Source organism: Euleptes europaea, chromosome 9 (genome assembly GCF_029931775.1).
Source record: "Euleptes europaea isolate rEulEur1 chromosome 9, rEulEur1.hap1, whole genome shotgun sequence".
Lineage (NCBI taxonomy): Eukaryota > Metazoa > Chordata > Lepidosauria > Squamata > Sphaerodactylidae > Euleptes > Euleptes europaea.
Window position 1 is genome coordinate 67819132 of NC_079320.1, and position 244085 is coordinate 68063216.

The window sequence follows — 244085 nt, forward strand, 5'->3', positions numbered from 1 at the left end:
CAAATGACCAATTTTATCTCCAGGACTGAGCTCAAGGAAATCTGGCTCCAAGTTTGTATCTGAAGTTTGTTGTGCACTGTACTGATTAGCCTGTTACATCATGAACACACCTCCTATCCCATCCTCAAGTATTTGGCAGCTTAAAAAACACACACCTGTGATTTTAAAAATTAAATAAGGTGACAAGTAAATGCTTAAATGAATACTGGCCTTATAAAGGTAGCTTGTTTGAAGTATGCAGGAGGTGCAAAAATTCATTGTTAAGCATATCTGTTAATTACTTTGAGTAGGTAACCTCATCCATCATGAGAAAAATGTGCTACAACTCCTGAGTTAATGTTTCATTTATATGCAGCCTTATTCAGAATACTAAACATGAATAAGGATCATCACTTTAGCTATTAATTATGCGTTGAAGAGGACCTCTCATTTCAATCACTCCTGAGTCTATGATAATAACAGGGTGGTTTTTCAAGGTGTTGGGTGATAATTTTTGCATTATGTGAATATGAAAATCACCTCTAGGGTAAAACTACTCAGGAATAACTTAATAAAGTGATGATTGATGCCAATGTGTTAGAAAATGGGGACCATGAAGGATTGGGAGGAGGAGGAGGAGAAAAAGAATTGGTTTTTATATGCTGACTTTCTCCACCACTTAAGGAAGTATCAAACCACTTATGATCACTTTCCCTTCTCCACCCCACAACAGACACCCTGTGAGGTAGGTGGGGCTGAGAGAGCTCTAACAGAGCTGTGACCAGCCCAAGGTCTCCCAGCTGGCTTCATGTGTAGGAATGGGGAAACCAACCCAGTTCACCAGATTAGTGACCCCCGCTTATATGGAGTTGTGGGGAATCAAACCCGGTTCTCCAGGTTAGAGTCCACAGCTCCAAACCACCGCTCTTAACTACACCACCACACTGGCTGGAGTTTAAGATTGAATTTAGAAGAGCAGTCATAAGAACAGCCTTACTGGAACAGGCCAAAGGTCTATATAATCCAATATCTTGTTTCTCATAGAGGCAAACCGGATGCTACTGAAAGGCTTGTGAGAAGGGCACAGAGACCAAACCACAATCTGTCTAATACCTTTTATTAAGCACATTGGGTTGGTCCTAATAAAAGGTAGTACACATGGATTGTTTGTGGCTCTTGCTGTAAACAGCTTGTGTACTGAGACCAAAACCTCTGCTTGTTGTTTGTTGCCTTTAAACAACTGCTATTCAGAGCCACGCTATCATGGAACATGGCTAGTGAAATTGTCTAAGCCAATATTAAAGCCATGTAAGCTAGTATTCATTACTATTTTTAAAGGTCTGCATGGTAGCAGGGGCAGCACTTGGCATGAACAGCATCCCCCCCACACACAATCTTCCCACAATTTTAACAACAGCTGGCTAAGCTTACTGGCACTGAGTGAACAGCCTCCCACAAAAACATTCTAGAGTTGATACCAATCACATCTGAGAGTGACTGTGGGGAGGGGCTGTGGCTCAGTGGTAGAGCATCTGCTTGGCATGCAGAAGGTCCCAGGTTCAATCCCCAGCATCTCCAATTAAAAAGACTAGGCAAGTAGGTGATGTGAAAGACCTCTGCCTGTAACCCTAGAGAGCCGCTGCTGGTCTGAGTAGACAATACTGACTTTGATGGACCAAGGGTCTGATTCAGTATAAGGCAGCTTCATCTGTTCTCGATGTCAGGTGTGTTCTTATCAAATTAACAGCTGCAAAGCCCCCCCCCCCCATGCATACATAGAACACTCTTTAAAAGAAACCCTCAGCGTACAAGAGGTATTGGTCACCTATAGACTTGTCTCAAATTTCTCTTTCATTTCATGGATAGTGTCAGAACAACTCAAGTTTACTTACCTGACATCTCTGCCTGTGACCCTTTTCATTCAGCTTGTTTGGGGACAGAGATGGCTTTAGTACAGGGGTTTCAAACTCATTCATTACGAGAGCCGGATATGACATAAATATCACTTGGTTTGGCAAGCCCATGCCTCACCATCCCAGATGGGGAGTGGGTGGCTGCCTCAGCTGGCTGGAAAAGAGCTCTCAAGGAGCTGGATCCAGCCCATGAGCCATATGTTTGACACTCATGGTTTAGTACCTCTAGTTTATGATCTTTGTATGCAAACGGATAAGAGGAATGCATCTCAGATACTTTTATTATGCATTTGTTTGGCACCTTTGATACTGTGGACCACACTATAATGGGCCTAGAGTTACCTTTCTAAGTGCATGGCTTGGACGAGTGTAACCTTGCTCAGGACACCGCTGTATGAGTCTTGTTAGACTCGGCCTTCCTGTTGTAGAAATAGGTCAGTAAGTCAGTGATATTTCCCCCCTCCCTGCTACATTCAGCTTGGAAGCAGGACCCACTTTTGCAGACAGCTGATTTGGCCATGCTGATCCATATTATGGGAACCATGAGGTAGAAATACGGTAATATGGGCTACACTGAACTGCCCTTAAAAGACTATTTGGAAACTTCAACTAGTACAAAACACATCAGTCCATTTGCTATCAGAGTCCACCCACCAGGACCATATACCTATTCAAAAGCTGCCTATTTGTTTCCACATTCTTTTTTAAGATGCTGGTGCTTGTGTTTAAAGCCCTTCGTGGCCTGGACCACACATGCTTTCTCTGTCTTTTCCAGTGTGCACCCATAAGAACATAAGAAAAACCCTGCTGGATCAGACCAAGGTCCATCAAGTCCAGCAGTCTGTTCACACAGTGGCCAACCAGGTGCCTCTAGGAAGCCCACAAACAAGACAACTTAAGCAGCTTCTCCTGCCTGGGTTCCACAGCACCTACCATAATAGGCGTGCTAATCTGATCCTGAAGAGGTGTGCATCACATAGTATCCATTTTCACTAGTAGCCATGAATACCCTTCTCCTCCATGAACATGTCCACTCCTCTCTGATAGCCATTCATGTTGTTACTCAACCACGGTTTCTGACTGCCAGGGGGGAAGCAGGCACATAAATGTTAAATAATGTCCTATCATTTCCCAGGAGCATACCAATGTCATACCTGCTGCTCTTCTGTTGTTATGAGCCAATTCACCCATCCATGCTCATCAGCCAATGTCTGCAGCAATGAATGGGGCGATTCACGAATGCATATTGCCTCGCTGTGTGTATCCCTTTCAATCTGCACTTACACGTGTGGATGGAGACACCATGCATACAAAGGCTAAAAAGTCCTTCTTCCAAGGCAGCAGCTCATGTTTTCATTTAGTTTCACTGGACAATTTACTGGTGTTCCCGTGTGTGTGTGTGAAACCTGAATAAAGTTGTTTTCCCACATGGTCCCTAACTGGTCAGGCGCGACTTCAAAGGCAAGACCTCTCTCTGCTCTTCGCGTCCGCGTTTTCGTTGGCCACTCCCACTCAGGCGTCTAAGGGCTCCCGAGGACAGGCTGGCTAAGACGGTGGAGTGACTTCACCGGCGCCCACTCCGGGGGAGCGGGGGCGACTCCGCCACACCAATCGAAGGGAACAGATTCCTCTTGCGGCGCGCCGATTGGCGGAGGCGAGCTCCCGCCTTTGCGCCTGGTTCCAGAGGCGGGCCTTGAACCTCCGGGAGCGCCACTCAGGATAAAGAACGGCGTCAGCGACGCCAGAGTGGCGTCGGGATTGGCGAATGAGCGGCGGGAATGTTTGTTCCTGTTTGAGGAGGGCTTGCCAATGGGAAAGGGGCCGGGGCGGGGAGACGGACGGAGCTGGCTGCCGAGTTGATCGGGAGGGAGAAGGAGTCGGGAGAAAGCTGGAGGCAGAGGGGGACGCGGCCAGAGCCTGAAGTCGTCCGCCGGTCTGGGTTGGAAGTCCTTAAAGGGCCCGCAGCAGCAGCCGCCGTTGAGAGGCGGGTAGCCGTGGCGGTGCTCGTCGCTGGCGTGAAGCGCTTGAGGAGGAGGAGGAGGAGAAGAAGAAAGTCTCCGGGCGGCATCGGAGGCACCCGCCCACCAACCCACCTGGGCGCTTCGGCTGGAGGGGAGGAGGGGCAGGAGGTGAGCCCACCTTGGGATCCATTCACGAGATGCTGGGGGGGGGCGGGGGCTGGGCCGAACCCGCCTTCCTCGTCCCAACGGAAATCCAACTGACGAGGCCGCCGCGAGACCCGCTTTGTAAAAGAGGGGGGTGGGGGGTGTAGAGAAGGCGCGAGCCGCCAGCCAGGCGCGAGCTTCCGCCTCCCCGACACGCGCACGCAGCCCGCCCGGCCGCCTCGGTCTCTTTTGTTTACAGCCTGAGGGAGGGAGGAGGAGGCGGTGCGGGGAGGGAGAGCCAAAGCGCCTCTTCCCCTCCACGGCCCTGCTCTCGTCCTCCCTCTGCTGTCGCCCTTAGAAACCCCAGCCTTATTATTATTTGGGGGGGGGGAGGAAGAGCCGCGCTCCCTCCTCTGCCACTCCCCCCCCGTTTCGTATCCTTCATCCTCCCGCCCTTTTCTTCGGCTCCTTACATGGGGGGCGGGGCGGGGACGTGCCCCATTGGCTCCTTTTCAGCCAGCTGCGCGCTGGCGCATCCCTTACCTGGGGAAGAGGCCCCTAAGGCGATACCGTCGCCTCGCCTTCAATGTATCTCTATCTCTGCAGGGGTAGAAAAGGGCAAGAGTCCAGCAGCACCTTAAAGACTCACAAAAGCTCATACCCTACCGTAAAATATTTTTGTGAGTCTTTAAGGTGCTGCTGGACTCTTGCCCTTTTCTACCCCTGCAGAGATAGAGAGAAAAGGGCAAGAGATAGGTAGAAAAGGGCAAGAGTCCAGTAGCACCTTAAAGACTCACAAAAATATTTTATGGTAAGCTCATACTCTACCAGAAAATATTTTTGTGAGTCTTTAAGGTGCTGCTGGACTCCTGCCCTTTTCTACCCCTGCAGACAGGCTAACACGGCTACCCACTGTGAATCATCTCTCTGCAGGGGGTACCAATGGGGTGGGGGTGGAAATAAGCCGCGGCTCATCCACCCGCAGGGAAGGCGAGGGCGAGATGATGAGAGGGAGGGCGTCTTGGCCATCTTCTGGGCATGGAGTAGGGATCACTGGGGTGTGTTTGGAGGGGGAGGTCGTTGTGGATTTCCTGCATCGTGCAGGGGGAGTTGGACTAGATGACCCTGGTGGGCCCTTCCAACTCTGTGATTCCCCTTGTGCTCCCGCAGGCAGCCAACTTTCATGCCGCCCGATGCTCCCTGAACGCTCGCGGATATATATAGCATAAACACACACCGCATAGGCTAGACGTGAGACATGGGCGTGACCTTTCCCCATCTCCCCATATGCTGTCGTTGAAGCTGCAATTATTTTGCCAGAGGTTAGACCACTCCCAACTGGTGGCTGGAAGGAGAGCAGCTTGAAGAAGAGGAGAGGGAGAGAGAGTGTGTGTGTGTATGCATGTACAGGCCAAGAGGGGAGGGTTTGGTGGCAGGTCGCTTGTGGCCTGGAGGAGCCATGGCATGAGCACTGGCTACACGTGTGGTAGGAGAACAAGGGGCCTTCTGTTGAAGAGGAACATGGAACAAGTGAGGCAATGTGTCTTTGTTGCTCCAGCCAGCTCTTGTGTTTTTCACCCTTTAGGTCCAACAGGCTTTACCAGAACCCTGTTAAATGGGGGTAGGGGACAGAGAATACATTCTACTGTTGTAGTTGAGGTGTTGTTAGTGCTTGGGAACAGTGCAGCAGAATCTCCTGGGCAGATTTTTTTTATTTTGGGGAATGTATCTATCCAGGGATGCCTGAGCAGCAAAAATAAACTGTGGTTAAGAAAATTATGATATTATTGGGTTCAGTTAAACATTCACTTTACATATATAGTTCTTTTTTAAAAAAAACATTTTATTGTTTTATAAAAGGATACAGAAAATATGGGGAAAGGATCAAATCTGTTTCTGCATCCAAGCATTACACAGTCAAAACCATCGTCAAGTCACGTCAGTCACCTTAAACATATAACCATTGTTATAACCACTCGCTAAATAGTTTCTAGAATAATTCTCGACACTCCTTATTTTTAATAAGTATTCATGGCACATGAGTAATAATCATATAAATGTTGCCATTTTGTCATTTGAATTTGTCCATTGAGTTCATTTTTAGGAAATGAGTTAGTCTGGCCATTTTTACATATATAGTTCTATTCGGCTATGGTCAGGACTCAAGCTTGGGGCCATGGGAGAAAATAAGTACACTTTGCCAGAGTGCGGGGAACTTGGCCTGGGCTGCAAGCCTACCATCGTGATATTTTTAAATTTCTAAAACAATACATAATTTTTGTTTGTGGTTCATTGGATGGATGGCACAGAGTCACGCCTGTGTTGCAAGCTTGTATTGGTCCCAGGGAAATGATGCTTGGGCCTTGACTCTGGTGGTAACATGTAGGTGCTGGTTAGCTACCCCAGTAGGGTGTTTTTTAAAAAAAGAAAATATATTTCAGTAAGTCCAAATGAAACATCTCTAACTGCAAAATGTCTATTTTCATTAACATTATGGCCATGAAATGTAACTTACCTTCACAGATGTCTTGAAGATTTTCAAATATGGGGTTAAATATGAACATTTGTATTTGAAATCAACCACTGAGGATTTCCTGGTTATAATATTACAGGATATTGTACAGTGGAGGCCAGTTTCTCTGGATCTCAATAGAATTTATATTCAAATATGTTATTACCAATATTAAAATTCCTGTTAGTAGCGTTGATATTGTATTTGGGTGATATATAGGTCATCATATTTTCAAGAAGTGGGAACTGGAGATGTGGTGTACTTTGCTGTAGTTCTCTGTCCCTGCATCCTGCCTAGGGAAAAACAAGTGTTCTCTTGAAGGCAGTTTTTAGCAAGTATCAACTTCTTCTTTCCCAGGTGGTGGGTGGAATGCCACCCATTTCAGGAACACATTACAAATCCCAGATGCAGAACGTCTTGTGGCCATGAAGCTATAGTCAAAATCTGTGATGGGGATTGTTAGGAAAACAAAACGACTCAGTATCATAGTACCCTGGGGTTCATCTGTGGCACAGCTACAGTTCTAGCTGCTGTTTCTCAGAATGGATATTGTAGTACTGCAGAAAAGGGCAATCAAAAATTATAAAAGGGATTGGAATACATTCCTGACAAGAAAAGACAAAGGAGTTTGGTGCTTTTGGATTTAGAGAGAAGATGACAGAGGGATCATGCTAGAGGTTTATAAAATTATGTGTGGGGTGGAGGGAAGTAAACAGAAAGAACTTTTTCTCCCATAATGCTGTAATTTGTTGGACCCAGTGAATTTGATGAGCAATAGATTTTGGGAAAGACAAAAGGTAACACTTCACTCAAAAAGTAATCCACTTATAGAAAGCATTGACACAGTGTGTGTCTGTGTAATGTTGACTGATAGTTTAGGTGGTTTTAAAAGGGATTAGACACCTTCCTGGGGGATGGCACCATATATGGCCACAGCAACCAAGCAGAACCTCCATGCTCAGAGGTTGCAATCCTCTGAATACCAGTGGCGAAGGCTTTAGTTTCTGTGCCTTATTTACATGCCTTCTGGAGGCATCCACTTGGCAGCTGTGTAAAATATTACGCTGGATTAGGTGGCCAGTGTTTTCAATACTTCTGCTATGTGGCATAAGCAGCACGCCCCCTCCCCCTTGTTTTTGTGGTAGTGTAGAGTAAAAGTCTCCATCTAAATATCTGTAGTCCTCCTTGCTTTGTTCAGTTCGCTGGAATTGCTAATGCACTGATCACAAGGTAATAAGAATTTTCTCAGACTTGTGTAAAGAGGTGTATTTTACATGAGCAAAAAGCAGATACCTGTCTGAAGCTACAGGAGATTTAACCAAATAACAATACATTCTTTCATATTAGGTGTGTTGCTCTACAGGCAATAACAAAAGAACACAGAACAATAATCAAATTTCTATGTAACCTTTGTATTTGTGGAAAGAAGGGAAACCAAATTATCCAAACAGTACATTTGTTGGAATAAAACAACCATACTGTTGGCCAGCTACGTTGCATTCAAGTAGATTGTTTCTATGTTACAGTGCTCCCACTGCAATTGCAACTTAAGTTGCATAGAAAAAGTTCAGAAGGTTAAATAACAAGTTCTAGAAAATTGCAGCCTTGCTTATCTAGTGCTGTTGCTGTTATTTTGGATGCAGGCTACAAGAAGAGAAGAAACTTCTGCAAATGAGGCTGCAACCTGACTTATTAATGGCATCTGATAAAGATAGAAAGGGTTGGATCTTCCTTACATTAGTACAAGTCCCATTTCTACTTGCATCAGATTTTCTTTGATTTTGCCTGCAGATCACTTGCACGCTCTTCACAGCGTTCCTGAGGCTCCACCAATCCTAAGAGCAGGATTTTGGGGAGCACGGCAGACTGAAGAGGGAAGGAGAAAGAGAGAAAGTTTTGTGTTATGAGTGCTGCTTAGAATGTGATGCTAAGGATACACACCAAGGTTTCAGATGCAGCTATTTTTTTATCCCTTTCTATTCGATTCAGTTAGGGTCGGTGGGCAGAGAGATGAGGGTAAAATAGACAAACAGTTGTTGAAGATTTAAGTCTTGGCCTTCATTAAAAATGTGACAGTAAAGATGAAAGCACACAGTAAATAAAGAAATAGAATGGTGTCAGAACGATTTCAGACATACCTGAATGATGCATTTTCCTGTGACCTTTTCAGACTGGCTTTTGGCCTGGTTACGCCATAGCTTTGGTAGAGCTAGTGCATGATCTGCAACTATGATATGACAGGGAATTTTCTTCCTTGTTGATTTTATTAGATCTTCGTGAGGTCTGCAATAAGGTTAACCATTGTCAAGGAGCTTTGGTATGTTTTTCTATAGATGGCAAAGAGTTTCTACTGGCCATTTTCTCGGGAATTATGCAATATGCTGTTCCCCAATGTACTGTGTACATTGTAACTGCTTTTATATGAGGCTTTTAAGTGAGGTCATCTGTAGCTTCACAGTGGGGTATTATTAAGATATTAATGACACCCAGTTAGATATCTCTTTGTCACAGCTCTCATATGCTGTGGTCTCTGCCTGAATCTGTTCCCACATGCTGTGGATTAGGGGAAACAGGCTGAAATTAAATTCAGAGAAGATGGAGGTGATAAAGGTAGGGGCTCAGTTGTTCTAGAAGGAATTGATATGGTTGGTGTAAGGCCTTATCAGATAAGGAGAAATGTTTGGGGATTCTCTTTGTCTCAGCCTTGCTTCCTGAAGAACAGATTGAAATAATTTTCTAAGCCTGCCTTCTGTCATCTACATTTGACCTGTAAGCTGTCATTCTTGCTGTAATCTCCCAGTGTAGCCATGCCAATTTACATTTCTGCAGCTTCTAGATTGGGCTACTGTAATCTACTTTGTTTGAGGCTGCTGTCAAAGATATCTCTGATTTCAGCTAGTGCAGACTGCAGCTACCTGCTTTTTGATTGGTGTGGGGCAGTGAGAACATAAAGCTAGTCCTAAAGCAACTGCTTTGGTTATATTATTTCCACAATCTGTTAAAAGTCCTGGTTTTCATCTATAAAGCACTTCACAGTGTGGAGCCCTCATACTTGACGAATTGTCTCCCACTGTATCAGCAACTCGCAAGTGAACTTGGATCCTTCCTTCAATTGCTTCTGCTGGTGTCTGTTCCACCAGGTATAATCCTCTGACTGGAATGTGCTCATTCATAGCGATGATCTCTATAGACCAGTGATGGCGAACCTTTTAGAGACCGAGTGCCCAAACTGCAACCCAAAACCCACTTATTTATTGCCAAGTGCCAATTTAACCTGAATACTGAGGTTTTAGTTTAGAAAAAACAACTCATACATTCACATATTTTGATTGATATTCCCTTCTTGGGGAATTTGCATAAATAAGAGGCTTAAAGTTGGGCTGGCTAAGGGCAAGGAAGACTCCTATGATCATAGAGTTGGAAATTTCTTCTAGAAATGAGGCTTGGGGGAAGCTAGGTGGACAGACAGAGATACATCCTGGCATGACAGGAGGGTCAAAGATATGGCCCACGTCTGAGAACAAAGCCACTGTAGTACCAGCCACATGGGACACCTGAAGCTTCATGGACCTTTGTATATCAGTACTGTCTACTCATTGCAAAGCAGGTGTTCTACCGTTGAACCATGTCCCCCACCCCCAGCTCCTCAAGTACTTCTGAATTCCATAGATTTCAAGGGGAGAAAAATATTTTCTTCTATTTAGCTCTCACACTGAAACCAAGAGGACTAAAGGCCAAACCACACATTAGGTTGAAGATCCATTACTAGATCTCCACATGGTTTTTTCACCCTAAAATGCAGCCATAGGGACAGACCACACTGGGCTGGGAGGATATTAACTTTCTTCATTTTCCCAATTAAAAATGTCCTCCCCAACTGGGTGGCTATTGTTCCTGGTAGACAAATCTTTTTCTGTCTTCTTTCCTTGCTAGGAGATAATTGTACCTGGTGTGGAGGGGAGGGTTCAGCTGAGAAGTTAGTACCTTGTTGTCTCTGTAAAGGGCCTTTTTAAAACAGCTGCACCCTGGGACCAAGTTCAGAATTAGATATATAGGTGAGTAAGCATGGCGCTTAACATTCTGTAAGGGGAAAAAAAACAATGTTGATGTTTGAAAAGGCAGTTGGAATGGGGTGAAGAGAGTCAGTTGGATGGTAAGGGATGATGAGAAGCTGACAGAGTAAGCAGGGATAAAAAGGAAAAAGGCAGAGCAATCATTGTGGTAATATGTACCTAGGAAAGCAGAATGGAAGAAACTGAAGACGGGCGGGGGACCCAAACTGAAGGGCGGGCCCCCCAAACTGAAGACGGGCGGGGCCCCGACAAACAGCTGAGCTGCGGCTGCAGCTCAGCTGAGAGAGAGGGAGGGGCTTGCCCCGGTGCAAGGAGAGGGAGGGCACCAGCAGGCTTGGGGAGCATGGGCTTGGGGAGAAGGAGCACCGCACCACAGCAACAGACACAGCCCTAGGCAGACGCGAGGGCTCCGCGCTGCCCAGAGAGGGCTCGGTGTGCCGCTTGTGGCACGTGTGCCACAGGTTCGCCAACACGGCTATAGACTGCTGTTTTTCAAAACTCTGCAAGGCGGTGGTGTTTTAAAGGGCTTTCCTATGTTGATTTGATGATGCTGAATAGCATTGGTAATCAAAGAGTTCATGGGAATAAAGGGTTCTTAGAGATACTTTACAGAAAGGGAGATGTGAGCTGTTGCCAGTAATCCCAGAGTGAATCATGCACAGATATCTGTCAGTGCAATTAAACAGTTGAGCATGGTGCTCTTGTGTATACTTGTTATTTATTTTGAGATTTTGTGTGCCACTTCCTAATAAAGGATTCAGAACAACCTGTGTTTGAGTTTAACAAACTTCATGGATTATCAATCAGCATGTCAATTACCAGTAATGTTTAATCGGCTTTCTTATGCAGGCTCTTTTTGTTCTTTTTCTAAATTTTGGTGTAATTTGGCTCTTTTAATTATAAAAGGTTGCTGACTCCTGTTCTAAACATAATAAAACTAGCAGTACTGTGATTCTTCGTCACCTTAACTTGCTAGAAAATCTGGTATGTGTCAGAGACTTTGTTACACCCCCAATGTCATAAAGACGTTTTCTGTGGCTGAGAAATATAGCTTATGGAACAATTAAAAATGGAAACAACTTGAAGAAGCATATGTACTTTCCAGAGACTAGGATGTATGTGTATAATTCCCCCCCAAAAGGCTATGTAATCTTTTGTTTTTTGTCACTGTTTTGTCATTCTAATACTTCCTCCTTTTCTACTCCATTCCTAGTGCACAGTTACAAGAGCATGCATACACACATGTGTGTATGTGTATACACTTGTGGACAAGTTTGTTGGGAGAGAAATGAGCAAAGCTGTACAGAAAATGAGAATGTGGGACATAGATAAGGAAGAAGTAGTAGCACAGTTGAGAGGTCATATGTAAGAAGCTGAAGATTATGAGAAAGCAGAGCATCTGTGACTAAATTGCGATAGAGGTTAATGTGCGCAGCAGCATGCTTTGTCAGTATATCATCTTTGTCATAGCTGCACTAGCAGCTTTCTAGTCTATTTACATATTTCTAAAGAACCCCCTGCCCTGACCTGGATGGCCCAGGCTAGCCTGATCTTGTCAGAACTCAGAAGCTAAGCAGGGTCAGCCCTGGTTAGTATTTGGATGGGAGACCACCAAGGAATACCAGGGTTGCTGTGCAGAGGAAGGCACTATCAAACAACCTCTGTTAGTCTCTTGCCATGAAAACTCCAAAAGGGGTCGCCATAAGTCGGCTGCGATTTGAAGGCACTTTACACACACACAAAGAACCCTCAATTGTGGAATACCTCTGGGCAAAACACTTTAACAAATGAAAAGTAATTCTACTTTTTAGCCATTCATTGCTATTCTAATTAAGGCTTATTGGAACTTGCTCAAACATCGCAATGGAAATGTCATGTTTGTAGTATCTGATGGAAGTTTCTGTTTCTCTGTATTGTATAATCTGGGTAACTCTCTCTCCTGTACTCAGTTTTGGGCCTGAAAGCTAAGTTGGTACTTAACTCATTCTGCCTTCTCTTGCCCTAATAGTATGGTTTTATTAAGTTTCATGTACTATCACAGGGTTGTCAACTGCCTGGAGAAAAATTGTCATGTCCCTTTAATAGATATTTAGTGGGATGTTATTTAGCTCTGCCGTGAGAAACTTCAACTGCCCATTTCCACAAGTTAAGCATCTATTAAAAGGCAAGACATTTTTCTTCAGGTTGTTAGCAATGCTAGCTGTCATAGATGTGTTTGGCTTAACTTCCTTCAGTGTTCCTGTGGCAGTGATCTCTTGATGTATTTTGGCTTCCTGAATGCTGGCCTTTTCCTCCTCCAGTTTTTCTTCATGTATGTTCTGTCATTTATTCCACGATTTAGATAGATCTTTACCTATAGTTCTCGTAGGTTATCCGGGCTGTGTAACCGTGGTCTTGGTATTTTCTTTCCTGACGTTTCGCCAGCAGCTGTGGCCGGCATCTTCAGAGGAGTAACACTGAAGGACTGTCCTTCAGTGTTACTCCTCTGAAGATGCCGGCCACAGCTGCTGGCGAAACGTCAGGAAAGAAAATACCAAGACCACGGTTACACAGCCCGGATAACCTACGAGAACCAATGAACTCTGACCGTGAAAGCCTTCGACAATATTTTACCTATAGTGTTGAATTGCAGTATGTCTGCCACACCCTGAAGCTGAGTTCCTTAACCAATTAGTGAAGGCTGTGTGTGTGTGTTTTAAAAGCACAGGACGGTGGTATGAGAATAAGGGAAATTGGCTGTCTGTAGACACTTTACATGTTTTTGATGCTGGATTTATATTAAATAAGAAGAGTTAGTTTTGATATGCCAACTTTCTCTACCACTTAAGGAAGAATCAAATCGTCTTACAATCACCTTCCTCTCCCCACAACAGACACCCTGTGAGGTAGGTGGGGCTGGGAGAACTCAAACGAGAGCTGTGACTAGCCCAAGGTCACCCAAGGCTTCATGTGGAGGAGTGGGGAAACCAACCCTGTTCACCAGATAAGTGTCCGCTGCTCATGAGGAGTGGGGAATCAAACCCAGTTCTTTAGATTAGGGTCCACCAATCCAAACAACCACTCTTAACCACTACACCATGCTGGCTCTCCTGTATGAGATCCTAGCCTTGTTCATAGATAGGAAATGGCTAGCTTACTCTGTTGCAATATTAGCTCCTGCAATATTGCCCGATATTCTATGAGTGGACTTCATTTTGGAGGAAGTGTTTGAATAGCCCAGAGAGCATTTAAATAGGAACTGTAGCGAGCAGATGTTGCAGGTCATGTACAATGAAAAATGCTTTAAGGAACTCTTACTGTCAACTATATCCTGGCTAGAATCCTTTTACTTGTTTTTAAAATGATATCAGTGATAGTACGTGTTACAAGAGCAGACTGGTGGGGGGTGCGTGTGTGTGTGTAAAGTGCTGTCAAGTCGCAGCCGACTTATGGTGACCCCTTATGGGGTTTTCAAGGCAAGAGACTAACAGAGGTGGTTTGCCAGTGCCTTCCTCTGTATAGCAACCCTGGACTTCCTTGAAGGTCTCCCATCCAAATACTAACCAGGGCTGACCCTGCTTAGCTTCTGAGTTCTGATGAGATCAAGCTAGCCTGGGCCATCCAGGTCAGGGCGGTGGGGGGTGCATAACAACCAGGAATATGCATTGTTATGAAATGGTTGCCTGCATCTCCACTGCTTGAATTTAAAGAAATCTATCGGTCTCATGATGGCATTGTTCTAGGACTTGATGTCTGACATCCTTTTAAACATTTTTTTTAAAGCAAAACTCAAGTTTTACATTTAAAATAGCATTACTTCTAGGGAGTTTTGACATCGAGAGAAAGTTTGTTGGAAAGCATGGTCCGCTTACACTTAATGTTGGCCTGTTGTGTGAGCCTGAAGGCTGCTGTTTGCCAGCCTTGCGGAGCTCTCTTAACTTCCTGAGAACCAAAGCAGGGAGGAGCGATAGTGTTCGGCTACAAGGTTATTCCATTAGTAAGTTTGGAGCAGCGGTGACCTGGATGGTGCACGCTTTGCTTCTTTGCCTCTCAGAAAACAGTGTTGTGCTTTTGAGTGTGATCTAGCAAAGCATTCGGCTTGTATGCTATCAGAATGCCCTCCTGTCATGGGGAATGCATTATGGGAAAGCCCTGTTGCTGGTCATTCCATTATGTTTCTCTGAGTATTCTTGTGAAACTCCTTCCCACTAGCGGTTTGTTCCTGTGCCTACCCTAAGCTAGTTTTATGTGTCAGGCGAAAGCAGTCCTTACGAGTTGCTCCTGCTCCATATGGTCGGGGCCAGATTCTACAGCCAGCTCCTGCTACTTCCGCCTGCAGGGATGAAATGAGGACACACTGGCTAAGAACTCACTCCCACACATTCTAGCCCTGCCCTCTTTAACCTCTCCATTGTCGCCACGTCCGCCCCCAGCCCTCTTGTAATATAGAGGGAATACGTTTCTCCATGGCCCGGGTGGGAAAGGGTTAACACAGTTTCTTGGGCGATCCTAACAGCTCCATAGCTAATGACTCTTCTGCAAGGGGGAAAGAAGGTTCCTTTTCTCGGCAAAACAAACTCACATCTGCCTTGAATAGAAGCTGTTCTTGTCTGTGGAAGGGGGCAGATCGCCAGTCTTAGATCCTTCTGAGCTAGAGATCTGCCAGGACCCGTGAAGGGCCAGACCAAATGATTTTGTGGGCCTTATATGGCCCCCAGGCCTGACGTTTAAGGGGGATGTGTTATAATAGCACTGGATGTGGCAGTGAGAAGGTTTAAAATGTTGATGTGGGTGTGTCAACTAGGTAGCTATTTATATATTTAAGCCTTGGGCAGTACATGCCACAAACAGACCACATACTGCAGCCTTTCAGGTGCTTAGGAAAACGTCCATTTTGGGGTCTAGTCTAGAGCAGTAAAAAAACCCGAAGTGTTTGTTTACTATCTGGCATACTTCAGTGCTTGTTTGGTAGATTTGTACATTCTGGGTTCTGCAAGCTGGGGTTAATTCCAAGTTAATTCACTGAATGTCTAACTGTTCCATAGCTCAGATTGCAAGTCCAGGTACATGTGGGCAGTTCTAGCCATTGGCAGTGACCATTTAAGAATAGATTTTACCCTTGTGTATGTACAGCAGCACTCAGAAGATGCAGTAGATCGAGAACTTATCCTTCCAGTCTTCTACAGCTAAACTTGGATTGTAAGAATTTGTCTAGAAGATTATTTTGAGGATTTTTAATGTTTCAGCATAGACATGGCAGGCCACTTGCGAGGACATCTGCACACTGAGTCTTCAGATTAAAAAGTAAAGGTTTTAGGATACAATGTCTATTTTATAACCATACATTGTTGCTGACTATTACTCAGGGCTGGTGAATGATACAAATTTTGTCTAATCTTACTTAGAAATTAGAAATTAAATATGTAGCAGGTTGTGCCAAGAGTGAGAATTATAGTATCGAGTGGCTATGCAGATTTAAAATTAAGCTTCAGGCTTATCCCCCTACTTGCCAATATGAATTTCCTCTGCAGCGGTCCAGCAGTTATACATGTAAAAAGCCTAGCCTTTCAGAGGTAGTAAACTCTGTTTGAGGTTCGCTAGGAAAGTGTTACATATAAAATATAGTAGAGGTTTCAGGATGGGAACTTCAGGCAACAAGCCTATGGATATTGTCTTTGCAGCTTGAGGAAAATATTAGTAGATTTGAAGCTCTGGTTGAGTGATAGCAACATTATGTAAAGAATGGTGGAAGGGTACAGAAGGGGTCATATTATTCTTTACATTTTGAAGTCATAGTCCCTATTTCTTGCCTTCACAGTCTGTGGTCGGGGTTGTTTACCTGAGAAGAACCTTTAAGAATGTTCAGTAAAACTACAGGTATTAAATCATTCTGTGCAAAGTGATAAAAAAGCCTGACTTGCAAAGGTCCCAACTCCCATTTATTTCTGTGGAGCTTGTGCTGGATCAGTTTCCTGTGGACTGTGTCAAAACTCATCGAAGTGATAATGTTAAAATATAATCTTTCAGGTAAGGGTACTTGCAAGGGAAGATTCCCTCACCATTTATATTGCAGATAGGTACAGCTCATAGTAATTAGTTTATTGAAGCCCCGTCATAGGCAAAATGAACTGTTTTTTACATAAAGTTATTTGCAAAGTGATACTTACAATTAAAGTTTTGTGGTCTCTACATCTGTTCTTGTCTGTGCTATGTATTCTGTACACTGATTTTTATCTTGTGCTGCTGGACAACTGATCAGGAAGTAAAATCAATTGTGCATAAAATGTGGAGGATGATTAAGAGGGAGTGGGTTTCCCATGTTTAATTTGTTTTCCATTGTTTACTGCTAAAAGGAAATCAGTAAATTCTTCTATCAGCACACCGATAAAACTGTTTTTGAGTACAGTTCTGTTTATGTCTAGAGTTCTTCATACTGTGATAACTAACAATATTCTTTTTGAGCCTTAAACAAGATGTAAGCAATCTTGTTGCATGTTGAGACTTGAATTGTCGTAAGCAGTTAAAATTTGCTTGAGCGGCCTCCAGGGTGAAATTAATAACAGTGCAGTCCTTTCCACAGTTAACCCAGTCTAAGCCCATTAATTTCAGTGAGTTTAGACTGGTGCAACTCTGCATAGGATTGCACAGTAAGTCTCTTAAACATTACAATGTTTGCTGTAGCTCCCTGGTAGGGAAGGGGAACAGGAGAAATTCTCTGCAGCTTAAGCAAGTTAAAACAAGTGTGTAACTGACATTAGTGCTCTCGCTAACTTTTTCAGTGGGTCACTAATGAAGCACAGCTATGTCTACATTAAAAAGGACTTCGTTGTTTTGTGTATGGTTTGATTAGCTCTATAAAACTGGTAGAAAAGAGCCAGTAGCATCTTAAAGACTAACAAAATTTCTGGCAGGGTATGAGCTTTCGTTAGCCATAGCTCACTTCTTCAGATACCGTCGTGATGTATCTATAAAAGTAGTAAGTAGTATTCACAGAGAAAAGTGGTCTTTACTTCATTCACCTCATTTTTAAGATGGAATTTGAAGTGCCTTTTTGACATACAAAGGGGTGAAGGAACAAAAGCTTACGTAGCCTTCTTCATTCCAATTAGGGCACTCTACCCATGTATAATCTTGTCAGGGCAGATTACACACCTGCCATATGTCTGGTAAACATTATTCCACCATGTGTCATGGTTTGTAGGAAATAGTGCTTTAAAAATGGTGTAATTTTTTAGTTCTATGTACACAAAATTATTCAATCCATGAGAGAAAATAGATTGGTGATAGGTTTAATTTATATCATTGACTGAGATAAGGTTCCTTGCCTCTTGGCAAAGGGGTAAGTAGTTGACCTCTTTGTCAAACCTGCTGACCAAGCTGTTGAAGCTGCCTTAAGAGCCACTTTTGGGCCAAAGTTGTAGGATATAAATTAAATACATGTTACTAATCTATACTCTTTTCCTCTTATTTTTCCCCCTAGCTTTCTACACACCTGTTCCTTGTACTCGGTGTAGCTGGTGACCAAGAGCTTTCTTTCATCTTTGTGCCTACTTTTGCATATTCAAAGCACAAGCTCAGATTCTAGGAAAAAAATATATCATGATGGGCCCATCCCAGATAACTTGGATTGTACGCTGTTGATAATAAATGGCTTCGCATTGGTAAGGCTATCCTCTTGTATAATTTTCAGTTCTAGAAGTTGTACCCTTGTTTTAATCTCTGCTTCCCTCACCCCAAGTTCACCTGTTCTTGATTATGCTACTGGAACATTTGATATTGTATTTTATTACCTGCTCTTATTTAATATAATTCTGATTCTACCAAACTATTGAAAAGAGCCAGCGTGGTGTAGTGGTTAAGAGCGGTGGTTTGGAGTGGTGATCTGGAGAACCGGGTTTGATTCCCTACTCCACGTGAGTGGTGGAGGCTAATCTGGTGAACTGGATTTGTTTCCCCACTCCTACACATGAAGCCAGCTGGGTGGTCTTGGGCAAGTCACAGCTCTGTGAGAGCTCTCTCAGCCCCACCTACCTCACAGGGTGTCTGTTGTGGGGAGGGGAAGGGAAAGTGATTGTAAGCCGGTTTGAGTCTTCCTTACGTGGTAGAGAAAGTCGGCATATAAAAACCAACTCTTCTTTGTTTTGCCCTTAAGTGTTGCATTGCAATATTTTATTTGATCCACGCATTTGCAAAATGCAGGGTTCTTGAACACTAATTGGGGTTGGCTTCTGATGTATTTTTTAAAGTACATTTGGCTTTTCGTCTCTTAAATAAGTGATAAATATTTCTCGATAACTTTTGCTGAAAGCAGGAATTTTTTCTCAAATATGTATGTGAAATGACACTTTGAAGAGGTGACAGGCAGCCTGTCCTCCAATAGATACACCGATCCATGAAAGTAATCACAGTATTTCTTTTCTTCAAGCTCTGGGCCATGATTGTTAGTGTTTCATCAGTGAAATAAATGCTCATGTAATGAAACCAGCATGATGGCATACAGGAGACGCCCATTAACGTTTTTAATATCTGTTTAGTACCTGTTTTCAGCCCACCCATAGTATGTTCAGAAAGGTACACATACCTTCCGTGGAAATTAAGAGAGTCTACTAAGGTTTGGAAGTGTGAGCTGTTGGGAACAGAACTCTTTCTATTCATGTTGAATCTATGATTTGCTGGGAACAGATTGTTACAGATGTTCAAAGTTCATAATGTAAAACAAATCCCACATCAGATATCCAAGTGATGATATTCTCTAATAGCGACTGTACAGTTGAGGATTCAGGTCCTGTCTTTTGGGTGGGTGGGATTCTGGAATTATTTACATTTTATTATTCTGTATGGGGGAATTTTTCAGGGAGGGCTGGAGAGACTGTTTTTCAACCAGTGACATAAATTACAGGGACCTAGTACTGCCTGTCTGCTAAAGACTCCCATCTCCAAGTTTCAAGCAAAATGGACCAAGGGATCCAATTCTACAGGCCCCTGAACAAGGTGCCCCCAACCATCCTACTTGTCTGCGTTGTTTCCTACGGAGAAAAAAATCCATGCTTTCTCTGGGGCAGAGTCAGTAGCCAACTACACAAGAACAAGCAAACACTGACCAAAAGTCTCCCAATGGAATCAGAACTAGCAAGCCCAACAGAACCAGTGTCAACCCAGACAATCCACGCCACCCCAGCTGAAGCAAAGGATGCTGTTGCAAGCCCAGCAAGAACCAACTTCAAACCATGCAAGCCAAGCAGAATCCAGGGTCAATGTCAAACCAGAGAATCTAAGCCAAACCAACCTAGCAAGATGGTACTAAGGCAGCTAGCCGGACGTTGCAAGACACTGACACAGACAAATACACTAACATCACTTCCCCAAGGAAGGCCTCAGAAAGCGAGAGGGAGGGGATTTGAGGCACCCAGGTTGTCTTTCTGCAGTCTGTAGCCTATATAGTCACTGGCTCGTAGGAGGAGCCTCAAGATCTGCTGCCCTTCACCACGGAGGCTCTTGTTTTCTGCTACCCCTTGTAAAGAAGAAACACAACACCAGCAGCATGCATTTTAGGTGCTTCTGTGGGTTCTGCTTGTTCTAATTGACATACTGGCATCTGCTCTCTTAATGTCTCTCTTTGTTTCAGTTATATTTGTGGGGTTTTGCTTTTTGCAAGAAGCAATAACATTTTTGGCACTATATTTTCTGTTCAGAATTGTGCCAAGAGGTGCTGGGGTTCAGCTGAAGGGTGTTTTTTTTTTTTTTTTAGAATGAGGATATTATATAGTGCCTGCCTTGGATATTCCAAATATTCCCAGAAACAAATTGGGACCCAGATACTGGTATTCTCAGGAATCTGGAATACACATGAAGAATACTGATAAGGGTATATATTTGCACCAGATATATCCGCGTGCACATCTCTATCCTCACCACTTTTTATTCTTTGAAAATATGTGGATTTGGCAAGTAACTGTAGTAAGGCATTTAATCAAATCAATGGATACCCAAGAGGAAAGCAGGCCAGGGAAAACTTGCCTTTCCCCCCTCCCATGAAATTTCTCTGGTGTTTAAGCTGTAGCAAGTGACATAGTGCTTGCTTCCCTGTACCCAAGTTGTGGGCAGGGGATGGGTACAGTCATGCATGTGCATTCCCAACCCAGGTTTCTCTTCATCATTAAGATCCTTCCTCCTTTGCCATAAATACGAGTTATTATTAGCATCATACGAACCTGCCTTCCAGTTCTCGTTTATGCTCTAAACAGCAGCCGCTTGGCAATCTTTGCACCTGTGTTGTGCACTCATGCAGCAAGATTTCCATGGCAGTGCGAAGGTGCAGTGTTTCTGTTTTTGTATTGTGGGACTTTTCCTTCTCTGCAAGCTGAATTAGGAGTCCCATACCTGGGTGTTCCCACTAGATACCTCAAAAAAAATCTCTTTTCTCCTGGCTGATCTTATTATAGTATGTTATTTGGCACAGGGCTACAGGTTTTGCTGTTAAGAGGGAACAAACGTGGGGTGTTAAAGAAATCTCAGAAGTAACAACTTGGAAATTGCATCCTCTCCCCTCTTCAGGCTTTGTAAGCTCTCAGAGGCTTGAGCTGGATGAATCTTCCACCTCTTTTATTTTTCCCTTCAGCTGACTTTCAGTTGCTTTCAGCTGTCTATGCTTTCTGGAATGCAAGTGTATTTTAAGTTTTCCTTTCTTTGTTAACTAACGGAGTTATGTTTTTCTGCATATCTAGTGAGTAGGTAGAGAACCCTACTTTGGGTTGACCCAGTTTTGCTGCTTTTACCATCCATATGGAGCCAGTCTGTTTACTATTACCGTGTAATGATGATAAACAGAACGACTGCTTCTTGGGTAGCCAAAAAAAGTTGAATCGATGAATGCTTTTACTCATTCTTTTCTATCCTCAAACACTGACTTCTAAGTGTACTTATAAGGTGCCTGATGAAGTTTGGAAAGTCTGACTCATTGTTGACACTAAAGAGTCAAGGGTGGCCATCACTACTCACATGAATGAGGTGGAAGAATGGCAGAATGGAGTACAAACTGCAGGTGGAGGACTATAAATTAGAATAAGGAACACTTGCAAATGGAAAAGTAGTTTCTACTCCTCCTGTGCTTTCTACTTGCAGCAGTGGGATGAACATTCAAAAATGGTATTCTGTTATTTACAATTTGATGTGAGACAATCCTCATTCTGCTGCATCTGTAGATCTCTTAGCTGCATTAATAGCTATTCATAAAACACTGCTTCATGAGCTAGAATCCGGCAGTACAGAAACAATGATAACTTAATGGATCAAAATGAACTTCTGAACAGGGTTTTCTGGGTAAACAAGTTCAAACTAAGTTAAAAAAATTAAAGCTTGCAGCATGCAGTGAGTTTGGAGAGTAAATTCTAAATTCAAGGAAACGTTAGGTAAAGAAGTAGGACTACAGGAAGCAAAAACTTGTTTTGCCTTTTGGCAACACACAATGATGTGCCAGACATTTAGGGCAGTGGCTGAGGGGGAAAGAACTCTTTATGTATTCTGCACTTTGTTTAGTGGGAGTAGCTTAATTCAATAACAGTATTGTTCTTGGTTTCATAAGAATGCTGTAGTTAATGCCACATGAATTATATTTGTTCATATTTTAGGGCAGTGGTTTGCTTCAGCTTTCAGTTTTTTAAGATTAAGTTGTGATACCAAGATACTGCCGTTAGTTGAATAATCTTAAATTAAAGGTTTCATTTTATTAATATTATTTTGTTTTAATTGCTAGCTTTAGGCTGCAGTCTTTTGCACACTTGGGAGTAAGTCTGGTGAACTTGATGAGGCTTACTTCTGAGTAAACATGCATAACATTGGGCTGCATGCTAATCTGTGTAAATGGACCGAGGGGAGGGGGGCTATGGGGGCCTGCACTGCTTGCCAGCATGCTTATGTCACTTCTGGTAAAAGCCAGAAATGACACGAGGATTTTCTAGCAATTTACAAAAACTCTGTGGTAAAACCGTACAGTTTTTGTAAATCGTAGAATTCCCTCAGCTCTTCTGGTAGGCAGATATTCATGTTCCCCCTATTCTCAGTGTGTTTTCCTTGCCAATCAAATGCAATTATAACAGTTAATCAAGTAAGATTATGTTGTTTGCTTTTTTTGTAATGACATTCATTCCTTATTTATCACCCCAATCCCATCCAATTTTCCAGGCAGATCTGACAAATTTTATCTGTCCCTTCTCCTTCCAGATCATTCCAATTAAACCACTCTTAAGGCAGCTAAATTCTGTTCTTTGGCCTGTTTAATAAGAAAGGTCCTGGTTAAATCTTTTTATTCTGCACATATCATGGAAGTTAGATTAATGAGGCGATGAATTTTTACTGTATGTATATATTTTCTTTTATGTATTGCCGACTCCAATCATATTATTGCTGGCTGATCTGTTATTGTAATCATAAAATTGAAATAAAATCCTAGTCCGTCTAAAGATGCCATGTCCGGTTGTTACTGAAAGTGGCATTAGCATGCTGGTGTGCCAGGCCTTGACCTAGGGTTGCCCGGTCCCCCCTAGCCACTTGTAGGGGATGGGGGGTAGGGTTGCCAGATCTAAGTTGGGAAACTTCTAGAGATTTGGGAATGGAGCCTGGGTAGGACAGGGACCTCATTGGGGTATATTGTCATGGAATCCACCCTCCAAAATGTCCATCTTCTCCAGGGGAACTAATTTCTGGAGATGAGCTGTAATTCCGGGAGATCCCCAGGTCCCACCTAGAGGCTGGCATCCCTAGATCACCCCCAGTTCCTCCTAGGGGTTGCTCGCTGCTGTGGGGCAACCCTGGAGGGGATCAATATAGATAAAACAGGAACACTTGCCTGATTAAAGAAATTGTAGTTGATTAACCACAAATATTGTCATTGATTCAATTTGCCTGTGAATAAAACAGTTCTGGAAAAAAACTTGTTTTACTTAATGACTACTGTGGCATGTGGAGGCATCTTCTTAGAAGAAACATAAGAGAAGAGCAAATGCCTCCATTATCAACTGGCCACACATTTTGTAATTTAGTATTTAAAACTTGTAACTGTGCCATATTCAGGTTACTCACATTGATTGATCTGTGTTGTAGCCCTACTCAAAAGCTTTTTTTGGTTGTAGGATTAGTTGGGACTTAATGGAGATTGCAGAGATCTTTACCTCTTTTCTGTGATCTGAAATTGTCTGCTCATTTCAGAAGGCTTTGGGTTTTTATTCCTTTCATTTACCGCAAATGTAGAATATTTAGTTTCTCAGTTCCCTGGCTAAAACATCAGAATGCGTAACAGCCAAGGGAACTTTCCTTAATAGGAAGTGATGGATGGAAAAGAAAATTGAAAGGCTCTCTGTGAGGCCTTGGTCCAGGATGGAGGCATCCAAGTACTGTTTACGTAGGAGAAGCAGAAGAACGTAAAAACAAAACAAAAACAACCTCTGGTCTTGAAATGGCCGGGCTGTTAACCTTAAAAACATAACCCTGATTGGAGAAGTGTGGTTCTCCCCTTCGTTGTCTCTTTTAGGGTCATTTTCATGCTTCTGAATGGTGATTTCTTTTAATTTACATAGCCTGTCATGGTCTATGCACAGGCCTTATGTCGAACCTTTTAGAAAGCTCTAGAAATGACAAGGTGTACATTGGCTTTCTGTACCGTATTCTAGCTTTCTTGTAGCTAGGTGAGGCGTGGTGTTCTATTCTGCTAGTAGGAATACTTTTTTAATGAGCAAAATGTTGAAAGCAGAAGATAGTTTTACATGTACATGGGGAAATGTAGAGTGTGTTTTATATTTATGGAAGGCTTAACTCAGGGCATTGAAGATATTGTTGGGCGGTGCAAAAGTAGGAGTAGAACACAGCATTTATTTTGCATGTATGGAGCTAGATGCATATTAAATAAAGAATCATTATTAGATATTATGATATCTATGCATGTTTCATATGCTTAATTGAAGTCCAGGGTTATTACTGATTGAATTCAGCGCTGAAGTGCAGGGTAATGTTTTATACTGCTGTGTACACCTGTGCTCTGTAACATTTATAGACCTGCTCTTACAATATGTAAGACATTAAAGTTGCAATATTTTTTTGAAAGTTGGAGTCCTGGGATTGTTGTGTGAAAGGCAAACATACAAAAAATGTTCTGAAATAATTTGTTCTTCCACAGCCTGCTGTGCATTTGAATGAACTGTCTTATCTCTGAAACTGCCCTTCCAAATTCTGGAGTTGCTTACTTATTGGAAGGATGAGTTTTATGCTGAATTCTGTTCAGGGTTTAGGAGTGGAAACAGTCAATCTCTGAAATGTGTTCAGGCCTGTAGTTTTACCTGTTTTCTGACCTTCATTTGCTGTGGCCTCAAGGACTGATCATAAGCATTAACTGAGAAATCCAACTGTTAGTGGGATGAATCCTTTTTGGATCATGACTGAAGTTGGCTGTTTCAAACTTGTTTTCTGCCTTACTTTGTTTGATGCATGTTAAGAACTGGCTGTGTTTCTCTAATAAAGCATCCCTTCCAGTGGCATATCATTTGGTTTCATTCATTTGATTTTGGTGAGAGTCAATTTTGGCTGAAAAGTGAGATTAAAAATCAAATAATCTCTGAGTGACCGGTCCCCTTTCATATTCTTTTCTTCCACTATAGCCCTCACTCTGAAGCTGCTTTGAGTATTCTAAAATGTTACCAGTAGATGTCAGTCTAGGCAGCCTCTTAAAGTAAAGCATGGTCTCCCGGTCTCACGTACACATTTTTGATATTTGTTGTGTTCCTTGAAAGCTTAGAGATTTAATTTGGGTTAGTTGCCAGAGTCATACATTACCTATTCTGGCTGTTAAAATGAATAACCTACTCTGCCTATCCTTACAAAAGTTTTTTTGGGGGGAGAGGTTGCCACAGAAGTCTCCTGATTCTATTGTTTTTAGTTAAGCAAGTTTGTATTAATGGTTTGGTTTGCTGCTTTTGGCTGGCTCTCGAGTCACAAATAAAAACTAGAGACCACTGAGCCTTGTAGTTCTAAATAAAACTTTAAATAAAGCATTCCCAAACAAGATATTTGCCATAAAACTAAAACTCTGATTCCCAGCTGGAAACTCCTGGTTTCCTGGATCACAGATTTGGGGGTTGCAGGTGATCTGATTAGCTTGATGGGCCAGTCAGCCTCTCTAAATAAATTAAAAAAATATCTTGTTGAAACAAAAAACTCTTTGGTATGCCACTCTTAAGTGAATGGTGTTTGTTTTAAAAGAACCTGAATAATATTTGAAACTATAATGCCATTATACAGAGACTGCTGTTGATAAAACACATAGTGGGATGCTAAGAATAGAACCTGCATGATGCAGTTGGTTCTTGGAGGTGAGGGGGCATTCTTCTGCTTGGGCACACGGAGTGGGAGGAAACTTGCAGTAACAAATTCATATATTTCAGTATATGTGTGTGTCCTGGCTGAGCCCATTAAATGTGTGTTGATTTCAGCTTCTTTGCTGCTAGTCACGAAATGTGCTTTATTTTCTGTAATCTGCAATATGCTGTTGTCCTTTGTTTACTAGGCTGAATGACATTGCATTTTTCTCCTTAATTCCTGAATGGAAAATTTGCAGTATCCTCAGTGCAAGGAATGTAGTTGCAGTTCCCCTTTAAAATGTATAATCAGCACAATGCTGGCAAGCCAAGCTGTAGATAAGGAACATTGCTTTATCAGCACAAAGATCTAGATTTTAGCAGGTGAAGCTCAGCTGGTTACAGTTCAGTACCATTTTATAGAACCCTTTTCAGCAGATGGCATACTGTAATCTGTAATTATAATCAGCATAATACATCTTTTAGCTCTCTGCATCTGAAATGGGGGGGTAAAGTTAGAATTACAAAGACAGGATTAAAATAATGTTTTGTAAAAGCAAAATTATGCAAGTTTTATGAGTGGGGAAGACTAAAAACTTCAAATATAATTAAACATATTCTGATGGATAATGTAGATGGTACAAAAATAATAGAAGTGAACTGGCACTATTCCTTTTGAATTAATGCATTCCTGATGAGAGATTGACACAATCCCAGTATTTTTTTTTTAGTAGAAAGGAGGGGTGGGATTGGGTTGGAGCAGGGGTCAGAAAGGAGCAGTGGCTTGGTGGCAGAGCATGTGCTGTGCATGCAGAAAGTCCCTAGCATCTCCTGCTAAAGAATCATGTAGCAGGTGCTGGGAAAGACCTTTGTCTGGCTAAAATCTTAGAGGGCCGCATTTCTTAAGAGAACAGCAATCCAGAATCATTTTATGTACATGGAACTCCTGTTTCCTCCGAAGTAATGTTTAGTTCCTTTACATACTTATCCTCTGCATAGAAAGCTGTTTGTTACACTACATGAAAAGTTCGTGCTCATTAGTAAAAAGTGCTGTCAAGTTGCAACCAACTTACAGCAACCCTGTAGGGCAGGGTTGTCAAACATAAGGCCCACAGGCCGGATCCGGCCCCTTGAGAGCTCTTATCTGGCCTGCGAGCCAGCTACACCCCCCCCACTCTGGGGTAGTGAGGCATGGCCCAGCCCGACCAAGTGGCACTTATATCCGGCCCTCGTAACAATTGCGTTTGAAACCCCTGATATAGGGTTTTCAAGGCAAGAGGCAAACAGAGGTGGTTTGCCATTTGCTGTCTTTGCATACTGCATAGCAACTGCACACTTCCTTGGTGGTCTCCTATCCGGTTGCTAACCATGGCTGACCCTACTTTGCTTCTGAGTTCTGACATCTATCCTGGGCCATCCAGGTTAGAGTTCATGCTCATTGGGAGCTCAGTATTCTAGTGGATGCCCTACCTTCAGTACTTTATTGGGTTTCTTTGTAGCTGAATTCCAAGGATCATCTTGGATTTTTTAAAAAGAGGAGAGAACTGATGGAGTATAAAACCAAATTTTTGAGGTGAAGTCCGATTACTAGTTCTTGAGATGTCGTGTGTGGTCATAGCTGTGCTACTGCAACAAATTGTGATCTTTTAACAGTTAATCCAGAGGAAGCTGGACCTGGTTGACTGGTTTTTGAAAAACACAATAAAGCCACAATTTGGAATAAATTATATTGTAGAACTTAACCGTTTGCTATGTTAATGTACTTATGCTTGTTTTAAAATTGCAAATATAAATCTCTCTTAAATATACTGCTGGAGTTGATTCCCATAAAGTAGGGAGTTGGAGAGCTGTATTAACTTGGTGGTTGAGCACGGACTCAAAAGACATTTTCAGAATCCCGTTCCCCCCCCCCTTAGGTAACACTTTTTATAGGACCTAATAACATCAGATATACAATCAGGTGCTCCAGTCTTGTATTACCAGACACTGCTGTTAGGAATATTGTCATCTTGTTCTTATTGTTGCATGCTGGCATTTGTTCTCATGACCTGTTGAGAAGCGATTGCATGAGAAAAGGTTATGTGTATGTTCCACAATGGTTCTAAGTAGCCAGCTCAAAAATAATACATAATTGTGAACTTCCATAGCTAGAGGACCCAGTAGAGTAGATGAATGGGTTTCAGAATTTATATTGAATCAAACTTTGCTCTTTTAATCACTTGCACATCTGTTTTTTCCAAACATGTTGATAGTTGGTGAACCAACACAAGATGTTTGTAAGCATTGAGATTACTTATCTGTTCCATTTGCTTAAAGCGAAAGACTTGCATGTGATAGAAATTATGGTTTAAATGCTTATGGGAGACTTTTAAAAACTATTACCTTTTATATAAATGGGTGTTAACATGGACGAATAGGTACAAAGTAAAGGCAATGTCAGTTTATGGGTAAAGAAGTAATGTGTATCTCTGCAATCTAAATGGGTAGAATTGTGCATATTGCTTTAATGAAAATATTTTGTGTGAATTTCAGGGATAATCACAGAAATCTAAATCTTAGGCCAGATATGGAGTCTTGTCAGGGTCACAAGTATACTGAAGATCTATTAATATAGTGCATTTTCAGGATGGCAAACATACTTCAGAATGTAAATTCTGTGTTTGGTTAACCATGCAAAAATATCAATGTACTTCAGTGGTTGCAAATAGCTAGTGCAAGTATTTTATATGTAAGTTTTTCTTAGCAAAGAGTATTCATCTTGATGTGTAATGGTGCATATAATGAAATTCAGCTTGGCCAGTCAACCCAGCACTCATAAATCCAGATAGATGATTTGTAGCTAAAGTTGTGGTAGGTTTTGTGTGTGTGAAATAGTGATGTCCATTAGTTGTGTGTTCTGTTTGCACATTCATCTGTGTGAGCATTTGATCATTTAAAAAGCTGCAGATATATGAATAGGGAGTACATGCATTTTTATTGTTTACATATTGCTGTTAACATACTAGCCTCACAGATTGATTTAAGCTGACGATGATTTCCTGCTTGGCAGGTGTGCAAATATGGCTAAGAATTACCAGTGTAATTACACAAGAGAAATTTGACCAGAGGCTGCTAATATACAGTGTTTTGTAGAGGATTATGTTCAGCGCTCATGGGTTGCATATATATCAAATGGTGACTTGTATGTGGTATATGGACTCTCAGAGATCAAACACTGGCCTGTATCCAACCATGCAGTCCTGAAGACTTAAAGGCACTTAAGTTTTCTTCAGTGGAGATGACAATTTCTGCCAATTTCCCCCTTCCCCCACTTTGCCATTCAATGGGAGAAATAGCCTCCCCCCTCTCATGGAAACTTAAGCCTGCTGAACGGCACAGTTGAATACAGTATTCTTTATTTCATCCCTCCATCCCTCCATCATCTCAGTTGGCTTTTTAGTGAGGCTGACTGATGCTCACATTCATCTTCAGTACATCAAGCAGGTGTTTGAACTGGCCTGAAGAATGAGAACTAACATTTCTGGGGGTGGGAGAGGAAGTCTTTCATTGAGATCTGTCCGTAATCTTTCCTATCAAGGAGATTGTATAACAGTGCAAGTGAAGAAGTTGAAAAATGATAGAAGAAATCTGCACATATGCAGGGAGGTGCAAGAGTTTTGTAAAAGCAAACTTGTGTGGGGCTGATAGCATTGTAAGGCATTTCAGTATAAAGTGATCTAGTTGATATTATTTGTATACTTTTTTAATAAAATTGGATTGTAAACTCATTGGTCAGATAATGAAATTGCTTCTTGCCGCTGCTGCAAATGAGGCAGTGAAAATGTTAGACAACTTACCAGCTGCTTGCCTTGTTAGGTAGTAGGGATTAATAAGAAAAGTTACTCCAAAAAATCTAATAGCTCATTGATTGCTGGATTTTTATCCTTCATCTGGCTGATTATAGCGATTTTTAAAATTTGTTTGTGTATTCACAACTGTGTCGAGCATACCTGTAGAAAGGTGGCATAGGAATAAGAGCTGTGTATGTTTCCTTATGCATAAATGTGACATCTTTGGATAACAAAGCATTGCAGAACACCAGCGACTTCGCCTTCTTTAATGGAAAACTAGTTGCAACTTGAAATTGCTATTCACTGGCATTCCTTTTGAGGCAAATAAAATACAGGAACTGTTTTTAAACTTAAAGTTGTCTCAGTGAACTGATCCTGAGCAATGCGTAGTACTGGAAGCTTTGGTAACTATGTTTATAGGGCCAGTAAATGTTTCAGAGTGATAAACTGTTATCTGTGAGAACAGCAGCTGCCTCACTGAGCACCACCCAGGTTTGGTATGACATCACTATGTAAAGTAGGCACAAACAGGCCAGTTTTAATGCCTCTTCAGGGAAGTATGCAGAAGTACCTGGACGTGCATTCTGGGCAGCTTGGCTGAAGGATTAATCAGTGCTGGAGAAAAGACAGAACTCAACATGGATTTCCTAAAAAAAGTTGTGCCTTCTGTCATGGCGGGAGATGTGGTTGTGGATGTTGGTAGTACTGTCCGCGAAAGTTCTCCAAAACTGTTGAAAATGAAGCGTGTCAGCCTGCTTTCATTTGGACAGACTATAGATGAAGATGGTATTGGTCCCCTGAACTCTAAATACAGTATGTATCTATGTTTCTTAATTTTTGGGAGTGTTAAGACAAGTGTACATTTTGAAATAATGTAGTCTCTGCTGAGACTGCCCTAGTTGGGCCATGAAATTCGGCGTGCTTCAGACAGTTTTCTGGTTCTGTAAGTGGAGACGTGTCTACTGTAGAAGGGCACTAAAGTGCAGTTGAGATCCATTAAAATCTTAAAATCTTGCTTTTACTTTAAAGCATGTCCATCCATCTGGTGTGGCAATGTGGAAAGACAGTTTGCATAATATCCTTAAGAACTTTTTTGAGATCTGTGAGGGTTCAATCTACTGTACTGTACTTGAGCAGCATTTTTTTACTAACATGGAACATACAATCAGTTTTCCTTACTGAGGAGCAGTAAACTGAGATCTTGAATGTCTTCCAGTGCTTAGTTTCCTTTGTAGGTGTTGAGCTTTCTCTACTCCTAATACTCAAGGAATGAAGTTGTTCAGATTGAGAAATTTTAAGATGTTGTGGTACGCATCATAATTGGCACTTTAGAATGTCAGTGCATCACATTATCTTGGTAATCTTTGTATCAGGCAGATGTGTGTGCGTGTGTGTAAAGTGCCTTCAAGTCGCAGCAGACTTATGGCGACCCCTTTCCTTGTAGTGGTGATTGAGCCTTGAGAGTGTTTGTGGCAGAGGTAAGATATGAACAGGTGGCTTCCAGTTTACCTCAGCCAATGTGAGAAAACAAACTCTGCATTTTAAGCGGATTAGTCAACGTGTGTTGTGAGTTAAAGAAATAACATGATTTAACTGTAAAAGAGACCAACATTATACAAAACGTTGGGTTCAATGTATTGACTGATAGAACAATTTTTGTGAGGGAAGCCGCTTAATATTTTATCTCTCAGATGTTCTTCAGATGTTGTAACCAAATTGTTCAAGAGTAGCTCCACTTAGTCAAAAAGTGGTTAACCATTGGGACTAATTTGCAAAGCCTCATCAAGGGTTCCAATTACAAAACCAATTTAGTGTGAGGTTCACTGATTAGCAGGCCAAAAACTATGATGTAATTGAGAGAGCCAGCGTGGTATAGTGGTGGTGTAGTGGTGTAGTATAGTGGTTAAGAATGGTGGTGGTATAGTGGACTCTGATCTGGGGAACCGGGTTTGATTCCCCACTCCTCCACATGAGCGGCGGAGGCTAATCTGGTGGACTGGATTTGTTTCCCAACTCCTACACGAAGGTAGCTGGTTGACCTTGGGCAAGTTACAGCTCTCTTAGAGCTCTCTCAGCTCCATCTACCTCACAGGGTGTCTGTTGTGGGGAGGGGAAGGGAAGGGGATTGTAAGCTGGTTTGAGTCTTCCTTAAATGGTAGAGAAAGTCGGCATATAAAAACCAACTCATTATTATTATTATTGTTATTATTATTGTTATTATTAACTGTAGTTTACCTCTAAGCTTTACAAAAACCACTACTGTGGTTTACTTTGGAACACAATTAGACTTCAAGTGGCAATCTTCAGCAGTGAAAGTGAGAGAGAGGCCTTTGACATTTGTATTAGATATGTTCTAGCTGGTTGAACAATTGAGATAACAGGCATGGAGTTCTCTCATTCTGCAACTGAAGATTAATTCTGTATTTGAACTGTTTAAATGTTGCAAACTGCCTATGACATTAGAAATGTCCTCAAATCAATTTTGTATTGCTGTGTGAGGTAGCATGTTACAAAATGCAGATTTATAGTCTCCTAGGATCATGCTTTTTACAATAGAAGACAGCAGCTGAATCCTCTTTAAATTATCTGCTTATTTCTATTTTTGTATCCCGATAATGGAATGAAGTGCTCTTATAGCACACAGCAGAGAATCATAGCATTGCCAGTGGGATGTCAGTAGAAGGCAGAGGATTTCCACTGCAGGTAAACTGGGATACACAATGCTACAAAATGGGTTTGTTGATCCAAAAGGTAGCTGTAGCTGGGACAATAACAGTAATTGGGTTGTGTAAAGTTGGTTTGCATTTGTATAGCCGTTTGACTGATCTGTGTATGAGCAGCAATAGGTACTTGCTGCTGATTTTTCTCAGGTTTATGATGTAATTGATTTGGTTGATGTAGAGCTTGGCATCAGTGCATGTAAAGTCATCAACACCTTAACTTTGTGTCAGACTGGTAGCTGCTGCAGCCAGAACAAGGAAACCTGGTGGCATCTTAAAGACTAACGTATCTTTTGTGACATAAGCTTTTATGCGTCAGAGCCTGCTGCGTATGTGCTTGATTATGGCAATTTTGGCTTTCTTGGAATAGAAAGCAGGGTGGTACTTTTAGTCCAAACTTTTCAGAAGTATGTTGCATTTTTAAAAAAAAGGATGTTAGCTTTCAAGTATGTAATGGGAGTTTTTTGCACCTATTCAATTAATGTAGCTTCTGTAAAAATAGATAAGCATGTTCATCTTTGAAATATGAAGCGCATGTGACTGTACACACATGCACACCATATCTTATAACAGCAACTGTCGGTTAATGGCCTTAAATTCACACAAACAATTTCAGCATTGCGTAGGGCTATCCTAGTGTACATAATTAGCAGGTGTCTTGGAAAACCTGAGCATGTGTCTAGTTTGCAGACACATTTAAAAAAAACTTCATATAAGCCTGGGTTTTACTCCAACTAACTGACAAATTATAGTAGTGCAATGTAGCTTCCCACCTTCCACCATTCTTTTGCGGGCCCAGAGGCCCTTCCCCATGCAATTCTTGATGGTGGAGAGACCACCAAGAATGGCATGTGATGTAACATGAGGGGTGCAGTAGGAAGGGAAAATCTGCAGTGTTCTACCCTGTGGATCCGTACCATTAACAGCACTTTCCTCCACTGCAGTAAGGCACCCCAACTCACAAGGAACATAGCAAGCTTTTTGCACTGGGAGGAAAACTCCATGTAATAGAGAACAGCACCACTGTTAGCAGAAGAGATTGCAGGATCCAGCCCATGGGAATCCCTCTTCCCTTTGCTTGAGCTGTACAAGAATAGGCATGGATGAAAGCCTGCGAAAAAAATTCTAAAATGTGCAGTAATTGCATACATAGGAAATAGGTAGCTGCGGCTACTGATTACTTATGTAACTAAGTAGATGCATATCTGAATTTGTGTGGTCTTTTCAGAAAGGGAGTTGAGGGATGAAGAGAATCACACGTTCATTTATTATTCCAGGGATTAGCTTTGACCATTCTCATTGTACTGTAGTCGATATTGGTGTTGTTTTTTTAACCCAGTTTCATCTGAGCTGTGAGAAGGTGGTGGTTTTTGAGCGCAATACATTTCTGTATTATGTCTCAGTTTATGAGTTTACAGAGTGGACTTTGATAACAGATAATTTTAATTTTCCAGGAGTGCTGTTACGGGTCATTTCTATGATGAAAGCTGTAATGGGATTCTTGGTAGTCTTGCTACTTGGTAATGAACACTTGAGAAGATAGAAGGGATGCCAAAGGACAGCACAGTTAGTTCTGAAAATGAAATCCTTAAAGTGTGGAATTCTCTGCCAAATAATTTTAAGTCAATGAAAGCACTTGGGATTGCTTTCCTTACTTTGTTTGGATCATCTTATGCTTGTGAGCAGCTGTTTTCAGCTTTGAATTATATCAAATCTGACACCAGAAACAGACTAACAGATGACCTGAGTGCTGCATGTGTTGCTCTCAAACTTACAAAGTATGAGGCAAGGGTGGACAAATTATCAGCATGCACACAACAGCAAAAATCACATTAATTGTTCAAAAGCATGCCAAATGCAAACTTTTACCTTTCAATAAAAAGTTGTTTGTATCATTGAAAGCTCTGTTATTGTGTTTTTCTTTTAAGGCAAAAGATGTTAACGTATGAGTTGTTTTTTCTAAACTAAAACATCAGTATTCAGGTTAAATTGCCGCATTGGCACTCGGCGATAACTAAGTGGGTTTTGGGTTGCAGTTTGGGCACACGGTCTCTAAAAGGTTCGCCATCACTGTCTTAGTCTTTCTTCTGTTGTGTCAGGCCAGCAGTGCTGACATGGAAACTACTTTCACCTTTGATTCTTTGGTTTTTGTAGGTTATCCAGGCTGTGTGACCGTGGTCTTGGTATTTTCTTTCCTGACGTATCGCCAGCAGCTGTGGCAGGCATCTTCAGAGGAGTAACACTGAAGGACAGTGTCTCTCAGTGTCAAGTGTGTAGGAAGAGTAATATATAGTCAGAAAGGGGTAGGGTTTGAGCTGAATCATTGTCCTGCAAAAAGTATCAAAGGTAATGTGCTAATCATTGTCCTGTAAGTATCAAGATAATGTGCTAATGAGGGTGTGGTATGTTAATATGGAACCATTGTAACCTGAAGTGATCTATTAATGTGTGAATCCAAATCTAGAACAAACTACAGTCCACGATAGCCATGCAGATTAGCTTTGGATTCACACATTAACAGATCCAGCCATAGGGAAGCAGCAGCACTGCAGGTGGTTGGAGATAATGTTAATTAATTAGAATTGATTTTGGTACTGTTAGGAAGCTTTTTGTTACTACATGATGTTATAACCAAGATTTTCTTGAAAGAACAACTAAGGACACAAATAGATGTAAACTTGCATCTATGGTAGCATTAGAGTTAGGGTTTCCTTCTAGAAATGGATATGTATGTGCAGATTTCCATATAAGGTCAACATTGTTTTACTGTGATTCAGCTGAGGTTGGATAGATGTTTTTTTTTTACACTGGCTGGTTTACTCAAATTAGAATTACATTGAACTTCCTCTCTTACATATTCCAGAAAGCAAAGAAACAGGCAGGTTTTGAATAAAGGACGTTCTGCTGTAAGCAATTTGTTTGAGTGTTCTGTTCTAGTTACCAGAGTATCTTATCAATTGATTCTATTAAGAGCCAAGAACTTACTAACAAATTACACAAGCTAATTTGCTTGCCTTACACATATTTAAAATATTGCTAGCTCTTTTTTTTTTAAATGTCCCTTATCTAAGAGAACATGTAAATTATTGAGCTTAGGCAAAATTATCCTTGGGTAGGTATGAAGATGATCCTGTGAAGACTACAGGCATGATAGAGTTTTATAATAGGAGTCATGCACAGGCACACTTCTCAATTGTCCCTGATTTGGATTAGATGAAATCCTGTGGTAACGAAACCTACATTTTATGGCTGGGTGCAAAGAGTCCACATCCATGAACAGAAGGTGCTTCCATGCCACATGAAGAAATACTCCCCCACCCACCCACCCTGTCACCCTTGGCTGAGTTCCCTCATGCTGCTCCAGAGATATTTTGATCTTCATGACCACATTTCCAGTTGCCTGTTTGGGTTCTCACTGGGGATAAGAAGAAGAATAATTGGTTTTTATATGCCGACTTTCTCTACCACTTAAGGAAGAATCAAACTGGCTTACAATCACCTCCCCTTCCCCTCCCCACAATAGACCCTGTGAGGTAGGTGGGGCTGAGAGAGCTCTAAGGTGGCTGTGACCAGCCCAAGGTCACCCAGCTGGCTTCATGTGTAGGAAGCCAACCCGGCTCACCAGATTAGAGTCCGCCGCTCATTTGGAGGAGTGGAGAATCAAACCCGATTCTCCAGATTAGAGTCCACCGCTCCAAACCACCACTCTTAACCACTATACCACTGGAATAAGAAATACACTAAATAAATAAAATAATTTAGTACTGGCCACAGACAATTTCGATACCACTTCCTTCTTTTCAACATCACTCAGACTTTACCAAATGTTCTCTTGGATGTACTCTTGTACCCTTATGTAGACAATTGGTTGTTAACTAATACATTTTACAGTGTGCTACAGTGTGCTACTTTGTCAATGACAACTCACCTTATGGTTACAGGTAGATTTAGCACTAATGGTAAAGAAATTCTTTCTCATTCATTCCCATCATCTTCAATTCATAGGAGCAATTCTAGATGCCATGAAAGGCTGGACATTCGTTCTGGAAGACCAAATTGCATTGCATTTTGGGTCACAGAATTTCTGCATAGCCAGCAACTGATTTTACTTTCCAGAGACAATTAGGCCTTATGGCATCTTAGCACAACAGTGATGCCCTTCACCAGACTGCATATGCACCCTTTACAACTGTGGTTTCATTGGGTGTTCAGCCCAGTTTCAAGATCAGTCACCCACCCTATGTGTTCCTTATAGTCTGATGCTCCCTCCAATGGTGAATGAACTGCAGCAACTTGATGAGAAGCCACCCCTTCATGCAGAAATTACTGGAGTTGGTGTTAACCACAGATGCATCCCTATGGGGATGGGCAACAGGCATAAAGGCCACTCTTTAATCCAACCGTGGTCCAGCACAGAGTTGGAGAGGCATGTTTTCTGTCTCTTCTCATGGTTTCATCCCATCCTGAAAAGCAAATCAGTCTAAGTCACAATGGAAAATTGATCAGCATTATGTTACATCAACGCACAAGGTGGAACAGGATCCACAACACTGTGTGTCCTCACTTGCTCGTTATGGAACAGCTTTATTCAGTACAATGTTTTGTTCATGGCAGTTCAGTTTCTAGACCACCAAAATGTCCTGGCTGGCTCCCAAAGTAGGCAAGGCTGTATCGCTTGCAAATGGCGGATAGACAAGAATACATTTCATCTAGTTTTCCAAACAGTGGTATTTGCCTGACAAAAGATATGTTTGATTTAGTGATAAACTGCGAGGGTCCCGGTTTCTACCCCAGGTGGGAGTAGGTCAGTGCTTGAAAGGAGATGCATTTTGGAACCACTTGAACAGATTAACTGCTGTATGTCTTTCCATTCTTCTCACCTTCAAAGGACAAACTGCATTCCAAGCGTGTCCTTTTGGCCAAGGCAACTATGGTTTGCCTTATTTCTCCATGTTTCCAAGATTCATTTTATACATAGCCTTCAGACAGAATACTAACTGAAGATGGAAGTGGGGAGAGTATGCCACTTGGATGTACTCAAGCTGCACTTTAGTAGCATTGCAAATCAAACCTCTTCCTGTTCAGCCAACGAGAATCATGTACTTTTATATGCCCGGGAAATGTCAATAAGACACTCCTGTGCTTCTAAATGCATGCGCTTCATGACAACTTCTTTGAGTCATAGTATCAGTCCTATTAATTGTCTATTGCATAATATTTTGGGCTATTTGCGTCACATCTACGCATCTGGTTTAGCATTTTTATCATTAAGAATCCATTTAGCAGTCATTTAATGTGGTAAATCTGCGTTTTCAGCCCCTAATAAAATGGCATAAAGTCTTGCTTAAGTTAGTGTGTTAAGTGTCATCGAGTCACTTCCAACTTATGGTGACCCAATGAATTAATGAAGAGCCCCGTGGCGCAGAGTGGTAAACTGCAGTACTGCAGTCAAAAACTCTGCTCACAACCTGAGTTCGATCTCGACGGGAGTCAGTTTCAAGTAGCCGGCTCAAGGTTGACTCAGCCTTCCATCCTTCTGAGGTCGGTAAAATGAGTACCCAGCTTGCTGGGGGTAAAGTGTAGATGACTGGGGAAGGCAATGGCAAACCACCCCGTAAACATAGTCTGCCTAGTAAACGTCAGGATGTGACATCCCCCCATGGGTCAGGAATGACCCGGTGCTTGCACAGGGGACTACCTTTACCTATGAATTAATGCCCTCCCAAATGTCCTATTGTTAACTGACTTGCTCAGGCATTGTAAACTGAGGGCTATGGCTTCCTTTATAGAGTCAATCCATCTCATACTGGGACTTCCTCTTTTCATGCTGCCTTCAGCTTTTCCTAGCATGTCTTTCCCAGTGAGTCTTGTCTTCTCAGAATATTCCCAAAGTACAATAGCTTCAGTTTAGTCATTTTACCTTTGCAAGAGAGTTCAGGCTTGATTTGATCTAGAGGCTACTTATTTGTCTCCTCCAACACCATACATTTAAAATGAATCAACTTTCTTCTTGTCGGCTTTCTTCATTGTCCAACTTTCACACCCATACATAGTAATGGGGGAATATTATAGTATGAGATCTTTATCTTGGTTACCAGCAACACACCCTTACACTAAAGGATCTTTTCTAGCTCCTTCATGGCTGCCCATCCATTCTCAATCTCCTTCTGATTCCTTGGTTTCAGTCTCCCTTTCAGTCAATGTTTCAGCCAAGGAATAGAAAATCTTGAACAATTTCAGTTTCTTTATTGTCAACCGTAAAGTTGTGTAATTTCTCAGAATTCATTACTTTTGTCTTCTTGATGTTCAACTGTAATCCTCCTTTGGCACTTTCTAGTTTAACCTTCATCAGTAGTCGTTTTGAGTCGTCACTATTTTCTGCCAGTAATGTGGTATCATCTGCATATCTCACATTGTTAATGTTCTTTCCACCAGTTATCACTCCTTCTGGATTGTAGAGCTATTACCCAACACTTCCAGTATGTCTTTTGAAATGTCCAAACAGTTCTTTGAGTGAATGTGAATACAGATTGCACATTTAAGAAGAAGAAAAGCTTACCTACCTATTCACGGACTGCTCTTCAAATTGATGTTTGTGTTTTTCCATTGGTAATGAGAAGTCCCTTTTGAACGCATGGCAACATGTAATCTTTGGCTACTATCCATCAAGACTATCATTTTAGTAACTATTATATTGGCAAGAAGAGCAAGTAAGCTCTCTCTTTTGCAATCAAACCTGCCTTATCTTTTCATCCTGACAAGGAAATTATGAGACTGGACACTACCTTCTTTTTAAAAGTGGTCTCCTTTTTACATATGAGTCAGGATCTGGTACACCTGGTTTACTTTCCTGTTTCTTCTGAAATGGGAACGTTGCTACCAATGAAAGATGTGCCCTAGCATTTTAGGTGCACTGGAACCTCTTCATCTATTTGTTTGTCATGAGGGAGCTCAGAAGAGTTACAAAGTACCCAGACAAGGTTAAAAAATAAAACCTTGTTGAACAATGTCAAGTCTCTTTTATCCGGAGTTACAGTAACCAGAAATTATATTTGTTGGCACTAAGTAGAATACTTCCATTTCTGTGTGTGCGTGCGTGTGTCTTAAGTGAGCACTGTGTTTCGGAAATGATGCATCAGATACTTGAGAGTCAGGAAAAATGTTATACTAAGTAATTTTAGAAAGCCAGTAGTTACAGTAACCTTGCCCCTCCCATTCCATTAGCTGGCATTATCCCCAGTGGATTAAACAGGATGTTATACTCTTCATCTTCACAAGCAGTCTGAGAAGTTGCTGTTTATTGACTGGCTAAATGGAATTATTGCATTTATTCTAAAGATATGCAAAACAATAGCAATGCTGAAGTTGGAATCTAATATAGAGTAACAATATATTTTGTTTGCAGTTTACAGACAGGCTCTTTTTTGATTATCCATTTTTCTTCTAGCAACAATTAGAGCTACTGCAATACATTGCAGTCTGAAGTTCTAAACTCTTACCTGGGCGTGTGTGTACTAAAAAGCAAGGTGACCAACCAAAAGCTATAAATCAAATTGCTGTTTTTCTAATTTTGTTCTTGCATGTGGGATTGATGTGTGCCAGCCTCAGGAAATATGAAGATGTCCTTCAGGGTACTCATGACAAACGTATAAGCTTTATTTTCCTCACTGGAGAGTTCATCTGCATTCAGCAGCATTTCCACTATAGTTGTGCGTCACTCGGAGACTGCATGGTAATGAAGTGCCGGTGCTGTGGGCCAAAACTCTGTTGCCTGAGAGCAAAAAGGGGATGACCGTTAGACAAGCCATACCAACAAAATTGTAGCCGCTGCAGCAGCAGCTCTCTGAAGCATGATGTTGAGCCTACAGGATTCTGTGCTTTTTGAAATTAACATCAAATCCTTGCTAAAGTCATGGAGCAGCAGCTGTAAGTATATTATCTTGGCTGAGGCAGCTACATCATGGGTGTTCCTCCTTGCATGCTAATTCTTGAACATTAAGCTTTTGAAAGGCAGACTATTTTGTTTAAGATAAATGGGTGATCTAGATAAGCAAAGGCAACTACAATATCCGCTTCCTGGTTCCCATGTAAGATAATGCTTTCTTAAGATCTGAATTATTACGTGCTTGTGTGTGTGTTTTCTGGCACAGTTCCTTGCAAAAGGAGAGGTGACAGTTTAGATTCCAGGCTCTGCAGAGGATCTTACCAGTACTATTCCATAGTTCCCTCCAGCATAAAATATTCTTTTGAAGCAAAATCAATTGTCTGCAGATTATAAATAATGGATATAGTAGATACAGCCTTTCTCTGTGTTAATATGCTGATGTTTGGACTGCTAAACCTATATAATATACCTGTAGTAAACTAAATATGAAAGGTTTTTCATTTAGATGCATGTCAGCTCTTTGCTGTGTCTTGAGATTCTCTAAATCAAGCAAACAAAAACAAATTGTTCCTTGGCTACAAGTCCTGAACCCTCACTGTGGGGCAGGCCCCCCTTGGGGACATGGACCACTGGAGGGGAGTGAGCCATAAAACCTCTGTCGTGGATATGAAACTAGCCAACACCTGGGTAGGTTGAATGCCCCTCGTAGAGGACATGTTCTGACCTACACTAGATTCATAGGATAACGGTAAGAAGAAAGCCTAGGGAAAGTTGCTGCCTTTCTGATTTCTTGTTAATAGTTAGCAGGGTTTGGGGACTTCTAATGCCAGTGTTGGGATTAATACCCCACTCCATGGAATTTACTGCATACTGCTATGCACACTATTTCATCCAATGATCTTTGCATGCTTGCATGTGGAATAGACAGTCCTGACTGAGTAGCAACACCGAAAAGAGAGTTTATCAGGGGGAGCAGAGTTCAAAAAGTTTGAGAAACTTTGCTTTAACTTGCCTAAGTTTGGATGACAGTAATATAGAAATCTCATACCAGCCTTTGTTTCTGTGATGTGATACAGGCACTTTCCAAGTAACCCATTGCTTGGTAGCATGAAATATCCTCTAGAAGATGAGGCATTTCAAAACTGAGGGCTAAATGTTTCCATTAGTGTCTCCTCTTGTCTATATACAGCTGTGTTAAGGGTTCAATTTGTTTGTTTTTAAAACACACTGAGCTTCTGGTCTAACATCTTTTCAGATTCTTAAGAGGTATTCGCCATTCAGTGTTAAAGTAGCTAAGCAATTTGCAGGAGTTGTGTAGCTCAGTAATTTAAAGATATTTAACATATGGTTCCAAGCAGTCAGTCTTGCTTGCTGTGTCTTGTCTAGTTATTGCAAGAATGGTAGTGTTGCCTCCTGAAACTTCTGTTAATTACTCAATAACTGATATTAACTGGCAATTTGGCTGCTACATATGATACACGTAAACTGGCAATTTAGGTTGCTACAAATAGTACATGTAGAGTTAGCATGCTTTAGTGGTCAACATTGTACTTGGACATCAGAGACCCAGGTTCAGATCCTCAGCTATGGAGCTTACTGGGTGACCTTGGGCCAGTCACACCCTCTCAGCCTAGCCTATTTCACAGGGTTGTAAGGGCAAATAGGTGGGATAAAAATCTATATCAGTTTACGGCATTTCCCAATGATTGTATAATTGTATAATTTGTTATGATTTATTTTAATTATGCTACATTAGTTAGATTTAGAGAGCCACACAGCCAGCGACTTACATTCGTGACACTGCTTGTTGGAAATGAAGTCTCAAAGTACTTAAACTGACAAACTAAAATGAATAATTATTAATGTGGTCAATGATTATACATGTTTAAATGGTCGAACGTATATGCTCAGCAAGACTGCTTCATCCAATTTTTTAAAAAAGGCTTGCTTAGCTGGCAGAATGTTGTTGCAGTGCTGGCTAAGGGTTTGATTGCAGTTGCTCTTTCTTTCACTAGCAACAATGAAGTGACATTCATATGGCCTAGATTCAGGATCCTGTCTCTGTGCCAACAGTTGAGGCATTCTTTTTACACTGAGTCAGGAACATTCTGTTAAACCAGCTGTGTAGTGAGGGTGTTCAGCGGATAAGCTGTCCTTACTTCATTCATAATTTTCTCAAAAGGGTGTCATCGTACTGGTTTGTTCTAGCTAGCACAGAGGTCTGCAAACTGCGGCTCCCGAGCCGCATGCGGCTCTTTGGCCCGTTGTGTGCGGCTCTCCGAACTTGGTTCAGAGCCCCTGCTCTTGCGCCCACTCATGTCGGCAGCCGGGCTGTGGGGCCGGCGCGCCTGAGAGAGAGAGAGCGCGGGCGAGCGGGCGCGCTGTCTCTCCCCCCCCCCCCCGCCGTGGAGAATGGCCAGGTTCCCCTTTCCCCTGCCCTCAATGGTTGGGAGGCTAAAGCCTCCCCTCTAGCCGCACGATTGCTGGGCGGGCAGCTCGGTGGTTCCTGCAGCCCGCAGCTCAGCTGAGAGGGGGGGGCTTGGCAAGGTGCTTGGCCACAGCCTCCCCTGTCCAAACTGAAGAGTTCTCTTGGAAATTTCTCAGCCCACACAGAGGCTGGCAATGGGCAAACCCCCCCCCCCCGAAGGTCTCTTGTCTTGAAAACCCTGTGGGGTCACCTTAAGTCAGCGGTGACTTGACTGCACGCATGCACACGCCCCTCCACAAAGGAGAACCAAAGATGATTCCCCACTTCTACGTGAAAATTCCTGGAAGCAGGGAAATAAGAAAGGAGGAACAGGAAGGATCCATAAAAGAACAGGGGCTTTTTGTTCCTTTGCAGCCTTGTCTCCTCTTTCCTGTGAACTACAATTCCCAAAAAACCCTTGCAAGTGAGTGAGAGAGAGAGAGAGAGGACTGAACCCTCTGAAGACAGGTGGGACGCCCCGACAAAGAGCTGAGCTGCCCCGCAGCTCAGCTGAGAGGGGGGGCGTGGCAAGGTGCTCGGCCAAAGCCTCCCCCGTCCAAACCGAAGACGGGCGGGGTGCCCCGCAGCTCAGCTGAGAGAGGGGGCGTGGCAAGGTGCTCCGCCACAGCCTCCCCGTCCAAACTGAAGAGGGGCGGGGTGCCCGACAAACATCTGAGCTGCGGCCACAACTCAGCTGAGAGAGAGGGAGAGGCTTGCCCCAGGTGCAAGGAGAGAGAGGGCGCCAGCGCAGGCTTGGGGAGCATGGGCTTGGGGAGAAGGAGCACTGCCCTCAGCGCCCTCACCACGGCAACACGGCACAGCCCTAGGCAGACGCGACGGCTCTGCGCGTGCCCACAGAGAGGGCTTGGCGTGCCGGCTGCGGCACGTGTGCCATAGGTTCGCCAACACGGCTATAGGGGCTTTTAGGGAAAGGGAGGGGAAATGAGATCCCCTTACCAATTCTTTGTAGGTCTCCCATTAGTGTGTGTGTGTGTGTATAAGTATATATAAAAATAAATAAGTTGGTTTCTAAGGGTCCTACATCTTCATGAAAAGCATGAAGTCGTAAGTCGGGAAGAGTGTGACTTATCCAAGGCTACTCAGAGTTTTATAACTGAGTACTTCGATGGTATGCCAATAAAGGTATTGAAATTTTAACTGAGTACTTTAAACCTGGGTTATGTCTGTACGAAGCTCTGCCTTGCCCCTTCACTATTTTGATTAATCTGTTTCAAAGCCCTTTACCACTTTTATGTTTGGAACTATAAGGTGGCTGTGGAATTGTCCTTCTATTGTCCAAAATGCCTGTGAGCTATAAACCATGGGGTTGGTTTCAAGGCATTTCTATCACTTTGTCCCATTAATTGATAGCTGCTCTTAGCAACAAATCTATTTTTTTTCTTTGCCAGTTGATGGTGTTGGCTGTTTTTTTCACTTAGATCAGCTCTATATGATGGTGTTGACTCCTTTGAAGCACATCGGCAGTCAGTGGAGCAGATTATGGATGTCTTCCAAATCTGAAAGACAGATGCTGGCTGTCAGAGCTAAAGGAAAATTTACCTCCAAGGGCAAAGAAGTTGGCGATCATGTTGAGTAGAGGTTATAAAACGTAATCTGTGGTCTTTCATTTTTCTTTCCTCCTTTCTGGAAGCATTGACTACTTGTGATGCTTTCAAGGCTCTGGGAAAACAATTAAATTTCATAACCACACTTTCCATACCCCTGAGCAACCACGATCAGCATATATTAATGTGGAATCCAATCAGTGTTTTTCAAATACTCATACTTTTTCAACACTTTTCCCTCCTCAAAACTTACTTTAATTTTTTTCCTTTTTTCTTTATTCATTGGTATCCTGCTTCTCTTCCCAGTGGGCACCTTGCAAGTACAAAAATGCAGTAGAAAGACTCAAAACAGGGAAGGGCTAGTGGCTTATAAAATTAGAGCAGTGCTCTCTCTCTTTCCCTTTTTACTCCTCTAAACATATCTTCCTGCCAACAAGCCCTCAAGAATATCTTTCACCATCTGCCTGGTACAGGTAGTATAGACATGTTCCTGAGTTGTATCTGAAGGTAACACCCTGTTGAAGACATGTGGTATGCTTTGACCAGCGTGGTGTAGTGGTTAAGAGCGGTGGTTTGGAGCAGTGGACTCTGATCTGGAGAACCAGGTTTGATTTCCCACTCCTTCACATGAGCATGGTGGACACTAATCTGGTGAACTGGATTTGTTTCCCCACTCCTACACACAAAGCCAGCTGGGTGACCTTGGGCTAGTCACACTCTCTCAGCCCCACCTACCTCACAGGGTGTGTGTTGTGGGGAGGAGAAGGCAAGGTGATTGTAAGCTGGTTTGATTCTTCCTTAAGTGGTAGAGAAAGTCGGCATATAAAACCCAACGCTTCTTCAGTCATGATCTGTATCCTCCCCTTTGAATTTGGGGATCAGTTTCCCCTGTCAAAGACCTTGTCTTTGTTAAGTGGCTGGAACTGGAGCATCATTTTGATTTTGCTGTCTCATTGCCCTTAGGGATCAAGGGAAGAGAAGGCACCACTGGAATGAGGGTATGCAGATGGGTGAGATGGCAGATGTGGCACAAACCTTCCATGCTTTTTTTTTAAGCAGTAGGTATAGGGAGGAAGGGGAGGAAGCATGGTCAGAGAAATAGGTTGCCATGTCTCTAACTCTAACACAGTGAGTAGGACAGGATATCCCTTCTGAAACCATGTGCAGAGAAGCATAAGCAGTAACTTTGTCTGATTGCCCTGATTTCCAAGACACGTTGGGATAATGGGACAGTAAGGATGCAGACGTCTAAAATCACAGTTGGGAGTAATCTGCCCTCACTGGTATTTAGTCCAACCTGGTCTTAACCGCTGGGGGAAGAAGACCCAGTACACTTTGGAATTTCAATGCTTTGAGAAACTGCATCTCCCCCTCCACCTTGCCAGGCATTCTTACCCCTTCATTTTGAATGTTGTCCAGGTCAGCAGTGTCTTTTGAGGTATGTAGTTGAAATCCAGTTGTAACCAGCCATTGTGGTGACAGTGTTCGTCTTCTGTGGAAATAGTGGTACCTGTGGCTGCCCCAGGCCTGCCCCAATGCTGACATCAAAACACATTGTTGCGCCAAAGCTGTTGATTTGCCTAGGTAAAGACCTTCGCCAGGGTGTATGTAGGGCATATTGAGTTAATTGTCGATGTTTGGTAGAAGTCCAGAAAACTAATCCAGTGGCTATTAAGGACTATTTCTGGTATGAAATAGAGATGGCATCACTTGTTTTGTGTTTCCATGGGCAGCCTTGTCTTCAGCAGTCCATTCAGCAAATGGCTGCCTCTTCCCTCTGTGTGGTAGCAACTGGAGTCTACAAGCTTGGGGGCTTGTGAGGAATGGCAAGGGAGGGACAACTTGGAAATCCCACCCCCAAAGTCTTCACCTCCAATATTCTTTCAGGGTCTTGAGTAGGCTAATTCCCCCTGCCCCTATTTTCTCCCTTTTAACAGGATAGTACCAGGCTAGTCAGATCTCAGAAGCTAAGCAAGGTTGGCCCTGGCTAATATTTGGATGGGAGACCTCCAAGGAATACCAGGGTTGCTACACAGAGGCAGGCCATGGCAAACCGCCTCTGAACATAAATCAGCTGTGACTTGCCAGCAAAAAAAAGCTGCTGTCAACATTCTCTGTCTTTTAGTCCTCACCAGCTTAGTTTTTGAGGGTTCCCTTCTGATTAGCTTACCGATATATTTTTCCTGTACGCCTGCAAAGCCTCCTAGTTATACAGAGCCCTGCCTTGCCTGTGGGTGGCCTGGTTTTACTGCTTTCATTAAATGTGCATGGACCAGCTGGTTTACTCTTAGATATACTGGTGATGCAGCTCACTTGTTCTATTTGAAAATACTATGCCTAAATATCCTTATGTCTTTTAACCGAATCTGTAAGAACGCTGGGGATTAATGCAAAATCAAAGCCTAAAGTCCTCCCCCCTTTTACTTCTGGGCAGTCGTTAATGAACTGTCTGTGGCTGAAGTTGCTGCCTGTATTGTAAAATGATTTAGTGAAGAAAAGTCAGGTTTAGTCTCTCTGGTGCATGTGTGTTTTGGCTTTCTATTTAGAGATGAAAAGCATCTTTATAATCCCTTAATTGACAATATTTAGCCTCTATTGGGATCAAACTTGCTCTTGAATGAGTTGCTTTTGTGTCATTTGAAGTGATATTCCTGATTAGATATTAGTGTTTTCTTCTCTTGCAGCCTAAAGCATTTTTAAGGGGAAGTTGGGTTTACAGTATGTGCCATTGTCCTATGTGTAGCAGTGTTTTTTTTTTCCTATAGGGGTACAGATGTCATTAACTAAAAACATGTTATAGGCTTCAGTGGCCTTGACTAAATTTTAAATATTCTTGTTTTGCGTTTCTTCACTTTTGGCTTTAGAAACGACTTCTTGTTTGGGGTTTGTCCTGGAAACATTTCTCTTAACCTGCCTGCATTGCATGGGTTTTCAGCAGTGCTGCCATACTTCAGAGATTCTCAGTCATAATCCAAGGGAGTCTCTGCTTTTGGGAACCAACAATCTTATTGGAAAACTCTCCCCCTGTGGTGCTGCTCTGTACTTAACCTGCTGAGGCGGGCTGAAATAAACCAGCTAATGCTTATCATGGGAGACTGAAAAGCTATAGCTGAGTGTTGTTTTATGGTTGTTCAAGTTTGAATAACGGAAGTGCCATTATGGGAGAAGGTAAATTAAAACTATATATCTAGTTAATGATGTGCCTAAGCTAAATTTTAAATGTACCGAGGATTCAGTTGCTCCGTCTGTCCAGGTAAACCTATTGGCAATTCCCTAGTGAGGCTTCCCTGCTTAATTGGTACGTCTTACTCTATGGTTTGAATGAGATTCTTCATTGGTGTGCATTGTTTTCAGGATAAGGGATATGTCCTGTGATATACTGTGTGGATTTGCATTATTAGGTAGGCAGCCCTCACAAGGTTGGGAGTTTAGTGTGAAAACTTCCCACATCATAGTAATGACCCATAGAGTCATACAGAGCTTCTGCTGCAAATGAGCATTTGCTTCCCTTCAGTAGCCATTTTGCTATAATATATGAAATGGCCCTAGGATATTTTTCACTGTTTGATTGGAGCTTTAAAAAAACAAATTCGCCACCATTCTGTCTTGCTGACAGTTTTTCACAGTTGTTAAAAAACTTAAGTAAATTAAAGTAGCCTAGAGCCATCTACCTTTGCCAGACGTGTTTATTAAAGGTAAAGGTAGTCCCCTGTGCTTTTAAGGTAGACCCAAGGGGTGACGTCACATCCCGACGTTTACTAGGCAGAGTATGTTTACTGGGTGGTTTGCCGTTGCCTTCCCCAGTCATCTACACTTTACCCCCAGCAAGCTGGGTACTCATTTGACCGACCTCAGAAGGATGGAAGGCTGAGTCAACCTTGAGGCAGCTACCTGAAACCAACTTACTCCGGGATCAAACTGAGGTCGTAAGCAGAGCTTTTGACTGCAGTACTGCAGCTTACCATTCGTTTCACTGGAGAAAAAACTGGCAACTTTTGTCCTGATGTTATTGTTGTGACCACTTTCTCCTGTCTATATCTGTCTCCCCTTAGCTGAAGGAAGAATTAAATTGTTGACCATGCATTCCCAGTATATTTGAAACAAGGTAGATATTGATCATACTTGGACACCTATGGTGATAGGATATTTGAATTACTTTCTGAGCCACTATCTAGAACAAAGTGGAGTACTCCTGGTGTATCAGAAGAGAAGAACTTCTTTCCTGTCTCCCCCCCCCTCCCCCAACCTGGCATGGTTACTGAGGGAGCCATTTAACTGCAAGAGAACTGGTGGCTTGATGCTCGTCTTCCTTCACCCTAAGGGTGGAGGAAGAGTAGTTGATTTGGCACAGTGTGCCCTCTCAGTTCTACTTCTTTCGAGATCCATTAAGTTGCAAAGAGTCAGCTTAACGGATCCTGACTGAAGTAGAAACTGAAGGTTGTGATAATGTGCCTGATAATGGGTACCCCAGTGCTGCCTGATTTCCCCCCCCCCTATTGTGCTGTTGGCTGAAGGGAAGCAAATAGCTTCCTAACAGCCACTGGGCAGAACAAGAGCTTATATTTGCATTATGCCCTTGTGCTGACAAGATTGCAGGGCAGCGGAAGCATACGTCCTTTTGCCCTCTGCCCTTGGAGTGAAAAGGGGGAAATAGTGGCTTTCTGCTTATTTGGGGGCTTTTTCTGGGCATACAGCAACCTACCTCTTGTGGTGACCTGTTTGATTGATATTACCATGGGGCTAACAACTTTGCTGACAGGGGACCCACAAGTACTTGTGAGAATCCATGTCATTTAACTTTCCCCCACTATTTCCTCTTTCCCTTCTCTGGTAGCCCCCATAACCCTCTCCTGTCCCTGCTTCTTTCTCTCCTTTCCACCCACCAACCAACCTACCTTTTCCCTCCATCTTTGGCTTTATTGATATTTACTTACTTTATTTATACACTGCCTTTTCCCACCATGAGGACCCAAAGCAGCTTATATTGTTCTCCTCTCCTCAATTTTATCGGCAACAAGCCTGTAAGTAAGTTAGGCTGTACATGTGTAGCTGGCTCAAGTTAGTACATTTCCATGGCATGATGGGGATTCGAACCTGGCTCTCCCAGATCCTAGTTTGAAGCTGTAATGACTACACTACACTGGCTTTTGTGGGGTGGCTGCTGTTGAACAGTAGCAAGCAGCTGGGCCTGGTGAGTCACAAAAGTCATGTGGTTGTTCCTAACATATAGCACTTGCTCCAAGGCTAACATATAGCCCCTGAAAGGGCCAGGCCCCATCTCCCCCTGCCTTTTACTGACGGAAACTAAGACTTCAAGCCTGGCAATATTGTAGTGGGTTCCTTAAAGCTACTGATTCTATCAGTTTGGAGGGTTTTAAGATCTGTCTTGTCTGTTCATTGCGCCAGTCTCTGGATTTAACTATCCATAGATTTGGCCATGTTGACAAGTAGATATACTGATCATGGTGCATGGGGAATGAAACTTTAAAAGTAGATGCCTTAATTGTCAGCGTTACTGTTCTTCCCAGTGAACTGGTGCCATTTTTTATTTATTTGCTTGGGATCAGGGTAGATTTGATTTAAATCAAATCAATTTAAATCATGATTTAAATTACTAGGCAGTAAGATTTGATTTCAGTCATGGTTTTCTACAGAAAGGCTCATTCTTGCTGGTATATCTTAATATTTACAACCAGATGATGGTTTCATTTTTAGAATAATAACTTTTCAGATTAGCTGTACAGTTATCAAAAAAATACTGATTTGGTTATACTATTAAAAATATATAGATCATTATGAAATTATGGAGAATACCCTTTGGACTATAATGTATCTTAAATAGAAAATTATTTAAACTAGATTGATTTTTCCTCAAAAATGTTTTATTTTTTAAAAATCTGATTAAATTTTTTAAAATCTGATTATTATTTTTTTAAATCATTGATTTTTATTGACTCTGCTTGGGATTAGAATCATCTTGCACTTTCTAGACAAAGGTATAAGGAAATAGAAAGTAGTTTACTTCTGGCAGAACATCATAATGGAGAAAAGGCAAAGACAAAATGGCAAACTTTTAATGGGTGTGAAAAATGCCTTTTTCGTGCTGCTCTATTATACATACAAGGAAGTGGCAGTTCAGCAAGCAGTTTTGTATATGAGGATTGAATCAGGTCAGTGTGACATGTACACAGTTGTTGGACACACATCTGACTTCTGCACTTGAATTCTCTATATTGACTCTGGATTGAGATTGGTACCTCTGACTGAGCCAAAATCTGTGAGAATGTGGAGCACATATTTCATAATATATGAGTAGATTGCTTCCATGAGAGAACAAGATTCCTTGTCCTAAGGTCCAGAATCTCAGGAAGAATTACTGAAAATATAGAACTACCTAATGCACTCAAGTGCTGTATGCATAAATAACATCTGTAGCCTAATATCATACTAAATAATCCTAAAAATAGAATAGTGTGTGTTCACATCAACGTACAGTTACTGGACATAAGTTCAGCCTTTTCCATTCACAGCTTTATTGCAAGAAACAGGTGACTGACTCATTTTTGGGTCCCAAATTACTGAAGTGATTTTTGGAAGCATCTGTATACCACATAAGTAACCATTGTCTGTATCCTACTTTTTCTCTGCAAATGCACAACCTGTAGTGTGTATATATAAAACGCTGCACATCACTCTCTCTGGCTCACAGAATGAAATGTCTTCTTCTGTTCAGTGTGTTGCTGTTCATGCTCCAGACCAACACCCGTACTTCAAATTGTAAACAAAATATTGGCTTCAGTTTCCAACCATGAAGTAATTTGTTATTTTCCCAAAATGATTACCCATTTGTTTCTATTAGAAGGAGCATTGTCCTGTGAATATGCTAGATGTTCTATGTCCACTGGCACTCCACTACAAGAGAACAGTGGCCTATTTTATAGTGAAGTACACATTTGTTAAGTTCTGTTAACTTTACTGAATGGTCATTGAACTCAGTCTGAAAATTACAACTAACAAAAACAAAATAGAAGTATGTATTTTCTTTGAACACACTGAACATTATTCATTATATGAAAGACTTTTTTTGGGGGGGGGTCTTTTCTGATATGATTCACTGCTATGTGGGAAAATTGATTGAGTGCGCTTACAGCTGTGAAGACCTGCTTTAGAATGTAAAGAATACTTCAGTGGTTTTGGCAAATGGATATTGAGAGGTTGTGACTACATATAGGTGAATGGAAAGATTATTTAAGTAAATCTCTAGAAAGATGAAATGCAGCTAGTTCTAGAACTCATATTGGTTAGAACATGATGGAAGAATAATTGCTTGAATGCTGTTTGCGTCAGAAAACCCAACGGTACAGGTGGCAGAAGTGCATGTATTGTGCACCTTGTGGTGTGTCACAAGGGGAGTACATCCCAAACATGCAGTTTGAATCCTAGTGCAGGCTATGAGAGTGTTTGAGTAGCTTCAACCTCCTCTTCCATCATTTCAAATCCATCTCTCCTCTGCCAGTCACAGCAAGTCATTCTCCTTCTGTCTTGTCATGTGTGTTACATGAAAAGCCCCCTCTTCTATGTTGACACCTGCTTCATGTATCATAGGTAAACTGATTTAAGGTTTTTATTGTTTGCTTTCACTGTGATTGATATTAGCACAGTAACACATTGGGCTGGGTCTAGCCAGCTTTTTTCAATTAGTTCCTTCCTTATAACACTTTCTGTCCCATGTGGCTTTTGCCCATGCAGGCCTCATGTTTCCCAGCATAGCTTTTCCCCAGCGTAGCCTGTTTTTTTTTTCAGCTGTGGAAAACTGGTTGGATCCAACCCACTTATATAGTAAACACAGGCAGTGTTGATCTAGCAGTTGGATTAAATGTGTTAGACCGGGCTGGGGTCTGGAATGTTTCCAGCTCCTATTACATTATTTCATATGGGATAATTATATCCCATATATAATGTGGAAATCTTTAGGAATGCAACTACCATGTTATGGCAGAAATGACCGCGTGATTCTGGATATCAAGAGTGGTTCCCTCATCTGCCCCCTTACTACATTAATGACTTGAAGGTGGATTTGAATTATTTATTCTCCTGTAGTAAACTGTGAACTCCTGAATCTCAAAAGGCAATTTGTCATTCCACTAATAAACATTTGTTTAGGACTTATAGGTGGCTAGGCGGTGTACAGTAATTAAAACAAAGATATTGATCTTGTCCACAAGCTTACAATATATGAAAATATAAGGTGGAAATACAGGGATGGCCAAAAGGAAAAATACTAAGGCATGTCTTCTGTTTTGATTTTTGGGTGGAAAATAGTGTTCTTGTTGGATTGAGACCCTAAATTTTGGGGTTGAAATGTCCACCAACTCTAACTTGTTGGTTGATCACCTCCTTTGATCACTTTCACCATTAGAATTTCCATTATCTGTCACAGCTTTGGCACCATTTTGTAACCATACTTACTGTGTAGTTGCCTTCTGGGAAAATGATATAGCCAATCAGATTTGACTATGTTATGTCTCTAAGAAAGGGGTCCCTAACATAGTGCCTATGGGTGCCATGGCCCCCGCCAAGTGTTTTTAGAAAGTGGACAGTGCCAGGTGGGGCTCTTTTGAGTTTTTGCTCTTCATAGTATAATGCTGATAGTGGCTTTATATAAAGTATATCCCCTGTACAAATAGTAGAGTGATATTCTAAAAACACAGTGGGACTTGATTCTGACTAAACAAGTTAGGACAGCATGGCTGAAATGCTTAATTAACCCAACTGGAACTTCTGTTGAAGTTATCAGATCTTCCTGATTGAATGTATTTTTTATAATTCAGGTAGAAGTTGATAACATCTCTACATCAGATTTTATCCACTTCTCAAAATGTTTTTAATCAAAATTTGGACAGAATCTCTCGTACTATACACATGGGCAAGAAGTATCATGTTTTTACTAGTAATACTGCAGGTTAAAAACGGCTGGGCTCATAAGAAAATGGCTCATGGAAAGGGAATACCCAGAAGTACCATTTCCCCCTTTCACTTTTGTGTAAGTGTGTTAGAAGCCTGCAAAATGAATATACTGCCAGGTGAGGTGGTATGGTTACTTTGTGTGTGTGTGCAAGAAAATATTTTTAAACAATATGTTGATTTTAAAGGCATCTAGACACGCAGAGCTTCTGCCTGAAATGTTGAAGGGCTACTATTGCAGTTTTTCATAACCCTCACTCCCCTGACATTTTGTGGATGCGTCCCCACTTCCTGTGGTAGCTGTTTTTTTTTGGGTGCCCCCACCATTTAGTGTCAGAATTCCAAAGGTGCTGCCAGGCTCAAAAAAAGATAGGGGGCCCTTGCTCTCAGAACAAATGAAGCATGTTTAGACTGAGGGCAGTGCGTTCCTTATGTGGACACCTCTTGAGCCCTTTTACTGCAATAGCCAAAATTGCTGCCAAAGATTTTGCATAAAGTATCCTTCCCCCCTGTGCATGGTATCCCTACAAATACAGCCTATCATATCATTCAGCAATCTCTGCTGTATAAAGAAAATAATACATTCCCAAGGAAAGAGATAAGCAATGGAAAAGACTCCTGAGGAAACTGTAACTGCTAATAGTTAGGATACTTTTCCTTGTCCTAAACCTTTTATTCCCTGTTAACTAAATCTAGCATTTCCTCTCCTATATTTTGTGTCCTGCAAAGTAAGGTTGTCAACATGTTCTTTTAAAATCTTTTCTACAAGGCAAGCGTGCCTGCTCCTTCAGCCTTTCAAATTACTCAGCTTATCGACCTTCTCACCTTTTATTGTCTCCTAAACAATTTTCATTAAGTCGGCCTTGAATTATAATGACAGCTACAAAAGGTGGTTCCTCGTACCAATGCTGTCATTTTTCATGAGTGCCAGGAGTCCTTCAAACAACGTGCTTTACTAGTTATAACCTACCCAGAAGTCAAACCCTAATTTAATTTATCGCTCATTAATAGTAGTACTTGGCATATTAATTTTCATGATGGATAAAACCCTAGGGTTTGCTTTTAACCCAGGATGCATATCCAACTTTAAGAATGAACCCTTGTTAGTATTGCCAGCAAGTCCGCGTTGGTACAGGCAGTTATGACTAAGCATGATCAAACATGGGTAGGTGGAACTGTGATAGAAAAGAGGAGCATGCAGTCTCGGAGCCTGATAATCGGGTAATGTTAGCCTGGACTGATACTGACAATGCTTTATCCGGATCTGAGGAGAATGATATTGTTACTTAGTAATCCCTGACCTGGATGGCCCAGGCTAGCCTGATCTCGTCAGAAGCTAAGCAGGGTCAGCCCTGGTTAGTATTTGGATGGGAGACCACCAAGGAATACCAGGGTTGCTGTGCAGAGGAAGGCACTGGCAAACCACCTCTGTTAGTCTCTTGCCATGAAAACCCCCCAAAAAGGGGTCGCCATAAGTTGGCTGCGACTTGATGGCACTTCACACACACAATTCTCACATACACTGCCCTGTGCACTATTGTATAATGACATTGAATGTGGCAGTTTTAATCCACAACAGCTATATATACCTTTAACTTTTAGATATAGGCACAACTGAAGCTGTTCTGCAGTCTTTGGATACAACCTCCCCACCCCCACGCCCCACTGATTTTATTTCAGATCTTTCCTTGTATTTCATATGCTAATTTTTAGTGTTAGATGGAGGAAGTCTTGCTTCCCCAAGGCTTGAATAAGGGTATTCCAAAGTTGCAATTCTCCAGTCTCACCCCTCAGGCCTTTGTAGTCCTTTTTCCTTGAATTAATAGTATTCACAGAAGTGAGCAACATGAAGCATTATTTGATTTTTAACTGAAACCTACAGCCTGTGTTTCTGTCATTTTTTAATATGGGCTCCCACAGGAAACGTAGATCACCAGGTACTGAAATCTAGTTTGTAAGTCGCTGCTGTAGGCTGATTGCCTTTCCTTTTTTAATTTCTTTCTGTGTGAAGCAGTTTATGATTTAAGTGAAGACCGTATTATATTTTCATGTACCCTTTTAACATGTATGTGGCTGTGTCCCAACTCTTGTTAGCTCAATAGCTTTTCCCAGCGGTGCCTTCACTGCAGGTGGCACTCCACGGCCCGCTCAAGAGCACTTATTGGCATTGCTCCTGCCTTGTGGCATCAGTTTCCGAAAGCAGAGGAGAGCCTGTCTGTTGCAGCTTTAAAGAGGGGGTTTGAGAGAGCTTTTCTGAAAGTTCAAAACTGAAATTTCAATGGATATTTCTGATGCCAAGTAATTGCAGTGGAGTAGATCTGATGTGTGACTTGTTTAAATGGGACTTTACTGGCTTTTTGTAAGGTGTTCTGAATGTAGGGAGCCAGTGAGGTATAGTGGTTAAGAGTGGTGGTTTGGAGTGGTGGAGTCTGATCTGGAGAATCGGGTTTGATCTCCCACTCCTCCACATGAGCCGTGGATGCTAATCTGGTGGTTGGTTCCCCCACTCCTACACATGCACCCAGCTGGGGTGACCTTGGGCTGGTCACACTCTCTCAGCCTCACCTACCTCACAGGGTGTCTGTTGTGGGGAGGGGAAGGGAAGGTGATTGTAAGTTGGTTTGATTCTTCCTTAAGTGGTAGAGAAAGTCGGCATATAAAAATCAGCTCTTCTTCTGTGGAAAGGATGAAGTTAAAAAAAAAGTGCAAATAACCACAGGAGTTGAAACAGAGTTTAACATGATCTGCTCTACTCCTGTAGTGTCCCTTAACTGCTTGTATTTTCTTATTTCCCCCACCCCCTTGCAGTGAATAAAAGGTTCTGGCCTTGTTCTCATTGAAGTGGTAATTTGTGCCTGGAGGAAAGTTTCTGCATGGAGTAGTATTCAATCATGTGAGATCCATTTCAAGTCAGGAAAATGGGGGTAGGCAGGCTTAGGCCCCTTCTCCTTGCATGCTACAGGCTATGTTCAGATTGGGCTCAGGTGTATCTGTGAATTAAGTTCCAAGCATAGAATTCCCAGCACATATTGGGTTGACATGACCTGGACAAACACAGGAGACATGAGTACAAGGCAAGGTATAGTTAGATCCTTAGAAGGCATTGGGGGGCAGGACAGAATTCTGTCAGCACCCTTCTCATCTTCTCAGAAGCCACAGGTGTGTGATACTAAACAGGAATGCCAATTGACTTGCATGGGCTCCATTGAAATGTATTACAGCACACAAAGCTTGCAATGAAAAAGCAGAACAAATTTAGAATGGGCCTCTGGGCCAAGATAGACTGCTCTTGGACTGGAATGGCAGCCCCCAGAGTTGAATGACAGCCCCTGGGAGTAGGAGAAGTGTTCTGCAACTGGAAAGACTCCACAGTGGAATGGCAGTCTCTGGAACCAGATAAACGTCTCTGGAACTGGAATGATGGTCACTGGGAGTAGCAGAGGTGTTCTGGGACTTGAAAGACACCCCCCACCCAAGTGGAATGACAGTCCTTGAAACCAGATAAACTGCTGTGGGCATTCCAGTCTCAGATCACTGATTTTATACCTGAGCATATTATTCCATTCTGGGGCCTGTCATTCCAGTTCTAAAGCAATTTATCTGTTGCCAGGGACAGTCATTCCACTCTGGGAGCTGTCATTCCAGGCCCAGAACTAGGGTTGCCAGCTCTGGTTTAAGAATTTCCTGGAGATTTGGGATGTGTGGAGCCTGGAGAGGGTGTGATTTGTGGAGGGGAGGGCACACAGCATGGTACAATGCCATAGAGTCCACCTTCCAAAGCAGCCATTTTCTCCAGGGAGAAAGGTCTGGAAATCTGTAGTCTGGAGATCAGTTGTAACAGCAGGATATCTCTAGACCCCACATGGAGGTTGGCAACCCTACCCAGAATACTTTCTCTACTCCTAGGGGTTGTAATCCCATTCTGGGCACTGTCATTCCAGGATGTGAGCACTTATGCTACTCCCAGGGGCTGTCATTCCAGTCCCAAAGCATTCTATCTGAGCCCAGAAACCCCTATTGTAAATCCATTGTGCATTTTCATTGCATTTTTTGTGTGCTATAATGCATTTCAGTCCAGTGGACATTCCAGCATCTCACATTGTTCCCAATGGGCAATCCTGTCATTTGTTTTAGTACATCCCTCCTTGTTGAATGGGTTTGGCTTGGATTATCTGTTTTGGCCTTGGTCATGTTAGGCTTGCCACATTGCCCTGTGGTTCTGCTGGGACCCCCTGATTCTATTTGGCTTGTTGGTTCTGCTTTCACTGGGAGGCTTTTGCCCAGTGGTTTCTTTGCTTGCTCTTGTGTCTTTGGCTATTCTTTGCCATAGGAAACAATAGAGGATGGCTGGGGACACGTTGTTCAGGGGCCCATAGAATTGGCCTGCTTAGTTCAATTCACTTGAAACCTGGGGGTTACTTTGCAGACAGGCATCATCAGTGCCACAACAATTTTGGTACAGTTTTCTTAAAAATAGCCCCTCCCCCCCGCCTACCTGGAAAGAGTTCCCATAGGAAATAATAGAGCCAAATAGTATTAGAATCCCACCCCCAAAAAAGGTGTCCTGTATTCTGCAGGCATGGCCCATCCACTCTCCTCTGGAGCAGTGTCCTCTGGTCTACATAGTGAGACTTGGGAACATTGACAAGTGCTGGTAGCCAAGAGCTGGAACCAGAGGCCAAGGAGTCGGCTGGATCTGACTGATAGGCTTGCACCTAGTGGATTGGTTGATTCAGCAAGGCAGCTTTCCCAAGCCTCAGCCTAAATAGGCTGGGAAATCATCAGGCTCAGCTGCTCTGCTGGCAGGTGTTGATCTCCTGTGGCTGCACTGTGTTTTGGTCAGGATTAGAGATGGGAAGGCCTGGGGAAAAACCGGAAAAAAAACAACCACAGTTTCCCCCTGTTTTTTCCCTTTTTTCCAAAAGGCGGTTTTTCCCAGAGGAAAATGGTTTTGGAAAAAAATGGGGAAAAAACAATTCTTCCGTCTTTTTGCAGGTCTTCCCATCTCTAGTCAGGATCCTGCAAAGAGTCACTGTTCTCACTGCCTGGCTCTGGGGTGGGGTTGCATGCAGCCGGTCAAGCACTTTGCCTCCTTTGGACCACCTCTGCTTGGGCCTTCTGCCATTGCAGTTCCTGTAGAGCGAGAGTGTTCCCTGGGGGGATAGGGGCCTTGGGTCTGCGGCCTGCCCAGCGGAGACCTGGTGGCTATTTTAGGGGCCGGTGGCAAGGCCTCCTTTGCAGGCTGAGGCCAGATGGCCTCTGGTGCAGCTAGAGGCCTGGAATAGCTCATGTATAACTAGGCTATTGCAGCAGTCTCTATAGAGTGATCTCTGTCTTAGCTGAAACACTGTTTTCCATTAGCTGTTCAGTGTGTGCACAAATGTACACATGCTCTTTTTAAAATGATGGTGGTTATTTCATTAATAGTGTCGGTTACACTAATAAACACAGTTACACCCTCCTAAGCCAACTGAAGTCAATAATCTTAGCATTGCCCTGTAAAACATTCTTATATGTCCTCATGAAGCAGCTACTATCTTTCTAAAAAAATCTGATTTTAAACTTCTGAGAACAGAGGAGCCTTTGTGTTCTTTACTGTTTGTTCTTTTGAAATTCAAATGTGTTTTGAGGAACATTTTCCAAAATACATACTCAGATTTCAAAGCAAGAATCAATTGGCCCTTCCGGAGTACCTTTCATTTGTGAGCTGCTTCAAAGGGGAAGGAGAAGCATTCTATATTTGTCTTTGGTTTCCAGGATAGATGAAATCTTTAGGAAGTCTCTGTCCCCAAAAAATGCACTCAAGCAAAAGAACAGCCTCGTTGCACAACTAGTGGAAGATGCCAAAAAAGTATTTTCTGGGAGAACTGCCTAATTTCAGAGTGAACACAGTCTTGCTATCTGATTCTGTTGCTGCTGTCCTTTATGGTTCCTGGCAGTTTCCTTTAAGATGAAAAATAAAACAAGAAATATTGTTTATCAGTTTATTTGGGAGGCAATGCCGGAGTTTCATCAGTATTATGGTTTTTAAAATTTTGTTATTCTGTGCCAGTGGCTGGTAACTAGTTTTACTAATTGCGTGACCAAGGGCCATGTTAGTGGTGATTACTGCTGATCATGGACTCAGATGGAGAGGTACTATTAAATTTAATTCCAAGCTGCAGCTGCTGCTAATGTATTTTTAAAGGCATTAAAGACTCAACAGTGCTTCCTCTGTAAATTGGGAATGTGACTGATGCGTAATACTTGCATGGCGGAATTGCTGCTTGAATCCAGGTCTCTCTGATTTGCTTGCAGTGTGGAACTTGCACACCTGGAATTCTCCCCTGATGTCTATATCGGAGTGTGTGGGGGGGTATCTGTTAGGATTTGATTACTGGTGTTTTTGAGGGTTAGAAGCGGTGGATCTTCCCGCTTCTTTACATGACTATTCTGGGCTACCTTATATAGAAATATTGGCTGGTTCCACCTCTGGGATTATCCCTAACAGGCTTGGTCTTTACTCACTTTGCTGTTCTCTAAGGACCTGTCTCATAAAATAATTTTTAATCTCCTGGGCTTGGAGGGGAGGGCTTTTGGTCACTCAGACATCTGATTATTAAACAGGGCAGGCCTGTTATCTTTGGTAGAACTTTTCTAGTAGCATGAGAAACTAACCCATTACATTGTGTCTGCCTGTCCTTGAATCTTTGATTGTTTTTAAGTGTATCATATTACAGCTTTGCAACTTAAAGGTATGGGGGTACGTGCACATTTGAAAACATCTTGGATGAGTAGTAAGTGGCTGAGGCTAATGCGACTTCTACAATTACAAGAGTCTTCTGGAAACTGGAGGTTTTTCAGACATGAGACAGTTTGCAGGAGTGTTCCCATGTTGCTGCAATGAGAAATGGCTTTGCTGTAAATGGTTTTATTTTTTTAAAAAAACTTGAGGACAACACATAGTTACATTGTGGAACTCCCTGCCCCAGGATGTGGTGATGGCTGCCAGCTTGGAGGGCTTTAAGAGGGGAGTGGACATGTTCATGGAGGAGAGGGGTATCCATGGCTACTAGTAAAAATGGATACTAGCCATGATGCATACCTGTTCTCTCCAGGATCAGAGGAGCATGCCTAGTGTTTTGGGTGCTGTGTAACGCAGGCAGATAATGTTGCTGCAGTCGCCTTATTTGTGGGCTTCCTAGAGTCACCTGGTTGGCCACTGCGTGAACAAACTCCTGGACTTGGTGGGCCTTGGTCTGATCCAGCATGGCTTTTCTTATGTTATGACACAGATTGGTCCATACAGGATAGATCTTTTACACCTAAAGCGATTTTGTTAGGACTGTCTAACGTGTTTAAAATATTTATATGTTTTTTTTCTGTCATACACTCAAAGCAGTTTCTGGACATACGGAAATACTGTAAAAACCAGTAACAATAGATTCAAACAATCAAAATAACAGCAGGTCAGTTTTCAAATACTTTAAAAATAATTCAGCCCTGTATTTCCCCCCTCTGGTAAAGATGGCCAGAGGTGACACTTTTGGATTTCTTTGCCCATTCCAAAGTACTGGGGGAGCCCCTGAAAGAAACCCATATATGAGATCAAATTGTCCTGATTTCTTAGTTTTGGGACTGTAAAGCATCCCCAGTTGTGATATGTGCAGCATGCTCACGAGCTTATACTGGAGGAGGGGGCCCAGCAGGTACATATATCACAGACCATTAAACCAGCAGTTTGCATTGAACTTGGGAAGCAAACCGAAAGTAGATGCTTCAGGATCTCAGTCATGTGATGGAACATGGCCTAAATTCACTGCTAGACAGCAAAACCACTTCAGGCACAGTTGATGCTAAGAGGCGTTTTTATTTCAGGGACGTGTTTGCCAATTATGGCTTTAGAGTCAGCAAAACCTATTAGTCATTTTGATCTGGATCGGCAAAGTCCATTGTCCTTCAGAGCCTCTTGTGAGTCATCATATCCTAACTTTGGCCCATCTAATAGCATCTGAAAAAGTTGCAATGGCACAATAAGGTTTAAAAACAAATGTCTCAGCACCTGAAACACTGGTCCTTTTTGAAGGAAAGACCGTTATTCCTTAGGGAGGGTTTCCCACGTCATGGTGAGTGGTCTCTCTGGTTTTTATTATTTTATTGACCAACACCTATGTGAATATTTTCTATTACGAAGGTCATCTCCTGAGGCATGGTGCAGAGGTGGCGTAAAATTCATCACAAAATCTGGATTCTTGGAATACTTGCGGTGGTGGTCCAAATTTACTTCTGTATGCTGTAGCAGTAGTATTTTCTGGAGCCAAATAGTATGAGCTTGATGGTTGGGTGATCTGGCCCTTAGTCCAAAGACTTGTGTAGAGAGACAATTCTTTTTTTATAATGGTCAGAAACATTATGTAAAATGTTTCTTTGTTTTGGTGATAAGCGAATTACAGTGAAGGTCATGCAGTATAATTTTCTATATTTAACATTGTAATGAGGAAAAACCCTCATCAGGAAGTTTTGTTATTCTCAAAGAAGCATTATCAGCAGCTATTTGAGAAGAAAAATTGCTTCAACAACATTTTTGAGTTAGTGCAGTGATGGCGAACCTTTTAGAGACGGAGTGCCCAAACTGCAACCCAAAACCCACTTATTTATCGCCAAGTGCCAACATGGCAATTTAACCTGAATACTGATGTTTTAATTAGCTTAAATTATTAACAATTTCCTGGTTGTTCTCCAGCATGATGTAGTGGTTAAGGTGTCAGACTAGGATCTGAGAAACCCAGGTTCAAATCCCTACTCTACCATGGAAACCACACACACACGGTGTCTCTTGCTATCTCTGAGGAGTGCTGTAAGGATAAAATTAAGGCTAACTAAATGAGCCACCCTTAGCTTCATGGAGAAAGAGTAGCAAAACCAATGTGGAATGGATTTTCCAGTAAGGTTTCTGAGCCTAGCTACATTATTCTGGGACTGGAATGACAGCCCCCAGAGGGCAATGACACCCTCTGGGACTAGCAGAAGTGTTCTGTGACTTGAATGACCGGGCTGTCATTCCACTCTGGGGGCTGTCATTCCAATCCCAGAACACTTCTGCTAGTCCCAGGGGCTGTCATTGCACTCCTGGGGCTGTTACTGCAGTTGCAGAATCATTCTCCTAATCTCAGGGGCTATCATTCCACTCCAAGGCTAGTCATTCCAGTCGCACAACACTTCTACTAGTCCTGGCAGCTGTCATTCCAGTTGCAGAGTAATGTAGCTAGGCCCAGAGACCTTAATGGAATATCTATGCCACATTTTCTTTGCAATTTTTTGTGCTGTAACCTATTTCAAAGGAGCGCATGGGCAATCCTGGCTCCCATTATCTTCAATGGGCTGTGCAGCCTCTCCCACTGTTTCAAATGGGCAATCCTCTCATTCATTTTAATACATCCCTTTTCCCAAGCCAGCCAAGGCCAGTGCCTGCCTCTCCTGCGGGTGAGTAAAGGGCAGCTCCTGCCTCTTGCCCAGCCCAGGCTGGGTGGAAAGAAAAGGGAGAACTCTCCTCTCTCCCCCCTGTCGTCAGACTGGAGGGTGAGAGACTCAAAACGGATAAAAGGAAGTATTTCTTTATACAACACATAGTTAAATTGTGGAACTCCCTTCCCCAGGATGTGGTGATGGCTGCCAACTTGGAAGGCTTTAAGAGGGGAGTGGACATGTTCATGGAGGAGAAGGGTATTCATGACTACTAGTCAAAATGGGTACTAGTCATGATGCATCCCTATTCTCTCCAGGATCAGAGGAGAGAATTCCAGCCCAGGCTGGGAGGAAAGAAAATCGGGGGTGGGGGAGAGAGGAGATGCACTTGGAAACACAGCAGGCTCCAGGTCGGGAAAACTACCCTCCCCCTCCAACTAAGGAAAGTAGCTTCTTCTTTCCAGCCCAGGCTGGGAGGAAAGAAATGGGGGGGGGGAGAGAAGAGATGCACTTGGACACATCGCAGGCTCCAGGTGGGGAGAAGTACCCTCCCCCTCCAACTAAGGAAAGTTGCTGCTTCATTTGCAGCCCAGGCTGGGAGGAAAGGAAATGGGGGCGGGGGAAGAGATGCACTTGGAAACGCAGCAGATTCCATCCAGGTCGGGAGAACTACTCCGGGGACTCGGGGAGAGAGGCAGACTCGGGTTAGGAGGAGCAACTTACCAACCTACCACCTCTTCTAGCGACTAGCAAGCCAACAGTGGAGGCCAGCCATGTGCGGCCACTTTTAAGGAGGCGCTGCCGCTCTGTGTTGGCCTCCATAGTCAGCAAAGGGGGTTTTGGCCGAGGAGGGGGGGGGAGGAAGAAGGAGACTGCAGGGCGGCAGCTGCCTCGTGCGCCCGCAAAGGGGTTTTTTGGCCGAGGCGGAGAGGGAAGGGGAAGGGGGCTGCAGGGCGGCAGCTGCCTCGTGCGCCCTGCAAAGGGGTTTTTGGCCGGGGAGGGGGAGGGAGAAGGGAGCTGCAGGGCGGCAGCTGCCTCGTGTGCCCACAAAGGGGTATTTTGGCCGAGGGGGAGGGGGAAGGGGGCTGGAGTGCAGCAGCCGCCTCGTGCGCCCTGCAAAGGGGTTTTTGGCCGGGGAGGGGGGGAAAGGGGAAAGGCTGGGCGGCGGAGAGTCCAGGGAAGGGGGCGGGGCCGGCAGCGCGGAGCAGTTCAAAGCTGGCGGCGGGGAGTCCAGGGGCGGGGGCCCCGCCGCCCAGCTGAGCCTGCGTGCCAGCAGAAAGGGCGACGCGTGCCGCAGTCGGCACGCGTGCCATAGGTTCGCCAACACGGAGTTAGTGTGTGGCATATACTACTTGATTTGTCCCTGGTTGCTTTTTCTCTTCATCCAGAAAATACATGATTGCGTGTCTCTCTCTGGTTTAAACATGCTTGTATTGATTCATATTTGCTTTGTGTTTTATGCACTGATTGACAGCACGGTAGATAACATGGCTTTGATTGCAGTGAAGACAAATGTCACAAATTGCCTGCCCTTGGCACCAGAATCCATGTTGCTATGTGGGCCCTGTGGCCTACTGTTACATAAATTTAGTGTCATTCTTGCTAAAGTCCCTGTCGGGTTCACCCCTTTTTTGCTTAGAACTCCCTTTTCCCCAAGGTATACACAGTCTATGACTTTCTTCCCTAGAAGATCATATTATAACAAATAGTGCAAAAAGCTCTTTATGACTATGTTCTAGTGCAGGGGTGTCAAACTCAATTGTTATGAGGGGCAGATATGACATAAATGTCACTTGGCCAGGCCAGGCCTCGTCAGCCCAGATCAAGATGAGAGTGGTAGTGGCTACCTCGGCTGGCTCATGGGCCAGATAAGAACTCTCAAGGGGCTGGTTCCAATCTGTGGGCCTTATGTTTGACACTCCTGTTCCAGTGGATTCAGGGACAAATGTATGTAGAGTTTTAAATATGCCTCAAAATTTGCTGGGTTTTTAACATTTTTTTAAAATGTAGCTAATTCTGTTTTGTCTCGTTAATAGAGTTATACCTTTCTAAGTCCATTGAAGTGAATGGAATTAGTGGTTGCGCTTAAGATTGTACTGTAGGGCAAGTCACTTTGATGATCACATACAAAAATAATTGCATATCAAGGCCCACATTCTAAAGTAGACAAGAAAGCAGGGGTTTAAGACAAATGAATGGGAATTCTGGTAATATTCCCTTACCTAATGTTGCCAAATTATTCATACCCTTGAATTTATTTTAAGTAAAAAATAGAAAGTAGCAACAAAACTAGAAGGAAAAGGTATATAGAAGGAGAATGCATGTATCTTGTTGAATGCTTAGCATACTTCTAAGAAGAGCTCTGTTGCTGGTTTGGTTTATTTTCTTATTAATGATCCATATTCCTTTTCTCTCTAGCATCAGCACCATCCAGCACCATTGCTAAACGCAGAATTTCTCCCAGTGTCAATTCTATCAGGGAAAAGAGAAGCGTCATCATGTCTAATATTACCATTGATCCAGATGTCAAACCTGGTGAATATGTCATCAAGAGCCTCTTTGCTGAGTTTGCTATTCAAGCTGAAAAGAAAATTGAAGTTGTAATGGCTGAACCCTTGGTGAGTCTCTTTACAAAGTATTTGTTAAATGTCCCGTTCTTCTGGAATAGTTTAATTTTATTTAGATAACAGAATGGTTGTAGAACTGCCTGTATAGGTGAAAAAATAAGAGCCATTCTGTGCAGAGGACCTAACATCTCCCCATCCCCCATAGTATGGGACAATAAAAATAAATATCAAAATATATTTGTGTGTGTGTGTGTGTGTGTGTGTGTGTGTGTGTGTGTGTGTGTGTGAGAGAGAGAGAGAGAGAGAGAGAGAGAGAGAGAGAGAGAGAGAAGTGCTGTCAAGTCACAGCTGATTTATGGTGATCCCGTAGGGGTTTCACAGCAAGAGACCTTTCAGAGGTGGTTTTGCCATTGCCTGCCTCTGCGTGGGCTGAGAGAGTTCAGAGAGAACTGTGACTGGCCCAAGGTCACCCAGCAGGCTTCATGTGGAGGAGCAGGGGATCGAACCTGATTCTCCAGATTAGAGTCCGCTGCATTAACCACTATACCATGCTGGCTCTCAAAAATACATATATATACTTAGTGATATAGACACATTTAGTGTAGCAAAAGTCAACAAATAAGCTATCTCATGCCAGCATATGTTTGCTCCATATCTCACTGGAAATAATTAGCACAATTCTATTGTCTTTAATGGAGCTTGTATGTTGTAGTATCAAGGAAGGAATTGGGGCTGTCTTTGGGATTTAGAGCTTCTTTGTGCAGTGCTTGATGCAGAAAATTAGTTATATGTTTCCTTTTTAGCTTGTCTTGAGTGTGCTTCAGCAATGACAGCATTATCTGGGCATGTGCTGAAGCAGAAAAGGGAGCAGCTGAGCAAGTAGGCTCATCAGTAGCTCTCCCCACTTCATTTCTCACCCCTCTAAATCTTTGTAGTCTATAGATTAAAAGTTCATTCACCAAGGAGGATTAACGTGCAAGGACAGCTGCTTTGTCTATGGAAATCAGGGAGGGTGGTTTAGGGGAATAATTAAGCATCCTGTATTCTTTGATAGGCAAATGAGATAAGAGACGCTGAGAATCAGTCCTTTCTTTTTAGTACTCCAGTGCAAATACTAGAGTTCAAAATATGCATGTACCTGTCAAGTGTGAAGTGAAGTCTGTGTAGAAGGAGGTATCTTTCTCTCTCTCTCTCCTCTCTCTTTCTGTCTTTCAACCAGCAGCAAAGATCTCTTTCTGAAGTGGTTGCCAGGGAGGATGGACTGAGGGCTCGGAGATGAGGCATATGCCACCAATTCTGCCTGTGTTTGCTCTTCACACTTGACAAAGTTCATGTGTATTTTCTAGTCTAGTAGCTGTGGCAGTGAACAAATGCTAACATGAAGACTGGATCTTTAAAGTCAGAACCTTGGTACAGAGGTGCAGTAGTCATATTTGTTTGTCCCATGTGTCCACCCTCATTTAGCTGTGCACTGCACCCCACTATGAGATGCACTTGGGATATGCACAACTTGTTCAGTTCAGAGATGGTTGGAGGGAAGGTCAGAAGGTTAAAACAGTTCAGAAGGCCAAGTTAAAAAAATGCATTTTTAACAGGGTACAGAATATAAAATCCAGCTAAGTTAAAGTGGACAAAATGCTTCCCACTGTCAACTCTAGCCATTACAAACCAATACTTCAGGAAGATGTTCAGGCTTCAGGAAGCCTCCAGCTTGATGGCTGCTTTTATAACTCCCTTAGTGCAGTGAAGGCGAGTGGCTTTGGTTACCCTTTTCTTTGGAACAGGGTTCATGGTTGTTTGAGGCATGAGTTCTGGCTGATTCTTAATGAAGCACCTGTGACTTGGCTATGTCAGGATTGTCAACAGTGTGTCACTTATTGCTCCTTGTGTGACGCGTGTACATCTTCAGCAAGTATGGCAGTGCTGCAAGAAGCATGGGCTTTATGGGTTCATATAAGGTACATGTGGTACTGGAAGACTTGCATATTAGACTAGTCTGCCCAACCCTTGTGAGTAGACAGAGTTTCCAAGTCTTCTTCACTTCCAAATTTTTGTTACTGAAATTCTGGTGTTTCTCTGCATGACCTTGTAAGTTTCTGCCAAGACCCCCTAAGCAGCAAAGTGAAGTTAAAATCAAGAGTACTTTGCGGAACTTAAAAGTTCGTTATTTTTACAACTTGCATGGATTGCGCGGAGTTGTGAGCCAATGAAAAATTCCTATTGTACTGTTTGCTTGTTGCAGACTTTTGGCCTAGTTCTAAGCAACAAACAAACCAGGGAGATGTGATGGGAAACAGGTTCAATAAACCATTGTTTACTCACCTGCTATGACTTCTTATATGACCCAATTTATTGTGGCCTGAGTTAACATCTTTAACGGTAATGTAATAAAATACTGCTTTCATGTGCCACCTGTTTCTGTTCTGGGAAGTCATTTTAAAATGGACATTTTTGGAGGACACCATGTCTGATGCTTATATGAAGAAACAGGGTGCTACAGCTCCTTTTCAAAAAATTTAATTTTTTTCTTGCGGTTTATAAATATCCTAATGAAGATTGTTAAGGCAAAGGGGGAGGCAAAAGAGAAAGCATTGTCCAGGGCATTTTCTGTTACAGGCTGTGTGATTAGCAGCACATTGTACAAAATGGAATGTTAAAATATTGCAGAAGTTAAGGGCATTCTCATCCTGGCGATGCTTTAGCATTTAGGGTTGCCTTGACCACAGTTTAAAATTTAATTTAATTTTAATTCTTTTATATCCCACTTTTTCCCACAATGCAGACCCCAAGCGGCTTACATCATTCTCCTCTCCTCCATTTTATCCTCACAACAATCCTGTGAGGTGGGTTAGGCTGAGATGGTGCCTTAATCAGTGTCACCCAGCATGATTTCATGGCACAAGTGGGGGGTTCGAACCTGGGATTCCCAGGTTCTAGTCCAACACTCTTAACCTCTGTAGCACACTGGTAGTGGGGCAGGTGCAAAGTCAGACCAGAATATTGGAAGTTACACATACAAGAAAGGAGGGGAAAACCATAAGGAGAAGTGCAAGTGATTTTGCAGCCTGCCCCTAAATTCTAAACCATTTTATCATATTCTGTTTAAAATTCATCACCTTTAAGTAAACATCCTTCCAATTCTTAGAGGTTTAAGTTGCCTTTTTATATCATTTTAGAAAGTATTAGGACTTTGTTCTTATGGAATCTGATCTGTATAATCCTGTGGTTGAAATAAACAAGTATTTATTGATTTCACTAAGTTTCACTCTGTTTCTGGAGCTTTTGATGAGTTCTTTATCCTGCAAATAAAAGAGTTGTAAACCACTGTTACTTGGGTGATCTGTTCTCATGATTCCATAGTATGGTCTACTTGTAGCAGAAACATTATCAGAGAGTTGCAGTTCATGTTTTGGCTGATGATGAGAGTATCAGTTTAAAAGAAAGTAATGGATTCTGGAATAGCTTTTATGGGCTATCAAGAAAAGAGAATCCTTCCTCTTAAACTTTAACAGTGGTCCTGTGTCTGCCTTTCAAAAAAAATTCAGCACTTTTAGCTGTACTGAGCTGGTAAAGAATCTCTTCAGTAACGCATCTAATGCTACAGAAAAATTGCCCACCAAGATAACTTCATCTGGCTCTGTTCTTCTAAATGCCACTTTCTAGAATTGTGAATTGTCCCGGTCCAGTGGCGCACACATTCAATAATACTCTTTCCCCCCATTTGTTTCTGTTCATAATAACAACATCCACCTTTCACTTTGTGTAAATATTTACTAATAATCAGGAAAGGTAATGTTTTATGAAACAGTGTAGCCGACCTCTATGATATCTGAATTACAATTGTTACTCATTGTTTTACCACCAGTCCCCTTACGTATGTGTGTGTATGCTTTCTCATTAGCTAACCTGCTTCTTATAAATAAGTAATACTGGCCCTTTCTATCTAGCAGCTTGAATTGACTCTCAAATACATCCTGCTAAACTGCATGGGAAGGGGGGGTGTTCCACACATTTTGCCTTAGTTCTTGCCTTTATTTGTAATTCACTCACTTCAGAATGTTTTATTTCCTTTATATTGGGTTTTTTTTGCAGGAGGTGCCACTTGAAGTGAATTCTCATACTTTTGCTTCCTAGAAATGGGTTCGTGCTTCTCTCTCCTGCTGGGCATGACAGAGGGGCAGTACTTGAGCAAGGGACAGACATTAGTTGCTGTAGAGCTGGCAAGTGGGTTTATGGAACCCTTTCGCTTTGCACAGGACTGTAGCTACACTGTGTAAACACCTTTTATGATGAGCTGCTTTTCCAAGATTGTTAACTTCCAAGGTTACCAGTTTTATTATATTTTCCATTTCTAAAAATGTTCTCGTATTCAGTGTTTAATAAGTAACAAAGATCTTCTTGTACACGTAAACCACTAGTACCCTATATTACTGACTAGATGGGAGCATTGGCACAGTGCAAACAAGACCAGGACTGTTTGAGTTTGTGTGCTAACTTTCAGTTTTGCTGGATGGCCCAGACTAGCCCGATGCTGTCAGGTCTTGGAAGCTCAGCAGGGTTGGCCCTGGTTAGTATTTGGATGGAAGTCTACCAAGGAATTCCAGAGTTGCAGAATAAAGCAGTGGCAAACTATCTTTTGCCTTGAAAACCCTACAGGGTCGCCATAAGTCCGCTGTGACTTGATGGCACTTAACGCACGCACTAACAGTTCTAACTGTTCTTTATTTCATCATTTTTACATTGTGTCAGTCTCTAAATCTTTGTTGCTTTGGGAACATAATTCTTATTACCTGTGAGAGATATCTCTGAAACTATTGTGTCACACACAGTTGTCATAGTTTCTCAGTGGAGTGGGTAGACTTTCAAATATACACAAATTCTCACAAACATGTTTGCTAGTCTGCTTCTCTGGCCATAGCTGTTTTACCTGTCTGTAGTGCATTGAATGCCTAAAAGGGGGGGGGGGAACAATGAATTGATTTTATTCAATATTACAGAATTTCCCTCTTCCGCAAATGACCCACTGTTTCTGGGGTCTAGTTTTTCACTGAGGTGGGTGTTCTATCATATAAGGGTAACACTGAAGTAGGGCTTTGGTTGTCTTTTGGGCTGGGGTGTGTCAACATAAATATCATATTTTGCCCTTCTTCCTGATGTTCAACTTGCTTGTTCATCAGTTCTGATATAACAAAATTCAGGAGGCTTTCTATCTTTAAGAACTCACCTTTTGTTAGTAATGGACTTTTGGGTGTTGGAACCTAATGATTATACCAAAGTAGATGGGTGTGGCCCTGACCTGGATCACCCAGGCTATCCTGATCTTGTCATCTCAGAAGCTAAGCAGGGTTGGCCCAGGTTAGTACTTGGATGGGAGACCATCAAGGAATAGCAGGGTTGTTATGCAGAGGAAGCCAATTACAAACCACCTCTTTTAATCTTTTGCCTTGAAAACCTTACTGGGTTTGCCATAAGTCAGCTTGTTCATTTGTTTCTCTTCCTCTGTTCTTGCTACTCCTGAGCATCTGTTAAAGCTTGTGCCAGTGTCTGGTGTTTGAACCTTCTAGTTTGTTGTACATATTTTTGTCTTAAATATACGCTCACTTCCCTAGAGACTACCTTTATTGCTTAGTTTACCGCATACAGGAAACTTCACACTGCTTTTAAGGTTCTCACAGATCATGGCTGGTGTCTGAACCTATAGAAATTTTTACCATGATGTTATTTGTAAGCTTCTTGATTGGCCAGTATATAAATATTTTTGTGGTAAATACTACTAAATGTTTTGACCACACTAGCAGATTTAGATTCCTCTACTGATTGAGCTGTGCATTTGTGTGTGTGTTTAAGAGGTAAAGTTTTACTGCTAAACATGTTCAGCTTCTCTTTCAGTACGTGATTTTTCTTATTTCTCTGTGTTAAAACTTTCAGCAGTTCAGTTCACGCCTCGAAATATCTCCAGTAATTTTTTGTTCAGATTCCCTGTTTATTTACCTTGTTAGTGACTTGTAAGCCTCTGGCAAAACAAGAGTGCACGCACATGTCACTGATCAAGATGTCTTTTTTTTTTTTAAGGAACACTTTTTTCTTGTTGTCTGTATTTATCAGCACTGGCATCTTTTAGTGTTTTGTTGCCTTTCTAAAGTGTGGTTAATGTTTTTATGTGAGCTTCTAAGTATAACGTGCTTAAATGATTTCCAAGTTTTCAGAAAGGATTTGAACTCCCCACTCTCACTTTTGGCTTCCTTTTTAACTATGTCGCTCCATTTTTGAGAAACGCTCTCCATTCTTCTCCTGAAACTGTATTGGGCTTTGAGAATTTCCCAGCTCATATTGATGAGATCATGTTTATGCTTATAATAATGGTACATGTGCTTGGATGAGTTTAGAAGCTTACAGTGTGCTCTTTATTTGTCTTAGCTAAGGGAGAGAGTGACTACAATATATGCAATTGCTCTGAAGTTTGTAATATTTACTTTTTGCTATTCAAGCTCTTGTCCAGGCTTTCTTCTGTTTAACCTGCTATTCAGGCTTTCTGCTATTCAAAAGGCCACCTGTTACAAGGCTGTCCCTTTCCGTACATTGACAGCTCCTCTGTCCTAAGATATCTGTATTCTTAGCAGTTGTATATATTGTGACTCATTTCTCTCTCTCCCAAAAATATACCTACAACACAGAGAAAGAAACTATTTAGAGAAATGTTTGAATGTTATAGGTTTTTCTGTGTGTTTTTTCATTATAAAGAAAGCAGTTTTCCCGTAAAGTATTTACAATTTCTATAATTTTTTAAAGTCCCTGGAGATCTCTCATGGATTTGTCTCAGACATATTGAGAGGAGAGTTTGACTTACAGTTGATCTGTAAGATTGAGGCTCATTTCATACACAGAAAGGGACAGGGACAAGAAGCTGTAGACTTTGCAGTTAAGATGGTGCATTCATTTTTGTAGCCATGTTCTTTCTGTATTAATCCCCCCCACTTTGTTACAATAAGGCTGCAGTCCTGTAGATGGGGGCTAAAGCTCCTTAGGAGCCGGCGTGACCCCACGCCAGCATCCTTGCCACTTTGCCATGTCACAAAGAGGCACATATGCCGGCGTGGGGGCAAACATGCCAGTGCTGAAGAACTGCGAAGCTGCACAGGCCTCCATCGCCAGCGCTGCCACGACAGCGGGGAATTCCCGAAGGGAAAGCCTGCGCCCGAGGCGGGGGGGGGCATTCCCGGGGGTGGAGCTGATGTTAGTCACCTTCCAGCTTGGAACGCCCTTTGCCGCTATGGCGTTGCTACGCCACCTTTTTTGGTGGTGCAGCTCCATTATTTTATAAGGGAGGAGTTTCCTCCCCCCACCACTTTTATTTTTGTTTTGAGGCCGGGAAGCCTCTGAGGAGGCTGCACGGCTGCACCACTCCTGGCCACCACGTATCTAAATCCGCTCTAGAATGGGCTGCCTGAGATTTAGCTTATTTTGCTTGAATAGTTGAATGTGAGCCTGAATAATTCACTTTTCATTCTTAGGGTGCTGTAGTGAAAGCGACTACTGCTTCTGCTATATTAAAATATTTCGAAATCACACAACTTTTTGGAACTTTGTGTATCAGTTGAACAGCCATGAGTGCCTTCTATTACTACCAGTAGTAGGTCTTACAACCAAGATGTTCTTGCTTTCATATCTGATACGTTCCCCATCTCCCTTCCAGATATGCTTACAGAGAAACGTTAAGAGTGTACATATTTTGGGAGGTGGGTTAGAAACGGTCACAGCTACAGCATTCCCTGAGGAACTGTTGTGGTTACTTATACTGGAAGAGAGCTGACTTCTCTTTGACTACTTCCTTTTATTTTATGTATGCATTTTTAACGTTCTGACCCTGAGCAAGTATTAATTTTGTAGTGTGCCTATTGTGATCAGTGGCCTGGGAGTTTAAACATTAGCTGGGAAATCTCGCATGATCTTAAACAGGCAAAAAACAAGGAATCTGGGTACACGTTGGCTGCATTGCTAGAACAAGTTGTGCTGCTCTTGCACAGCTGCCTGCTTTGGCATGTGCTGACTGCAATAGCAGCAGGGGACGTCTGCTCTCACTGTAGGAATTGTCAATAAAGTCACATCCGAAAGGGATATCATACCTTTGGCAAATGCACGGACAAAATGTCAACAACAAACCAATAATGAAAAGCAAATGGAAAACTGCTTTGTGTAGCAGCAGGGGAGTAGGCAGTGATTTATACTGTATTCCCCCCCACCCCCGCTTTTGTGTTTTATTAAACAACGTGAAGAAAGATGATGCACAAGTCAGCGCAGCATCTGTCAGCAGAAAGATGAGACTTGAGAATTTAAAGGAATGTTTGAGTTGCATTTCTAGTGCTGAAAAATTTGTAGGGGGAGAAGGGAGCGAGAGGTCTGGGAAGTAAAAATACGATGCACAAAAGAGCAGACACAGTGTTCTTCTTTCATGGGTGAGTGCTGGAGAGGTCGTGTTTTCCTTGGACAGGAATCAGTGACTGTCGGCCCTGACCCTTTCTATCAAATAGAAATGAAAACAAATACAGGCTAAAATTAATTACGATGCTTGAAAGGCTTTGAGAGCAGTTGCGGTGTAATTACTTAGAGTGTCAGACTGGGATTTGGGAGACACAGGTTCAAGTTCCCATTCTGTCAAGGGTGCTTGCTAGGTGACCTTGGGGCAGTTACGTGCTCTTAGCTTAACCACCTCACAGGGTTGTTGTGGGAATAAAATGAAAGAGAGGAGAACAATGGAAGCTACTTTGGGTCCCTGCAGGGGAGAAAAGAGAGGTATAAATGATGTAAATAAATGGTTTGAATGCTAATAAGGGGATTACTAAAAATTTAGCACATCATCTGAGAAGACAGAAGACAGATGTTCTTGGATGTTTGTTGGTGGGCATTGTAAAGACCGCCTTGTCTGTAGTGCACAAGATGGTGTATGTGACCTCCCATGGTCTCTAGTCAAACTGGTTTGGTGAAGTTTTGTAACTGCTACTGGAGAAGCTGAAACTAGTCCTCAAAGTATGAGCAGTGCCGTTGCTACATTTTGTTGTGTGCCCCTTTTCAGGATTACATAAATACCATAAATATGATCAGTTGTGTACGTCTTCCTCTTTATATTCTGCTTCAGCAATGTCCTGCAGTTTCAATAAACATTTCTTCCCCACCCCTGGGTTTGGCACAGTGTACACTTCTACTTTCCTGTACTAGTGTTAGCCTTTGTATGTTTTGTGTTCCTTCTTGTAGCAGAACAACCTTAGAGCCCCACGTTAGATGGGATATCTGTGACTGAATTTCTCTATATTCTCTTTACCCTTGAAGCATCTGTGGGTGGGGTGCATGATTTGGATTAGGGCAGGTGCTATAGGAAGGGGATTTAACCTCCCTTTCCCCCTTGGTACCATTTCCTGAATAGTAGCTTGGGTGTGGAGGAAGAGTGATTTCTTTTAGTTATGGGATGAGAGAAAAGACAGGTATACCTATTGTATTCCTCCCCCCCATACACAGAATTAAATAGCTATGGGGAGCTTGACTTGTTTATTTCTGCCAGAGAAATGGTGTGATAGGGAAAGGGTTTAAAGGCCCCCAACACCTTGACCCAGTTCCAAGAGGCCTGACCTTTGGTCAGTCACACAGTCTCCGCCTAGCTGACCTGTAAGGATAAATGGAGGAGAGGGGAACTATGTAAGCTTTGGTTCTCATAGATTATCCGGACTGTGTAACCGTGGTCTTGGTATTTTCTTTCCTGACGTTTCGCCCGCAGCTGTGGCAGGCATCTTCAGAGGAGTAACACTGAAGGACAGTGTCTCTCAGTGTCAAGTGTGTAGGAAGAGTAATATATAGTCAGAAGGGGGTTGGGTTTGAGCTGAGTCATTGTCCTGCAAAGTATTAAAGGTAATGTGCAAATCATTGTCCTGTAAGTATCAAGATAATGTGCTAATGAGGGTGTGGTATGTTAATGTGGAACCATTGTATCCTGAAGTGATCTGTTAACATGTGGAATCCAAGGCTAATCTGCATGGCTATTGTGGACTGTAGTCTTTGTTAGTCTGGAGGTTTCGTTGATACTTTAATGTTTTATTCTAATTACAGGAAAAACTCTTGTCCAGATCTCTTCAGAGGGGTGAAGATCTTCAATTTGACCAGGTTAGAAAGGCATTTCTGTTTCTAGAGTAGTTTAAAAAAAATATAAAATTATCTTACTAGCCAATGCTGGCAAAAAGCTGGCAAACAAATGAGTGGGTTAGTTAATAAAAATGGAAATATAAAGTTCAAATGAGAAATTAAAGGTTGAATTCCTGCTTGGTGAGGCTCTGGAGGGAAATTACAGAAGCCTTCTGTAGAAGCATTCTGGATGCCGCTAAACTCTTCTAATTTTTGGGGCAGCAAACACAGCCACCACTCTGGAATTTTTAAGGGATAGCTCGGGAAATTTTAGCTCAGGTCAACATGAGTGCAATTGCACAATTGATCGAGAAAACTGTTTGTATGAGATTTTCTCTAAAACGTTTAACTTAGGGTAGTCATTCGGTGGAAGCAATCATAGTTGACCTGAACTGAGTGATCAGTTCTGTGTATGCATAAAATCAGGTTGTAAAGAAAGTATGTTGTATTTCCTTTTTATCTCATTAATAAGCTGATATCGTCACTCAAATAGAAACACAGTACTACAACTTATGATAGTTATATTTGCAGAGGCCAAGCTCTTTACATACTCAAGAGATCCTCTCCCTCTAAATCTTGTGCTCTTGCTTTATGAAGAGCAGCACACATACACTATGTAAGCCTTCAGATAACCAACAAACTGAACTAGTGAATCCTAGCACATCCTCCCCATATAATGTAATTACACCCTTCATACACTGGTGGATGAGACCAGGCCAATGTGCAGATATTTGACAGGCTGGGAACCTGGCTAAGCTGTGCCAATCTTCAGTCTTCTACCACACATTGAGTTGAATATCTGCACAGAACTAAAGCAGAGGAGAGATGTGTAGATATTTATCCCTTGCTAATGTCAAAGGCTGAAATAAATCCCGCAATCAGAACTTTGAATGCTGCTTTCATTATTGCAAGCGTAATGTTGCTCGCCTTTTGAAACTATCTTCTTAAGGAAGAGTGACACCGAAACAAACTCAGCATGGATATCACCTTTGGGATTGGTTCTGAGGCACCCAGTGATGTCAGCCAGCCTGTACAATTATATGTGCAGTGTTGCTTGCCTGGGGCACCACACACATTAGCTACCAAACTGAAGCCTTCACACATTTATCCACAAAGCTCCAGAGTCTTCATTCATCAAAATAATGCAAGCATCTAGATAAATGTTTAGATCTTAGGGGAGATGAGGGTGGATGGGTCTTAGTTTTTCTCTTCAGGTACACAGATAATAGACCCAGTGCCATAATTGTTCATATTGTCATCTATTTTAATAATATTTAACCATATACTTAAAACAAACAAACAAAGAAAGGGAGTGTTTGAAAAGATGCTGTGTGGTAAACGACGTTACGGAACTCTCAACCTTTTCTCTTTACAGTTGATAAGCTCCATGAGCTCAGTAGCAGAGCACTGTCTCCCCTCCTTACTACGCACCTTGTTTGATTGGTACAAGCGCCAAAATGGAACGGAAGATGAATCTTACGAATACAGGCCACGATCCAGCACAAAATCTAAGGGGTGAGTGGGTGTCCCACCTTGATTGCATATGTTCTTTTAAAAAACATATTTTATTATAAATTTTATAAAACACATAAGACAATAACAAACATACACATTCACACGGTCTTTTTTCACCCTTTACTGGTAAATAATTGCCTTTTCAAAAACTTGCATTTTATATCTTAAAAAGAAGTTAATCTTCTTAATATACTGTTCTATAAGCATTGCCATTATATCTGATTTAATTATAATTGCATTCATGACTATTCCAACTACTTTCCAATTCTCCACTTAAAGATTATGCAATATTTATTATAGCTATTCTTAATTAAGCTTATTCTCCCCCTCTGGCTTGGCTGCACCCTCTATTTCTACTTTTTATTACATTTGAAGTCAGTTATCAAATCATTTCAGCTTATACGATTTAGGATATACATGTTACTATGCATCTAAATACTAATATCTACTAACTTCTACTTTACTGTATTACACCTTAAGTTTTGCATATTCCTAATAAGACGCCCATTTCTTCTGAAATTCTTCCATCGATTCTCCTTTTAACAAATTGGATAGTTTCGCCATCACTGTGTATTCGGCCATCTTAGACTGCATATATTCTTATGTTTATGGCATGGGAAAATGAAGTTCAGTTTTTCATGGGAAACCATAACACTGTCTATTGCTGTTATTCCTGACATTACTTTTAGAAGCCTCATGGGTCGCGGGAGTTCTCTTGTAGTTCATTTCCTACTGGATGTTTCATTGTAAGTTTTTGTTTCTGCTACACTAAGAAATTGCAGATGTGAGGTGTATTTGGGGAGGAGCAAAGGACCCGCTCAGGATTGTTATCTATGCAAGGCAATGAAAAATATGAGGCATGTGATGATATATATGAATGTATTTCTGTATAAGGGGGGAAAGATTTATGCTATGCTAAATTTTTCTTTCAGGGATGAGCAGCAGCGTGAGAGAGATTATCTACTTGAAAGGAGGGACTTAGCTGTAGATTTTATTTTTTGCTTAGTTTTAGTAGAAGTTCTAAAACAGGTAAGCTCTTTAACTTCTGCAAGCTATGTACGTTCCTGGTAATCTTTTTGCTTTTAATTGTTTAAACTACTGAATATTTCCATAGTCTGCTTAAGTTCTTACATGAAAAGCTGAGGCCTAATCCTTTCAACTGCCCTAAAGCATTCTTTGTTTTCTAGTTTTTTTCCCCTCCTTCAAATATAGATCCATTAAATCAAAGTTTTTATTCCAATGGGGGGAAATATATGTGATACTGATGTCACTGAGCCAAATGCTATTAAAATTTGGAAGATGCACTTTGTAAAAGGAAAAAAAAGGTTGAGCTTTCTAGAAGGCAAAGGTTTTACCCCTACTACTTTGCAAAGTAGCACATATTTTTGCCTCTGGATATACCTAACCTGCATTGATGGTTGCCTTCTTTTTTAATATTCATTTCCCATTAGAGAGAAATTGGCAAGGTCAAAAAATGTTGGCCAGGATCTATTGTGGCATGCAGTCCCATTGAGGAAAATGTTTAAAACTGGCAATTGCTCAGTTTTTTGGAAATACGTATATATGTGTGTCAAAATCTCCTGTGCTGGGGAAATTTTGTTCCCTGGGATTTGTCTTCAGATTCAGTTCAGATGTCAAGTGCTATGGGTTCCTCCTTTCCTGTGCAGATTCCCTCCCCCTTTCTTGGTTGCGTAGCCACAGTTTGTCAGGATATCCAAATCAGGCCAACTGTTCTTGGTCCTAACCCAGGATTACTTCCACACCATTATATGAAAACCCTCTTCAAACCACAGTGAACCACAGGCTACTTTAAAGGGTGCTTTTTGCCCCCTTCATAGCTGAAATTATTTTTGTTTGGCAGTGAGGGGAAGTGGGTATCTAAGGAAAAGCTTTCCCCCCCCCTCTGATTCTAGTAAATCCATTGCCACTATTCCTAGACTTTCCTACCTTCAAAAGGGTCAGAGACCTTAAAAGCTTGTATGATCTGCACCTGGCAAGAGAATTAGGGCTGAGAGATGTGTGGCAGAGTCCCTGTCTGGTATATATCTTAAGGAGCTGAAGCAATCTGTCACCTGCCCCCTCCCCCCATGCTCACCTGTCCCTAACAATTCATTGCTCCTGGAGTACAATAAATATGCTCATTCTCCATGGTTTTTGTTTTATATTTGCAGACTCATGTTTTTCTGCATACTTACTTCAAGTGAGGCCTGTTTCATTGCCTTACTGTTAAATTCGGGATCATTAAGTTTGCTATTGGAGAGAGATGATGCTGTGATCATGCAGCTTGGGTTAATGATTGATCATGGTGTCAGCCTTAGGGGTTTTACCAAATTTATTTTCTGTTGTATAAATGAAAGGAGAAGAGGTCTCCCATGTCCCGAGACTGGATTTGAGTAATAGGGTAGTGTTTCCGTTGATGTGAGGGAAATAGTGTTTTATTCTTCTTTTATCCTTTCCCTCCTTTATCCTTTCCCAGGCTTATAATCATATTTATATGTAATCATAATGTGTGAATAATTCTCTAAAACTATAAATGGAAGCTTCTTTAATATGTTCTGGTTGAATATCAAGTGAGTAAAATCAGGCGCTGGTAACTTTCAACACCTCAGAAATTAATCTGAAATCTTCAGATAATACACATTGGTGAAATCAAATCTGTCTGGATACTTTTGAAACCTTTATGTGGCTTCCCAGTAGTGAGCTTTATTTCATTTCTTAAAAACTCAATTTTCAAGCACATTGTTTAAATGGGTACCTTACACTGTTGTCTGAATCGCAGGTATGTGTTTGTCTAATCTTCGTGTGATTTGCATTTTAATAGAACATTTAAGCACTAAGGATAAGCAAAATGTGCAATCTTTTACAGATACCTGTTCATCCAGTGCCAGATCCTTTAGTTCATGAAGTTCTGAATTTGGCTTTTAAGCACTTTAAACACAAGGAAGGGTAAGCACATTTTTTGTTGTTGTTGCAAATATATTTAAAATTTCTTCAAAATGCCAACAGATTGTTTTATTTGATTAGTTGGCTGGATGTTATTGCATGTTAGTGAAACTTTTTTGAGACCAAAAAGACTGCATCTTAAAGGGAAATGTACAAGAAAAAGCTTAATTTAAGAGGTCATTTTATATATACACAGATATATCTATCTATATATGTAAGTGTGTGTGTGCGCGTAATGTATAGTAACATCAGCAGCTTGGAGAAGGTGTAGCCATGTAAAATAGGATAAATTTATATCCTTAGTATGTTGTATCAGTTTAAGATACTGTAGATAGTTCTGTTTTGGTGTACTGCTTATACCTGTGGAAAGGAATTGCCAGCTCATGCCATACATATAAAATGTAATGGTTATTATACAGGTTACTTGCTTCTTTTCTGCATAGAAATACTTTTTGTTCAGAAATTCATCATTTGCTGTAGCAGCCATTGTTCATTACGTATATAATATAAATATATGTAATTCTGATGTGTATGCATAAAATTAATCTACATATAATATATGTAGATTTGAAGTGTAAGCATAAGATTAAATGCTGGCGTAAACGATCAAGGGGTTTCTTTCTCTACTTAATTTCAAAGCGCCTTCTAGCAGATGATGAATTTCTGACATTTGTATACAGTGCTATAGATTACCGTTATTAGTGAGTAATAACATCTTTGTGGCTTTTAATTTTTCTGTACATTGTTTTTTCATTGCAGGTATTCAGGAACCAATACTGGGAATGTGCATGTTATTGCAGATTTATATGCAGAAGTGATAGGGGTTCTTGCACAATCAAAGTAAGTTGCTCCTTTTATGCTAGGATTCCAAGATGCAGAATCTTCCTCTTTTGAACCTTGTCTGTGTATAAACTTCTATGAACAATTACAGCGAGTGAATCTCTGTGTTAACTTCCATTTTCTACTGGTTCATACCAAATTAGTAGATAAGAGACAAGTAGCCTTTCACATGTCTCCTGGTTTTGTCACATTTAAGTGTTTCCTCATCCCTTTTTTCATTGGGGAGAAATGAGCTTCAGTGAGCTAACTTACTAACTAGGAAACTGAATTATCAAAACTCTCTAAAAGTGGCATAGTATGGAATGGTAGGGGAATATATGAGCTTAGAATAGAAGCTGTTAAAATCATAATCCAGATTTATTTATTTTTGCCATCAAGTCACAGTTGACTTATGGTGACCCTGGAAGGTTTTCAAGGCAATAGACATTCATAGGTGGTTTGCCATTGCTTTGCCTCAGTGTCACAACCCTGGTATTCCTTGAAGGTCTCCCATCTAAATACTAGCCAGGGCTGACCCTGTATAGCTTCTGAGCTCTGATGATATCAGGCTCGCCTGGGGCTATCCAGGTCAGGGCCCCAGATAATTTTGGGGTCACCCAAATGTCCCAGGTCTGTTCATACTGAATTTAAAATGTTTCTTTTTGATAATGGAGTTTGCAGTACAATTATTAGAATATGGGTAGGAAAATCTCCTTGGTATTGGAATAATTTACAAAATAATTAATAGCTTTGGTCACTTGCTTTTTTCTGTAATGTAGGTTTCAGGCTGTTAGAAAGAAGTTTGTCACAGAATTAAAGGAATTGAGACAAAAAGAACAGAGTCCTCATGTGGTACAAAGTATCATCAGCTTAATTATGGGGATGAAGTTTTTCAGAGTAAAAATGTATCCTGTGGAGGATTTTGAAGCATCATTTCAGTTCATGCAGGTAAATGTGCTCCTTTCACTTTTGAGCTAAAATGGGTTGGGGTTTGGGCCATGCTATAGTACACATTACTGTGCACAAAAGCCATGTAATGCATTTTATTGGCACCAGTCAGAATAACATACAACCATGTGCCAGCTTCTGAGTTCTCTAGAACACTTTATCAGGCTAGATGCTTTGAAAAAGGGCATGTCCTCATAAAAGGTATTACATGGCTATTGTCTTTGGATTTTTGCTTTGAAACAACATGGCTAACAGCATCCATTATTGGTTCTTGTAGGTTATCTGGGCTGTGTAACCGTGGTCTTGGTATTTTCTTTCCTGACGTTTCGCCAGCAGCTGTGGCAGGCATCTTCAGAGGAGTAACACTGAAGGACAGTGTCTCTCAGCGTCAAGTGTGTAGGAAGAGTAATATATACCGTATATACTCGCGTATAAGCCGACTTTTTCAGCCCCAAAAAAGGGCTGAAAAAGCCGAACTCGGCTTATACGCGGGTCAATACGGTAGGGGAGGGGGGAGGAGGGAGGAGGGAACTTACTGCCGCTGCCGGGCCCACGCCGCTTCCTTCTGCCAAGAGCTGTCTGGGGCGGCCTCCTGCAGCTGCAGGGAGGCTGCCCCGGCCCTCGCCCGGCCGCGCCGCCGCTCCTCGCAGCCGAGAGCAGCCTGGGGCAGCCTGGGGCGGCGGCCCCGGCCCTCGCCCGGCAGCCCCGGCCCTCGCCCGGCAGCCCCGGCCCTCGCCGCGCCGCCGCTTCTCGTGGCCGAGGGCGGCCTGGGGCGGCGGCCTTGGCCCTCGCCCGGCCGCCCCGGCCCTCGCCTGGCCGCGCCGCCGCTCCTCGCAGCCGAGAGCGGCCTGGGGCGGCCTTCTGCAGCTGCAGGGAGGCTGCCCCGGCCCTCACCTGGTTGTGACGCCGCCGCCGCCAGGCCCGCGCCGCTTGCTGCCGGGAGCCCAGGTAAGCCTGTGGGGGGGGGAGGGGTTATAAGCCGACCCTCGGCTTATACGCGGGTGCCTAATTTTCCCCCATTTTGGGGGAGAAATTAGGCACCTCGGCTTATACGCGGGTCGGCTTATACATGGGTATATACGGTAGTCAGAAAGGGGTTGGGTTGAGCTGAATCATTGTCCTGCAAAAAGTATCAAAGGTAATGTGCTAATCATTGTCCTGTAAGTATCAAGATAATGTGCTAATGAGGGTGTGGTATGTTAATATGGAACCATTGTATCCTGAAGTGATCTGTTAATGTGTGAAATCCAAAGCTAATCTGCATGGCTATTGCTGACTGTAGTCTTTGTTAGTCTGGAGGTTTTCAGGACAGGAAGCCAAGCCTTATTCATTCTTAAACTCTCTTCTTTTCTGTTAAAGTTGTGCTGATGTTTATGAATTTCAATGGCTTCTCTGCAATCTGACAAAATAGTTGGTAGAATTGTCCAGTCTTTCAGTGTCTTGGAATAAGACCCTGTGTCCTGTTTGTGTCAGTTTGTGATTCAGCTCAACCCAACCCCTTTCTGACTATATATTACTCTTCCTACACACTTGACGCTGAGAGACACTGTCCTTCAGTGTTACTCCTCTGAAGATGCCTGCCACAGCTGCTGGTGAAACGTCAGGAAAGAAAATACCAAGACCACGGTTACACAGCCCAGATAACCTACAAGAACCAATGAACTCTGACCATGAAAGCCTTCGACAATAGCATCCATTATGTTTGACAATAAAGGTTTTTGTATCTTAAAAAACCTGAATCAGCCTTCTTCATTTGCTAAGACAGAGCTTTTAAAGATCAAGATAATACATTTTAATAATGCAAATTATCAAAGTTAAGTGTATCTTCCTCCATATAGCTCACCAATCATTATATTTAGTAAAGCTGAATGTGCTGTGTTTGAATTTTTACATGGCTAATAACCTTATGGGTATGGGAATATTACTGCAGTCCAGAGACATGAGTGGTGGTGGTATCTGTGCTGCTGGAAGCTGCATCTGAGATGTGTGAGAAAATCAACCTCCTAGGTAGCACAAAGGAGCGACCATTCTCACTGTGTCTATGTGACAATCTCATTGGGCTTTCTTGCTCATGGCTGGACTCATGATTATTTAGTTGCTGATCAAAATGATGAGCCGCAAAAATCTGATAACTTTTTTTTTCTTATCCCTGTAGGAATGCGCACAGTATTTCTTGGAAGTAAAAGATAAAGACATCAAGCACTCACTTGCTGGGTTGTTTGTGGAAATTCTCATCCCTGTTGCTGCTGTAAGTAGATTTCATTCTTCCACAAGTGGAGCATGACTATGACTTCCTCCCCCCTCAATGGAAGGTGTAGCTGAGATAAAGAACTCACCCCAAAAAAAACATGTTGGTGCCTGTTTGTCCATCCTTACTTATAATATGAACGAGGTCCATTTTTTTCCTGCCATGCTTGATGAGTACGGCTAACGTGCATTAAAATATGCTCAAGGTATTGGGGAGATTAGAACTAATGTTTGTTAGTTCTGTTATTTCAAAACATGCATTAAATTTATAAACCAAGAGGACCAAAGCATTGCATCTTAAATAAAGAAGCCCATGCTAGACAAAATCTAAATAGTCTTTAAGGTTCCATGGGACTTCTGTTCATTTTTTCTTTTTTGACGATCATGAATGAAAACCTTATTGTGTAGAATATAGAAGTACATTGACAATGCAATCCTATACAGATAGATCATGATGGGTACCCATGTTAGTCTGTCTGTAGCTGTAGAAAAGAGCAAGAGTCCAGTAGCATCTTAAAGACTAGCAAATTTTCTGGCAGGGTATGAGTTTTCATGAGTCACAGCTCATTTCTTCAGATACCCGAGGAAGTGCGCTGTGACTCACCAAAGCTCATACCCGGCCAGAAAATTTGTTTGCATTTAAGGTGCCACTGGACTCGTGCTCTTTTCTAATCCTATGCAGAGTTACTCCTGTCTAAGCCCATTGAAATGAATGGACTAACTCTGCATAGGATTGCACTGTTAATCTTCGAAAAGCACCTTCTGTATTCATATGGATCTAGATTTCAAGTAATGACTTTGTTAAAATCAAGATGGTTAACCAGTTAAATGACTTTTGCGGTTGTTTTTTTTTAATAACTGGATTTTGAGTACGGGTATATTTTAGATATTGGGCTGAATCTTACTAATCTGTTACACTTGCAGTGGCACTTTCCTTTGGTGCCGAGAACCTTCTGCAGAGGAAAGCACCACCATAAAAAAAAGAATGGATCCTTCAGATCCAATCCAATATTTAGTAAGGACAAAATCTCAAGCCTCCAAGAATCTTCAGATCATACATTCACCAATGTCTTATAATTGGGCATGTGATGTGTATTACTCTTGACAGCACAATTGAAAAATTCCATTCTCGTTCTGGGCTCTCCAGGCATCTTGCAACTGTGGGTTTTACCATCACGTGCCCAGGGAGGCAGGACTAAAAGCTTCACTTCCTGTCTTCCTGGGCGGGATCTCCACCCACATCCAGTTTTTCGTCTGCCTTGTATAGGGAAGCAGCTTCGCCGATAGGCTCCGCCATAGGAGTACCCTTTCACCCGGGATTTTCCTCTGTCTTTTGATTCTTTACCCTCTGTTACCTTGGCTCTTCACTTCCTAATTCCTCCTCCTCCAAAAAAAAAAAAAAAAGGAGAGAGAGAGACCTAGCCTCCCTCCGGCTTCTTTTACCTTCCCCCCCTCCTCCCACTTCCCCCTCTTCGCTCCGGAGAGCAAGATGATTGGCGAACGGGGCAACTCGGACGAGGAGCTCCTCTCCGAGGGGGAGAACGACCGAGCCCTCGTCGCCTCGACAGGGCGGAGTCGCAAGAGAAATTCCAACGGCCGCCTTTGTGGTTCCGCAGAATCGGGCACGGAGAACCCAGGCGCCTCAAAAGCGCCGCGCGCCGCAAATCCGGGCGCGGAGGTTTTGGGCGCCACAAAGAGAGCACGCTCTGCCGAGCCGCTCGAAAATGGCGCCCATGGGTTCCCGCGCAGCGGCGAGTCAAGCAGCGGCATGCCGGTCATGAGTACTCCGCCAGGGGAAGGCGCGCCTTTTAAAAGCGGGGGGGGGGGGCGCATGCACGTTTGCCCCAGATTCTCCACTTTCCCGCGGGGAAGCCTTTAATTTGTTTACGAGGGTTATGGAAAAGCAGGCACAGATGCTGCAGGCTTTTAGCGAGTCCCTCTCCCCTCTGTTCAGGTCCTTGGGGAAATTTTCGCAGGATAGTGCTACGAGCTCAGACTCTGGAGACCCTCAGGGCACAACTGGTGAGGGCCCCCTAGAGACAAGAGGGCCGGGATGGAACACAAAGGCGGCAAGGAAATCCTCCCGCGCTCGTCAGAACAGGGCCCCCCTGGAGGATGACTCATCCATTTTGGGTGATTCCGAAGGGGGGGAGAGCAGAGAGGAGGGCGAATTTGACTCCGGCGAAGACAACCCTCTGGTTTGGGAGGAACAACAGCCTCGCCTCTTTGGGGCAGAGGACTTTCAGAACCTACTAACAAAGGCCCTAGTTGCCCTAGACCTGAATGAAGAGCCAGACCCGGCTCCAGTGACTACCAGCACTAAGAAAAAAGGGGATGAGGAATTTTTTCCCAGGTCCCAGCCCCGGCAACATGCCTTTCCTTTCCCAGAATATTTTGAAAACCAGGTCAAAGCAGAATTAGACAAACCCCTGGCCAACAGACAGTTTCCAGCCAGCGTCAAGAGGCTCTACGCCATGACACCTCAGGCGATGGAACTTTTACGGGTACCTCTCATTGATGCCCCAGTCGCCGCAGTCCACTCCCCGGACCTACCCGCTGAGGATGGCATGGGCAACATAAGGGACCCCATGGACAGAAAGGCCGAGAATCTAACCAAGAAAATTCATGACTCCTCGGCACTAGCCATTCAAGCCTCAGCAGCCACTTCAATCATGGCCAGAGCATCCATAGTTTGGATTAGAAAGATAGCTCAGCTGTATTCAGGTGAGAACCGCAGGGTTCTAGAGGGCCTTAATTGCCTCTCCAATGCGGCTGCTTTCATGGCAGATGCGTCCTTTGACTCAATGACCTTCGCAGCCCGCAGCCGATCCTCCACCATAGCAGTGAGGAGGTCCCTGTGGTTGAGGCCTTGGCAGAATGAGTTCAAAACCAAGTCACTCACCCTTTCCTACCCCTTCAAAGGAGGGAAGCTGTTTGGGGAGAGGCTTGAAAAGATCCTGGTCGAGGACAAGGATAAGAGGAAGATTCTACCAAGGTCAGCTAGAAAGGATAGGAAATTCACCACTTCCTACCCTTCCTTCAGGTCCTTCCACACACTACCACGTTCCAGACCAGACCAGCGCAGAGATGGCTGGAACAGCTCCAGGGGCTCCTTTCGCAGGGGGTGGTGGAAAGTTTTTTCGTCCCCAACAGGGCCAACAGCATTTCCACCCCAAGGGAGACAAGTTCTCCAAGGGCAATAAGCCATGACGCCAAACAACTGGCAGTGGGGGGAAGACTGCAGCACTTCAGCCACAAGTGGGTTCCCCCCCCCCCACACACAGACGTTTGGGTATCCCGGGTGGTGTCCGAGGGATATCGAATAGAGTTTGTGAACACACCAAAAAGCAGATTCCTGAGGTCCCCCACATCACAAAAGAAAGAAAAGCACCAGAGAACCCTGGCAGCCATAAACCATCTCATTTCCATGCAGGCTATAGAGGCAGTTCCCTCCACGGAGATTGGCAGTGGGACTTATTCAGTCTTCTTTACAGTCCCAAAACGCAACGGGGACTGGAGGGCTATCCTGAACCTGAAGCCCCTGAACAGGGCTGTAAGGTACAGAAGGTTCAGGATGGAGACGTTGAAATCCATCATAGAGGCCCTGCAGCCAGGGGACTTCATGACGTCCTTGGATCTGAAAGAAGCCTACCTGCACATCCTCATTCATCCAATGCACAGGAGGTTTCTCCGCTTTTACTACTCAGGGAAACATTACCAATTCAGGGCCCTCCCCTTCGGATTGGGCTCCGCTCCTCGAGTGTTCACCAAGGTACTTATAACCTTGGTGGCCACCCTCAGACAGGAGGGAATAAGAGTTTTTCCCTACTTGGACGATTTGCTGATCTGTTCCAGGTCGGTACCGGAAGCAGAGGCCCACACACACAAGGTAGTACAGACTCTATCAGAGCATGGCTTCCTGATAAATTTGGAGAAAAGCCAGTTGACACCCACTCAGCGCCTACGCCATCTAGGGATCATTCTGGACACCAGCAGGAATTTAGTCTCCCTGCCTCCAGACAAGATACAAAAAATCAGATCCGTCGTCTTAACACTGCTAAGGGCAAAATCGGGGAAAGTAATGTTTCTAACCAAGTTGATGGGTCTAATGGTTTCTTGCCTGAGTTGTGTTCCCTGGGCCAGGTTCCACTCGAGACCGCTTCAGAGTCTTCTGCAGCCTCACCAGCAGTTGATCGCCAAAAAGTTAAACAAGAGCCTACTACTGGACCAGAGCTTCCGGTCCAGCCTACTGTGGTGGCACAACTCAAGGAACCTCAGCAAGGGGCTGCCCTTCCTGATGGAGGATCAGATCCAGATTCACATGGACGCCAGCATGGAAGGATGGGGAGCGACATGCCTGTCTCACATATCCCAAGGAACGTGGTCAAGGTCCGAAAAAGGTCTTCACATAAACGTCCTCGAGCTCAGAGCCATCCGCCTAGCCCTGATCCAGTTTCAAGACACGCTTCGCCATCGTCACGTCCTTGTGAGAACGGACAATGTGTCAGCCAAGGCACACATAAACAAGCAACGGGGCTCCAGGTCGTCAAGGCTTCACAAGGAAGCAGTCCTCATATTCACCTGGGCAGAAAAGAACCTCCGGTCCATCTCGGCGGAACATGTCAGAGGGGTCCTAAATCTCCAAGCCGACTGGCTGAGTCGCCAGACATTCGACGAGGGGGAATGGACCCTCAACAGATCCATCTTTCTCCAAATTTCGGAAAGATTCGGACAGCCAACAGTGGACCTGTTTGCTTCGGGCGAGAATCATCTCCTCCCACGCTTCTTCACGAAGTACTTCCATCCACAAGCGGAAAGGATGGATGCCCTGGTGTCTCCATGGCCCTCGGAACTACTTTTCGCCTTCCCACCTCTTCCCATCCTTCCGAAGGTACTCAGAAAGATCCGGAAGGAGGAGGCAACAGTCATCCTGGTTGCCCCATTCTGGACAAGAAGGCCATGGTTTCCCAGTCTCAAGGAGCTGGCGATACAGCAGCCTTGGGAGCTGCCCCCGATACCAGACCTGCTACTTCAGGGGCCACTGCGCCATCCAGACCCTCAGTGGCTGCGCTTGACTGCCTGGAAGTTGAGCGGAACCGGCTCCTAGGACAGGGATACAGCACAGCGATTGTCAATACCATGATCGAGGCTAGAAAGCCATCCACTAGAAGAATATACGGCCTGTCATGGAAGGCCTTCGTTCTCTGGTGCAGAAGAAAAGATGTCGATCCTCTATTTCATAGAGTTCCCGAGGTCCTGGAATTCTTGCAAGATGGAGTGGAACAGGGACTGAAAGCAGCTACACTACGCAGACAGGTAGCAGCTCTATCGTCGGTCATTCCTTCCATTAACGGCATTGCACTCTCCAGGCACCCACACATTCAGACCTTCCTGAAAGGAGTGATCCAGACTAGCCCTCCAACCATACACCACTTTCCTACGTGGCGTCTCAACGTGGTGCTGGCTGCACTCACTAGGTCTCCCTTTGAACCCATCAGGGAGATCCCGCTAAAGATGCTAAGAATGAAAGCAATTTTCTTAACGGCAGTTACCTCGGCCAGGAGGGTCTCGGAATTAGGAGCATTGTCAGTTAGGAAGGGCTTGTGTGTCTTTCATAGGGACAAGGTTGTCCTGCGACCGGACCCGACATTTGTTCCAAAAGTTAATTCGATGTTTCACCGGGAGCAAGAAATCCACCTGCCGTCTTTCTGCCCCAACCCTAGTCATCCAAAGGAAAAGGAGTGGCACAACTTGGATCTGCGGAGAACCCTCAGGGTCTACATTAAGCGTACGTCTCACCTGAGAAGGTCAGACTCTCTGTTCATCTCTTTAACCAACCCCAGCAAGGGTCTTAAGATGTCTAGGGCGGCTATTGGCTGCGCCATAAGACAGTGCATCGCTACGGCGTACCAAGCCAATAAGGTCCCGGTCCCAGAAGGGATCACGGCTCATTCAGTGCGGAGCGCTGCCGCCTCGGCAGCCTTCGACAGACAAGCCTCGGTGGAGGAGATTTGTAAGGCAGCCACCTGGACATCAGTGTCCACCTTCACCAGGCACTATAAGATTAACACCATGGCTTCTGCCGATGCAGCCTTCGGCAGAAGAGTTCTGCAACATGTCTTGGAAGCTCCTCAGCCCGCCCAAACAGGGTAGCTCTTGGAGATCCCACAGTTGCAAGATGCCTGGAGAGCCCAGAACAAGAACGGAGCCTTGTTTACTTACGTGAGGGCTCCTTCTGTTCTGGGATCGAAGGCATCTTGCCCACCCAGAGCTCACTTCCAAGACATAGTAGTAATTTAACGAAACCAGTTTCAAGTTTTCAGGGGGCACACTGTAGGGGATTATACCGTCTCCTCCGTCCGTCAACTTGCTCTCAATACGAGCGGGTGTATCCCCAACATATGTGAATATGTTTCCTCTTATTTCCTTCTCACACTCTAATAATCCCGGGTAGCGTGTTGCTGTTTTTTGCACTTACCTGTCTTCTTTAGCTCGGCGAGTCCGAAAACTGGATATGGGTGGAGATCCCGCCCAGGAAGACAGGAAGTGAAGCTTTTAGTCCTGCCTCCCTGGGCACGTGATGGTAAAACCCACAGTTGCAAGATGCCTTCGATCCCAGAACAGAAGGAGCCCTCACGTAAGTAAACAAGGCTCCGTTCTTTTCTGGTTCAGATTTGAGAAGCTTGGGAGATACTGTGTTTAAATATACATGCTACGACTCTTCTTCTTCCTCACATCCACTGATAGGATTGGGTTGGAGCATATGAAAGCCAGAGATTCTTACCAGGTCGGAGTTTTCTCTGGACCAGCTTTGGAGAACCGGGGGTCACAGTCTTTTAAAGGTTTAAATAGCTATTGCTTTTTTATTGTTTTAATGGGTGTGCTGCATGATTGATTATTACATGACCAGTGTGATCTGAATAAAATATGTGTGATTTATAATGCTTAATTCTCCGGATCTTTATCCTTTATGCTTTTAAATATCATAATTGATCTCCTTTTTGAAGAGATTTATGTCTGTTTTTTTATTTTGTACTAGGCTGTTAAAAATGAAGTTAATGTGCCATGTTTGAAAAACTTTGTGGAGATGCTCTATCAGACTACCTTTGAGCTGAGCTCAAGAAAGAAGCACTCATTGGTATGAAGATTACTATTTTAAGTTTATTTTCCACCAAAATAGTACTTGAAACCGTGAATGCAGTTCAACAAAGTTATTAAATTTACGTATACCAAGGATGGCCAGTTGTTTAGAATTGGATGGTCAGATATCCAAGAATTAGGTTTGCAATCTTTAGCTAAAGTTTTAATTAATTAACTAGTAATTGTTGGGGGAAATATTAAAGATGACTTATAATTCACTGTTAGACTGTATTTCATGCCACTGTTCTTACAAAGGACTTATACTGAAGGCCTGGTAACATGCAAGCTTATTGTAAAAGTTTAGGTAATTTGTTTAGTTATTGACAACTTTTCTATCCTGCCTTATCTTCTTGAATTCAAAGTAGCGAACAGTGCAGCAGCCAAGTTGCCAGGGCATGATTAACAAAGTTTTAAAAGATTCCAATGTACAAATTACGGATGTAAAAATACTCGCATTTAAAACACAAAAATTCAAAAACAGAAGATGAGTAAACTCACAGCCAAATGTGCTTAATCAGTTGACTCTACCAGATGCTCTGTGGCCTGGGACTGCTTTACACCCCTTTCTAAATATACTGAGTGAAGGTCCCCTCCTCACCCAGCCTGGTAGACCATTCCAAAGGACTTGGAAAAGGCCCCTGACCTTGCCATAGCTGTATGAACAGTCCTAAGGACAAATGATCATAATCAACTAAAAACTCTTCAATCAGTTGTCCTACTAAATGCCGAACTAACACTGCCCGAGAGATCTGCCAGATTGGAAAATGTGTTATGTTGGGTATTGCTGCCCAAGCTGAAAGCAGTATCTGCAGTCTCATTCTAATCTTGCACGTGCTGTGCACAAAAGCGACAGCATACTCATTTTGTAAAGGGAGGAATAAGAAACCTAACTAGTGGGGCCAGGGCTGGTTGATGCCATTTGGACCATGTGACTAGCATATGATTTCTGTGAACAAAACGTAAAATCCCCTGCTGTCAACTGCTTGAACAGATCCTGATTGGTGCAGGAAAATGTGTCCTGTGTATGTGAAGAAACTGTGTATGTGAAGAATTTCAAGGCAATCTTTTGGTAATCTATGTAATTCTGAAAACGAAATTTCCTCTTATAGGCTTTGTATCCACTGATCACTTGCTTGCTCTGCGTTAGTCAGAAGCAGTTTTTTTTAAATAACTGGCATATCTTCCTGCAGAACTGTCTGTCTCATTTAAAGGTAAGGAACAATCTCTTTGCTGATGTGTATAATTATTAATGAATTGTTAAATTCCCTGTTTTTAAAAAATGATGCAACTCTTCATTATATTTGTGCGCAAATGTGTTCAAACATAGCAAAAGGTTTACATTAAACCAAATCTGATTTGATCAAACATGTGAATGTGTATCAACCCATTAAAGAAAACTATGCATATAGTGATCCATATATGAAAATAATATATGTCACTAAGATCAGATTTTTACATTATAGAAACTGTGAATACTCTTCTGTAGATTGATGCCTCATCCAATAATGTAAGAATATAGAAACCATAGACAGGATCCAAAGTACTGCTGTGGTCTACTCAAATAGACTTTTTAGTGTTCCACTAGAGTGGCAGCCCCCTGAAAAACTCAATTAAAGATGATGGACTTCTGTCATACACCATGAGGTTCAAAGTTTCCTCCTTCCCCATGAATACTTGCAAATGAGACGTGCATTGTCCATGAGGAGAGGGGGTGTGATTATATGGGAAGAAAAAACGTTAGTGCAAGACTTGATAAGAAGCTCTTGTGTGTAATGTGGCTTTTCTGATGTAATTGTCTTCTTTCCACTGGTTTTCATATTACAGAGAGTAGTGTGAGGGTAAAGTTATGGGGGAGGGGCAACTGTTCCATTCCCATAATGTAAGAATTTGGCAAAAGCCTTTGTTTATGGGGCCAGCCACAATTAGTCACTTCTCAGTTGCATTGATTTCAGCGGCTTCGCTAAAAGTGCATGCTAAACTCCCCGTTTCTGATTTCAGTAGACTAAAAAGTGTTTTACGTGGTGTGAGCTGAACTAATTATGGTGGCTCATAGGTTTTCGTTGATTTGGGCTTTGGTAAGAGTGATTAGTTCACAATTTTATGATAGATTTACTGGCAATCGTTTAATTTCTGTTGGTCCCGATAATATTTGCTATATATATCTATTGTACATAAAATATGTTAATGTTAACATTTTACTTTTCAAAGGGATTCATGTAGTGACTCTTGTTACTAATGTTCTTTTTGGCTATCTTTGTAACAACTTTGAATTATCCCTACAGTTTAACTTACGTAAAACAAACTGAAAAATGTAAACTGGTCACCTGGTTTTTTTTTGTAAAGGGTCACATTCTTTCCCATATCATCTTATTTGTCTAAGTTTTGTATATTTATTTTAACACATTTGCAGTTCTTTTGCAATGTCTGCCTTTTACTTGTCTGTGTTATATCTGCTATTGAAGCTTTGTCTGTGTAGTACATAGGGGATGAATGCTGATACCTCTTTCAGTTCTTTTTTTATTTAGGATTTTTCCCCCTATTGCTGCCAGTGGCTGGGAAACTGCCATTGCCAGAGAATTAATTAGTAACCACACAGCATGTATTTTTATATTTTAATATAGTTTTATCGACCCTTAACAGCATAACATTTTACCATGGGGCTCTGTTCAATAGAAATTGTCTGTACTAGTTATAACACTGTTGGTACATTTGGGAACTGATGTCAAAAAATCTTTCTGAATAGGTTTTGAGGAGCATGTTCATGCTTCATACTGCAAGGAGATGAGACTTTATAAAGAAAATAATGAGATATAATCTTTTTGACTGTACCATGTTCCCAGTTTTAAAAAGGTAAAGGTCCCCTGTGCAAGCACCGGGTCATTCCTGACCCATGGGGTGACATCACATCCCGACATTTATTAGGCAGACTTTGTTTTACGGGGTGGTTTGCCAGTGCCTTCCCCAGTCATCTTCCCTTTACCCCCAGCGAGCTGGGTACTAATTTTACTGGCCTCGGAAGGATGGAAGGATGAGTCAACCTTAAGCCGGCTACCTGAAACCAACTTCCATCGGGATCGAACTCAGGTCGTGAGCAGAGCTTGGACTGCAGTACTGCAGCTTACATCTCTGCGCCACAGGTCTCCTTGTTCCCAGTTTAGCTGCCCTGAAAACTGTTAGCCCTGGTGGGGAAGGTTTTACAACCCGTTCACAAGCTGCATTTATGTGAAAATGAAAACATCATGAGAGCTGTTCATGGGTCTCCCACATCACATCTGTTTTGACTGTGATGCTTGCTAATAAAACTGCATAATACATTCATTGTTGAGTCTAAACTAGTCCCTACTAAAATGACCTAATTTATTCCTGGGCAATAAGCTGGTTTCACTCAGGAATAGATAAGAACAACAGTAGATATTTTATATCAGTTTAGGGAAATGGAGTATAATTCAAAAGCTTTTTGGAAGAATAGATACTGGTAGTGTTCAGACATTTCTTCCAGCATGGTGTAGTGGTTACGAGTGGTGTTTTGGAGTGGCGGAGGCTCATCTGGTGAACTGGATTTGTTTCCCCACTCCTCCACATGAAACCAGCTGGGTGACCTTGGGCAAGTTACAGCTCTTTTAGCACCATCTACCTCATAGGGTGTCTGTTGTGGGGAGGGGAAGGGAAGGTGATTGTAAGCTGGTTTGGTTCTTCCTTAAGTGGTAGAGAAAGTCGGCATATAAAAAACCAACTCTTTTTCTCCTCCTTCTTCCTTTCTGCCACGCATTGTTTTAAGGGGAGATCGGGAATAGATCATGGTTCTGTGTGCTGCCTCTCCTGCTCACATCACCACATGTAGAAGTAAGCAGCTGAACTGGGAAATCCCTCATTCATTTAATAAGAGGAGTCACAATAACCTAACAAGACTAAACTTACAATAGCTTGGCTGCACCTTAGCCAAAAGGTTACATTTCCTGCCTCAGTGTATAATGGTGTTCACAGCCATTTAGATAATATATACTAGAGGATAGAGTTTCCACTGTAAAGATGACTATTTAAGGTATTGTGATCAAAGTGTACTGGCAGCTTTTGAGATAGCAAATAAGCAGTATGTTTTATATGCAACAAAATAAAGATGTGTGTTTTCACACAATAGCATACGATTAATCTGATGACTTGATTGAAACTGTAAACGCTGATCATGGAAATTGTTATGGAATATTTTAAGATCTAATAAGCCTGTAGGCCAGAACCCAAAGAGCAATGTCAGGCGTTTTTTAAACTATAAAAACAGGACTCCAGTTGCACCGTTATTTTATTTTATTCTATTCCATGCTAGGCTTTTAAAAATTAGATTTCACTTCATCAGATGTTTGAACAGGACTTCACAATCTTCTTCTGGTTTTGCCCGTCTTAAAAAATGGTTTGCCATGAAAGTGGCAGGGCTAGGCAGGGAAGGATTTCCTTTTCACCAAATCCTCTTCTGCACATGAAAATTAGTTCTTTGGCTCCTGGCCACAGAAAATGTCTTAAATCTGATTGCCAGAGACTGGTAATGAATGTTAGGAGATGCAGCTTTCAGTATTCTAAACTTGGTGAATCAGAAGCATAACACAGGTTTAAAGGAGAGCCTTATCCACAAAATATGCATTTCTGCTGAATAGAGCCCTAGCAAAACTGCTTTCTGTTTGTGCTTTTTATTTTTTCATCTAACATGCATGTGCTTCCCATTCTCATGTTTGTTATGTTTTGCTGTCTTGCATTGCTTTATTTAGATGCCATCTAACAACAGTATCAGAAAACAAATAGAAACTCTTCAGGTGAGTTAATATGTTGTAATAAGGAAGTAAGACAAAGCTTTGTCTCCTGTTTTTCTGTTGATTGTTGTATTGTACGTCCTGTTTAGTCAAAAACAATGTCACTTTCATGGGGCAACAGCATAAGAGGTAATTAATCTCTGAAAGGAGTATTCCTAATAATCTAATACCAATTGATAGAAGGAACAGTAATATGTGCGCTTACAAAATGGAGTGTATTCTTATTGAACTTATTTAAAACCACATCATGTGAACGCACATACAAACATGTTTTCTCAGCTTGTTAAAGATTTTTATCCACTTTGCATTAGGCTACAGAAGACTACACTTTACACAATAAGTTATATAATGTTCTGTACGTAGTTTTGAATCATAGCAGAAGATAAAGTATAACATCAGTTAGAAAAAATATATTTTAAAGCAATCACAGTATTTCAGTAACAAGATAAAATTGTTCCTCAGTTTCCTGGCTTCATGGGGTAATGTCATGGTAAAGCAAGGGTGTTGAACTCATTTGTTAAGAAGTCCGGATATGACATAAATGTCACTTGATCGGGTGGGGCCATGTATACCATAAAATTTAATGCCAGGTATTAGAGTTATAAACTTTATAGAAGACACAGGCAAAGCCAATTAATGATATTATTTTTTACTTAAAATACAAACATGCTTAAAACAACAACACTCTTTCTTTTATTTAACAGTCTGGCTACCTTGGCTGGTCCAGATCAGGACAGGGCCTCTTCTGGCTCGCGGGCCAGATAAGAGCCCTCAAGGGGGTGGATCCAGCCCCCGGGCCTTATGTTTGACACCACTGTAGTAAAGTTTGACTCTTTTGCAGATTGTTTTGAACATATCTCCCAGCATGTTGCAGTTTTAGGAACTTAAGGCAGAATTGATGCCGAAGGGCTTAAAAAGCAAGATACTAAAAAAGCACTGACGTTTAGTCTTTATGAAGCTATTACATCACTGAATAGGTATTTTGGTACAATCTAATCTTCTGTTATACATAATGGCCTTGATCCTGTTGAGCACAACAGGAAATGGGAAATCTGTGCAAATATCCCACGTTCCCATCCCTGATTTTTGCATTAAGCAAAATTCTTTGGACCCTATCAAGGTTTTATAATATTCCCTCACTTGGTCTGTAGCATGTATAATTTAAAAAGAAAAAATGGTTCCTTTTTTAGTTTTAACTGTAAGCGCACTGATTAGAATTGTGAATGAAATTGGGCATTATGGCTTACATTCCGCCACCTTTTTTTCTTCTTGCTGACTAAAAATATTTGACAGTCATCAGTATCCAAGAACTGCGCTGAATATTAAAAGATGTTGCTATTAGTTCACTCTGGTATTTTTGCATTGTCGTGTTTGGCTCCTAGTGACATTTTTGGACTTGAGAGTTTATTAATGTCGGTTGCTATAATCCCTCTTTCTTTGCAGGGAACGTATGCCGTACTTCTGGGATACCATGCTCAGAGATGCCTCTGATAGGTTATTAATGTGAAAGGTGCTTGTGGAGGAGGAATAACTATTTCCCCAACTCATGCTGATGATAGAAGCCAAAGCAGAGTGAAAGCATGTTAATAGCAGCCTGATTGTGTGCCAAAAAGCCTTGACCTATCTGAGCAGATTAGTAAAAAAAAGGGAGATCTGGCAGCAATACTGTGTTGACAGAAAAAACTGGGGGACCTTACTATTTCCATTGAATGTCACTAACAAATTTCTTGTTTCATAACACCAGAAATGTAATATCCGGCTCAAAGATTCATCTAAAATTAACCTTCTCTTCAATACTTGTATGATCAACTCTCTGGATATAAAAACTACTTAACTGTTTGTGTCTCTTCACTTATCTGACAGATGGCATACATTAAATTAATAAAACTGAAGCAAGCTGAATATGAAGAAAAAGTGTATGGTTAATTTAGAGGCTCTTGATTCGCCTCTTTCTTTCTTTTTCAATAAATGAACAAGATTCAGCATATAGATCAGAGCTGGGTCTATATTTTTAATAGATATGTGGGTTTATTTGTTCAGACTGTTTCAGTTAGCAACTTCAGCTATTTAAAAATGTCTTTACAGAACTTAACTCTTATATGTGTAATAACATTTGCTGTTTTTAAAATTGTTTCCAACAGAATAAAGATCCCAAAATGTCTCGAGTTGCACTGGAATCATTATACAGATTATTATGGGTTTATGTTATTAGAATAAAATGTGAAAGCAACACTGTAACACAAAGGTAAGCTGTTTGGTTTAACAGATTAAAACGTCTGTCGGCATGTTTGAATTAAAAAACACTGTTACTGCTTTTCAATAAAGCTGTTGTTGAATTGGCTCAGTACCGCTTTCTAAATCCTTTCCTTTGCAGCCGCCTCATGAGCATTGTATCAGCACTTTTTCCAAAAGGCTCTCGCAGTGTCGTCCCTCGAGATACGCCTCTGAACATATTTGTAAAGATTATTCAGTTCATTGCTCAGGTAACGTTCCTCAATAGTGTATTCATATGAAAAAACGATCATATTTTAAAGGTTTAGCGAATTCTTGGTTTTTATTTATCTTATATAGCGTTCTTTCCCCCAAGAAGCTCAGGCAGCATATTTGGGATTTTCATTTTAGCCATTCAAGGCAGGTTAAATTGAAAGGCAGCGATCTCACCCACTGATGTCATGTTTCAATAGGAGGGTTGAACCTGAAATTTCCACATGTAGATCACATGCTATAGCTCTATTGGTTTTTAAAACTTCTGCCTTTAATAATTGACTTCATATGGGTAGGTCCACCAAGGAACCTCTGCATGTTGGATAGGGAGACCTCTTCTGCACATTCTTCATGTCAGCCTGTGAACGTCAACAGAGTAAATCCTACAGCACATCCATCACTGCCTTGTTGCTGTATATATGAGGGGAAATATGGTAGAAGAAGAGGTGGTTTTTATATGGTGACTTTCTCTACCCCTCTCCAAAACAGACACCCTGTGAGGTAGGTGGGGCTGAGAGAGGTGTGACTAACCCAAGGTCACCCAGCTGGCTTCATGTTTAGGAGTGGGGAAACCAGCCCACTTCACCAGATTACATCCACCGCTCATGTGGAGGAGTGGGGAATCAAACCTCGTTCTCCAGATTAGAGTCCACCGCTCCAAACCACCACTCTTAACCATTACACCATGCTGGCTTTCACCACTCTTCACCACTACACCACGCTGGTAGTGGTGGGTAAGCTGTCTTTCAAGGGGGGAAATCCTACTGATCCAGTACCACCATTTTAAATATACTATCATAAATTAAAATAGTCAGTAGTTGTACAAGGCAACCTGCTTTGGGAGGTTTATCAGTTCACCAGATCATTGTGTAATTCACATTAAAGATACAATTTACTGGTATTCTGGATAGTGATGAAATCTAGTGTTTCACCAGAAAGTTGACTTATACAGAACTAGTTATAAGGTATGCACTATATTGTGTGCACTATATTTTGTAAAGATTCTTATGTAGATGTACTTTCTTCTTAGGAACGCTTGGATTTTGCAATGAAAGAAATAATTTTTGACCTTCTGAGTGTTGGAAAATCACCTAAGACCTTCACTATTAACCCAGAGGTAAAAACAAAATTAGAGTAAAAAATGTACAGTAAAATATTTGTGATGATCAGTCAAAATGTGTACAACAGACAGTATCCCTGGAAACATTTGAATTTAACCCATGTGTTCAGTCACTAAACATCTAATATAAAGCTAGAATTTTTGTTTTTCCTTTAGATTGGGCAACAGACTAGATTTCTTATCAAACTGGGCAAAACTGGTTTAGTGGCCTCTATGTCCATCACATTTGGAATTACTGCAAGCATGCAGTTGTTGCACTTAGGTGTCACAAATTGTGGTTTGTTGAACGTTGTTTAACAGACATTCACAACAGACCACATTATGTTCAGAGATTCCAGTTAATCTGCTGCTTTGTCTCCTTTCCTTTCTCTAGGCAAAATCCCTGGATGTTATCCCAGGCTCCCTTTCATTGCTGGATTGCTGTCTAAACCTTAATTAAGCCTATTCATTATTGGGTAGCTGTAATAAATGATAGAGGGGTGCTATGGGCAAAGCACATCCCTTGTTCCTTGTTTTTAACCAGGGATCATCAGTATCCCCATTTCCAATTCTATCTAGATGCTTCATACATAGTTCCTGAACTTTTAATTTCTAAAACAAAATAGAACTTTTATGTCCTTCCTCCTCCCTTTCTCTTTGGCCTTTCTCCTCAAAGAAGCTGAAGTTTCTGAAGCACATTCCTGAGTATCATTCATCCCTAGCAGGTGTGGTGGGGTGGACTTAGAGGGAAGGGGGAGGGAGGAAAGGAGCATCCTTCTAAAATGCCATTGACAGCTGGATGCAGCTGGAGCAAAACGTTTGCTGCTGGTCTGTGCTTCCTTCTCTGTATACTGTAGGCTAAGAGGTTAGTGCTGGTGGACAAACTGGGGTTCCTGTGTTCAAATGGATCCTATTTATTAAAATATTCCCCGCCTTCTTCTAAATTAAGCAATTCTTCCTTTGGAAGAAGGCTCCTTAGGCTGGCAGAAGGTTACTTGGAGGACAGTGGGATCCACCCCACTGATCACATGGTTTAGAGTTCCAGTTTAGCATTCATCAACAAAACAAAGTTTGTTGGACAGCTTGAGCTCAGCCATCACTCTAAACCTGAGTTTAACCAAACCATGGCTTGTTAACTGGTTCATTATTGTGGCATCTGGATGTAACAAAAGTCTTCTTTTGAGATGAACTCACTGAAGTATCTGACTGAAGTGTTCTGCAAGTGGTTTAATCAACAGCACTATGGATTTGGGATTTATTAAAATGTTTATAGCTTGCTTTTCTCCACACCAAAGTGGGACAAATTAAAACAATGCTTCTCCATATAAACTAATAATATAAAAATAATAAAACTGGTAAAATTGCTTTAAGCCATAATTGTGCCCTCACTTAGACAATATTTCTCCAGCCTATGTATCTAGAAACATTTTGGGGTGGGGGTCAAAATCTATCCTTAACAGCTGAGTCTTTTTCACTGAATTCCTGGAGTTGTTGATTTTGAATGGATTGTTATCCTGAACGCTGCTGAACTTGTTTTTTGGGCTGGTCGTTCTGTTAAAAGGGAGGGGAACTAATTGTTCACATTTAAATATCTGTGATATGATGTACTATATTGTCTGGCTGCTAATAAATGTGTGTCCCCCCCCTTTAAATCAAGAGAATGAATATAGGTCTCAGAGTCTTCCTTGTGATAGCAGACAGTTTACAGCAGAAGGATGGTGAACCGCCCATGCCAACGACTGGAGTTGTACTTCCCTCAGGAAACACTCTTCGTGTAAAGAAAATTTTTCTCAATAAAACTCTGACAGATGAAGAAGCAAAAGTTATAGGTCAGTTATGGTGTTCAGGGGGATACATGGCTGTGTTTTACCTGCACAATGTTAGATTTTTAGCTTAGAAATAAATCCGATACCCAAAATTGGAATGTAAAAATTACTTTTCCTATAGACCATTGTGTTGAATGATTGTAAGGGCTAGCCTCATATCTACTGCAGAAATGCATAACAGAGTTTTGATCCATATTCTTCCTTTTATTGCTTAAATCAGAAGATTCGAAGGTAATGCCTACAATAATTCTTATTCCTCATACGATCATCCTAATTTATTTTAAACCTAATCAGCTAATAAAAGTTTAACAGAAGAAAATATGATGAAGAGTAACAGTTACTGGTATATGGTTCCACGAATGCTCTCACAAGCCAGTATACTGATGGAAAGTACATTTTTTAATCTGGCAAGAGACCCTGCCTTTCCCTGATATTGACCTAAGACTCAGCACTGAGTAGTGGATTTGTGTCTCTAAAACACAGTATGAATTTGCGGACAGGACTTTTTTTCTTGGGGGAGAAACAGGTTCAATGTCAACCTCAGTGTTAGCCACCTTGAGTGTTCTTCCAGACAGAAACAGGATTTATATTTACTGAGCAACTAGATAAAGTAAAATCTATAAAAGCCAGCCAGAATGTGTGGTCCTTTGCCCTAAGGTCTGTAGTATACTTAAGAAATAACTTATTTATTTATTTATTTATTTATTTATTTATTAGACTTATACCCCATATTTCCCAACCAAGGTTGGGCTCAAGGTGGCTAACAACCAGTACAATACAATGTAAATAAGTACATTAAACAGCAGAAAATCAAATTAAAATCATTTCCAGTAGTACATTAAAAAATTCCAAGTGAGTCCCTACTAGTAATGGGAGGACAACAAAAGAAGAAGAGAAGGGAGAGAAAGGGAGGGAATATAGGGAAAGGGGAGGGAGAAGCAGGGCTGGTAGGCCAGCTAGAGTGGAACTGTCACCATCTTCAATCATAGGCATGGTTTTGCAGGCCCTGGGGAACTGAGCCAGGTCTTGCGGGTCTCATTTTATAGAGAGTTCCACCAGGCCGGAGCCAGAGCCAAAAAGACCCTGGCTCTGGTTGAGGACAGCCGGATAGTTTTGGGGCTGGGGATCACCAGTAAGTTGTTACTGGCTGAGCGCAATGCTCTCTAGGGGGCATAGCGGGAGAGACAGTCCCACAGATACGATGGTCCCAGACCATTTAGGACTTTAAAGGTCAACATTTGATCTTAAAGTTCTTACTTGAAATAAGTCTCAGCCTGTTCTGCATTGAAGCAAAATGAACGTCAAATAAGATTTGAGAAGGTGAAAATGAAACTTAGCAGAACTTTGAGAATGAAGTGCCATTCAACTTTGCCTCTTCAGGAATGTCAATATACTATCCTCAAGTAAGAAAAGCACTAGACAGCATCCTTAGGCATCTAGACAAAGAAGTTGGCAGGCCGATGTGCATGACCAGTATACAGATGTCTAATAAAGAACCTGAAGACATGATCACGTATGTAATAAATCAATCCTGTTCGTTCTTATATATTATTATTTTTTATTTATTTACACCCTGCCTTTCTTCCTAACGGGGACCCATATAGTGGCTTACATCATTCTCCTTTCATCCATGAGAGATGTGGCAGGGTGAGGAGTGGTCCTGCAGATCAGATCAGAAACCTTTATTAGGCGTTAATTGCAAGTTAGCTAACCAAATCAGACAGCATCAAGAAATAGCACAAATGAACTATCATTAAAGAGGGAGGAAAAAGGAAATTATCCCGTTATTGACAATCAATTCCCAAAGCCTCAAGACAGCTAGGAGTTATCTTGCTACTTTATTAGTAAAATGAGGGTTCCGGTCAGATAGAAGATATAGAACTAGCTGCTTCTCAAAATGGCCTTTAAACTTGCTAAAAAAGGGCTAATTGAAGAGTTCCTCAACTAAGGATAAAAATTACAACGACTCAAAATATGAAATAAAAATTCTGGAGCTCTACCTCTACCCGGGCAGTCTTTTCCTGATGAGAACTTCTCAAGAATCTGCCATACAGAACTACTGAACCTTGTGAGCATAAAAGTTCTGCGAATTTGCAGGGATTTGAGGTGTAAGAAATAAGCAGCTGGAACCCCATAATCAGGCACTATACTATACACAAGTGGAGAACATGACCTATTAGCTAATGAATACACGCTCTGGCACAAAACTCTAAAAGCTTGTTTCTCTCATCATGAGAAGCAAGTCAAGTGAAATGACAGTTGACTTAATTTTCCACAAAATTAAACATGACCAATTACTTGAAAAAGAGTCAGACAACATAATATGCTCAAAACTAGAGTATTCAGATATGAAGTGGAGGCACAGAGAAAATTTCAAGGTCTGAAGTCAGGCTCTTGTTTCTAAGAGACTCAACCCAGTCTCAACACATGGCTGCATATCCTACACAATATGGAACATCCAAAATGCGATGCAAGAAAGAAGCTTGGATCTTCTCAACAACTGATTAAGTACACTAACCCAAATGGGGATCCCATATAATAGCTAAGCTGTGGATTTAGCATTAAATGAGCAAATGGCTGCAGGGACATATTGGCTACTTTAAACATAAAAGAAGCATGCCACTGCAGACATGCTGCAAATGGCCAAATTAAATACAGGTTTCTGTTGAGTGAGTGATCCTGCAATCTCTGTTCAACTGTGAGATCATACCTGCCTTTCTGAGATTGGTAAATCAGCTTGCTACTCTGCCGTGGTAAATCAGCTTGCTACTCTGCCGTGGGGTACCACAATGATGAAACAGGATTGTGCTAACCTGTAGCTGTTGTTCTTGAGTGGTCACCTGTGTAGTCATACATCCCTTTCTCCTGTGAATGGTAGAGAGGAACTGAAGGAAGGGTGCTTCTCCCGCTCTATTTCACACTGCAAAAGGTAGAAAACAGTGTGGGGGAGGGGACAGAGCACCCTCAGGTATGTTTTTTGAACTTCCAGAATCTCTCTGTGGCAGGCCTGCATGTGCAAAATACCCATATGGGAATGCCCAGGGGACCACTCGTAACAGGTTAGTACAGCCCTGTTTATCGATAACTGAATCCCTGATGTGTATTTATATTTACTACTGTCTTAATGTGAGTCTTTCCTTGACTATTTTGTACACATTTTCTATTAAAGGGGTGAGAGAAAACCAAAAATTGATTTGTTTAGAACTTGTATCGCTGCTATTCCAAGGCTAATTCCTGATGGCATGAGCAGAACTGACCTCATTGAACTGCTTGCAAGGTAAAGAAATGTTCTTTGGAGAAGATAATTTTAAAAATTGAATTTCATATATTGTGATCAAGATAATAAATGCATTGTTTATAGCCGTTCTAGAAAAAAAAGAGAGATTCCAGTAGCACCTTAAAGACTAACAAAATTTCTGGCAGGGTATGAGCTTTCGTAAGTCACAGCTCACTTCTTCAGATAGAGTAGTACTGTGCATACAATATGGCCGAATTGATGTCTGCTCTTTCTGGCAACATCTCAGTGAAACTCAAGATACAAGAAGGTTTATTTTACACTGCTTTACACTATTGTCCACACATCAGATTTCTGGATAAAAATTGTGAAGAAAAGCTTGTATGGTTAATTTGTTTTGCTTAGGATACCTGCTCACACATTCAACTGCTAAACTAGGTTTTGTGGTTTGAGAACTTGGATGTTAAGATAGTTATTCAGAGGCTGGTGCAGACATTATGATGTGGATTTCTTAAATCATGGTTAAGAAATCCAGAATGGGCCACAGGACTGTACACTTCCCTTTTTGGAACAAGTGCCCACTGTTGATCTTACCTACACAGCATTAAATTAATAATAGCATTTAATGTGTTAACTGTAAATCAGGGCTTTTCCTTAACTAGAATTTGATACTGGACTTTAAAGATAGTTAAGAAGAAAACTGGTAAGCATTAGCCACCACTAATGTTTCTGTCAATGTAACACAGTTAGTGAAGACTAGAAATAACAGGGTAGGGAAAATTCTCTATCCAGCCCCTTCCCTCTCCACAGTCGGAGTATGTGACCCCACACGGTGCTCCTCATCTCTTAACCGTAGTATTTCAGAGAATAGTTCTTGTCCATGAGTGGATTGCCCTTATGACAGGAAACATGGGAAGTTAATGAGTAGTCAGCCTTATAGTGTGAGTGTAAGATTAATATTTCATTCTAATATAAAGTTGACATTCCACAAGCAACTCAAATAAAAGTAGTAGGGGTGATTTGGAAGCAGACTGTTTTGTCAGATTTAGAAAGGAGTAACCTATCCTTGCAAGCGAAGTTCCTATATGGCAGCATTCATGAGGAAAATGGGTCACCTTGAGTAAGCTATTCTTGGCACTTTGAGCAAAATAGATGTTTTGAAGACTGGTGAACTTATAATAACTTTGATTCAGATTCTTTTAGCCATCCTTGTAAAACATACCATGTGGTTGACCATAAAATTAACTGAACAAAGGAAAAATTAGACTGACTTCAAATAGATTCTTTGTTACTGGAAAGTAGATAGAGATCTTTAACCAGCAAAAGAGATATTTAACCAGAAAGCGGAAAACATTTCAAGCAATATATACAAATTCTAAATAATAACTTATGTTCCTAACAGGTTGACAATTCACATGGATGAAGAACTGCGTGCCCTGGCTTTCAACACTTTACAAGCATTAATGCTTGATTTTCCAGATTGGCGGGAAGACGTTTTATCGGGATTTGTTTATTTTATCGTCCGTGAGGTGACTGATGTTCACCCAACACTTCTTGACAATGCAGTAAAGATGCTAGTGCAGCTAATCAATCAGTGGAAACAAGCTGTTCAAATGCAAAATAAGAACCAAGAAGCTCAGGTACCTTTGTTCTGTAAGAAATGACCCTACTGGTAATTATTATCCCTTAATGATTGACTCTGTTATTTGGAAATAAACAACAGAAGATTTTTGCTGCTCATCAAATCTTCACAATGTCACAAAATCAATTTCGTGCAAATATAAAAATTACTGAAAATTATTTAATATGAAAACATTCGTTAAAAAGAAGAAACCTTTTTGAATTGTGCAGGTTAGGACAAAATAACTTAGAGAATAAAGGAGGATTAGAAGAAGTCAGTTGGGATAGATGTAGGAATAAATTCTGGTTATTTAGAAAAGGAGTTGATATCTTGTTTGGAGAGAGATTGTAGAAGAAGGTAGCTTATTCACCCCCTTCTTTATAGGGCTTTACCAACTGCTTAATTTCTGCTTGCTCTCTTGGTGTCTTTCTGCTGCACTGGCCACTATTGTAAATGGTGATAATGTCATTCCTGGCTTCACCCAACATCAATAATTCTAACAGGAGAGATCGGAGGAATGAATGTGTATGCAGTTTCTTACATTGCTATTAGATCTTGTTCCTCTACAGTGTTATCCCATTACAGTTTTAACCACCGTTAATTTCAGTTGCTCCTGTGGTTGTTTTTTTCTCCTCCTTTAGCGTGGTGTTGCCAATGGAAATGGTCCTACTCTTCCCCTGGAAAGAACCCCTTATTCAAGTGTATTCCATGTGGTAGAAGGCTTTGCATTGGTCATTCTTTGTAGCACAAGACCTGCCACTAGAAGATTAGCCGTCAGTTGTCTTAGAGAAATAAGGGCCTTGTTCACAGTGCTAGACCTCTCCAAGGTAAGAGTAATTTGCCTTTGTTTAGTATCGTTATTAGTAAGCTAACATCTATGCCTCAATGTTCCTCAACTTTCTTATGCATCAGATGTTTACAATTTGTTACTTTTAGGGTGACGATGAGTTGGCTATAGATGTAATGGACAGGCTGAGTTCATCTGTTCTTGAAAGTTTCATACATCTCACTGGTGCTGATCAGGTAAGGTTTATTTAATTCACCTTTGTTTTTGGTAATTCCTTGCTTTACTTAGCTAAAAATGTACTTTGTGCACAGCATTATATTGAGCTGAATGCTATGCAACACTTCCGAATCCATCTTCTCCATCTTGACACTTAAAGTGACTAACAAAGTAAATGCAAAAAAAAAAAAGCAATGTAAACAAACAAAAACATAACAGTACTAAGTTCCAGCATCCTGGGCTGGTGTTGATTTCAGTAGTTCAGCTCACTGTGTGCCACGGGCTATGAACCAAAGGTCCAAAAACGTAACAATGAATTTGTGTCTTCTTTAAACAGCATTCCAGTTTGAATTCAATATATCAGCTTCAGCAGCTGTAATGCAAATAGTTTGTTATGTTTCTGCTGCTAAAGCTTCTAAAGTGCTGGCATACACGGCAGGCCTAGCCAGTTAGGTAATCTTCCCTTCCCAAGGTACTACTTGTAGCAATTATTGAGGGCTGGCGAGTGAAGCGAACCGTCTCCAGGAGGCTTGGCCCAGGTGTGTTAGTTCCTCTCTGCATACGCATGCTCTTCTTTAGCTCTATTGGAAAGGATGCCACCATTCAAATGGAAACAGATCAATGTGTTAGGAATGAAAAGTCGCCTGGAACCCTCCCTGCTTAAACAGTAGGACTGAGGGGAGGGGCCGTGGCTCAGTGGCAGAGCATCTGCTTGGCGTGGGGAAGGTCCCAGGTTCCATCCCCGTCATCTCCAGTTAAAGGGACTAGGCAGGTAGGTGATGTGAAAGACCCCTGCCCGAGACCCTGGAGAGCCACTGCCAGTCTGAGTAGACAATTCTGACTTCGAGGGACCAAGGGTCTGATTCAGTATAAGGCAGCTTCATGTGTTTGTGACTAACAATCCAAAAGGTGTGTGAAAATGGAAGTGAGAGCCAGTGACTAGGAGACAGGCAAACTCACTTGAGGCCGAGTTCAGGGAAATGAAACAAGCTTTATTGGGGTAGGGGATTTTTTTTTTAAAAAGGCTATAAAGTGTTACCACATGCTGCATATGTTCTCTGGCTTGGTAAACTATGTGCAAAAGGGATGGGGGAACAGGATGGTGAAAGAGGGACAGCACAAACAGGGAGGAATATCCATCGAGGTTGAAAGAAACTACCGTTAAGAGGATTTACAATGTTATATTTTGCCTTTGTGATTTACCACATGGTGATTTACCAAAACAATTTCTGGTGCACTAAATGAATCTGTCTTCTTCTGTATCTGCAGACTATGTTACTGTACTGTCCTAGTTCAATAGACTTACAGACGTTAGCTGACTGGAGCTCCTCTCCTATCAGCCATCAGTTTGATGTCGTCAGTCCATCCCATATATGGATATTTGCACATGTAACTCAGGGCCAAGACCCCTGGATTATTAGCCTCTCCAGTTTCATGAAACAGGAATATCTTCCAAAACACTGCCCTACAGCCATGAGCTATGCTTGGATGTTTGCTTACATTAGACTCCAACTATTGTCTCCACAAGTTGACATAAAGTAAGTGCCCTTCTTAATTGAACTGAGTATATTAAGTGCATCTTTTTCATTCTTGTGGAATATGCTATTGATAACCCTTGTTTGAGGGATAAGTATGTTACTCCCATGTTTCCTCTGCCACCCTGAGGACTAGAAACAACATTTTCCTATTCTAAAGGGAGTGTGAAGATTTCTGCAAAGCCGGCCTTTTGTCAGGTTTTGTGCCATCTAACGTGCAGACTTCAAAAAGCCATGTGTAGTCCAGCTAACGTAACAAAAACACTGCTAGCACAGTTTTAAGCAGAGGCATTAATATCAATCATGAAATGTTTCTTTTAAATAAGAACCTGTCCTTTTTCTTTTCTTTTCTTTTTAACAGCAGCCCTATCAATGCCAAGAAAGTAAATACTGCTGTAAGCAGTGATTCTTACATTGGGCTCTGGAGAAACTACCTAATTCTTTGCTGCAGTGCAGCAACTTCTACATCCTCTTCTGCATCTGCAGGTTCTGTAAGATGTTCCCCTCCTGAGACGCTGGCGTCTACTCCGGATAGTGGCTACAGCATTGATTCAAGAGTATGTTCTTCAAGCTCTTCTAAGCAAATTGAAGTATTTTACTAAAGTTAGAAATGCAAAGAAGTTATATTACCTCATTTCCTTATCTTCACTTTATTATAATGAAATAAAAGTACAGGATTCATTCACTGAGATCTCAAGCTATTTTTAAATAATGAAGAGTTGTCTTCTCAGCCTACTAGAAGGTGTACTCTTATTTGGGATAGGTACAACTTGGTTGTGTCCAAGCTTTGGTTCATATTTTTCCTCTTAGCAGGTGGCTGCTGGATACTCTTATAGCGGATGAGGTCATTTATTGTCCATAGTAATAGATTTGCTTGCCTTCTTGCCACAAATGGAAAGTCAAGCACAGCTGAGCCTCCCTTCCTCAGATATTGAACGATAATATGCTCAGTCAACTCTTAACACGATTACTACCTCCAACATGCTCCTTGGAAAAAGGGTAGCATAGTAATATACTAAATAAATGCAGTACAATAATTTTCTAAAGGTTTGTGCTCTAGGTTTCCCCCCCCCCTTTAGTTACCTGTGTGTACTTATTTCACCAGGCAAAATAAAGGAGGCCCTGAGACATATTTTTCTCGCTTCGGTCCCCTTTCAACACAACTTGTATGTTTTGCTAGTAAGCCAACAAAATGTTTGAGATGAGTCAGTTATTCTGGTTTACCAAAATTTTAGGCTGGCCTTTGTAACTGAGAGACTGAATTCATGGATCACATTAAGGCATTGTTAAGAAAATTTAATTTGTTTTATTTATTTATTAAAGCATTTCTATCCCTGGTTCTTGTAGGTTATCCGGGCTGTGTAACCGTGGTCTTGGAATTTTCTTTCCTGACGTTTCGCCAGCAACTGTGGCAGGCATCTTCAGAGTAGTAACACTGAAGGACAGTGTCTCTCAGTGTCAAGGGTGTAGGAAGAGTAATATATAGTCAGAAAGGGATTGGGTTTGAGCTGAGTATTGTCCTGCAAAAGTATTGTCCTGTAAGTATCAAGATAATGTGCTAATGAGGGTATGGTATGTTAATATGGAACCATTGTATCCTGAAGTGATCTGTTAATGTGTGTAATCCAAAGCTAATCTGTATGGCTATTGTTGAATGTTGTCTTTGTCTGGAGGTTTTTCAGGGCAGGAAGCCAAGCCTTATTCATTCTTAAACTCTCCTCTTTTCTGTTAAAGTTGTGCTGATGTTTATGAATTTCAATGGCTTCTCTGTGCAATCTGACAAAATAGTTGGTAGAATTGTCCAGTCTTTCAGTGTCTTGGAATAAGACCCTGTGTCCTGTTTGTGTCAGTCCATGTTCAGCCACTGCTGATTTCTCAGGTTGGCCAAGTCTGCAGTATCTTTCATGTTCTTTTATCCTTGTTTGTATGCTGCGTTTTGTGGTCCCGATGTAAACTTCTCCACAGCTGCAAGGTATACGATATACTCCTGCAGAGGTGAGGGGGTCTCTTTTGTCTTTTGCTGATCGTAGCATTTGTTGTATTTTCTTGGTGGGTTTAAACACTGTTTGTAGGTTATGTTTTTTCAAAAGTTTCTCCATCCTATCAGTGACTCCTTTAATAAATGGCAAGAATACCTTTCCTATGGGAGACTGTTTTTCTTGAGTTTTCTGATTTTTGTTTGGTTTAATGGCCCTTCTGATTTCATTCTTGGAGTAGCCGTTTGCTAGCAGTGCGTGATTTAGATGATTAGTTTCTTCCTTGAGAAACTGTGGTTCACAGATCCGTCTTGCACGGTCCATTAATGTTTTGATTATTCCTCTTTTCTGTCGGGGGTGGTGGTTGGAGTTTTTGTGTAAGTAGCGATCTGTGTGAGTTGGTTTCCGGTAGACCTTGTGACCTAACTGAAGGTTTGTTTTACGGATGACAAGGGTATCAAGAAATGGGAGTTTACCCTCAATTTCCTTTTCCATGGTAAACTGAATGTTTGGATGGATATTATTAAGATGGTTTAGAAAGTCCATTAATTTTTCTTCACCATGGCTCCAAATGGTAAATGTATCATCTACGAACCTGAACCAGACTGTAGGTTTGTAAGGTGCCGATTCTAATGCTGTCTTTTCAAAATATTCCATGTAAAAGTTTGCTATTACTGGACTGAGTGGACTTCCCATAGCTACTCCATCAATCTGTTCATAAAATTCTTGATCCCATAGGAAATAACTTGTTGTCAAACAATGGTGAAATAAGGCTGTTATATCTTCTGGAAAAATCTGGTTAATCAATGAGATTGTGTCTTTTACTGGAACCTTGGTAAAGAGGGATACAACATCAAAACTGATTAATATATCCTTTGGATTGAGTCTTAACGGACTGATTTTGTTGATGAAGTGAGTTGAATCTTTGATGTAAGAAGTGGTTTTTCCAATGTGGTCCTGTAGGAGGGTGGTCAAATATTTAGCTAATTCATATGTTGGGGAGTGCCATATGTCGTGAGTGCCATTGGTTCCCCAACATATGAATGAGTGTCGTGAGTGCCATTGGTATGTCGTGAGTGCCATTCATATGTCGTGAGTGCCATTGGTTCCCCAACATATGAATTAGCTAAATATTTGACCACCCTCCTACAGGACCACATTGGAAAAACCACTTCTTACATCAAAGATTCAACTCACTTCATCAACAAAATCAGTCCGTTAAGACTCAATCCAAAGGATATATTAATCAGTTTTGATGTTGTATCCCTCTTTACCAAGGTTCCAGTAAAAGACACAATCTCATTGATTAACCAGATTTTTCCAGAAGATATAACAGCCTTATTTCACCATTGTTTGACAACAAGTTATTTCCTATGGGATCAAGAATTTTATGAACAGATTGATGGAGTAGCTATGGGAAGTCCACTCAGTCCAGTAATAGCAAACTTTTACATGGAATATTTTGAAAAGACAGCATTAGAATCGGCACCTTACAAACCTACAGTCTGGTTCAGGTTCGTAGATGATACATTTACCATTTGGAGCCATGGTGAAGAAAAATTAATGGACTTTCTAAACCATCTTAATAATATCCATCCAAACATTCAGTTTACCATGGAAAAGGAAATTGAGGGTAAACTCCCATTTCTTGATACCCTTGTCATCCGTAAAACAAACCTTCAGTTAGGTCACAAGGTCTACCGGAAACCAACTCACACAGATCGCTACTTACACAAAAACTCCAACCACCACCCCCGACAGAAAAGAGGAATAATCAAAACATTAATGGACCGTGCAAGACGGATCTGTGAACCACAGTTTCTCAAGGAAGAAACTAATCATCTAAATCACGCACTGCTAGCAAACGGCTACTCCAAGAATGAAATCAGAAGGGCCATTAAACCAAACAAAAATCAGAAAACTCAAGAAAAACAGTCTCCCATAGGAAAGGTATTCTTGCCATTTATTAAAGGAGTCACTGATAGGATGGAGAAACTTTTGAAAAAACATAACCTACAAACAGTGTTTAAACCCACCAAGAAAATACAACAAATGCTACGATCAGCAAAAGACAAAAGAGACCCCCTCACCTCTGCAGGAGTATATCGTATACCTTGCAGCTGTGGAGAAGTTTACATCGGGACCACAAAACGCAGCATACAAACAAGGATAAAAGAACATGAAAGATACTGCAGACTTGGCCAACCTGAGAAATCAGCAGTGGCTGAACATGGACTGACACAAACAGGACACAGGGTCTTATTCCAAGACACTGAAAGACTGGACAATTCTACCAACTATTTTGTCAGATTGCACAGAGAAGCCATTGAAATTCATAAACATCAGCACAACTTTAACAGAAAAGAGGAGAGTTTAAGAATGAATAAGGCTTGGCTTCCTGCCCTGAAAAACCTCCAGACAAAGACAACATTCAACAATAGCCATACAGATTAGCTTTGGATTACACACATTAACAGATCACTTCAGGATACAATGGTTCCATATTAACATACCATACCCTCATTAGCACATTATCTTGATACTTACAGGACAATACTTTTGCAGGACAATACTCAGCTCAAACCCAATCCCTTTCTGACTATATATTACTCTTCCTACACCCTTGACACTGAGAGACACTGTCCTTCAGTGTTACTACTCTGAAGATGCCTGCCACAGTTGCTGGCGAAACGTCAGGAAAGAAAATTCCAAGACCACGGTTACACAGCCCGGATAACCTACAAGAACCAATGAACTCTGACCGTGAAAGCCTTCGACAACATTTCTATCCCGCCTTTCCTCGTGATTCAAGGCGGCTTACAATAACTATGGTTTAGCATGATGTCTGAGTTGACAAATCATGGTTTATGACCTGAAACCATTATTTGAAGCATTTCCTTTTTGTAATTATGGCTTAGTGTGATATCTGAATTGGCAAACCATAAGTATGCCTGTTGCCCTGTCTCCAGATGCACTTCATTCATTCATTCATTCATTAACCTTTAATAGGCATAGTTCAAAAGACATCTCGTACAAATTCTCATGATCAAAATCAAATCACACCAACCCAAGATGAACAAACCAGGGCCCTAAGGCTCCGAAATATACAGAATATATAAAATACAAATAAATAAGAAATATATAAAATATTCCACATTATTGAAATTAAGCAAAAGGTTAAAATAATCTGCCCATCCAGCCGGACTGTGATATAATACAATAATAGTCATAATCATTGGCCATTCACTAGATAAACTGCAATCACAACAGCAACTTAAAACATTAGACGGGCTTCATGGATCCCCGTCTCAATAACGTTACCAAAATTTTTGCAACTGAAGCAGTTGTTTCAGGCTTAGTATCAGACAATAGAGCAAATAACATTCGACTTTTATTATTGACTATTTCGGTATCAAGCAGATCTAATAGACAGTCATTACGAGGGCCCTCACCCAGGCGACATTCCAATATAATATGCATAAGCGAATCTGGAGATCCTGAGCCGCAGGGGCAGAGTCTCTCCTGATACGGAATGTGACTAAATCTGCCTAGTAGGACCTTCGATGGAAAGGCATTCATACGAGCTAAGAAAAAAGCTCTTCTTTGGTCTGGATCAACTAAATTATGAAAATAATGAGCAATAGTGCTTAGCTGGCTAGAAATGCCAAAAAAAATCAGGTGAACATATATACGCCTTAGTAGGGAAAAGGGTTTGCAGCTCATGATCCAGAAGCCTTTGCTTGATTACTCGAAAAGCGGATCTTTCATCAAAAAGTAATAAAGAGTCAAAATCAATTCCAATACAAGCCAACTTCTGAAGAATAACTTGGGATCATTGCAGGCTAAAAGGATCACTTTTCAAATAGGCTAGAACACTATCAGGTACAGATCTAAAATGGATTTTAATCCAATATTTAAAAGTGGCAATCCAAGCCTTGGTATTAATATTTGGCCTAACTCTGCACAAATAGCTAGGTAGGAAATGCATTTAGGTGCTCCTAGAATTCGTCTTAGAAAAGAGGCTTGAATGCTCTCAATAGTTTGATTGAGAGCTGTGATCCAAATGGGACAGCCGTATAAGAGTTGTGGCAGCACCTTGGCATTAAATATTTTAATTGCCCCCTGAACATATTGATTACCTTTAGCAAAGAAAAACTGTGATATCTGAACAGCTGAATGTTTGGCCAAATTAATTGCATGAGATCAATGAGAGTTCCAGCTTAAATTATGCTGAAATGTAACACCTAGATACTTGAAAGTTTTAACCTGTTCAATTTCTATACCTCCCAATAGACAATTTCTGTGTGTGTCAACTTCTAGAGAAAACCATTACTTTAGTTTTGGCATAATTAATTGCCAGCTTATTATCTTTACAGTATTGATAAAATGATGTCAGATATCTTTTCAGGCGGACCCTGGTTATTGAAAGCAATGCAGTATCATCTGCGTACAGTAATAAAGGAGATGGGCGACAAGCAAGCTTTGGGGGGTGTCCATCAATGGAATCTAGTCTGCCAACCAAATCATTCAAAAACAAATTAAAAAGTTGGGGAGCAAGGATACAGCCTTGTTTAACACCAATTGTTATAGGAATCCTGTCAGTTAAATCAGATGCACTTGTACCGAGAATGCTGAGCAGATACAAGATGAAAGCAGACAAGTGATGCTAAACCACTGTTTGCCTGGACATTTGGAAGCTCATAATTTGGTTCAGGGCGATGTGTGAATTAAGCCAAAGAGTTGTACAGAAATGCTTGAGGAAGTTCTTTGGTAGACTTTCATGTACAAAAGTTAAATACTTCTGAAACTGAAGGTAAGGTAATATACCTAAAGGCATTAATTCATAATAGGAAAACTTTTGTTACCTGTTTGCAGTAGGCCACCCAAGGCATTATGGATTTTTTAAAATGCAAGTAGCAGCACTTCTGCTTTCTCACATAGCAGATCACACGTAGAAATAAAGGTGGAAGAGAAATAGTAATCTTTTTTTTTTATTTGTACTGTGCTAACAGGTGAGCCTGGTGCTTCAAAAAAGCAAATAAACAGACATGCCCTAAGAATTTACAGTCCATGGTTTAGGCGTGGAGAAACCAGTGAGGGATAGAATAAACAAGAGAAGGACAGGAAGGGAAAAGATGGAAGGTAAAATGCCTGCAATTTGCATGGTGACCACTTAGAGCCCCCCCCCCCAAATTTACAACAATAATAATAAGAGAACAAAGGGAAGCCTAGTTTGGCTGCAAAAGTCAAGGAGCATTATCCAGACCACCATGAGTACAGTAGCCATGTTTTGGGGATCCCAGTGGAGCTCAGTAGAGTCTTTCCTTTGCTCTTAGGCTAACATGTGCAAGCAGCTTACTGGGACTTTGGGCTAACAGGAAGTCTGTGTATATTTCCTGTATCCCCATCCACCCCCTCCCATCCATGTAAATTTCCCATTCCCCAGAAGACAAGAAATTTGTGTTAGGATAAGAGGGGAAGGCTGAATGGGGATATGGGAGTTACACATAGATGTCCCATACATCCTACTGTCATCATCCTTCTGGTGTACATGCTTGTGAATAGGTAGAGGCACAGAGAAAATGGCTGTGTGGAGCCCAGTCAGGAACTCCTGTACCTTTGGTTGACTGGACTGTACCCAATCTGAAACTGAAAAGTGTGGACTGGCAAATGGATGTAATAGTGTATGGAACAAGCTAGGAAACTTTTCTGAAGTGAAAAAATAAATCAATTTATTTTGCACAGATGGAATAAAGATTTTGCTAGGGTATGATATGTGATGATTTTCACAGTTATTGGAACAAAATCATAACTTTGTGGTTTCTCCCCAATAGTATTGCAGTTTAGAAAAGAGACTGCATGTGTGAGAGGTCATATTACAAGATCCTTTCCCTAGATTTAACAGCCACTGGCTATCCATCAACCACTTCACACTTTAAAAAGGGGAAATGAAATTTAATTTTTCCTTGACACTTTAAAGAAAAAAGTTGCCACATCTCTCACGCAATTGACCGATATGTTTGACAGCAGATAACGCAGTATCTGCTTCTCAGAAAGTGTCTGTAGCTGTTTTATCCAGGGATTGATATATTTATTTTGTGCAATATTATTTGTGGACATGCTAAAACAATGTGAGCTAGGGAGTCTATTTGATCTGGATAAAAAGGGCATTTTTATTATAAAATCACAAAAGCTTAAATGTACTCTTTTTAAAAAATCCAGAAAATATAGAAGACTGTTTAAGGGGGGGGACACACCGAAAACATACAAAACAGTAATTTATCATTGTGAGTTCATTGTTTTAGAAAATAGTGATGATATAGCTGGGAGGTCAGAAAATGGTTAGACACATTTATGGATTCCCGGACCATCAGAGGTCTACTAGAAATCTTTAAAGCTGCCATTAGTTCATTATCACCTATTCCTAGCTTGACTTCTCAGAAGTTTTGTAGAACCACCAGGACTTCATTCATTCATTCATTCAAATTCAAAAATAACATTATTAGAATAGAACATGTAATATTTGTCCATATCTTCCAGAGAAGAAATTTTAAGTTCCCTCCTGTAGACTTTAGTACAAAAGGTAAAATGTAAAAAACATCCCCCGACTCTTTTGAAGTCATTCGTAATCTTTTTTTTGGGGGGGTGGGGGGAGGACTCAGCCTCTTTTCTACATCTTTCTTAGCTGCCTCACCAAAATATTTTTATGCAGATGTTGATATTCTGATGTTGAATTGATTATGATAGGTTGAACATCATAATGAATGAACTGTAGTGATATCTTGCTTGTGTTTGCAGATAATTGGCATTCCATCCCCTTCATCCTTGTTTAAGCACATTGTTCCAATGATGCGCTCTGAGAGCATGGAAATTACAGAATCCCTTGTTCTGGGCCTTGGCAGGACTAGCCCAGGTGCTTTCAGGTAATCAGTTTATGTCCTGTCCATCCAGCAGGGAGCAAATCACCATATTTCTGTCAATTCACAGAGCAGTAATAGGTGCTTTATAAATGAATAGTGCTGTCTAAGCTGTGTGCATGCTGGGCTTTTCTATCCCTTGGTTAAGTATTTTTGAGCACTGTCACACTTCACATGCTTAGACTGGCCTTTGAATGTCTTTGGATAACCCACAATGTTGCCTCCTAACATGTGTGGGTTCTAGTACTGTAGGGTTTAACTAGCGTATGTATGTTTTTAGGAATGCTTTTCTATTTGGAGAAACAAAGTAATGCCTGGAGTTGAAACCCTGCTATCTTGTCTTGTTATCTGCTGAATGCCTGAAGACTACGTATTTGTAACAGATGGGTTCTTGACATGTCATGGTAGTCCTTGTACTGCTGCTTCTTGGTCTGCTGACTCCCCCCCCCCCCATTAATTTTAATGGAAAAGATGAAGCAGAAACTGCTTCCCTGCTTGCCATAAAGTTTGCTTGCCTGGATTCATTGTGGCCATCCTATCTCATTAAGAATTTCTCAGTTGTGTTTTAAATTATAACGCTTTAAACACTTGCATTAAAAATTTATCTTGAAAATGATGAATTAACATTTTCAGCTGATTGTGGAAGAGTTTGGACTTGAAAGTATGTGCTATCAACGCAGCTTAATATCCTTGTAAAGAAGACATTAATTTTCATCTTTTTTAAAAAAATGGGTTGGTTCAAAAAAAGAGAGCAGAGCTCTGCTTACAGAAAGATTTTCTGGTTTTCCCTTTCGTCCTGCACATCCGGAAAATGTGCTTCTGAGGTTTGTTGATGGCTTTTCATGCAGTGTTGGTGGCTGCAGCTCAAGGGGGGAATCACAGCTCTTCCTTCTGCAGGCCTTCTCTTCAGGCAAGGGCCAGTTTGGATTCAGACCACTGGATGCGTTGGGTTATAGTAGTTGCACAGAAAGTAGCTGTTCTAAATTTCATTAGTCAAGGTCTGTTGAGAACCTCGTTAAATTTAATGCAGTTTTGGATTGGGGCATCAAAACGATGTACTACATTTAATTTGTAAAATATTAAAGTTATTCTGCGTAGTGTATTGTCACTGCAATGGGCGAGAGTCAACTGAAACTGACAGTATTTTTTCTTGGTCATATTTGGGAACCTAAGTACTGATCTCATTGACTTGTATCTTTCATCCAGGGAATTAATAGAAGAGCTGCATCCTATAATTAAAGAAGCACTTGAAAGAAGGCCAGAGGTAATGGAGATGTTAAAAATTGTGTTCAGTGTCCTATTTTTAGACTTTATCCTTTACATTCTAGGTGAAAAATGAAAGATACACTTGATATGTGTGACTAAAATGTAAGGTAGATCTATGACAAAATATACCGCTGACAAGGTTTTGCAGATGGTTACGTATAATGACTGGGATCCAAAGCACAATGATACTTCCTATCCAGTTGTGTATTTAGCTTGTGTAACTAACTGCAGAAGCTAAATACACAGGTTTGCATATGCTTCAGTTCTTGAAGCTTGAACAAGCCACCTTCTCAAGATCCTGTTCATATGCTTAAAATATGTTGTTATGCTTAGAAGGATATTTAATTTCTTATTGATCACATTATGTTGTTAGCCAACTAGTGATGTAATTTATTTGTGTGTATTTCTTGTTGTAGAATAATTTATATATCCTCTTTTTCTAGTTCAAGTACAAAGGGATGTAGTTAGATGCAACCAGTTGGAAGCTGCTCCTGTAGTTGGTTATAACAATAGACAAATACTGCCCAGAGCGATTCTAGTGGTTGCAGGCAAATTGCTCCTGTTGTAAATTTAAGAAATTATCCAACATCCTCCAATGTATTTTGAACAGTGAGATTTCTTTGTTGGAAAAAAAATGGACCCAAAAGCTCTCTCTGCTCCAGGATGAGCATTTTCTGTTTTAGTATGCATTGGCTGGTTTTGCAGTAAATACCTTGGCACAAACTTGAATCCCTTTGAATTTGTTGTGCAGTCTTTTTGGTCAATAATTGGTAGAAGTAACCAACTCATGCCAGTACAACTTAATTTGTTCTAAACATGAAAGCATTCCCCAGGCATTATGTCTTGGGAGTCTTGATCTGAATATAAGAAGGCATGTATTTAGGCTAGTTTTGGAAGAAATGAACAATTTGAGATTGGTTTACCCTTTCAGTCCCTAATGCCAGAGAACTTCTTTGTGTATAAAAATTAGCTTTTTCAAATTAGTACTTTATTTAATTTGCCTTTGACTATCATTTGAAAGTCAAATCCAGGGCTGTTCTGCATGATTGTACATCCAGTGTGGTTTAGTGGTTAGAGTGTCAGAGCGGGATCTGGGAGACCCAGGTTCAAATCCCCATTCCCCCGTAGAAGCTTGCTGGATAACCTTGGGCCAGTCACACACTCTCAAACCTACCTCACAGGGGTAGGATAAAATGGAGAAGAAGAAAATTATGTCAGCTGATTTAGAAAGGGTAGGGTATAAATGAAGTAAATAAATTATTTGGAAAGTTAATTTCCGTTCATGTGGGAGAGGGGGCATTTCTACCTGTTCCCTCTTCATACTTGAGACTCCTACCCAAGCTCTTCCTCAGGATTTCCTGATCCTCACAAACAACTTCTCAGAAGAGCAAAGAGGACTGCAATACGAAAGGGGATGTAGCAACAGTCTATTCCATGCGAAGCTCTACTCACAGTTATTTAGTTCCTCCCTTTTGCTTTAGCCTGATATACCTAATCTGACAAAGGTTGTACCATCATGAGAATAGCATAAGTGTGATTTCTTCACGCCACTTTCTCTTTTCTAACAGAATATGAAACGGCGCAGGCGTCGAGATATTTTACGCGTACAGCTAGTACGAATATTTGAACTGTTGGCTGATGCTGGTGTCATTAGTCACTGGTAAGCATGACATATTTCTGCCAAATGTTTATATGTTACAAAATAAGGTCAAAACCTTACTGAGGCAACAGATTTTAGGAAAAGAAAGTCTGCCTCTTTGTGCCAGTATGAGTGCAGGTAAAGGGGAGGGAGGTGGGAATGCCTGAGTTCTGTGGGACATAATCAGAATACAGAGTACTATACCATTTCCTTGGTTTTTAAACTGATAGCACTGCCAGAACTCAGGCTTTTTTTCAAACTGCTTGGTTTTGTGGAATAACTATTGAATAGGCAATGTGTGATGAAAGAAAAAGTAAATATTGCATGACTTCCGCTTAAAATTATCCAAACAGCATTTGGGTTATTTAAGCCTCACTCGCATGAGAGAAAGTCCTGAAGCACACAAGTGAGAATCAGAGTGCAAGATTCTGCATCTTCTCCAGTATATTCTTGAGGTCAGATCCTGCTGGCATCCAAGCATGATGGGGTTGTTATTCTGACAGTTCCAGTTATTATTCACGAGGGTGAGGAGGGTTAAAAAGAACTAGCTCGTTATTTCAAATATTTTGAAAACTTTAAAATGGCTACCATAATGATTAATTTGTAATACGTTTTTAAACTAGTTACTTCAATCAAAAAGCATGTTTAATTAAAAAGCATCCCAAAGAAGGAGGAGCAGTTGGAGAAGCTGATCTGAGTGTATTAGTCTGAATAAACTAACTTGCCTTTCACAACGCCAAATGTCCAAAAAGTTTGAGAAATGAAATGGTTTTATTTTTTTGTCTAGAATGTGCACTTTGTTCAAGCTTGTATATTATGATGCTGGTGTATTTAGTATTTGTGTTCTAGACCTTTGTTTTTATTTGGTTTGCTTTAATAAATATTATTTTTTTTTTTTAAAAATTAAAAAGTATGAGCCCTGATTCAAGCTCTGCACTAAGATGCATCGAGTGATCCAGTAACCCAGTGCGGTCATAGCTGCTTTTTATAGGACTAAGGAAGCTTGTCTTGCAAGTGGGTCAGTTAACTCCTGGATCCAGTCTTAGTTGCAGAGCTGTTAGTTGCTGCATTGCTGCTGCTAAATAGAAGGTTTTGGTGCTTAGTAGCTCGGGCAGTTCCTGCCCAATGCTATGATTTTACAGCTGTCTTTTGGGGAAAGTGTTGCAGAACCCTGTGCCTCATTCGTATTTGCATTTTTCCCCTCTGTAGCGCGAGTGGTGGCCTTGATAATGAAACACATTCCCTTAACAACACTTTGTTGGAGTATGTGGATCTAACCAGGCAACTCCTAGAAGCAGAAAACGAAAAGGACTCTGACACATTGAAAGATATCCGATGCCATTTTAGTGCCTTAGTGGCGAATATCATTCAGAATGTTCCAGGTATTCACAATAAACATCACATTATGTTTTTAAATGTCAGACCCAATATATTGTTGTTCCTTATAAGCAAACATGCTTTTATTTCTGTAGTTAAATGTTCTAGTGACGAATGGGTTGTATTTAAAATCCATGTGTTTGTGTAAGGGATTATTACTCCTGTTTTAAATCCATAGTAACTTTGTTTATCCATCTATTCATTCAAGGAGTTTCATTCTATCTTTCCATCGGCACAAGGCAGCAAAAAGGGAATAAAGCATACCCCCAAATTCTAAAAGCACCATTAAAATCTTTCTGATACTTTAAAAGTTGACACAATATATAAAACTTACTCCAGCAACTTGCAGCTTATCTTGAAGGTTAAGAATGGTTTAAAAAAACAGATCCTGGTCACAACTATATTAGAGTCTATAGGTTCTGCTGGGTTTCATTCTGCAAAAATATATTCAGCAATAGCTATAGAAAACATCTATCAACACTTGTTACCACAATTCATTGTAATTTGGAAGGACAATACTGATTGTTGGCTCTGGTCAACTTTGGGCATTTCATCCTTGATCTGTGGTATTTAGTAGGGGTGTATATTTGGCTAAGCCCTGATCTGGATGGCCCAGGGTAGCCTGATCTCATCAGATCTCAGATGCTAAGCAGGGTCAGCTCTGGTTAGTATTTTGATGGGAGACCATCAAGGAATACCAGTGTTGCTGTGCAGAGAAAGGCACTGGCAAACCACCTCTGTTAGTCTCTTGCCATGAAAACCGCAAAAGGGGTCGCCGTAAGTCGGCTGCGACTTGTAAAGCCGAATTGAAAAAAAAAAAAACTAAAAATGCCTTTTCAGTATTTTTGGGAGAGTTTTTTAATGGTAAAAAAATGGCAGTGATTAAAGGGAGCCAGAAAAGCAGATCCTGAATAATGCCAAATTTTTTTGGCATTATTCTGGGCCACTTTGCTCCCTCGGCCATTTCCTCTCTCCCTCCCCCTTACTTACCTGCTGGCTGAGTCCTTGCCTTTACCCATTTCCTAGCGTTCCAATAGCCCTCCCCTGCAGCCTCCAACTTTGGGAGGGGCAATGGAGGGTGATTCAAGCTTGGGGCTGGAGCACTTGGTGGACTTGCAGCTCTGCGCAGCATATTTTTCGTGTTCAGGTTTATTAAACCCGAAAATTTTCAGTCATTTGAAAAAGCCAAATCCTTTATATTCGGCTTTTTCAGATTTTCGAAATATTCCAGATTTAATGAACCTGAAAAATACCAGAAAACAATGGTGCACAGCTCTAGTATTTCATTTCTTCTTGAACTGTTGTTCTCTAGTAGAGTCTGTGTGCAAAGACACGGGCAGTTTCTATCTTGGAACTGGAAAGATACTTTAATATATGTCTTTTGGGGAAAGAATGCAACATATTGTTGGCCAAAGGCCTGTATTACTGAGTGTGAAGTATAAATGACAACCTTGCTGAAGAGATTCCATTTTAAGTTTGCTTGCCTTTGAAAAACTCTGGTGTTTGGGTTTAGCTTACTAAAGGTTGTCTTTTAAATAATCTGTTTCTTTCTTAGTGCACCAGAGAAGAAGTGTCTTCCCCCAGCAGAGCCTACGTCACAGCCTCTTCATGTTGTTCAGTCACTGGGCGGGACCATTCAGCATCATGTTTACTCCCCTTGATAGATACAGTGATAGGAACATGCAAATAAACAGACACCAGTACTGTGCATTAAAGGTAACGGTCATCTTAAGAACATGCGTTGGCAAATGTTTTTAATTGTTAAGGTGACAATTGTATCCGCTGCTGCTTATTTAATTTTTGTCTGCAGCAGCTGCTGTTTGTAGGGAAGAGTTCAATCTGCAGCAGCTCCATTGTTAAATCTTGGACAGCAGTTGTTGGGAAAGGCCTTTCTCTTTCTAAGACCCTGAGCAGTTGCTTCCATGCAGCATGAATAATACTAACCTGTATAAACCAGTGATCTGACTTGGTATGAGACAGAGGTTCTTGGAGCACCCCTGGTGGAGTCTTTCAAAGGTTTTGCACAACAGTACTTTCCTGCACATTCTTTTTCAATGAGGGTTAGACGTAATTTTTATTGGTGTCATGAATGCTTTTTATCACTTTTTAGAATTTCTGTATTTTAAAGTTATTTTCGGATGGAATTTTGTCTCTTGCTGTGTGTGTCTTGCCTAGAAGTAGACTTATTTATTTAACTATTTATACCCCATCTTTCCCTTATGGCTCAAGGTCGCTTACAATCCTAAATTAAAACCATCCATAACACAGTAAAACCCCATAGGGAGGGGACAAAGGGAGCTTTGACTTTCAAAAGCTCCTAACTCCTAAAATCTTGTTGGTCTCTAGGATGCTACTGGACTTGAATCTAACAGTAAAACACCATTAACACACCCCAAAGCAAATGCCACACCTTAAACTCCATTAAAAGCCCTAGCAAATAAAACAGCCTTAAAGCAGCTCCTAAAAACATCTAAGGACAGCACCTTCCTCACCATATCCAGGAGCCCATTCCAAAAGAGGAGAGATACTCCTGAAAACAGGCTGTAGTGGGTATCAGGTGGGCAATTGAAGTGGGGGCACAAGCAGAAGGTGACGGCTAGAGGGCTGTAATTAGTGAATAGGTACATATGAGGAGAAATGGTCCTGGGTCATAAAGGGTTTAGAAGGTTATAACCAGCATCTCAGATTGAAACTGAAAACAAACTGGCAGCCAGTGCAGATGTTTTAAAGTTGGCAAAGTGTGTTCTCGTTGTCTCGTCTCCAACAATCATTGGGTTCTGAATTCTAAACCGATTGCAATTTTCTGGTTGCCCCACATAGAATGTGTTGCAGTAATCCAACCATGAGATTACAAAGGCATGGATTAGTGCGGCCAGGTTGGCTGAGTCTAAGAAAGGGAAGAGTTACCAAACAATACACAGCTGACAGAAAGCACTCTTGGCCACTACACCAAACTTCTTCTCAAACGGCAAGGCTGGATCCATGAGTACTCCCAAGCTCTTAACCTGCTCTGCAAAGTGCCAGTTCTGTTCCATCCAAAAATAAGTGGGCCTGTTCCCCCTAAAGCATCAACCTTTCCAACCAGCATCTGTCTTCTCTGGATTCAACTTGTTCTGTCTTTGCCACTTAAACACGGCCTCAGAGCACCGATTGGGAACCAAGACAGATATGCATCTGGAGCTTTAGGTAATTTTGAGGACATCCAACCCCAAAACTATTGACAATCTTATATAAATATTGGAGGGTATAGGTGACAAGATGGAATCTTGTAGCACTCTATAACACAGATCCAAAATGACTGACGTTACTCTTCCAGTGAAAAGCCCTGTGTGTCTGATAAGACAAGAAATACTGAAACCACCAAAGGGCAGCTACTGCAGTGCCAACCCTATATTCCAGTGGCTAAGAATGGAGTGGTCAGGCATGTCAAAGGAGTTAATAGGTCTAACAATATTAACAGGGGATTAATTTATCTTGTCCAGATTTAGATGAAGAACATCTACCAGTGCAGTCAGAGTGGGGTATTTTTTTGGGAGTATCCACATGACATCATGCTGTATTTGTGCACTTTTTGGATTTTCCCCTACTTGGCTCCATTCTTTTCCAGTCCTGCTTTGCTGTGATCTTTCATGATATATCATAGAGTGGGTTTGTGCACAGTGTGTATAGGAAGGTATAATGTTTTTAATCTCCCACCCTTTCACCATTTTTTCATCATCACTCCCCTCTCCCCATGCATCTCTGGAGGATACTTTGCCTTTTTTATCGTTACTTGCTTTATTGCTAAAGCACTACAGCAACTACCAGTTTTTTTCTTCTTCCACTGGCATGGAGAATGGCCGGCATGAGGGGATGACTGAGGAAAACATCGAGAATACTGCCAAGTGGATGATCCTTGGGCATTTGTAGCAGCAGTGACTGAATGCTGGGGTAGTGTTACTATGTGGAAGCGTCATATGATTGCTTGTCAGATTTTGGCATGAATTTATAAAGCCTTACAATCCATCAGATGCCAGGCTGCTATAAATGCTTACGAAGTAAAATTATAACCATCTAATCTCTCTGAATTGTGTTTTTAATTTTAAAGGCTATGTCTGCTGTGCTATGTTGTGGTCCTGTTGCAGATAATGTAGGTCTCTCATCAGATGGCTATTTGTACAAATGGTTGGACAATATTTTGGATTCACAGGATAAGAAGGTAATTTATACGGCACCAGTAACCTTTAAAAAGTGTATCTGCCTTCAAATAATCCTAGGATAATTGAGATTCATGAAAGCTGAAAAGTGTAGCTTCTATCCATCCTTTACACCCTTTGTAAATTACCGTATTTTTCTCTCCATTAGACGCACTTTTTTCCTCCTCAAAAGTGAGGGGAAATGTCTGTGCGTCTTATGGAGCGAATGTGCCCACAGAGCCAGCTGGGCATGCTGGAATGACGCGAGCCGGCTCTGTGCGCCCCGTTCCAGCGCGCCCAGACGGCTCTGTGTGCCCTGCCCGCCTCCCAGCTGGCCGTCGGGGCGGGGAAAGCCGGCTCGAGTCGTTCCAGCACGAGCCGGCTTTCCCCGCCCGGACAGCCAGCTGGCAGGCGCACAGAGCCGGCTCACGTCGTTCCAGCGCAACGCGCACGCGCCCAGCCGGCTCTGTGCGGCCCTGCCCTCCTCCCAGCTGGCTGTCGGGGAGGGGACGCCGGCTCGCGCCGTCCCAACGCTCATGCACCAGCCGGCATTCGCTCCATAAGACAAGTTTTTAGAGGAGGAAAACAAGATTTTTTCTTGTTTTCCTCCTCTAAAAACTAGGTACGTCTTATGGAGTGGTGCGTCCTATGGAGCAAAAAATACGGTAAGGTGTTAAATTTTTAACATGATTAAAGACTGCCATCCTAAACCTGAAATCATGAGAGCCAGCGTGGTGTAGTGGTTAAGAGTGGTGGTTTGGAGCGGTGGACTCTGCTCTGGAGAACCAGGTTTGATTCCCCACTCCTCTACACGAGCAGCGGAGGCTAATCTGGTGAACTGGATTTGTTTTCCCACTCCTACACATGAAGGCAGCTGGGTGACCTTGGGCTGGTCACAGCTCTCTCAGCCCTACCTACCTTACAGGGTGTCTGTTGTGGTGAGGGGAAGGGAAGGTGATTGTAAGCCGGTTTGATTCTTCCTTAAGAGGTAGAGAAAGTCAGCATATAAAAACCAACTCTTCTTCTGAGTGGGTGTTTAATTAGAATGCACCACCGTAAATGGTAACGCCTAAAATGTGGTTTAGTCTACAAAAAAATTTGAAGACCTTTAAAAACCTATTACTCTGCAGCTTTCTTATGAGATTGCCTATTTTTAAGACATATTTATTATTGGGTTATGCAGTTATATAAGTAATTGCCTAATTGAATATTATAAAGATTGTAAATGTTTGCAACAGTTAGATTTCAAGACAACCTTTAACTGTTTGTGTGCTGAGTTCTGTATTTTTTGTGTTCGTTTAGGTTCATCAGCTAGGCTGTGAGGCAGTTATGCTACTGTTGGAGCTCAACCCAGACCAGAGTAACCTCATGTATTGGGCTGTTGATCGTTGTTATACAGGCTCGAAGAGGGTGGCAGCCGGATGTTTTAAAGCCATAGCCAGTGTGTTCCAAAACAGGTGCTAGAGAAACAAAAATGTCTAAGATTTATTTAATTTATGTATGAATGTATACACTCATGTAATTTAATTTATTCACTGGTTTTCTTTCTCCCTTCACAGGGATTACCAGTGTGATACAGTTACTCTCCTCAATCTTATATTATTTAAAGCAGCAGATTCTTCTAGGGCCATCTATGAAGTTGCTATGCAACTCTTACAGGTTTGTCTGCAAGAATTAATTTTAAAGTTTCAAAATACATATTTTTGAAATGTTTATAAAATATTGATCAGGAAATGATTATGCAAGTAAGATCGTTAGGCATGTTTTTATGATGCATCTATTCATTTAAATAGAACTCAGTGGCTGTTTCAATATTGGTATATAAACCCTTGTTCACTGCAGTGAAATTGTGACTGACTTTGCCACTATCCTCACTTGCCAGCAGATGGCAGAAACTCATTAGTCTTGTCAGGCTTCAACTGTATTCTTTCCTAAAGCTCAAAATTCTTACATTTTTAACCCTTCCCATGGCCTACATCTGGAACCTAGAGGCCACTGTGTGTGTGTGTGTGTGTTTAAAGTTGAGTGAGACGCAAGAATTCATATAGGTTTTTTTTGTGCTGTCAAGTCACAGCTGACGTATGGCAACCCCACAGGGTTTTCGAGGCAAGAGACATTTGGAGGTGGTTTGCCATTGCCTGCCTCCGCATCACGACCCTGGTGTTCCTTTGAGGTCACCCATCCAAATACTAACCAAATAGTTCATTGCCTGAAAAAGGACTGTTATAATCAAGGCAATATGAGAAGCTCAACGGAATTTGAACAAATAATAACCAAGTCACAAGATTACCTGTTGACAAAACTATACCAATTTCAAATACTAACTCTGCTTAGCTTCTGAGATCTGACGAGATCAGGCTAGCCTGGGGCTATTCAGGTTAGGGCATTCATGTAATGCAATGCACTAAAAACCTCAGTGATCAGTGATTAATATCTATGTTTTAATGCATGTTGGCAGTCTGTAAATCAGTGGTTCCCAACCTTTTTTTGACCAGGGACCACTAGGACCTTTTTGTTCGGTGCAGGGACCCCAAGGTTCAAAATAAAAATTCTGAGAATTTGAAAATAAACTTTAATCATAACTGTTAGTTAAACATTAAACTTAGAATAATATTTGAATATATTTTTTTATAATAGAGAACTTTTAATTGTAAATCAATGTGATTTTTGAGCTTGCATCCTTTTTACAAGCTGGGCAATTCTGGGGCTAATACTGTTGCTCAGAGCTACACGAATATCATCACTTGCTTCCAATCAAAAGAAACTGATTCAAACGCATCCTTACAGTGCCTATCATTTTGGAATTCAATGACCTCTTCCTGGATTACTTCTGAAACCTCTTCAACAGCAATACCAAAAGGATTGCGAATCAGCTTTTGGGTATCTTCTGATTCGGTCTGGTTATATTACGGGAACTTTATAACTTTGTTTCGCGGACCTTAATTTAGTTCTTGCGGACCCCTGCGGACCCCCGGTTGGGAACCAGTGCTGTAAATGAACATTGTGTAGGATTATTGTTTTGAAAACAGTCCACTGTGGAGTTTGCAGTCCACTGTGTTACTCATGATTGTTTTACACAGCTGACTTCTGTTTTTCTAGATTTTAGAACCGAAGATGTTTCGCTATGCTCATAAACTAGAAGTTCAGAGAACTGATGGGATATTGAGCCAGCCTTCACCTTTGCCGCATCTGTATTCTGTTTCCTATTACCAACTCTCTGAAGAATTAGCAAGAACCTACCCAGAATTAACTCTTGCAATATTTTCAGGTATCTTTTGGTTATACCAAGTTAAAAAAAAATTAAGCCATCTAAGGGCACTTCACTTATGCTATTAAGCTCAGTTTGACTTTCTTCTTGTTAACAATAGCCTGCACCAACATCTGGTAACACAGTAAATTCCAGTGGATGCCAGACAGCAACAAATGTTTGAATCCAGTGTTTCCATGAATGGTGCAAGTTAACGGAAGCTATTTTTGTTGCCTTCCCTTTCTTCCTGCGGCCCTCTGCACATACACCCCAAAGTCTTTTGCTGAGGGCTGGGCTACTCTTCAGATTGAGGGGAGGGGCTCTGCAATAGGAATCAAACAAAAAACAGAACAGCCACTGCAACTAACAAACAAAAAACAAAACTACCACCACCAAGAGCAAAACTATCTTTTATTTAAAAGCTCAGGCAATTATGGAGCTTAATGGGGAAGGTACCAAGTGAATGTTTCTGTGAAGAGTGTTTTGCTATAACCAGCATGCTGCTATATACACTACTCTCCATTAGCTACCCTGCTTAAATTCTGAAGGCAGGAGCATGCAGAGAAAGGGATCTTTGGGGTCATCAATATTGGGCAGATTCATATAGGGCAGTTTCTCAAATGAAGGATTAATGCAAGGGCTTTCTGCTCGGCAGGACTGCTTTTCTCTATATGAACCTTGAGAGCCAGCTCCAGTCATTGCAGCGGTGGTGGCGTGCCATCCCCACTCCTGTATAAGAGCACGAGCAGCTACAGCCTGCTCACTGGCTTTTTCCTTTGCCGCCCCCAACATTGTGGTACATCCTGTCTGAATGTCTGAAAGAAGGAGTTGGGAATGTTCAGTCTGGAGAAGAGGAGGTTGAGGGGGGGAACATGATTGCTCTCTTTAAGTATTTGAAGGGCTGTCACTTAGAGAAGGGCAGAGAGCTGTTCCTGTTTGCAGCAGAGGATAGGACTCGCAATAATGGGTTTAAATTGCAGGCGGAGAGGTACCGGCTGGATATTAGGAAAACATGTTTTACAGTAAGAGTTGTTTGACAGTGGAATCAACTACCTTGGGAGGTGGTGAGCTCCCCCTCACTGGCGATCTTTAAGCAGAGGCTAGACAATCACTTCTCAGGGATGCTCTAGGTTGATCCTGCATTGAACAAAGGGGTTGAACTAGATGGCCTGTATGGCCCCTTCCAACTCTATGATTCTGTGATTCTATAGGACCCACCTTTGGTGTCTTTCAAAAAAGACTGTAAGACTGAGCTTTTTAAAAGGGTGTTTGGGGTTTTGTAGGTGAGCTATTGTGTGGAGATTTTAAGTGGCACCTGTTCTTATGTATGCCACTTTCTGGTTTTAACATGATATTACCTGCCTTGGGTATCAGATTACTGGGAAAAGGTCAGCCCCATCAGTATTTTTATACAGTTGGTTTCCCAGATAGAATCATATTAGTTCTGAGAAGCAAGTAAAACTGGTAATAATGAACTACCAGCATCTGTTGATATCAAGTTAAACTGTTTAGCATTGAAAACACTGAATTCTTTGGTAGTGTTTTAAACCCATTAAAGCAAATTTTTGCCAAAATTATCTACATTTAAACAAAAAGAAAACTCTTGAAAATATATATGTCTGCAAAAGGAATTATTGTTATCTAATGCAGTAAATTGTCTTACATAAACATTTTGTACCATATATTTTGAGTATAACCTTGTCTTTCATTTCACTCATTCTTAATGGGGAAAAAATCACAGGAGTTCTTTTTTTAGTGTTCCCTCCAAAATTCCCAATTTTTCTTTGGAAAATTTGAAAAATTTGGGGTGGGGAAAGGCCTTGGAAAAAAGGAGGGACCCCCCCCCCGAATTATTCATTTTTTCTGGGCCTCTTCACATTTACACAGTTAAATGATTTAATTTTGCATCTTGCTACAATCTCTTACAATCCTGTGGTTGGTGCACAAATGTTTTATTCTTTTGGAAGTATGCACATTCTCAACATCTGCTGGCATCTGGACTGTTAATGTCAGCTGATATGATATACTGCTTCAAGCAGCTTCAGATCTTTTGATTTGATTTTCTCATTTTTTCAAATGGTGATTTCAAGTGCTTGTGCATGTTTCGTAGCATTTTGTTGAAAGTTCTGTAAATAGTTTTCTTATACCATTTTGGCTGGCTGTTCTGTTTCTGGGGAAGGAAGAGAAGATTCTCTTCAGTAGGAATACAAAGCTTTGCTACCCAAATGAAAAGCAGCAGCTGTTCAGTTCAGTTGAACACAAGTACCTGAAAGAGTGTAAAACAATAAAAATCTTCTTTTTCTAAAAACACTCGGATTTGCTTTTATCGATACAGAAGTCAGCCAGAGAATTCAGACAGCGCACCCTTCTGGAAGGCAGGTGATGCTACACTATTTGCTACCATGGATGAATAATATTGAGTTGGTAGATTTGAAACCTTTACCCACAATTCGTCGGCAAGATGAAGACGAAGAGGATCCCTTGAAAGATAGAGAGCTGATGGTGAACAGCAGGCGCTGGCTGAGAGGAGAAGGTTGGGGATCACCACAGGCTACTGCTTTGGTTTTAAACAACCTCATGTATATGACAGCAAAGGTAAATATGCCCGGCGTTGCAGTGGACTGTACATTCTGATGCATGTCATTCTCAGGAGAGATACTGGACTTCATTGACCACATTTTATTAACAGTTTTTTTTTTGTTTTTTTTACTTTTGTGAAATTTGGGACCCATGATAGTTTTTTACCTGTTTTTTGAGAATTCTGGATAATGTACTGTAACACTACTGACTTGCCTGGTAAGCTGCCCATTATTCATTGGTTCTAGCTGAGGGGGTTCTTTTCCCTTCCCCAGCTACTACAGAGGGGCTATTTATAAAACATTTTCCCTGGGGGAAGCGTGTGGGGGGGAACAAATGAGAAAAGACACTGCAAGAGCGTACATTTAAGCTGTCAATCTGTGGCAAGTGTAGAAGTTTTGGCAGGGGCCATTGTTTCAGTGATGAAGCATCTGCTTCTCATGCAGAAGGTTCAGGTTTAGCCCTCAGCATGTACAGTTGCAGGGTCTCAGGTAGCAGGCTCTTTCTCTGCCAGAAACTCTGAGAGCTGCTGCAGTGAGTGGCAACAACTGTAGAATGAACAAGGGTCTAACATACAAGGCAGCTTTGCGTGCTTATTGCTTGCTGCTCCAGGCCTTTTTCTTAGCAGAGAAAAAATTCATACAAAAATGCAATAATTAAAATAATTGTGAATTACCTTGTTGATGGTAATTGTGCATCATCCCTCTTCTAAAGAAAATAAAGCCCTGTAGTGGATTTCATTGGGTCTCTTTTTAAATATCATGTACATTGAAATCAACCAATGGACAGGGCAACAGTGACAGGGCTATAGCTGAATTGGAAACAAATCTGCTTGCTTCATTCTGATCAGGCTTTCTGTTGCTTCGTAATCATGGGACATTGAATTGCTAGATGAAGTTTATGGATTTGAAACAAATTATTGTCTTGAGTGCTGTACCAAAATCATCAAACTTGACAGGGTGGAATGACTTTACTTTTTTTTTTTAGTATGGTGATGAGGTGGCCTGGTCTGAGATTGAGAACGTTTGGACTACTCTAGCAGACAGTTGGCCGAAGAATCTGAAAATAATTCTGCACTTTTTGATCAGCATTTGTGGAGTGAATAGTGAACCCAGCCTCTTGCCTTATGTAAGTATTTGGCCCTGTATTCCTGCATTGCTTCTCTGTTCCGCTAGAGAATAGTTTTCAATCAGGTCCTTTCTTCAGCCGTGGCTTTTGCGGCGCAAGCAAAAGCAATGTGAAGACTGGTGTGGCATCATGGATAGATTTAGATGAGCAATAAATACTTGGTCTCAAACCTCTGACTAGACGAAGAAGAGGAGGAGTTGGTTTTTATACCCCGCTTTCCCCTCTACCTTTAAGGAGTCTCAAAGTGGCTTACAATCACCTTTCCTCCCCGCCCCACAACAGACACCTTATGAGGTAGATGGGGCTGAGAGAGTTTTGAGAGAACTGTGACTAGCCCTAGGTCACCCAGCAGGCTTCATGTGGAGGAGTGAGGAATCAAACCTGGTTCTCCCTATTAGAGTCCGCTGCTCTTAACCACTACATCATGCTGGTTCTCATTATGAGCTCATTATGTGATCTTGGCCGGTCACATTTCTTGGCCCAGACTCTCTCACTGGGTTGTTATAAGAAAAAAGGGGTAGCCCCCATGTTAGTCCAAGTGTGGAAGAAGAATGGTATAAAAGTTAGGATATTCTGTACGATAAACTACCCCCACCCTCTGCTGCTCTTCTTGTCTTGAAGGCCCTTCAGGTACAGTGCAAGAGCTGAGTGGTGGGCTTCCACTCTTGTAATGCCTCTTGTGTGCTTTGCCTTTCAGGGGTTTCTCCCCAGTAGCAGAGCAGCCATGCAGATAGCTACAAGAGCCAACGTGGTGTAGTGGTTAAGAGCGGTGGTTTGGAGCGATGGACTCTGGAGAACCGGGTTTGCTTCCCCACTCCACATGAGCGGCGGAGGCTAATCTGGTGAACTGGATTTGTTTCCCCACTCCTACACATGAAGCCAGCTGGGTGACTGTGGGCTAGTCACACCTCTGTCAGCCCCACCTACCTCACAGGGTGTCTGCTGTGGTGAGGGGAAGGGAAGGTGATCGTAAGCTGGTTTGATTCTTCCCTAAGAAGTAGAGAAAGTTGGCATATAAAAACCAACTCTTCTGCTTCTGCTTCAGTATAGGGAAGAACACAATCCATGCACTACTTTGATTAGGGTCAACCCAAAAAGACACACAACGGTGTGCGAGTACAGGGAGCCTGTTTGTGAGATTCATGGAATTCTAAGCAGTATGTTATTAATATGAATGAGAGCTTAAGTACAAAAGATGCCTGCATTTCAAACTTTTTACATAAATGATTTACCAGGAGCAATCAGTAACTCACTGGTGAGTTCAAAATTCCAATGTATTGACCCTTATGTTAAAAAATGCTGCACAAGGCTACCCAGAGCTACGAGGTATGAAACATTTTCAAGGCTGAAATAACGTGTTTATAAATAAACTCTTCAAGAAAAAAATCAGATATACTATTCTTCAATTTCTTTGATGTATCAGAAGAATTATTACTGCTATATCTAGTAGCAGAGTGAGCAGCTTGTGTCAGGCACAAAAGGAGCAAATAGTGGCAACCATCAAGGTACAGAGCTACCTACCTGGATATTCTCCACATTTGTAGCCAAATATGAGTTTGAAAATTAACCAAGACACAAAGGGAAAAAATTAAAAGTCTTGATGAGGACTGAACATGACAAGGAGGCATGGAATGTTGAGAGCAGCTGAGTCAGTTAAAGGAAAATGGAAGAAATCAAGCTGAAAGGCTGAGATTTGGTTGGGTTGGTGCATGGGGAATTTCAGATGGTTGATTCCCTCTTCTCAAACATGATACCTGATGATCCCCAGGTTATTCCACCAAATAGCAGATTTACTGGTCAGGTGCTGATCATGAAAGCAGGGCAAGGGGCCCACCACAAACAAGACTAGGGTTTCTGAAATTAAAAAATAAATTGTGTACTGGGGGGGAAAGCCCCCACTCACCCACACAGTACCCGATGAGAGGTGCTCATACTTTAATGTCTTAGAATGCTGAGTGCAGTTAAGAATCAGCGGGCAAGAGGGAAATTGGCCTGTTCGAGCCCCTGATGACATATCCCGAAGGAGGAGACTGAAGGGAATGGGATTTCATAGCCATTTATTCTGCCCTGGTCCGTTATTTTCTGCTCTTGTTTCTTAAACTCCAAAGCGCATTTCTGGTGGAGAGAGCGAACCATATTCAGTCACAATAATATGTTTTTAAAGTTGGTTTTTGTTTATCATATGTACAGTAACAGAGGGTTGAAATAACATCCACATAGATTCTTTTTTTTTTTTAACTTAAGCCTACTACTGTTTTTGTTTTATCTTTTGTTTTGACAGGTAAAGAAGGTGATTGTTTACTTAGGCAGAGATAAAACCATGCAGCTTTTGGAAGAGCTGGTGAGTGAGCTGCAGCTAACTGATCCAGTCAGTTCTGGAGTCACTCATATGGATAACCCACCATATTACCGCATAACTTCCAGTTACAAAATCCCTTCCGTCACCTCAGGTGAGAGTAAATGTAATCGGTCTGTGGCTGAATTTCAATCTAAGCGTTATAGTTGGTTAAAATTTTTATGCAACCTGAATTCTGTATTTTAAAGGAATTTAGAAGTCTGGATTGTTTTTATTTAAATTACAGAACAGGAGTGAGAATTTCATCCTGGTTCAAATTTATAGGCCTTCGTGTAAATTGGGAACTTTATTGAAAGCATGTTCTGAACCAAGTTAAAGTTACATATGCAGTTGCTATTGGTTCTGGATTCAGACTCCAATACGAGCAGTTACCAAAAGAGAATAACGAGATGGCTCTTAGGGAGGCGTTTGGGTTACAAAAATAACAACTGGGGAAAGAGCAATTAAGATTTGATGTTGTCCACCCAAACAAGATTTTAGGAACGTTAACTGGTGAACGTTCTTATCGGAGACTACTTTAGAACGTGTAACTGGCTAAACGTGCCCAGGCCTGGTGCAATTATTTGTTTGTTTGAATGGCTGACCCTCAACTCCCAGTGCCAAAGACAATTTCTGAAATTTTCTTCACTTTTAAAGGTTTGCAATGTGACATGGATTTGTGTTTCTCAGAGCTCCCTGGGTTATGTAAAACTAGCTACATGACTATTTAGATCCGACTGTCGTGGTTTTTCTTAATTGTCATATAAATTCCTTCCGTATCATTCCGCATGATGAGCAAGTAGTGTTGGCGTGCAAATCACAAGCTGTTCCTAAATATTCTACTTTATACTATTTTAAATTTGCAGGTACTACTTCCAGTAGCAATACAATGGTGGCACCCACAGATGGTAATCCTGACAATAAGCATATGAAAGACAGTATCGAAGAGAGGTAAGTAGTGTTTCAACGAACAGTAGTACTGGCTTCTGGTTTTTGTTACATGTATGTATGCACCTTCATTGTGAAGCAAGGCAACTGATATGTCAGTTTGGCTCATTTCAAGTTAATAATATTGAGTGGATATTACTCCTCAGTGAAAGAGTAATAGCAAAGTAGTAAGCATTAGTTTAATGCTAATATTTTTATTCCTTTAGCTATGTACATCTAGATATCTACAGTGGGTTGAACAGTAATCTGAACCGCCAACACCACAGACTAGAATCTCGCTATAGCAGCAGTTCTGGAGGATCGTATGAAGAAGAGAAGAGTAATACATTATTTTATTTTCCTTAGTAGTATCTAACTAAAAGTCCGTATGTGAATAATTGTTAAGACTGTGGAATTCAGTTGTTCAGTTAGGACTGTGGGGAGCAGACCAGTATGCTTGCTTCCATATTTTTCTTAAGAAGATATGGCAGGTTGTCAAAGTTCCTGAATGTGTAAGTATTGTACCAATGTGCCATACATTGTAGAGGAGATCTCCATATTAGAAAGAGGAAGCAAAGTTACTCTGCTGAATGACTTGCCAACTGCTTCATTTCTTCTTCTAATGGTTGGAAGAGGGAGGCAAGGAGAAACGTGTCCTTATGAATATTTCTATGCTTTCAGCATACATACTGTACTAAAAACAACTGCCTGTCCTCTATTTGCAGGAGTTTAGCAGGTACTACAATACACGCTAAACTTCATGTACAACAATGGCTTTTTTGGCCCACTTAAGTTAGCACTCTTGCTAAAGGCCACCACTCATTTCATCTCCTCTTGATATGCTAATATCCATATCTGCACAGTGGCTGATTGCTTCAAGGCTATATCATTTGTAAGCCTCTTAGCTTGTGTGCCAAACCACTTCGGACTGGAGCTTCTTCATGCTGGTGGCTTCCAGGAACATGTGGCTGTGGCATGGAGACTTTCTGAGCAGTCAGACCAAGCCTCCCAATAATTGGAAGTACTGCAATGTATATATAAAGCAGTCTTGGAAATGCAAAACAGTAACAAGTGATATGTGGAATATATATGGCACTGTGTGCATATTGGAAAGAATGGCACCCTGATATACCCCACTATAAAATGAATTCCTTGATAGGTGATTCAATGCCGCAGTATTCGAACTGGCGACTGAAAGTAATGGAGCACAACGACGGGGAGCCTTTACCGTTTCCACCTTCCGGGGGCTGTTGGTCACCACTGGTGGATTATTTGCCTGAAACATCCTCACCAGGCATGTCTCTTCATAGGTAAGCAATAGCAGTAAAATAAAAGTAACACAGCTTTGTATATATTCAGTATAAATAAAGGAGATTATACCATAGTTTATCTTTCCCCCGAAGCAACTGGGAGATCACCAAAATTACTCCTGAGCAAAGTATAGGATCTAGTATTATAAATTATAGGTCGGCTTATGGGAGGGTGGGGGATGCAAGCCATGACAAAAAGTCTGTTTTGGGTTCAGCACTGGCTGGCAGGCTGACAATCTCTGATGTCCACGCCACCCTGGTTGGGTGGGATACAGCGATGTGGGTTTTCGGAAAAATCATCCAATGCCCTAAACAGAGCATGATCTGATTTAGCATGTTTCTTTTGGTTTCTATTTCATAATCACGCTTGAAGTACCACATGTTAATTTATTACAATTTATGTGGAGCTTTTTAAATTTACACTTTAGTAGTTCACTTCTTTTGAGTTACATTACTCTATATTCTCAATATATCTTCATATCTAATAGCATATTTATTGTAAAACATGTATTGGGCAGGAGTCTGTTGTCTTGTTCTCGGTAAAGCACATGACCTTTAATGGTTCTATATAAATAACATAGCATAAAGCATATCTTAAGTACTCACAAGCATCTCCCATGCTATCATTGCTGATATTTTTATCTTAAGACCACAATTTGTTTTGACTGATGAGGCTTGTTAAAATTTTAACTAGGCTTCTAATAGCAATCTACAAAAATAGAGTAGTACATCCCTCCAGAAACTTAACTGCTGCTATATTTTTATTGCTTAACCAATTCCAGCTATTTTGCTTGTAGATGTAATATAGCGGTGATCCTGTTGACTGATTTGATCATTGATCACAGTGTGAAAGTTGACTGGGGAAGCTACCTGCACCTCTTGCTTCATGCAGTTTTTATAGGTAATTATATTCTTATTGAAATGGGGAATCAGTGTTAATTATCACAGTTCTGTAGTCTTGCCGTCTTTACACTTGTTGATTTGACTGTGTTAAAATAATCCCAGATCTAGCAACTGGAACATAAATTCCAGGGATAACAGGTACACTCTTCAACAATCACAGTTTATAATTATGAGGAAGTCTTTTTTAGTAAATAAAAATCAAATGCAGGAAAGCACATACTAAAAATTAGAGTATGTGTGAGCCCCTGAGCAATGTAATGCATTGCAGTTCAGCATAGTAAAGAAACTATGTTTCCCTGCTTCTTTTGTTGAATGGATTTGTTTACTTTAAACTCTTAACTCAACACAAAAGTATTATAAATCATATCAGGTGTATCACTGTGACTGCATTACAGCTAACTTGGTATTATTTTTATTGCTTGCAGGATTTGACCATCACCATCCTGAAGTGTATGAACACTGTAAACGCCTGCTGTTGCATTTATTGATAGTGATGGGCTCCAATAGTAATGTCCATTCTGTGGCTTCTGTCCTTCTCAGGAATAGGGAGTTTAATGAACCCCGGGTGCTTACTGTCAAACAAGCAGCACATTTGGATTACATCTTTACAGGTACCTTATAGATGCCCTTTCTGAATTGGGCAAAAAAATGTAAACTTTTTTTGGGGGGAGGTAATGCAGTACCCTGTCCATAGGGGTGTTGAACTCAATTATTACGAGGGCCGAATATGACATAAATGTCACTTGGTTGGGCCATACCAGGCCTCGCCAGCCCAGATTGTGAGGAGGGGGTGGCTTCCTTGGCTGGCTCGCGGGCTGGATAAGAGCTCTTAAGGGGCCGGATTCAGCCCTTGGGACTTAAGTTTGACACTCCTGGTTATACAGGCTGCATTCGGGCTTGATACAAGCCATAGTATAGTGCTCTGGAAGCGAGTCTTGGAATTTCTTAGGCTGAAGAATTCCCAACAAACTAAAAGTTGTTGTTTCATCCTTATCAAACAAAATGACACACTATAGTTTGTAATAGTAGAAAAGGGCAAGAGTCCAGTAGCACCTTAAAGACTAACAAAAATATTTTCTGGTAGGGTATGAGCTTTCGTGAGCCACAGCTCACTTCTTCAGATATCTTTGGTATCTGAAGAAGTGAGCTGTGGCTCACGAAAGCTCATACCCTACCAGAAAATATTTTTGTTAGTCTTTAAGATGCTACTGGACTCTTGCCCTTTTCTACTACTGCAGAAAGACTAACATGGCTACCCACTGTGAATTATAGTTTGTAAGGAATGCAGAAGACTTCAGTTCCCAGCTGGGAACAGACACTGAATTGTGTTTCTCTCTGGGTCATTCATGAAGTGATATTGTAGGGAACACCTACTGTAATGTCCCCCCCCCACACACAAAAAGAGTCAAAAATTGCCCCCTGTATTGTGACTGTACTCCTGAAATGTTTACTGCAATAAAAATGGATTAAAACTGGCACACAACTGATCATCTAGAAAGCTGTTAAGCTGTTAGTTTCAAGTTTATAATTTTTAAATTATAATTTTATTTATTCAAAATTATTTATAATAAATAAAATTAGAGAGTCAGCATGGTGTAGTAGTTAACGTGTCAGACTAGGATCTGGGAAATCCAGGTTTGAGTCCCCACTCATGGCCATACTCTCAGCCTAACCTTCTTCACAGGGTTGTTGTGAGGATAAAACGGAGGAGTGGAGAAATATATAAGCTGCTTTGGGTTTCTATTGGGGTGAAAGGTAGGATGTAAATAAATAAAATAAAAGTCAGGCCAAAATCCAAAGAGCTATTTAGACAATATATGTGTTTATAGCCACAGTTGGATTTTTGATCCCCCCCTTTGAACAGCAGGCTACTATGTTATCACTGTACCATACTGGCAGATGTTTTTGAAACACCCCTCGTTTTCAAAAACAGTTTGCCATGTGGTATTTGGGGGACTGGTATTTGAAAATACAAGTCAAAATTCCAATCCATGTGTGTGTATTAGAAAAGTTTGGGTTTAATATAGAATACCACTTCCTGTAGATATTTGCTGTGTGTTCTGTTAGTTTCATTTGTATTTTATATTTTCATTATGTAAGATTCAGTGTCATTTTTTTCTGGCAAATGATTGCAGGGCATAGTTACTGTTTGTGTAGGAGTACAAGGAATATAAGGATCCATTTGTTATGCTGAAAGCATTAGTGGACCATTAGAGGACGGTGCCGAGTTGTTTTCTGTTGCCCCAGAAAGTCGAATCAGAACCAGCGGGCTGAAATTACCGTAAATTGTTTAGACATTAGGAAGAACTTTCTAACAGAGCAGTTCCTCAGTGGAACAGGCTTCCTCGGGAGGTGCTGAGCGCTCCTTCCCTGGAGGTTTGTAAGCAGAGGCTAACGGCCATCTGTCAGCAGTGCTGATTCTGTGAACTTCAGCAGGTCATGAGAGGGAGGGCATCTTGACCATCTTCTGGGCATGGAGTAGGGGGTCACTGGGGGTGTGGGGGGGAGGTAGTTGTGAATTTCCTGCATTGTGCAGGGGGTTAGATTAGATTACCTGGTGGTCCCTTCCAACTCTATGATTCTGTGATTTTATAATTCTTTTTGCCAGTTTACAACTAAAGCCCTCTGCAGACCTTAAATGAACATCTCCATTTGTGCAGGCTTGGAGTCCACCAGCTGTGCAGGCTTGGAATCCACTAGCTGTGTGAATTGGACAACATGTGGATTGTCCATGCCTGTTCAGCTTCCATTCCCATGAAGCCGAATTGTGGTTTTTCCAAGCTTCTGGTCATGTGAACGGAAGCTGTGTGCACATGCAGAATCAACGTGTTGCTCCCTTTCACAAAAGATGGCGACTGCATGTATCGTGGGGATCCGCGTGTTCCTGATATTCATGGCTGGTGGCCTCCTGATTCATGCAAACAGAATGGAACATCTGTGGAAGCGTTTCAGTTAGGCTGCGTGAATAAAGAAACAGGAATGTTAATCACTGTTTTGATACAATGGTACTTTAATTATTGTTCAGTAGATGGCAGCATCTAACTATTCAGTAGCTCCATTTGGATTGTTGGGACTCATAGAATTGTTTGATATTATTAGCTTTTTGTATTAAATTATGCTGCTTGTGTTTGACCTTCATTTCTGCATTTGTTACTTTTATGAGGTCTTATTTGATGTTAAAATATTAATGTCTTTCTGCAAGTAGGTGTTAATGACTTTATACCGGATCACCAGCCCTCCCCAATGACTGACTCAGGACTCAGTTCAAGTTCTACCTCTTCTAGCATCAGCTTAGGAAATACCAGTGCTGCCATTTCTCATATGCACAGCACCATCCTCAACGAAGTTGACATTTCAGGAGAGCAAGATGAAAAAACGAAATCACTTATGGAGTTTATTACTTCAAGGTACCATTTAAGTCTGAGTCACTCTTTAACTGCACAAAATGTCAGCATTTTCAAAAACTGCTCATCTGCAGTCCCTTGTGTGAGAAATTACCCAAGTATGATACAGTTATGCCTTGATGCCTACCGTGGCCAAGCAAAATGTAAACAGAAACAAGCAAATAGCTTTTTTCAATAACTTTTCCAGAATGACTTCATTGCTACGTGAGAAATCCATCCCCAAATCAGCTATGTTTTCAAGTCTGAACTCTGAATAGCTATGCAATTCTTTTTATTCATTGCTGCAAAAGCCCTGTGTTTGGACAGCTGGCTGGCCATGTCTTACCTTCTGGGGCTTAACAGCTAACGTTATTTTAAAAAACCGCTAACTATATCATACTGACTCTCAATGCATAAGGATCATTGTTGTGCAGATGTTTGCAAAATTACTTCTGGTGCCCTTTTCCCTTTTGAATTTCTCATGCTGCCTTAGAGTTCTGTTTTTGTTTGTTAAACCTGATAGCACCAGAAATGTGCTAGGAGCTGTGAAGAACAGATGTGTCTCATTTGCTGCCCAGGAGGCCGTACACATTTCGGCGTTGCTGTGTACTTGTAGCAGCAACCATGTTGAACTCAGAAGAGCCCTGCTGGATTGGATCAGTGGTCCATATAGGCCATCACACTGCTTCAGATAGCAGCCAACCGCTGCATAGAACCGCTCATGCTGCCTCTTGCCACTAGTGTTCCGATGTTTTTTGCCTCTAAATGTAGAGGTTCCCTTTATTAACCATGGCTAGAAGCCGTTGATGGACCATGAGAAGCTTGCTCTAAATAAAATGATGTGTTTCTTAAGGCATAAAATAGGAGGGAGTCAGTTTGGAAGCCTTCAGTCTTAATGATGTATTCTCTTGACATGTTCTGTCAAATGAGTTCTGGGCTTTGCTTCTCATAGGAAACGAGGACCACTTTGGAACCATGAAGATGTTTCAGCAAAGAATCCAAGCATAAAGAGTGCCGAGCAGCTAACCGTGTTTCTAAAGCATGTTGTTTCTGTATTTAGACAATCGAGTTCAGGTATACTTGTGACCCTTAACATATAGTGTAATTTAACTAAAGTAAAATTATTTGTACTGTACGTTTCTTCAACTAGAGCTCCTCCCCATTTCCAAATCGATTAATTGTTTTGTCACAACCACTAAGTTAGTTCATGTCAGAAAAATACACAAAGCGTGGGGGAGGGGGGAATTAACATAAACGTCCAAGATGATTTTTAATAATTTCTGCTGAAATAAAGGTGTATTGTAACACTCATATTGTAATTATTAGATTGTTATTATTGTAATTGTTTAAAATGTTACACCTTTTCTCAGACCTAATTTCTGTTCATGTTGCAGTTGGATTTCAGCTAGAGCACCATCTTAGTGAAGTTGCTCTGCAAACTGCACTTTCTTGCTCTTCTCGACATTACGCTGGGAGATCCTTTCAGATATTTAGAGCACTGAAGCAACCTCTTTCTGCAGCCACTCTTTCTGACATTCTATCTAGGCTTGTAGAAACTGTTGGAGATGCAGGAGAAGAAGCTCAGGTATTTACATTAAAAAAAACTTTAATTTTCAGCGTATCAACTGTTTCTTTTGCAGTCACCGATTAGGAGTGTATGTATAGTATCTGTATGCAAATTTAATTGAAGATTTGAGTTTTGGAAAGATATTTTGGATGGACAGTATTGACAATTGTACCACAGCCAGCAAATCTTAATATCCACACAAATCTTTGGGATCAGTTCCCATTTAGTGCTCTCAGAAGGAAACAATGCTGCATATGATTTATTACCACTCAACATCAGTGTTAAATACCAATATACATCAGTCCTTAAGCATATAAAAACAGCTTTCAAATGGTCAGTTTTCAGCAACTAAATACTTGCACTTTTTCAGCCGTAACACTAGGCTGGATCTAATGGTCAATGAATGAATGAATGAATGGTTTTATTTGCATTTAGCCATAGGCCATTACAAACATGTCAAGGATACCACAGATGCATAATAAAAGGAAATATTAGGTTAACAAAATTCTGGATTAATAATATATATAATAAAACTGCTAAATCGATGCATACAAAAACAACAACAAATAATACTAAAAATTCTGGTGGTGTCCCAATTGGCCAATGGGACCTAGTGACCACTAAAATCAACTTGAAGGATCAGCTCCCTTGAAGGATCAACTTGAAGGATCAGCCATATTGGCCCTTGTTTTTTTTGTTTTGTTTTTTTTGCTGCCAGAGCATACAGGGCAGTCCTATGAGAAACAAACCCATTGGTATCTTTTAACAAAAATACTAGTTTCTCGGCACTAGGACAAGTGTTTAGGTCAGAAACCAACCCGGTAAGAAATTTAGCCCTGGGTTCCACATATAGAGGACATTCAAATAAGTAGTGGTATAAGTCCTCCAGAGCAGATGTTCCACAGATGCAAAAACGTTGCTCTTTTGGAATTCGGCAATAATGCCCAGACAGTACAGCCGATGGCATTGTTTGAAACCGTAGGGACACAAAGGCTGCTCTAAGCTTTGGGTTTGGTATATTGGCTAAATAAGAAGCTCTAAGATGGTCAGTTTTTAAAAGTTTAAACCAAGGAGCAGTTCCCGATTTCAGAATCTGTGTTCTGTCCATCAGGGCATCTGATTTGTAGACCCAGTCTTTAAGTTGGGAATAATCTGCTGATAGCCTTAAAAGGTCGTCTGGAATTGAATACTAAGATAATATCTTATTTAAGAAGTTAAGGCATGATGGATCTTTCGTTAGCATGATATTAAATGATTGACTGCTAAACTATTTTGTTCTAGCTGTTTTGTTTCCCCCCCCCCCCATAATTTTAATACCGCTAGGTATACACGCGCCCTGAGCGAGGGAAGACTTGTTTCAGCCCTCATCAGGGCAGCGGGAGTCCCCTTGGGAAGAGCTAAGATACGCCTGAAAAAGTAATTTTGGATTGATTCTAAACTGATAAGAATATAATTTTTCCAGCCCCATGCTTCAACTCCATGAAGGAGGTGTGGTATGACCTTGATTTTGTATAGTTTTAGGACAGGGTCTATAAGAAAACCTCCCTTGGTGTAGAAAAAACGTAAAATAGACCCCATTATCCTTAATGCAGAGGCCCTAGATGTTGCTAGGTGCACATTCCAGTGTAGGGTCTCCTTGAATGTGACTCCGAGGTATTTCAAGGAGCTACACTGTTTGATTGGGTTGCCAAGTAGACTTCAAGATGATATTTTGGGCTTTTTCCTGAAGACCATTACTTTTGTCTTCTCGTTGTTAATATTAAGGGCCTCTTCCTTGCAGTACGTTCCCAGTTGTTGCAGCAACCTTCTCAAGCCAACTTTAGTAAGGGAGATTAAGGCCATATCGTCCGCATATAATAGGACTGAGATTTTTTAATGTCCGAGTGAGGTTGGAACAAAATGTAGACCTGACAGCCTCTCAACGATATCATTTATAAACAAATTAAATAACAAAGGGGTCAAAATACACCCGTTTCACTCCCTTACAGATTGGAATTTTGTTGGTTAAAGAGCCAGTTATACCCACCCTAATTTGGGCGTAGATGTCCGTATGTAACACACACAACAAAAAGAGTAGCCGTTTATCACTAATGGTCAATGGGCAATAAGAATTATGGATCTTTCCCTTCCAGTGACAGAAGAGGTGGAAAGGAGTGATTTTGCCCCTTCTTCCTCCTAACAGAGCCCCCCCATGTGTAAGTGCGGTTAGTTCTCATGGGTCCTCTGACCCCCAGGAACCATCTTTGCAAGGGTCAGAGAGGACTGATGGGGAGAATGGAAAAAGGAGTAATCACATTCGTCAATGCCTTCTGCTGATGGATCTCTGCATTCAACCCAGTGCATCCATGTTTCCTACGCAGAGATTATTTGTTGTGTAGGAAAAAGTCATCTGAAGCAGCATTGAGTATAATTGATGCATTTTCTTCAGGCACAAACCCGAGAGTATAGAGAGCCTTCTGTGCACCATACATGGAGGGTAACTGGGCAAGCACACCCACATATTGGCAACAAAACACTGGGTTGTGGGTTTAATTAACCCATTACTTCCAAAGGCAGAGGTTTCCATTTGTTTGAGAAGCTGTGGATATCTTAAAGGAAGGGGCATTAAATTGTTGGTAGAGTAAATGCTTCATGTTCATGGTGGCTCGTGTCATTTGGCTTCATGACATGTGTGCTTCCTATCACTTTTTTCTCCTTTATGCTTTAGATCTTGTTGACCAGTTTTGTTTTCCACTAGGGTTTTGTCATAGAACTACTTCTTACTTTGGAGTCAGCCATTGATACACTGGCAGACACCATGAAGCATTATGATCTTCTCACCGCACTTTCCCAGTAAGAACTGATACTAATCAACTTTACTATATATCGAAAATAATAGACATGTCTGGACAGTTTACATTATGTACAAGAGTAGGCATGCTATGTAGAATCTGAATTTTGCTAGATAATTTTCATGCCATCATGGGCAGGGAAGGTATTGGATGGATACTGAAGATATTAATTATCATGGTTCCAAAGAAAAGTTCAAAAATCTGTGTATTTGCTGGAAGGCTCAAAAATCAAAGAAAACTTTGTCTTCCAAGCAGGTTAGAGTGCTAAGTGTGCTGGCCAAAGTACTGTGAAATGTTTTTTAAAAAACCTGGAATACAAGAGTGAGAATAATTGATGAACATTAACCACTGTTTTATAATTTCTGAATATTGGATTTAAGTTTCCAGAGTGCATCCAGCTATACCTGTACAACTGGTCCATGTCATGGCCAAATAATTCTTGGATGGATTCAGGATCCTTATGCATAAAAAGTAGCACTTCTCACTAAAGGGGAGCAAAGGTGTGGCCGATTTTTCCTGCCAAACTCCAACCTGCAGCATCCACTGAAATCCTGCTCCAGAGGATCAAAAGACCCTTTGGAGCAGGATGTGATGTAGCATTGTAAACGGGAGAAAAGATACACAGATGCCTTCCACTCAAGCACAGGGATCTTGGGATTTTACTCTTTGAGTAGATATGTTTCTAAAATAGCATTATTTGGCCTGAATAAAGGGTTATATTTCTTTCGCTCTATGACAGGAAGATTTGTGTTGGTATTTAAATGAATAAAGGGTTTTATTTCTTTCGCTCTGTGACAGGAAGGTTTGTCTTGGTGTTTTTTTTTTAAAAAAAACAGTCTTTGAAGTTGCAGTTAAACATTGAAGTTTGAAGTTAATTGTACAAGCAGAAAAGCATGGTTATTAAGATGTCAGTGTTGCTCATTCGTCTGAAATCAAAGGAGGTTTCATGAAATGACTGTTCTTTTCTAGTTGTGTCCCATTAATACAGAATATAATTTTTATGCAATAATTCTCTTTTCACTTCAGTGCTTCATACTATGATCCATTAATGGGAAGCAAATATGCAGCTAACAGGAAAAGCACTGGACAGCTAAATCTAAGCACAAGTCCCATTAGCAGTGGAAACTTTTTAGGATACTACAGTAACACAAGAAGCAATTCTTTGAAACTGAGTTTAATTGGTGATCGGAAGAATGACCGGCGGAGGAGCAACACACTGGATATAATGGATGTACGGATAAATCATTCCAACAGCTTAGCAAGGACTAGAAGCCTTTCCTCCCTGAGAGAGGGAGGAATGCATGATGTGCAGCCTACTACTGATCCTATGAACCTGATGGCCACCATCTTTTGGATTGCAGCATCTTTGCTGGAATCTGATTATGAATATGAATACCTCCTGGCTCTCAGGCTGCTCAACAAACTTCTTGTTCATCTGCCTCTGGATAAATCAGAAAGTAGGGAAAAGATTGAAAAGATGCAGAGTAAATTAAAATGGAATAACTTTCCGGGCCTTCAGCAGTTATTCCTGAAGGGTTTTACTTCCGTTTCTACGCAGGAAATGACAGTTCACTTACTCAGCAAACTCATCACAGTCTCCAAGAATCCATTGGTGGATCCTTCCCAGTTAACAGGTATGCTTTTAAAATATATGTAGCTATGCTGTGCTGAACTGCAGGGTTTAAAACTGATTTAAGACATAGTGAAGCAGTAGAGTTCATATAACAGGTATGGAAGATAGAGCAAAATATATTGAAGAATTTGTAAGTAGTGTCTTGACATAGCAGGGACTCCTTAAAATAATGCAGTCGTGTTCTTCTTCATTTTAAATAACAATGGCTGGTGGCACTTCTTGGAATTAAGTGGTTAGAAAACACTGGAGACATTCAAAATATTGTCAAAGGCTTTCACGGTCAGAGTTCATTGGTTCTTGTAGATTATCCGGGCTGTGTAACCATGGTCTTGGTCAGGAAAGAAAATACCAAGACCACGGTCACACAGCCTGGATAACCTACAAGAACTGGAGATGTGTTTGTGTTGAAATAAATTGTGTGTGTCTTTTCTTTGCAGGTTTTCCTCTTAATATCTTATGTTTGTTGCCTCATCTAATACAACATTTTGATAACCCAACTCAGTTCTGCAAGGAAACAGCTGACAGGATAGCAAAGGTATGTAATATTTTAAACAAGCTAGCTAAAATGAGAACATTTAGAAACCAACTTTGATTCTATATCAAAAGCAAAGAAGGAAACTTGACTAAATGTCTGTTTTGAGTAATACACTGTCACTTTTCTGATATATGTTGTTCACTATCCAAGTCAGTCCCATAGATTGGCAGGATTCTTCTCGTTCCTGAAAAATAGGGATTTTATTGTTCAATCAAAATCTTTTTATAATAGACTATTAGTTGTTTTCTCAAATTAGATATGTGGTTTGTTTAAAAAACAAACCTATCCTTTCTTGTGATTAAGACTTTAAAATGTATTTATTTTTAGAAGGGACTCTTGGAGTCTGTAGAACAGCCAATTACTTGGAATCGTCTGCCTGAAGGAATAAGAGAACTATTGAGAAACTACATTACAAATGCAGAACTGAAATATAATTAAGTGCATGAGGTCCAACCCATTGCTCTGTGGTAGAGAGACAATCGGCTCCACGTTCAGTTTTTGCATGTTAGAGAAACCGTTCTCTGACCCTTCTCTCTATCATAAAAGTTAAGGGGTGCCTGAGCCAGGCCTGCTATTCATATAGAAGCCCAAGTAGCACCTCTTCTCAGTTTGGAGAAATAAATTAACACGTGGGTATTGGCAAGTAATGTTTGGCTTGTACTTTGTCATCTGTTCAGAGGGAGGGAGGGCACATTGGGTAAATGTTCAAAATGTGGTTCACTCACCAGTTGCCCTGGTATATTCATTAAGGACTTAATTTTTTACTTCATTTTACAAACTCTTGTTGATCCCTGTGAGCTATTTCTGCTGCAAGCCACTTCATCAGACATTAACCAGGAAATCAGCCTTTCAAACTTGGTTTTCTAGCCCCTTTTACCTATAGCAGAATCTTGTAGACTTTCACAGTGACATCTTCAGTTTTACTAATTTAATCAGGGTATCTGATTATTTTCTCAGAACTGTACTTAAACAGGTGTTGTTGTGTTCCATAGGTATGTGCAGAGGAGAAGTCACCGACCCTTGCCAATTTGGCTCATATGATGAGTTTATACAGTACACACAGCTATTCCAGAGACTGCTGTAACTGGATTAATGTAGTGTGTAGATATTTGCATGACTCCTTCTCAGAAACAACTTTTAATCTTGTAACGTACCTTGCAGAGGTAATGGAAATATATATACTTTACAGAGTATCTCAATTATAGTATCTATTTTTCACTTCAAAATAAAGCTGAGGGCTTTGCCCTTTCTCTTTAAATGTTGCTAAAATGGATTTTCTTCAAGTGTAACATATATGCATTCTTTCCCCTACCCATTATCCTACACTGCATATTTCTCCCCTTTCCCCAGGGGCCCTTCCGCTCTACACTGTAGATGGAATAATGATTCTGTGATTACCCTTTCTCCTCTCTGCTTCTGAAAACCTGTTTCACTTTAACGTGTATTGAGCTGAACATAGTGGTCTTGTGAAGGTTCCAAATTCTCACTTCTAATTTAACATATGAATCAGAGACTGGTGGATGTTTTTCATGGAAGGCTGTGTGTGCCCGGGAGACAATCTCAAACACATAAATCTCACTGTGGGCTAAGGCCACGACTTTCTACTTCAGCTGTCATGTTGGAAGCAGAGAGTCTGAAATTCTTGAAGAATGTTGGGTTGGTAGTACATGCAGTTTTGTTCAGTTGCTTTGTGTTTCCAAGATCAAAATTTGTATTTGTTTTCCCCCCAAGATCAGAATTTTTATTATTTTTTTTACAATGCAACTTGCATTGTATGAAGACTGGCACATCAAAGTTACTTGATATTTATTAATAATTTCTGTGGGTTTTGTAGCCAATGGGTTAAATCCATTTTATATATTTATTTTCAGCTGTTGGAGAAAGGGTTGTCCAGCATGCAGCAATCTTTACTTCAGATCATTTACAGCCTTTTGAGTCACATTGACTTGTCTTCAACACCGGTGAAGCAGTTCAATCTGGAAATTATAAAGGTCATTGGTAAATATGTTCAGGTAGGTATACTGAAGTATATAGCCTAAAAACATTTAACTATATTTTTGGTGAGAAGCACTAACGATATTTAAGCTTATTCAGATGAACAATGCAAAGCATAATCCCTTTGTATGTTTTATAAATAGCTTTTCTTTTTATACGTGTATTTTTGGTAACTTCTGCTAATATTATTGCATGTGTACATCTAGTAATATCTGGGCCAGGTCTGTATATCTGGGAGCTCTATTTGTGCAAATATGCAGCACACTCTTCAAAATAAATATGCTTAGGCTAAAATTCTGCATGAAATGTTTTTTTAAACTCTCTTGTTTATGAGACTTTGCATTTAAATTATTTGGTGCATTCTGGCCTTTTTCATATGGATATAGACACATTATGCTAGAGATCTTGTGATGAACTTGAGTGTCTTCCTCTGTATGATAGCACACGCATTCACATTGTGCCCCTGGTAGCTCATTGTTTTATATTTAGGAGATTGGCTTTTAACAGAGTTCACTGAAAATATAATCCCTGGAAGATATTTAGGCTTTTTGCAGAAGGTTTTTCAGATCGCCTGGAGCATTGCTACCAAATAATTGATTTCTATTCTTTACCTCTGAACTACAGCACAACAAAATGGGCTTAATCCTAATTAACTAGGAAAAGATGTCAGTGTCCATCTTCATGCATTTTTGCAGTTGATAGATAGGCACTTAAGTTATTGTAGTCTTGTCAGGAGACATTAAGCAGAGTAACTGATCAATGTGGCCAAGGTTCTCATAGCCGGCATGCCATCTGTTCTTTTCACCTCTAACCCTTTTTATGGGATTTTTAAGGTCTTTTGCTTCATTGGTTGTATTTTAATGAATACTGTAGCTACATCAACAGCTTGTAATTTGCATATTGATTGATGATTGAAAACAGAGTCAAATAAACGTACTTTAAACTCTTAGGGAGTCTTCTCGGTAACAAAACAAAAATATGTACTTTACGACAGTGATGAAAACATTAATTTTATAGTTAATATTGAATATTTTTGGATACTGAATATTGAGTTTACATCTCTTGAGAGATTATGACAGAAGTTTATTATTACCTTGTTGTTGTTTTACCATAACAAGGCATGCTGTGATAAAAGGTTCTGGTTAATTATCACTTATTTTGTACCCGAGGTCAAAGACTTTGCAATCAAGTAAATTTCTAAACTCTTCCATCAAGTTGAAAACAAGCCCTGCTGTGTTTCTGTTTCCTCCTTCCCTCGCGGTTTGATTTTTCACTCCCCACCCCCTTCGCTGACCTCTCTGGATGTATTCGCTCTTTTGAGGCTTGTCATAACGAAATTAAAGAGAATGCACTTAGTTGTATTGTGTTTTCCTCTTGTCTTGATTACTCCTGGAGAAGCTTGAATTTGACCCCACATGGGCAGTTAAGGCAAAAATCCATTTATTCTAGCTGTGAGCTTATTGTTGAAATAAAACTCACAAAGGAGATGTTCTTAAAATGATTGTGGTGAATTACTTGATCTCTAACACAGCAGAATAAGGGGTAAGCGTAAATCGGAGATAGTCATTTATATGTGATGAAGCTATTGCCTTCCTACAAAGTGCATTATTACGGAATTCATATTAATACACTTTGGGTTGGAACCCCAGTTGTACTTGAACATACTGTTTTCACATCACACTGCATAGAATCATAGAGTTGGAAGGTACCACCAGGGTCATCTAGTCCAACCCCCTGCACAATGCAGGAAATTCACAACTATCTCCCCCCCACACACACACAGTTCCCAGAAGATGGCCAAGATGCCCTCCCTCTCATGAACTGCCTAAGTTGTGCGTTGTACAAGACAAATGACACTAAATTCACAGGAACTCTGCTTGTGCAAGAGTTTGCATTATCTCTTAAAGAAGCGTGTGAGCTCCTGTAGAACCTACCTAGTTATTTAAGGCAATTATATCCCACCGGTTTCTTGAGTAGTTTCCCATAAAATAATAACCAAATAACATCAACATTAATAAAATATTATCCGTGTTAACATAACAACAGGAAACCTAACCAAGGAGAGCAGTAGGCAGAGCTGAAAAGATAAACACATGGAACCAAAAAATATCCTCCAAATTAGACAACAATTACTAATCGCCAATATCTGATTAAAAAAACCCTCCTGTCACCTAAATTCAAAGTTGGTCTCAAACAGAGGCAGGGAAGGAATTCTACCTGCAGTTGAAAAGGGTAGATTCTGGTAACTGCAGCAGTGTAGCTGTAGATCTGGATGGGTAGCCGTGTTAGTCTGTCAATAGCAGTAGAAAAGAGCCAAGAGTCCAGTAGCACCTTAAAGACCTAACAAAATTTCTTGCAGGGTATGAGCTTTCGTGAGCCACAGCTCACTTCTTCAGATACAGCTAGAATGTGAGTCCATCTATCCTTAAGTAGAGAAGAGTGAATTAGACACACAATGTAAGTGTCACAGTGTAGATGTGTTAGTCTGCTCTAGTAAAATAAAATAAGAAGTCTGGTGGTACCTTAAAAACTAACGTTTATTTCAGCATGAGCTTTCATAAGTCAGAGCTCACTACAATTTTTAAAGATTTTGGTAGCCACATATATTGCCTCAGAAGGCAAGAGCACACAGAGAAGATCTAGTAAAGATCTCGGTAGTTGGACAGATTGATGTGGCAGCTGGCAGTCCCCCAGTCTCAGTCTGTTTAGGACTTAATAGATAAGATCCAGAACTTTTAATTGTGTTCAGAAATAATTTGGTGGCTAGTGAAATTCCTTACAATATGGTGAGAAGTGTTACAAACCATCAGTACCAGACAGCAATCTCGTAGTTGCATTTTGAAAAGTCTTCAAATGCAGTCTCATATAAAAGGTGTTGCAGTAATTTAATCCAGATGTGATCCAGAGCAGATCTTGCTTTTCCAGGGACAGATGCACCTGACAAGATGAACCAAAGTGTAAAGGTGCAGCATGCCACAGATGCAACCTGAATATCCGTTTGCAGACACAGACTTAATAGCATCCATAAACTAACTCCTTTTTAGTGGCAGTACAACCCCATATGGAACAGGCAGATTCCTCAATTACTTGTTGCTAGATTATATTATTATCATCTTGTCTGCTTTGATGTTCAGCTTATTGGATTTCATTCAGTACATTACTGCTTCTGAACACCTATTTTGATTATAGCTGTATGAAACATTTGTTCAGTGTTGGCAACATTTTTCTAAATCTTACCACGGCTAATGGTAATCGTGGTCATACTTGAGGCAGAAATGCTTTTGAGGCTGCTGATTTATATTTATTTCTTATTGCTGCATTTTAGTGGCTTTAATTGTGTCATGCATGTCCTTTTGTTCCCCCTTAGAGTCCATACTGGAAGGAAGCCCTTAATATTTTGAAACTGGTCGTCTCTCGATCAGCAAGTCTTGTTGTACCTAATGATATTCCAAAGTCCTATGGTGGCGATATAAGCTCTCCTGAAATTTCATTCACCAAAATTTTTAATAATGTTTCGAAAGAACTCCCTGGGAAAACCTTAGACTTTCATTTTGACATATCGGAGGTAAGTATATTATAATGAAAGTAAAACATTCTCTATGCTGAAACTGGATAATGGAATACATTTTGGAAGATCAAAACAAATACTCAGTATGATTGAACTCCCCAGTAGTTTGCTTGGCCCAGAAATAAGTGAGGTTAAATCTTGTGTATTTAGCCCAGCAAACATGATATACGCCAGTGGCTGGGATCAAAAGAACTACTTATAGGTACCCCAAGGGTTTGAGTATGTGCTATGAAATCTTTGGTTTTTTCATCAAAAAGCATTGTGATATGGAATGAGAGTCTGCTGTTCTAAACTTGGTTTCAAAAGTGATTTGCTGTGTGGTAGTGGGGAATTTCATACCAAAAACACAACCCTGAAGCCCTCTAGGTGTGAAGAAACAGTTGTGTGGTTTTGCCAGCATGGTGTAGTGGATAGGAGTGGCAAACTCTAATCTAGAGTAAAGCTTCTTAAACTGTGGGTCGCGATCCTGTATGGGGTCACATAACTGAATGTGGGGGTCACGAAAAATTTGATTTATTATCAGTAAATGTTTGATTTTTATACCTATTTTATATACCTATATACCCGGGGTTGCATAAAAATTTCTCAGGCGAAAAGGGATCGCGAGTGGAAAAAGTTTAAGCCCTGATCTAGAGAACCCGGTTTGATTCCCTACTCGTCCACATGAGCGGCGGACTCTAATCTGGTTAACTGGGTTGGTTTCCCCACTCCTTCACATGAAGCCAGCTGGGTGCCCTTGGGCTAGCTGGGTGCCCTTGGGCTATCTCTCAGAACTCTCTCAGCTCCACCTACTTCACAAGGTGTCTGTTGTGGGGAGGGGAAGGGAAGGTGATTGTAAGCTGGTTTGAGACTCCTTAAAGGGAGAGAAAATCGGGGTATCAAACCCAACCCTTCTTCTTCTAGTAATGCTGAAATGAGTGGGGGGAGGAGGCTTGAAGCAGCTTTTATACAATATATAAGTCTCCATCCTCCATTCATAGCTGTCCACACAGATCAATTTAATGTTATTACACTCTCCTAGAAGGCATGTTTTTTGCATTACTTTTGCTTAACCTTTTCATTTACTGCTGTATTGATTAGCAAATCATTTTATCCCATCTTAAAAATTGTCTAAAGGTGTTTTCTTCTGCCTGTTACGGCTCTGGGGATTATATACTTAATTGGAGTATTTGAACTGTAAGCAAGCTGTAAGCTTCTTTCTTTTGTAGACGCCAATTATTGGAAACAAGTATGGTGATCAGCACAGTGCAGCTGGCAGAAATGGGAAGCCAAAAGTCATTGCTGTAACTAGGAGTACTTCCTCAACATCCTCAGGATCCAATTCCAATGCCTTGGTACCTGTCAGTTGGAAGAGGCCACAGTTATCTCAGGTGCATTAGCTTTTAACATTACTTTCCATATGTCTTGAAAGTATGTATAGTATCTTCTGTAACAAAATTAGCATAAACTGGTAACAACAAACATAACTTAAAAGTTGGAAAATGTTAACTGTTGACAAAATGAAAGATGCTAATGTAATCTAAAGGATTCTCTTAATGTTATTTTTTTTCCAGCGAAGGACCAGAGAAAAGTTAATGAATGTTCTTTCTTTGTGTGGTCCAGAATCAGGTCTTCCTAAGAATCCATCTGTAAGTATTTGTAGATTCCGATAGTGTGATGTTTGACAACTGCCAGTGATAGTTGTTTATCTGTGTTTATGACCTGGCTGTTAAGGACCAGATTTTTTTGTGGGATAAAATAAATTAGCATCTTGTGCTGAATAACATAGGTCAAGGTTGCTGCGTACTGCCAATCCTTCAGAGGTGCATGATTAATGCAATATACTTCTCAAGTCTCTGGTTCAAAACAAATCTACATTATTTTCCTCATTTCTAGGTTGTGTTTTCTTCTAATGAAGACTTGGAAGTTGGAGATCAGCAAATTGCTCTTATTTCAGCAACGGAGGAAGTAATTCAAGAGGAAGAATTGGCTGTAGAAGACAATACAAGCGAACAACAGTTCGGAGTTTTTAAAGACTTTGACTTTTTAGATGTTGAGTTAGAAGATGCAGAGGTAAGTCCCTGTGATATATATTTTTTTTTCTACAAGGCTATGCTTCAAATGAGGAAACGTTCTGGGAAGTCATTAATTTCCTTTGGATATTGGCCATTGTAGCAATTGAAGCCTTTGTTAATCTGTCAAAAGCCTCTGCTTAGCCAAATACAGATGTCCTTGTTGAGTACAACTCAACCCAGATTTCATATTGTGATTCTTTCTGAAGTGCATGAACAGAAGATGAGATTCTGCTTCTTCTTTTGATCAGGCACTAATGAGGGAATATCATTTACCTTTATTGGAACAACATTTGAGTTTTTCTCAGTTCAACACTGGATCTTTCATGTTAAGGAGGATAACTTCATTATTTTGTAGTTTGGCAGAGCTATAACCCTGTAGGCCACACTGTCCAATGAAACTGTTTACATAGCATGAAGTATAGCCTTTGATAACCAGAGTGTTGCCATCAAAACCTGAGCTTTCTGCTTAGGACTGAACATTTTAAATGAAAAGCAGTGGAGTCCCTCACTATTCTGTAATCTTGGTGCAGAGTTTATGTTGAAATTGCTTTGACCTTAAGCCATTCCCATTGTATCTGGTTTCATGGTGCATTTGTCATCTTTATCTGCATTTTTATATTTAAGGCAATATTATCACTCTTGTTATACAAGATACCATTGCAGTGCATGGAAATCATGGCTAGAGATCAGTACTGTGCTATACTATATATGTCAGATTTTCTTTGGAAACTTAATATTTGGGCCAAAGTAGAGACCAATGGAAAGTAGAATTTAATTCTCTTAAAATGTATCTTATTATGAATAACATCTCAGGCTTGAGATATAAGCATATTGGCCTGCATACTCTGCTCAGCAAGTTTGAAGTGTTCCTCTAGCCTAAGATTCCTTCCTCTGGCAGAAGAGCCTCTTAAGTTGGAGGAAGCCTCCTTTGGCTGGAGGAAGGCTTCAAACTTTGCTAAGTGGAGTGGTAGGATGCAGGCCATGATGACCATTTTGTGCAATTAAGGACAAAGTGGTGCATATTTCATAATTTAAAGAAGTTCTGTTCCAAGGAGAACAGAATCCTTTGCTCTCTAGCCAGAGTTTTGTAGATTTTGCTTATTTTATATAATTTTGGTCTATTGGTTTTGTTAATTAAGTGGTCGAATAAATACAGGGCATAGTGAAAGCTGAGATTTTCATAATGTATAACTTTCGTTGACTGAGCATGCAATACCGACACCATTTTGGTAAACAGCTGTTAGCCACACTACAAGTCATAAGTATGCTTCTGTAAATCACGTATCCTTTCAGAAACATAACTTGGGAAGGGTTTTTATGCATGGGTACTGCAGGGTCCCAGAGCCATTTGGCTGCAAATAACTATTAGCCCTGCTGCCATAATCCAGAACTCTGCAGATAATTGAGTGTATGTACAAAACGACAACATGAATAGGTACTTCAGCATTTAAGAGTTGCTCCCCATCTGTGGAGGAGATGCAAGCAGAGGTGCCTCAACAGGTGAGGGATATCTTGCTTATATGTGAGCTGCATTCAGTAGAGTTCTGGAGGGGTTTCAGGTCATCACATACGTGGGAATTAGGGCTGAGGCAGACACACAGGGAAAACAAGGACTTTGTAAATTGTAGTTAGGCATGGGTTACACAACTCATACAGTTATTCGGGCCACAGTGAAGCTTGATTGGTACTAAGTGCGCTGGCCAGTGAAATTGTCATTGTGAAAAGGGGGCAGGTGGGTCTGCAAATACAGCATCTGGGAGTCCCTGAGATGTTCCAACTGCTTTTGTGACAGCAAACAACTGATAGAGGCTGCCTAAGAGGCAGCATTCTCACCTCTCCCCAGGGGTGGGAAGCTTCTCTGCTAGTTGAAATGCAGGTCTTTGGGACTCAGGTAGAAGTGCCAGTGCTTTGCTGCCCCAATCTCATGGGAGGGGTCACTGCAGGCCACCCATGCGGCCCAGATGCCATACGTTACCCACTCCTAAGTTAGGTGCTGTAGGTGGCCTTCATATAAATGTTCTGAAGCCTATTTGAAATTCTCATTAATTAAAAGGGGAAATAAATTAGCTTAGACTAAAAGTTAATATTTTTCCATATAACTGTTCCTTTTCAAGCTTTTAAACAAACCACATGAAAGAATTCTGCAAATATACTACCTGCGTATTTTTTTCATTGCAGCTACATTATTGATATATGTAGTTCCAAACTGAAGGTTGATTGGACAGATACACTGGCAGTTTGTTATGGTATGGCTGAGGTACTTGTGAACTACAGAGCTCATGCACAGAAGCACAGTTTCTCAGATTAACATTGCATTCCTAAAGCTGGGGGGTCGAATCACCTTAGGAGGTGCCATGACCCCTACAGCGGTGTCTGTGCCACTTGTGCCTTACAAACTGGCACAGACACTGGCATAGTGCCACTTGCGCCTGCCCCCCAGGACTGCCGCGGCAGAATGGCCCTTGGATGCTGGCTTGGCCTGCCTCCGGTGTCCTGCCGGCGCAAGTTCTCGTGCTGGCGTCCTGGGAGGTGTTCCTGGGGCATTCTGGGGGGTGGAGCTGCTGGTAGGCAGCTTACTAACCCCTTTCAACCTGGGAACGCCCCCTTTAGCAACAGCAGTGCTGTACCAGCTTTTTGTTGGTGCAGCATCGCTGTTTTCAGTGGGCTTTCCCTCCCTTCTTTAATTTTTCTTTTTTAAAACCCCCTTCTCCCCGCCCCCTGCTGCAGTGGCCAAACCTCTTTGGAGGCATCACAGCCATGCCATCCCCGGCCACTGCAGCTGTCAGGAATGAGCTGATTGGCAAATGTTGAAGAATGACCGGCTTGGTCCTGAGTTGCTGATGAGCTGCAGTTTTTCCTCAGCAGTATTCGTAATAGGTGTCATAGTAGTCTTGCCAAATGGGTAGCAATAGGGAGAGAACAAGGCGTCCAACCTGTCTCAGGTCTTTGTCCCTGCCTCCATTGTTGTATGATGCCTGACTTCTACCCCTAAACTCCAGTGCCAACCATGGCAGCCCATTCAGAAACAAGTCCAGAGCCAGTAACACTGTCTGTCTTGCAGCCCTGGATGGGTAGAAGTGCCTTCGTCCGTGTATAAAGAATGATGGGCTGAACTTAACAGTAGGCAGGCTAGCTGGATGCTTCACAGACTTTGAAAGGGAACATAGTAGAGCAGAGAGAGCCCTCAAAGGTATCGAAAAGTGTTTCTTGTCATTTAGTCAACTTGAGTTAGATGAACAGGAGCAAGGAATGTGTTTCATGTTGTGTGGGTATTTGTAAACATGAGATAATCATAAGGCAGGCTAGCTAGTACACTTATGCTTTCCTGCACTGCAAATAAAATTATGCCTTGTACGTTCTGTCAAATAAATGTAGATAAAGTCAGTTTAAGACTTCATTTGTGGTGTTCTCAAGCAATTCAGTGAATGGTTTGATTTAATATATGTTACACTGAAAAAAATGTGCCATAGCCATTTTGTTTTAAGTGTTTGTCTCATAATGGGTTTTTCAATTTTGCTAAAAACATGGAGAAACTGGAGAGTTAGATTTTTTTTTATTTTTTGGCAAAAGCTTCTTCCAGAGCTTGAATCAGTCTTTTACTGTTGGCAAGCATACATAGTAGAAAATGCTCCCCATTATAAAGTAATTTTAAGTGTTGTCCTCGTTCTAATTATGTGTGTTTTTCTTTTTGCGAACCAGGAGCTGCAGGTAAGTTGCAGCCTGGTGCAGTGGCTTGTTTCATCTGTTCTCATCTGTGGTATACTTGTCTGTCTGTGCTTAGTAGTCAGATATCTCATTTTGCTACGGATATATGGTTATACACAAATCATACATTGAGCTAGTTCCAAATGCAAGGTGTCTAAATGGGGGAACGTTCAGGAACCCGTTCTTGCCATGTAGCTTAAACCCTTTGAATACAAGAAATATTAACTGAATTTAAAGTTCCAATTAACTCGAAGGGCTGATTGAAACTCTGCTTTCATGAAATTCACGGTTTGTGTGGCTGTGTGTTGCTGTGTTCATTTTCAGTATTGTGTTCTGAGAGCTTTAGAATAAACTTCCTTTTCATTGCAGGGGGAAAGCATGGACAACTTCAACTGGGGAGTCCGCCGGCGCTCCCTAGACAGTATCGATAAGGGAGACACACCATCCCTACAAGAATATCATCAGTATTCTGGTAGCACCCCCAGCTTGAACTTAACCAATCAAGAAGATACTGATGAATCCTCAGAAGAAGAAGCCCTGACTGCAAGTCAGATATTATCGCGATCGCAGATGGTAAAACTTCCTTTGTTCTAGGATGATGATAGTAGAGGCCTTTGTTTTTAAAAAGTTAAAGGTAGTCCCCTGTGCAAGCACCGGGTCATTCCTGACCCATGGGGTGACGTCATATCCCGACGTTTACTAGGCAGACTTTTGTTTACGGGGTGGTTTGCCCAGTGCCTTCCCCAGTCATCTACACTTTACCCCCAGCAAACTAGGCACTCATTTTACCGACCTTGGAAGGCCGGAAGGCTGAGTCAACCTTGAGCCGGCTACCTGAAACTGACTCTCATCGGGATCGAACTCGGGTTGTGAGCAGAGCTTTTGACTACAGTACTGCAGCTTACCACTCTGCGCCACGGGGCTCACATAAATATTGACGTTTGGGCAGGGTACTCTGAGCCCAGCAGTAACTGCTTAACTTCCTGCTCTGCTCCTAGTTCTCTGAATTAGGTATGGTCCACTGAGCAATAGAGATGTACGGCTGTCAGTGAAGCTTGCACAGAAAACATGGATTGCATCCAAAGTTAAAAATGTCACAATATTGTCTAGAGTAGTTTTGTCAGAACCACACAAAGATTTCTGGTGGGTGTGTTTAACACTGTTACTGAATGGTTCCCAAACTCTAGCTATACTAGTCACTAATACCTCTGTGTGGCTTTTGTCATTTTCATAGCAGGAGAAAGGTTTAGTGGCTGTAAAGGAGTATCATCTGAGATAATTTACAGAAAGCTAAAATGTACACGGCAAATGAACAATAATGGAAGGTGACAAAATAGTCACCTCAAACTTCATAATTAAATTCCAGAATCTGAAATCACAAACCTTGAAATGTGGGAAACTAATACTCTGTTTTCAGTAGCTAACAAGGATTTTGCAGTCTAGAAAATCAACTAGCTTGCTGTTTTTCTGAAAGCTAATAGGCAAGTGTTCTTTAGGAATAAGGAAGGGAAATGTTTGAGAGAGATCCTACAGGCCAAAACCCAGAGTGCCAACCCAGGGGAAGGGCTGTGACTCAATGGTAGAGTGTCTTCTTGGCACGCAGAAGGTTCCAGGTTCAACACCTGGCATCTCCAGTTAAAGGGACTAGGCAAGTAGGTGTGTGAAAGACCTCTGCCTGAGACCCTGGAGAGCCGCTGCCGGTCTGAGTAGACAATGCTGACTTTGTCTGTTTCAGTATAAGGCAGCTTCATGTGTTCAGAGAACAACACCATGCTGTGGACACCATGCTGGCTGTGGAACCGGGGGGGGGGAGGGGGATGAGAGGGACCCTTTTGTCATTGCCATTTGTACCTACTCAGTTAACTCTGCTTCCACTTTGGGGATCTTCAGTTTGTTAAACATGTCTGAACAATAGCTTCTTAAGTAGAGCTCTTATTATTTTCATTCACAACAAAGTTGCATGGACAGTGTCCTGGTTGAAAGCCAACCCTTTTGTTTGGCCCATCTTGCACTGATTCCACACTGATCCAGTTAGCTGTGTGGACTGGTGGGGAAGCAGCACAGATGTAAGCACTCTGGCCGTATGCACTTACCCAAATGGGATGCAGTGAAACAGTGCACCTGACCAGGCATGCAAGTTCCTTAGCTTATTTGCCTTTTTGTTTTTAAAGGGGGGGATGTCTTGACCTAAATTAAAAGTGACTATATAGCTATACTATATATAGTATATATATAGCTAGTATCAACTTTTCGTTGGTATTTTGCTTCCTGGTATGCATAAAGGTATAGTGGGGTTTTCTACTTATCTGAACCTGTATTTGTTTTTTGTCTGCCTCCTTAGCTAAACAACGACTCGGCTGCTGATGACACAGCACTAGATCATGGAGGATTGTTACTACAGTCTCAGGACTCCACTAGCAGTGTGGGAACAGAAGAGGTGCTTCAGATCAGAGCAGAGAGTCCAAGTTTGGAGGTTTCCCCTCTAGATAATGCTAGCAATCAGCTGCCTGAGGTGGGGAGAAATGGGGGCTGGCGCATGGCTGATCTGGGTTCTTTCTAGCACTGCACAATAGCTTTTTGTCTTCCTCTCTGAAAGAACTTTCATCTGTCACATTGATTTTGTAATTTAATTTTAGTATTTCTAACCTGTTGTGATGGCATGAAGGAATGACATGAGGAATGACAATGTTCCTAGAAACTAATCATTTCCCCGATGGTGCAAAGATGTTCACCACAGGTTAAAAATAATGTTGAACGGTTAATGATGAACGTATCACGGTGCAGAACAATATCAAGCAAGGTGATTTTCTGGGTATAGTAATTACTTTCCAGTAATATTTGCTTTCCAATACATCCTCCTCCTCTCTTTTCCCTTCCCCTCCCAAATGTTTGATTTTGCCTTTGCATTTGTGATTGGTGCTTTAATTGGGGCTTGAACCTCAGGCCAGCAGTGTTAGCAATTGGTTAATTCAGCCAGGCCTCGTGAACAGCGCTTCTGCATGCTAGTGGCATTTATTTTCCCATTTGGAAATGCCTATGTGGAATAAGCCCGATTCCCCAGCTAATGGCTAAGAAACCAGTGAGTATTTTAACTGTATCTTTGCCGTTTACAGACAGAAAGTTCTGCATTATAACTGTTAAGCTAAGAAGTGGTTCATCTCTGATTTTGTAATTGTTGCAGGAAAAAAATGTAATATGAAAGAATGGTGAACTAGATTTTATTTTATTTGAGGGCATTCAGAATCAGCACAGGGCAAGTCTGTGGGGGCAGAATTTGCTGCTGTAGGTCCCAGGCAACTTCCAGCATGGTGTAGTGGTTAAGAGCCGTGGAGAACAGGGTTTGATTCCCCACTTCTATACATGAAGCCAGCTGGGTGGCCTTGGGTTAGTCACACTCTCTCTGCCCCACCTACCTCACAGGGTCTCTATTGTGGGGAGGGGAAGGAAAGGTGATTGTAAGCTGGTTTGATTCTTCCCTAAGTGGTAGAGAAAGTCAGCATATAAAAACCAACCCTCTTTCTTCTTATGATGGAAGGCTGTGCCAGCCATTTTAATAGAGTCAGATAAAAGTGCCTTCTGCTTGGCATCTTCAAGTTATCCAAAGAGGGTGAGGCCTTTCATCCTACTGTTGCCAAACAGTGGCAATGGACATATTCCTCAGTTCTCGGTAAGTGGTAGGGAATAGCACAGCAGTAGTACAAAACCCATAGAAACTGGGCACTGTCCAACAGAGCTAAAGTCTGGGAGCTTTGGGTTCACTACATTGCATTATGAGGAGGACCATCCACTAAAGCAAAGCTTCTTAAACTGTAGGTCTTCTTAAACTGTGGGTCGCGACCCCCATATGGGGTCGCGTAACTGAATGTGGGGGTTGCGAAATTTATTATCAGTAAATGTTTGATTTGTATACCTATTTTATATACCTACATACTCTGGGGTCATGTAAACATTTCTTGGGTGGAAAGGGGTCATGAGTGGAAAAAAGTTTAAGAAGCCCTGCACTAAAGTATGTAGAAGGGTTTTCTCGACGTTTTTATCTTGGGAGTATTTTTCTCTGAGCTTGTGTGTTGGCTATTTTAGTGTTATGCAGTAAGTATTAAAACTGCTACCATTATGAAGATCTTACTTGGATATAGGGTGGGCATAATTTATATGCAGTATTTGGGGAAATACCCACCTTTTGAAATGCAGATTGCATGAAACTGAAAGACAGGGGAAGTTCTGAGCATTTCTTGGAGCACCGTCATCTCGAAAGCCCTCAGGATTGTTCTTAGTGAGCTTGGATCTTATTACCAAGCCCCTTTTTTAGGGAATGTATTGCAGATGTTGAATAATAGCTTGTATGTGCTCAGTGCACTTGCTGACCCACCAGAGCATTTTCAGCTTGCTTATGTGGATGAGCCCTAAACAAACAGAACGAAATTAAGTGAGAGCACGGTTTCTGGGGCATCAGCAAATGTCCAGGATCTTCAAATTTTGACTTTTAGCCTCAGTATGCATTTATTTTATGTTCATTGGTATACTTCATGTGGCTGTTCTTGTTTTAATAGTCTGAGGGTTGGAAACAGCTGTGTTGGCATCTAAGCCTCTGTTTCCAACAGTCAGTGTAACCAACCACAGCTGTCAGTCCCTGTGCTGCTCACATTGCATTCTGTACAACAACAAAGAGGAAGACGGACACCATCATCTAGTTTTTCTTTACTAGAAGGAATAAGGACATCCTTTGAAGTGGCTCCTTTTGCCTAGAGTTGATTGGAGTAGAAACAGGGAAGCACAACTGGCAGAAAATCAGGAAACAGAGTGTAGTGATGTGTTAGTTTTCTCCGGAAAGAAATGCTGGTTGCTGCCGTGTGAAGATGTGTCTTCTGCAGCAGATACTCCTTCTTCTTCTGCTTTTTTTAAAAAAGAGAGCTTTCCTGCCACATGTCCTAGCTGTTAGAACCTAGAGTCCAGTTCAAAAATAGGTGGGTTTTGGTGTGTATTAGGTAGGTATGGTGAATGCAAAAGTAGGAAACAAAGCAAAATCAAATGTCGTTGGAAGTCTTGGGCCAGGAGCACAAAATTAAGCAGGAGAGCAACTCATAGAATTCTGTGGAGACAACCATTTGTTGCGAACACATGTTTCAGGCGACCCAACAGATGATTGTATACGTGGATATCACCGGATGGCCAGTATAGAAATCAAATAGATTGCAGAAGCAGAAGATGAAGCTCTATTCTCTCTGCTAAAACAAGACCAGGAGCCAACTGTGGTATAGACCATGAATTGTTAATATCAAAAATTAGAATAAAGCTGAAGAAAAACACCAAAACATTCATGGTGCCAAAATACAATCTAAGCAACATTCCTGAAGAGTTTAAAGACCATGTAAAGAACAGATTTGCATTATTAAGTTCAAGTGAACGTGAACCAGAAGAACTATGGGTGAAACCAGAAATATTATCAAGGGAAAATGTGAAAAGACTATTCCTGTAGCCAAAAGCAATGAAAAGCCTCGATGGGTGACTGACGAAACTCTCAAAATTGCTAAAGATATATGAAAAGCAAAAGTAAAAGGTGACAGAAACAGAATCAAAAGTCTAAATGTAATGTTTCAGCAACTCGCTCATAGAGACATAGAGAATAACCAGTGTAAAGAAATAGAACAACAAAAAGGGAAGAACAAGAGATCTGTTCCACAAGATCCAAGGAATCAAAGTGAAATTTATTAAAGCACATTTAGACATACTGAAAGATCAACACAGAAATACATTAACAGAACAGGTCAAAATAAAGAAAAGATGGGAACAATACACTGAAGAACTATTCAGAAGAGATGAAAGGATGACAGGTTCCTTCAAAAAAGAATCTTTTGAAGAAGAACGTATAGTTTTAGAAAGTGAAGTGAAAGCTGCATTGAGAGCAGTTGGGAGAAACAAATCACCAGGGGTAGATGGAATATCAATAGATCTATTCTAATCTACAGAAACTGAGTCCATCAAAATCTTAACAAGAATATGCCAACAAATATGGAAAACAAAACAATGGCCCACTGACTGGAAACAGTCAATTTATATTCCAATGCTGAAAAAGAGAGACATCAAAGATTGCAGCAACTATCGAGCCATTGCATTAATTTTTCACATGAGTAAAGTGATGTTCAAAATCTTACAACAAAGACTGTTACTCTGTATGGAACAAGAAATATCAGATATTCAAGATGAATTCAGAAAAGGAAGAGGCACGAGAGAACATATTGCAAATTTATGTTGGTTACTGGAGCGTATGAGAGAATTTCAGAAAAAGTCAGTTGGTGTTTCATAGATTACAGCAAAGCATTCAGCTGTGTGGATCATGCAAAGCTATGGTTGTTTTAAAAGAAATGGGTGTGCCACCACATCTGATTTGTTTTGATGCACAATCTGTACTCTGGACACAAGGCTACTGTTTGGACAGAATATGGAGAAACAGAATAGTTTCCAATTGGCAAAGGTGTAAGACAAAGATGTATTTTATCTCCCTGTCTGTTCAGTCTGTATGCAGAACGTATCATAAGGAAAGCTGGCTTAGATGTAGATGAAGATCGAGTGAAAATTGGTGGAATGAACATTAACAATTTGATATCTGCAGATGACACCACATTAGTGGCAGAAAATAGTGAAGATTTGAAATGACTCCTGATGAAATTTAAAGCAGAAAGTGCCAAAGCGTGATTACAGCTGAACATCAAGAGGACAAAAGTAATGACCATAGGGGAATTACACAACTTTAAGGTTGACAATGAAGAATCTGAAATTGTTCAAGATTTTATGTTCCTTGGCTCCATCATCAACCAAAAGGGAGACTGCAACCAAGAAATCAGAAGGAGATTGAGACTGGGAAGGGCAGCCATGAAGGAGCTAGAAAAGATTCTTACGTGTAAGGATGTGTCACTGGCAACCAAGATCAAGTTAATTCATGCCATAGTATTTCCCATTACTATGTATGGGTGTGAAAATTGGACAATGAAGAAAGCTAACAGGAAGAAAGTAGATTCCTTTGAAATGTGGTGTTGGAGGAAAGTTTCATGGATACCGTGGACCACCAAAAAGTGGGCTTTAGATCAAATCATGCCTGAACTCCCTCTAGAAGCTAAAACGACTAACCTGAGGCTAATGTACTTTGGTCACATTGTGAGAAGACCAGTCTAGGAAAAGTTGAAGGCAGCAGGAAAAAAGGAAGCCCCAACATGAGATGGAATGACTCTATAAAGGAAGCCCGAGCCCTCAGTTTGAAAGACCTGAGCAAGTCAGTTAACAAAAGAATGTTTTTTTAGGACATTCATTCATAGGGTCATCATAAGTTGGAAGCAACTTGACAGCACTTAACACACTCACGCAAGGTGAACCAGCCCTAAGAATATTGTAGTAGAGATGGCAGGTATTAGACACCATAGCATTTTGTTGTTGTTTTTTCAATGGAATGGTGTGTGCATCAGGATTAGTTAACAAGTAGGTAATATGAAGAGGGAAGGGGAAAATACAAATGGTGGGTACGATAAGCTTAGAATCGAAGGCTGATCTTTAGGTAGAATACCTTTAAATGCCAGTTGCTGGTGGGCTTCAGCAGGAGGCTTTGATCTCTGTGCCTTACTTCAGGACTTTGCAGTGGCATCCCCTTGGCCATTCTGGGAAGCTGGATGCTGGACAAGGAAGGCCTTAGATTTGGTTTGATCTGACAGGGTTCTAGTTGTGTTAAGCTTAAAATATTTGTTTCCTGCCCCTGTATATATAGGCACTTTTTTAACTCTTGTGGGAATAATCCTGCATTTCCAAATATATGAATTGGATTATATCTGTAGTGGTGATCACTTCTGTAAGAAAACATCAGAGGTAATATCCAGCCAATCTGAAACACTTTTAAGCCCCATTCATTTCAGTAGGGGGAAATTAAGTTATTGTGTAACCATTTGTATCTTGTCCGTCATGTGTTTTTTTTCCTTTTAAATAAATGCTAATCATTGCCTATTCAAAATGAGGTTATAATTACACTGTATGATGTCAGAAGATGGAAAGTCTCTTATTTAGGATTATACTATTTTTGCTTTTGGCTGTCCAGTTATGATTCAGATATTATTTAAGGAAATTGAAAAGAGGAGGACTTCTTTTAGCAGCTTCTGACATAGACCATTGATGCTTTGGGCAATCATCTTTTATTTACAGAGTGATGAAGATCTTGATAACATTTTGTGTAGCTTTTTTAATACTTTAAATAAATTAGTTCAGTTAGAACTGGAGTATTTGATTCAACATGATAATGCAAATCTAAAACTTTAAGATAAAATTGGATGATGTAAAATACATTTTGGATTTTGTACTACTGGTCTCAATAAGACAAAGGCATTCCTCTGTATGAGCTAAAAAAATATGCTGTTTGCTTTCCAGGATGGCAGTTCACCCATAAAGGATGAACAAGTTAGTACTGCCAGTGAAGACACCGGATTGTTTATATTGCAAGAGCAGCAGGAGTCCTTGATTTGCCAAGAACCTCTGGAGTTGGAAGAACCGCCTGAAATTCCAGATCACCCAGCTACTGAGAGCTATTCGGAATCGATCTGTGAAGATGACGTTACCCTTGCTTTGAAGGAACTAGATGAAAGATGTGAAGAAGAAGAAGCTGACTTTTCTGGGTTGTCTAGGTAAAGTGAATTTTCATCGTACATTAAAACACTTGTCTATTCCCTTGTTAGTTAGCCTGGAGAGAGAACTTTTTTGCTATCCATATATAATGGGGAAGAAAAGCATCGTCTTTTTTCTGCAAATTCTGGCTAAATAAAAAGTTTAAATTTTTTAAAGAGATTTATATTCTTTCTGCTTGCTCTGTAAAACTCATTGGATGTTTAAAGATTTAGGTATTTGTCAGCAAAGCTTTAACTTGCGTCTTCCTTTGTTGACGGTTTACATTGCTTTTGGTAGGCTGTAATTCAAATCAAACTGCACACTAGTTTTAAAGAATAATCCTAATGTGCGCAACCTAAATTGCATGGTTAGGACGACTGTAAAGCTCTGATATAGCATTTGCTTAACTTGCTTGCATTAATTTTTGCATTTGCTTTATTTGTAGTCAAGATGAAGAACAAGATGGCTTTCCAGAAGCACAGACATCCCCTCCACCTTCCCCTTTTCTTTCTGCCATATTGGCAGCTTTCCAGCCAGCATCATATGACGACGAAGAAGAGGCTTGGCGTTGCCATGTCAATCAGATGCTGTCAGACACAGATGGATCTTGTGCTGTTTATACATTTCACGTGTTCTCTAGGTTGTTTCAGGTAACTATTGAACATTCCCTCTTTCAAGTTCACAAACTTTTTTTAAAAAAAATAAAGCACTAAAATATAATGGTGTTTTCCCCCAATTTCAGGATAAATGTTTAATTGACACTATTTGGGATTCCTTTGAAATAAAGATTTGAAATTGTTAAGAGGTGGAGGCTAAATGATGTTTAGAGGGTTGGTTTTATTTGATCGACTGATTGATGGTATGCCAATAAAGGCATTGAAATTTGAAAGAAAGCTACTAGTTTTCCATAGCCACCATCTGGGAGGGCCATTGGTCAGAGCAGGATTTCAATGCAAAAATGTATTGTTCTAGAAAGAAGAATGATGGTGGATTCTTTCTACACAAGCACTAACTATCCTTTCAAACCTGCTTTAAGAAGAAACCTAATTGTTAGATATACGGTTCTCATCACTGGACTGTTTGCTATAAACAAAGGAGAATCTTGTGGTACCCAAAAGAATAAATCTCATTCCTCATTCTTCCACGCTGGTACGCTGCTTCTCTATATCCCATCAGTCAACTACTCTGACCAGCATTGCCAGAGCAGAAGTTTGGTCTTACCTGGAAATTCCTGTTCTCAGTTGTACCTGGATGGGCAACCTATCCATTTTGAAAAATGAGGGGTAGAGAAAGTTAGACAAAGAACCTAAAAGTTGAGCTGAAAATTATAACAAAATACTGATATTATTTTTTATGCAATGTACATAGGGTTGCCAGGTCCCTCTTCGCCATCAGCGGGAGATTTTTGGGGTGGAGCAGGGTTTGGGGAGGAGAGGGACTTCAATGCCATAGAGTTCAATTGCCACATGATCTGGTGAACCAGGTTGATTTCCCCACTCCCCAGCTGGGTGGCCTTGGGCTAGTCACACCTCTCTCAGCCCCACCTACCTCACAGGGTGTCTATTGTGGGGAGGGGAAGGGAAGGAGATTGTAAACTGGTTTGATTCTTCCTTAAGTGGTAGAGAAAATCTGCATATAAAAACCAACTCTTCTTCTATATTAAAGTATACGTACAGTTGTAACCCATTTGTATCATGGGTTTCTTAGTACTGTTCATTAAGCTCAGAGGCTTTGCAGGGAGTTGGAGGAAGCCCGATATAATTTGCATTTCCTCGGTATAATTTGCATCATAGTGTCACCTGCTGCTAAGAGCTGTTATCTCACCAGTTAACAGCTGGCTTTGAATCCAGTAGCACCTTAGAGACCAGCAAGATTTTGGGGGGTATAAGCTTTCGAAGGATCTCACTGTTGCTTTACAAAATTCTAACTCGCCTTCATATTTTTCCAAAATTAATCTACAGAAAGCAAAATGGTTTTTAAGTGAATATTTTGTTTTACAGACCATTCAAAGGAAATTTGGTGCTATTACACATGAATCAGTCAGTTTTCTTGGTGAGAATCTACAGCGAATTGGAAAAAAATTTAAAAGTTCACTAGAAGTGATGATGATGTGTTCAGAATGCCCAACAGTTTTTGTGGATGCTGAAACGGTAACATCTCATATTTATTTATATAGGCAGAGTCCTTTTCTAATTAATGGTTAACCGAGATACATACTAAGGACTTAGAAGTTCTAAACTGTTGAGGTTCCTTAAATTCTTTGTGATTGCTCTAAGCAGAGATGTAAAATTCCTGGAAATGTTGAAGTTGGGGGGGGGGGCTGGATTTCCTCTATTTTTTCTTTCAGAAAAAGAATGAAATATGGGATGTAAAGAAAATACATGCAATATTTACTTTTTTATCAAGCCAAAGCTTATTTTATTGCTTTTACCAACGTGAAGTGTACTGTAACATTCAGCTTTTCTGATCACAACACTTAGAAAGATTATGAGCTGAAAAATTTCTCCAGAGCTCTGCTTTAGATATAATTCACAGCTTCATACCATTCTTTGTTTTACCATGCCAGAAAAGACTGCCACCCTTTCCAACTTCTGATAATACAATGTAATCTCTAGGACTGTGAGTCCTTTTGTTTCTCTTATTTGAATAACCAACAATTGACCAGACACCAGTTTGAATCTTTCTGTCTGTTATTGGTAAAAAGAAATTATTTTTATTAAGCAACACAGTGTACAGTAAAAAAGTGAAATAAATAAATCCACACAAATTGTGGTTAAACAGGCTAGTAATATCAAGGTTCCTAACATTGTTCTAATATACATATCAAAATTGTTTATATTAGTTAAAACAAATCATATTTCAGTCTCTTGTCTATTGCTCTTAAGGATTATCAAATAAGCCCAAAAGATCCCAATGACTTACCAATCAGGGTTTCTTCAGTCTCTGCCTCCTGAGCTCTTAAGTCCGGCGAAATCTAAGTTGCTGTAGTTTACCATGTATCTTTATAGAGAAAATCCATCTATATCTTGATCAGCCCCTGAAATTGCTAATCACTATCATGTGACTACTAAGTATCTGAATGCTTCTACTGTAAAAAGTAATATATGCATCTGCTTACATCAACAAACATTTGCAAGCTTACTGAGATAGCAGTGTAGAAGGCCATAAATTTCTCAGGCCTAAAAGCTGCAAAAACCAAGGATTACATAATTTTAGCAGGTGTGGGAATGCCTTATACTGGGGATAAGATCATTGCTACTGCAATAGTACCACTTATAACTTAAAATATAAAATTGCAGTATTTGGCATATGTATGAAATTTTAATTCCAGATCTTCCTTTCAGATTTCCAGAACCTTCTCAGCCATTATCCTGTTCTAGATATACTTAGTAAATAGGCTGTGTTGTGTTAATTGGGGCTTATTCAGGACTGCAGGCTTTACTGTTTTTAAGAGTTGAAAGGTAAAAGTTAATTCAGTAACTTCATTAAATTAATATGTTTCAAAAATAGGCAACCATAGTGCCTGATACCTTTGGAACAGTATCAAATTGTATTTATGCTTCCCATATTGTTACTTTGTCTTCATTATCAGTGTTTCACCAATAATGTTTTTTTGCCCAGTACAGGCACATTTATTAAAGCCAGAAGAGTAGTTCTTAACGAAGGAAACCCATAAGACGTATTTAACACATGTGTCAAATAATATTGTTCCTTGTTCTTTAGTATTTACTTTCTGACCTACCTAGTAAAGATCATTCGTTGTTCTTTACGTTTAATATACTCTGATAAGGTTTTTCATCCTCCCTTGACTTGAATAGTACTTTATTCTCGCTCAGAGGGACAAAGGACATATTTAGAATGGGTGTTTTCCGTTCCTCGTGCTCCGGGAGGCAGGACTCAAAACTTAATTTCCTGTCTCTTGAGGGAAATTCCCCTCCTTCCCTTTCAGTTTTGTTTCCTGCCTCGTCGGGAGAGCAGCTTAGAGTCGCAGGTCTGCACAGACCTACTAGGAAATAGACTTCTTACTTCTTCTTACTTCTTCTTCCTCTTCTTCCTTTCCTCAGTTTACCCTAATAACTTATCTACCCCTTATTCTACTCTTCTAACTCTATTCTCATTTAAGTTAGAATAGGATATCTTGCTTTCCCGCCAATTCAAAATGGTGGACAAGCAGCCCGATTCCTTCATCGTCCCGGGGGATCTAGACCCGGGTCGATTAGAGCCCACTCAGACAACGCAGGAGCAGCAATCCTGCAGCTACACCTCTGAGGTTAAGGGTAAGAAAAAAGGGGGCCCCGGATCGGGAAAGAGGAAGTGAACCGGCAACTCAAAAGCCAGCAGCGCTAAACGCCTGCTCACAGCTGCCCGCGCTTCTCTTTCCTCTACCGCACCTAGAAGCGGCAACAAAGGGAAAGCTGCGGCGGCGCCCGCCCCGCAGGCCGCCTCTAAAATTCGAGCCGGCAAGGCGGGCAGGGGAGAAACAGTGGCACATGCCACTTCGGAAATTGCAACGCGCTCCACCGATATTCAAATCGCTGCTAGCGATTACGGCGCTGGGCTTTCAGTGGCTACCGCCCCTTCTCTCGCCCTGAATGGCCCTGGGGAGATCTCAGCGGCGTCTGCCGCTCCTCCCTCCTTTAGCGCACGGGGGATTTCTCAGGCGGTTGGCGTCTCGCCAGTTCCTTCCACCGCCATGCCCCAGGGCGTCTCGCCCATGCTTAACCCCGGTGCGCACATGGGCGTCTCGCCCTCCCTCCTCCCAGGCGTCTCGCCTCAACCTATACCTGGCGTCTCGCCTCAAATCGTCCCTGGCAATGTTGTGCCAATGAACCCTACCTTCCTTCCACCCCCCTTATTGGATACCAGCAGCCTCTCATTTTTAAAGGCAGAGCTCTCTTCCTTAATTAAGGACGCCCTCACTGAAGGCATAAGAGCAGCCCAGATAGTCTCCCCATCGCCATCCATCATAGCAGGGCACACTGCAGCCAGACCAGAGGGTAGCTCCAGAGCTCAAACGCTGGATCCATCTTCCAATCAATTGCAAGGGAAGGGACGTAGTAACACTGTAGATACTCATGACAATGTCTTGCAGCAATCCACCTCCCCTTTTTCTTCTGAAGACAAAGGGAGTGACAAAGAGGAGGGTGAGTTCTCCTCAGATAGAGAAGAGCTGACTGAACAACCAAAACAAAATAGAATCTTTAATAATGAGGAATTTCATCTATTACTAACCAAGACGCTTGCAGCCTTGGACCTCTCTGAAGAATCAGATAAACAATCAGAGCAGAAAAAGAGAGGTTCCAAAGAATTCTTCCATATGCATGAAGTCCCAGACAGGGCGGTCCCTGTCCCAGATTATTTCCTCACCTTACTAAAGGCGGAATGGGACAAACCGATGGCAACCAAACAGGTCCCCTTAGCCACTAGAAAGTCATACAACATAGCCAACAACACAGCTGAACTGTTGAAGGTTCCCCTAGTGGAGTCACCAGTTACAGCTCTACACTCCTCAGATCTGGTCACTGAGGAGGGCTTAGTGATGATTAGAGACCCAGCTGATAGGAAGACGGAATTAGCATGTAAAAAGTCTCATCAGGCGTCTGCCTTAGCCATAAGCTCCTCCATAACATCGGCCCTGGTTTCCAGAGCGGCCATCATATGGACTCGCAAACTAGCTCAGCTTATTCCGGCAGAGGAGAAAAACGCCCAGGAGGGCGTGTCTAGAATTCTGAGGGCTGTATCCTTCCTGGCGGATTCTACTCTAGATACGATGACCTTTGCTGCTAAAGTCATGGCTACTGCCTCTTCCGCTAGAAGGGCGCTCTGGCTTCGACCATGGCAGACCAAACACCGATCAAAATCGGTTCTCATGGGGTATCCTTACCAAGGAAAGATGCTTTTCGGAGATAAACTTGATTCCATCCTGGTGGAAACCAGGGACAAAAGGAAGATGCTCCCCAAGAGTCTACGCAAGGACTCCAAAGGCTTCTCATCCAATACATCCTTTCGTTCCTACCATACCCTCCAACGATTCAGACCAGAACAAAGAAGAGGCAACTGGAGCTCCAACCGTGGCTCCTTTCGTAGAACAGGTCGATTCTCTAGATCCAACAGATTCTCCAACTTTCAAGGTGAAAAAGGAGATAAGACTGCATGCCAAAACAAACAATGACGCCAACCCACTTCCGGTGGGGGGCAGACTCACTCTGTTTTACCCTCAGTGGGAAACCTCCCAACCAGACCTTTGGGTACTGCAATTGATCTGCCAGGGCTATCAATTCGAATTTTTCAGGCCTCCGTCAGATCGGATGAGAGTTTCCCCGACTTCCAAGAACAGGGACAAACAACACAGGACCTCCCAGGCTATCCTACACCTCCAAGATATCAAGGCCATTGAAACAGTCCCACCATTGGAGCGCTCCTTGGGTATCTACTCAATCTTCTTTACCGTGCCCAAGAGAGACGGCAGATGGCGCGCCATACTAGACCTCAAACACCTAAACAGGCACGTTCTCAAAACGCTTCAGGATGGAAACCCTGAAATCCATCACGGAGGCCCTAAGACCGGGAGACTTCCTCACCTCCATAGATCTGACAGAAGCCTACCTTCACATCTTAATTCATCCTCTCCACAGAAGATTTCTACGGTTCCAGTATCAAGGTCATCACTACCAGTTCCGGGCGCTTCCCTTCGGTCTGTCCTCAGCCCCACACGTCTTCTCCAAGGTGCTGGTGACAGTGGTGGCGCTGCTCCGCAATGAAGGAATACGTCTACATCCCTATCTGGACGACGTCCTTATATGCGCCTCGTCCACCGACCAAAGCTCCCTGCACACACAAAGGGTACTGGTAAACTTCAAAAAGATTCATCTAGATCCCACTCAAAGACTTCATCACCTAGGGGTCTACATAGACACAACAGTCAACACTCTCATTTTACCAGAGGACAAGATTCTCAAGATACACTCCATGGTCAAATCTGCCTTAAAATCCCGAACAGTAAGCCTCATGGCCCTGGCTTACTGTCCCTTTTCTGGATGATGTGCTTCTGATGGCCTCTGAGGAACCACTGGAGATACCTAATCCTCTCCAAGGCAACCACGTCCAGTCTCATCTGGTGGATGCAACCGAACAATCTTTCCAAGGGTCTTCAATACATCAGGCCCACCCCGTTGCAAATGTTCACAGACGCCTCCCTATCGGGATGGGGTGCAACTCTACTTGGACAACCGGCGCAGGGGTCGTGGAATCCCACCGAGCAGAAGTTACATATCAACATACTGGAAACAAGAGCCATATTCAGAGCCTTACAACATTTCCAAAAACAACTGGTAGGCAAGGATCTGATGATCAGAACCGACAATGTGAGCGCAAAAGCTTACTTGAACAAGCAAGGAGGCTCCAGATCATCAGCTCTTCACCGAGAAGCCACAGCAGTGTTATTATGGGCAGAAACTCATCTCTCATCCCTTTGTGCAGAACACATCAGGGGAACTACGCACATACAGGCGGACTGGCTCAGCAGGCAACACCTAGACGAAGCCGAGTGGTCCCTCCATCCAGAAGTCTTTCACCTCATCGTCCGCCGATTCGGCACTCCCCTAGTAGACCTCTTTGCCTCCAAGACCAATCACCAGACCCCGAGATACTTCTCCAGGTACCAACAGCCTGGGGCGGAACAAATCGATGCCCTCCTCTCCCCTTGGCCACAGGGTCTTCTGTATGCCTTTCCCCCCTCCCTCTCATTCCCAGAGTCTTAAGGAGAGTCCGTCTTCTCAGGGTGTCAGTCATCATGGTGGCCCCTTATTGGCCCCGCCGCCCATGGTTCCCATCTCTGATAGAACTATCCAAACACAACCACTGGAGACTTCCGGACAGACCAGACCTCCTGATACAGGGCCCAATATGCCACCCGGATCCAAACTGGTTTCAATTGACCGCATGGCTATTGAATGGAGCAGACTGTTAGACAAGGGTTACAATTCTGAGATTGTGTCCACCATCCTTGCGGCCAGATGACCATCTACCCAGCGAATTTACAACACCACCTGGAAAGCCTTTGCTCGCTGGTGTAGACGGAAACACCGAAACCCCCTGAAACCACGTGCAGTCGGTATTCTAGCCTTTCTCCAGGATGGTCATGCTTAGGGCCTGGCACCGTCCACTCTCCGCAGACAGTTAGCAGCCATCGCTACTATAGTACCAAAAGTATCCGGATATTCTCCAAAAAAACATCCCCATATTAAGTCCTTCCTACGAGGGGTCAGCCTAGCATGACCTCAGGTCAAACATAGATTCCCTTCATGGAGTCTTCATACCGTCCTCACTGCCCTCACAAAACCACCATTCGAACCACTCAGCCAGATAGGTCTAAAGTGATTACGCATGAAAACCCTATTTCTAACAGCAGTCACTTCGGCCCGTCAAGTCTCAGAGTTGGGGGCTCTGTCAGTTAGACCAAACCTTTGTATTTTCCACAAGGACAAAGTAGTCCTTAGACCGGACCCTTCCTTTATCCCAAAATGCAACAATCAGTTCCACAGGGATCAAGAGCTAGTCTTGCCTTCCTTCTGCCCTAAGCCTAAGACCATGAAGGAAAAGGCCTGGCACTCCCTAGACCTTAGAAGGGCTCTCCATATATTCATAGAATGCACTAAAGCAATCAGAAACTCCAATTCCCTATTCATTAATCTCACAGCCCCTAATAAGGGAAAACCTATGTCTAGGGCATCCATCAGCAGAACTATCACACATTGCATCTCACAGACCTACAGAGAAAGCAACTTCCCCATTCCTCCAGGGATCACAGCTCACTCAGTTAGAAGCGCAGCCACCTCTACCGCATTCGATAGAGGAGCCCCACTGGAAGAAATATGCAAGGCCGCTACCTGGTCTTCCATTTCCACATTTGTACGCCACTATAAGTTAAACCTATAAGCTTCTGCGGACGCCGCCTTCGGCAGGCGTGTCTTGCAAAGTGTACTCCAGGACGTCTAAACCCTACCTGGGCCGGGACAGCTCTTGTATGTCCCATTCTAAAGATGTCCTTCTCCCTCTGAGCGAGAACGAGCCTTGGCTACTCACCGTGAAGGCTTCTTCTGCTCAGAGGGACGAAGGACATCTTGCCTGCCCAGATGTCCTCTCAATTCGATTTGTAGTTCACAGACAGTTTTTAAATCTTCTATGTTACAGGATCTCTTCCTAATCACTTGGTTCATATTCCTCCAGTTCAGGCTCTGATTCTGTGATAGTTGCATGTTCTTAATCTTTACTGTTATTCATGTGGTTATTCTTCACCTTTAATATTTATTTTTTATCTGTCCAACTTTGAAATGTATTTACTCGGAAAGTCTTTAAACTGAAAGGAAAGGAGGGGCGTTTCCCTCAAGAGACAGGAAATTAAATTTTGAGTCCTGCCTCCCGGAGCACGAGGAACGGAAAACACCCATTCTAAAGATGTCCTTCGTCCCTCTGAGCAGAAGAAGCCTTCACGGTGAGTAGCCAAGGCTCGTTCTAGTCAGGATATTAAAATAACACTGCGCCAGAGTTGAATAAAATAAGACACCTGAGACACTTCATTCAGGCACAAACTTTCAACTAACGGTTCCAGCTCTTAAGATTTTTAGATCTTACAAGACCGCGATACAGTGGAGAATTATGTTGTCTTGCTCTGTAATCTCATAAAGGTAGTGGCAGGTTTGGCATTTACCATGGTTGTAAAAATTCTTTCCAAACTATTCTACATGCAAATAATCTCCAGCGCATGATTATTTCACAAGACCATTGCAGCTCTATTGCACTCATTCTAATAATCTTCTGAATTATACAATCGTCATGTTTTTAGCAATTTGTTCTATCTGTTACATGTATAATAGGTGGCATTTGATAACACAGGACTTAACTAGGCAAGTCCAGTGTGAGAGATCCCCCTCTCTGAGTTTGCTTCTCCAAATCAGTTGCTCAGACGTTGATACAGAAACAATAGATTTATTGAAGCCTTCAGGAGATGAGACAGGCACAGGTAGAAAGTTGCAAGTGAGGGGCTATACGGGTTTACAGAATATATTGACTCCAGGGCACTGGGGCACTGGGGTTCACACTTATTGTTATGGGAAGTTACAAGCTTGGCATAATACAAAACATCAGACGGATCCCAGGAAGTCTGGTGCGGCTATCACACTTCCAAGGCCGCACCGGCCTGAGGGAGTACTGGCAGGAAGAACAGCGGGGGGGAAGATACATGGGCCATCAGACCTGGCGCCTGAGACCAGAAGGTGTGAACTGCTTTTACGAGTTCACTGATAACACCGCAGGTGATGGAAAGCAGAGACACAAAGACAGAGACCCTCACATTCTGCCCCCCTTAAGGCCCCCCTCCGAGAGGACGAGGCTTATCGGGATAAGCGAGGTGGAATTCTCGGACCAAGCGAGGAGCTGCCATGTGGGGTGCGGCCACCCATTCGTCATGAGCGGAGCCAAGGTTTTTCCAGCGAACAAAGTAAAACAGTTTCCCTTTCTTCCATTTGGAATCTAAAACCTTGGATATTTCCAAATGGGTATCCCCTCCTACTACGGTAGGAATCTCATGAGCGGGAGGGGGGTGGAACTGGGGAGCTGCTACATAAGGTTTGAGGAGGCTTATATGGAAGACTGGATGAACTCCCTTGAGAGTCTTAGGGAGACTCAGTTCCACGGTAACCTCGTTGATTACTCTGGTAATGGGGAAAGGTCCTACATAACGGTCGCTCAGTTTTTTGCAGGGGCGAAGAGAGCGGAGGTTTTTGGTGGACAGATAGACTTGCTCCCCCACCTTGAGTTCCCATCCCGGAGACCGGTGTTTGTCTGCTTGTTCCTTGTACTTGCTTTTTGCCCTTTCCAGATTTTTGAGCAACCATGGCCAGGTGGATTTAACCACTTGAATCCACTCCTGAAGATCAGGGGTAGACTGGAGCTCTGGCGAGACGGGGGCAGAACCGAAAGGGCCAAAATCCGTCCCGTATATAACTTGGAAGGGACTAAAGCCGGTAGAGGAATGAGGCGCATTGTTGTACGCATATTCGGCAAATGGCAGCAGGTCGACCCAGTCGTCCTGGTGGAAATTTACATAGCAACGCAAATAACATTCTACTACCGCATTTACTCGTTCCGTTTGACCATCCGTTTGGGGGTGATAGGCGGAAGAAAGGCCCTGTTCCTCCACTCCCATTAACTTTAGGAAAGCCCGCCAGAATTTGGCAACAAACTGGACCCCCCGGTCGGAGAGGACCTTCCTCGGGATCGAGTGTAGCCTGAGGACGTGCGTGATGAACAGTTTAGCTAAGCCCTGGGCTGAAGGAAGACCTGCACATGGAACGAAATGAACCTGTTTGGAAAAGAGGTCTGTGATAACCCAGAGAACCGTTTTCCCCCGACTTGGAGGTAGGTCGGTGATAAAATCCATGGCGATGACTTCCCAGGGACGGGAGGGGTTCTCAAGCGGTTTGAGAAGCCCCGGGGGTTTTCCCATCCGTTTCTTGGCTGTGGCGCAGGTGGGGCAGCTGCGCACATACAACTCTACATCAGATCTCATACCGGGCCACCAGAATTGCCTTCGAACCAGGTGAAGCGTTTTTATGAAACCAAAATGACCCGCTAGCCTGGCCCCATGTACAAGTCCCAATACTTCTTTGCGAAGGGAAGATGGGACATATAGTTTCCCCCCTTGCACCCACCAAGTGTTGGTTCGTTCCAAGCCAGTGGGGAGGAGATGGTGCTCCTCCTCCTGTAAGGAGGCGTCCCGGAGTCGCTGTTGGAATGCTTCCGGGATACCTTTGAGCGTAGGGGGGGTCTCCGGTTGGCGGGCTTGGGATCGGGTGGTGACGGCCAAGCCAGGGACTTCCCCTCGCTGTTCGGGAGTGAACAGGGAGTCGACGGGGCGATCGAAATCGTTGCGATACTGGGGAAGTCGTGACAAAGCATCAGCTAGGGCATTTTCTTTGCCAGGGACATGTTTGAGGGTGAACCGGAATTTTGCAAAAAATTGGGCCCACCGAATTTGTTTGGCATTGAGTTTTCTAGCTCCCTTGAGAGCCTCAAGATTCTTGTGATCTGTGCACACTTCGAACGGCAGCTCGGCCCCCTCCAAGAAGTGTCTCCATATGGTAAGGGCATGTTTGACCGCTGCTGCCTCCTTCTCCCAAATGGCCCAGCTGATTTCGGACTGGGAAAACTTCTTGGAGAAGTAGGCGCATGGCCTCAACCGTCCCCCCTCATCCCTCTGCAATAGGGCCCCGCCCATGGCTACATCCGAGGCATCCACCTGCACCACGAAGGGCTTGGTGCAATCCGGGTGAGCCAAAACGGGTTCGGATGAAAAAAGTAGCTTTAAACGTTCAAAAGCTTGCTGGCACTGGGGAGACCATTGCAGACGGGCTGAGGGGAGTGCGGCGCTAGCCCCCCTGTCCTTGGTACGCAACAGGGCAGTGAGGGGAAGCGCAACTTGGGCAAAGTTGGGAATGAAATTCCGGTAAAAGTTGGCAAACCCCAAAAACTGTTGAAGTTGGCGGCGGGTAGTGGGGGTTTCCCAGTCCCGCACCGCCTGGACCTTGGCGGGGTCCATTTCCAACCCTTGGTGGGAAATCACATACCCCAGAAAAGTAATAGAAGGTTGGTGGAATTCACACTTGGACACCTTAGCATACAGTTTGTGCTCCCGCAGCCGCTGGAGCACTTCTCGCACTAGGCGCACATGTTCTTCCATGGTCTCAGAGTAAATAAGAATGTCATCGAGAAATACCACCACCCCCCGAAACAGTAAATCATGCAAAACTTCATTAATTAATTGCATAAAGACACTCGGAGCCCCCGAAAGTCCGAACGGCATGACCAGGTACTCAAACATCCCAAAACAACTGGAAAAGGCCGTTTTGGGTTCGTCTCCTTCTTTGATGCGAATGCGGTGGTAGGCTTCTACCAAGTCCAGTTTGGTGAAGATTCGGCCCTCCTTTAATTGTGCTAGAAGGTCAGGAATAAGAGGGAGGGGGTAAGCATTAGACTGGGTGACTGCGTTCAGTCTGCGAAAGTCAATACACAGTCTTAAATCTCCCGTCTTTTTCTTTACAAAGAAAGCTGGGGCTGAATAAGGAGCCTTGGAGGGGCGTATGAAACCCCTCGCCAGATTGACATCCAGATAGTCTCGCAATACAGTCTTTTCACTAGGGCTCATGGGGTAAACCTTTCCCTTAGACAGTTTGCCTTCCCCTACAATCTCGATGGCACAGTCCGTTTCTCTGTGGGGAGGCAGTTCGTCGCACTCTCTAACATCGAAAACATCAGTAAACTGCGAGTACTCAGAGGGTAATTGAGGAGAGACTGGGGCGGGGGACCCTACCAGTGCGGCGGCTGGAGTTCTGAGTACCCGTTCCTTGTCATGCAACCCACAGGGGTTTTCGGGGAAGGAAAGCACCCGTTTAACCCAATCAATGGAGGGATTGTGTCCCCTTAACCAGTTCATCCCTAACACCACAGGGGTTACAATAGGGGCGATGGTGAAATACAACCGTTCCCAATGTTCCCCCACGGACATAATCACGGCTGCAGTTCTGTGGGTCACAGGGCCCCGTTTAAAGTCACTCCCGTCCATTTGGGAAAAACGGAGGGGTCCCGGAAGCCGCTTGCGCCGGACACCCAACTTCTTGGCAGTTTCCTCATTTATCATGGTGCGGGCACACCCCGAGTCGACCAACGCGGGGACCTCTAACGGGGGACCCCCTTTGGGTAGGGACAGATGAACACGCACAAATACATTGTCCTCTTGGGCGCTTACCATCGGTGGAGCTCCTTGCACAACGATAGGGACGGTCTGCTGCGGAGCCCCCTCTACAGCAGACCGACGGCGTTTTTTGCCGGCTGTTCCCACTCTTCCTCCTCGCTGGAAGAGGGGGACGGGGTGGTGGCTTCCGGGGAGCCGTCCGAATCAAAGACGGTATTTGTAATCCGGGACCCCGATGGGACCGTAGAGTCGGATGCCCCATCCTGGGGGCGCGCGTGGAGAGCGGAGGGTGCGCCGGAGCGCCGGCTCAGTGGTCCACTTCTGCGGCGAGGCTGGCTGTCGGCGGCCGGTTTCGTCGGCTCGGCCTGGGTTTGGCGGGGGGGGGTCGGACGGCCTGAGCGAGAGGGGCATTGCGATGCAAAGTGACCCTTTCCCCCGCAGATCAGGCAGACGCCGGCCTCGAACCGCTTGCGGCGTTCCGCGGCCGAGAGACCCCCGTCACCCCCTTGCCGGAGTTCCCGGCCACGGTCACCTCGGGGCCTGGGGTCTCGCCCAAGCCGTTGCTTGGACAAGTTCAGGAGTTGTTTGCGATTCTCGATGTCAGCAGCATGGCGAACCCAACCTTCCACATCCGGGGGGTTCCCTTGCATGAAGGCCCAATGTTGGAGGTCTGGGTTGAGACCCTCCCTGAAACATTGTACCAAGGTAGCTTCACTCCAGTCCAGAATTCGGCTAGCCAGTGACTGGAACTCACTTGCATACTGCGCCACCGACTTAGTCCCTTGGCGCAGTTGCATCAGGGAGGCTTTAGCCCGCTCACCCAGAGTCGGGTCCTCAAAACGGTTTCGGAGTGCTACCATGAACTCGTCCAGGGTTCGCAGCACCGGCGAGCGGAGTTCATACTGCAACACCATCCAGGCAGCCGCCTCCCCTTGCAGTAAGGAAGCCACGTACTGCACCCGGGACTCCTCAGAAACGAAGGTTCGGCCTTGTTCCCGCATAAAAATGTCTACTTGGACCATAAAAAAGGTCAACTGGTCTCCCGACCCGTCATACGTGACTTTCAGGTCCCGACGGGCCGGGGGGGCAGGGGTTGCGGGCGGAACTACCGGCGCCCCGTCTGGGGGAGCACCGGCTGGAGGTTGCAACTTCAGCGCATCTAGGGTCGTGGCCATCTCACCCATTACGCGTTGCATGATCTCCATCTGCTCCTGCATAGCCCGGCGGTCTTCCTGCCACTGCTTTCGTTCTTCCTCCATGAGGGCCTCTTTGCGGGCCGGGTCCCCTTCGAGTCCCGTGCTGGGGAAGGCCAACCGGCGATCCTTCGCCGCAGTCCGCGAGAGCGACCAGCCCTTGGGAGAGTCCAGCCAATAAGTAAGCCCCCGGGGACGTCCGTCCCGATCTTGGTCGGGGGCGCGACCCTTCGGTTTCTTTGGCTTGGCTCCCTCCTCCTTCGGGTCCGGCTTCTCCGGCTCGTCCGGTTCCTTGGGGGCATCGGGGTTAGGGGTGGTGTCCTCGTCGGCTGACATTCTGTCCAAAGCGGTACAGCTGCAGTCCGAGAGGCAAAGACTTGCAACTTAATGTGAGAGATCCCCCTCTCTGAGTTTGCTTCTCCAAATCAGTTGCTCAGACGTTGATACAGAAACAATAGATTTATTGAAGCCTTCAGGAGATGAGACAGGCACAGGTAGAAAGTTGCAAGTGAGGGGCTATACGGGTTTACAGAATATATTGACTCCAGGGCACTGGGGCACTGGGGTTCACACTTATTGTTATGGGAAGTTACAAGCTTGGCATAATACAAAACATCAGACGGATCCCAGGAAGTCTGGTGCGGCTATCACACTTCCAAGGCCGCACCGGCCTGAGGGAGTACTGGCAGGAAGAACAGCGGGGGGGAAGATACATGGGCCATCAGACCTGGCGCCTGAGACCAGAAGGTGTGAACTGCTTTTACGAGTTCACTGATAACACCGCAGGTGATGGAAAGCAGAGACACAAAGACAGAGACCCTCACATCCAGTTTGTATGAGTAACTGAATAAATTGGTTGGGCTTTCATACCTTGGGTTCAAATACTTCGGCTCCACTCCATCACAGAAAATTCTTTAGCCAAGGCGGTCAGGCCATGGATGGGAGGAATATGTCTCAGCAAAGCATTTTGAACAGTGCTTAAGTGTCTCATTCAAGAATATGGAGCTGTTGGGGTGGAAGTGCTGATTCAGTCTTGCCGTGCACCAGAAATCCATAGCGCTATTGTGGGCATGGATTTGACGTTACTGCAAAGAACTAATATGGGATGAACAGGTTTTGCAGCTTCCTTTTTTCCTTGGGAGTTTTTAGCACACAAGTCCTGGCAAGCCATTAATGTAATGCAGTAGCTAAGTTTTAGGTTATAAAGGTCTCAGAAACAAAATTATGAGTTTGTACATGCTATGTGAATGCAGTTAGTATGTTATAACCAGTCTTATAAACCGTCTCGCTTTTATTTTGCAGTTGATGTCTTATGGATTACTAGAAACATTGAAGTTCAGTGTTCTTGAGCTCCAAGAACATCTGGATACTTACAATGCTAAAAGAGAAGCAGCAGAGCAGGCAAGTGTACAGTGATGGATGAATATTGTACTATACTGTGGTCGAAGAGGAAGGTAGTCAGGGAGGTGCTGGGTAATTCCATCATTTTGTGGGAGCTGAAATGAGATTCCAGAGTTCATTTGACTAACAGATGGGGGACTCAAGACAAGGAGTAATGTCATTCTTGGGTAGGCAAACATTACTTGGCAGGAGGAAAATACATTTAATGTACCTTCTAGTACTCGTCTTGCCCACATTGTTTTAGATAGGGATAAAGCATATGCAAAATAGTCTAGGGATAAAACTTAGAAAATCTCCTGTTAATGTTTTAGCACTAATATTATGGAGTCTGCTCATCATCAGATAAGGAAGGTGTTTTTTTTAATTGGCAGTGCCAAAGGAAAACCATACTTAGCTTTTATTGCGAGAAATTATGATAATGTTAGGCAATTCTAACTCAGTGGAGAGGTTTTTGCCAAAGATAATGAGGAAAATTTGTATTCAGTGTGATAGTTTATTTTTTGGATGCAAGCTGTGAAATTAATTCAGACTTTCACTTGCTTCAAAAATAATCCTGTAACCCACTTAAACCTTTGCCCTGCCCTAATCACTCAGAAATACTGCTGTGAAAGACAGGCTGAATGCAGGTATGCATCCCAAGGCAGTCTTTGACAGCATCCGTACTGACATCTCGTGCTGCGAGCGGCCTGTTGCAACAGAATGGCAAGGGTCATTCGAAAGATACTAACTGCCAAGTTCTTTTGTATATAAACAACATGCAAGTATATTTGAGGGTTTGCATGAGTGACAGCACACTGAGTAAGCTGGAGAGAAGAGTACAAAAACTCTAATTCTAATTGAGAGCAGCTATTGGGAGGAAAGCAGTCATGTTGGTTCCATTATACTTTTGCTTGAGATGAATGTATTTTCACTAGTTTTGTACTACGCACAACCATTCGCAGCACTGATTGCTACAGAGGTCCCCAACCTTTTTGAGCCTGCAGATACTTTTGGGATTCTGACACATCATGGTGGGTGCAGCCACAAAATGGCAGTCACAGGAGGTGGATCCAGTCACAAAATAGCTGCTGCAATTTAGCTTTAGTCACACAGTGAGAATCCTTGTGCTGTGATGGCAGCTGCTGCCCAAGCAACTTTTTAAAAAACCTCCAGTGGCCAACTAGAAGCCTTGCTGGACAAAATCCCTACCTATCTCCACCCACTTTCTAAAAACATTTGGTGAGCACCAGGAAAGGTGTCGGTAGGCATCATGGCACCCATGGGCACCACATTGGGAACCCCTGGACTACTGCGATGACACCCACTCATTGAAAATCTCAGTATGTACTTGCATGGGGACGCTACTGTAGGTCAGGCACAAGAATGCTGGGGTTGTTTGGGATAATCCTTGTAGTGCTTTGATGCAGCATCTTAGAGAGAATCCCAGCTGGTGCTAATGCCCATCCCCCAATACTTCTATCCCTTATAGTCAGGCTGAGATTGAGGCAAGGTAACCTCTCCCACTCAACCTAATGTGCAGTTGGGGAACTAATGACACAGAATAGAATTTGCCTGTACAAGTCTTGCTGCAACAGAGAATCCTGTATCTGCTTCTTTAGGTCAACATCGAGTTGCCTTACTGTTATTGGACCCACATTTTTTGTCAACAGCAGGGGTGTCGGACTCAACTGTTATTAGGGCCGGATATGACATAAATGCTACTTGGTCGGGCTGGGCCATGCCTTGCCAGCCCAGATCAAGAGCGGGGTGGTGGTGGCTGGCTTGCGGGCCGGATAAGAACTCTCAAGGGGCCGGATCCAGGCTGCGGGCCTTATGTTTGATGCTCCCGGTCTACAGTGTTTCTCCCCCTTGGGCTCTTCCAGACTGCTTTCCTTTATGATATAATTTTCATTTTTTTTTTGCATATGTCTTCAGTTGGGAACAATGGAAGAATAAGAAGATGAAATACTGTTTAGATATGTGGGGAAATTGTACAGCTTTTCCTTTTGTACATCATTTTACAAACTTATAAGGGAAAATATGTTGCTATAAAATATAAATGAGTTTTAGCTTGCATCAGATGGCAGCGACGTAAATCCATTTGCACCGGAGGTATTATGGCCCATGCACACAGAAGGCTCAAGAGACTCCCACCCCCCCCCCAGCATCCTGCCAGCACTCACACACATACAGACAGCACCATGGAGCACTAGTAGGAAAGTCTTGGACCTCCCAATCCCCCAGACAACCTGCGTGCCCAAACAGAGAGGAGGGAAAATACAGCTCCCTTGAGCCCGGTTGGGATGCTCTGCGCATGGGCTGCCGTGTCCCATTTTTCCGTTAATATCCATTACTTTGCTTCATCCTGTTACATTATTGAGGGATGTTATCAGATGAGCAGCTGTGAAAATGTACATTGGGATGTACGCCACTAATTGAAACTGACAACGCAATGTTTGGAAGGTTCCAGTTGCAGTCCACATAAGCAAATAGTCCTAGTTAATTCACTAAGTATTCCCTTATTAAATTAAGCTGACAGAAAGTCTCATTTTTCTTTTCTTTCGTACAGAGATAACGGAAAGGTCATTATAACATCCACAAATGCTAAAGCACGCATTCTGAAAATTTTCTGCTAATTTTACTGCATCAGCCAACCAAAATTCGGCAGAGTAACCAGTAGAATTAAACACGTTCTTCACTTTTCCCTAGTGAAGCCAATGGACATTAACATGTTTCATTTTGATTGGATAGCGTTTTTACACACGTGTATATAACAATTTTTAAAATATGTATAACCCAAATGCTATAGTGGAGAGAATGGCTAATACTTTTTCTAAAGATTTTGTGCTGGTTACCTTCTTTTTTATTATAGTTTCAAATTATATACCAAAATTTATTTAGGCCTAATCAGAAAAAGAATTGTTTATGTCATGTGTCTTTATCTCCTATGAATAAGAATCTCAAATCCTATTGAACAAGTATATTTTCAGATAGTTACAAAACATACATTGAATCAGCAGGCTACGTTTGTTGAAAGCTTATGAGGAATGGGTACGTTTTCGTTCTTCAGGTCCTCTTCATATTTTGAATAGTCTTGTTTTGTCAGAATAACTTTCAGCTTGTTCCTGCTTTTGTTTTGTAGTGGTTAAAAGACTGCAAAAGAACATTTGGTACAGATGACGGCATTCATGGAGCCACCACAGATGCCCAGGTAAGTTATCTGCTTGGGCTGTTGGGTCCATTTTATGTCATATATTAAATATAAAAACAACACTGTGTTGCACAAAAGTAGTACTGAGATTCACAGACAGATTAAAGATTACTTGTCAAGTTTTTCATTTCCGTTATTGCAATCCTCTGTGGGGGTTTATGAAGTACTGGCCTCAGAATAATAGATTCTCCTTTTTTATTAGAGTGAGGAGCTAGGCTCTGGGTCTAGGCTTAATAACATTGGGCAGATAAGCAGAACAGATAGCATCTGCGTACCAGCACACGCTTGCCTTTTATGCAGCTGCAGTTGCAAGCCAGAGAATTAGTATTCTCAAGCTCTGCTCATCAGATAAATTACTGTCTGGCCCAGAAGCTGTACTGGATCTAATCTAATTAGTCCTGGGTACATATCTATGACCCATTTAGGAGGGTACATTTAAGGCAATTACTTGAGTGATGAGAATCTTGCCTGTTACATTTGCAAAGAGCTATCTAGTACAAAACTGCCACAGTAATTGAAATTGACAGTGTGGTGAGACTTTCCATACTACCGAACAGTATATGGCATGATATTAAGTACAAAAATAACACGAAAATAGCCTGTTAATGCTTGCTAGTATTAATGCTTTGATACTGTTCTCTTAAATGTTAATAAAAACAGATATGTATAACTAGAGCACAGTTGCCAGAGTTGTTTTAAATCCTATTTTCATAACTAAACTTGATAGAAAACAGGAGTTCTCTCCCACGTGTCCAGAGGGGGCAGTCTTTCCATCTGGGATAGCGATACCTCCTGTATGACCCAATCTTCTATCCGGGAAAAGCTCTGCATCCTTCCAGACCAGCTTTGTTTTTCAAACAGGGAGCAGGGTTTTTAGCAGAGCAGACTTTATTCTTTTTTATTTTAATGTAGCTTTCTAGTAATATGTATTTTTAGAGAACTGTGGGTGCATAAACAGGGAAGGAAGTCTTGAAGACTACTCTCCAGAAGGACTTCTGTCTCCCTTTCCTTCCTGCCTCCAGCTATGAAACCAATGACTGAGGCACACAGGAAAAAACAGGGGACCATGGAAAAGGCAGGCCAAACAACTAAAGAGAATTGTACCCACTTACAGTAGAAACCTTAGCACTCCCTTGAAAGCAAAAAACCCCCCACCCAAATCAAGAGCAAAACTACCCCAGTATCTCCCCACCTTCCCTTAATAAGACTGCACTCATACAGCTAATGGCCAAAGAGATTATAGTGTACCTAGCTAAGTAGACAGGGGAGTGCCCTGGGCAGTGGCGGATCGACTATGAAACTAATGAAGCTTAAGCTTCAGGGGCCCTAATCCCGGAGGGGCCCTGAAGCAATGTTTTTTTTTAATGAGTGAAATTTTCAACAAAAGGTTTTTTTAAGTGTTTGTTATTAAAATAAGGCTATTTTAGTGATAGAATCCTAAGCCAGTGGGTTGAAGTACTTAGAATATGCTCTAATACCCATTTCATATGGCCTCCAAATGTCCCTGTAGTTGGTCACATTTCACAATTTTCTCGGGGGCTTGCAGCACCTGACTCCCCAGGTATATGGGCTCACTGAGTTCACCAGAATCTATTCATAGCCTACATTTTGGCAGCTGGATCCTTGAATCCTTTGTTGGTGCATGGATTAATAGTTCTATAGCTCAGTTCTTAGGCTAGAGCCAATCGGAACCATAAAAAGACATCTGAATTCTCAATTCAGGCTGCACTTGTCTCATTTGTGCATTTAAACACCAAAATCAGATTTTCACCTCTTTATCCTAACGCGCCTCCTCTAATAATCTTCTACCTCTCTATTAGTGAATTAACCAATACATCTACCATGGAACAACCCCATTGAAGAAGATAACAGCAGTTACTCAGACCTCGTTGCTGGTGGGAAAGGGCTTACTGTAAGGCCCATTCTCAAGGACTCCACCCTACCACCCTGTTCTCCGCCATTTGGGCCTCGAGGTCCTTGCAAGGGCAGCAAGGCACTTTGGACCTTGTTGGATGTTGCCCTATTGTTGCTGGTTGTGAAGGGGACCCCCCATAACAGTCCAAGCTTCAGGGTCCCAAAAATGTAGGTCCGACACTGGCCCTGGGGAGAATATCCATAAGCAGTGCTGTAAATTCAGATCTAGGCACTAGAGCTGCTTTTGTGACTGTTCCAAGTACAGACAACATCTGTCTCTCTTAGTAACAAGACCATTTCCAAGTCCTATTCTAGACACAGAGGGTGAGAACACAGCACTCCATAAAGAGTCCAAATAATCTAGCTCAGCTTTACCTGCTGAGGTTCTGATGTGACAACTGCTTGAGAAGCATGAAGTAAGCGGGAGAAGTTTTTGTTTTTTTCAGTAGAAAGAAAGGAATCCCTGTTGAAACCATGGGGCACCATAAGCTGCTTCCAGAGTTCCCTCTCCTCCCCTACAGCGTGGGTTCCACTGAAAGATACTTCTCTAGTGTTCATTCACCACACCCTGACACTGCACCATAAATCTCTAATCTAATTTATGCACAGATTTGTTTGTATTATCAGCCATGAAGATCACCCGTTTCTTTTGCTCACAAAGTAATATTTTGTTGTTTCGCTTAACAATGGGAACCCTTAGCTCTACGTATTTCCTTCCAAAGTCACAGACCAGGCTTTGTGTGGTTTCACATGTAGCCAGTGCCCCTCTAGCAAGCACGCTTTTGGCCTTTTCAGCCAATCAGGAGTTAGCATGGCCAGACCTATGCATGTGACGCGTCTTTTTGGAAGAATGGGGGAAGAAAACCCACATATGTAACCTTCTCACTTGTTGATGGGAACTCGTCTCTCATGGCAGTTCAATCAATCCCACTTAGGCATTTAATGGGATTAAGAGAACAGCGTTAAAGGCCACAAAATTTCCAAATTGCAATATCACTCCCAGTTCCTAGATGAAAAGATTATGGCATATTGAAACTTTACCTTCAGCTTTTGTCAAAAGGTTTACTGGGCAATGGGCATAGGCAAACCAGAGAGAATCAAACTCTTTTGAGATCTCAAGCTATGGTTACTAGTAGCAACTAAATAAATAAAGTGAACTTTAATGTAAAGTCACTGTGAAAAAGAAGATTTTCTCCCATAATACTAGAACACGAGTCATCTGCTAAAGCTGGAGGCTGAGAGATTCAAAACAGATAAAAGGAAGTATTTTTTCATACAACGCAGTTAAATTGTGGAACTCCCTGCCCCAGGATGTGGTGATGGCTGCCAGCTTGGAGGGCTTTAAGAGGGGAGTGGACATATTCATGGAGGAGAGGGGTATTCATGGCTGTTAGTTAGAATGGATACTAGTCATGCTGCTTACCTATTCTCTCTAGTATCAGAGGAGCATGCCTATTATTTTGGGTGCGGTGGAACACAGGCAGGATGGTGCTGCTGCACTCGTCTTGTTAATGGCTTCCTAGAGGCACCTGTTTGGCCACTGTGTGAACAGACTGCTGGACTTAATGGGCCTTGGTCTGATCCAGCAGGGCCTTTCTTATGTTCTTAATATTAGTGCAGAATTCTTCCCTTATTTCACCAGTAACAATCCACATTTATGTATTTTAAATTGTATACATTTAAAATTTTACAGGCTGCTTATTTCTTCAGAGTCTAAATATCTGCTCTTCTCAGCTAGCCACTAATGTCTGGTGGTCAAAAGTCATCAGAGCACTTGCATTGGTCTGTACGAACAGCATATCCAATTTGCTATGTAAGAGCATAAAATATAAAGGGTAATTATGCCAGACTGATGGAACTGCTTGTGACAGCTTTAGCTTCGGTGTGTAGCCTAACATTTGTGTTGCTAGCACAAAGGGTTAGAGTACTAAAGTTTTCAAAGACATTGCCCCCTGAAAGGCTATATTTTTTTTCCAAAACAGTTTGCTCTCAAAACACTCTTTGCAAAACCTTAGAATATAGTTTGCTAACAAGCTGCATCTACGTCTGCATCCCTGCTATGAAAAAGCATCTTTGCCACACAGGAGCGTCTAGCAAGGGACTTTACAGGGCAGGGAAACGAGTGGGAAAGCGGGTGAGGCCGTCCACTCACTAGGACGACGCACTCACTAGGAGTTGCTGTGTTCACCTAACATTAACACACAGGTGTGTGTAACTGCAAAAGTGTAGGAGGCAGGAGGTGGTGGGATAGAGTAGTGGAATGGAGGTGTCTGCCAGCTTCTGACACACAAACCTTACAGCTAAAGCTTCCTTCTGTGCAAAATGCGGAGCAGTGGTGTTTTGTTTAATAGGAACAGCCAGTGGCCAAAGCATTAAGAATCTAGAAGGAAAAAAATCATGGATGAAAGAGGGCAATTGGCTTCTGAGGGAGTGCGTGTTCCATGGTCCATTGTCTCTTCTCCCTGCCCCCATAAGATGTCCTGTAATCTAAGGGGGAACAGTACCCCGTGCAGTTAAAAGCCTCCTTTTCAAGGAAAAAGATGCTTAGAGGACACCTGCTCTGTGGTATGTGTCCTTAGCAAGGCATGATGAGGGCTCGTTGCCTGCACTTCACTGTCAGAGTTCCCTGAAGACATGAGGACAGCCCTTGGCCACCACAATTTGTGGGGGAGAGACAGGATTAGTCATATTCCCCCATCTCTCTCTCTCTACCAAATCTCTCCCCAGTTTCTGATTTTTGACACTGGTTTACTAATAAAGGGAATGATTTACCACTGAGAATAAATCATATCTGAGCTGCGTTAAATTTCAGATAGATGTAAAGCCTTCAGTGCATGATGCTCGCAACTCTTAAAAATATTGTTTAAAATTATACTCAGGCTATGTGCATAAAACATATATAAAACATAAATGAATTTTGTGTTTAACCTTCGGTCCCATCCCCAAGATATCTCATTATGTATATGCAAATATTCCAAAATACAGAACGATCCGAAATACGGAACGTTTCTAGTCCTGTCTCCAGTTCTGCATCCCTGTGATTGAGTGTCAGAACTTTACACAGCAGTGAGGCAGGTAGAATCCCTTTACCAGTTTTCTGTCATCTTTGAATTCTGCCTGGTATTTTTATCTGTGCATTTCTCTGTGAGTTATTTTTTTCCCTTTAGTTCACCCGGGACTTCTGAGACCCTATTTAAAATGGTCTTCTATACTAATTCTTGATCTTTTTTTCCTTTTTGTATTTTGTTGTGACCTGCACACCTTCTTGCTTAGCATTTGGAAATTCTAGCAGTAAGTGATGGTTCTTGATTTATCAAATATTTAACCATGGCAGTATACAAACTGGTTTCCATTTTTCTCTTGTTCATTCGTGATATTAGCTGTGTCTCATTGTAGATTATTATGCAAGTAGTGTATGCTTCACTTGTGTACCGTTCTAACTCCTAAAATGTCAGCCCATTTTAGATAATACACTTCTATAGTTAATAGTAAGTGATTCCACTCCTGTTTGCTTTGCTTTCTTCCTCTAAAGCAATATTAACATCAATTTCCTGTCTGATATATTTACATCTGAAAATATGAATTAATACTGTCATTTTGTTGAGTAATTTATTGCTTTTAAAGTTGAGTTGTACCATTGTATCCAAAAATATAACCACATATATTCATAAATTTATTAACCATGGAAAGAGAACAATGTATGCATCCATTGTGGTAATATGATTTAGAATAAAAATGGACATGAGCAAAAGTAATCAAAGCCATTTCTTCCCTGCTGGGGCATGGTATTTCTGAAATGTCATGAAAATCCTTGTCTGTTTTCTTTGTTGGAACTTGTTGGATTGCCCCTCTTAAGAGGTAAAGCTATATGTAACCTGCAACGGCAGTACCATTTTATTTTTAATTATAAATTGGTACTTAGCTGCAGCTTTCATCTGCCTTTCATCAGCTTTTTACAACATTAGCTTGTAAATCTTGTTGACATTTCCTTCTCTGCAGCAAGCAAATAGCGTTTTTTTAATATTCCAAATTTTGCAGTAGACAAGCTGTGTGTAATCTGATTGTCTGATTGTCATATACACATGTTAGTACTCTGCATCTTTACAGTAATGCCTTTGTTCTTTCATTTAAAGGAGTTAGAGTTGTGTCGAAGGCTATATAAGCTGCATTTCCAATTGCTGCTTCTGTTCCAGGCTTATTGTAAGCTTATCAGCCAAGTGGACGTAGTTAGAAAAGAGGCAGAGGTAAAGAGAATATTGTTCTGTTTTGCTGTTTGCTTTTTCTTAGAAGATCACTCATTGAAACAGAAAGTTGGCTTTTTTTTGTAAGATGTCCATGTTATCTTAATGACAGATTCTTTTGACTGTTCTTTGATTTAAAATAAGACATTTGCTATCAAGAACACTGAACATGCCTCTCTGCATTCCTTTGCATTTTCCAGTAGTATACAAGTATTATCCCCCAGTTCCAGTTCCCTCAGTGTCACTGTTTCAGATGCTCATGCACAAAAAATTCTCAGCATCATCTGGGAATGCTTCTGCACTCTGAAATTGGGCTTTTAGCAAGCAACCTTAAGGTCTCCTTCTTTTGTTTTAGGTAATAAACATGTCAGAGGAACTTGCCCAGTTGGAAGCCTGCCTGAAGGAAGCAGAGTCTGTTTCTGATAGTAGCATTGAAGAAATGGAGATTGCAGAAGCTTCCCAGGCCAGCACTGAGACGGCCATTCACTCTCTTATTGAAACCTTGAGGAGCAAGGAATTTATGTCTGCTATAGCACAAGTCAAAACTTTCAGGTACGGTGTGAACAAAATATATTAGGCCTGCTATAACCCGAAAAAGATAAAACTAACAAGTCCTTATTTTACAAACAATGTAATTCCTGCATCATTCAATGTGTCATGTTAATACTTATGCTTTGTCTCAGATTTCTGCTTGATTTTAGATTCCTGCAATCATAATCCTATTCCATTGCTTATTGGATATCCCATCCTGTTGATTATATTGATTTACATTGTGTAATCCGCCTTGGGCCTCAGTGAAAAAGGTGGCTATAAATGACATTAATAAATAAATTATTATAAGTTGTCGAAAGACATGGAATGGTGCCTGACAGAAAATTGGGCGGGGGTTTAGAATGAAGGAAACTGGAGCAGAGGGCCATTTCAGGCAGGGAACGGGAAGTGGGAAAGTTTTAGTAGTTCCTGCCTACCTTAGAACCGGAAAGGAATCACCCATCTGTCTCCAAGATGCCCTCCTTACCTCAGAGTAAAAGGAACCTTCACGGTAAGGAACCAAGGTCCCGTTCTACCCAACCTAGATAAATTAAAACATGAAGATGGTCATCTTGTATTCCGTGTTTAACACATGCATTCAGAGAGAGACTGTTCAATCTGTAACTTCTGTATTCCCAGGTGCATTTGGCCCAATGACATTTTTGGCAGCTCTGAAGATGACCCAGTACAAACTCTGTTGCACATTTACTTCCGTCATCAGACCCTGGGCCAGACTGGTAGCTTCGCAATTGTGGGCTCAAAACAAGACATGTCAGAAGCCAGCTCAAAACTCATGGAGCTGAACTTAGAAATCCGTGAGTCCCTGCGCATGGTGCAGTCCTATCACCTTCTTGCAAAACACACGCCTGTGGGAAGCTTGAGCACTGGATTTTGAACTGCTAATCCCACAGAAAAGAGCTGCGTCTCGACATTGTCAAACACCTTTCATATTTGTGGAAACTGTTAAACTTTTTTTGCAAAAAACTAGTCTTACGAGAACCAGAGAAGGAACTTTCCTGGGAACAAGCTATGTAATTCAAAAGCAAGAATCTGAACACTTGAGTCATGGTTCTCTTCTGTCTTACATATTATCTGTGGGCAGTTTGACAATTTTTAAACATCGATATACAAAACTGCATTAGAAGAAAAGGGCTAAAAGCAATGCATACCAATGCATTATTTTCTTCAAAAACAGAAATGCGAGATTTGTTGCAATAATGGCCTCGTTATACTAGGACAGTTTAAAAACAGGTGAAATGAGGCTGAAATTAAGGCTGGTTATTTTTGGCTGAAGACCTGTGCAGTTTGGCTTGCAAACACAAAAGAACGATCGTTCGATGATGCCCAGTTTACACACTTTACGATGCCCCCAAGGAATATGCAGTCAATACTGGAGTACGAAAGACTGCAAAACCCATGATTTATCAACGTTGTATTTACTATTTACTCTTTTTGTCTAGTGGTGAATTATGAGTGAAAGTAGGAATGAATGGATATCTGACAAATGCATTTTGAAGGTATGGATGTTTGGTAAAGTCTGAGCATGCCTAAAAAAAAAAAAAAACACTGCAAGATTATTTTTGGAAAAAAAATATTTTATTAGAACTAAATCCTAGTCTGTAAATGTTATGGCATTTAATAATATTTTAAACTGGAAATGTCCAGTTTTCAAAAAGAAATAATATATCTCTTATTTGTTGGGAATGCTGCTCAGTTCTCTGATCAGTGCTTAATACAAATATTGATAACAACTAACCAAAAAGTAGCCTGCCTGCAGAGACTTTAAAATGTATATTAAAGATGTACGTTGCCCCTCAGCAACTCATTAGAAAACAAAGTTAACTTATTTTATTCTGTACATATTCTAGAACTTGTAAAGTGTAAAATCCAGTATTTTTCTTGTACAATTGTGCAATGCACTGTTACATGAGAATAGTGTATAAAACTAATGTGGGGGTGGGGTGGGGTGGTTTAATGACCGTGTGTAGAGGACATGATCTGCCCTCAGTGTGTACTACGATGTTCAAGAGAGATGTAAAACTCCTCTTCGTGGCGCGCATTAAAGCGAAGGGATTTGGAACCGTAGAAGAGGGAGATCACTGGCCTATCGAACTCGGCGCTATACTTTAGAACATCAAGAGTCTTGAGCACAAAAACGAACCCTATTTCTCTTGCAACCAAAAGCATTTTATAAAAGCAAGGAAGTATGAATGTATCTATGACTCCTGTCACGCAAAAGAAACAAATGCTCCATGATGTATGCATCTCTCCTACCCACTGTGATCTAAAATAAAACTGGGCTCTGTATACGTGTCAGAGTGTAGAATGTAGACATGAATCTCTTAGCATCGCTTTTTTTTCCTTGGGAGGGAAAATGGATCCCCCCCCGGGCATGTAATGATGCTAAAAATGCATTCATTGAAGGCACTGTGCATACTTGTTGGACTGCTGACAGAAGGTCTGTTATCCTTCCAAACTCTGTTGACTAGACTTGGAACATACATAATCACTGTATTTTCCTGACCCTGATAAAATTTAATTATTTTGAAGGCGCTGTGGTACTGTTAATTATTTAATAAGCTTTTACAAGGGCATATGTACGGTTGGGGTTAGGTGGGGTGTTTTTTGGTGTATTATATATTTTTTTCATCTTTTATCCATCTCAGGGTTTTTGGTGGGAGGGCTTGGTAAAATAAAACCCCTATCTGCTATGTTGTGTATTTACTCAGAAGAATTTGGTGTGTATGTACAGGTTGAGTATCCCTTAACCAGACGTCTGAAAACCGCGCTTCTGAGACAAAAACCATCGTTAATGAGGCTGATGACTCTGGAGGGGAACATCTTAAAAAGCCATACAGCAGAATGCCTCTTCATCCCTAGAGGACATACTTCCTGGTCCCTCAATTGCTTCTGATGTTTCTTCTCACCTAAAAAAATAGTGTACACAGCATCTTAGGTGGAGACTGAAAGCCTGCCATTGTTAGTTTGCTTGTTGTTGCTCTTGTTTAACAACTGATACAGGTATTCTGGTGAGATAGTTAAACCTTTGCTTTGTGATGGTTCAATGTACACAAAATTTATTTAAAATATTGTTTAAAATTACATTCAGGTGATGTGTACATAAAAACAAATGAATTTCGTGTTTACACTTGGGTCCCATCCCCAAGATGTCTCATTATGTATCTGCAAATATTCCAAAATATGGAAAGATCTGAAATACAGAATATTTCTGGTCCCAACCATTCCGGATAAGGGATACTCAACCTGTATATAGAAGGTGGGGAGACCACTTGGTGATGAATTGTGTTCACTGTGTGCTTTCTTCTACAGGATTCTGCATATGTTCAAACACTTTAGTAGTCATTAATAGAGATTGCCGAAGCTGATTATCTGTCTAAGAAATCTAAACCCTTCCTCCTGGCATTACTTTCTCATCCACACATCGAGACCTGTGATTTGTGCCTGTCAAGCTGGAACCGGGTAGGAATTCTGAGAATGCCACCTTTGAGGTCCTGGCCTTTAACTTTCTCCTTAATAAGGTTTTTTTCCCCCTCCAGGACTACATGATTACATTTTCCAGTGTCACTAGTACCAATGTGCACTGTGACTGCTGATTCCTCCCCAGCATTATCAATCTAGACAGTGTGTGATGACTGTAACCTTCACATCAGGCAGGCATGCCACCATGCGGTCAAAAGTCTGTCACAGGCTCCTTCCTCCATATTTTTGATAATTGAATTAACCCCATACATAGATACAGGGCAGAATAATTAAACAGAGTTTCAAAGTCGTTTTAAGAACTGATGTAGTTTAGTAGTCAAGAATATAATCTGGACAGTGTGAGGCCCAAAAGTCACCTTATAGAATCATAGAGTTGGAAGGGACCCCCTGCACAATGCAGGAAATTCACAACTACCTCCCCCGCCCACACACCCCCAGTGACCAGAAGATGGCCAAGATGCCCTCCCTCTCATCACCTGCCTAAGGTCACAGAATCACCATTGCTGGCCATCTAATCTCTTCTTAAAAACCTCCAGGGAAGGAGAGCTTATCACCTCCCAAGGAAACCTGTTCCACTGAGGAACCGCTCTGTTAGAAAATTCTTCCTAATGTCTAGACAGAAACTCTTTTGATTTAATTTCAGCTCGTTGGTTCTGGTCTGACCTGGGGCAACAGAAAACAACTCGGCACCATCCTCTCTATGACAGCCCTTCAAGTACTTGAAGATGGTTATCGTATCCCCTCTCAGTCTTCTCCTCTTCAGGCTAAACATACCCAGCTCCTTCAACCTTTCCTCACAGGACTTGGGTCTCTTTATTGCCCTCCTCTGGACACGTTCCAGCTTGTCTACATCCTTCTTAAATTGCGGTGCCCAAAACTGAACACAGTACTCTAGGTGAGGTCTAACCAGAGCAGAGCAATCAGACTTTGTTATAGAAAAAAATCCCTATCCCCTCATTCTTGTTTGGCTAACAGCGTACTGCTGAGCGTTGTGAAGATAAATGTAAAACATTAAGCCTTAGGCTTGGAAAAAGATGTTTCCACTTAAATGACGTAAGAAGAGATGTACAGTTATAATCACTTTATTGAGCTATCAGGTACTAGTTTTATCAAGAACTTCGAGATTGACATTTGCCATTATGGCTCAGGACAAAAAAATGTTAACATCTGGAGACTGGATGCATCAGACTTACCCTAGCACTTACCTACAAGTAAACAATTCCTTCAAATTTCAATTGGTCAGCTTCTGAGATAATGCACAACATGCCTATTATGCTTGATGGTAACCCACAGTTATGCATACAACTCTAATCCAGTTTACTGGCTCAGAATCATCGTCTAGTTTATCCAACACCCTTCAAACACCTCTGCCCCGTTAGTACACAGCTGCTTACAAGGTAGCACAGCTGTGTCACTGGCCTCAAGCATTAGACAATTAGTGGTTACTTCTCCCTTTCCATATCAACCACATCTCAGATTTAGCATTTCCACAAATAAATCTGATTCTTATAACTTCATCTGCCTTATTAGGAAGATTGTCAATGAAAATTTAGTTCCTATTCCCAGTATTGGACCATTTAGGATGTGCTAGATTGGAAAGAAAAAAAGCCATCTCTGTAAAAACAAACATGCAGAAAACTGCTCCACATTCTCTATATCACACCTAGGTGGACAGGGCCAGGTTCAACTAAGCCCCTTCCCCAAAACAAAAAAACCAAAATTGCTGAATTTGCTTTTTGAGCCCTGATACAATAAGGAGAATCGGGCTTTGTCCCAGTATACCCAGTAGATTCCTTCCCATTCTTAATGCAATTAACAGATGAGGTAGACATTAGGTTGCATTATGATTTGCAGTCGCTTTACTACAGCTTTACTTGCAAGCCTTCCAATACTACAGCCTGCTACTTCCAAACAAAATCTCTGCTCCTCGCACCTTCATATCCAGAATTCTTCCACCCCCATTCCCCTGCTCAAATAATGTATTTGAAACTAAATGTGCTATCGCACGAGAGACGTTTGCCTTTGCATCTTCCACAGAGATCCTGACGGTGAGGTTTCTTGGGATCGACATGGCGTAGCTTCACAGGGCAAGTGCACCGTTTCTGCTTGCAGCTCTGCAACAGACAGGCGATCGTTGAGGGAACGTTTACAGAACTGGCAACTGCTAATGATACTGTATATTCCAAGTATCAACATCCATCTTGTGGCTGTCTTGTGTGCTTGGAGATGCTATTAGAATATAGAACTAAGGCCTTCACGGTCGGATCAAAGCCCTTTGTATAGACCCATACTAAGCCCTTGAAGTTTAGACAATTGTACAAATCTAGACATAATGAGCATGAAGAGAATCTCTTGAACTAGGGTCCAACAATTCCGCCCAAAGCTAGTTTACAAGGAATCCATTCTCTATTTGTTCACACATGGCAGGCCCAAGTACTTTTCCTATATGGACAAGTATCAATATATTAACCTCCCAAGAGTTGCCCCCCAGTTAGCAGACAGAATAGTACAGAGGATGCTAACTATGGCATCTCAACTGAATTCATTCTAAACTGCTATGTTGACAGAAATGTAATATGTCTCTAGATAAGAGGCTGAACAGATTCAACCATTCCAAGTTTAAGGTAGTTCGCCTCCCCCTTCCAAACATGTTTGAATTTGGGAGCCAGCATGGTGTAGTGGTTAAGAGCAGTGGTTTGGAGCGGTGGAGTCTAACCTGGAGAACTGGGTTTGATTCCCCACTCCTCCAAATGAGCAGCGGAGGCTAATCTGGTGAACCGGGTTGGTTTCCCCACTCCTACTAATGAAACCAGCTGTGTGACCTTGGGCTAGTCACAGCTCTCTTAGAGCTCAGCCCCACCTACCTCACAGGGTGTCTGTTGTGGGGAGGGGAAAGGTGATTGTAAGCCGGGTTGATTCTTCCTTAAGTGGTAGAGAAAGTTGGCATATAAAAACCAACTCTTTTTCTTCTAATTTTTCATATTGAAGTTAAAGCTTCAAATGGTAGACTGTTTAAAGCTGTGTTCTATAATAGAACTCCTCTCCCATATTGATGTAGAACAAAGATTTTGCTATATTAAGACTGATGCCAATCAGGATCCCGACTTTAAACACACTAGGCTTGATACAGGGGTGACCTGGCTCCACGAAGCTTTCTGGATAATCCTGAGCCACTCTCATAGCTGAACTTAACAGGATTCTTTGAAAATACCAAGGAATGAACCACATCTATACTACCTTGAGCTTCTTGGAGGCAATACAGAACAGACTAATAGCAAAACCAACACTGAAATGGTAGGGGGAAATTTGCCATTTTGCCTGTTTGTACCCTCTTGGAGCAATCAAAGTTTAGGATAGTAAGTTAGTGTTAACCAATACTAGTTAAAGCATAAATACAAAGAGTAATAACTGGCCTGCTATACATCAACTGGAACAGATGGCTGCTCAGCAACAGCCGACCAAGTAGAATATTGCTTCTAGGTAAAGGTAGTCCCCTGTGCAAGTTTCGGGTCATTACTGACCCAAGGGGTGATGTCACATCCTGACGTTTACTAGGCAGACTATGTTTATGGGGTGGCTTGCCATTGCATTCCCCAGTCATCTACACTTTACCCCCAGCAAGCTGGGTACTCATTTTATCAACCTTGGAAAGATAACCTTGAGCCAGCTATCTGAAACCGACTTCTGTCGGGATCGAACTCAAGTCATGAGCAGAGCTTTTGACTGCAGTCCTGCAGTTTACCACTCTGCACCCTGGGGCTCTTATACTGCTTCTGAGTTTCTATATACGAAGGGCTTGTATTATGTATGAATGGGGCACATGTATCCAAGTAGAAGGAGTAAATCAGGGCTGGCTTTGAGTCAAGCCAGGTGTCTGAAGAATTTTGCCTTAGATAGCCTTCTAGGCATCAGTGCTTACTTGGCAGGTGATATCCTCCACACGGTAGGGATTGTATGACTTCTGGCAAGTTCGACAGAACTGCCGAAAATAAACCTGTGGATAAAGAGTGAACAATTGATGAAGGAAACGCTTCACCAGGATGCCACATAAGTCTGCCTCCCCCACCAAGCCCCACATGTACCTTGTTAGTGCCCTGTACACACCACACATAAGCACTCTCCCAGCGGATGTTGCATTCCTTGCAGTGGTAGTAGCCGTATTTCTGCTCTAGGAACTAGACAGCACAGAAATTACACAGCATCACAATAGTAATATATTATACAATAGTAACAGTATTATACTATGCACTGTAATTTGTCGTACTTATGCTTTGTATTTTGTTAGAGCACAGAAATTAAAGTAATTAAAGGACAGGCTTGGACGGGGGGAACCACTTTGATACACCAGTATGTTTTCAAGAATTGCCCTGCGCATGCTTAAAACAATGCTACTGCTAGCAGTGCAGGTCTGGAGAACAAGAACCAGTCAATGGAGAGGCATTTTGGAGAACACAGAGTCAGATTCCCTCCCCCCGCCCCGAGAAACATCACTCTTCCAACCAAAGCCCCACTACCGTCTGTTAAAAGCAGAAGTAGCCAGCCTCTTCCCTATGGCATCTCTCGCCCCTGTTCCCCCTACTCTTAAAGGCAGCCACAGTTGCCCAAGAGGCCGCTGACAGGGCAGCCCGGGCAAAACAGCTTTTTCTATTGCCTTCGCTCTCATGAGGAATAGTCTGATCAATATTGGATCACCTGACAATTACCAGAAAGCACCTGCTTGAGCCCCATATGGCCAAAAGCAGAGGATGCAGCTTCATATTCAGATGCTCATGCTTCAGGTCAAAGAAACTGAATTAAGTGACCCCAGAAATCTTCTCTGTTTATCATGTTCAGGATCTAGGCAAAATTATAACAGTTCTTGAATAGCCGGGCACCTGAGTCCTTTACTATATACATATGCAATTAACAATTTGTGAGAAAGAGTTAATTACTCCTATTAGCCTGAAACATCCACTGAGGTTGCCCCACTGTGACTGGAAGAGCTGCTGTTAGGATTTGCCTCCTTCTGGGCTGCCTCTGATTGAAAGGAAATGCCAAATTATCTGCTCCATCAGGTGTGACTGGGTAAGAGTATCTAGGCTTGCTTATACCTGGTAAGGCAACCCCCTCCCCAAATAATACTCAGCACACATCTACACCTGACATACATCTTTGCTTTTTCAGAAAATGAACCAACCCTCTGGCAATTACTGTTATTTGGATTTCTTTCCTCACCGCAGAAATGGGACGGCTGTCTGCCAAGGTGAAGCAGCCACACCTTTCTCTGCAGAACCTGCAACCTCTGGAGGGTATAGTGATTGGAGCATAGGCCTGGAATCTGGGCGGCCCAGGTTCAAATCCCCCCTCTGCCATTGAAGCTTGTTGGGTGACCCTGGGCCAGTTGCACACACACAGCCTGGCCTACCTCACAAGGTTGTCATGAGGATAAAATGGAAAGGAGAATGAAGTTAAGCCCCTTGATATCCCCATTAGGGAGAAAGGAAGGGCTTCAATGAAAAAAGTAAACACAGTTATTGGTGTTATTGTTAGGGTTGGCAGCTCCGGGATGGAAAATACCTGGAGATTTTTGGGGTGGAGCCTGAGGAGGGCAGGGTTTGGGGAGGGACTTCAATGCCATGGAGTCCAATTGCCAAAGCAGCCATATTCTCCAGGTGAAGTGATCATTATCAGATGGAGATCAATTGTAATAGCAGATCTCCAGCTAGTACCTGGAGGTTGGCAACCCTAGTTACTGGAAAAATAGAGACGATTGCAACTGTGGACACCCTATGAATCACAGCTTAATCGTAAAAGGGAATGTTTCGGTGTACTAAAAGGATTATGCTTGCCAACCTCCAGGTCCTAGCTGGAGATCTCCTGCTATTACAACTGATCTCCAGCCGGCAGAGATCAGCTCCCCTGGAGAAAACGGCCGCGTTGGCCATTGGCCTCGATGGCACTGAAGTCCCTCCCCAAACCGCGCCCTCCAAAGCCTCCCGCCGGTGGCGAAGAGGGACCTGGCCCCCCTCCAAAGGCCGCCCCTTCCCAGCTCGGGGTCGGCGCTGGCGCTCGACTCCTTCCGCCGCGCGAGCGACCCACCTGGAAGCGCACGCGGGTCTTGCTCTGCTCCGCCTCCTCCCGCGCCGACGGCGGCAGCGGGTCCTGCGGCCCTTTGCCCGTCGCGGCCTCGCCCTTCTCCTCCCGGGGCGCCTCCTGCCCGTCGGGGCGCGGCGGCCCCTCGCTGCCCTCCGCTTTGGGGGCCGGGCGCTGCTCCTGCGGCTCGGCGGGGCCCCCCGACGGCTTCTCCCAGCTGGCGCGGGCGGCGGCGGCGGCGGCGGCGCCCTCCTTGTCGGCGGCTTCCCGGGGGGGCTTTGCCGCCGCCGCCGCCGCCGCCTCCTCGGGGGTCTCGGGCTCCTCCAGGAAGGTGGTGAGGCGGCGGGAGGCCACGGGCGAGTAGACGGCGAGGGTGCGCGGGAAGCGGACGCTGCGCGCGGCCACGTGGCTGACCGGGCTGCCCAGCTCTTGCTCGGGCGGCGCGCCCCGACGGCGCAGCAGCGGCCGCGGCCCCAGCGAGCACTGCACCGAGGCGTCCTGGCGCGGGTTCACCTGCACGCCCATCTCCTTGGTGTTGGCCCTGCGCAGCCGCGGCGTCAGGTGGGGGTTCACCTGCGACAGGATGGCCTTCAGCTGCGCCCGCTGGTAGTTGTCGAAGTACTCGGCCGCCGCCGCCGCCGCCACCGCCGCGCTCTCGCCGTAGCCGGAGAAGTAGCTGCCCCGCTGCCGCCAGGGGCCCGGCCCCTTCCCCTTGGGCGGCGGGTAGCGGTAGGAGTACGGGTTGTAGGAGGGGTACACGTAGCTCTCCATGGCCTCCTCCACCGACGTGGCCATCACGCTGCACCCCGGGCTCCGCGGCAGTCCCTTAAATCCCCACCGGGGCGGGATCTGGGTGTTCCCATTGGCAAGACCGGGAGTCATGGGGGTAAGGGGGGACGGACCGCGGTTAGACCGGCGGTCCTGCGCGGACTTATAGTAAGAGAAAAGGGCCAGAGTCCAGGAGCACCTTAAAGACTGACAAAAATATTTTCTGGCAGGGTAGGAGCTTAGAGTAGTAAGTTCAAGTGAGCTTGTTTTAGGATTTGTTTCCGGGTAAACTTGCACAGGATCGGAATGCGCGCTTGCAACCCCAGGACTTTCGCATCTTTGCTCTGAAGTAAGGCCTAATGGTCAGTGGAGGTTTACACTCACGTAAATAGGATGGCGTCCTTACAGAGGAGCAAATTCCCTTGAACGCAGGGTTGATTTACTTCCCCCTGAACACTGTAACCTGCTTTCTGACCTTACAGAATCACACAGTTGTACTCATTGAGTGATTAATCTGGGTCAATGCTTATTGGGTTATATTTACACACAGTCTGTAAATATGAACTAAAGAGTGAAGGGAAATCTTCAGACACTTCCCTCAGAGTAAGCGCCTGTGAACTAAGTGGGGCTTATGTCACAGTCAATTTGCATAAAGTTGGCCTGTAACTGGAAACTCTTAATAACTTCAAAATTATTTAGCTGGTTTACTTACACCAAGCGTATGGTGCACTGATCTTCTTGCTAATCGACATCCTGTAAACAATGCATTTTAAATTGGCTTTCAGGTCTACAGTGGTCCTGTGTACTTTAATGATACCGAAAGTTAGACTTTAGCAATATTTAAAGATATTAGAAAAGCTTTTGGTCTAAAAATGTGATATTCTGTTTAAACCCATTTCTAATCATGTTTGCTAATGAGTTCAATGGAATGTGCAAAAATTAACCTTCGTAAACAATAAATTGTAGGTTTGATTCCAGACTATACCCATGTTAGCTAGGAATGTTGTAACATACTTGTAGAAAGGTGCAGCACTTTACAATAATAGTTTTGCATGTACAAGGTACCAAATTCATCAGCTAAAAGCTATCAGGGGGCAGGGCAGAGACAGACCCAACTGAGACCTTGGAGAAATGTTGCCTGTCCGCACAGACAAAATAAACACTTCCATGCAGCCCTAAGCAGGTCTTTACAGTATCCTACAGTTCAGTGGGGCTCACTCTCATGAAAGTGTTCTTAGGATTGCTCTGTAGGCTTGCCTACATCCCAATGAAGGATCATATCCTCTTGAAGCTACAGTTTGTTATTCAGAGGACAAACCTACACATTATGTCCATCTTAATTTAAAAGGAAAGAAACAGACCCTGGTGAGTTTGACTCCTTTGCTAAGAAAGATTGCCTCACACCTTTGCTGATGTGGTAGAAAGCTGATTTACGGCAACCCCATGGGTTTTCAAGAGGTGGTTTGGCATTGCTTGCCTCTGCTTAGCAACCCTGGACTTCCTTGGTTGTCTCCTATCTAAATACTAACCAGGGCTGCTGTTTAGCTTTTGAAAGCCAACGAGATGGGGCTAGGCTGGGCCAGCTGGGTCAGGGCACCTTTCCCGATACCTATCCTAAAAGTCAGTAACAGCAGAAGCCCTTTTTAATGTGTATTTTTTAAAAGCTGCCACCCAATTGGCAGAGGGCTCCTCCCAGCAGGGAATAAAAAGAAAAATGAGCAAGGGAGATCTCAGAATTGCTCTACTTCCAAGCAGCTTTGCTCTCCACTAGATGAAACAAACAGTCTTTGATCAACAGGCAGTCATATATTTAATGGACTGGTACCTTTGGAAGAAATTTCATCAGTGATAAGTGTACAACATTATTTAACCTTTCCACATATACAGACGCTGAAATATATGCAAGATATACAAATAGGGTTTTTGAAAATAAAACAACAAATGTACCTGGTGTATTCAGTTACACTTGACAGACATTGTCAACGTTTTCTCTCCCTTTGTTTGCCTTCTCATCCCTCCCACGTCCTCAAAATTACCTTTACCATCCCCTTTTCAGTTGTGCACCCGTTTCTTGCTTGCAACTCAAGTGTACGTTGTGTCACATTGATGAAGATGGCTCACGCTGAAAACTTTGTGATGACACGTAAGGAGGTTGTCACAGGTGACTGGTTACTTATAGAAGAGAATATTGACGTGGCTGCAAACCATATACTCTGAGGCTGCTTACGGAATCAAGATTACAGGAACTGCCTGACGCCCCCCTTCCTGGCTTGCGACACCATTTATCCTTAAAAAAGGAGTTTTCCCATTAATGCTTTCCCTTGCCCTAGAGAGCCGTTTGTGTGGACTCCATGAGCACTGAGCCATGGCGCTCTGCAGTCACTGTGCCATAAGAGGTATCCAGCATTTCCTCTTCCTTGAGTTTCTTGTAAGAAATATCAGTATCTTCTTCTTCCCCGCCTAGAGCGTCTTGCTTGTAGGAATCCTTGCCGTACATTTTGTAGGCTAACACAATCAGGCCGGCTTCCGCCGCCTGGAAGAGGGCGTAGAGCAAAGGGAACATGTACATGCTCCCAATGAGCTGCGGAGGGAAAGTCAGCTTGAGTATAGCAGTGCAGAGCTGTACGTTCTGACAGCCCGTCTCCAGGGATACTGTCCTCTTGCAGTGGGGCGGCAAGCGGAATAAAGTTGCCACGCCATAGCCACAGCCGTAACCTGCCAAGGGCATCAACACGGCTACCACGTAGACAGTGGCGGGGATAGTGGCCAGCAGTTCTGGACCCAGCATGGTACCCGTGAGAATGAAAAGGATCACCAAGGTCAGGAGGAGAGACCACAAGGAAACCTGGTAATGAGAGAAGCAGATGAATGGGCTTTTGGAGTACTGCTGCAGTTAATTATATCAATGATACACGTGAAGGGATTTTTTTTCCTTAAAAAGTTATTATTAACATCAAAAAGAGAGGCCATGATCACAGCAAACAAATGCCTTCAGCAATCCTGGTTTGCCATTTCAGGAAAGCGCCCTATGTCAAGGCATTACACCTGTGGAACTCAAGTTGTGGATGATCGGCCTAAGAACATAAAAAAAGCTATGCCAGATCAGACCAAGGCCCATCAAGTTCAGCAGTCTGTTCACAGTGGCCAACCAGGTGCCTCTAGGAAGCCCCCAAAGACAACTGCAGGAGCACCATCCTGCCTGTGTTCCAAAGCACCTAGTATAGTACACATGCTCCTCTGATCATGGAGAGAATAGGTATGCATCATGACTAGTATCCATTTTAACTAGCAGCCATGAATTTCCTCCATGAACATGTCCACTCCATGAACATGTCCACTCCCTTCTGAAAGCCCTCATTACTTATTTGAATGTTTCATGTACAAAGATGTTAGGGCCCTCATCTTTTGCAATAGCCACCAAGACCAAAGTCTTCTATTGAGAGGAGCGTTAGAAGAACCCTGGCTAAGCTTGCTAACTGGTTGCTTTGAAGGCTGGTTAGGGCCTTCCTGTTTAGACAGGTGGCTGCTGAAACTTGCTGCCATGTTGATTTCATTTTGGTTGACTGCTTTTGATTTAAATTGTTTTCTCTTTATATTGTATATTTTAATGGTACTAGCTGTCCTTCATAGCCTAATGGCAGATATTGGCCAAACCAGTATATAATTATCTGTTAGATGATGTGTTAGTTCCAAGCAGTTGTCTCCCTGCTGAAAAATGGACAGAGAGTCCCCTTCGACCACCACAAAGGTTGTGCAGGGAATCAAGGCACTCGTGTTGACAAGAGGCATGTGAAACACGGGCCATAGTAAGGAGGGGAATTAGGTGAGATTGAGTGAAAAATCTGGCTAGATCCAACCTGATACCTACGGTTTAACTGCTCTTGTAATCAGTTTTGCTAGTACAGCAACCACACAATGTCAAAGATGCTATAATAATAATAGTAGAAACATAGAGTTGAAAGGGACCTCAAGGGTCATCTAGTCCAACCCCCTGAACTACAGTAATAATAATACGAATACCTTTATTCTGATGATGACCACCCTGCCTTTTAGTAGCTACCTCAAAACACAGGATTCATACACTGGCAATGTTGAGTTTTGCATATTTGCTGCTGGAATGTATAAAGGATGAGACAAACTTTAAAGGGGGGGTTACTTTAGCTAAACAGTTGCTAGATGCCATGCCTTTAGCGTGCTGGCGAAAAGCTTCACTGGCTGATGTTTGTCCATTATGTAGCTGTGCAAAGCTCAGCGTTTCTGTTATTTTACAAGAAAGTAACATTTCTGGCCATCCCCTTGCTTGCCAATGTATGGCAACATGATTCTGCAATTTATTTACATCGTAATCTCCTTGGAGCAGGAGTCTGCCTTTCACCCAGTAAAATGTAACATGTATTGATAGTGCTAAATTGATAATTAATAATATAATAAGTAATAGATGTGGTACTGGGAAACTTGTGCCAAGAGCTGGACCCAATACTCCTTATTTTATTTCCACTCCTGCCTTTCTCTGATTCTTTTTGTTTCAGTGGCAACATTCATCTTAAAGACTGGCAAGTATTGACATGGAGGGTTACCCAACTTAATATTTTTAATGTATTGTGATGTCTTCAGTTAATTAACCTTTTTTTGCCTGGCTCTTATGCTTGTCTTTTGCATCTCCAGTTCAGTTTAAGCAGGGTTCCTACCAACCTGCTGTTGCTCATTTATTTCCAGAGCGTTGTTTACTTTGGGTGGGGCTGGGAACAGAAATGGCTGCTGTACTTCTTGGGAGTCAATTGACTCCAGCCTCCAATTGGGTTCTACAGCTGGGTCCAAAGACCTTCGTTTCAGATTTGAGTTAGGTTTTGGGGCAGGGAGATTTCCTTAGTAGAAGTACAAAGTCTCAGTAAAATTTAAAGAGGAGCTCTTGAAGATATTGCAAGTTAAACTGCAAAAATGGCATGCTATGTATGTTATTTTGTTGTGGTTACATATGCCTTAAACAAGGTCACTCCGCTGGCCCTTTTAAACCAGTACCATCTACTGCTCCCCAAGGAATATTTCCCAGCCCTACTACAGAGGCCACCATTTTGAGGACTGAACCTGAGACATTCTACGTGCAAAGCACATGTTCTGCCACGGCCCCATCAGAATAAGTTGAGGGGTAAATGGATATTGGGGGGCGGACAAGGCCTTATGGTTCCCATTAATGACACATCACATTGCTTGCATGTATGACTATGCATGGGGAAGAGGACTCCACTAAACCCTACAGGTAGGGTTGCCAGGTCCCTCTTCTCAACCTGTGGGAGCTTTTTGGGGCGGAGCCTGAGGAGGGTGTAGTTTGGAGAGGGACTTCAATGCAATAGAGTCCAATTGCCAAAGCGACCATTTTCTCCAGCTGAACTGATCTCTTATCGGCTGGAGATCAGTTGTAATAGCAGGAGAACCCCTGCTAGTACCTAGAGGTTGGTAACCCTACCTACAAGGATCCGGTGCATATGGACGCCAGTGCCCATGGGGGCTGACAGACTTTGGCACAGTAATTCTGTCACTAAGGTTACCCCTTTTAAACCCTTTGGTGTGCATAGTGGGATACGTTCATTTAATAATTGTTTATTTGTAAAACTAGACAGCTGCCCAGAAACAAATGTGCTCGTGATAACTGCCAGTAGGTCTGTGGGCAACAGGGACTTCTTCAGTGCCAAACTGACCCCCTCTATCTCTAAAGTTCTTACACATGAAGCTGCCTTATACTGAATCAGACCCTGGGTCCATCAGTCAGTACTGTCTACTCTGACCGGCAGTGGCTCTCCAGGGTCTCAGGCGGAGGTCTTCCACATCACCTACTTGCCGACTCCCTTTAACTGGAGATGCCGGGGATTGAACCTGGGACCTTCTGCATATCAAGCAGATGCTCTACCATTGAGCCACAGCCCCTGGCTTGCCCTCATCTTCCTGCCAATTGCAGGAGGCTGGTTTTGCTGCAGAGCCCCTGGCTGGGCTGCAGCCTTCATTCCATGTTGCTTAGGGCAAGATCCCTTGAAGCTGAGGCACCTCTTAATGTAGCCGCTGGCTATTAGCACCCCCTTGTGCCTGTGCAGGGATGGTGGGCGTCCAGATCCCAGGGCTTACCTTCAGCAAGATGTCTGCCAGCCGCGGGTATCTGTAGCGGATCAGCACCCCAACGCCGATGGGGAGCAGCGTGCTGCACAGAGTCAGGCTGACAGCGCCCAGGGGCAAGAGGCGCACCAGCGGCGTGTTGATCCAGGCGCGACTGTAGAGCCACAGGCAAAGGGGCATCAAGAGCAGAGCGAGCAAGGTGGATGACGCGGTCATGATGATGCTGCCGGGGTCGAGAGAAAGCCATCAGAGCCCCCAAGGCTGCAGGAGCACAGCGCTGTCGGGCTCCATCGCCACTCTGTCCTCTTCCCCCCCCCAAGCTGTGATTGGGCCCCCGCCAGCAGTTACATAAGAACACAAGAAAGGCCCTGCTGGATCAGCCCAAGGTCCATCAAGTCAGCAGTCTGTTCACACAGTGGCCAACTAGGAAGCCCCGAAACAAGACGACTGCAGCAGCACCATCCTGCCTGTGTTCCACAGCACCAAATATAAAAGGAATGCTCCTCTGATCCTGGAGAGAATAAGCATGCATCATGACTAGTATCCATTTTGGCTAGTAGCTATGGATAGCCCTCTCCTCCATGAACATGTCCACTCCCCTCTTAAAGCCTTCCAAGTAGGCAGCTATCATCCCATCCTGAGGCAGGGAGTCCCACAATTTAACTATGAGTTCAGAGTGCAAAAGTCTGCCTCTCCCCGCCCCTGGACAGAGAGTCCCCGTCCCCGCACCCTGCGCGTGCACACAATTTCAGGAGCGCTGTAATGGGTGGTAGCGGCGTCAGGGAAACCCCCCCTCCTCTCTAACGGACAGTAAACGCTGGCGCGCAATCTGGCTCTCCTGCCCTCCCAGGCGCAGGCTCTGCTCGGGCGCGCTGCTCTCTCTCTCCTCCCCCCCAATTCACGGGTCCTGCAAACGAACGTCCCCAGCTCTGATACCCGCAGGGTGTGCCTGGTAGTCAGAGGCCCCCAGAGAACCAGAAGAGCTCCGGGGCTGATTCCCCTGCCGCCCCTTAGACGATCCTGCAGAAGTGAATGGGGGGGGGGAACAGAACACTTGACATAGGAAGGGGGGAATACATCCCAAAGTATGCGCAAAGGGGTACGGCTCCGCTCCGGAGCGGCGCCTATTATCCGCCTGCCCAGAAGGTTGCTTAGGAAGCCCACGGAGCTGAGGAGTCTTATGATTCTCTCTCTCTGGCCATTGACGCACGGGAGGTTTTGCCTCGGAACTGCTGCTCTCCAGATGCGCATTTTCCCCACCCGAATTCTCAAAAAAAATAAGCCCCAAATGCAAAGTTTTGAGAATTTGGATGGGGAAAATGTGCATCTGGAGAGCAGCAGTTCCGAGGCAAAACCTCCCGTGCGTAAATGACGTGTGTGTTGGGGACGACAGGCAGACAAAATATTGTCGAACAATATGACAGGCAGACATTCCGCAGATGCAGCTTTCCCCAGCCTGGAGACGCCGTGATGGGGGAAGACCAGGTTCTGACCGAAAAGCAACCGCCCTTGCTCCAAGACACTCCTTTCAACTTGCAGGGAGCTAGGAAAATGCACCAGCGGCAACCGCACTTTATGCCCTCAAAATCCCCCCCTCTAATTTTTACACTCAGCAACAGCTATTCCACCCCCCCCCCCCCCACTAACAGTTTCTATCTAGTTTCGCACAACCAGTGAGCCGGCAGCGGTGTGTTTTTCTTGCTTGCAGTTGGGTTGCGCGTTTTTTTGCCCCGCGCTTCCCGGGGATCCCGTGCTGGTCGGGCTTTCCTTTCCCCTACCCCAAAAAGGTCTCTGCCTAGCGAGCGGCCCCCCCCCCCACATTGCACCCGAAGAAGGGAGCTCTCCTCCGCTAACGGTCGACGCTGGAATGAAGCGAATGGTTACTTTTGCAAGCGCCGGACAAGAAAGCGCCCCGCCGGGTTTTGGTTGCAACAGGTTGACACAGCGGTTTTTTCAACAGCGGGGCCATTGATGCACGGGGGGTTTTGCCTTGGATCTGCCGCTCTCTAGATGCACGTTTCCCCCCACCCGAATTCTCAAAGCTCTGCATGGGGGGCTTATTGTTGAGTTTGGCTGGGGGAAGTGTGCAACTAGAGAGCGGCAAATCCAAGGCAAAACCTCCCGTGCATAAATAGCCCAGGATTCTCCCGGCGTAGCTATTTATGCACGGGAGGTTTTGCCTTGGATTTGCCGCTCTCTAGTTGCACACTTCCCCCAGCCAAACTCCCCCAAACTCAACAATAAGCCTTTGCCAGCTGCAATGGCACGGGCGCGCCTTCTTCCAGGCGACGACGCTACGCCCGTCGGACTTCCGCCTGCAGGAACCCCCCCCCCCCGCGACCTGAGGCCGAAAGCCGGCTTTGGACCGAGCGCGGAGCCCCGCGCCTCGCCCCCCCTCCCCTCCCGGCGGGGGGGGGGCGGCGGGTTACCTGAGGTTCATGTCCCCGTCGACCAGGAGGGACATGATGTTGGAGAGGTTCCCGCCCGGGCAGCAGCCGCAGAGCAGGACGGCCACGGCGGCCACCTCGTCGAGGGCGAAGGCGAGCGCCAGCAAGAAGGCCACCAGCGGCATGAGGCCGAACTGGCAGAGCAGCGCCAGCAGCAGGCCCAGGGGCCGCCGCAGCTGCGCGCCCAGCTGGCCCAGCTCCACCGTGCAGCCCAGGCCCAGCATGGTGGCGCCCAGCGACAGCGCCACGAACACGCTCAGCCCCCGGTTCAGGCCGCTGTCCCAGAAGGGCGCCGGGCCCGGCGGGCCGGCCGCCACCGCGGGGCTGGGGCTGGCCGCGCCCTCCGCCCAGGAGCTGTTCATGGCCGCAGCCGTCGAGGCGCCGCGCCGGAGAAGCCCCAGGGGCGCGCGCGGGGCCGGGGGGCGCGCGCCGCAGCACCGAGCCCGTGCGCTCAGCCCGCCCGCCACGCGCCCACTGAGGCACCCCCCGGCCCACTGAGGCGCGCGCCCCCCTCCTCCTCCAGCAGCAGCAGCAGCAGCCAGCCCAACTCGCCGCCTTGCAGCGGCCGCCTCTGCTCGCCTCGTGCGCCTTTGCGCGAGCCCCGTCAGCGGCCGGCTCGCATGGCGCCTGGTGAGGAGGGCACGCAGAGGGCCGCCAGGCGGCCTCTCTCAAAGGGGAGCATGCCCAGGCGCCTCGCCAGGGAGGGAGGGAGGGACGGACAGCTCGCCTCGCCTCCCTGAGGCTGCCCAAAGGGTCGCGTCCCTTTCTGCCAGGCTGCAGTACCTCGTGGCGTTCCAGCAACGTCAACTTGGCTCCAGACGTTGCAGAGAGTTGGAAGTTTTATTACAGAAGTCAACGGGTTCAGCGGTCTATACAAACGTAAGGTTAGAATGAAGGTTGGGGAAATACTGGTCATCTTTATAGGGAAGTGAAGAAGGGAGCTGTGGCTCACGAAAGCTCATACCCTACCAGAAAATATTTTTGTGAGTCTTTAAGGTGCTCCTGAACTCTTGCCCTTTTTATAGGGAACGTACAAGACATTTGGTTACATGTAATCTTTAAAGTTACGTGTACTCTTTCAAGTTATATGTAATCTTTAAATGACTAAAATGACTCAACTGAGGCTGTCGTATTTTGGTCACGTCGTGAGACGACAAGAGTCACTGGAAAAGACCGTCGTGATAGGAAAAGTTGAGGGCAGCAGGAAAAGAGGAAGACCCCACAAGAGATGGATGGACTCCATAAAGGAACAAACAGCCTTCAATTTGCAAGATCTGAGCAAGGCTGTCAAAGATAGGACATTTTGGAGGACTTTCATTCATAGGGTCGCCATGAGTCGGAAGCGACTTGATGGCACTTAACACACACACAATCTTTAAAGTGCAAAACATCAGGGTTCTTTCCTTTCCTTTTTCCTTTCCTTTCCTTTCTTTTCCTTTTATCCCTTAGAAGCTCCTTGATCCATTGATCTTGAGCAACACACATCTAGTGTTGGAGGGATATAAGGACTGAAACAAATCTTGCCACTGACAATGTAGCCTTGGGGTCCCTGTTGCTTAGTAAAAAAGGCATTATGTCAGTCACAGTGGCATTGGATTTGTATATTAAAAGGGGGGAAATATAGTGCCATCGAAGTTCCTCGTAAAAGCGGCCTTCCAAAAGGGCATGGGCTAATGAGTCAATAGAGCCAGAAGAGCAAGGGCAGACCCTGTCTGAGTATGGTATATTCAGAATTCTGCCCTGCATTACCATAGAAGGGTTAGCATTCAATCCAGCCAAGCAAAAAGCTCTACTGAGACGAGTAGTTGTCACATAATATGTATAGGCAGGCAGACCACCAGGGTTCTTTCAAGCGTCTAGAGGTGCCAGGGTTCTGGCAGAATTGACACCTCTAAAACAGATAGTTGATTTCCAATAGGAAGGCTTTGAAGTGGAAGTGTTGCTGCCTCCGGCCTTCGTCCCTTCTTCCCAAACTGAAGAGAACTTTCCCACGAGACCGGGAGGGGTGGGGGGAAGAACACAGAGCTTGCTATCCGGGACTCGACTGGGTGCCTTCGCTGACACTTTCCCTTCAGCAACTCAGCGGGAACCTTCACATCCACTCAGGTGATATTGGGGAGGGGGGGCGGCATCAAGGGAGGTGGCTTCTACTGACGAGACACCGACAAAAAAAAAGACTGGATAAAGAAGATGCCGACCAAAAAAAAAAAGACTGGATAAAGAAGATGCTAGAATTGACAGAAATGGCGAAACTAACAGCTTTGATAAATCAGACTGATAATGCACAATTTATGGGGGAATGGGAGGCGTGGAGAATTTACTGTGAAAATCAATCTGTAATGGGTTCATTTAAAGGATATTCTTTGATTTAATCTTTATATACATTTTGTACTATGGTCATATTAAGGTAGTTGATTAATACATTTTTACCAAGATAGGATGTGTGTGTGTGTGTAAAGTGCCTTCAAGTCACAGCCGACGTATGGCGACCCCTTTTTGGGGGTTTTCATGGCAAGAGACTCACAGAGGTGGTTTGCCAGTGCCTTTCTCTGCACAGCAACCCTGGTATTCCTTGGTGGTCTCCCATCCAAATACCAGGGCTGACCCTGCTTCGCTTCTGAGATCTGACGAAATCAGGCTAGCCTGGGCCATCCAGGTCAGGGCACGATACGATACCTATACATTAATTAAATAATATGAGGATTAATTTTGTTAGCAAAAGTATATACAGTTTATTTTTAGATGGAAGGGAGTGAGGGGGAAAGTCATAAGTTTCAATTACTATTATTAATAGTTTGATATTACTTTTATTAATTTTTAGGAATAGATGATGATGTATACTTTGTTATTCTAAATGAAGAAAATAATAAAAATATATATATAAAGGAGGTGGCTTCCTACCACCATCAACTCCCCCCCCCCACGAAACTGCCTTCCTTTATCCAAGCGCCCCTTGAAATCCTGCAAAAGGGTGTTGTTGTTTTTACATACATGTAACCTTTATTGGCATAAATAGTTATGGTCATGAGGTCAGAAATAACAGGTGTTTCATAATTCTTTTACAATCGATTAATATTTAGGATTGAATCTTAACCTTAACCACGTCCACCAAAAACTGCTACCTTCACCGTAACCTCAGGCATGAAGTCATTCAGCAGGGATTGACATATGGTTGTTCTGTAAGGGGCCATCAATTTGCTAATTAAAGGTAATATAATTTTTTTGCAGGGTTCCTCGTGTAAATGACAATCTAGGATAATGTAGGGAATCTGGCTGGCCCATTCCACATGGACGTAGTCTCTTGTTAAAGGGAGTTTTTGTAAATCTCCCATAAGGTTTTTGTCCAGCAGCAAAAGGTTTTTGTCCAGCAGCATCCTTCAAGATCATGTTGGAATGACTCCTTTATTCAAGACCCGCCAGGTTTGCTTTCTGAAGGCAGCACTTTAGGTGCAGGGATGTGGCGTCGCTCCCCTGTTTAAAACTGTGCTGTTTTATACTTGGGGAGATGCAATTTATTCCTTTCGGATTGTGTCACAGTTGCAGTGAGGGACTGCCTGCAGTTCGGCATATGGCACTGGCACAAAACCCATTAAGAACCTCTCCGCCAGAATGGCTACTGAAATCCGTGGTGGTTCTGCAAGAAGCGCTTTATGTCTCACAAGGTGATCCTGAACAGAGTTATGCTCTTCCAAGTGGTGATGGAAAGTGCCGTCGTCACAACTGACTTATGGCGACCCTGTACGGTTGTCAATGGGCTTAGAATGGTGTAAATCTTCTTAGAGAGTGCCCTGTGAGAGAAGCCATTATGTCTATAGACGCTAGTAACGTTATGTGGTAAATTACATGCTCTCCCACCCCCACCATTTAAAAGCTTTTTTTCATGTTTATTTTCTTCAGAAGATGAGAATTTACGGATTGAATTGAACTAACAACAGATATTAAGACAGACCTTTAAATGCAAACACCAGCAATGTGATCTTACTACCCCCTTTTGGGGAAAAAATGCTTTTTATTTTGGAAATTGTTTAATATTTGTTTGCATTTATTTTAGTTAGTTCTTAGTAGGCTGTGTTGTTTGGCCAGTGCTAATGGACATACTTTCCCTTACACAGAAAAAGTGTCAAACATAATTCCCTTGGAGCAAGGCTATCCTTCCATCCATGACTACATAAAGCACGATTATCAACTGAAATAAATGTATGGAAGTATTGCCCTAAGCACAAAACACATTAGGTGCTCACAGCAGGAGCATAGATAAGTGCTTCTTCTTGCATTTGGGCTGTACAGTTTTTTTTTGGGGGGGGGTGCTCACCCAGACAAAAATAATTACAAGTCAGCAAAATGAGATGGGCAGATGTCACTGTCCATTTCTCACGAGGCAGGCACAATCCAATGGGTCCCTGTGATGTGACGTGGTCTCCTACAGATTAAGGGATTGAACAACAATAGTATTTTCAGGGGCTTGTAAGTGAGAAGAAAAGATGGCCTCCCTCAAAAAACAAAAACAAAAAACTGTGATTTCTGAGAGGATATTACAGCTTCACAACAGGAAGAACGATGTCTGTGTTCCCTGGCATAAAAGATCAACGATTATACATCTCTTGTGCAAGTCAGTTATTAGAACCTGGCTAAGCCTCCTCCGCCTACAAATGTAAGCTACTGCACCACAGAGGTGGTCTGAAACATCTTGCTGCTTGATGCTAAAAGTTCAAATGGTTATCCCACTGGGATTGACCCGCACTGAGACAGTTGTTCTAGAGTAAAGGGCCATAATCAAAACCAGGAGTCTGTGGTCTATACTGGTGTTCATCAGTTTCTTCCAAAGTCTATGTCAGGAGATAGAATCAAATGCAGCCCTTAGGTCCATAAAGGCCGCATATAAACATCCCCTTGGGCGACTCGAATACTTAGAGGCCAACTGAAGGAGGGTCAGACAATGGTCTGTGGTAGAGGTACCTCGACGGAAACCACACTGTTCAGGGTGGAGATAGGCCTCTTCGTCAAGCCAATCCTGTAGCCTCTCCAAGAGGAGTGCAGAGTAGATCTTACACGGGATGGCAATAAGAGTAATCGGCCTATAATTCCCAGGGTTCCTGGCATCACCGCTTTTGTGGATTGGCATGATTGTAGCTGTCCTCCAAATCTCCGTAATGATAGCTGTTTGGGTAATATCTGAGAAGAAGGGGGCCAAACGAGCAGCCCACCATTCGGGGTTTACTAGAAAAAGCTCCAAGGGAATCAGATCTGGACCCGCTGCTTTTCCTCGCTTCATTCGGTTAAGTTGCTCCAACACGGTCTTTGGGGAGATGCGTGGCCAGTCTGGTGTTAAGGCCAGCAATTCCTTAGTTTCCTTCTCCTCCGCTGGGCACTCAGAGGACCGGTACAGGGCTGAAAAATGTTCCATCCATCTCATTGGGGGGATAGCCATAGATAAATCAAATTGGCGAACCGGTCTAACAAGTTTCCAAAAGGCGTTCACATCTCCAGCCTTCACAGTGGTCTCAAGCTTTTCCCAGTTCTTGGTGATCTCAATCTCCTTTTTCCTCTTAATTAAGTCTTTGTAGGCTTTTTTACGACGGAAGAATTCCATCAGGTCTTCTCGCTTCCACATAGCACCGTAGTTTAGCTTGGATGGATCTCTTGGCCAAATGACAATCAGCATCGTACCAAAGATTTGACCACCAGCAGTTCTTTGGTCTTATCAGATGCTCCCTTGTAATTCTCCTTACTAGTGTGTGACAGTCCACGAAGGGATTGAGTAGATCAGAGTAAAGTGTGGATTGAGGCAATGCGGAATCCATCGAGGGAGGCGATTCAGGAGAAATTCCGGTGTCTAAAATGTTTTGAATTTCCGCCACCCACGTAGATACAACTGGGGGATTCTTACGACCACTTCTAATCCATCTTATATCGTCTTTCTCCATCCACACTGCCAGCCTTCCAGATCTGCCTCTAACAGCTATTTTGATAGGGAGGTGTACTGGGAGGTGGTCGCCCCCCATATACTCCCCCACATGGAAATCTTGTGCCAGAGGGAAAATTCGCGGGAAATCAGAAAATGGTCTATGGCGCTAGTGCCCCTTGGTGTGTAACATGTAAAGTCCCCTGGTTTATCTGGGGAGACTACACCATTCAAAAAGGCCAAATTCTGTGCAAGTGCCAAGGCGGCTAACCGCTTCCCTGCTTGGTTGATCTTCGAATCCTTTGACAAACGCTGAAACCAGGGCAGAGGAAGTGCCAGTTCGTCTATGTCTACTATTGTGGGAAGCAGGTGTGCGTCAGAGGCGCCTATCCTAGCGTTCAAATCCTCGCCAATAAGCATTATTGCAGCCAGATAGGTCTGCTGGAGGTCCTCTACAGTCTCCCCAAATTCTTTCCAATGGTCCTCAATCTCCCTTTCTGTTGACAATGGGGGGCTATAAATATTCACCACTATAAGGGTGTATCCAGAAGAGATTAATTCCAGGACGAGTACTAGATGGTAGGATGAGACTTTCAAAGGGGTGCAAGACACCCCCGGAAGACTACTGGAGATCAAACAAGCTATACCAGCCCTGGGCCGACCACTCCCTATGCCTTTAATGGCCGGAGAAGAGAAGGCCCAGAAACCAGCCACATCTAGGTCTTCGGTACACCAAGTTTCCTGGAGCATAACAATGTGGCAAGTTGAGAGTAGTTCAAGAACCGAGTGATCGTTACTCTTTGCCTTCCACCCGTTGTACCCTGTTTTATTGCTTTTTTTTCTTCCTGTCATTGAACCGAGAGCAAGGAATAGACTTGCCAACAGCCTGGAAGGGGTGGGGGGAATGCCCTGCTCCCTTAATAGAGGCTTCAGGTGATGTTATTTATCAGTTGATGTTATTTACCTCCATGCTAGGAAAAGCTTCACCTGCACATTTCCTCACTCCCCCCCTCTAGGTTGTTGGCAGCCCTAACAAGTAAATAGGATTGTAATGCTATAACTGCTGCCTTCAAAACAAAAGTCTGGGTTATTGGAGGGCCAAAATATTGTCTTTTTTTGTTTAGGTCCATATTAGATTATATTAACAGAGAGGGACCACATATAATTTGGACCTATATCTATTTTGGCTAATAGAATCTCCGCCAGGAGATTAATTAATTTATAACTATTAATTTATAACAGGGGGCTATTTTTCCAGGCAGCCAAGGCTGAAGGGACAGCAATGTTTATTCTGCCTGCTGCTTCGGAAGCAGAGACACGGGGTGGGGGGAAAGCTCTTTAATCCCCCTGTCCTTGAAAGCGAACAGCAAGAGGGGTGCCTTTCCTTTAGACATACTGGCTCTTGGTCCCATTTTTATGTGTCTTGGTTACTACATGGAAATGAGCAGCTCAAATATATTTTGTTGTGATGATGGACAGGCTCACCCAAAGTCTCCTATGCACTGCAAGAGAAGGGAACTGTTTCTCGGTGTAGGGGAAAGAGGCTATAGTGAACAATAATGAGTGGGCGTCCTTAGAACCCAGTGCAGTGCTAGAGAGCCTTGGGGACTTGATTCAGCTCCTGGCCCCTCTTGTGGCCTGTCCCTTTATTGGTTGGGTAATTATGGAATTTGCACTTGAGTGCGCTCTCCAAAATCTGGATGCCTCAGCCAAGTATCACCATGTATACACTGCATTGGTCAGGCCCACCTGGAGTATTGTGTGCAGTTCTGGAGGCCTCACTTCAAAAAGGATGTGGGCGGAATCGAGCAGGTGCAGAGGAGAGCGACGAGGATGATCAGGGGCCTGGAGACCAAGCCCTATGGGAGTGTTGTAATATCTATGTTCTGATATTATGATACTTCACAGAGTGCGCAAGTACGCAATCATCGCAACACATGCGTGTGTGCAAGTTAGAAAAACAAAAGAAGCATCAGACGTCCTTTCTAATTAAACAAAACTCATTTATTGGTGAAATACAATGAGTATAGGAAAGAACAAACAGGGTCCTTTATTCTAATCTATCTTGCTAGCTTTCTAGATATCAAAAGGTATCCTGCCTTCTCTTTTCCATTGCGGGATGAGAAGGTCTGAGTGCTGGAGCGCTCAGCTCTAGCGGCTTGCATGGATGAGGGGAGAGGGAAGAAGAAGGAAGGGAAGTTTTTCCCTGACAATATAACTCTAAACATCAAGGTAAAAAGCACAGGGTCATTCCTAACCCATGGGGTGACGTGACATCCCGACGTTTTCTAGGCAGACCTTGTTTACGGGGTGGTTTGCGACGTTTTCTAGGCAGACCTTGTTTACGGGGTGGTTTGCCAGTGCCTTCCCCAGTCATCTTCCCTTTACCCCCAGCAAGCTGGGTACTCATTTTACCGACCTTGGAAGGATGGAAGGCTGAGTCAATCTTGAGCCGGCTACCTGAAACCAACTTCCGTCGGGATCGAACTCAGGTTGTGAGCAGAGTTTGGGCTGCAGTACTGCAGCTTTACCACTCTGCGCCACGGGGCTCTTTCTAAACATCAAAGGGGACAGGAAATGGAAGAGAGAGAGGTGTAACTGGAGAGGACCTCCTGTGTCCTGTCTATCTATCTGACTATCTAGTCAGCCCCCCCCCCCTCTGAATGTGGAGACAAGTGACACCGTAAGAAGGGCATATTTTTCCAACAGGGAGTTGGGAATTAAAACATAGGGCTGGAAGGAGAAATCAGCGAGAGAATGCCATAGGAAACAAAAAATGCTCATCCACTGGCAGAAGACGGGGATAGAAAGGGACAGATAAATATCCCTGGGGAGTGAGTTCCACTGTTTCAGTGTCACAACCAAGAAGGCCCTTTCTTAGAGTGCCACCTGTCTAACCTCAGAAGGAAGGTGGCAGTTATTGATCAGAAGCATTGGTGACAAGTCAGTAGAACCAAGCAAGTGATCTTCTGCTGTATAAGCTGCAACCTTAGGATCACTTCCTCACATTATGTTTTTAGGTATATACTTATAATGTCTGAAGTTGCATCTAAAACATAATGTGACAAAATGATGTTTGCTAATGCATGTTTTCTTGGAGACGCTTGCAAGAAAGTTAGGACTGGTTGTCAGTCTCTGTTGGGTATTTACTCAATGGCAAACTCGGATATGTAATGCATGAAACAGCTCTAAGACTGTGGAGAAGAACTATCAGGCAGCAAATATTTCTACTGAATGCTGTGAATAGCCATGTCTGCCTTCCAGACACCAGATTGTCCTGATTTTTATCTGTCCTTGCAGTTTAAGCCTGCTGCTCTGCGATGTCCCCCAAGCATACAACATGTGGTAAAGTGTACTCCAATAACAGGTATCTGTGTGAAAATCGCAACTTTGGAGGGAAGATGTTTAAAACTGAACTCTGTTAACACTCAGAGGTAGGCAGAAAGGAACAGATGAAGCTAGTGTTCAGTCTGCCTGTGTGTGGAAGAGGGCCCCTTATAAGTCAGACGGCAACCCGTTGAATAAAATAGTTTCCTCTTGTGGCCTCCAGACTAATGATGAATGGCCTCAGAAACCTAAATAGAAGTTTTTAATTTCCCATCAAGTGGGATGGTAAGGATCTCAAGGTGCTTGTTTATTTAAAATATGTTTATATTGTTTTTCTCCCATGCGCGCAAATCCACGTCTACATATACAAATAGTACCATAGACATTAAAACCAGCAGAAACGCATTACCAGACGATCAGCAGAACAGCAGTTCGGTTTCCCAAGGCCTTTTTCAAAACTTCAGACTTACATATTTCCCCCTTAAAAATCACCAGAGATGACAATACCCACATTGCTCTAAGCAGCCCTTTCCAAAGGATGGCAGCTGCTTCTGAAATGGCTCCAGTACCAGCTGAAACCATCAAAACCTTGGTTGGTGTCAGGACTGTAAGCAGCCCCTATTGTGACAAGTGTAGCTTTCTAAACAGAGCTCCCACAAGGGGATGCCAACAAGTGTCAAAGGGGAACTCCTCATAAAAGTCTAGAGCAATTTGGGATCTGAGCCAGTTTGTTAAGTTGCTCCCCCCTTCCCTCCAGTGGTAAACAAGGTACCTGTGGGGTTTGTCTTGTAACAATTGTTCTTCCATTTGATATAATTATCCAGATGTTCTAGCATTTCTTTCTGGCAGTCTTTTGGATATTTGTTGACCCATGTCTCCCCACCTTGACTTGCTACTTAATAGTTGCTTTCCTAGGCTAAACATAGTTCCTTCAGTCTTCCCTGAGAGCAAGATAAGAGTGAAGCCCTCTCTATCTATAAATGTAACTCCAGAATGAGGTCTGGTGTTCAAAAGATATTTACACACCCATATTCTGTGGAATGAGTTATAACGGAACTCGTTTGTTCTGAACTGTTAATGGACTCTTAAATAGTCTCTTATATTATTTCTTTATTATTTAAACTTTATTATTTAAATTCCGGGAGATCTCCAGGCCCCACCTAACCCTAGGGCTGCTGGCTTCCCTGCCCCAGCTCTTGTTTTCCACCACCACTTCTGTGACCGGGGGGGGGGGGAGAAAAATAATCTACAAAATTCCCATTGGGCAGTGGTGTGACATCACTTTCAAGGAAAACACAGAAGTTGCATCAGTCCATTCTAGGAATTGCTAAAAACTCTATGGTTTTACCACAGAGCGTACAGCAGTTCCTAGAGAGCTGTGACATAATTTCTGGGTTTTTCCTAAAAGTGATGTCATGCCCTTGCCCTCCAGCACCCATCCACTTCTATCCCCCCAACTCCCACTAGAAATCCTCATCAGGCTACTTTTAGAAGGGTCTTCTGGTTTTGAGTAATATGTAGCCTATTTTTCTGTATCCTTAGGGTGCCCCTTGAGTATATAAAAGTCAATGTTTTGTCTGTGGATGGCCTAGTTTTGCCACTTCTGTGATTGGCTTGAATCACTCACCCTATTATTAGACATAGGAAATGGTAGAGTTAAGGGATCGTTTGTTTTCTCATCATTACATCTACCACTGCTATCTGTTGTTTATATAGCATTTTTAGGGTTGCCAGGTCCATCTTCACCACCGGCAGGAGGTTTTTGGGGGAGAGCCTGAGGAGGGCAGGGTTTGGGGAGGTGAGGGACTTCAATGCCATAGAGTCCAATTGCCAAAGCGGCCACTTTCTCCAGGTGAACTGATCTCTATCGGCTGGAGATTAGCAGGAGATCTCCAGCTAGTACCTGGAGGTTTTGGCAATCCAAAATAAAAGCACCAGCAAAATTACACACATGGGTAACAATAATGCAATTGCTTTTAAAAAATATATTCATTCAACTGTGATTCTAATTGACACAAACAAAGTGAGCAAACAACTCAATAGTAGTTTACAAATGGTCCAGTAATGACCCAGTACAGAGACGCAAAGCGTTAAGAAATAAATAAATAAATTAGTAGTAGGCCGATTGCTCAGTACTTAAGAGTTCATACACATAATGTGCAGATGCAATAAATTATTAAGCAAGGGCGTGTTGCATATAATAGCTGGCTAATTCTCCTGTTATCACACAGTATTTCAACACGCAGCCACAAAAATTCCTTTTGTTATTTTTATAAATATTTTTCTTATGCTCACATAGACAAGTACTTCCAGTTCACAGAATCATCATTATAAACAAAGAAACCTTGTAATATTACAACTAACACAAGCTTATCAAATAACTATAAAGAGACAGGATCAAATTACTGTTCATCAGAGTCACACAAGTCTCTACAGCAACACATTCACTTGCTGCGATCCTCTGTGTTGTATAAGCACTGGGCTCCTCCGTAGTCAGCTGATGGTGGCTGACCAATAATGTCTCTTTCTCTCTTTCTCAAGGCTGTATTGTTGTCCGTGTGCAGCAAGCACCGTGGTAAAAATCACAGCCAGAAATTATGTCAACAATATGACAAGCCACCGGTTTAAGCTTTGTTTCGCTGGTGATTGCTTCATCAGATTAATAATTTCTACATCCGACCACCATTTTGTGGTTCACACATCCAAATCTGTCTGCCATGTAGGCACCTATGTCCTATTAAGTTTATCTGCTCGTGTTTTGCTGGCTGCATCTTGATAGTCATGGTCATACGTCTCAAACGCAAAGCTACATATGACCATGACTATCAAGATGCAGCCAGCAATTTAAGCAAAACTTTATTGCAGAGAAATTTTCGGCAGTCTGTAATACACCGTTGTAAAACACGAGCAGATAAACTTAATAGGACGCAAACACTTACCGAACATAGCACAAATAAGCACAATAGAACGGGAATAACTACAGCTTTACAATATAGCCACAAATCCAAAGATATACAAAAAATCATAGCAAAACATTGGCATCTCGTCAAAGATATCCCGGGTTGCTCCGAACCCCCACGATTTGGTCTTCGTAGAACAGGTTCCATAAAAGACAAACTTATAAAATCAGACATTATGACTCCGCATCCCCTTGCCCACACTATCGGCCATTTTAAATGTGGCGCCTGCAATGCGTGTGCGCAGGCGCTGCCAGTAAAGGAATTTAGGGATGAGAATACAGGATTCAGGTTTACATTAAGAAATTTCACAAATTGTAATAGTAAATATGTTATTTACGTTATTAGATGCCCCTGTGGGCTGCCCTACGTGGGTAAAACTAAGAGACCAATAAAACTTAGAATTCAAGAACATAGGTCCAGAATTCGGAATCGGAATTTAGAGGCGCCATTAACGTCCCATTATTTAGAAAAGAAACACCAGGACTTTGAAATGCAGTTCTTTGTGGTCTGGCAGTTTAAAGGAAAACCGTTTTCTATTACTAATGTAGATAGAATCATGTCCCAACAAGAATCTCGCTTTATTTTTATGTTTAATTCTCTCATTCCTCATGGTCTCAATACGCACATGGATTTGTCCAACTTTTTATAAAACGCATCTAAATATGTTTGGAACCTTTATTCAAGGTAATATGGTACTTCACTGTTAGGCAACAGCATTTAGAAGCATTACGGTAATGAGTTCGCTTGCCCCCACAGCTTTTTAAATGATGGGGTGATTGTAAGCATTCAGACGTCTTACTTTGCCGTCCATGCATACAAGGAAGGCACACTCCTTCCCAGCGTGAATGGTATGTTTGATTGTAATTTTGTATTTATATTTATGTGCCTCTGTATTTTATGTGCAATTTTTTGTGGCAACGAATAGGCAATTTTTAGTCATGCCTTTTTTCTTCATAGCGTTGAAGGACTTATGAAGCTTGAAAAAGTATTGCATGAAATGGAATTATACCGGATCTCCATTGCTACACGTCCGGTTTCCGCTGCCTAATTTATTGCATTTGCACTTTATGTGTATGAACTCTTAAGTACTGAGCAATCTGCCTACTACTAATTTATTTATTTATTTCTTAACGCTTTGCGTCTCTGTACTGGGTCATTACTGGACCATTTGTAAACTACTATTGAGTTCATTGGTTCTTGTAGGTTATCCGGGCTGTGTAACCGTGGTCTTGGAATTTTCTTTCCTGACGTTTCGCCAGCAACTGTGGCAGGCATCTTCAGAGTAGTAACACTGAAGGACAGTGTCTCTCAGTGTCAAGGGTGTAGGAAGAGTAATATATATTCCTACACCCTTGACACTGAGAGACACTGTCCTTCAGTGTTACTACTCTGAAGATGCCTGCCACAGTTGCTGGCGAAACGTCAGGAAAGAAAATTCCAAGACCACGGTTACACAGCCCGGATAACCTACAAGAACCAATGAACTCTGACCGTGAAAGCCTTTGACAATACTATTGAGTTGTTTGCTCACTTTGTTTGTGTCAATTAGAATCACAGTTGAATGAATATATTTTTTAAAAGCAATTGCATTATTGTTACCCATGTGTGTAATTTTGCTGGTGCTTTTATTTTGAATTGCCAAAACTTTCCAGTAGCACTAATAGCCTGCTTTTGACTAGTACCTGGAGGTTGGCAACCGTAAGCATTTTGCATTTGAAAAGTACTTTATAACCGTTGTTATATTCACCCTCACAATACTTCTGGTGATATAGGCTACTAATATTTCTATTTTATAGACTGGGCTTTGAAATTGACTTACCCAAGAATATCCACCAACTCTAGGAAGAAGGTAAAACTTTGTCCCGAGTCTTCCCACCTCTCCATCATAATACACTGGGCTGTTTGTTCTAGCTGTCATCAGTAGAATGCAATTTCCCCCCTGTATGTTCCCTCCCTATAATTGGAAGAAAACTAAAATGTGTTGAAAGAAGAATTTGGGGTGCTCTTCCATGATGTCTTTGCGAGTGTGTATTGCTTTTCATAAATCTACAATTTATGTCACCTTCCTCACAGACAACAACATGAGAAATTACTACAAATGTTGCCTTGGTATCCACAGTATAGAAACAAGTGGGGAAGGGGTGAAAAATGATGAGTCCTGCTTGTTAACAAACCAGGGTCTCAGCTATTTATCATTTTCAGCCTTTGGATACTGAGGAGTGTTTCATAAAAATGACACATAAGGCTCAAGAAGATGTGTTTTTAATTAATGAACTTTCTCTATCAAAGTCCAGCTTTTGATCTGTTCACACATCTAGCTAATTCTGCGTCAGTATTTCACATTTACCTGGACTATGGTACATTAGAATCTAGAGGAAATGCAAGTGGCAATATTGGTAATGTGGCGTTGTAAAAGATGCAGGTCTGAACAGTGATTACGATATATGCAACAGAAGCTGCACACTTTCAGAAAGATCATTACATTGCCATCCTTGTCCCCTTTTTGAATTAGATTTATGCATTCAGAAAGTAACTAATCATAACCTAATCAAATGACCCTTTCCATTAACCCTTGAAGGGTAACTAGCCTAAATGAAACTTTCTCTGACTTTCAGACCCCAATGTCTAGACCAGTTCTTGTCCTCTTTTTTTTTTTTTTTTGCAGCACTGTAATGTCTTTAGTTGCATTGTACTGTCGGTATCCATTTAACCACACCATCTTTGAGTTTGATTTATTTTATCCCTGACAAGTCAAGCTAGTGAGAATTTTGCCAGCCCCTAACTGCACAGAGATATCACTTCATCTACATATCCTCACCATAGTGTGACTTCAAGCAAAACTTCAAACAAACAAAAAATTATCAGAAAAGACCCAATCCTTTTTGAGACAAGCAGCAGCCCTGGAAAGAAGCCTAAAGCTATAGGGATATTCAGGGGGAAAGCCCCCTCTTAAATCATAAACCGTCTTCTATGTTGGTTCTTGTAGGTTATCCGGGCTGTGTGACCGTGGTCTTGGTATTTTCTTTCCTGACGTTTCGCCAGCAGCTGTGGCAGGCATCTGAAGAAGAGCTCTGGGGGATTTAAAAGATCCACTCTCACTTTTATTTGGTTCTCATAAATTTTATTATTTGATTTTTTTTGTAATGGACTGCATTTTTTGTTAATATTCATAGGGTTTTAAGTATGGAGAGTTAATATGAATGTATAATTTCAGGATATTTCTCCTTTTGTTTCTTTTTCCCCTACCAGAGAACTGAGGCTGTATCAAAGGAGTATGATAAGTTTGTTGTGTTGTCTGTTGTCCATCACCTTTGAAAAGGGTTGCCAACCTCCAGGTCCTAGCTGGAGATCGCCTGCTATTACAAGTGATCTCCAGGTGATAGAGATCAGTTCACCTGGAGCAAATTGCCGCTTTGGCAATTGGACTCTATGGCATTGAAGTCCCTCCCCTCCCCAAACCCCGCCCTCCTCAGGCTCTGCCCAAAAAATCTCCCGCCGGTGGCAAAGAGGGACCTGGCAACCCTACCTTTGAAAGTAGGCTATTGCTGTAACTCTGAAAGCAGGAAGTGTGTATTTCTGTATAGGTACACATTTGTACATAAAAAAACCAAAAAAATTATTTTAACCTAATATATCACTTTATGTACTTAAGACGTACAAGCACGCCTGCTTTATAATGACTCATGGTAAAGTGCTCCCTCGTTGTACTTGCTTGTCCTCTTAAAATATGTGTCCGGCTGGAGTGTGTGAGAGTGTGAGTGCGTGTGCATTCGTGTGAGCGTGGGCTTGCTTCCCTCTATCTGCTCTCCAGACAGAGAGCATGAAGCACAAAGTGACTGGGAAAAAATGCATCTGTAGCATTTTTTTGATGCCTTCTTATCTAAGACAAGCAGCAGCCATGAACCTGAATTCCTGTGAATTCTGTTTCTTTTAAAAGAAAGATGCAAGGCAAAAAGGAGACTTTCTTTCTACATTTATCCTCCCTTTCTTCCTCTGCTTCCTGGTTCCATTAAGCTAGTTTGGGGATCAGCTGCTCCAGCCCCCTTTCTTGAGCTGCTTTAGCAGGGCTCATCTGTACTCCACTCCATGTATTCGTATCTAGGAAAAAACCACAAGTTGGGAGTCAAAGCAGCTTGTATCAGTTTCCTCTCCTTAGTTTTATCCTCACAACAACCCTTTGAGGTAGGTTAGGCTGAAAGGGAGAGTGATGTTCCCAAGGTCACCCAGCGAGTTTCCCTGGCAGAGTGGGGAGTTGGATCTGGATCTCCCAGATCCTAGTCTGATACTCTAACCACTACACCACACTAGCTCTCCATTGGCATTGGGGACAAGAGGAGGAAGAACCTGTTCCCTCTTCTGATTGGCCTTGCTGTTATTGCTGTTTGAAGCTATTGCTGTTGAGCAGGCTTTTGCTAGGCTGGAGAAAGAAATGTCTTAAGAGAGAAAAGGGAATTGCCGGTTGCACCCCACAGTCGGGGATCCTACTGGAAATGTTATTCAGCTCAGAGATTGTGCAGCTTCTCCTAGGACAATTCCCTCCTCTTGGACTCATTGCCAAGGCAGCAGAGGTATAAGCGGCAGTCTCCTTGCTTTCCATCAGCTTGTCAGCCATACCCAACTGATAGCTTGCATCTGTGAGCTGCCAGTGTTTATGTGTGTTTGTGGATAGGATCTGTGGCTCAGTGGTAGAGCATCTGGTTGGCATGCTAAAGGTCCCAGATTCAATCCCTGGCTTCTGAGCCTGAGTAGACAGTACTGGGGCTTGATGGGTCAGTAGTCTGTCTCAGTATAAGGTGGCTTCATGTGTTCATCTGTGTGCACACACAGGCTCCTGTACCTGCAAACGAGTGAAGGAGGCTTTTTTTTGGGGGGGGGGGAATTCTGTAAACTGAGGGATTCTTCCTAACGGACTTATCCCTCTGTTTCCTCCAGTTTTGGTGCCTGGCAGATTCACTCACTAGCCCCTCACTCTCATAATGGGAAGTAATGTTAAAACAGCATGCAGTTCTTGGGGCTTGGAGCCCCTCTTCATCTATCATACTGGGCACCAGGGAATGCAGAATACGCCTTTTGCTTTTTTGCTATCACCATCCATACAACTATACAAGCCTACTGTCTTCTGCTGGGTTTCCCAGCTTTTCTTCCATCGTGCATTCAAGCTCATATTCTCTAGCAGGCTGATGCTGCTAATCATATCTTTGACTGTTCTTTCCAACTGCTGGAAAAACCAGCTGCCTATCTATGATTTTCATTGCCTCCTTATATAGCACTGAACCCCTGTCTCTTGTTTGTGGCTTCCTAGAGGCACCTGGTTGGCCCGTGTGAACAGACTGCTGGACTTGAAGGAGCTGGGTATGTTTAGCCTGAAGAGGAGAAGACTGAGAGGGGATATGATAACCATGTTCAAGTACTTGAAGGGCTGTCATATAGAGGAGGGTGCCGAGTTGTTTTCTGTTGCTCAAGAAGGTCGGACCAGAACCAACGGGTTGAAATTAAATCAAAAGAGTTTCCGTCTAGACATTAGGAAGAATTTTCTAACAGCGCGGTTCCTCAGTGGAACAGGCTTCCTGGGGAGGTGGTGATCTCTCCTTCCCTTGAGGTTTTTAAGAAGAGGTTAGATGGCCATCTGTCAGCAATGCTGATTCTGTGACCTTAGGCAGATGATGAGAGGGAGGGCATCTTGGCCATCTTCTGGTCACTAGGGGTGTGGAGGGGGGAGGTAGTTGTGAATTTCCTGCATTGTGCAGGGGGTTGGACTTGATGGCCCTGGTGGTCCCTTCCAACTCTATGATTCTATGACTTGGTGGGCCTTGGTCTGATCCAGCATGGCCTTTCTTATGTTCTTATGTCTCCTTCTTTGGTTCCATGTAATTGGGTAATAGGATCCTATATATGATGGAGAGTGAGATGGGGAAGAACAATTCTCTTTCATCTTCTGCTGGTGCAGTATGACATAATGGATAAAATGTGGAAATTGGACTGGGGAAACCTGAATTCAAATCATTGCCTGCTTATGAAACTTCCTGGGTGGTCTTGGATTAATAACTTCATCTCAGTTTAACCTACCTGTTAGGTTGTTCAATATTATAGGTAGGACAGTGTCTTCATTTGCTTCCCTAGAGGTATGTTTTGAAATTAATCATCACTAACTTTAGATCTAGACACAATCTAGACAGATCTGTGTAACAGTTTTCTGATTTTCTAATAATGGAATATCTGGGGGGGAGCAAAGATTGGGAATAGGGGGGATTTCTGAATATTTGATTCTCTAACAGTTTTTCTCCCCCCCCCCCCATGATTTTCTGCCTGCAGGGGAGAAGATTTAGGTAGCTGTGTCTTTTCTCCTGTGTTTAGAAAAGCAGTTGGGGAGGATTTTGAGCCAGGAAAATGGCCTAATCACTCCTCCTCTGATGAAACCCACAATCTCTCTCATCTGGTTTTCATTTTTAAAAACTGGTTGGAGCCAGTGGTAATTTTCTACTGATAGAAGGCATTTTTTCATCACCCTGTCCTGTTGCAGCCCGAAATGCTCCCCAGAATGCTGCTCCTGTATGACTGGGGACCCTAAGAAGGATGAATTGGAAGGATGATATCAGCGAAATTCACTCTACCTGCTGTTAGCAGAAATCTACTGCTAGGTCAAGTCTAGTCTGAGAGTGTAGCACACGTCTACTGTGTAATTTGTAGTTTGGCCCTCAGTATAGGGAAAGAAAATTCAGAGAAAGTGTACGTAACTAACAAACAGCATGTTGGTTAGTATGATATTTTGGTCCTAATGACTCCTCCTGTGTGCATGAGAGATATCACTAGAAATTAAGCATCCAAGGAAGGAATTTTGTTCTTATACACCATTACACAGTCCCTAACAGGCTGTTGAGCTCTCTACCAATATACAGTTGATAAAAATTGCTTTCACATACTCAAGTGTTTCCTGTGGCTTTTTTTGTTATTACTGTAATGGTACCATTAATCAGCAAATGAGAACACAGTGACTAAAGGACCCAATGTTCCACAAACTATATCATCAGTTTCAATTGATAATGCTGTGCTTCTCATTTATATCCATGGCCCTATGCCCATTGACTTCCTCCATAGGCTCAGGTCTCTGTCAGGCCCTTAAGGGCATAGTGTATTTAATCCACTGCTTTTAACAGTGACCTACTTTCCCCCTATTTTTAATTAGTTCCTGGATTTTTGATTTTTTTCTTCCTTCTTGTTCTTTTTCTGCATTTTTCCAAAGATTTTTTTTTTTAAATGACCAACAGCAATAAGGTGACAGTGATTTCCATTTTTTTCTCTCCAGAAGATCTTCAATAGAATGCAACTACCATTTCTGGTCTGTAAACTTCAGCTGTTACTCATCAATGGTCCACTAGATTAAATTAAACCATGTGAGCTTCCAAATGGAGTACAACTCTTAAGCTCATGCATAGTTGCTTGAGGAAGGTGTTTTGCTGGTTTCCTGGGAATGCAAAGGCAGAGGATTGGGAAGCATCTGGCAGTCTGCAGTCATCTCAGTGGTTCACAAATTGCACACACCTGTGCTGAATTCAACTTAAGACTCACAGTGGGTGATCGAATGATTAATTCACAAAGGTGGTCCTGCGGATTGAAGGTTTAATCCCTAGCAGGGGAATCGGTATAAAAAGAGGCCTGCATAACTTGCAGCCCACCAAGCTAATCAGCGCAACATGAGTTGTGGCCTACCGGGTTGGGGGGGGGAGTGATCATTCCTCTGGTTTTGCATGGTGAGATGCATTCAACTGGGAGGGTCAGAAGTTGGCTGAGCCATTCTTCTGGGACTTAATGATACTCTGTGAATGCCAAACTTAATGTGATGTACTACACAACTACTCCAAAAGAGGCTTGGGTCTGTAAATGTCTCTTGAAGCTAGGGCATGGTTGTTTGCTTTTAAGCTACAATTTAAGCTGTTGGTTTTTTTAGTACCGAGGGGTATCTAGTCTTTCTGAAGCATGACTCATATAGATCCTCATGGCAAAAAATCTTTGATGAGAAACTGTCACTGATAGCCATCTCGTGGGATATGATAAGAGGTCTTGGAAAAACAGAAGCTTTCGGCATAATAAAAAAGCATATCAAAGAGGTTGCTTATGTTAGCGCATCTTTTTGTGATCGTCACGTTTGTTCATCTTGCCTGCCTATACCTATTTTTTTGATAATTCTTCGTCTCTCTAGAGCCTTCTTTCTAGCTAGATTAAACGCTAACCTTTCTATGGTTATGCAAGGTAGATTTTTGAACCTATATACTCAAAAAGGACTTGTTTGTCTGGCTCCATTGACTCACTAGCTTATGTGCTCTTGGAATGTTGTTTCTGTGAGGATCTTAGATTACGATATATCTCCCCTTTTAATAGACAAATCTAATGCCTCTGTGTCTGATATGCCTTTCCTATTAAGTGATAGGGATCCCAAGGTTCACTGGCAGTGACAAAATTTATTTCAGTCCTTATATCCCCCAAATAATAGTTTTAAAACTATGCTGCTCAAGATCAATGGATCAAAGAGCTTCTAAGGGATAAAGGTAAGGTAAAAGGGAATGGTGAAAACTATTTAAATAAATACATATTAAATTAAACTAAGGGTGAGGCCCTAGTTTAAAATCAAAAAGTGCTATAGGGAAAGGAGTGCAGTACCCTCACCCAATAGGGTTGCCAACTGCCAGGTAGTAGCAGGAGATGTCCTGCTAATTCAAATGATCTCCAGCCAATAGAGATCAGTTCACCTGGAGAAAATGGCCGCTTTGGCAATTGGACTCTATGGCATTAAAGTCCCTCCCCAAACCCCGCCCTCCTCAAGCTTTACCCCAAAAATCTCCAGGTATTTCCCAACCTGGAGCTGGCAACCCTATCATCCACCCATAGTTTACCTCTCTACTCCCTGCGTCTTCTTCCAAAGGTCTTTTCTCATCAGCCAGTTGTGGATATAGGGTTTCCAGGTCCCTCTTTGCCACCGGCAGGAGGTTTTGGGCATGGAGCCTGAGGAGGGCGGAGTTTGGGGAGGGACTTCAATGCCATAGAGTCCAATTGCCAAATTGGCCATTTTCTCCAGGTGAGCTGATCTCTATCAGCTGGAGATCAGTTATAATAGCAGGTGATCTCCAACTACTACCTGGAGGTTGGCAACCCTATGCGGATACCAGAACATAATTCAGCTGGGAGGCAGGCAGCAACTTCTGCATTTCCTGATCCTCCCTTTTGCTCTTATAATCTGATTCCACCCCCCCTTTCAACATCATTGAGGCAATTGATTGTTGAAACACAGAGAAGTGCTGCTATTATATGCTTAGTTTGGCAATGACAGCGAAGGTGATGAATAGGACATCGAAAGGTGCAAACATTCCACTTGGGCATTGTCTCAACCCCCCACCCCCATGAATGGGAACAAGTCAACACACCCTTTTCAGTGATCAGCCCTAAGCAGTGGCTTGGGAGGCGTGACCAGAGAACCAGCCCAGCTTAATCTAAGAATAGTCCTTTGATTTTTGCTGTGACTCTCTGTTCTTGAAGCCTCGACCCTGACTCGATTCTTTCTTTTGTTCCCCACCTTTATAACATTGGTGTGCAATTGCCTTGACCCTCCATGATCTCTTCCTGAAAATGGCGTACCCAAAACACACAAATGCACACACACCTGCTTTCCTGAACACTAGCAGCTGGGCAACGTGGAATTTGTAAATAATTCAAGTTGTAGATAATATGATCCTAGCCAAGCGAAACATACTTGTAAACTTGGTGCGTAATTAATTGTTTTGCTCTTACTGTTGTTGTTGTTGTGTGTGTGTGTGTTGGCAAAATCCCTTTAAAAAACACCTTCTTTATATCCCAGGGCAGCTGAAACACAGCATGGCTAGGGGGTAGTAGGGAAAATTCATCCAGCGCTGCTGCTTTTAAGGGGGCTTTCAGGGGGGCACATAATTTAATGTCTTTTAAAAGAACAGACAGTTTCCTGGCTATTCTAATCTGTCAGCTTATATTTTAAATTTCCACTGGGAAAAGTAAAACCAACCTGTGTTTAGTTTGAATGAGCAGGTTAATTATCATATGTTAAGAACAGGCAACAGAGAGAGATCTCAGTGGTAAATACGAACAGATTGTGTTCTCGGGGGACCATGTAATAAAAATTCCTAAGAAGACAGCGTTATTTCTTTGTGATGCCTAAGCATTAAAGAAGGTAAGGCTCCTTTAAAGCACTGGGGGGGGGGGGATGTACAAAGGATTTTCTTTTCCCCTCATCTAGAATTGTTGCTAGATAACAGTGCATGTTACAAGACATTGGGGGTGGGTGTGCAGGAGGAATCTGGGGTCCCTTAGACAATTTATTTTACTTCAGTAATGCCCCACTCTTCCCCACAATGGGGGCCCAGAGTGACTTATGACATTCTCCCCTTCTCCATTTTATCCCCACAACAACTCTGTGGGACAGAGGGTATGGGACTGGCCTAAGGTTCTGTAGCAAAGAGGGGATTTGAACCAGAGTTTTCTAGATTCTAATCCTGACACTCTAGAGCCACTATACCATGCTGGCTCCAGATACATCTCTACTGGATCCTTTAAAGCAGCAAGGGACAGAGAAGGTGGAACCTTTAAGGCTATGAGTAAAACGAATTTTCTCAGATCTTCTCAGCGAGTTCCTTAGGACCCTGATTACCCCACCACCACCACACACACATACAAACACACATTTTCCTACTCTGGCAGTTTATATAAGGCATGTGAAACCAATTGCATCAGTGTATTAGATTTAGAATAAATTTATTGCAGAAGAATATATTATTGTACTATTATGATTTTTTAGATTTATATATCCCGCCCTCCCCAGCCAAGGCCAGGCTCAGGGCGGGTAGCAACATTTCTCTCATGGCTGCAGAATAATGAATTGGTCATATTATTGTGACAAATGAAAAATCTGCAGCACGTTAAATGAAATAAGATCGTGTTCAACCTCTGAAAGAGTGCAACGAAGAACCATGTTAAATCTTGGACCAGTACTTGTATGCCTCCCCCAACAGGGCAAATAAGGTTGAAGAAAACTTTGAAGGTCAAAAAAGCAGCAAATGGGGGAATACCTAACTTCATCACCCTAACCCTCATGTCATGGCCTCAGTTGGAAGCACCTCTGATATTAAAAGAAAAATACCGTGAGCTTCTGTTCACAGAGTAGCTCAACTAGACCTCTGGAAAGAGATTGTGAGCGGAAAGCAATAGCTCCCCCTGTTGTTTCTTTTCTGAGCATGCACATTTATTTCTCTCATGTGGAAATGACAGAACAGAAATCATAACAAATGAAAATAATTTGAAAACTAGAAAAAATATAGTGTTGGGAAAGGTCAGATTAAACTCAGCAAGAATACAGGTCGAAGTGATTGTAAAATGAACATCTGAATTAAACTTGGGGTTGGAGGAGGAGTATGTGAATATAGGTATAGAATGCACAAATACTGACGATCCATTAGAAGTGATCTTTAATCTCTCCAGACCTGGGATCCATCTAACTCCCAGGTGGCAGGATGAGATCCACTGAGCAGCAAGCATGTGACAGGAGGCCACGTAGCATCACGATCACATGGTAGGACGAGCCATTCTTTCAACCTGCTTGTGCTAAAAAGGATCTTTTTGAATAATTTTGTACAGTACATAGAGCCAGTCTGGTATAGTGGCTAAAATGTCAGACTAGGATCTGGGAAACCCAGGTTTGAATCCCTGCTCTGTCGTGGAAGCTTGCTGGGTGACCTTGGGCCAGTCACACACTCTCAGCCTCGACCCTGGCAGGTATTTGGATGGAAGACCTCCAAGGAATACCCGGGGCATGACACAAAGGCAGGCAATGGCAAACCACCTCTGAATGTCTCTTGCCTTGAAAACCCTACAGGGTCGCCATAAGTCAGCTGTGATTTGACAGCACTTCCCACCCCCCACCCTCAACTGATGGGCAACCAGTGGAGTGACTGCAGAATGGGAGTAATATTATGCATGCTTCATCTAGCTCCCGATAATAGCTGGGCTGCAGCATTATGCACCAATTGGAGTTTCTGCATTGATTTTGAGGGGAGAGCAATGTAGTGCATTATAGTAGTCTAATCTCAATCTTACTGTGGCATGGATCCAGGTAGCTAGATCAGACCTATCAAGGTAAGGGGCCATCTTACAGGCTGAGTTGGAAGAAAGCCTTTTGTCCCCCAGCTGCCTTAACTTCCTTCTCTAGCAAAAATGTTGTCTCCAGTATAACCCCAAGGCTCTTAACTGAGTCAACAAGGGTCAGCTGAACTCCACCAAAAAAGTCCTTCAAGATCTCCCTCCGCCTGCCCAACCAGCATTAGCTCTGCCTTTCCAGGGTTTAGTGTCAATTTGTTCACTCTTAGCCAATTTACCACAGCAGTCAAACAGTTATTCAGAACTACTACACCAGGAGATTTGGATAAGGATATATAGAGCTGCGTATCATTTGCATATTGACCACTAACCCCAAGCTACAAATGAATGTCCTAAGGCAGGGGTGGGGAACGTCAGGCCCGGGGGCCGTTTAAGGCCCACGAAACCATTTGGTATGGCCTTTCGTGGGTCTTCGCAGATCTCTAGCTCAGAAGGATCTAAGACTGGTGATCCACCCCTGCCACCACAGGAATAGCTTCTATTTAAGCCAGATGTGAGTTCGTTTTGCCGAGAAAAGGAACCTTTTTTCCCCCTTGCAGAAGAGTCGTTAGCTATGGAGCTGCTAGGACCGTCCAAGATGCCACTGGTTGGATGCCTGCCTACTTGCCCGCACCGGGGGGGGGTGTCATCTGGGGCAGCTGCCTGCTTGGGGTTTGGTTGGCCAATTTTTAAGTTGATAGTTTTGTATGGCCCGCGAATGATGTTATAAATATCTAAATGGCCCTTGGCGGAAAAAAGGTTCCCCACCCCTGTCCTAAGGGCTTTGCACAGAGACCGAAAAGCATGGGGGATAGGGATGCCCTGTACAAAATTATTCACAAAGTTTCTTAGGTAAATGATTAGGGATTGTGATCTATACTGCAGTGTATAGCTTGCTGTAAATAGGATCCTACTATGCAACTTTACATCATTTAATGTGTCTAGGGTACTAGCTAACCTCTAGGTACTAGCTGGAGATCTCCTGCTATTACACCTGGAGAAAATGGCCGCTTTGGCAATTGGACTCTATGACATTGAAGTCCCTCCCCTCCCCAAACCCCACCCTCCTCAGGCTCCAAAATCCCAAAAACCTCCTGCTGGTGGTGAAGAGGGACATGGCAGCCCTAAATGTGTCATGTTAATACTTATGCTTTGCTTCAATTCTGTGTTTAGATTTTTGTTAGGTTCTACAACCCTAATCCTATTGTATTGTGTATTGAATGTCCCATCCTGTTGATTGTAGTTTCTTGCTTTGTGTAATCCGCCTTGAGTCCTAGTGAGAAAGGTGGACTATAAATAACAAAATAAAATAAATTCTGTTTTGCATGCTGGAGTGTTCATGAATTCTCTCCATTGTCTCCTTTCCCTGTTGCAGGGTTGAAGCAACCTCTCATGATGGAGATGAAACAATGCAAACCATTGAAGCTGCCGAAGCCCTTCTCAATATGAATTCCCCGGTTCCATTGCTGGATGAGGTGAGTCTGACAGTAATAAATCTGAGTGGTATTTATTTTGTGCAAAAGCAAAAATCGAAGAAATAATGTGTGACTGGGATATAGACGTTGGGTGCTTTGGAAAGGGACTCTCACAATAGCAGAAAGTCAAACTATTTCTATGTAGATTCACTTAGAAGGTATTCTGCAGAAGAAAGTGAGTCTGATCTCACCAGGAAGTTCCTTAACAGTTCCTCTGGTTCTAATTGTCTAATTCTAGAAAATAAAAGGGTCAGTGTTGCATTTTTAGTAATGATCACTGAGACCACCTTATTTTTGGGGTGGGGGAAAGAGTCAGAGTTAAGCCTCTATGACTCACTTGAGGGTTCTGACTCATGTCTACATTCAATAAAGTATGTGTCCTGTGTTACTATAGACAGATATTACTGTACAGTTTGCATTGTAGGGGAACTTTTATTTGCTTCAATATTAGGGTTGCCAACCTCCAGGTACTAGCTAGCGATTTCCTGCTATTACAACTGATCTCCAGCCGATAGCGATCAGTTCACCTGGAGAAAATGGCCGCTTTGGCAACTGGACTCTATGGCATTGAAGTCCCTCCCCAAACCCTGCCCTCTTCAGGCTCCGCACCAAAAACCTCCTGCTGGTAGTGAAGAAGGACCTATTCAATATTAACGACTGCTGAGCACATTACCATTTTCCTATATGTTACCATCATGTGGTGCTTTGCATTTTTATGACATAAGATCACACACTAGTTATGTTGTGAAAAACACACTGCTAGGGTGGCCAACAGGCCTAGAGAAAAATGTCCTGTCCCTTTAATGTAGGTTCGATATGTAGAAAAGGGTAGTTGAAGCTTTTCATGGCATGGAAGTGAGGCAACATCAACCTAGTAAATAGCATCCCATTAAACCTGTATCAAAGGGCAGGACATTTTTCTCTAGGGCTGTTGGCAACCCTGCTCACTGCATGTCACATGGCACAGCTCTTTTGAAGGAAACATTTTAGTAGGGAAGTCAATGATAATTTGTGTGTGCTACATATGAAGTGGGGAGACAGTGTGGTGTAGTGGTTAAGAGTAGCGGACTCTAATCTGGAGAACCGGGTTCGATTCCCCACTTCTCCACACAAAAGCTGGGTGACCTTGGGCCAGTCACAGTTCTCTTGGAACTCTCTCAGCCCAGACCGAGGCAGGCAATGGCAAACCACCTCCGAAGGTCTTTTGCCTTGAAAACCCTGTGGCAGGGGTGTTGAACTCATTTGTTACAAGGGCCAGATATAACATAAATGTCACTTGGTCGGGCCAGGCCTTGCCAGCCAAGATGGGGAGTGGGGGGGGGGGTGCCTGCCATGGCTGCCTCGCAGGCCGGATAAGAGCTCTTAAGGGGCCGGATCCAGCCCATGGGCCGTATGTTTGACATCCCTGCCCTACGGGGTCGCCATAAGTCAGCTGTGACTTGACAGCAAAATCACGCACACACATATGAAGTAGTTACTCCTGAGAAGGATTATCTCCCTTCCTCCCCTGTTGTTATACAAAAACTATTTGGTGCAGCCACTGTTCTAATTTAAACCTATGATGGAAGAGGGCAATAATAGAAAGGTACTGGAGGGGAACCGCCCTGACCTGGATGGCCCAGGCTAGCCTGATCTCGTCAGATCTCAGAGCTAAGCAGGGTCAGCCCTGGTTAGTATCTGGATGGGAGACCACCAAGGAATACCAGGGTTGCTGTGCAGAGGAAGGCACTGGCAAACCACCTCTGATAGCCTCTTGCCATGAAAACTCCAAAAGGAGTCGCCATAAGTTGGCTGCGACTTGAAGGCACTTTACACACACACACAGAAGGGAACCCACAAGAATTCATGGGGAAGGTGAAAACCTACCCCACTCATTCCTGTGCCCTCTCCCCTTCCCCCCTTGCCATTTCCTACTTTTTGCACCCCTAGGTTGACTCAGCCTTCCATCCTTCTGAGGTCGGTAAAATGAGTCCCCAGCTTGTTGGGGGTAAAGTGTAGATGACTGGGGAAGGCAATGGAAAACCACCCCATAAACAAAGTCTACCTAGTAAATGTCGGGATGTGACGTCACCCCATGGGTCAGTAATGACCCAGTGCTTGCACAGGGGACTACCTTTACATTTTACTGATCCTTGCCCTGCCTCTCTTCACTGGCTCCATCTTGGGTCCCCTACTTTTCCTGTTCCCATCCCATCCCTCTGCCTTCAGTTCTGAGATCCTTTCCAGCCTTATGACTCTCAGCTCCCCCTCTCCCAGTTCTCACATCCACCCACCTCTTTCTAGAGGTAACCATGCAATGTCAGGTACTATGGTCACCCAAAAAGCACCTATCTCCTCCCCCATGTCTTTGCAAGCACAGATGTTGCCTTTACCATTCTGGAGGGCCCCACCATTTTTTTGTTTTTTAAACTGACATTTTTTGCAAACCAAGAATCTGAAAACCCTGGGTGGTCCCATTGGGCAGATGTTCTTCATCCACGTAGGGGCTGACACATGGCTGTTATATATAAGGATGGTATTCCAAAGAAAGCATTTCCCCTATCACTTTAGCTCAGATTATAGCAAAATGTTATGCAGGTGCCATGAAAACACATAGACCAGCATGGGCACATAACAAACTGTCACACCAATCCCTCCCCAGTGAGGAAGCCATGTCAAAGAGTATAGAATCATAGATCATAGAATCATAGAGTTGGAAGGGACCACCAGGGTCATCTAGTCCAACCCCCTGCACAATGCAAGAAATCCACAACTACCTCCCCACCACCACACCCCCAGTGACCCCTACTCCATGCCCAGAAGATGGCCAAGATGCCCCCCCTCTCATGATCTGCCTAAGGTCCTAGAATCAGCATTGCTGACAGATGGCCATCTAGCCTCTGCTTCAAAACCTCCGTGGAAGGTGAGCTCACCACCTCCCGAGGAAGCCTGTTCCACTGAGGAACCGCTCTGTTAGAAAATTTGTCCTAATATCTAGATGGAAACTCCTTTGATTTAATTTCAACCCATTGGTTCTGGTCCGACCTTCTGGGGCAACAGAAAACAACTCGGCACCATCCTCACACTAACTCAGCAAGGTCTTAATACAAAAGAATTGAGCCAGTGTGCATCTGGGCTGCCGGAACAACTGATGCTGAAGTTATCCCATGAAGAAATCTCTCCTCGACTTCTCTCTCCTCGGCTGGCGCAGCAACACCTTTCTGCATACTGTACGTATAAGCAAAACTGCAAGGCCCTATCAAGAGGGTAAGGCGAGATCTTATTTGGTCACTTCCGCTTTGTACGAAACCCTCGCCTAGTTATTGCTGGGGGGGGGGGCAGGCGCATGGGAAGACCATTAGCAATTTCGCAGGAGAGTGAATTTCACCAGGTGCGTGCCAAACCGAACCTGCCAAGATTTCCTTCCTCTGTGCCTTGGCTAAGGGCACAGGGGGGAGCTCTGATCACCCGAGCTATGGCAGCTCGCTTCAGAGCGTGGCCCATTGGCTCAGCGCAGCGCCGCATCTCAGACAGCTGCCTCCTCCTGACCTCACCGCTGAGAGCTATGACTAACCTTTCCCACTCCTTTGTTCCTTTAGAAATACATCACTCTTGCCCTTAATTGCTCCTGCCATGCTACTAATAAATAACAGTAATACTCCCAATGGACATTGGGGTAGCTGAGATGCATAACACGATGATGATGTCACCGAGAGCTCCCCCAGGCATTCAGACCCGGCTGAATTCTGTATTAACTCTTTCGCCTCCATACATCACTATTAAAATACTGCTACAGAACTTTTCAGATTAAAAAAAAGGGGGGGGGACTATGATGTTATATTATCATGACACTGTTCTTTTAGTATGTTGGAAACCTTGATCTTTAGGGTGGAACATTTCATGAGAATCCTTAATTACTAGGGTTGCCAACCTCCAGGTAGTAGCTGGCGATCTCCTGCTGTTACAACTGAAGTCCAGCTGATAGAGATCAGTTCGCCTGGAGAAAATAGCTACCTTGGCAATTGGACCTTATGGGATTGAAGCCCTTCCCCTCTCCAAACCCCGCCCTCCTCAGGCCCCGCCCCAAAAATCTTCCCACCCATGGCAAAGAGGGACCTGGCAACCCTGTTAATGACAAAGAAAAGTGTAGGTTTTATACAGCAGGCTTTCAGTGCAATCCTAAGCAGAGTTACTCTCTTCTAAGCCCATTAACTCTGTTTAGGGTTGCAGAAGTATTTTGTGCATGTTTATATTAAATGTGTTCAGCACCTCTTGCTCCCAGGTCAATTCGTATGGGACTATAGCCTTGCATAATTCCTGTAAATAAAAACCGTGCACAGACAACATATCCTGGGGTATGAACATAGAGGTATGTTTGCATTTCCTGTCTCACCCCCACCCCCAAACTCTGTGCATTAGTTTGGCCACCTGGTACAGATCCTATGTACACACAAACTGTACAGAGGCTCCATATGTAAACTTTGTATTCTGCATTTCTGCATAAAGGTTGTGCCGGAAGAGACAGGCAGATGGGCAGACAATTATGCAGAGGTCATCACAGGGCTGCTGGGTGCATTGGGTGTAGTGGTTAATATTGGACCAGGGTCTGAGAGACCCAGGTTCAAGTCCCCACTCTGCCATGAAAACGTGCTTGGTGACTTTGAGCTAGTTACTCTTTCTCAGTGTAACCTACATCACAGGGTCGTTGTGAGGATAAAATGGAGGAGAGGAGACTAATGTGAGCTGCTTTGAGTCTCCATAGAGGAGAA

The 244085-nt window shown here is 42.6% G+C and overlaps 3 protein-coding genes and 1 non-coding gene across 4 annotated transcripts; 1 reads left to right on the top strand and 3 right to left on the bottom strand.

The window, feature by feature from the left end:
- Nucleotides 1-30356: 30356 nt before the first annotated feature.
- Nucleotides 30357-195589, top strand: FRYL (FRY like transcription coactivator). Its single transcript, XM_056855634.1, has 62 exons — nucleotides 30357-30545; nucleotides 65196-65395; nucleotides 75440-75493; nucleotides 76887-77026; nucleotides 77959-78055; nucleotides 79893-79972; nucleotides 80729-80809; nucleotides 81568-81736; nucleotides 83892-83984; nucleotides 91023-91121; nucleotides 92233-92334; nucleotides 98064-98167; nucleotides 98297-98405; nucleotides 99437-99523; nucleotides 101163-101334; nucleotides 102712-102844; nucleotides 104501-104608; nucleotides 105969-106206; nucleotides 106829-107014; nucleotides 107124-107210; nucleotides 108460-108728; nucleotides 109087-109282; nucleotides 117500-117624; nucleotides 118825-118882; nucleotides 120453-120544; nucleotides 121733-121905; nucleotides 123456-123616; nucleotides 125988-126098; nucleotides 127378-127532; nucleotides 127635-127734; nucleotides 129175-129343; nucleotides 131658-131917; nucleotides 132887-133027; nucleotides 135309-135477; nucleotides 136229-136313; nucleotides 136517-136629; nucleotides 137449-137599; nucleotides 138397-138500; nucleotides 138928-139113; nucleotides 141708-141909; nucleotides 142838-142959; nucleotides 143280-143470; nucleotides 146190-146284; nucleotides 147310-147917; nucleotides 148354-148451; nucleotides 149444-149614; nucleotides 150323-150463; nucleotides 153814-154011; nucleotides 155223-155384; nucleotides 155568-155642; nucleotides 155890-156066; nucleotides 160143-160346; nucleotides 162115-162285; nucleotides 168177-168430; nucleotides 168856-169060; nucleotides 170411-170560; nucleotides 184656-184754; nucleotides 187876-187944; nucleotides 193132-193149; nucleotides 193992-194102; nucleotides 194455-194651; nucleotides 195270-195589. Exons 1-62 carry the CDS (start codon nucleotides 30371-30373, stop codon nucleotides 195523-195525), a joined length of 9306 nt encoding a protein of 3101 aa, XP_056711612.1. The 5' UTR covers nucleotides 30357-30370; the 3' UTR covers nucleotides 195526-195589.
- Nucleotides 195590-200093: 4504 nt separating this feature from the next.
- ZAR1 (zygote arrest 1) lies at nucleotides 200094-204998 on the bottom strand. Its single transcript, XM_056855633.1, has 4 exons — nucleotides 204210-204998; nucleotides 202214-202306; nucleotides 202051-202125; nucleotides 200094-200245 (listed from the first exon to the last, which is right to left on the bottom strand). The coding sequence occupies exons 1-4, from the start codon at nucleotides 204996-204998 to the stop codon at nucleotides 200102-200104; spliced, it is 1101 nt and encodes a 366-aa protein (XP_056711611.1). The 3' UTR covers nucleotides 200094-200101.
- Nucleotides 204999-207282: 2284 nt separating this feature from the next.
- SLC10A4 (solute carrier family 10 member 4) lies at nucleotides 207283-213885 on the bottom strand. The gene is made up of 3 exons (XM_056855087.1): nucleotides 213506-213885; nucleotides 211089-211299; nucleotides 207283-207816 (listed from the first exon to the last, which is right to left on the bottom strand). Exons 1-3 carry the CDS (start codon nucleotides 213883-213885, stop codon nucleotides 207298-207300), a joined length of 1110 nt encoding a protein of 369 aa, XP_056711065.1. The 3' UTR covers nucleotides 207283-207297.
- On the bottom strand, nucleotides 210822-210893 carry TRNAI-GAU (transfer RNA isoleucine (anticodon GAU)). Its single transcript has one exon. It is a non-coding gene; the product is annotated as a tRNA-Ile (tRNA).
- Nucleotides 213886-244085: the final 30200 nt, after the last annotated feature.

Bases quoted from the DNA above. Each gene is read 5' to 3' on its own strand.
- SLC10A4 (XM_056855087.1), bottom strand. From the start codon at position 213,885: ATGAACAGCTCCTGGGCGGAGGGCGCGGCCAGCCCCAGCCCCGCGGTG. The intron at 211,300-213,505 runs GTAACCCGCCGC...CGACCCCGGCAG, and splicing joins GACGGGGACATGAACCTCAG to CATCATCATGACCGCGTCAT. The intron at 207,817-211,088 runs GTAAGCCCTGGG...TCTCATTACCAG, and splicing joins TGGCAGACATCTTGCTGAAG to GTTTCCTTGTGGTCTCTCCT.
- FRYL (XM_056855634.1), top strand. From the start codon at position 30,371: ATGGATTTCCTAAAAAAAGTTGTGCCTTCTGTCATGGCGGGAGATGTG. The intron at 65,396-75,439 runs GTGAGTCTCTTT...TTCTAATTACAG, and splicing joins TTGTAATGGCTGAACCCTTG to GAAAAACTCTTGTCCAGATC. The intron at 138,501-138,927 runs GTAATTATATTC...TATTGCTTGCAG, and splicing joins GCTTCATGCAGTTTTTATAG to GATTTGACCATCACCATCCT.
- ZAR1 (XM_056855633.1), bottom strand. From the start codon at position 204,998: ATGGCCACGTCGGTGGAGGAGGCCATGGAGAGCTACGTGTACCCCTCC. The intron at 202,126-202,213 runs GTACATGTGGGG...CTTTATCCACAG, and splicing joins GTGTACAGGGCACTAACAAG to GTTTATTTTCGGCAGTTCTG. The intron at 200,246-202,050 runs GTAAGCACTGAT...TGTCTGTTGCAG, and splicing joins TGGAGGATATCACCTGCCAA to AGCTGCAAGCAGAAACGGTG.